At 48.7% G+C, this 288,358-nt stretch overlaps 1 protein-coding gene, 1 long non-coding RNA gene and 1 pseudogene across 9 annotated transcripts; 1 reads left to right on the top strand and 2 right to left on the bottom strand.

Annotated features, from left to right (window-relative positions):
• Nucleotides 1-2,838: 2,838 nt before the first annotated feature.
• Nucleotides 2,839-4,132, bottom strand: LOC119962313 (annotated as a pseudogene).
• A 104,044-nt stretch (nt 4,133-108,176) lies between these two features.
• Nucleotides 108,177-279,010, bottom strand: b3galt1b (UDP-Gal:betaGlcNAc beta 1,3-galactosyltransferase, polypeptide 1b). 8 transcript variants are annotated; one of them, XM_038789735.1, is made up of 6 exons: nt 278,885-278,991; nt 211,952-212,163; nt 209,638-209,752; nt 185,521-185,699; nt 151,959-152,099; nt 108,177-110,384 (listed from the first exon to the last, which is right to left on the bottom strand). In XM_038789735.1, the coding sequence occupies exon 6, from the start codon at nt 110,203-110,205 to the stop codon at nt 109,225-109,227; it is 981 nt and encodes a 326-aa protein (XP_038645663.1). In that variant the 5' UTR covers nt 110,206-110,384; nt 151,959-152,099; nt 185,521-185,699; nt 209,638-209,752; nt 211,952-212,163; nt 278,885-278,991; the 3' UTR covers nt 108,177-109,224. The 8 variants fall into 8 exon arrangements, with proteins under 8 accessions (XP_038645663.1, XP_038645662.1, XP_038645664.1 ...); XM_038789734.1 differs by lacking the exon at nt 209,638-209,752; XM_038789736.1 differs by lacking the exons at nt 209,638-209,752; nt 211,952-212,163 and having other exon boundaries at nt 278,885-279,010.
• Nucleotides 279,011-279,174: 164 nt separating this feature from the next.
• Nucleotides 279,175-280,143, top strand: LOC119962005. The gene is made up of 2 exons (XR_005459782.1): nt 279,175-279,362; nt 279,829-280,143. It is a non-coding gene; the product is annotated as an uncharacterized LOC119962005 (long non-coding RNA).
• Nucleotides 280,144-288,358: the final 8,215 nt, after the last annotated feature.

Raw genomic sequence — 288,358 nt, 5'->3', positions numbered from 1 at the left:
AGCCGGCTTCATCAAAATGAGCAGACACTCTAACATTACACACTCATACCCCACTGGCAGACATCCGCAATGTTCCCGATTAATCCTAGACTTCCCTAGTTCAGCATCATGCACAGGGAGAGTGGGAACTCAGCCTGACATGATGTTCAGCCTTAAACACGGAGACAATAACAAACTGAAGAAGCACAAAAGCTGATGGTGTTTGGCGGCTAATACTACTTTTATCAAATCCTCACTCTCATTAAGGAAAAGACATTGCAAAGGACACATTGGCGACCAATTATAATGTTGGTTGAGACAAACAATTGTGTGAGCCATACTCACTTTGTGTTCCTGAGGGCCCCTCCCTTGATTCCATCCCCCCTCTCGTCTAGCCACTGATGGAATGGACCCGTAGTCAGACCAATGGTGAGCAGGTCCGAGTGCAAAGGGACAGATTTTCATGGAGGTGACAGGAAAGTCAAACTGGGAAACCTCATGATAACGGTCTCCTTTATACAGATCCCCGACGGGGAGATGGGACGGGATTGTGTCTGGCCTGTGATCTCCAAAGGCAAGCCCAATGTGACAATGGAGCTGGGTGAATGATGAGTGTGGAAATTTGCATGGCAAGGGATAGGAAATTGGTTCTGGATTTGTGCTCCTAGGGTGAGTGAAAATCAGTGGTGGTTCATTCTCGTCAGGAGAACATAGGCCGGAATTATCCGACTATTGTGATTCACTTTTCCTGCCGGCAGCGCTCGCCCGCCCATGGGTTTCCCAGCAACATGGGGTGGCTTCAATGCGAAATCCATTGGCAAGTGGCGGGAATGGTGAATGGGCTGTCAGATGCTGCATCATTGGCCCCACAGAGACAGCGGGCGTGATTTAACGGCCTAGTCGCTACCAACTTGGTGTTGCGATGAGGCCGTTAAATCTTGCGAGGGGCCTCTCATGAGATTCGCGTTGTTCAACACGTCTCGCGAGATTCAACCGAAACCCACGAGAAGTCCTGAGATCCAGATCAGTATGTTTAAATGTTCATGTGCGGGATTCTTTAGGCTCCTGGGAGCTAATGGCCTCCACAGGCGTAACAGGACCGGGGGAGTTCCCAGACCATTGGAGGCCCCTGGGTGTTCGGGGACAGGGCAGGGTGGCACCCTGGCTCTCTCTATGGCACCCGGACACCATAACACTGCCACCCTGGTACCTTGGCACTGCCACCCTGGCACTGAGAATGTGCCTGTGTGGCTCTGCCAGGCTGGCAGGGACATATCCAGCTGGAGTCTCCTGCCCATTTTGGGCAGATTTGGTGGCGTGTTTCCGCCGGCTTTTTGGGTGAGATCCACACCGCTGTTCACCCACACATTTGGCGCAACTTATCGGCTGCATCTCGCTGTAATCGGGGCGAGACACGGCCGTTACTTCCCAGGTGAGGACTCTCCTGAGATTCCCTGTTTCAAAAAATGTTTTTTATTCCAAACTTATTCAAATAATACAAAAACATAAAGAATCCAAGGAATACTATTCCCTTTTTCACCCCCTCCCTGTGATGAACCGCTCCTTGAACATGGCCACGACCAATCCCCACCATGCCTCAAAGCCCTCAGCTGAACCCTCAATTCAAACTCCCGGTGCTCCCTACTCTCCCTCCTAATCCCCTGCACTCTACTGACCCCCTAAAGGCCATCGCCAAGGGCTCTATTGCCAATGTAAACAGCAGCAGCAACAGCGGACAACCCTGCCTCGTTCCGCTATGCAACCCGAAACTCCGTGAGCTCATCTCATTGGTCCGTACACTCGCCACCAGGGCCACGGACAGCAGACGCGCCCATGCCACAAACTTTGGCACAAACTGAAACCTTCCCAGGCAGGGCCGGCTCAAGGCACCGGCAACTCGGGCAGTCGCCCTGGGCGCCATGTGCTAGGGGGCGCCAGAGATTCGGGTCCCGCGCATGCGCAGTTGGGCCGGTGCCACCCAGCGCATGCGCGGTGGCCGCCCTCCTCCAGGGCTGCCCCCCCCCCTCGGTCCGCCCCCCCTCGGTCCGCCCCCCCCGCTCGGTCCGCTCCCCCCGCGGTCCGCTCCCCTCGCCCCCCCCCCTCGGCCTGCCCCCCCCTCGGCCCCCCCGCCCCCACCCCCCCGGCCCCGCCCCCCCCTGCCCCCCCTGGCCCCCCGGCCCCCCTCCCCCCCCCCCCAAGGGCGCCGAAGTTCAGCTTGCCCGGGGCGCCAGCAACCCTAGGGCCTACGCTGTTCCCAGGACCTTGAACAGGTATAATCACTCCACCTGATCAAATGCCTTCTCCACGTCCATAGACACCACTACCTCCGGTGCTCGACCTCTCGATGGGGCCATGTTTACATTCAATTGTCACCTTGTATTACTCGAGAGTTGCCTGCCCTTCACGAAGCCCATTTGATCTTTTGCAACCACCCGCAGAACGCATCTTTCCATCCTCCCTGCCACTAACCTAGCCAGCACTTTCACGTTCGTATTTAACAGCGATATGGGCCTGTACAACACACATTCTAACAGGCCCTTCCCTTTCTTTGGTATTAGCGTGATCATCGCCTGTGTCATTGTCTCTGGCAGCTCCCCCTTCCCCAACGCCTCGCTAAATGCCCCCAGTAGGCTTGGCGCCGCAAATTCCTCATAAAATTCCGCCTGTAACAATCCGGCCCCGGAGCCTTCCCAGACTTCATCCCTCTTATGCTTTCCATTACTTCCCTCAGCCCTAAAGGCTCCTCTAGCGCATGCCTCCTCTCCTCATCTAACCCATCCAAGCACCGCCCCATATCCCCATCTTCAACCACCGGATCCGCCCAGTACAATTCCTCATAATATTCCCTGAATGCCTCATTTATCTTCCCCAGCTCTGACACGACCTCCTCCTTCCCTCTTCGTCTTTTGTTGGAGAACTGATTGATTGTTCATCCTCATCTGATATAACGATACATGCTTTGTCTTTCGTTGGAGAACTGGACGAAGCTGTATCCACCTGTTGATCCTGTCTTTTGGTGGACTGGAAGGAAAGAGAAAATGCTGGAAAATCTCAGCATGCCTGGCAGCATCTGTGGGGAGAGAAAAGAGCGAATGTTTCGAGTCCGATGACTCTGTCAAAGCTAACAGACAGACAAAGTGGGAAATATTTATACTGTGGAGTAAGAATGAAAGATTTTGGTGGACAGGCCTTGAGTATTGAGGAATCCACTGCAGGGACCAAATACGTGGGCATAGGATGATTCACCGTACGACTCTGGTGCCAATTTCTCCAAAATGGACAAGTTACCAGTCTGTTCACAGTTGATTTGCTCTCATCAGATTGATCTGCTGTTGCAATTTCACTTTCAGCCTCTGCACACGTCATCGTAGAGCTTTCATAATTATTGTTGTCCTGTGCCGATTGGGTGCTGCTTGTGATCACCTCGGCACAACTGCCAACTGAACTAAATAGACCTTCATAGTCTTCCTCTTCTGGCTCATCATCTGATTCTTCACTTTCCTCATCGTGATCAATGTCATCGTAATTATCATCATTTGCAATGGCTTCTCCGGTAAGGTATGACATTGCACCTGGTATTATGTGTTCATGCAAGAAATGAACAATTTCAAAGTCATGCAGAAACTTCAACCAGCTCTCCCTGCTCTGGAACTTCAGGAGGACTAAAGGAATTGAAGAAGGAGTCATTTGGGATACTTTTTGCAACTGTACTGCCAGTGGCCCGACCCTTATGCTTCTGCTTTGTTTTAATGGTTTTCAATGTGACGTTTTTTTCTTTCTTCCAGTCGATCTGTCACCCTGTGCATCCCATGGTTTTTGGTTCATCAAAGAAGAAAAAATCTGACTCATCAGGCTGCGATTCCATCTGGTATGATTTTGTCACTACCACATCTGTGAAATAATCATTTAGCTCAAACTTAAACTCCAGAGTAAAGCTCATTGGCTGTCCAGGATCTGAAAATTTTACATTTACATCTTGTAGATGCTTTAGGATAGGCTCATCATGCTCCGGTATCATGTCACTCAGCAAATCCACATTTTTGAAGACAGTTAACCAGAATTCTGGAATTCCGTTTGGCTCCTCCATCTCTTCACCTGGTTTATCTTCCTCCACTTTAAGTTTTGCTTTTATCTCATTAGATAACTGTGCCATTATATCTCATTGCCAGTCGCAATGGCTCTCTTTCACCGCACGTCTGGAATGTACAGCTGCTCAATTAGGGCCTCACATGCATCCGTTCCTATGATGGGCCTGTGTTCCGTGTCCACAATGGGAACTGGTATGATATGACTTCTGTTGTCACATTCTCACATGCTTCCAGTGTTGCAATCTCATTTCCATTGTAGTCTTTCAGTTGTCTCGTTTGATTGACGGCTTTCGGTTCAACCCGCAGCCGATTCAAATCGGACAAACTGAGAAGGTTGGCGCTCGTCCCTGTGTCGAGCTTGCATTTGATCAATGTGGCATTCAACATCACTGTAATTGTCCATCTGTCTTCGATGGTATCAGCATCACCATCACAATTGCTGCAACTGGTCAGTAAGATTTCTTCACTCTGCATATTCGGACTCATCGTGTCCTTAGTCGAAATCAGATCAACAAAAAACAGGTCTTCAATGGACATCTCATCAATCGCGTTGACTGATCCTGTTTGGTCTATTGTTGGACGTGGAAAGCATTGCTTGGCAAAGTGATTTGTTTTGCCACACTTGGAAGTTGCCAGTGGACCCAAAGAAAGGGAATTCATTGAATGTTTACAGGATGGCTTTTTGGAACAGCTTGTGATGGAGCCCACGAGGGAACAGGCTATTCTGGACTTAGTGTTATGTAATGAGCCAGAATTGATAAAAGATCTTAAAGTAAGGGAACACTTAGGAAGCAGTGATCATAATATGGTAGAATTCAGTCTGCAATTTGAAAGAAGGAAGGTATAATCAGATGTAAAGGTTTTACAGTTAAATAAAGGTAATTACAGGCGCATGAGGGAGGAACTGATGAAAATCGACTGGAAGCAGAGCCTAGTGGGAAAAACAGTAGAACAGCAATGGCAGGAGTTTCTGGGAGTAATTGAGGACACAGTGCAGAGGTTCATCCCAAAGAAAAGAAAGGTTATCAGAGGGAGGATTAGGCAACCATGGCTGACAAAGGAAGTCAGGGAATGCATCAAGGCAAAAGAGAGAGCCTATAATGTGGCAAAGAGTAGTGGGAAGTCAGAAGATTGGGAAGGCTACAAAAACAAACAGAGGATAACAAAGAGAGAAATAAGGAAGGAGAGGATCAAATATGAAGGTAGGCTAGCCAGTAACATTAGGAATGATAGTAAAAGTTTCTTTAAATACATTAAAAACAAACGGGAGGCAAAAGTAGACATTGGGCCGCTCCAAAATGACGCTGGTAATCTAGTGATGGGAGACAAGGAAATAGCTGAGGAACTTAATAAGTACTTTGCGTCAGTCTTCACAGTAGAAGACATGAGTAATATCCCAACAATTCAGGAAAGTCAGGGGGCAGAGTTGAATATGGTTGCCATCACAAGGAGAAAGTGCTAGAGAAACTAAAAGGTCTGAAAATTGATAAATCTCCGGGCCCAGATGGGCTACATCCTAGAGTTCTAAAGGAGATAGCTGAAGAAATAGTGGAGGCGTTAGTTATGATCTTTCAAAAGTCACTGGAATCAGGGAAAGTCCCAGAGGATTGGAAAATCGCTGTTGTAACCCCCCTGTTCAAGAAGGGAACAAGAAAAAAGATGGAAAATTATAGGCCAATTAGCCTAACCTCGGTTGTTGGCAAAATTCTAGAATCCATCGTTGAGGATGAGATTTCTAAATTCTTGGAAGTGCAGGGTCGGATTAGGACAAGTCAGCATGGATTTAGTAAGGGGAGGTCGTGCCTGACAACCTGTTAGAGTTCTTTGAAGAGATAACAAATAGGTTAGACCAAGGAGAGCCAATGGATGTTATCTATCTTGACTTCCAAAAGGCCTTTGACAAGGTGCCTCACGGGAGACTGCTGAGTAAAATAAGGGCCCATGGTATTCGAGGCAAGGTACTAACATGGATTGACGATTGGCTGTCAGACAGAAGGCAGAGAGTTGGGATAAAAGGTTCTTTTTCGGAATGGCAACCGGTGACAAGTGGTGTCCCGCAGGGTTCAGTGTTGGGGCCACAGCTGTTCTCTTTATATATTAACGATCTAGATGACGGGACTGGGGGCATTCTGGCCAAGTTTGCCGATGATACAAAGATAGGTGGAGGGGCAGGTAGTATTGAGGAGGTGGGGAGGCTGCAGAAAGATTTAGACAGTTTAGGAGAATGGTCCAAGAAGTGGCTGATGAAATTCAACGTGGGCAAGTGCGAGGTCTTGCACTTTGGAAAAAAGAATAGAGGCATGGACTATTTTCTAAACGGTGACAAAATTCATAATGCTAAAGTGCAAAGGGACTTGGGAGTCCTAGTCCAGGATTCTCTAAAGGTAAACTTGCAGGTTGAGTCCGTAATTAAGAAAGCAAATGTAATGTTGTCATTTATCTCAAGAGGCTTGGAATATAAAAGCAGGGATGTACTTCTGAGGCTTTATAAAGCACTAGTTAGGCCCCATTTAGAATACTGTGAGCAATTTTGGGCCCCACACCTCAGGAAGGACATACAGGCACTGGAGCGGGTCCAGCGGAGATTCACACGGATGATCCCAGGAATGGTAGGCCTAACATACGATGAACGTCTGAGGATCGTGGGATTATATTCATTGGAGTTTAGGAGGTTGAGGGGAGATCTAATAGAAACTTACAAGATAATGAATGGCTTGGATAGGATGGACGTAGGGAAGTTGTTTCCATTAGCAGGAGAGACTAGGACGCGGGGGCACAGCCTTAGAATAAAAGGGAGTCACTTTAGAACAGAGATGAGGAGAAATTTCTTCAGCCAGAGAGTGGTAGGTCTGTGGAATTCATTGCCACAGAGGGCGGTGGAGGCCGGGACGTTGAGTGTCTTTAAGACAGAAATTGATAAATTCTTGATTTCTCGAGGAATTAAGGGCTATGGGGAGAGAGCGGGTAAATGGAGTTGAAATCAACCATGATTGAATGGTGGAGTGGACTCGATGGGCCGAATGGCCTTACTTCCGCTCCTATGTCTTATGGTCTTATGGTCTTATGGAACACACCTTGCCAAATGCTGGACATTGTTGTGACCTATGTCGATTGCCACATCACTGGCATAAAATGACGGATCCAGTCAGCCGCTTAAAATGGCCACCTGCATGGAGATCACGTTTCTTGTTCAACTGCGTCACAGTGGTTATGGCACTGGCATCTTCATCCAGATTGGCGGCAACAGTTTTTAGGTTGACCGTACTAATCTGCTGAGAAGCTAGCTCACTTGCATGACAAATCATGATAATGTTTTCTAATTGCATCTCTTCTTCCCTCAATAGCCTCTCACATATCTTATCATTCGATATCCCGAACACTATATGATTGCGGATCATCGACAACTTTAACGTACTAAAATTGCACGACTGCGCCTTCAACCACAAGTCGGTTAAAAAGCTATCAAAAGATTTGCCTGCCTTCAGGGTACATGTACAAAATATTTTTAAAACGTTCAAATGTTGGAATTTTTCTTCGGAGAGCAATGCCGATCAAAGTACTTTATTACTTCATTGAAGCTCTTGCTTTCTGCTTTGCTGTTGCACGTGAAGGTATTATAAATTTCTATCGCTTGAGGACCTGCTTCCATCAGCAGCAATGCAATATGCCTCTTGTCAGGCTGTGCCTGCCATGGGCTGCAAAGTAGAGTTTTAATTTCTGCTTAAAAACACGCCAATTCTCACCTCCATTACTGGGGACTTGAAGCTGGTGGAGTGCCTTCAAACCTTCCATCTCTAACTTCACAGTCTTTCCGTGCATTGAGTTTCAGTTGCCCATAGTTTATCAGGTAGGTGGAATACTTTCCTTTTTTCTTTCTTTGGCCTGTTTCAAAGAACACAGAGCAATCCAGCACAAGAACAGGACCTTCAGCCCTCCAAGCCTGTACCAGTCATAATACCACCCTTGGCCAAACCCTCAGCATGCCTAGTGCCGTATCCCTCCATACCCATCCCATCCATGTATTTGTTGAGATGCCTGTTGAACGCCGTTAATGAATCTGCTTCCACAACCTCCCCTGGCAGCATGTTCCAGGCACTCACAACGCCCTCTGTAAAAAACCTGCTTCACACATCTCCTCTAAGCTCTGCCCCACGGACCTTAAACAAATGCCCCCGCGTGACTGACCCTCCACCTTGGGAAAGAATGCCTCAGGTCATCCCTCAACCTCCATCATACTGATGAAAACAGTCTCAGTCTATCCATACAACTAACACTCTCCAGACCAGGCAGTATACTGGTAAACCTCCTCTGCAACCTCTCCAAAGCATCCACATCCATCTGGTAGTGTGGCAACCAGAATTATTCGCAATGTTCCAAGCATCACTTGCCAGTTTTTATACTCGATGCCCCATCCAATGAAGGCAAGCATTCCGTATGCTTTCTTGACTACCTTGTGCACTTGTGTTGCCACTTTCAAAGATCTGTGGACCTGTGCGCCCAAATCTCTCTGACTTTTTATATTCCTAAGAGTTTTGTCATTGACTGTATATTTCCCCTCTATGTTATACCTACCAAAATGAATTACCTCACATTTGTCTGGATTAAACTCCATTTGCAATTTTTCTGCCCAAGTCTCCAACCTATCTATGTCCTACTCTATCGTCTGACAATCCTCAACACTATCTGCCTCTCCAGCAACCTTGGTGTCATCCGCGAACTTAATAATCAGACCAGTTACATTTTACTCCAAATCATTTATGTCTACTACAAGCAACAGAGGCCCAAGCACCGACCCCTGTGGAACACCACTAGTCACACCCTTCCATTCAGAAAAACACCCTTTTACTGTTACCCTCTGCCTTCTGTGTCTGAGCCAGTTCTGTTTCCATCTTACCACCTCACTTCTGATCCCGTGTGACATCACCTTTTATACTAGTCTGCCATGAGGCACCTTGTCAAAGGCTTTACCGAAGTCCATGTAAACAACATCCACCAGCCTGCCCTCATCAATCATCTTTATCACCTCCTCAAAAAACATGATCAAGTTAGTGAGGTACAACCTTCCCTTCACAAAACCATGCTGTCTAACGCCAAGGAGTCTATTTGTTTCCAAATGGGTATAAATCCTGTCCCTGAGAATTCTCCCCAATACTTTACCTACTACTAACGTGAGGCTCACCGGTGTGTAGTTTCCTGGATAATCCCTGTTCCCTTTCTTAAACAACGGTACCACATTAGCTATTCTTCAGTCCTCTGGGTGGCATGGTAACAGTGGTTAGCACTGTTGCTTCACAACGCCAGGGTCCCAGGTTCGATTCCCGGCTTGGGTCACTGTCTGTGTTGAGTCTGCACGTTCTCCCTGTATCTGCGTGGGTTTCCTCCTGGTGCTCCGGTTTCCTCCCACAAGTCCTGAAAGACATGGGGCGTTATTCTCCGCTCCCGCTAAAAATCGGGATGGCCGTCGTGAAATCGGCCGAGGTTCATGACGGCCTCGGGGCCCGCTCCCCGCACCTAATTCACCCCCACCCGGGGGGCTAGGAGCTCCTTCTTTCCCGGCCGCGACCTCGTCGCGCCGGAAATGACGCGCAAAACGGCGCATTTGTGAGGTCATCCGTGCATGTGCGGGTTGCCGGTTCCAACCCATGCATATGCGGATGACTTCATCGCACAGACAGCACGAACCGCGCCTGCGCGGTGGCCGTCTTTCTCCTCAGCCGCCCGGCAAGACGTGGCGGCTTGATCTTGCCGGGCGGCGGAGGGGAACGAGTGCGTCCATTTTGAACGCCCACCGATCGTCGGGCCTGTCCCCTCCCGAGCACAGTCGTGGTGCTCCCGTGCCAATCGGGTCCCTAGATGCCCAAACGGGCATCTGGCAACCCATTTCACGAATGCTGCGACCAGGTGTGGTAGCTGGCGTGTTGAAACGGGCGTGAATGGCCGGCAGCTCGGCGAGCGGCGATTTTTCCGAGCCGGGGGGGGGGAATTGCTGGGGGTGCCGGGGGGCGTAAAACATGTCGGGAGGCCCTCCCACGATTCTCCCATGCCACGTAGGGAGCAGAGATTTCCGCCCATGCTGTTCGGTAATTTGGACATTCTGAATTCTCCCTCCGTGTACCCGACTAGGTGCCGGAATGTGTTGACCAGGGGCTTTTCACAGTAACTTCATTGCAGTGTTAATGTACGCCTACTTGTGACAATAAAGATTATTATTATTTTTATTATTATTGCCTTCTCACCTGTAGCCAATGAGGATACAAAGATGTTAGTCAAGGCCCCAGCAGTTTCCTTCCTTGCTTACTTCAGTATTCTGGGGTAAATCCCATCCGGCCCAGGAGATGTATCTACCTTATTGTCTTTTAAAACACCCAATTCCTCCTCCTTTTTGATGTCAACATGACCCAGACTGTCCTCACACCCTACCCAAGAATCATCTTTCACAAAGTGCTTTTCTTTGGTGAACATTGATGTAAAGTACTCATTTAGTACCTCACCCATTTCCTCTGATTCCCCCCACTGCCCTTAAGTGGTCCAATTCTTTCCCTGGCCACCGTCTTGCTTTTTACATATGAATAAAATGCTTTGGGATTCACCTTAATCCAACTTGCCAGTCCAGTCTTCTCCGTTGTTATCTTCTTTTTTTTACCCACCTTGGTACCATGTTATGTTCTGTGTTGTGGCTGTTGTACAGATTCACAGAAATCTAGTTTGTTGACTAGTATTAACATAATGAACACCTGGAAAGATAACTAACGAACAATGATACACATGGTAATGAGTAAACATTGAATTCTCCTGGAGCTACTTCTAGTGCAACAAACCTCCAGCACTACTTACTACCAACTACCGGATATCTCGAATCACATGGTTGTAGGTTGAATCGATAACTATGTACATTAACAGATCTCTATATACAAAACTGTGCACAGGTATAGCACCACACTCCCAGTCACAGTTCCATTTCTCTCTGGCTCAACGCAGGATTTTTCCTTCTCCACAAACCTCTGGAGCCTTACAATCATCACCTGCAGCGCCCCCCCCCCCCCCCCCCCCCCTCACTCTTGGCTTCTGCCTTAGAGACCTGATAGCTCTATCCACTTCACTCTCTCCATCTCCGGGATCTGCGAGCCCTGTGCCTCCAAACACTTCCCGACCCTCTCCATCGAGCCTTTCATGGGTGCAACCTCTCCTTCGATGGCCTTCGATTGATCTTTCTGCATTTCCTTTCTGTTTGCTCTTTGTTTGCTCCTCTCTAATGAACACCATCAGCTGCTCCATCTGGGGTTTTCCAATCTGCAACTATCTAGCGACATTGCCGTGGAGACCTCAGCCAAGCACTGGTCCCCAGAAAGGGGACCAGGCATACTGGCACTTGTGAGGGTGTCCCAGGTGATTGGAAGCCCTCGGGCCAGGGTGGCACCGTGGCACTGCTGGTGCCACCTGAGAACCTTGGCACTGCCAGCTTGGCACTCTGGAAGTGCCACCTGGGTGCCACACTAGCACTGCCAGAATGGCCAGTTGGCATTGCCAGATTGGCAGGGGCACTGTCAGGGTGCCAGGCTGGCAGTGCCAAGCACCAATCTGGCATTTTCCCACGGGAGTCAGGCCCAGGGGTACCCTGCCGGTATGTGGTGGCATAATGGGGGGCTTGATGACACCCCAACAGGTGAGTTGGAGCATTGGGTAGGCCCAATTGGGACCGCTTCGGGGGATAAAAATGGAATCCCAACCTTTTCCGGGACTGAGGAGCTCCACCCTTCAGAGCTCGTCACTGCAGGAAATGACTCTAAGTGACCGATATAGCAACAGAGTGCTGTTAGATTGTGGGGTCGTTCACGGCATTCCCGCTAATACTGCCCAGAACGGACTCTGATTGGTTTTGGTCAGATCACCCCTTAGTCATTTGTTTGGAGCTTGAGGAGTTTCTACCCGGTCTAGAATTATTCGAATTATTATCACGTAACGCACAGCAGGCCGTGTGCATCACAATCCTCTCGCCACCAGGCGGGAAACTCATATTTGGCCTCTCCCACTATTCACCGGGAATAGCAAAATCAGGATTATTTTAACTATTTCTTTTATCTCTGTCTCTTAATTCCATCATTTGTTTTCATTTATTTATTTTGCTTTCTATATCTGATTTGACACTGAATTATCTATTTTAGCTCACAATTTCCTGTTCAGGCTCTGCCTGCTTCAATAATAATAATAATCTATATTAGTATCACAAGTAGGCTTACATTAACATTGCAATGAAGTTTCTGTGAAACTCCCCTAGTTGCCACACTCCGGCGTCTGTTCGGGTACACAGAGGAAGAATTCAGAATGTCCTATTCACCTAACAAGCACGTCTTTCGGGCCTCGTGGGGGGAAACTGGAGCACGCGGAGGAAACCCACGCTGACACAGGGAGAACATGCAGACTCCGCACAGACGGTGACCCAAGCAGGAATCGAATCCGGGTCCCTGGCGCTGTGAAGCAACAGTGCTAACCATTATGCTGACGTGCAAGGACTCTTCAATCTGTTTGGCTGAGTTAGAAATATTTTTGATCTTCAAGAAGTTCAAAGATTAGCTTCACAGGCAAGAAAGTGCAGTTGACGTCAAGATCACATCAGCCTTTATCTTATTGAATGGGAGAGCAGGACAAAGGAGGGCTGCATGGACTACCCCTTCTCCTAATTTTTATTTTCCAAAGGAGTGCATTTGGTTGCTGTGTTCATGCAGGTCCCAGATGCCCTGCAGAGGGTGCTGCACCAAAATGGCTTTCCAATCATAGGAAGCTCCAGCATAAAACCATCTTTAGAGCCTGATTTTAACCAATTCAAAACCCACTCACTTGCACAGTTAATATTGAGCTCATAAAGTTTGCGGACATGCTAAACGCAATGAATAACTGGTGCCATTTGTTCATCACAAAACCCATCCCGTTGAAAATTATAAAGGATTCTATTTTACTTACTCAGCCATAAGATGCATGCAGTGAGAATGGAGACCGGGGCTAAACGGTGTCTGGCCAAGGTCTCGCAGGAACAATTATTGATCCCATCTCACCCTCAGCAAGCTCCCCACTGGCACATTAAATTACAGGACAAATGGGAATCTGTTCAAGTCCGGCTGCCTGAAGGCCAGATCCAAGGTTGTCCCATCCTCTGTCTTTGAACTGCAGTGTACTGCATCTGCGCACACTCAGAGACGGAACTCCGTGCCATCATCGACACCCTCACCGAGGCATAGGAGTGCATGGGTCTTACACTACACCCCTGCAAGATAAAGGTCCTCTACAAACCTGCCCCTGCCACAGAGTACTTCCCGCAGTTATCAAAATCCACAATAAGGTCTTGGACAATGTGGACCATTTTCCTTACCTTTGGAGCCTACTGTCAACAAGGGCAGACATCAAGACGAGGTTCAACAGTGCCTTCAATGTGCCAGTGCAGCTTCCAGTCACCTGAAGAAGAGGGTGGTTGAAGACAAGGATTTCAAATCTGGCACCAAACTCACGGTCTATAGAACAGTAGTAATACCTGTCAGGCTGTATGTCTCAGAGATGTGGACTAGGTAGTGTTGGTACCTCAATACTCTGGAGAAGCACGGTGGGCAGCACGGTAGCATAATGGTTAGCACTGTTGCTTCACAGCATCAGGGTCCCAGGTTCGATTGCCGGCTTGGGTTACTGTCTGTGTGGAGTCTGCACATTCTCCCCATGTCTGCGTGGGTTTCCTCTGGGTGCTCCGGTTTCCTCCCACAAGTCCCAAAAGACGTGCTGTTAGGAAATTTGGACATTCTGAATTTTTCTTCTTGCAAAGTTCATGAGAAGGATAGGCACACCAGTGTCAATGTTCTCACTCAGGGTAACATCCACAACCATGAAACATTGACCATGCTTCATCAGCTTCGCTGGATGGGCCACATCATCTGTATGCCTGACACGAGATTCCCAAAACAAGCACTCTGCTTGGAGATCAACATGGCAAGTGACCCCAAGAGGGCAGAGGTAATGCTTTAAAGACTCCTTAGCCTCCTTGAAAAAGCGCAACACCGCCACCGACAGCTGGGAATCCCTGGCCCAAGTCCATCCGTAATGGAGGAAATGTATCTGGGAAGCAGATGAACACCTTGGGCTTCATTGCCAACAGCAAGCTGAAGCTAAACATCAACAGTGAAAGGAATGTATAGCAATCCGTGCACCCCACCCACCCTCTCCTCCAACCACACCTGCCCCACACCTATGATAGAGATTGTAGGGCACGCATTGGACTGTTTAGTCACCTGAAAACTCACTTTTAGTGAGGAAATAAGTCATACTCGACTTGGGGAACTGCCGAAGAAGAAGATTCTTTTCCCCTGCAGTGTAAATTGTCATTCCCTTTGAAATCTGGTATTCTTGCATCTGTCCTGCAGTGCAAGGAGAGACGCATTGTCAGCATATTGCATTTTGCAACAAGGCTCAAGTGACTGTGTTAAAAATTCTCTAAGTAGAACTTGATCAAAATATTTGATCATGAAGTTTTTGACATGTTTGATTTTAGATACAAGAGCATTGTGAAACATTAAGACAGCATGCTTCAGGGTATAACCATTTTCTTTATCCTTGAACATTATTTGTACTGTACCTCAGTTTGAATCCTAATTTTCAAGCAAATGTGTTCTGTGATCATTTTATTCAGAGTGCCGTTTTAAGGATTGGGGGGGCTGGGGGTCTTTTGCATCTTAATTTTCTGCCTTTCCAGCAGAGGGAGTAAGGGATCTCCTGAGATAATGAATGTTTTTAATGAACTGTGGAGCTTAGCATCAAATTAAGAGGAAAGAATATGTTTTGAAAGCCTGGATTAGTTCCTAGCAGAAAAGCACTATAATACATAATGCAATAATTAAAGGATGACATTTATATGCACTTCAGTGTCCGTAATGTGGAACTGGTGTGTTGCTTTTTATGTTAACACCATTTTAATAGGACATCATCCTTCCTTTAATATCATGTCCATCACTTCCCTGTTACCTGCTGAATTTGTTTGTCTATTCATGTTATTAATATATTCCAGTCATATAGATACTACGGCTACAAGAACAGGACAGAGACTCGGAATCCTTCGGTGAGCAACTCACATCTTGTCCCCCCAAAGCATGTCCACTATATACAAAGCACAGGTAAGGAGTATGATGGAGTAATCTCCACTTGCCTGGATGAGTGCAGCTCCAACAACACTCGAGAAGCTTGACACCATCCAAGACAAAGGAACCTACTTGATTGGCATCCCTTCCACAAACATTCACTCCCTGCACAACTGAAGCACAATGGCAGCCATGTGCATCATCTACAAGGTGCACTGCATGAACTCACCAAGGTTCCTTAGACAGCACCTTCCAAACACTACCATCTAGAAGGACAAAGGCAGCTGATTTATAGGAACACCACCACCTGCAGGTTCTCCTCCAGGTCATGCACCACCCTGACTTGGAAATAAATTGCCGTTCTTTCACTGTCGCTGGGTCAAAATCCTGGAACCACCCCACCCTAACAGCACTGTGGGTGTACCTATACTACATGGACTACAGAGGTTCAAGAATGCAGTTCACCACCACCTTCTCAAGGGCAATAAGGGATGGGCAATAAATGATGGTGTAGCCAGCAACACACACAACCCTTACATGAATAGAAATACATGCTTGTCACATGTTTGCATGTTTATTAATTTGATTATTTAGTCTATATATGAATATTTTGATGTACGTCACGCTGCAATTTGGCCTTCAGGCTGCAAATGTGTTTCCTGAATAGAATATGATAATAGTAATGATTATTATGACACAGAGAGTACAAGGATATATATAAACCAAACAAGTACATATTTTAGCAATTTTCTGATACCATTTTTATCACAAAAGCTGGTGGTCTCAAAAGGATTCCATTTTCATCTTTAAAGTACTTAATGATGCATTACCAATTACGACGAGATGAGAGTAGAGAGTAATCGAGGCTTTATTAAGCAGAGATGTGTTGCCTCCTGCAGCTGCTGCCAGAAATGGGAGCAGCTCGGTGAGCACACACATTTATACTCCGCCTACAGGGCGGAGCCAGCAGGCAGGGATCTACCCCTGTACCTACAGGAGCCTTACCGTATTACCTCTCATATACCCAGTATACAAACGGTGGTGACTACCACATTCACCCCCTGTTAAAAAAAGAGTCCAGCGGGGATGGTGGAAAAACTATTTACATGGTATGTGAGCATTTTAAAGATGTACAGTTTAGTGAAAGCTCACAAATTCAGCCGATCGGGTGCCTTGATCCTCCGTTGTGAGCGCCATAGTCCCGGTGGTGATGCAGGCACCGGCCTGATCACCTGTGACTCCGGGAGCATGTAGTCCTCATCTTCATCCCCGGGTCGTCCTGGAGCGGAGGCTGTGGTGAGGTGCGCTGGGGGGAGGATGGGTGGCACCGGGGCAACTGGGGGGGTGTGGTGTGGGGATCCAGCTGGTGCCAGGTCCCTGAGGGAGACTGTGTCTTGGCGGCCATCCCGGTGCGCCACGTAGGCGTAACACGGGTTCGCATGCAGCAGCTGTACCCTTTCGACCAACGGGTCCGCCTTGTGGAGACACACTTGCTTGCGGAGGAGGACGGGTCCTGGAGCTGCCAGCCACGTTGGGAATGAAACCCCGGAGGTGGACTGCCTAGGGAAGGCAAGGAGACGTTCATGGGGAGGTTTCATTAGTCGCAGTGCAAAGTAGTGATTGGATGGAGTGGAGGGCCTCGGGGAGGACTTCCTGCCAGTGGGAGACCGGGAAATGTTTAGACTGTAGGGCCAGCAGGACGACCTTCCAGACCGTCTTGTTCTCCCTCTCCACCTGCCCGTTTCCCTGGGGGTTGTAGCTGGTCGTCCTGCTCGAGGAAACGCCCTTGCTGAGCAGGAACTGATGCAGCTCGTCACTCATAAAGGAGGATCCCCGGTCGCTGTGGATGTAAACGGGGAAACCGAACAGGGTGAAGGTGCTATTGAGGGCTTTGATGACTGTGGCAGACATCATATTGGGGCATGGGATGGCAATGGGGAATCTGGAGTATTCATTGACCACGTTCAGGAAGTACGTGTTTTGGTTGGAAGAGGGAAGAGGCCTCTTGAAGTCCATGCTAAGATGTTCATGGGGCGGTAGACTACTTAGTCTGGCCGGTAGAAGTGCAGCTTGCACTCCGCGCAGACCTGGCAGTCTCTGGTGATAGCCCTGACCTCCTCAATGGAGTAGGGCAGATTGCGGGCCTTTATGAAGTGAAAGAACCGGGTCACCCTGGGTGACAGAGGCCGTCGTGTAGGGTCCGGAGTCGGTCCACTTGTGCGCTGGCACATGTACCTCGGGATAGTGAATCGGGGGGCTCGTTGAGCTTACTGGGGCGATACTAAATCTCGCAATTGTAGGTGGAGAGCTCGATCCTCCACCTTAAGATTTTATCATTTTGGATCTTGCCCCGCTGCGTATTATTGAACGTGAAGACAACCGACCATTGGTCAATGAGGAGAGTGAATCTCCTGCCGGACAGGTAATGCCTCCAATACCACACAGCTTCTACGATGGCGTGGGCCTCCTTTTCGACAAGAGGAGGCATGGAGGGTAAAGAATGCCATGGGTCTGCCTGTGAGGGTAGCGGCCAGAGCAACGTCCGATGCATCGCTCTCGACCTGAAAAGGGAGGGTCTCGTCAACCGCATGCATCATAGCCTTGGCGATGTCAGCCTTGATGCGGTTGAAGGCCTGGTGGGCCTCAGTCGTCAGGGAAAAAACTGTGGACTGAATGAGTGGGCACGCCTTGTCCGCATAGTTAGGGACCCACTGGGCATAATAGGAGAAAAACCCTAGGCATTGTTTCAGGGCCTTGGGGCAGTGGGGGAGTGGGAGTTCCATGAGGGGGCCCATGCGGTCGGGGTTGGGCCCCAGAACTCCGTTCTGGACCACATAGCCAAGGATGGCTAAGCAGTTGGTGCTGAACACGCACTTCTCCTTGTTATACGCGAGGTTCAGGAGCCTGCTGGTTTGGAGAAATTTAAACGGTTAGCGTCGTGGTCCTGTTGGTCGTGGCTGCAGATGGTGATGTTATCTAGGTACGGGAAGGTGGCCCGCAGCCCGTACCAGTCAACCATTCGGTCCATCTCATGTTGAAAGACCGAGAGCCCTTTTGTGAAGTAGAAAGGGACCCTAAGGAAGTGGTAAAGGTGGCCATCTGCTTCGAACGCAGTGTATTGGCAGTACGTCTTGCGGATGGGGAGCTGGTGGTAGGCAGATTTGAGGTCCACTGTCGAAAAGACCCGGTACTGTGCAATCTGATTGACAATATCAGATATGTGTGGGAGGGGGTACGCGTCAAGCTGCGTGTATTGATTGATGGTCTGACTATAGTCAATGACCATCCTCTGTTCCTCCCCAGTCTTTACCACTACCACTTGGGCTCTCCAGGGGATGTTGCTGGCCTCAACGATGTCTTCCTGCAGAAGCGCTGGACCTCTGACCTGATGAAGGTCCTGTCCTGGGTGCTGTACCGTCTGCTCCTGGTGGCGACGGGTTTACAATCCGGGGTGAGGTTTGCAAACAGGGAAGGTGGGTTGACCTTAAGGGTCGTGAGGTTGTAGACGGTGAGGGGTGGTAGGGAACCCCCAAATTTTAGAGTTAGGCTTTGGAGGTTGCACTGGAAGTCCAGGTCTAGTAACAGGTTGGGAAGGATGTCGAGTCAGAAGTTGCTGAACTCTACGTCCTGGACGGTGAGGGTGACGATGCAGTACCCCCGGATTTCCACGGAATGGGATGCGGAGGCCAGGGAGATTCTCTGGTTAACGGGGTTACCGCGAGGGAGCAGCGTCTTACCGTGGAGGGGTGGATGAAGCTTTCCGTGCTTCCGGAGTCAAGAAGGCAGGATGTCTTGTGCCCATCGACCTTTACCGTCATCGACGTGGTTGTGTGGCCGGGACTGGTCGAGCGTGATGGAGGCGATTTGCGGTTGGTGTTGGTAGGACCCGGGCTGGTCGGCGGCGGTGGCAGGTGATGAACGGCCCGATGAAGTCCCTGATGAGCAGGGGTCCTGAGGCGCCATCCAAGATAGTGGCAATGATGGCAGCGCCCACGGGGCGACATGGCGGGCATCGTCAAAGATGGCGGCGCCCACGGGCCGCACGTGGTCTGTTGGGAGGAAGATGGCGGCGCCCACGGGCTGCACGTGTTCTGCTGGGAGGAAAATGGCACCGCCCACAGGCCACACATGGTCTGCGGGGACTAAAATGGCGGTGCCCACGGGTCGTACGTGGTGGGTGCAGGAACAATGGGCCTAGATACAGCGGCGATCGACTGGGCCTGGCACACGGCAGCGAAATGTCCCTTCTTCCCGCAGGCCTTGCAGGTTGTGCTCCTCGCCGGGCAGCATTGTCAGGGGTGCTTTGTCTGCCTGCAGAAGTAGCCCTTGGGCCCCCCGGGATTGACTGGCTGCCATGTAGCACTGGCTTGGCATTGGCTGGGGGCGGCCGCTGGTGGGGCCTACGATGTCCATGAGGGCACTGTGCGGTCGAGGATGTATGCCATGTGGTCGGAGTCGTACGACTGTACGTTACGGGAGGGTACCGTTAGTGAATTTGCGAGTTGTCTGGTCGCCGCGAGGTCAAGCGTACTCCCTTCTAATAGGCGCTGACGGATGTACGCCGATTGCATGCCCGTAAAGAAAGCGTCCCTGATTAAGAGTTCTGTGTGTTCCACATCCGAGACTGCCTGAGAATCGCAGTTCCTTGCCAGGATGTGTAGGGCATGCCAGAAATCGTCTAATGACTCACCGGGGAGTTGTTGCCGTGTGGACAGGGGGTGCCTGGTGTAGAGTTTGTTGATCGGCGGGATGTAGTTCCCTTTCAGAAGTGCCATGGCCTCAGTGTAGTTGGGCACGTCCCGGATAAGGGGAAAAATATCGGAGCTCACCCTCGAGTACAGGATCTGGAGTTTCTGTGCTTCTGAGGGCTGTTCTGCAGCTGATCCGATGTGGGCTTCAAAGCAAGCTAGCCAGTGGTCGAAGGCCGACGTGGTGTTGTCTGCTTGAGGGTGCAGCTGCAGGCGATCTGGCTTGATGAGCAATTCCATTGCTGTAAAATCTCTGCTTAATAAACTGATGCACTATCAATCATGACGAGACGAGAGTAGAGAGTAATCGAGGCTTTATTAAGCAGAGATGTGTTGCCTCCTGCAGCTGCTACCAGAAATGCTGCCGCAATGGCTACAGCTCGGTGAGCACACATATTTATAATCCGCCTACTGGGTGGAGCCAGCAGGCAGGGATCTACCCCCGTACCTGTAATACAGGAGCCTTACCGTATTACCTCTCATATACGCATTATACAAACGGTGGTGACTACCACACTTACTAACACTGTGTTAGATGTAAAATGTTTTGAGATCCTGAAGTATTTAGGTATGCTTTCAACTGTACAGACGTCATTTTCATCGCAATAAAGAAAGATAAAATGCCGTTCATGACCATAGATCCCAAAATGCTTTACAGTCAATTTGGTACTTTTTCATTGGTAGAAAGGAAGACAATTAATTAACATGCAGCAATCTCCCTCCAACGCCAATGTGATAATGACCAGATAATCCATTTTTCTGATTATGATTAAGGAATAAATATTGCCCGGCACACAAGGGATAACTTGATTGCTCTTCCTTGAAATAATGCCATGGTATCTTTTACATCAACAAACTAAGGCAGTTATGGACCTCTTTTTTTAAAGTATTTTTATTCCAAACTTTCAACTTTTTACAAGAACAATAAATCCCTCAACACATTAGACCCCCCACCCAACCAAACCTCCCCTCCTTCCCCCCTCTCACCCCTCCCACCCCTCTCACCCCTCCCACCCCTCCCACCCCTCCCACCCCTCCCAAACCCCCCCCCCTTCAGCAGTCAATGGTAACCAACCTAGAGCAAATTTCACCTTCTCCACGGCTAAAAACTCCAGCAGGTCCTCCCCGCTACACTGAAGCACAGAGTGGAGAAGCTGACCTCCACCCAACAAGACACACCTCTTTAACTGGGATCACCCCCTGTCTCTGGATCCATAACAAGCTCGCATTCCAAGCATTGTCTGGCATCTCTGACTTTGTCTATATAAATGTTTCTGGAACATACTTCTCCATTCACCTGAGGAAGGAGCAGTGCTCCGAAAGCTCGTGTTTGAAACAAACCTGTTGGACTTTAACCTGGTGTTGTAAGACTTCTTACTGTGCTCATTCCAGTCCAACGCCGGAATCTCCACATTATGTCCACCCAACAAGACACCCCTGCAAGCAATCAATGAGGTGAAGGCTGAAACATCTTCCCTGCACCCGTCTACAACCCTGACAGGTCCGACACCCTGAATATGGCTTCAAGGGGACCAGGTTCCACATCTACATGCCAAACCCCCAAATGGTGATGAAAACTGCCCTCCAAAACCTTTCCAGCTTTGGGCAGGACCAGAACATATGCACATAATTCGCAGGACTCGGCCTACAGCACTCACAGATGTCCTCCTTCCCCACAGCCGGCTCATCCTTGACTTTGCCAGCTACGCACTGTACACCACCTTCAGTCCCAGCCTCACACACGAAGTCAAGGCATTTACCTTCCGCAGCAGCTCACACCGCAATCCTCCTCCAATTCCGCCCCCAACCCCTCCTCCCACATAGCCTTAACCCCCCCCCCCCCATGGACATCTTAACCTCTTCCAAAATCCTCCCATAAATCGCCGAGACGACCCCTCCTCTCCAAGTCCTCCCTGGCTGACAGCACCTCCTCCATCAATGAGGAGGCAGACGCCATCGGGAAGGTCGGGAAGACCTTCCTCGCAAAGTGCCACATCTAAACGTGCTGGAAACTCATCCCCCGCGCCAACCCAAACTTCTCACTCAGCTCCTCCTAGTTTGCAAACTGCTCTCCCAGTAAATAATCCATCATCGCCCTCATCCTCCTCTCTTCCCATCCCGGAAATATGCATCCATCCTCCCTGGTTCAAATCTGTGATTCCCCCGATCCCACTCCCAACCTAAGATGCTGCCGAAAATGCCTCCATATCTTCAGCATGTCCACCACTACCGGACTCACCCAATATTTCCCTGCAGCCAAAGGGAGCAGCGCCACTGCCAGCGCCCACAATGCTGCCCCTCTACATATACCCACCTCCATCCTTACCAGCAAAGTACCCGCCTCCCTATTCCTGAATCTTCTTTGCTTTCGCCGCCCAATAATAGTTAATCAGATTGGGAGGCCTAACCCCCCCCACCCCAACTGCCGTCCCCTCTGCAGCACGATACTGGCCTCATTTGAACTTCTCATCCGAAAAGGTAAGAGTATCCAAAAGTAGTATGAAAGGTTGAACATGTGTGTATTCATAAAAAAAATCTAATTAGATTAAAATACTTATACAGAAATAGCTCCAGCTACCCTTAGCAATTTACAAATGGAAAGGAATTCCATGGAATACCGACAATCAATAGTGCAAAGTGCTCTTGAACATCTGTGATTTTAAAACTAATCTGATTTAAAATCGATAAGATATATTCAAATTGCCTTACAATAAAATTGTCTTTTGTGTCTATTTCTCTCTTCCCTATTAGTATTGCACTTCCTCACCTTTACCCTTCATGTGTAAAATATCATTGAAGGATTCAAATCTCAGTAAAACACTACTTAAAGTATCTTCTTATTTTCACAATCACATTTAAAATATGAAGACGATATACATGGATTCAGGATATTTCGATTTGCACTTCAACCAGATCCATCTCTGCTTCCTCCAGAAGTCCCCAGCAGCACAGTTGAGGGAATTCACGCAGTTCTATTCTCTCCACATTATATCAAGAAATGGCTGAAGGCACTGGATACTGCAAAGACCACGGGCCCTGATAATATTCCAGCAATAGTACTGAAAACTTGTGCTCCAGAACTTGCCGCACCACTAGTCAAGCTGTTCCAGTACAGCTACAGCACTGGCATCTTGCCAGTAATGTGGAAAACTGAGCTGTTATGTCCTGCTCACAAAAAGCAAGACAAATCCAACACAGCCAATTACCACCCCATCAGTCTACTCTTGATCATCAACAGAGCTATCAAGTGATACTTGCTTAGCAATAACCTACTCACTGACACTTAGTTTGGGTTCTGCCAAGGTCATTCACCTCCTGACCTCATTACAGCCTTCATTCAAACATGGACTAAGAGCTGAACAAAAGAGCCTTTGACATCAAGGTTGCATTTGACTGAGTATGGCATAAAGGAGCCCTAGCAAACTGGAGTCAATTGAAATCAGGGAAAAACTCTCCACTGGTTGGAATCATGCTTGGCACAAAGGAAGATTTTTTTTAATTCATGGGATGTGGGCTTCGCTGGTTAGGCCAGCATTTACTGCCCATCCCTGATTGTCCTTGAGAAGATGTTGGTGAGCAGCCTTCTTGAACTGTTGCAGTTCATGTAGTGTAAGTACACCCAAGAAGCTGTTAGGGAGGGAATTCCAGGATTTTGACCTTGCGGTGAAGGAAGAGCAATATATGTCACAGTCAGGATGGTAAGTGACTTTAAGGAAAACTTCCAGGTGGTGGTGTTCCCTTGACCTTCTAGATGGTAGTGGTCATGTGTTTGGAAGGTACTGTCTAAGAATCCTTGCTGAGTTCCTGCAGGGCATCTTGTAAACAGTACACACAGCTGCTACTAGGGACAGCACGGTAGCACAAGTGGACAGCACTGTGGCTTCACAGCGCCATAGTCCCAGGTTCAATTCTGCACTGGGTCACTGTCTGTGCGGAGTCTGCACGTTCTCCCCGTGTTTGTGTGGGTTTCCTCCGGGAGCGCGGGTTTCCTCCCACAGTCCAAAGAAGTGCAGGTTAGGTGGATTGGCCATGCTAAATTGTCCTTAGTGACCAAAAAGCTTAGGCGGGGTTATTGGGTTACGGGGATAGGGTGGAAGTGATGGCTTAAGTGGGTCGGTACAGACTAGATGAGCTGAATGGCCTCCTTCTGCACTGTATGTTCTATGGTCTATGTACTGTGGGGGAGAGAGTGAATGTTTGTTGGAGTTCAATCATGTCAGTCCCAGGACATCTATACAGGAGTTCCTCAGGAAAGTGTCCTTGGCATAATCATTTTCAGTTGTTTCATCAATAACCTTCCCTTCATCATAAGGTAATGATTGCACAACGTTCAATGCTGTTCGTGGCTCCTCAGGTACTGAATTAGTTCATGTCCAAACAGGACAATATTCAGGCTTGGGCTGTAAAATGGCAAGTAACTTTTGAGGCACACAAGTGTCAGGCAATGACCATCTCCAACAAAAGAGTATGCAACCATCCTCCTTTGACATTCAATGGCATTATCATTGCTGACTTCCTCATTATCTACATCCTGAGAGTTACCATTGACCAGAAGCTGAACTGAAATAGCCGTATAGATACTGTGGCAATAACATCAGTTCAAAAATGGGGATTTCTGTGGTGAGCGATTCCCCAAAGCCTGACCACTATCCCCAAGGAACAAGTCAGGAGTGTAATGGAATATTCTCCACTTGCCTGGATGAATGGAGCTCCAACAACATTCAAGAAGCTCATCACCATCCAGGACAAAGCAGCCCGCTTGATTATTCCCCCATCCATCACCTTCAACACTCATTCCCTCCACCAATGCACAGTGGTAGCAGTATGTACCATTTAGAAGATACACTGCAGCAGCTCACCAAGGATTCTTCAAAGTAACTTCCATTCTCGCGACCTCTCGCACCTCAAAGGGCAACAGATACATGGGAATATCGGCACTTGCAAGTTCCCCTCCAAGCCACACACCTCCATGCCACATTGCCTTTTCTTCAGTGTTGCTGGGTGGCTAAAATCCTTGAATTCCCTTCCTAACAAGCATTGTGGATAAACTTACACCACCTGGCCTACAGCGATTCAAGAAGGTGGCCGACCAGCACCTCCTCAAGGGAAATTAGGGATGGGCAATAAATGCTGCCCTAGCCAGTGATGCCGACATCCATTGAAAAATATTTTTAAGACTTGGAGCTTATTTTCTATTCACAAAACTGTAACAATTCTAATTACTGTCTTGAATATGTAAGACAATATTCGCTCTGGAATCTAATTTTAATTTATTTTGAGATCTATTTGATTCAAGCTGTTTTATATTTTATTAGAATTGAATGAAAATGTAGATAGACGAAGAGATAGGAAGATATTCAGGATCAGTTCCGGCACGGTAGCACAGTGGTTAGCACTGCTGCCTCACAGCTCTAGGGTCCCAGGTTCAATTCCGGTCTCAGGTGACTGTCTACGTGGAGTTTGCACTTTCGCCTCATGTGTGCGTGGGTTTCCTCCGGGTGCTCCGGTTTCATCCCACTGTCCAAAGATGCACAAGTTCTAAATTACCCCTTAATGTCCAAAAGGTTAGGTGGTGTTACTGGGTTACGGGATAGGGTGGAAGCGTGGGCTTAAGTAGGGTGCTCTTTCCATGGGCTAGTGCAGACTCATGCATAATGCAAGAGACAATGATATATATGCACGTTTGCATCACATAGTCAACCTTTGTTCCTTTCAAATGGATTCAGTCCATAAATTCCAAAATATAAGTAAATTGGCATGTAGAGGAGCTCCTTTCCGAGAACGATGAACACTCTGGCGAGGGCCATGGCAAAGCTTGGTGCCCCCTGGCGAAAGTATGCTTCCAGAGGACATAGGCCAAGCCAAGGTTGTCCCCTGAATATAAGTGATGCGCACAGACTTGACGACTAGGAAATATAATGATGTTCATTGGTTTCCTGGCGACATGTGGCAAATTCAATTGGAAATCTCATTGACAAGCGACGGAAGTAATGAATACCATCGCCTGTGAGCAGTGCGCCGCTGAGAAATGCCGAGAATCCAGCTACAGACCTTCAAAAAGTGCAGCCTCAGAGGATCTAACATACCATTGTGATAGAGGGTCTCAGAGGGTCTCAATACCCCAGTTGAGACCTAACCAATTTTTCATATATGTTCATCATGACAATCTTGTTTTTTTATACCATGCCTCCATTTATACATCCAAAGATGTTAAGGTTTTTTTTTTAAAAATAATTTTTATTGAAAGAGTTTCCATACAGACATTTACCCCTACTAATTTTTAAATTATTTACAACACAATCCCTCTAGGCAAATATCCCTCCCTCGCCCACCCTCTCGCGCGCACCAGTCCTCCCCCCCCCCCCCCCCAAGCAACAACTTAACAAACAAGGCAGCCTACAGTTTCAGACATGAGCAGCGAGCAGACTTGCCCGCGTTACAGTCGTGCATGTCCCCCCACGACCATTGCTGCCCCCCCCTCCCCTCCCCCCTCCCCCCCTCCCCTCCCCCCCTCCCCCCCTCCCCCCTCCCCTCCCCCCTCCCCTCCCCCCCCCCCCCGGGTTGCTGCTGCCACGACCCCGAACGCCTATCTCTGATCTAAAAAGTCAAGGAAAGGTTGCCACCGCCTGGAGAATCCCTGTACCGACCCTCTCAGGGCAAATTTGATCCTTTCTAGCTGAATATAGCTAGCCATATCGTTAATCCAAGTTTCAACGCTTGGAGGCCTCGCGTCCTTCCATTGAATTAATATCCTTCGTCGAGCCACTAGGGACGCAAAGGCCAGTATTCCGGCCTCCCTAGCCTCCTGTACCCCCGGTTCTACCCCGACCCCAAAGATCGCAAGCCCCCATCCTGGTTTGACCCTGGACCCCACCACCTTCGACACCGTCCTTGCCACCCCCTTCCAGAACCCTTCCAGCACCGGACATGCCCAGAACATATGCACATGGTTCGCTGGGCTTCCCAGACATCTAACACACCTGTCCTCACCCCCAAAGAACCGGCTCATCCTTGTCCCCGTCATGTGAGCTCTATGCAGCACCTTAAATTGAATGAGGCTCAGCCTCGCACACGAGGAGGAAGAATTGACCTTCTCCAGTGCATCCGCCCACGTCCTGTCTTCTATCTGCTCTCCCAGCTCCCCTTCCCACTTGGCTTTCAGCTCCTCCCCTGATGTTTCCTCCGCCTCCTGCATTATCTTGTAGATGTCCGATATCCTCCCCCCTCCGACCCAGACCCCCGAGAGCACCCTATCACTCGCCCCCTTACTGGGGAGCAGGGGGAACCCCTCCACCTGCCGCCTAGCAAATGCCTTCACTTGTAAATATCTGAACATGTTTCCCGGGGGGAGCTCAAACTTCTCCTCCAGCCCTCCCAGGCTCGCAAACCTCCCCTCTATAAACAGGTCCTTCAGCTGCCGTATGCCCACCCTGTACCAGCTCTGAAATCCCCCGTCGATGTTCCCCGGGATGAATCTATGGTTCCCTCTTATTGGCGCCGCCAACAGACCTCCCATTTCCTCCCTGTGTCGCCTCCACTGCCCCCATATCTTGAGGGTGGCCGCCACCACCGGGCTCGTGGTGTACCTCGTGGGGGGGAGCGGCCATGGTGCCGTTACTAGGGCCCCCAGGCTTGTGTTGCCACAGGACGCCCTCTCCATTCGTTTCCAAGCTGCCCCCTCCCCTTCCATCATCCACTTGCGCACCATCGACACGTTTGCCGCCCAGTAATACCCCGAGAGATTGGGTAGTGCCAGCCCTCCACTGTCCCTACTCCGCTCCAAAAAGACCCTCCTCACCCTTGGGGTGCCATGCGCCCACACGTAGCTCATGATGCTACTCGTCACCTTTTTGAAGAAGGCCCTAGGGAGGAAGATGGGCAAGCACTGAAATAAAAACAAGAACCTTGGGAGGACCGTCATTTTGATTGACTGCACCCTCCCCGCCAGCGACAGCGGTACCATGTCCCACCTCTTAAATTCCTCCTCCATCTGTTCCACCAGCCTGGAAAAGTTCAACTTGTGGAGGGTCCCCCAGTTCCTTGCCACCTGCACCCCTAAGTACCTAAAGCTCTTTCCTGCTCGCTTGAAGGGGAGTCTCCCAATTCCCTCTCCCTGGTCCCCCGGGTGTATCACAAAAACCTCGCTTTTGCCCAAATTTAGTTTGTACCCCGAAAAGTCCCCAAACTCTGCTAATAGTTCCATTATCTCCGGCATTCCCCCTTCTGGGTCTGCCACGTACAGCAGTAGATCATCCGCATACAGCGATACCCGATGTTCCTCCCCTCCCCTAGTCAGTCCTCTCCACCCCCCTGAACCCCTCAGTGCCATCGCCAACGGTTCAATCGCCAGTGCGAAAAGTAAGGGGGATAGGGGACATCCCTGCCTGGTCCCTCGGTGGAGCCCGAAATACTCCGACCTCCTCCCGTTTATCACTACACTCGCCGTCGGGGCCGAGTAGAGCAACTTCACCCACTTAATAAACCCTTCCCCAAACCCAAACTGTTCCAACGTCTCCCACAAGTACTCCCACTCCACCCTATCGAATGCCTTCTCCGCGTCCAGCGCAACCACTATCTCAGCCTCCCCCTCCACTGCCGGCATCATAATTACATTCAGCAATCTCCGCACGTTCGTGTTGAGCTGCCGCCCCTTCACGAACCCCGTCTGGTCCTCATGGATTACCCCTGGCACACAATCCTCTATTCTAGCTGCCAGGATCTTTGCCAGCAACTTGGCATCCACGTTCAGAAGCGAGATAGGCCTGTAGGACCCGCACTGCACGGGATCTTTATCCCGCTTCAATATCAGGGAGATCAGAGCCTGCGACATTGTCGGGGGCAGAACCCCCCCCCTCTCGCGCCTCATTAAAGGCTCGTACCAGTACCGGTCCCACCAAGTCCACATTTTTCTTATAGAATTCCACCGGGAACCCATCTGGCCCCGGCGCCTTCCCCGCTTGCATCTGACCTATTCCCTTGACAAGCTCCTCTAGCCCTATTGGCGCCCCCAGCCCTTCTACCAGCCCCTCCTGGACCCTTGGGAACCTCAATTTGTTTACGAAGTCCTCCATTCCCCCTCTCCTCGTCGGCGGCTCAGACCGATACAACTCCTTGTAAAAATCCCTGAAGACCCCGTTCACTTCTTGCCCCTTCTGCACTACCTTCCCGCCCCTCTCCTTCACTCCCCCAATCTCCCTAGCCGCATCTCGTTTGCGAAGCTGGTGTGCCAGCATCCTGCTCGCCTTTTCCCCATACTCATAGACCGCGCCCTGCGCCCTTCTCCACTGCGTCTCTGCCTTCCTGGTGGTCAGCAGGTCGAACTTGACCTGCAGGCTGCGCCGTTCTCCCAGCAGCCCCTCCTCTGGTGCCTCCGCATATCTCCTATCCACTTCCAATAGCTCCCCCACCAGCCTCTCCCTCTCCTGCCTCTCCTTTCTTTCTCTGTGTGCCCTTATGGAGATCAGCTCTCCCCTGATCACTGCCTTCAGGGCCTCCCAGACCATCCCCACCCGCACCTCACCCGTGTCATTCAAGTCCAGATAGCTCTCAATGCTCTTCCGGACCCTTTTACACACCTCGTCGTCTGCTAACAGCCCCACATCCAGCCGCCACAGCGGGCGCTGGTCCCGCGCCTCCCCCATTTCCACATCCACCCAATGTGGTGCATGATCAGAGATCGCAATGGCCGAGTACTCAGCTTCCCGTACCCTCGGGATCAGCCCCCTGCTCAACACGAAGAAATCGATTCTGGAGTACACTCTATGGACGTGGGAGAAAAAGGAATACCCCCTCGCCCTCGGCCTACCAAACCTCCATGGGTCTACTCCTCCCATCTGCTCCATGTACCCCCTCAGCACTTCTGCCGCTGCCGGCCTCCTATTGGTCCTTGAGCTCGATCTGTCTAGCCCGGGGTCCAGCACTGTGTTAAAGTCCCCCCCCATGATCAAGCCCCCTGCCTCCAGTCCCGGAATGAGGCCCAATAGGCGCCTCATAAAACCCGCGTCATCCCAGTTCGGGGCATATACGTTGACCATCACCACTTTCTCCCCCTGCAGCTTACCCTTCACCATCACATACCTACCCTCCTTATCCGCCACCACCTCCTCCGCCACGAACGACACCCTCTTTCCCACCAGAATCGCCACCCCCCGGTTCTTTGCGTCCAATCCAGAGTGGAACACCTGTCCCACCCACCCCCTTCTCAGGTGAACCTGGTCCACTACCTTCAAATGGGTCTCCTGTAACATTGCTACATCAGCCTTCAGTCCCTTCAGGTGTGAGAATACCCTTGATCTCTTGACCGGCCCATTCAGCCCCCTCACGTTCCAAGTGATCAGCCGGGTCGCGGGACGACCCGCCCCCTTCCCCTGCCGATTAGCCATGTCCTGTTCCCTGCTCGCCCCGGGTCGACCTTCCCCTTCCGACCCGCTCCCCATGGCGATGGCCCCCTCCCCCCACCCCTTCAGTCCTCCACTTCCCGTTCCTGGTCTTTCCAGCAGCAACCCGGTGTCCCTCCCTAACCCCCCCCCCCCCCCCCCCCCCCCCCCCCCCAGGCTAGGACCCCCTCCTAGCCGCGATGTACCCTCCATCGTACTCCGTAAGTCAGCTGGTTTACGCTGACCCGGCTGCTCCTGCCACACTCCGACTCCTCCCGGCTCGGGGGGGGGGGGGGGGGTGGGCCTCCCCCCCCTTGCCACTCCTCCCTGGCCCGCTCCAACGCAGGAAAGGTCGCCATTGCTAACCACGCCCCGCGCTCCTCCCCTCCCCCTCCTCTGCCCCGCGCGCGGGAAAACAGAGGAAAGCCCGCGCTTTCGCCCTGCCACACACCCACCCCGCCCTCTCAGTTCCACCCCCGTCCCCATCCATGCTGCAAAGAACCCCCCCTAGGAGCCCATACCCCCGATCTGCTCTCCCCCCCGTCCCGCCTCCCCACTTAACATTATAAATAACAGATAGATAACAAATAACAATGTACTTAACAGTCGCCCTCTACCAAACAATATAAATAACCATAAATAACCATGAATAACCACAATAACAATAACTAAGGGAAGTTGGCAAAGGGGGGAAAAAACTTCAGAAGAAAAACCCAAAGCAAGAGTTCCAGATCCAAACAAAGAAAGAAGAAATAAAGGAAACCGTTCCAATAAGAGTTGCCCGGTTCCGACCCAGCCGAAAAAAAAAACCCGCTTGTTCAGCTAAAAGTACCCGAGCGGCTACGGCCGCCAAGTATCCCCTGGGTCTAATTCGAGTCCAGTTTCTCTTCCTGTACAAAGGCCCACGCCTCCTCTGGGGACTCAAAATAGGGGTGTTGGTTCTTGTAGGTGACCCACAAGCGCGCTGGCTGCAGCATTCCGAACCTGATCCATTTTGCATGTAGCACCGCCTTCGTCCGGTTGTACCGGGCCCGCCGCTTTGCCACCTCCGCACTCCAGTCCTGGTAGACCCTCACCGTCGAGTTCTCCCACTTGCTGCTCCTTTCCCTCTTGGCCCACTCCAGCACTCTCTCACGATCGCTGAGTCGCTGGAACCGCACCAGCACCGCCCTCGGGGGCTCATTTGCTCTTGGCTTCCTAGCCATGACCCTGTAGGCCTCTTCCAGCTCCAGGGGCGAAGGGACGGCCCCTGCCCCCATCAGGGAGCTCAGCATTTCTGCTACGTATCCCGGGAGGTCTGACCCCTCCAGGCCCTCTGCCAGGCCCAAGATCCTCAGGTTCTTCCGCCTCATTCGGGTATCCAGCTCCTCAAAACGGCTCTGCCATTTCAGGTGGAGTGCCTCGTGCACCTCTACCTTTCCCACGAGGACCGTGGCCTCCTCCTCCCTCGCAGTCCTCTCCTGCTGCAGCTCCCGAATCGACGCCTCTTGGGTCGCCTGGGCTCCCATCAGCCTGGTGGTCGTCGCATTCATTGACTCCAGGAGCTCCATTTTCAGCTCCGTAAAGAAGCGCAGGAGAGCGGCCTGCTGCTCCTCCGCCCATTTCCTCCATTCCTCGGGTGCGCCACCGGCCGCCATTTTGGTCTTCTTCCCCCGCTTTTTTTGGGGAGCTGCTGTTGCTTTCTTTACCACCCCACTCCGGGTACCGACCATAAAGTTGGTCTGGTTCTCCTCAGGGAGCCTTCCCCCACCGGGATTTGTCCTTCCAGCGCCGTTGGGGCCCTCCAATCGGCCCGAAAACACCTTGTAGCAGGAGCCGCCAAAACGTGCGGCTTAGCTAGTCATAGCCGCAACCGGAAGTCCCCCAAAGATGTTAAGGTTTAAGGTGCGAGGGGCATGGTATAGAGGAGATGTACGAGGCAAGTCTTTTTACACAGAGTGTAGTGGGTGCCTGGAGCTCACTGCCAGAGGAGGTGGTGGTGCAAGCAGGGACGATAATGATGTTTAAGGGGCATCTTGACAAATACATGAATAGGATGGGAAGAGAGGGATACGGACCCGTGTGGTGATATGATTTGCATAGCTGTCTGCCATTGGGGCAGAACACCGGCTTACCATTGGCCCTGGTCGGTCATGTGCTTCTCGACCGATTGGTCGAGAGACTGAGTTAACCACGCCTTGGTTTAGCTCACTCAGCTAAACCGCTGGCTTTTAAAGCAGACCAAGCAGGCCAGCAGCACGGTTCGATTCCCGTACCAGCCTCCCCGGACAGGCGCCGGAATGTGGCGACTAGGGGCTTTTCACAGTAACTTCATTGAAGCCTACTCGTGACAATAAGCGATTTTCATTTCATTCCTTGCCGAGGTATAAATAGTCAAACGCCCGGCGGTCGTCCATTTTATTGTAGACAACTGCAGTGCTAAGTTCTAGTTTATTAAAGCCTAACTTTTGTAAAGCAACTCGTCTCTCGTGCAATTGATGGCTCATCACCCCGGAAGTGTAGAAGATTTTAGTTTAGACGGGCAGCATGGTCGGCGCTGACTTGGACGGCCGAAGGGTCTGTTCCTGTGCTGTACTTTTCTTTGTTCTTTGTTCTTTTGACATGCAGGTTATAATAATAATAATCATCTTTAATGTCACAAGCAGGCTTACATTAACACTACAATGTGAAAAGCCCCTGGCCTCCACATTCCAGCGCCTGTTTGGGTACACAGAGGGTGAATTCAGAATGCCAATTCACCTAACAGCACGTCTTTCAGAACTTCTGGGAGGCAACCGGAGCACTCAGAGAAACCCACGCAGACACAGGGAGAACGTGCAGACTCCTTACAGACAGTGACCCAAGCCAGGAATCGAACCTGGGATCCTGGCACTGTGAAGAATCTGTGCTAACCATTGTGCCTGCATGCCCATTGCTAAATTGCCCTAAGTATCCAAAAGGGTTAGGTGGGGTTACTGGGTTCCGTGGATGGGGTGGAGGTGTGGGCTTGTGTAGGGTGTTCTTTCCAAGGGCCGATGCAGACTCGATGGGCCAAATGGCCTCCTTCTCCACTGTAAATACTATGAAACTATGATAAAGCCCAGGATTTCATGGTTCTTTTGAACCACTTCCTCAACTGCCTTGCAAACTTCAACAATTGTTGTACAAGTATCCCCCTGCAGGTTTATATGTTCCTAAACACCCTTTAAATTTGTATCCATTATTTTGTCCTTTCTCTTTTCATTCTTCTGAACAAAATAGATTACTTCATCCTTCTCTGCATTAAATGTCCTCAGTCACATGTTTCCCCCATTCCACTAGCCTGTCCAGGGAGCCTCGAGTCCACCATTATCCTCCTCACAGTTGCAATACTTTCAAGTTTTGCATCATCTGAAAATTTGAAGTTGTGCCCAGTACGCTGAAGTCTATGGCTGAGATTTTCCGCTCAGCGCCCTGTACCCTGTGACAGAGGCAGGAAGTGGGACAATTTCTCCCCATGGAGACCAGAGGTAAATCTTGCTGAATCACGTAATGCTGAGCTCACTAATTATGCAGCTGGGGTTTCCCGACCTTGTTAATGGCAGGGTGGGCAGGAGGTTGTCCATCCCACCACGGTAGCACAATAGTTAGCACTGTTGCTTCAAAGCGCCAGGTTCCCAGGTTCAATTCCTGGCTTGGGTCACTGTCTGTGCGGAGTCTGCACGTTCTCACTGTGTCTACGTGGGTTTCCTCCGGGTGCTCCAGTTTCCTCCCACAAGTCCCAAAAAATGTGCTGTTAGGTAATTTGGACATTCTGAATTCTCACTCCGTGTACCTGAGCAGGCGCCGGAATGTGGCGAATAGGGGCTTTTCAGAGTAACTTAATTGCAGTGTTAATGTAAGCCTACTTGTGACAATAAAGATTATTATTCTTATTATATCCGGCTGCTTTTTTAAAAAGTGAGTTGAGAGATGAAGAGGGTAAAAGTGCTAAATGCATATATTTGTAACAAGGTCATCGCAAAGTGGATTTATAAATAAAGATGTTGTGCAATAGGAGATAGGTAGAGGTTTGGCTTTGCAGGTGTTAAATTCCAAAGGAGATAAGGAACCTTAGAAACACCCACCCCCATTCCACATCACCTTTCGTACAGTGGAGGTTAACATCACTGCCCCTTCCTTCCCATGGATCCCACAGCAATAACTGTTGAGATTCTACCCCTTGTCCTGTTCCCAAGGATCCATGTTTATTTTCACCTTACCTCCACAAACCCTCATCACAACTTTGCCTGCCATTAAAAGACCCTCGCTCTCCCACTCTGCAGGATGCCATCCCTCTGAACCCTTACCCTCCCATCTGCCCATTCACATTTGCACACACAGCCTTCCTAACTGCCTGTACTCATCTAAAGCCCTTCCCCTGCTCACACTCCACAAAATACTCACCCACTCCAGACCCCCACAGCTTTTCATTTCTTTTCCCCCACTTCCAAACCTCAGTGTCCCCTCCAGGCCACCGCACCCATGTCAATGTGTTAACAATTTCATCCTTTGACAATTACATTGCTGAGCCAATTATATTGTTAAGGACAGGTGATGATCATTGGCTCAACCTCCAAAAAACTAGAAATGGACACAGCACGTTGGATTGGAAGTGGTCCGGACTGGCACAGATTCAGGTCAACGGATGAGGATGATTCTCCAGGGGCATTGGGGTGGGGTGAATTCCTGTCAGGGCTTCATTTGAATCATTTCAATGGGATGCAAATAATCTTTCCAAAGGCTGCGGTGGGATTGGCAACATACCAATATTCAGGATGGTCAATGGTCAAGGACACAAGTTCCTGTCGTCAAATCCCGCCACCCAGAAACTAATTTTCACGTTCCCATGGGATCTGCCGCCCTGCCCACCACAATGCCAATCAGTGCCTGTATGGCGAGGTTTGAATTGCACCCAATGTCATTAATAGATAAAAAAATAAAACAGTGTTCCTAGAACCAACCCTTGGGGAATCTCATTAATATCTCCACCAGTGCTACCAATTTCCCTTTAATTCCTTGGTCTGCAATTTTGCTGGAAAGTCTATTAATTGGCACTTCATCAAATGCCTTTTGAAAATCCATGTACCGCACATCATCACATTACCCAGATGATCCATTGTTGTTACCTTAACAATAAACTCCATCAAATTGGTTGAACACAATTTGTCTTAAAAAAAATCTGTTCAGGTTTAAAAAATTAATTTGCACTTGTCCAAGTGACTGTTAACTTTGTTCTGGATTACCATCTCCAAAAGCTTTCCTGCCATTGAGTTATTATCATCTTCAAAAGCTTTCAAGCCTCTGAATTTAAATATCATGGCCTGCACTTCCTTGAATAAGAATGTTGAATTTGCAGTTCTCCAGCCCTCTGGTCATACCCCTGTATCTAAGACAGATTTGAAAATTATGTCCAGATTCTCAGTACTTTTCACCCTTGATCCCCTCAGCATTCTAGATGATTCCCATCTGATCCTGGTGACCAACCAACTTTAAGTAGAACATGCTTTTCCTATACCTGCTCTTTATCATATTTAGTTAACCCAGCATCTTAACTATTTTATCTTTGGCAGTTTTAACTTCCTTGGTAAAGAGAAACACAAAGTAGTCATTATTTGTCATGGCCATGCCCTCTGCCACCATGATAGAACCCTCTTTTGGTCATTAATCTTCCCCACACCTCCTCTGACTGTCCTTTTTCCTATTTATATGCTTGTAGAATATTTTTGAATTCCCTTTTATATTAGCTGCTGCTGCTCATTTCTCATTCACTCTCTTAGCTTTTCTTATTTCCTTTTTCAGTTACCCTCTGAACTTTCTATATTTTTCATTGGTGCTCACTCTCATCATGAACCTCATATCTGGAATACATTTTTCTGCTTTACCTTACTCTCTATCTGTCTGGCCATCCAGGGAACACTGGGCGTGATTCTCCGGACTCACGAAAAATCAAGAAAAACGGGCGCGTTTGACGACGGTCGGGAAGGGTCCATTTCCCAACGTATTCACTTCCGGGAAATGGGCTAGTAACGCGGCCGCGTCAATTACGTGCGCCATTATGACGGAACGCGGCGACGACACAAACACACCCACGTGACACCGCCCGACGCCGTAAAAAGGCGCGGGCGAGCACAGAATCTGTCGGCCATGATGTCGGAGCCCAGGAGAGCTGCCCCTCGGTTTGTTGAGGCTGATGTGGAGGCGCTGCTCGATGCCGTCGAGCAGAGGAGGGGCATCATCTGCCCGCGTAGAGGGCATCGCCAACCTTCCGGCGTGGTACGCCAGGCCTGGCGTGAGGTGGCTGCTGCTGGGATTGGGGCAGAGTTATTTGAGGGTGATTCACAAAGTTGTCACAGACCCAGCGCTCTGGCCTCCGTGGAGAGATGCAATGGTCTTATGACAACGTCACCCCCAAACTGTGCCAGTATCTGAACGGACTGCTGATACCTGCCGTATTGTAATGATCTACCTATGCCCCCTCCCCCAACAGGCCAAGTCCGCTCACAACACCCGTGAGCGGCACAAGACTGGAGGGGGTTCGCCCAACCTGCACCCCCTGACCACATTTGAGCTGAGGGCACTGGACCTTGTTGAGGGGTCTGGCACCCGGGAAGTCGCGCTATGCGACGTTGGCGGATCTGCAGCAAGTGAGACAACCCTCCTTGACAAACACCCACCCCTCCCCCATCCTCTGTCCCTTCACACACCCTGCCCACTGGGACACCTCCCCCATCCTCTCCCTTTACACACCCTGCCCACTTGGACACCTCCCCCATCCTCTGTCCCTTCACACACCCTGCCCACTGGGATACCTCCCCCATCCTCTGTCCCTTCACACACCCTGCCCACTGGGACTGTCCAGCGGCCGGCCGAGCGAATCTAAATAACCCGTTTCATTCTCTTCCCTAGGACGTGATGCCGAACGATCAGGGCCGTCTGGCTGCAGACGGACACAGGCATCTGCCCTCACCTCACTTGGGGCCGAACGACAGAGTGTGCTTAATCAGCGGGGAGTCCCATCCTCCCCAACCCAATCTGCGGAGCAGGACGCCCAGAGGGTGACGATACCAGAAGCCACAGAAATGGCCAGCGAACACCCTGCGGACTCTCAGCGGCCCCATACCATTGAGGTGGCGTTAAATACAGACGACCTCGGGCTTGCGGCACTGCTATCTCCCACAACATCCATCATCCCAGAGACACTCACCCCGGCGGGCCTATTTAGTGAAGAGTCTCCTGAGTCACAGTCTGGTTCGCACATCACAGCTGAGCAGGTACAGCAGGTGGAGGTCGGAGAAACCGAGGGCCCGGACTGGCGGAGGCCAGGCCAGGCCCAGCATGCAGCTGGCTCCCAGACGTTTTCTGAGTTCCTGGAGTTTCTCAACCCACCCGCACAGCCGATGCCTCAGAAACCCAGGGTAACAATGACGGGATGAGGGCTGTTTTCCATACTTTGCAGACGCTGTTAGAGGAGTTGAACCGCGTCCACGAGCAGGGAGTGGTGCCACTCATGGCAGAGACCCAGGCTGACACCGCACGGGTGGCATCCGCGGTGGAGGCAATGGGTCAGGTTACGCAAGGCATTGGGGTTAATGTGCACGTGTCATCCTCTGCCCTGGGCAGGGTTGCCCTCTCACAGGCAGCAATGCGCCAGAGCCAAAACAACATTGCCGGTGCCCTGCGGGCCTTGGCCCAGTCTCACCAGGTCATGGCCCAGTCGCAGCAGTCAGTCGCCGAGAGCATCAACCACCTGACACATGTGCTGGATGGCGTCGTGCACTCACAGGTTGAGGTCGCACAATCCCTGGCGGGAATGTCTAATTCCCTGGACTCCGTGTCTGCAAACCTTCGGATCCTGGTCGATACCGTCGCAGGCCTCCAGAACTGGCAGCGCCAGGTGTCGGTGGCACGACGGGGCACCTCCCCGCTCGCACCTCTTCCCCAAAGTGAGGCCCGGGGGCCACCGGGCTCCCCGAGGGAGGAGGAGGTTTCGGGGCCCGTCCCATTAACTCCATCATGGGACGTCCCGGAATTCACGGCCTCCCCCCGTCCCATCCCTGGTGCATCGGGTGGGCAGCAGGCAGAGCAGGGTGGCACAATGTCACCCGAGACGCCCGCAGAGCAGCCTGGCCCATCAAGGCCGGGTCGCCCCAGGAAACGCTTGCCGAAGGAGAAACAAGGGGCTTTTCACAGTAACTTCATTGAAGCCTACTCGTGACAATAAGCGGTTTTCATTTCATTTCAAGTCGAAGGGGGCGATTCGCAGCAGTCCTCCTCCACTCCTGCTGTATCATCTGGGGAATCATGTAGACGTAGTGTTAGGGCCCGTAAGGCAAAAAGGTGAGACACTGAGTCAGTTGGCATGGGTGAAGGGCACAGTTTAGTTGTAGGGGCTAGGGCACCTATAAATGTTTGTTCACATTAAACGCACTGTTCCACCTTACTTGTAATACCGTGTGATTGTTCCACAGCCACAGGAATCGTGATGGTGACCGAGTGTCGCTGGGGTTGACGAACGGTGAAACTTCGATGCCGGGTGTGCAGTCCCTTCCCCCCCACCCCCTCCCACAGCTAGCCCACGCGGGCACGTGATGGAGTGTCCGTGACGATCTCAGCGGCCACCAAGGTGGATGGTTCAGCTATTGCCATGGGTCAGACTCTCTCTAACGATTCTGAGCTCACAGCTCTTCGCAGAGCGGGCTGTCATCATTCCACATGGCACTGATCACACCCGCTGACACAGCCATCAATGTTGTGCCATACCGTCTGGACCCAGTGGTAAGGGTGATGTCGAAGTGGAGCACTGTACACTGAGAGGGAGTGGGGGGGGGGGGGGGGGGGGGGGGGGGGGGGGGGGGGTGGGGCTGGTGTGGTGGCAGTTATGTGTTGACCCTCTGCACGACTAGCGATGCAGGTGGTGGTTTGGTGTTCAGTGGGGATGTCACATGCGACGCGTGAACCGTGCTTCCACCAAGGCGTCGCGTGCCCGCCGTCCTCACCGGGTCTGTTGTGCCTCCTCCTGGGCATCACCAGCACCTGAGTCGTGTCTGCGTGCTGCGCCCGCCACTCCGCCAGCCTCCTCCTCCTCCTCCTCCTCCTCTGTGCTGGCACCACTGCCACTGGTTTCTCCCTCCGCCTCCTGCAGCAGGTCATCTCCTCTCTGCATCGCGATGTTGTGCAGCGCACAGCAGACCACAACAATGCGAGCGACCCTGTCGGGCTGGTACTGCAGGGCCCCTCCGGAGCGGTCCAGGCACCTGAATCTCATCTTCAGGAGGCCAAGGCAGCGCTCCACCACACCCCTGGTTGCTGCATGGGCATCGTTGTATCATGTTTCCGCATTGGTCTGAGGCCTCCGTATAGGCGTCATCAGCCAAGACCTCAGCGGATAATCCCTGTCGCCTAGCAACCAGCCACTCAGCCGGGGGGGGGGAGTCCCTCAAACATCGCAGGGATGAACGACTGCGCCAGTATGTCGGGGTCATGCACACTCCCTGGGAACCTTGCACAGACGTTCATGAGCCTCATGTGGGGGTCGCATACCACCTGGATATTCATGGAGTATGTCCACCTTCTGTTTGTGGACACGTCCCTGTCCCCTGCAGGCGGGCACATGGGGACGTGAACACAATCGATTGCCCCCTGCACCCTCGGTATCCCGGCCACTCTGGCAAATCCACGAGCTCGTGAGTCTTGACTTGCTTGGTCCTCGCGAAAGGTGATGTAGATGTTAGCAATGGCATAGAGGGCGTCGGTCACATCCCGGATGCACCTGTGCACCGATGACTGGGAGATCCCGGCGACGTCCCCGCTCGGAGACTGGAAGGAGCCGGTAGCATAGACGTTAAGAGCGACCATCACCTTGATGGCAACCGGGATCGCGCGTCCTCCCCCCATTCCACGTGGGGCGAGGTGCGCCACGAGGTGACAGATATGTATCACCGTCTGCCTACTCAGCCGGAGTCTCCTCCTGCAGGTGATGTCCGTCATTGTTAGGAAAGAGACCCAGACACGGTACACCCTCGGCCTTGGTCGTCGCTTCTGTCTCCGTGGCTGCACCCTCACTCTCTCCTCCTCCTCCTCCTCCTCCCCATGCTGCTCGACGACTGGCAACTCCTCAGCCCGTCCCTCTTCTGCTGCAGCTGGCCCTGCATCCACTGCGGGTTGTGGCTGTGGATGCTGCTCCATCTCCAAATGCAGTGCAGCGGCCCCAACCACTACGCAGAACATAGCCGTTCTGTTCACAGACATTGTGCTAACCTACAGAAGGGTGGTGGGGGCAGAGAAACGGGACATGTTAGACGGAGGTTAGTCGACAACTCGGCAGCCGCCAGCCACGGGATACCTGTGTGTCCCGGTGGCCTGGTCGCGCTGCTGACCCACGGGCAGCCTAACCCCTGGTCACTCTCTGCATCCAACGGGCAGCATGGTAGCATGGTGGTTAGCATAAATGCTTCACAGCTCCAGGGTCCCAGGTTCGATTCCCGACTGGGTCACTGTCTGTGCGGAGTCTGCACGTCCTCCCCGTGTGTGCGTGGGTTTCCTCCGGGTGCTCCGGTTTCCTCCCACAGTCCAAAGATGTGCGGGTTAGGTGGATTGGCCATGCTAAATTGCCCGTAGTGTCCTAAAAAAAAGTAAGGTTAAGGGGGGGTTGTTGGGTTACGGGTATAGGGTGGATACGTGGGTTTGAGTAGGGTGATCATTGTTCGGCACAACATCGAGGGCCGAAGGGCCTGTTCTGTGCTGTACTGTTCTACGTTCTATGTTCTAAACTATGTCCTCCTCACGGGTGCGTCAGGGGCCTGTGGCCGTAAGCCACAGGGCAAACAGCGGCCTTGTCCTTGTGACCGGCACGCCATGGCATGGTGGCAGACATTTTGTTACGGGGTTGGACGGCTCACTCGCTCACTCTCTCCCTAACACCCCCCCCCACTCCCACTACCCCCCTCCGTCTCCCCCACTGCCCCCAGCCATCTCCCCCACTCCCCCCCTCCATCTCCCCCACTCCCCCTCCATCTCCCCCACTGCTCCCCCTCCATCTCCCCCACTGCCCCCCTCCATCTCCCCCACTCCCCCTCGATCTCCCCCACTCCCCCCTCGATCTCCCCCACTCCCCCCCTCCGTCTCCCCCACTCCCCCCTCCGTCTCCCCCACTGCCCCCTCCATCTCCCCCACTCCCCCCTCCATCTCCCCACTCCCCCCTTCCGTCTCCCCCACTGCCCCCCTCCATCTCCCCCACTCCCCCCTCTGTCTCCCCCACTTCCCCCTCCGTCTCCCCCACTGCCCCCTCCATCTCCCCCACTCCATCTCCCCCACTCCCCCCTCCGTCTCCCCCACTGCCCCCCCTCCATCTCCACCACCCCCCCCCGTCTCCCCCACTCCCCCCTCCATCTCCCCCACTGCCCCCCTCCATCTCCCCCACTCCCCCCTCCGTCTCCCCCACTCCCCCCTGCTCTGGACCCCCCTCCTGTTCTCAGGGATGCCTTCCCCGTTGTGGCCAGACTCGAGCGGTGCGCTGAGCGGTGCGCTGAGCGGTGCGCTCACCTCCTGGAAGCAGTCGTCAGCCAGCACGACTGGTTGACGAACTTAAAAATCAAGTGTGTTTCACGCCGTGTAAACAGTGCGCGATTAAGTCGGGACTTCGGCCCATTCGGGCCGGAGAATAGCGGGGGGGGGGGCCAAAAACTAGCGATTCTGGTCGTGTTGGGGGCGCGTTAGAGGCGTTTGGCGGGAATGGCGACTTGGAGTCTGTGCGGGGTTCGGAGAATAGCGGGAGGGCGTCGGACCAGCGTCGCCGTAAAAATTTGCGACGCCCGCTATTCTCCGATTTTTTGTAAGTCGGGAGAATCGCGCCCTTAGGCTGTTAGATGAATTGGACATTCTGAATTGTCCCTCAGTGTACCCGAACAGGTACCATAATGTGGTGACAAGGGGATTTTCACAGTAACTTCATTGCAGTGTTAATGTCAGCCTACTTGTGACACTACTAAAGATTATTAAAAAGAAAATACCTGCTCATGAACACTCAGTTTTACTTCTGGCAAGATCACTCAGCTCCTGACTTCATTACAGCCTTGGTTCAAACATGGACAAAAGCGCTTGAGTGCCAGAGATAAGGTGAGAGTAACTGCCCTTGACATCAAGGCAGCATTTGAACAAGTACGGCATCAAGGAGCCCTAGCTAAACTGAAGTCAATGGGAATCAGGTGAAAACTCTCGCTGGTTGGAGTCATACCTGGCACAAAGGAAGTTGAATGTGGTGGTTGGAGGTCAATCATCTCAGCTCCAGGACATCACTGCAGGAGTTCCTCTGGGTAGGGTCCTAGGCCCAACCATCTTCAGCTGCTTCATCAATGACCTTCCTTCCATCATAAGGTCAGAAGTGTGGATATTTTTGGATGACTATACAATATTCAGCATAATGAAGCAATCCATGTCCAAATGCAGCAATACCTGGACAATACCCAGGCGTGGGCTGACAAATTTTCATAGAATTTACAGTGCAGAAGGAGGCCATTCGGCCCATCGAGTCTGCACCGGCTCCTGGAAAGAGCACCCTACCCAAGGTCAACACCTCCACCCTATCCCCATAACCCAGTAACCCCACCCAACACTAAGGGCAATTTAGCATGGCCAATCGACCTAATCTGCACATCTTTGGACTGTGGGAGGAAACCGGAGCACCCGGAGGAAACCCACGCACACACGGGGAGGATGTGCAGACTCCGCACAGACAGTGACCCAAGCCGGAATCGAACCTCGGACCCTGGAGCTGTGAAGCGATTGTGCTATCCACAATGCTACCGTGCTGCCCCAAAATAGCTTATTGTCACGAGTAGGCTTCAATGAAGTTACTGTGAAAAGCCCTAGTCGCCACATTCAGGCGCCTGTCCGGGGGGGGGGGGGGCTGGTATGGGAATCGAACCGTGCTGCTGGCCTGCTTGGTCTGCTTTAAAAGCCAGCAATTTAGCCCAGTGAGCTAAACCAGGATTGATTGAAATGGCAAGTTACATTCACGCCACAGATGTGCCAGGCAATGACCATCTCTTCCAAGAGAGGATCTATCTATTGCCCCTTGACATTCAATGGCATTACCATGTCTGAATGCACCACAGTCAGCATCCCAGGGGGTTTACCATTGATCAGAAACTGAACTGGACTCGCCACATTAATACTGTGGCTACCAGGACAGGTCAAAGGCTTGGACTGCTATGATGAGTAACACACCTCCTGACCCCCCAAAGCCTGTCCACAATCTTCAAGGCACAAGTCAGGAGTGTAATGAAACTCTCCACTTGCCTGGATGAGTACAGCTCCAACAACATTAAAGATGCTTGACAAAGCAGCCCACTTGATTGCTCCCCCTTCAACAAACAGTCAAACTCTCCACCACTGCCAAACAGTGGCAGCCATGTGTACCATCTACAAGATGCATTGTAGTAACATTTGGGGCAGCACGGTAGCATTGTGGATAGCACAATTGCTTCACAGCTCCAGGGTCCCAGGTTCGATTGCGGCTTGGGTCACTGTCTGTGCGGAGTCTGCACATCCTCCCCATGTGTGCGTGGGTTTCCTCCCACAATCCAAAGATGTGCAGGTTAGGTGGATTGGCCATGATAAATTGCCCTTAGTGTCCAAAATTGCCCTTAGTGTTGGGTGGGGTTACTGGGTTATGGGGATAGGGTGGAGGTGTTGACCTTAGGTAGGGTGCTCTTTCCAAGAGCCGGTGCAGACTCGATGGGCCGAATGGCCTCCTTCGTCACTGTAAATTCTATGAAAACTCACCAAGGTTCCTTGGACAGCACCTTCCAAACACACGGCCACTACCATCTAGAAGTCCAAGAGCAACAGATACCTGGAAACCCCGCCACCTGGAGGTTTCCCTCCAAGTCACTCACTACCCTGCCTTGGAAATATATCGGCATTCCTTCACTGGCGCTGGGGCAACATCCTGGAACTTCCTCCCAAAGAGCACAGTGGGTGTACCTACATCTCAAGGATTGCAGCATTTCAAGAAGGTAACTCTGCACCACCTTCTGAACAGCACTAGGAATGGGTAATAAATGCTGGCCTAACCAGTGACGCCCTCATCCTGTAAAAAAATAAAATAAATAAATAAACAGGACTAGTTTCTTACCAAGTTTGGGTCCGGGGCGGCTGAAGAGATGGCACTTGGATCACATCCACTCACGGTGGTTGCTCTCTCGTGAGGCTCCTCAGAAGAAACCTGCCTGGGATCCACTGACTTCATTACAGAACCAGCCTGCTGTGATGCATCCAGTCTGTGTCAATGGAAACATGCCCGACCTTGTATCTTCCGATTCTGAAATGGAGACTGTAATAACCTGCATGGGACACACAGGGCGGGTTAGATTGCTTTCCCCATGTGGCTCGAGGAGTATGAGCTCTCCCGCTAACTACGGGGCTGATAACCATGTTGAACCGACCAACAGAGAGAGAGGACCTGCTGAGGTATAAGTGGACATCATCTAAATAGTTGTTCCTAAGAATAAAAGTCTTCTTTTGTTTACTCGTTGGACTCCCCTCACCTTTGTTAAAGAGACGCACACATCTGAAGTCTCGGATACACAGCGATTTGTCGCAACCGAAGAAAATCTGATGTCCTCACCTCACCTGTTCCTCATTCTCTTCCTCATCAGTCATCCAGCGTGTGGTGATATGCCTGTGAACAATATTGCATACACTTGGCTATGTGACCTCCAACCAGCAGGGGGTTCAGATATTAGTCATGTGACATTGGGCTATCAAGAGAAGGTTGTAAGGCGTACATGAGGACAGTTGCACTTAGGTGTAGTTCCAGGAGAGTCTATGTAACTCACTCAGTAACTTAGTCTGTGCAGCATTCGGGTTGTTACCTTACCACGTGTAAATCAATAAATATTATTCTAGTTAAGTCATCAGCAGGTATGTATGAATCATTGCAAAGACAACGGGTTGGATTCTCAGCTATCTGGATTCTCTGTTGCGTCGTAAGCCCGGGGATTTCCCAACGGCGTGGGACTGCTTTTGTGAGGGTCATGAAGAATTCAGCATGAGTTTGTAGAATCGAAATAAATAACTTTTACAATTGCATATATACAACAGCGGCAGTACACCACTGCTCACTCCTCTCTCTCTGGTTCCACACTGGCCAGCTCTATTTATGCAGGGACTTGATTTCTCCACCCCCCTCATTGGGGAAGCTCACACTCACTAAGGATTGTGGGATTGCCATTAGTCCCTAGCCAGTAGTAATTAGACAGATTATAACGGATGCCCACAATGGAAAACCCCATTGGCCGGCTGGCGAGACACAGAATCCCGGGGGCACAACCGTTGAGACAGAGAATCCCGTCCAAGGTCACAGAACACAACATGGTACCATAATTGTTGAAGATTTGAAGGTAACAGCAGAAAAGATTAAGTGAAATTGGCCGAAGAACAAATAAAGAGAAGATTCTTCTACCGACCTGGTGAATTAAGGCCATTGGTGCCTCAATGCAACAGACGACATTGAAGTTTGAGATGGAAGGTTTAAAGACACCCCACCAGCTTCAAGTCTCAGGTAACATAGATGAAAACTGTCGCATTTTCAAACAGCAGTCTCAGTCCGTGCCTTGCAGGCACAACCTGACGAAAAGCAGATTGTGTTTCTGCTCATGGTGGCGGGTCCACAGGCAATTTGAAATCTACAACACATTTTCTTTTGATAGCGAAGAGGAGAGCACGAGATATGATGAGGTCATTAGGTATTTCAATCGGCATTGCTCTACAAAAAAAAAGAAACATTTCAAAAATATTTTTTTGTGTGTGAACCCAGAAACCAGGCAAATCGTTTGACAGTTTTGTAACCGGCTTGAGGCTGAAGGCCCAGTCCAGCAATTTCAGTGACCTAAGATCATCAGTGATACATGACGAAATAATATTTGGCATGTTGAATGATAAGCTCCTTGAAAGGTTGTGAGGGGAGGAAGGCCTGAAATTGGAAAATGCGATTAAGATTTGTCATGTGAGTGAGTTGGTTGCACAGCAAATCACCACATTCACTCGGAAGCATTTTGGCACCAATTTGGAATAGGATGTCAGCGTCATCAGCACTGTGACATAGGTCAATAAGAAAGGTCGTCTCAGTACGGGCGGCCATTTTAAGCGACCGACAGGAGCCACCATCTTATGCCAGAAATGTGACAACCAACATGGCCCATCGAAATGTCCAGCATATGGAAAAGTATGCTCCTGGTGCGGCCGTACAAATCATTTTGTGAAACAATCTTTTTTGCAGCCTACAGTGGACCAAATGGGGTCAATCAATGCAGTTGATGAGATGACCCTTGATGAATTATTTTCTGTTGATCTAATCTCAACCAAGGACACGATGTGTCCTCCAAAAAGAGGAAGACGTTTTAATGACCAATTGGAATAACAGTACTAATTCAGCTGATACTGACGAGAACAGGTGGACCATTCCAGTGATGTTAAATAACACGTTGATAAAATGCAAGCTCGACACGGGGGCAAAGGCAAACCTCCTCAGTCTGGGCGACTTGCACGGCCTGTGAGTGCCGCTGAAATTTGTAACCCAACCAAGATCGACTACAGTGGGAGTGAGTTTGAGACATTGGGGGAATGTGACCTTTAAGCATGGGTACACACAGAAGACACATCGTACCATTCTCCATTGTGGACACAAAACATGAATCTATCCTAGGGGCAGGTGCATGTGATGCCCTGAACCTAGTGGAGCGGTCAGTGCACCGGCAAAAGACTACAGTGATTCGCAACAAGATACAGTGGCTCAATTATCTGATGAGATATGAGCAATAGTAAAAATGGAGGAAGATCAACCCAAGGCAGAGAGGGGGTATCCGAAGGACACTGCAGAGTTCTGGTTAGCAGTCTTTGAAAATGAGGATAGGCTCAATCACATGATGCAGGAGCATGATGAGCACATATCAAAACATCTACAAGATATTGCCATAAACTTCTCAGATCACAGACAGTCAATGAGCTTCACGGTAGCACAGTGGTTATCACTTTGCTTCACAGCACGAGGGTCCCAGGTTCGATTCCCGCTTGGGTCAATGTCTGTGCGGAGACTGCACATTCTCCCAGTGTATGCATGGGTTTCCTCCGGGTGCTCCGGTATCCTCCTACAAGTCCCACAAGACGTGCTTGTTAGATAATTTGGACATTCTGAATTCTCCCTCAGTGTACCTGAACAGGCGCCGGAGTATGGAGACTAGGGGATTTCCACATTAACTTCATTCCAGTGTTAACGTAAGCCTACGTAAGCCAAACTAAAGATTTTTTTTTCTTAGTTTGAAATTTAAGTTTGAATCGAATAAATACTTCACGAATGAGGTACTCATAAAAGGTACCAAATGGAGTCATGGCCTGCTCGGGCAGGCTTCTTCGTATTTACAAACACAGGGTGCACAGGCTGCCATGCCAACTGGAAGAATAAAAAAATGTCACAATGAAAACCATTAGAGAGTGCAGCAGTTGCATAAGGGTAGACCCACTCTCACAGCAGTCATGAAAACTGTACCAAATGACTCCTTTTTCAACTTCTTCCATCGTCCTGAGGTTCCAAAGCAAGGAGTGTTGGATGGAAGCTCTGCTGCAAGACTCGCTGCTGATTTAAAAATAGGTCAATTCCTGCATGAACACATACTTTCCCGAGCAGTATAATGCTTCACGGAAGGTGATGATGATCAGTACGATAATGTTGACTCCGACGATGAGGACCATGAGGATATTGATGATGAGGACTTGAGGATATTCATGAAGAAAATGAATACGATGAAGGAAGTGAAGGGTTGGAGGATGCGTCAAATGAGGGCAATGATGAAGCGTTAGTGAGATTGTTTCGAGGGAATGAAGAGATGATCACAAAAGATACAAAACCAACTTTGGAGAAGCAGGCTACAGAGGCACACGCCGAATCGTCTCAGGACCTATGAAATAGTTCCGGTGGTGGACTCCCAAGACTTGAGGCCACTCAAGAGATGATTTAAATAAGCAGATGGTATGCAGCTCTATGATGACAGATGACGCATAATAGTGAAAGATCCAAGTGAGTCATTGCCTGGTTCGTCAAGACTAGAGAAAATATGTATTGTGAATGTGAGTGATGAGGAGCCATCACTTGAGGCTCATACACTCAAGGAAGGGTCAGCACTTGATGTTGTAGATGTGGCTCCAATCCAGGCACCAGAGTGCGAGGCTCTGTAACCATCCATTGAAGGCACAGGGTTGGTCGTAACCACACAGTCGCTTGGTAAAACACACCAGCAAGAAATGTCCCAACTGATGATCCGAACAGTGTTGCTCCCATGGCACAGACCTACGGCAAGACGGGGATTGCTAAACCCAAACGCAAAAAGAGGAGCACTCACACAATCCCTGACAAAATGGTAATCAAAGCAAAAGCGAGGAAGAGAGGAGAGTGGGAGATGCCGTGAACCCCACTGATGACACCAAGAGAGAAGACGTCGACATTGTGGCTGACAAGCCAGAGAATACACAACAATGCAGCAGCAGCAAAGAGCATTGTGTAAGGACACGTTAAAAGAAAAAGCTGGTGATGCAGGTATAGCTAACAAGGACACATGCCTTCAAACAGCATCACGCCAAAAGGATACAAAGCAAGAGACCGGCACAGAAACCAGTCTTCAAAAAAGCTGACAAGAGTCCAGACGATCAGTGGGGTGATCACGTTGGGGAGGCACAATGAGCTCTGTGCAAAGGACACACACCTAACAGGCATATCATGTCTATGGATGTATTAGTTAAATCTGTTTATACATAAACCACAGGTGTAAAATAAAGCTACTTATCATGTTTGTATGTAAAGATCAACAATTCTAAAGGAAAGGAGATGTGGTGATATGCTTGTGAACAATATTGTAAACATTTAGCTATAGAACATAGAACAGTACAGCACAGAACAGGCCCTTCGGCCCTCAATGTTGTGCCGAGCCATGATCACCCTACTCAAACCTACATATCCACCCTATACCCGTAACCCAACAACCCCCCCCCCCCTTAACCTTACATTTATTAGGACACTACGGGCAATTTAGCATGGCCAATCCACCTAACCCGCACATCTTTGGACTGTGGGAGGAAACCGGAGCACCCGGAGGAAACCCACGCACACAGGGGGAGGATGTGCAGACTCCACACAGAGAATGACCCAGCCGGGAATCGAACCTGGGACCCTGGAGCTGTGAGGCATTTATGCTAACCACCATGCTACCCTGCTGCCTCCAACCAGCAGGAGGCTGTCAGACATCAGTCATGTGACATCAGGCTATCGAGAGAAGGTTGTAAAGCGTATACGAGGATAGCCACACAGAGCGTAGTTCCAGGAGAGTCTATGTAACTCACTCAGTAACTTAGTCTGCACAGCATTTTGATTGTTACCATATTTAAATCATAAAACAACATTCTGGTTAACTCACCAACAGTTCTGTATGAATCATTATAAAGATAAGGTCACAGAACACAACAGAGGGGTATTCGGACTTTAGAGGAGGAATGTAATATCCTGCACGGGCTCTATGGGGTGGGAATGATTATCTTCCCTGTGGCTCTTGTGGAGTACAAGTTCTCCCGCTGAGGGGTAGGCATCTCTATTAAGCATTGTACAAAAGGTCAGCTAGTAAGGCACCAACCAGAGAAGGGACCCTGTAGGGATCTACCGGGTTGTGTACTTATCATTATTGTAAATAAGTCTAAGTTCTTTATTCTACTCAGTGTGGGCTCCCTTTGCCCTTATTAAGGTCGCTCCATAACTAAAATGCTCCAGCCCAGGCAACATCCATCACATCCTTGCTATAATATGGATTTCAGAACTGCACACAATACTCTAGCTGTGGCCTAACCAATATTTTATACAGTTCCAGCATAACCTCCCTGCTTGTAAACGCTATGCCTCAGCTAATAAAGGCAAATATACCATAAACCCTCTTATTCACTGTATCCAGCTGCTCTGCTACTTAAGGGACCGGTGTACCGAGGCACTGCCCTAATTTTCAACCTAAAATGCTACTGGGTTGGAGGGTTCCAATGTTCATATTGAAAGCAGTATAGCACAAGAAACAGCCAAGCATTTTGAACATTGATGACAGAGTTCCTTTTGTAGTCTGAGTTCACAGAATGTGAGGACGACTCCAATTTTAAGTCTGCTACAGGCAACAAATTAAAATTCAACCAAAATGTTGAAGTCAATGCTTTGGGTGGATTTGTTTGTTGTCACATGTACCGAGGTACAGTGAAAAGTATTTTTTTGCCTGCAGCTCAAACAGATCATTTAGTACATGAAAAAAAAATACACAATAGGGCAGCACAAGGTACGCGATGTAATACATAACACCAGCATCGGGTGAAGCATACAGGAGTGTAGTATTAATCAGGTCAGTCCATAAGAGGGTGGTGTAGGAGTCTGGTACCAGCGGGGAAGAAGCTGTTTTTGAATTTGTTTGTGCGTCTTCTCAGACTTTTTGTATCTTCTGCCCAATGGAAGAAGTTGGAAGAATGAGTGAGCCGGGTGGGGAGGTCTTTGATTTAGCTGCCCGCCTTCCCCAGGCAGTGGGAGGTGTAGATGGAGTCAATGTTTGGGAGGCAGGTTCGTGTGATGGACTTGGTAGTGTTCACGACTCTGAAGTTTCTTGTGGTCTTGGGCCGAGCAGTTGCCATACCAGGCTGTGATGCATCCAGATAGGATGCTTTCCATGTTGCACCTGTAAAAGTTGGTAAGAGTTAATGGGGCTGTTGTATTTCTTGGTAGTAGCGTCGATGTGGGTCGACCAGGACAGATTGTTGGTGATGTGCACACCTAGGAATTTGAAGCAGATAACCATCTCTAACTCGGCCATGTTGAGGCTGACAGGGGTGTGTACAATTTCTTCATAAAGTTTGGAAGAGAGAATCAATGGAGATCAGATCAGAGCAATGAACGTGCAGGGCTTTGTGTGGTTAGGTTGTGGGTGACAGAATTCTGGATGAGCTGGAGTTGGGGAGAGATCAGCTGGAGCTTGGGTAGATGACAAATAAGGCAGTAGAGAAATCTAGCCTGAGGATGAGCTCATCATGTGTTATGCATTCTCAGTCTGGTTTAGTGTTCATTCTTTACTTTTTAGTTTGTATAATTATTTGAAATTGATGGTTAAGTGAATGAGAGGAAATAATTTTTCAATATTCACCACATCTGCCAATTTCTACACAACTTAAAAAATCCGCTAAATCTTTAATGAAGTGCTGAAGTGTAATTTAATGACTTCATGCTCGAGTGGAGAAGCTTGCCCAGTAAAGACATGTTGGACATCTGGCATCCTGCAAACCTTCTAAACTCTGTGTCCAACTCACTCGGGAGTAATTATGAACTTGTTTGGATGAACATGAATCAGTTGGTAATGGAGTTTTCACTGCTTACCTGCTTGTTTAACAAAATAGTTCAATATTTTGCAAATTTCCAGTTAATAGGGTGAGCAATGAGAATCCCCCTCCACACACTCTCACCCCATCCACACTCTCTTACCCCCTCCACACTCTCTCACCCCCTCCACACTCTCTTACCCCCGCCACACACTCTCACCCCCTCCACACTCTCTCACCCCCTCCACACTCTCTTACCCCCGCCACACTCTCTTACCCCCACCACACTCTCTCACCCCCTCCACACTCTCTTACCCCCGCCACACTCTCTTACCCCCACCACACACACTCACACCCTCCACACACTCTCACCCCATCCACACCCTCCACACTCTCTTACCCCCACCACACACACTCACACCCTCCTCACTCTCTCACCCCATCCACACTCTCTTACCCCCGCCACACTCTCTTACCCCCTCCACACACACTCACACCCTCCACACACTCTCACCCCATCCACACTCTCTTACCCCCGCCACACTCTCTTACCCCCTCCACACACACTCACACCCTCCACACACTCTCACCCCATCCACACTCTCTCACCCCCTCCACACTCTCTTACCCCCGCCACACTCTCTCACCCCCTCCACACTCTCTCACCACCTCCACACACTCTCACCCCCTCCACACACTCTCAACCCCTCCACACACTCTCACCCCCTCCACACACTCTCACCCCCTCCACACTCTCAACCCCTCCACACACTCTCACCCCCTCCACACTCTCTCACCCCCTCCACACTCTCTCACCCCCTCCACACACTCTCACCCCATCCACACTCTCTCACCCCCTCCACACTCTCTCACCCCCTCCACACACTCTCACCCCTCCACACTCTCTCACCCCCTCCACACACTCTCACCCCCTCCACACACACTCACCCCCTCCACACACTCTCACCCCCTCCACACACTCTCACCCCCTCCACACTCTCTCACCCCCTCCACACTCTCTCACCCCCTCCACACACTCTCACCCCCTCCAAACACTCTCACCCCCTCCACACTCTCAACCCCTCCACACTCTCTCACCCCCTCCACACTCTCTCACCCCCTCCTCACTCTCTCACCCCCTCCACACACTCTCACCCCCTCCACACTCTCTCACCCCCTCCACACACTCTCACCCCTCCACACTCTCTCAACCCCTCCACACTCTCTCACCCCTCCTCACTCTCTCACCCCCTCCACACTCTCTCACCCCCTCCACACTCTCTCACCCCCTCCACACACTCTCACCCCTCCACACTCTCGCTCACCCCCTGTGGTGGTATGATTAGCATAGCTGCCTGCCATAGCCGGCTTACCATTGCACCTGGTTGGTCATGGGCCTCTCGACCGGTTGGTTGAGACCAGTTATGTGACGGCTCCCCGATTGGTCGAGAGGCTGAGTTAACCCCGCCTCCAGGGCGGGGTATAAATACCCAGTACTCCCGGTGGTCGTCCTTATACTGTAATCGACCGCAGGGCTAACATCTAGCTGTTTAAAGCCATACTTTTGTCCAGCAAATCGTCTCGCGTTCAATTGATGGTACATCAATGTAATCTGCTAGAATTTTGAAGATGGAGCTCCGGATGAAGCCCGAATGCCTCCGCTTCAGCCCACAAACTCAGAACGCATCGGAAATCTTCAAGCATTGGCTGGTGTGTTTCGATGGCAACCTGGCGTCCGCAAGCAGCCCCCCCACCATGGTACAGAAACTTCATATTCTCCATTCCAGCGTGGGCATGGCGGCCTACGCGATGATAGGGGAAGAAAAAGAGTACGACGCGGCCATGGATAAGCTGAAAGGACAGTTTCTTAAGCCGGTAAACCGAGTGTTCGCCCGACATCTGCTGGCTACCAGACAACAGTTCCCCGGTGAGTCCTTAGATGATTTTTACCAGGCCCTCGCTGTCCTGGGGAGGAATTGCACCTGCCTCCAAGTTTCAGCCACTGAGCACATGGAACTTTTGATCAGAGATGCTTACGTGGCTGGGATGCAGTCCACCGCTATCCGCCAGCGGATGCTGGAAAAAGACGACCTCAGCCTAACTGAGGCACGGACTCTCTCCACCTCTCTGGAGGTCGCCGACTTAAACGCCCGCGCCTATGTCCCCAGCCGCACTGCAGCGCCCTGGGCCTCCTGGCATGCTTCCCCACCGCCACCGGCCCCCCTGACCGCCCTCAGGCCTGTGCCGTGGGACACCCCGACAAGTCCGTGGGGCTCCGCTGCTATTTCTGTGGGTTCACCAAACACCCCCGCCCGTGCTGCCTGGCCCGTTCCTCCCTTTGTAAGAGCTGCGGGAAGAAGGGCCATTTTTCGTCGGCCTGCCAGGCCAAATCGGTCGCTGCTGTGCCGCGCAGCGACCGGGGATCTCCTCCTCCGGGCCCTTCCGGGCCCTTCCAGCGCACCGCGCCAATCTCTCCCCCCCCCGCCCCCGGGCCCCTGCGCCCGGCCTGCGCGCCTCTCTGCCCCTGCTCTCAGCCGCTCCGATCGGCCCGCTGGCACCGCTAACCCTGCCCCCAACAACCACGAGGGTCCTGCCGGCGCCGCCATCTTGGGCCCCAGAAGCCACGTGCGGGTCCTGGGCACCGCCATCTTGGGGCCCCGACTCCACGTGCGGGTCCTGGGCGCTGCCATCTTGGTGCCCCGACTCCACGTGCGGATCCTAGGCACCGCCATCCTGGACTGGCACACAAGGTCCTGCCAGCACCTACTCGACCGACGACGACTACGACGATGGATCTTCTCCACGGCTCTCGGCCATTCAGCTCGACCAGTCACATCCACGCGCGCTCGCCAAGACAACGACGCTAATCCACCTCATCGGGCACGAGACGGGCTGCCTGCTGGATCTGGGAGCACGGAAAGCTTCGTACACCCTGACACGGTAAGACACTGCGCGCTCCCTGTCCACCCTGTAAAACACAAAATCGGGTTAGCCTCAGGTACGCACTCCGTCCGCATCACCGGGTGCTGCATCGTGGACCTCACGGTCCAAGGGAAGGTTTTAAAAAATTATAAACTCCTTGTCCTCCCCGACCTTTGCGCACCGGCACTCCTAGGACTGGACTTCCAGTGCAACCTGCAGAGCTTGACCTTCCAATTCGGCGGCCCTATACCCCCCCTCACTGTCTGCAGCCTCGCGTCTCTCAAAGTGGACCGCCCCTCCTTGTTTGCTAATCTCACCCCCGATTGCAAACCTGTCGCGACCCGGAGCAGAAGGTACAGCGCCCAGGACCGGACCTTCATCAGGTCCGAGGTCCATAGGTTGCTGAAGGAAGGGGTCACCGAGGCCAGCAACAGTCCCTGGCGAGCCCAAGTGCTGGTGGTCCAGACTGGGGAGAAAAACCGGATGGTCATCGACTACAGCCAGACCATCAACCGGTTTACGCAACTGGACGCGTATCCTCTCCCCCGTATTTCCGCCATGGTAAACGAGATTGCGAAATACAAAGTCTTCTCCGCTGTGGACCTCAAGTCCGCTTATCACCAGCTCCCCATCCGCGCGAGTGACCGCAAGTACACCGCGTTCGAGGCTGATGGGCGCCTCTACCACTTCCTTAGGGTTCCATTCGGTGTCACAAATGGGGTCTCGGTCTTCCAACGGGAGATAGACCGAATGGTCGACAAGTACGGATTACGGGCTACCTTCCCGTACCTCGATAATGTCACCATCTGCGGCCACAACCAGCAGGACCATCACATCAACCTCCGAAAATTCCTCCAAACCGCAAAACTCCTTAACCTAACTTGCAATAAGGATAAGTACGTGTTTAGCACTGACCGTCTAGCCATCCTCGGCTACGTAGTGCGTAACGGAGTGATAGGCCCCGACCCCGAACGCATGCGCCCCCTGATGGAACTCCCTCTCCCCAATACCCTCAAATCCCTTAAACTCTGCCTGGGTTTCTTCGCTTACTACGCCCAATGGGTTCCCAATTACGCCGACAAGGCCCGTCCCCTCATTCAGTCCACGTCCTTCCCGCCGTCGACAGAGGCCTGCCAGGCTTTTAGCCGCATCAAAGTGGACATCGCAAAGGCCACGATGCACGCCATCGACGAGTACCTCCCCTTCCAGGTCGAGAGCGACGCATCAGAAGTAGCTCTGGCGGCCACCCTGAACCAAGCGGGCAGACCCGTGGGCTTCTTCTCCAGAACCCTCCAGGCTTCCGAACTCCGCCACGCCTCAGTGGAAAAGGAAGCCCAGGCCATAGTCGAAGCGGTGTGACATTGGAGGCACTATTTGGCCGGCAGGAAGTTTACCCTCCTCACAGACCAACGGTCAGTGGCCTTCATGTTCGATAATGCACAGAGGGGCAAGATTAAGAACGACAAGATCTTATGGTGGCGGATCGAGTTGTCCACGTACAACTACGATATCTTGTTTCGTTCTGGGAAGCTCAATGAGCCTCCTGATGCCCTGTCCCGCGGTACCTGCGCCAGCGCGCAGATAGACCGCCTCCGCTCCCTCCACGTGGACCTCTGCCATCCAGGGGTGACCCGTTTCTATCATTTCATAAAGACCCGCAACCTGCCCTTCTCCATCGAGGAAGTCAGGGCAGTAACCCGTGACTGCCACATCTGCGCCGAGTCCAAACCACTCTTCTACCGTCCCGAGCGCGCACACCTGATCAAAGCATCCCGCCCCTTCGTAAGTCTCAGCATTGACTTCAAGGGGCCCCTTCCCTCTAGCAACTGCAACATTTACTTCCTGACGGTAATTGACGAATTCTCCCGCTTCCCCTTCGCCATTCCCTGCCCCGACATGACCACATCGACCGTCATTAAGGCCCTCCTCTCCATCTTCTCCCTGTTCGGCTACCCCGCGTACATACATAGCGATCGGGGGTCCTCATTTATGAGCGACGAGCTGCGTCAATTCCTACTCAGCAGGGGCATTGCCTCTAGCAGGACGACCAGCTATAACCCTCGGGGTAACGGACAGGTCGAGCGGGAGAATGGTACCATCTGGAAGACCATACTACTGGCCCTCCGGTCCAGAGATCTCCCTATTTCCCGATGGCAAGAGGTTATCCCCGATGCCCTACATTCTATCCGCTCACTCCTCTGTACCGCAACAAATCAGACACCTCATGAAAGTCTTCTTGTTTTCCCCAGGAAGTCGTCCTCCGGATCCCCTCTCCCGACGTGGCTGGCCGCCCCCGGACCTATCTTGCTCTGGAAGCATGTGCGGGTGCACAAGTCTCCTGATGACCTGTCCAGTTACTCCACGCTAACCCGCAGTATGCGTACGTGGAGTACCCCGACGGTCGGTAGGACACGGTCTCCCTCCAGGACCTGGCACTCGCCGACGTGCGGCCCTCCCCTCCTTCACCACAGAACCCCCCCTGTTCTTTTTCCCCCAGCGCCCCACCCAGGCCACCCCTCCCCCATCCATGGCGTCTCCACCACCAGCCCGGGTTACAGAAACAGTTCAAGGACCATCGCACCCGGAGTCCAGGACATCAGCTGAACCACCACCATCGGCTGAACCAGCGTCACCAACTCCACTGCGGCGGTCTGCCAGGACGTCACGGGCAACGAAAAGCTGATCGAGTCCATTTAACTTTCAACACCCACCATGGACCTTGTATGGGCCAGTGGGAAGCCAAGGATACAATTTTTTCCTTCTCTCGTTACTACTCATACCACCAGTTCTCCCCCCCCCCCCACAGCTGTCGTTGACACCCCCCCCCCCCCCCCGGCTTCTTTCTCCGCAAGGGGTGAATGTGGTGGTATGATTAGCATAGCTGCCTGCCACTTGTGCAGAACACCGGCTTACCATTGGCCCTGGTCGGTCATGTGCCTCTCGACCGGTTGGTTGAGACCAGTCATGTGGCGGCTCCCCGATTGGTCGAGAGGTTGAGTTAACCCCGCCTCCAGGGCGGGGTATAAATACCCAGTACTCCCGGCGGTCGTCCTTATACTGTAATCGACCGCAGGGCTAACATCTAGCTGATTAAAGCCATACTTTTGTCCAGCAACTCGTCTCGCGTTCAATTGATGGTTCATCACCCCATCCACACACTCTCACCCCCTCCACACACTCTCACCCCCTCCACACACTCTCACCCCCTCCACACACTCTCACCCCCTCCACACACTCTCACCCCCTCCACACACTCTCACCCCCTCCACACACTCTCACCCCCTCCACACACTCTCACCCCCTCCACACACTCTCACCCCCTCCACACTCTCTCACCCCATCCACACACTCACACCCCAAACACACTCTCACCCCCTCCACACACTCTCACCCCCCTCCACACACTCTCACCCCCTCCACACACTCTCACCCCCTCCACATACTCTAACCCTCTCCAAACACTCTCACCCCCTCCAAACACTCTCACCCACTCCACACTCTCTCACCCACTCCACACACTCTCACCCCCTCCACACACTCTCACCCCCTCCACACACTCTCACCCCCTCCACATACTCTAACCCTCTCCAAACACTCTCACCCCCTCCAAACACTCTCACCCACTCCACACTCTCTCACCCCCTCCACACTCTCTCACCCCCTCCACACTCTCTCACCCCCTCTACACACTCTCATCCCCTCCACACTCTCTCACCCCCTCCACATACTCTAACCCTCTCCAAACACTCTCACCCCCTCCAAACACTCTTACCCACTCCACACTCTCTCACCCCCTCCACACACTCTCACCCCCTCCAAACTCTCTCACCTCCCCCACACTCTCTCTCACCCCCTCCACACTCTCTCACCCCCTCCACACACTCTCCCCTCCACACACTCTCACCCCCTCCACACACTCTCACCCCCTCCACACACTCTCACCCCCTCCACACTCTCTCACCCCCCTCCACACTCCATCACCCCCTCCACACACTCTCACCCCTCCACACACTCTCACCCCCTCCACACACTCTCACCCCCTCCAAACACTCTCACCCCCTCCACACACTCTCACCCCTCCACACACTCTCACCCCCTCCACACTCTCTCACCCCCTCCACACTCCATCACCCCCTCCACACACTCTCACCCCTCCACACACTCTCACCCCTCCACACACTCTCACCCCCTCCAAACACTCTCACCCCCTCCACACACTCTCACCCCCTCCACACTCTCTCACCCCCTCCACACACTCTCACCCCCTCTACACTCTCTCACCCCCTCCACACACTCTCATCCCCTCCACACTCTCTCACCCCCTCCACACACTCTCACCCCCTCCCACTCTCTCACCCCTCCACACACTCTCACCCCCTCCACACACTCTCACCCCCTCCACACACTCTCACCCCCTCCACATACTCTAACCCTCTCCAAACACTCTCACCCCCTCCAAACACTCTTACCCACTCCACACTCTCTCACCCCTCCACACACTCTCACCCCCTCCAAACTCTCTCACCTCCCCCACACACTCTCTCACCCCCTCCACACACTCTCCCCTCCACACACTCTCACCCCCTCCACACACTCTCACCCCTCCACACACTCTCACCCCCTCCACACTCTCTCACCCCCTCCACACTCCATCACCCCCTCCACACACTCTCACCCCTCCACACACTCTCACCCCCTCCACACTCTCTCACCCCTCCACACACTCTCACCCCCTCCACACACTCTCACCCCCTCCACACTCTCAACCCCTCCAAACACTCTCACCCCCTCCACACTCTCACCCCCTCCAAACACTCTCACCCCCTCCACACACTCTCACCCCCTCCACACGCTCTCACCCCCTCTACACACTCACCCCCTCCACATACTCTCATCCCCTCCACATACTCTCACCCCCTCCACACACTCTCTCACCCCTCCACACACTCTCACCCCCTCCACACACTCTCATCCCCTCCACATACTCTCACCCCCTCCACACACTCTCACCCCCTCCAAACTCTCTCACCCCCCCCACACTCTCTCTCACCCCCTCCACACTCTCCCACCCCCTCCACACTCTCACCCCCTCCACACTCTCTCACCCCCCACATACTCTCTCTCCCCTCCACTCTCTCTCCCCTCCACACACTCTCACCCCCTCCACATTCTCTCTAACCCCCTCCACCCACTCTCACCCCCTCCACACTCTCTCACCCCCTCCACACTCCATCACCCCCTCCACACACTCTCACCCCCTCCACACTCTCTAACCCCCTCCACACACTCTCTAACCCCCCCCCCCCCCCACACTCTCTCTCACCCCCCACATGGTGAAGGTTTGTGCTACTAGCTGCAAGCTCTGTCCGTCTCAGAGGCTGCATCCTGAATGAACGGGAAAACTAGTGCCCTCTGGCTTTATAGTGAGCGTGCCCTAACTGGTGATTGGCTGCTGTGTTGTGTGTGTTGATTGGTCTTGCAGTGTGTCAGTCAGTGTGTGTCTTTGCACCATTATATACTGATGTGTATATTATGACAAAGACAAGGCCTGCCCAGTCATCCACTCCACCGCTTTCCAAATGACGGCCGAGGCTCACCAGGCCTTCACCCGTATCAAGGCCGACATCGCCAATGCCACGATGCACGCGGTCGACGAGACACTCCCCTTCCAAGTCGAGAGCGATGCATCAGACGTCACTCTGGCCGCCACCCTCAATCAGGCGGGCAGGCCCGTGGCATTGTTTTCCCGCACCCTCCATGCCTCCGAAATTCGGCACTCCTCCGTCGAAAAAGAGGCCCAAGTGATCATTGAAGCTGTGCGACATTGGAGACATTACTTGGCCGGCAGGAGATTCACTTTCCTCACTGACCAACGGTCGGTTGCCTTCATGTTTAACAACACACAGCGGGGTAAGATCAAAAATGATAAGATCTTGAGGTGGAGGATAGAGCTATCCACCTTTAATTATGGGATTTTGTATCGCCCCGGTAAGCTCAACGAGCCCCCCGATGCACTATCCCGAGGTACATGTGCCAGCGTACAAGTGGACCGACTCCGGACCCTGCACGGCGATCTCTGTCACCCAGGAGTCACCCGATTTTACCACTTCATTAAGGCCTGCAATCTGCCCTACTCCATCGAGGAGTCAGGGCTATCACCAGAGACTGCCAGGTCTGCGCGGAGTGTAAACCGCACTTCTACCGGCCAGACCGTGCATGCCTGGTGAAGGCCTCCCGACCCTTTGAACGCCTCAGCGTGCACTTCAAAGGGCCCCTCCCTTGCACCGACCGCAACACGTATTTTCTTAATGTGGTCGGCGAGTATTCCCGATTCCCCTTCGCCATCCCATGCCCCGATATGATGTCTGCTACCATCATTAAAGCCCTCAACACCATCTTCGCTCTGTTCGGTATCCCCGTCTACGTCCACAGCGACCGGGGATCCTCATTTATGAGCGATGAGCTGCGCCAGTACCTGCTCAACAGGACGAGCAGGACGACCAGCTACAACCCCCAGGGAAACGGGCAGGTGGAGCTGGCCCTACGGTCCAGAAATCTCCTGGCCTCCCGCTGGCAGGAGGTCCTCTCCGAGGCACTTCACTCTATTCGGTCGCTTCTGTGCACCGCAACTAACGAAACCCGCCATGAACGTCTCTTTGCCTTCCCTAGGAAGTCCACCTCTGGGGTTTCGCTCCCAACGTGGCTGGCAGCTCCAGGACCCGTTCTTCTCCGCAAGCACGTGCGGCTCCACGAGGCGAACCTGTTGGTGAGAGGGTACAGCTACTCCACGCAAACCCGCAATACACCTATGTAGCGTACCCCGACGGCTACCAAGACACAGTCTCTCTCAGGGACCTGGCTACAACTGGGTCCCCCCCTCTGCCCGGCACCACCCACCCTCCCACCAGCGCAACCCACCGCAGCCCCGCTCCAGGACAATCCGTCCTCCCCTTGGACCCACCCATGGATGAAGATGAGGTCGACACGCTCCCGGAGTCACTGAAGACCAAGCCAACACCGGAGTCGTCACCAGCACTGCGGCGCTCTCAACGACAGATCAAGGCGCCCGATTGTCTAAATTTGTAACCTTCTCTGTCATTTTAAAACCAGTCTGTATGTATATAGTTTTCTGCCATCCCCGTTGGACTCATTTTTAACAGGGGGTGAATGTGGTTGTCACAACTGTTGTATTATATTGTACATTTTTTTAATAAACGTTTTTTATTGGGTTTTTGAAGTATATTTACCGTTATGTACACAGGATAAGAAACATATATATACAAATATATAGAAGAGAAGGGCCCACCCAACAGACCAAAGAAAAGAAAGTAGTGAATAATAAAAAAAATACAATAAAAAGTAAAATAGAATAACTGGTAGGGTATTGTGCACCAGCTCAACAGCAGCTCTGTATACCTGGCAAAATTATTTACAACACATATGTAGGCGGGGGAGGGGGGGGGGCATGCGGGGGGTGAGGGGGGTGGAGACTGGGGAGGTAAATATACATTTGGGTGCCGGAGAAACAATTACAGTGGGCAACACTCAAATGGGTTTGGTGTTGGTGTTGTCAGTTGCTTCTCCTGGACGGATCTCACTGCCGTCTCGCGCTCCCCTCCGCTTCTGCTGTTCCTCCCATCTTTTGTCTTTATTCTCCCCGTTCCCTGCCCCTGGGGATACCATGCTTGTTTTTGCATCCCGTGCCTTCCTTCTGGCTATCATTTCCCTGTCTCCTTCCCACCTCCCTGGTTCTCCTCTCTTGTTCCCTGTCTCTTCCCTCCCCCCCCCCCCCCCCCCCACTTCCTGTGGTTCGCCTTTCTTTCCTCTTAGGTTTAGCTGACCCCCCCCTCACGGTCTATCTCTCCCTCTCATGCTTTGGCTACTTTTCCCTGATTTTTGGCAACCTGGCTATTCTTCCACTTGTTCATTGGCCACAAACAGGTCCCGGAACAATTGCGTGAATGGCTCCCACGTTCTGTGGAAGCCGTCATCTGACCCTCGAATGGCGAATTTGATTTTCTCCATTTGGAGAGAATCCGAGAGGTCGGACAGCCAGTCTGCAGCTCTGGGCGGTGCTGCTGACCGCCAGCCAAACAGGATTCTACGGCGATCAGGGAGGCAAAGGCAAGGGCGTCCGCCCTCCTCCCTAGGAATAGATCTGGCTGGTCCAAAACTCCGAAGACCACCACTTTCGGGCATGGCTCCACCCTCATCCCCACCACTTTGGACATTGCCTCGAAGAAGGCTGTCCAGTACCCTGCAAGTCTGGGGCAAGACCAGAACATGTGGGCATGGTTGACCGGGCCTCCTTGGCACCGTTCACATCTATCCTCCACCTCCGGGAAGAACCTACTCATACGGTTTCTCGTTAAGTGGGCTCTATGTACTACTTTTAGCTGCGTCAGGCTGAGCCTTACGCAAGTGGAGGTGGAGTTGACCCCATGCAGTGCTTCGCTCCAGAGTCCCCACCCTATCTCAATCCCCAGGACCTCCTCCCATTTCTTTCTTGTTGCGTCCAGTATGGTGTCGGCCCTTTCTATCAGTCGGTCATACATGTCACTACAGTTTCCTTGCATCCAGTAGTTCTTCCAGTAGTGTCTGTCGTGGCGGTTGTGGGTACGTCCTTGTCTCGCTTCGTAGGAAGTTTTTGAGCTGTAGATACCTTAGCTCGTTCCCCCTGGCTAGCTGGAATATCTCTGTCAGTTCGTCCAGTGTTGCGATCCTGCTGTCCGTGTATAGGTCCCTGACTGTCAGTGTTCCTCCGTCCTGTCCCCACTTTTTGAAGGTGGCGTCAGTCAGTGCTGGTGTGAACCTATGGTTGTTGCAGATGGGAGCTTTATTCGACATTTTGGTCAGGCCAAATACCTGCCGTAGTTGGTTCCAGGATTGGAGGGTGGCTGTCACCACCGGACTGTTTTTTGGGGGGATGGGAGGGCTGCCGTGGCGAGGGCCCAGAGGGAGGTCCCCATGTAGGAGGCCTCATCCATGCGCACCCACTTGGCTTCTGGCCGCTTGATCCATCCCCTTATTCACTCAGCTGTCCCCGCCCAGTGGTAGAATTGTAGATTTGGAAGGGCTAGACCCCCCTGGAATTTGTTTATTGTAGGAACTTCTTTTGGATCCTAGCATCCCCCCCCCCCCCCCCCCCCCCCGCATACAAAGGCCACGATGAGTTTGTCTAGTGCTTTGGAAAAGGCCTTGGGGATGTAGATCGGAATGGATCTAAGTAGGAAGAGGTATCTGGGCAGTACGTTTATTTTGATCGTCTGGACTCTCCCTGCGAGGGAGAGTGGGAGTGTGTTCCATCTTTGCAGGTCCTTTTTTACGTCCTCCGTCAGACTGGTGAGATTCCATTTGTGGACCCCTTTCCAGTCGTGGGCTGTTTGGATCCCCAGGTAGCGGAATTTGTGTCGGGCTTGTTTAAACGGCAGTCCCGTTAGTGCTGCCCCCCCCCCCCCCCCCCCCCCCTACTTGTGGGTGTACTGGGAAGATCTCGCTTTTGCTCATGTTGAGGTTGTAGCCTGAGAAGTCGCCAAACTCTTTCAGGAGCGCGATGATTCCGTCCATGCTGCTTTGTGGGTCCGAAATGTAGAGGAGCAGGTCATCTGCATAGAGTGAGACTCTGTGCTCTCTACCTCCCCTTCGGATCCCCCCTCCAGTTTTTTGCTGCTCTGAGCGCGATTGCTAGTGGTTCGATCGCAAGAGCGAACAGCAGCGGGGACAGTGGGCATCCTTGTCTGGTGCCCCTGTGCAGCTGGAAGTATCGGGTGTTGGTCCGTATGCTCGCCATGGGAGCGTTGTATAGGAGCTTTACCCAGGAGGTGAACCCTGTTCCAAGCCCGAACTGCTCCAGTACCTCTATGAGATATTTCCATTCGACTCTGTCGAAGGCCTTTTCTGAGTCTCGCGAGACAATCACCTCTGGTGTTCTCTCCCCGGAGGGGGTTATTATCACGTTCAGCAGGCGCCTGATGTTCGAGGTAAGCTGTCTACCTTTGCAAAGCCCGTCTGGTCCTCTGCGACCACCTCAGGTACACAGTCCTCTAGCCTTCTGGCTAGGGTTTTGGCCAGTATTTTGGATTCCGCGTTCAGCAGTGAGATGGGTCTATATGACCCACATTCCGTTGGATCTTTGTCTTTCTTAGGTATCAGCGAGATTGAGGCCTGTGCTAACGTGGGTGGCAGTGTGCCCCTAGCTCGCGAGTCTGTGAACATCTCCCGCAGGTGCGGTGCCAGCGCTGTCGCAAATTTTTTGTAGAAGTTTGCCGGGAACCCGTCTGGTCCCGGCGCCTTCCCCGCTTGCATGGCGCTAATGCTGTCCATGATCTCTCCCAGTGCTAGTGGTGCTTCCAAGCCCCGTTTTCTGCCCTCCCCCACGACTGGAATGTCCAGTCCATCAAGGAACCGGTTCATCCCAGCCTTCCCCGTTGGGGGCTCTGAGGTTTACAGCCCTTGGTAGAAGTCCTTGAAGGTTTTCTTGATCTTTTCTGGTTCTGTTTCTAACGTGCCTCTGGTATCCTGATTTGTACAATTTCTCTGGTGGCTGCCTGCTTTCTCAGCTGGTGTGCCAACAGGCGGCTGGTTTGTCTCCGTGTTCGTGTTGGGTCCCACATACCTGGCGGAGTTGGTACACTGCTTTCCTGGTGGAGAGCAGGTCAAAGTTGTAACTTTGTAACTCTTTCCTCTCCGCCAGGAGCTCTACGGTCGGGGCCTCAGAGTATTTACGGTCTACCTCCAGTATGGAGTCGACCAGCTGCTGCCTAGCCATCCTTTCCTCCCTATCTCTTTGCGCTTTGAAAGCGATGATTTCCCCTCTTAGTACGGTCTTTAGCGCTTTCGTGGAGGGTGAGACCTCCCCGTTCTGGTTGTTCTCTGTATACTCTGCTATGGCCCAAGATATCCTTTCGTTGAAGGCCTCGTCAGCTAGTAGGATAATGTCCAACCTCCATGTAGGGTGTTGGGCCCTGCCTGTCTCCAGCCTCACGTCCATGTAGTGTGGGGCGTGGTCTGATATCACAATTGCTGAGTATTCCATTTTGTCTATCCATGGAAGCACCGTTTTCCCCACCACAAAGAAGTCAATTCTGGTGTATGCGTTTTGTACTGGGGAGAAGAAGGAGAACTCCTTCTCCCCTGGGTGGGCGAACCTCCAGGGGTCCACCGCTCCCATCTGCTCCATAAAGTGACTGAGTTCCCTTGCCATGCTTGAGGTTTTCCCCGTTTCAGGGTTTGATCTGTCTGTCTTTGAATCCTGTACACAGTTGAAGTCCCCCCCCATGATTAGTCGATGCGTCGCAATGTCCGGGATTTCTGCCATGGTCTTCTTGATGAAGCTTTTGTCGTCCCAGTTGGGCGCGTACACGTTAACTAGTACTACCGGTGCCCCATCCAGGGCCCCGCTGACCATGACATACCGTTCCCCCCGGGTCCGTGACTATCTTTGTCACCCTAAACATCGTCCTCTTGCTGATCAATATCGCCACCCCCCTGGCCCTTGTCCCGTAGCAGGAATGGTAGGTCTGTCCCACCCAGCCCTTTCTTACCTGCAGTCGGTTCTGCTCTCACAGGTGTGTCTCTTGGAGGAAGACTATGTCGGCCCTCATATTTCTCAGGTGGGTGAGGACTCTGGATCTTTTCACTGGGCCGTTGAGTCCCCTTACATTCCAGGTGACTATCTTGGTGGGGGGCCTTTGCCCCCTCGCTCCTGTGGGATTAACCATACTTACCTGGTGGATGCGCCGCTGCCCTCCGGGGTTTCCCTTTGTTGGGGGGGCACCCGACATGGCCGCCATCTGCGCGTCCACCACGTGGGTAGTCCCCTGCACTCTGGGGTCTCCCTTCGCCCAGAGACCGTACTGGTTCAAGAAGACCATGGGTGCTTGCAGCCTTGTTTCGAGCCCTTGGTTGTGGCACTTTGTAGCCCTATTCCTTTTCTAGCCTTGTATGTCCCTCCTTCCCTGTGTCCCCCCCCCCCCCCCCCCACCCCGGTCTCTTCCACCCTGTGTCCATCCCCCCCCCCCACTCCCCCGTCTCTCCCTTTTCCCCTCTCTCCCGTGTATCCCTCCTTTGTCCCTCTTTCCCCTGTTCCTATCCCCGTTTGCTCTCCCGCCTCTGTTGAATGCCCCCCCCCCTCCCTCCCCACCTGGCCTGGCACCGCTCCCCCAGTTGGGAGCACGCTGCGGCCCTGCTTTGTTGCATGCCCCCGGCGCTAGCTTTCCTGCTAGTGCGGTGGCCCCCCTCTCGGGAGTTACTGTCTCGCTTCTCCCCTGCCTGGCCTCTGCGGCTTTCTGCCAGCTCTTCCCCTATCTTACCCTGCGCTCCTCCTGCTTGCTCTCTCTTCTCCGCTACTCTCGTTCCCTCGTGCTGGGGCCTGGTCTCCCACCTGAAGTGGTCCCTCGGGTAGTGGTTAGCTCTCTCTTTGTTCAGGGTGCACTCGCCGTGGCGGGAGTGGGGCCTGGCATTGCCTCCCCCCCCCCCCCCACCCCTGTTGGCATGTTGTTGCCCCTTACTCAGAGCCCCTTATTTCTACCCCAGCTGTTGGTTTTCCAGCCCGTGTTCCTCGACAAACCTGTTTGCTTCAGCAGGGGCTGTGAAGAAGTACTCTCTTTCTTGGTAAGTGACCCAGAGTTTCGCTGGGTACAGCATACCAAAACGCACGTCACTCTTGTGAACAGCTGCTTTTGCTCTATTAAATTCGGCCTGTCTCCTGGCTTGGTCTGCCCCAATGTCCTCGTAAATTCTATTGGAGTGTCCTTCCCATTTGCAGGTTCTGTTGTTCCTGGCCCAGCGCAGGATTGTTTCCCTGTCTTGGTACCGGTGCAGTTTAGCTATAACTGTTCTCGGATGGTCCCCTGCCTTGGGCTTCGGGTGCAGTCACTGGTGTCCTCTGTCCATTTCTGGTGGGTTGGGGAATGTTTTCCTCCCCACTAAGTTGCCCAGCATCTCAACGACGTATGCTGTGGGGTTTCTACGCTTGATACCCTCTGGCAGGCCCACTATTCTGACATTTTGCCTTCCCGTACGGTTTTCCTGGTCGTCCACTCTGCCCTTCAGGCTCACCTGTGTTGTGCCCAGTCTCGCCACCTCCCTCTCCAGGACTGTGATCCGGTTGCTCATGTCAGTCACTGCTTTCTCCAGCTCCTTAATGTTTGCTTCTTGGGCTTCCAACTTCTCCCCTTGGGCCTCCAGTTTCTCCTCTGCTCTGCACAGGGCGACCTACACCTCCGCCAGGGCCTTGGCCATTACTGCCTGCACTGCGGCCTCTATGTCTGCCCTAGCCTCTGCCTTGTTTTCCTGCTGATGTTCCCTCAGCGCTTCGGCAAAGGCTGCCTTCCAGTTCCAGATCCCCCCTGGCCCCGGGGGAGAGTGCACCTGTCTGCCCAGTTCTTTTTGATGCGGCAATACTTCCATTCCGCCACTTTCTGCGCTGATTAGCTCGTCTGAACTGGCTCGCCCATTGCCCCGTCTGCCTTTGGTGCCCCTTCTCCCTCTGCTTTGGCTCCCTTCTGGCATTTTTTTTCTCCCCCTTCCTTTTCTTTATTTTTAATTTTTTCCCTTTCCCACCCCCCTTTTTTTTGTTTCTTCCCTTTTTCTTTTCCCCTCCCTTCTCTCCTTTACCACTTTATTTTTCCTCTTTCATACTTTTCAGGAGAACTTGTTTTTGGTGAGAGAGAAGAGCGCAAAAAGAAATCCCCCCCCCCCCCCCCCCCCCACTACCTTTAAAAGTTTTCTTTTCAAAGTTTTGTTTTTGCAAAATTTATTTTTTCCTTCCTTTTCCCTCACTCACCCAGGGTCGAGAGAGCTAACCACTGCCCGAACCATTGAAAAGCCCAGCCAGCATCCCATAAATTAATTTTTTTAACCCCACGGCTCTTAAACTCAAGCCCCCTATTAATAAACCCTAACACACTATAGGCCTTCTTCACGGCTCTATCCGTCACGTCATGTGGCAACCGTCACAGATCTGTGGACATGAACCCCAAGATCTCTCTGTTCCTCCACATTCCTCAAAACCCTGCCGTTGACCCTGTAATCCACATTTAAATTTGTCCTAGCAAAATGAATCAACTCGCACTTATCAGGTTTAAACTCCACCTGCCGTTTCTCGGCCCAGCTCTGCATCCTATCAATGTCTCTTTGCAGCCTACAACAGCCCTCCACCTCATCCACTACTCCACCAATCTTGGTGACATCAGCAAATTTACTGACCCACCCTTCAGCCCCCTCCTCCAAGTCATTTATAAAAATCACAAATAGCAGAGGACCCAACACTGATCCCTGTGGTACACCTCTGGTAACTGTTCTCCAGTCAGAAAATTTTCCATTCACCACCACCCTCTGTTTTCTTTGTGATAGCCAGTTACTTATCCAATTGGCAAAATTTCCCTCTATCCCACACCTCCTTACTTTCTTCATGAGCTGACCATGGGGAACGCCTTACTGAAATCCATGTATACGACATCAACTGCTCTACCTTCATCGACACACTTAGTTACCTCCTCAAAGAATTCAATCAAATTTGTGAGGCAAGACTTACCCTTCACGAATCCGTGTTGACTATCCCGGATTAAGCTGCATCTTTCCAAATGGTCATTAATCCTATCTCTCACGACCCTTTTCATTAACTTACTGACCATCGAAGTAAGACTAACCGGCCTATAATTACCAGGGTCATTCCTATTCCCTTTCTTGAACAGAGGAACAACATTCGCCAATCTCCAGTCCTCTGGCACTATCCCCGTGGACATTGAGGACCCAAAGGTCAAGCCAAACGCTCTGCAATCTCATCCATTGCCTCCCAAAGAATATTATGATATGTTCCATCTGGCCCAGGGGACTTGTCGACCCTCAGGTTTTTCAAAATTGCTAATACATCTTCCCTCAGAGCATCTACCTCCTCCAGCCTACCCGCCTGTATCACACTCTCATCCTCATAAACATAGCCCCTTTCCTTGGTGAACACTGAAGAAAAGTATTCATTCAACGCCTCTCCTATCTCTTCTGTCTCCATGCACAAGTTCCCACTAGTGTCCTTGACCGGCCCTAACCTCACCCTGGTCATTCTTTTACTTCTCACATAAGAGTAAAAAGCCCTGGTGTTTTCTTTGATCCGACCCGCCAAGGACTTCTCATGCCCCCTCCTAGCTCTCCTAAGCAATCTTTTTAGCTCATTCCTTGCAACCTTGTAACCCTCAAGCAACCCAAATGAACCTTGATTTCTCATCCTTACATGCGTTTCCTTTTTCCTTTTGACAAGACATTCAACCATTTTTGTGAACCATGCTTCCCTCACACGGCCATTTCCTCCCTGCCTGACAGGGACATACCTATCAAGGACACGCAGTATTTGTTCCTTGAACAAGCTCCACTTTTCATTTGTGCCTTTCCCTGACAGTTTCTGTTCCCATCTTATTCTCCCTAATTCTTGCCTAATCGCATCATAATTACCCCTCCCCCAATCATAAAACTTGCCCTGTCATATGGCCCTATCCCTCTCCATTGTAATAGTGAAAGACACCAAATTAGGATGACTATCTCCAAAGTGCTCTCCCACAAACAAATCTAACACTTGGCCATTCATTACCAGTACCAAATCCAATGTGGCCCCACGTCTTGTCGGCCTATCCACGTATTGTGTCAGGAAACCCTCCTACACACACTGTACAAAAACTGCCCCATCCGAACTGTTCGACCTATAGAGGTTCCAATCAATATTTGGAAAGGTAAAGTCACCCATGACAACTACCCTGAGACCTCCACACCTATCCATAATCTGCTTTGCAATTTCTTCCTCCACATCTCTATTACCATGTGGGGGCCTATAGAAAACTCCTAACAACGTGACCGCTCCTTTCCTATTTCTAACTTCAGCTCATATTACCTCAGTGGACAGATCTCCCTCGAACTGCCTTTCTGCAGCCGTTAAACTATCCTTGATTAACAATGCTACTCCTCCACCTCTTTTACCACCTTCCATACTCTTACTAAAACATCTATACCTTGGAGCTTCCAACAACCATTCCTGTCCCTGTTCTAATCATATCTCCGTAATGGCCACAACATCATAGTTCCAAGTACCAATCCACGCTCCACGTTCACCTACCTTATTCCGGATGCTCCTTGCATTAAAGTAGACACCCTTCAACCCATCTTCCTGCCTCCTGGTACACTCCTGCAACCTTGATACCCTTCTCAGTACCTCACTACTCGCAACACTGGCTTCTGGACTACAGCTCATTTTCCCATCCCCCTGACAAATTAGTTTAAACCCCTCCCGAAGAGCCGTAGCAAATCTTTCTCCCAGGATATTGGTGCCCCTCTGGTTCAGGTGCAAACCACCCTGTTTGTACAGGTCACACCTTCCCCAGAATGTGCTCCAATTATCCACATAACTGAAACCCTCCCTCCTACACCACCCCTGCAGCCACGTGTTTATCTGCACTCTCTTCCTGTTCCTCAACTCGCTAGCACGTGGCACTGGCAACAAACTAGATATGACAACATGGTTTGTCCTGGCTCTCTGCTTCCACCCTAGTTCCCTAAATTCCTGTTTTAAATCCCCATCCCTACTCTTATCTATGTCGTTGGTACCAATGTGTACCACGACTTGTGACTGTTCCCTCTCCCACTTAAAGATTCTGAAAGCACGTTACGAGACGTCATGGACCCTGGCACCCGGGAGGTAACATACCATCCGTGAGTCTCTTTCGTTGCCACAGAACCGTCTAAGACCCTCTAACTATCGAGTCCTCAATAACTATTGCTCTACTGCTCTCCCCCCTCCCTTGTGAGTCACAGGGGCGGACTCAGTGCTGGAAATCCGGTCAGCATGGCTCACCTCGGTAAGTTATTCCCCTCCACCAGTATCCAAAGCGGTATACTTGTTACTAAGGGGAACGACCACAGGCGATCCCTGTACTGACTGCTTCCTCCCAGCCCCTCTCACCGTCACCCATCTATCTTGAATCTTCAGAGTAACTACATCCCTGAAGCTTCTATCTATGACCACCTCTGCCTCCGGAATGACCCGAAGTTCATCCAACTCCAGCTCCAGTTTTCTAACACGGTTTCTGAGGAGCTGGAGATGGGTGCACCTCCCACAGGTGGAATCAGCAGGGACACTGACGGCGTCCCTCACCTCAAACATTCTGCAGGAGGAACATTGCACGGCCTTCCCTGCCATTCCCCCCAGATAACTTGTGGTAAAAACAAGAAAAAGAAAGAAAGAGCTTACCTGACATTCACTCAACCCCTTAGGTTAGAGGAGGTGGAAGGGTGGGAGACACTACAAGTGTTGTGTCTCAGGTCTAGCAACCGCCCAACTTAAATACAGGTAAAAATAAAACACTTAACCAGCAACCACTGTGTCCCGCACTATAACAGCAATCAGCTGTTATGGGCCCGCGCAAACAATTTAAATCTGTACTACTTACCCAGCAGTCACTCTGCCCTCACTCCGACAGGATTCAGATTGAAATCCCCAACGGTAAGTTTTTTAAAAATTCACTCACCTTCCCAGCAAACATTCAGCAACCACTACGTCCCGCACTATAACAGCAATCCTTTACATTTGGTACTCTCGTGATTGGCCTGATGAATGCAAGACAAAAAGTTTCGGCAGCATCTATCTTTTTTTCAGCAATTCTCAAGTTCTGTACTACCAAACGAATATTTACATCCTTTCTCTAATGAGGACACAGTACTCAAGCTGTGGCCTAACCATTGCTTTATTGAGTTCCAGTATAACCTCCCTGCTCTTATAAAAGCAAATTACTGTGGATGCTGGAATCTGAAACGAAAGGGAAAATGCTGGAATGTCTCAGCAGGTTTGGCAGCATCTGTAGGGAGAGATGCCTACAGAGTATAAATATTCCACAGTATAAATACTCCACAGTGTAAATATTTCCCATTTTCTCTGTCTGTGAGCTTTGACAATGAGTCATCGGACTCGAAACGTTAGCTCTTTTCTCTCGCTGCAGATGCTGCCAGACCTGCTGCAATTTTCCAGCGTTTTCTCTTTCTCCTCCCTGCTCTTATTTTCTTTGTCTTTGCTAATAAATGAAAGGATTCCATATGCCTTCTGAACTACCTTATCAATGTACCCTGCTCCCTTCAGGGATCTGTGCATATTCACTCAAAGGTCCCTCAATTCCTCCATTATCCTTCCATTTATTGGGTAATCCTTTGTCTTCCCAAATCACCTCACACTTTTCTGGGTTTAGTTCCATTTGACACTTTTTTGCCCCCCTGATATCTTCCTGCAGTGTACTACAATCCTCATCACTACTACACCACCAGGCCAATTTTTGTGTATCTGGCAATTTCTTGATCATTCCCCTTACATTTTTGTTCAAATTATTAAAATATACCACAAAAAGCCGGGTACCTCATACTGAGCTCTGTGGAACCCCATACTGAGCTCTGTGGAACCCCATACTGAGCTCTGTGGAACCCCATACTGAGCTCTGTGGAACCCCATACTGAGCTCTGTGGAACCCCATACTGAGCTCTGTGGAACCCCATACTGAGCTCTGTGGAACCCCATCAACAATTAGCCTTTGTTACATGCACTGAGCCAGTTTTGTATCCAGCTTGCAACAGTCCCCTGGATCTCGTGAGCTTTTACATTTTTAACCTGTCTGCCATGAGGGATCTTGTCAAAAGCCTTGCTAAAATCCACGTTAACCATGACAACTGCAATACCCCCATTAATCCTCCTTGTTACTTCCAGACAAAAATTTAATCAGCCAGACATGACCTTTCTTTAACAAATCAGTGCTGACTGTCCTTGATTGATACGCGCCTTTCTAAGTGACAGTTTATTCTATCCCTTAGAATTGATTCCAATAATTTGGCATCACTAATGTTGGACTGACTGGCCTCTAACTATTTAGTCTATCCTTCGCTCCTAGTAAATAAAGGTGCAATAATATGTTACTGCCCTTAGTCAGGTCCAGGGATGTGGATTAGGTGGGTAGGGGGAGAGGAGATCTGTTGGGGACCAATATGTTTTTGTTTAAAGTAGATAAAGATTGCGATTCAAACACTTACTAAGTGAATAAAGCCACAAGATTCCATACGTTTTGAACAAACAAAAATAAACTTTATTATGAAGTTTGGAAAGATAAAACCATTTACAATATCTATCTTATACTCTAACATTCAGGGTAGGTATGAGGTGCATGTGAATTAACATGTGAGTTGTGGATGGACACAGCACATAAAACCATAAGAGCATAGGACCCATAAGACATAGGAGCAGAATTAGGCCACTCGGCCCATCGAGTCTGCTCCGCCATTCAATCATGGCTGGTATTTTCTCATCGCCATTCTCCTGCCTTCTCCCCATAACCCCTGATCCCTTTATTAATCAAGAACCTATCTATCTCTGTCTTAAAGGCATTCAGTGATTTGGCCTCCACAGCCTTAGAACATAGAACATAGAACATAGAACGATACAGCGCAGTACAGGCCCTTCGGCCCTCGATGTTGCACCGACATGGAAAAAAAACTAAAGGCCATCTAACCTACACTATGCCCTTATCATCCATATGCTTATCCAATAAACTTTTAAATGCCCTCAATGTTGGCGAGTTCACTACTGTTGCAGGTAGGGCATTCCACGGCCTCACCACTCTTTGCGTAAAAAACCCACCTCTGACCTCTGTCCTATATCTATTACCCCTCAATTTAAGGCTATGTCCCCTCGTGCTAGCCACCCCCATCCGCGTGAGAAGGCTCTCGCTGTCCACCCTATCTAACCCTCTGATCATTTTGTATGCCTCTATTAAGTCACCTATTAACCTTCTTCTCTCTAATGAAAACAACCTCAAGTCCATCAGCCTTTCCTCATAAGATTTTCCCTCCAATAAAGGCCAACACACCATAGGCCTTCTTCACAACCCTATCAACCTGGGTGGCAACTTTCAGGGATCTATGTACATGGACACCGAGATCCCTCTGCTCATCCACACTACCAAGAATTTTACCATTAGCCAAATATTCCGCATTCCTGTTATTCTTTCCAAAGTGAATCACCTCACACTTCTCCACATTAAACTCCATTTGCCACCTCTCAGACCAGCTCTGCAGCTTATCTATGTCCCTCTGTAACCTGCAACATCCTTCCGCACTGTCTACAACTCCACCGACTTTAGTGTCGTCTGCAAATTTACTCACCCATCCTTCTGCGCCCTCCTCTAGGTCATTTATAAAAATAACAAACAGCAACGGCCCCAGAACAGATTCTTGTGGTACGCCACTCGTAACTGAACTCCATTCTGAACATTTCCCATCAACTACCACTCTCTGTCTTCTTTCAACTAGCCAATTTCTGATCCACATCTCTAAATCACCCTCAATCCCCAGCCTCCGTATTTTCTGCAATAGCCGACCGTGGGGAACCTTATCAAACGCTTTACTGAAATCCATATACACCACATCAACTGCTCTACCCTCATCTACCTGTTCAGTCACCTTCTCAAAGAACTCGATAAGGTTTGTGAGGCATGACCTACCCTTCACAAAACCACGCTGACTATCCCTAATCATATTATTCCTATCTAGATGATTATAAATCGTATCTTTTATAATCCTCTCCAAGACCTTACCCACCACAGACGTTAGGCTCACCGGCCTATAGTTACCGGGGTTATCTCTACTCCCCTTCTTGAACAAAGGGATACATTTGCTATCCTCCAGTCCTCTGGCACTATTCCTGTAGCCAATGATGACCTAAAAATCAAAGCCAAAGGCTCAGCAATCTCTTCCCTGGCTTCCCAGATAATCCTAGGATAAATCCCATCCGGCCCCGGGGACTTATCTATTTTCACCTTGTCCAGAATTGCCAACACTTCTTCCCTACGCACCTCAATGCCATCTATTCTAATAGCCTGGGTCTCAGCATTCTCCTCCACAATATTATCTTTTTCTTGAGTGAATACTGACGAAAAGTATTAAGGTAAAAGTATTTACCTTATGCGGTAAAGAGTTCCACAGATTCACCACCCTCTGCCTGAAGAAATTCCTCCTCATCTCTGTTTTAAAGGATCGTCCCTTTAGTCTGAGATGATGTCCTCTGCTTCCAGTTTTCCCTATAAGTGGAAACATCCTCTCTATGTCCACTCTATCCAGGCCACGCAGTATCCTGTAAGTCTCAATAAGTCCCCCCTCATCCTTCTAAACTCTAACGAGTACAGACTTAGAGTCCTCAACCGTTCCTCATACAACAAGCTCTTCATGCCAGGGATCATTCTTGTGAACCTCCTCTGGACCCTTTCCAAGGCCAGCACATCATTTCTTAGATACGGGGCCCAAAACTGCTCACAATACTCCAAATGGGGTCTGACTAGAGTCTTATACAGCCTCAGAAGTACATCGCTGTCTTGTATTCTAGCCCTCTTGACATGAATGCTCACATTGCATTTGCCTTTCTAACTGCGGACTGAACCTGCATGTTAACCTTAAGAGAATCATGAACAAGGATTCACAAGTCCCACTCCACATAACACAATAGACTCCATATTACACAATAGATGACAGGTGTGACCCACTTCCATGGATTTTGCAGCAACCACCAGGATGGCCACCGTGGCTGCGGGTCCAAACTCCTGCCGGGTGGAACCATGTTAGTGCCACGCCAGCGGGAACTCGGCTAGTTGACCATGGAGAATCGCCGCCGGCGGTGCATCGACCGTGTGCGGGCAGCTGCCAGCAATTCTCCGGTCGCCGGAGAATTGCGTCCCGGCGTCGCGGGCATCTCGGTGTCATCTCCGATTCTCCGAGCCGGCATGGGCTCAGAGAAACCCAGCCATAATCTTTATGTTGAATTTGGCTAGGATGAGCACAAACGCCTTCACAGCAGATGTGATTCATCAGACTTCCCAGGGGCTTTCATCAAAACAACGTTTATTCTAAGAATGTAGTTAACATATATAAATATATATAAAACACAGCAAGAATTTTTTATCAATTACAAACATAAAGACAACACAACAGCTACAGTAATCTATATATATAACACTTAATGAATTCCCCCTTTGCTGTTCCAATTCAATAACAAAATCCAATAAACCAAAACCCCTTTCAAGGTTGTGGCCCAACACTGTAATCTCACTTGATTGGGTGTGGCAAACTGCCTTGGTACCGTTACCAAGGCAGTTTGCCACACCCAATGTGCTTTTCACTGGATCAGCTTCTAAAATGAAAACAGAGAAAAACAGGGTAAACATTTTTTTTTCCTTCTGTAGTCCAAAGCAACCAAACAAAAACTGAAACCAGATAAAAAAACCCTCTCACCTGACAGCCACAGCCCAGCTCCACCCACAAATGACTTCACTGAAGCCGTGCTACAAGTCATATGATAAGAGACCAAGCTTTCTTAAAGAGACACACACATGGCACGTCCGAGATTCCTTACTCTTGAATCCCCTAACACACTCAAACTACACCAAGCACAATTTCAGATTTCTGGCTATGCCAAGCAGAACATCTCTGTTTCAAAGAGTCACCTTTTCCCCAGTGGCTGGCAGTACAGAGTCACCAACCTTCAGCTGCCTTCTTTGATATTCAGGGCTCCTCTTGTGCCTGTTTCATATAAAATCTGCTCCCTGCCGGTCGTTCTTTAATTTGGAGCCTATTTACTGTGCTCCTTCGCTTAACAGGACCTCTTAATGTCCCCTACCTTTATTCCTTACCTGGGACAAGCTTTTGGGACTTCCACCTGTCTCGCTTCCTAGTTTGAGACCTTCCCCCTGTACCCTGATGTATCCTGCTCCCTGGGACAACTACAAGTTAATAGCAATCTGTATCAAGTCAACTGTCCTGGTTTTATATGCTGTTTTGTTTCTTTCCTTCTGCCCAAGTGTGTAGGGCCGGTTCTCTGTCCAAAGTGTGTAATAAAAGCAACCTGCGTATCTGTGCACATTTTCCACCGGTGCAAGCACAGGAAGCCTAAGGTTCGTTGGAAACTGGAATTCTCAATCCACAAACTAAAGAAGCTAAGTATTTGAGTTTCTTTTCCTTTTATAAATTTAGAGTAGCCAATTATTTTTTTGCTTTTCCAATTAAGGGGAATTTGGCATGGCCAATCCACCTAACCAGCACACCTTTGAGTTGTGGGGGTGAAACCCACCCAGACATGGGGAAAATGTGCAAACTCCACACGGACAGTGACCCAGAGCCGGGATTCGAACACAGGTCCTCAGCGCCGCAACCCCAGTGCTAACCACTGCGCCACATGCCACCCCAGTATTTGAGTTTCTTAACAGTTAGCATACCTCCAATCCTCCGACACCAAACCTGTATCCAGTGAGGAATGTAAAGTTGGATTGGATTGGATTGGATTTGTTTATTGTCACGGGTACCGAGGTACAGTGAAAAGTATTTTTCTGCGAGCAGCAGTGATGGTCAGGCCACCGCAATTTAATCTTAGCTTGGAGTACGTTTCATCTGCTGCTGGTGACCAACAAAGATGCTTGTGCTCTTAATACTTCATCTCTCCTATGATTATCACAGACAATACTTCATAATCCTCCTCCCCGTTAGCTACAGTGTCTAGATTGTCCCTTATTTTGAGAAAATAGGCACAATCGGATTCTCCGATTTGCAGACTAAGTGCTGACACCGGCGTGGGAACAGTGGCTTTTTATGCCAGAAAAAATGGTGCAAAAGCTGCACCGATCCTCCATCTGTGGGGGGTTAGCAGCCACAAGCATAAAGCCTGGCTTTACCTGCAGATATGGACTGAGAATTGCCGGGTCCACGGCCACTTATGCGCATGGCGGCGGCCTGCAGGCCTGCAACGGCCTCGTCGTGCCACATGGCGCCATTCCATGCACGGACCTGGCCTGCCACATTCTGTCCCCCAGTAAACCCCCTCATAACCCCTGAACTCCACTCCCCACCAATGCACTCAGCCCTTCGCCAAAGCCCCACCCTGCCCACGCAATGGCCTCCCCCCCCGCACCCACCGACTGTGGCGTCGCTGGACTCAGTCCGCAGCCACCACACCAGGTTCACGAAAAAAAGGGATAAGTGTTCCATGCCATCGGAATCTCGGCTCATCGGGGGCGGAGTATTGGGGAGGGCCTCGGGTGATGTCTTGAAACCGCCTTGACTGCGTGCAGCATACACCGTTTTCTAGGGGCAGAGCATCGCAAAAGCGGCTCCACCCCCCCCGATTCTGGCGCAAACAGGGATTCTCCAGCTGATCGCCGAACATGATTTTTGAGTTGGCGGCTGGGGAATCTTGCCCGTGGTGTCCAGCCCATTAATACGATGCAAATGGGATGACCCATTTGCATCCTCCCATTGGTGCCGGGAGCAAACCTCGATACCGCCGCCAGCGAGGAACCTGAGCATCAGAATGGGATCTGCACCCGTTTTTTGGCTGATGCTGGATTCTCCACCACATCAGGAACTCCTCCGCTACCGCCGGCGGACGAATCCAGCTCCGAATATTTGGAGCCTCTCATCTTCTGGGTCGATTCCTCCAATGTTTAAGCATGTGATTTTCACTTTCTCCAGGAAATCTGGCATTTATTCATACATTGGTTGCATGAGCTCCAGCCTTTGTCACTTGTCTGATGACACCTGAGGCTCACCACCTGCATGGAGCTGAACACCACTGGGTGACTTCTTACTCCTCTGAGGAAAAGTGGCACAACTGTCACTGCCTCTGCTACCTTCTTGTGCAGTTGTGACGTGCTCACCAGATAGTGCACCAACTCTCCCGGTGCAATGGACCCCACCAATGTATGTAGCTGTGTGCTCATGGAGCATATGCAGAAGTGAAGTGGTGCAGTGACTTTTTATGGGATAATATCTAGTTAGCTTTCCAGGATGGGTGCATCACCACTCATCTCTTCTTCATCTGATGCTAGACTTGGTGGAGATAACATATAAAAGTGTAACTGTTATTTCTGCACGATGCCTCCATCCTAATTTTTTTTTCAAATGTTTTTATTGTGGATTTTTCATAACAGACAGAACAAAGAAAAGTGTGGACATGCATTGAAGAAAATAAATAAATAAAGAGAAATATATATACGTAGATCATCTTCTATTATTTACATTGGTTATCTTTCATTATTTACAGTGGTTACAGCTTCTTGTTTTTCATTTTCTGACAGACGTTTAGTTCTGGTTGGGTTCCCAGCTTCCCTCTACCCCCTTTCTTCCTTACCTCTTCTCCCTCTGGCCATCTGGCATGCCTTCTCCCCTCATCAGATCTTAGATCCTGTTCCTGTTGGGTTGGTTTGATGCTGTGTATTTTGTTATTTGCTGGGCACAGTTGGGCTCCATGCGTCTTTATTACCCCCCCCCCCCCCTCACCCCTCTCCCCCCCCTCTCCGCGCCCCCCCCCCCCCTCCCCCCCCCCATTGTTATACCATGGCTACCCTCTCCCTTCCTTTGGCTTATTGGCTGTTGGCGACAAACAGGTCTTGGAACAACTGGGTAAATGGCTCCCATGTTCTGTGGAAGCCCTCTGCAGACCCCCGGATGGCGAATTTAATTTTCTCCATCTGGAAAAATTCCAATAGGTCGGACAGCCAGTCTGCGGCTTTGGGTGGTGCTGCTGATTACCAGCTAAGCAGGATTCCCTGATGGGTGATTAGGGAGGCAAAGGCAAGGGCGTCGGCCCTCCCCCACGTGAAGAGATCTGGCTGTTCTGATACCCCAAACATTGCCACTCTTGGGCAAGGCTCACCTTCATCCCCACCCACCTTGGACAAGACCAGAACATGTGAGCGTGGTTGGCAGGGCCTCCTTGGCACCGTTCAAATTTGTCCTCCACCTCCGTGAAGAACCTGCTCATTCAGGTTCTAGTTAAATGGTCTCTATTTACCACTTTCAGCTGCATTAGGCTTAGCCTTGTGCATGTGGAGATAGAGTTGATCCTGTGCAATGCTTCGATTCAGAGTCCCCATCCTATTTCAAATCCCAAGTCCTCCTCCCACTTCTCTTTTGTCTCGTCCAGTTGGATGTTAGCCCTCCCCATATATGACGCTGCAGTTCCCCGTCCCTAGGATGTCCATGTCTAGTAGGTCCACTAATGATTGTTACAATGATTGTGGGTATGTCCTCGTTTCCATCCGTAAGATGTTTTTGACCTGCATGTATCTTAGTTTGTTTCCCCCTATCAGCAGGACCTTGTCTGTTAGTTCCTCAGGCATTGTCAGTCTGTTGTCAGTGTAGGAACCCCTAACTGTCAGCGTCTCTTCATCCTGTCTCCACCTTTTGAAGGTGGGGTCCATTGTCGCAGGAGTGAACCTGTGATTGTTGCAGATGGACATTTTGGTTAACCCGAAGTGCTGTCAGAGCTGGTTCCACAACTGGAGTGTTGCTATCACCACTGGGCTCATTGAGTATTTATTCGGTGTGGCTAGGGTCTGGATGGAGGTCCCTCTACAGGAGCTTTCCTCCATAAGCACCCACTCAGCTTCTGGCTCTTTTATCCACCCATTTACCCTCTCCGCGATTGACGCCCAGTGGTAATATTGCAGGTTTGGGAGGACTAGGCCCCGCATGCGTCTCCTCCTCTGCAGTACCCTTTTTGGGATCCTTGCGTTCTCTCCCTCCATGCCCACACACACACACGCAACCGGCACAATCAGTTTTTCCAATATGTTGAAGAAGGCCTTGGGGATGTAGATTGAAATGGATCTGAATAGGAAGAGGAAACTGGGCTGTATGTTCATCTTGATCGTCTGCAATCTCCCTACAAGGGAGAGTGGGAGTGTGTTCCATCTCAGTAGGTTCTTATTAACTTCCTCCAACAGGCTGGTCAAGTTCCATTGGTGAATCCCTGTCTAGTCATGAGCGATTTTGATCCCCAGGTAGCGGAATATACGTTGGGTCAGTTTAAATGGCATTCCCTCCAGCTCTTACCCTTCCCTTGCGCATTTTAATGATTATCGCCCTCGGCTGTTCCCCGGCGCTGGGTTTTGGGTGAAGCGTCTCGTGGACTCTGTCTATTTCTGGTGGGTTTGAGAAACTATTCCTTCTCACCAGATTGTCTAGAATTTGGCCCACATAGTCCGTTGGGTTCCTACCGTCGATCCCCTCCGGCAGGCCCACAAAACCCACAGTTAGACCCAGGCGACGAAACTTGCTCCGAGCCCGAACCCTCCAGTACCTCTATGAGGTACTTCCATTCAACTCTGTTGCAGGCCTTTTCTGCATTGAGGAGACGATCACCTCAGGTGGGTCATGATCACGTTCAGCAGGCGCCTGATGTTTGATGTTAGCTGTCTATCCTTAACAAAGCCCATTGGGTCTTCTGCTACCACCTCTGATATGCAGTCCTCCAGCCTTTTGGCTAGGATCATGGCCAGTATTTTTGCGTCAGTGTTTAGCAGTGAGAAGGGTCTGTAAGACACATTCTTTTGGGTTTTTGTCTTTCTTGGGTATCAGCGAGATTGAGGCTTGTGCTAGAGTAGGCAGCAGGGTGCCCCTCGCCAGGGGAGGGGCCAGTTGTCGTAGATTTGTTGGAGAAGTCTGCCGGGAACTTATCTGGCCCCAGAGCCTTCCCTGCCTGCAGGGAGTTGATGCTCTTCGTGACTTTTCCCAATTAGAGCGGTGCTTCCAGCACCCGTTTCCTATCCTTCCCCATGACTGGCATGTGCAGCCCATCGAGGAACTGTTTACCCTCAAGTTCCCTGATGGGAGTTTCGGAGGTGTACAGCCCCCAGTCGAAGATCTCAAATGTTTTGTTGACCTTTTCTGGCTCCGCTCCTTGTTTGTCTCTGTTGTTCCTGATCTGGGCTATTTCCTTCATGGCTATCTGCTTTCTCAGCTGGTGAGCCAGCAGGCGGCTGACTTTGTCTCCGTGCTCGGTGCCCATACCTGATGGAGTTGGTGCACTACATTCCTCGTTGAGAGCAGGTCAAAGTCCATCTGTCGCTTTTTCCTCTCCACGAGGAGCTCTACTGTTGGGGCCTCAGAGTATTGCAGGTTTACTTCCAGTATTGAGTCACTAGCTGTGGCCTAGCCACCCTCTCTTCCCTACCTCTCCGTGCTTTGTAAGCAATAATTCATCCCCTGATCACAGCCTTCAGTGCCTCCCCGAACGTGGAAGGCGAGATCTCCCCATTCTGGTTTCTAGTAACTTACTCAGTTGTGGCCTGTGATATTTTCTCATACAAAGCCTTGTTGGCCAGGAAGGCCATGTCCAACCTCCATGGGGGGCATTGGGTACGCCCCGTCCTCAATCTCCTATTCGGTACTTCCGATGTCGGGGATTTCCACCATGGTCCTCTTTATAAACTCTGTGTCATCCCAGTTGGAGCATACCTGTTTACCAGGACTACCAGTGCTCCATCCAGGACACCGCTTACCATGACCTATTGTTCCCCTGGGTCCGTAACCATCGTCGTCGCAGTACAGCATGACTACACACCCGGCTCTTGTCCCTTAGCAGGAAAGGTAGGTCTGTCCCACCCAGCCCTTCCTTACCCGCAGTCGGGCCTTCTCTCTCAGTGCGTCTCCTGGAGGAAGACTATGTCGGCTTTCAAACTTTCCAGGTGGGCAAAGACTCTGGATTTTTTTCACTGGGCTGTTAAGTCCCTGACGTTCAGGCTGACTATCCTGGTTGGGGGGGGGGGGTTTGTGTCCCCCCCCCCCGCCCCTTCTGCTGGATGACCCATACTTACCTGGTGGACACGCCCCTGCAGTCCAGGGTTTCCCTTTGTTAGCGGACCGTCCAAGATGGCTGTGGTCACCGTTCTCCCCATGAGGCCGAGCCCCTGCACTCTCCATTTTCCCTTTGTTCAGGGACCCTCCAAAGTCGTTGCTTGTGGAGCCATTTTATTCCAAGTCGCCATGTGTGGCCTGTTGTAACCAGTCTAATGCCCTTGCTCTCTTTATTCCTGTGTTCCCATTATGGTTTATTTTGTCCACCCCATCTTCCTCCCCCACTACCTGTAGCTGCTCCCCCCATTCCCATCCCTCTGTTTGTTCCCCCAGTCGTCCTCCTGTTACTGGTGTCTGCCCCCCCCCAATCTTGCCAAGAGCTTTCCCTCTTGCGGGAGATACACTGCAGCCTCTCCTTCCTGCACGCTTCCCAGTGCTGGTTTGCTCACTACTGTTGTGGCTCCCCCTCCTGGAGTTAGTTGTGTGTCCTCCCATCACCCGTTTTCTGAGTTCCCTACTTGCCGTTCCCCTCACCTTTTCCTGCGCTCTGCTGCCCCTTTTCTTCTTCGCTTTCCTCTCTCGGCCCCAGAACGAGGCAGTGCAGTCATTCATAAAGTTGGTTCACAGTTAGCAAATCAAAAAGTAAAATGGCTTCCAATGATCTCTTCATCGCTGTCCCTGCTGCCGTTTCTCGAGTCTGTTTTCCAGGACAAACATGTCCGCATCCGCAGGGGCCATGAAAAAGTGCTCTCTACCTTGGAATGTGACCCAGAGCTTGGCTGGGCACAGCATCCCAAACTGTACACTGCTGTTGTACAGCGCGGCCATCGCACTGGTGACCTTCCCAGTTACAGTTCTTTGTTTGTCTCGCCCAGCACAGGATTCGTTCCCGGTCTTGGTACCGGTGCATTTTAGCAATTATTGCCCTCGGCTGCCCCCTGGCGCTAGGTTTTGGGCAAAGTGTCTCATGGGCTCGGTCTGTTTCTGGTGGGTTTGAGAAGCTATTCCTTCCCACCAGATTGCCTAGAATTTGGGCCACATAGTCCGTTGGGTTCCTACCATCGATCCCATCCGGCAGGCCCACAAAACCCACGGTTTTGGCGCATCGATTGGTTTTCCTGATCGTTGATTTTCCACTTCAGGTTCCCCTGCGTCGCGACCAGCCTTGTTACTTCTTTTTCTAGGTGATAATCCGGTTGTCCTGGGCTGTTGCGGCCTGTTATGGTGCTTTTTTGACCTTCCAGTCTTGGGCCACCTGCATGGTCGCCAGAGCTTCCGCGACCGCCCCCTGACACAACTTGAATATCGGTTTTCGTCTCTTCCCAGTGTTCTCTCAGTTCCCTTGAGAGAAATATCGTCCACCCACCCCTGGTGTCAGGGGGCTCCGTGTGCGGTGGGTCGGTCGTTCTCGTTCTGGCAACGCCCGAGCTTTGCCATCTCATGCGTTGGCTGGCTCAGCCGTTTCTTTCTCCTGGCTTCTTCTACTCCTAGTTTCCACGCAGCCTCTGGAGTGGCTGTTGGTTGGCTTTTTCCCTTCATGTTGCTGCTGGTTGAGGTGAGATGTTTTATCCTTTGTATCAGCGGCCTATTTCGGGTGAAAAGAGCCTATTTTCAGGTTTGTGGGAGTAGAGACACCTGATGTGTGACTTCACAGCACATCCCCATTACCAGTAGTCGCCTCCATCCTATTCATGATGCAAAGCTCCTGACGGCATTGAAGGCCTTCAGATCAACCTGGTGTTCAGATCAAACAAACAAATATAACAAATGTTGGATGCAACAAATATTTAGGTACTTTCCATGACTTCTATGCGAAACTCACCCTCAACAAAAGGCTGCCCTACACTAACCCATCTGATTTTCAAATCTGCCTCCTCACTCGGTGTCAAGTTGATGTTAATGGCTCATCCACCTCCAGTCTGCTGGCGGTGCTTAACATTCTGAGCCTGATTCTCCACATGAACATGGACAACGTCAATGCTGTCACATGGTACCCGTGTGCAGCTTAGTCTCAGGCAATGTAAAGATTCAGTGCGATGTCTCAGATATGCTGGCATGGTGAGGTTGTTTATTCAGCCACCTCAATGCAGCTTTCACTCGTGCCTGAGCATGAATCTGTGTTACCTGATGGCTGGACATCTCACTGCCAACGTTGATATTACCTCATGCATGGCTGCAGCAACTGGCTTCTGATTCCGTCTCAGCACTCCTTTCAAACCTGTCCACCCCATCCCTCCATCTGTCCTCTGGTCACAGTTTCCTGAATGCTCCACAGGTTTCTTGTAAAATGGCAACCGCGTGCAGCCTTCCAGCATGAGGACCCACGGGCCAACATTAATTGGAGGGCTTCCCCCCTGGCAGCCCATGAACTGGCGGCTCTTCGGAAAGTACAGGGCGAAGTCCCACGGCCCGCCCATGTGTGTCGCCAACCCAACGCTGGGATCTGGACAGAATCAGTAAAATTCTGCCCTTGTGCCTGATGCTGCCAGCCAATGCCACAAGTGAAAAAGTTTCCTTGTGTGACACAGCTACAATTATAGTCTGTAGCTGTATCCCCAGAAAGGCAGGCCATCCACAAGACACATGAAAATTATTATGCTTAAAACAATTTTTGAAAATAATGACAGCCTTGTGGCACAAATTGCACTCCTTCCTGTGATTTACCAATAACTATCAACATAAGTAGGCACGATAATTTTGATAAATATTAGAATATTAATTTTTTTCCTGCCACTGTTAGCGGATTGCTGCTTCAACCACCAAATATATTGGAATTAAGTGATCGAGGTTCTTACATAACTGGATATTTTTCTGCTATTACTGTGATAGACTACGTCTTCATTTATTTCAGGCCATAAACTGGAAATGACTTTGTTCTGGCATTGGGGATGATATTAATAAGTTGTGTTACCTTCAGGGTGTTTTTGCTTCAGAGATGCAGTTCACAAATACACTGCTTTGATGGGATTAGTGGTGCTGATGTGTGATGCATGGTGCATATTGCCCTCTGCACGTATGGGATTATTATTTCCAGGAAATTCTTTGGAGTTAATTAAACATGGAATTATAAAATTATTTCTCTCAGCGGTAATGGTGGACTGCAATGTAATAGGATGTCATTTAAACAAAAAGGTCTGCAATGCATCAGTTTAGCATTATTTCCAAATCTTAGAAACATAAAAAATAGGAGCAGGGGGAGACCATTCGGCCCTTCGAATCTGCTCTATCATTCATTGGGCCCGATTCTCCACTCCCCGTGCCGGGTGGGAGAATCGCGGGAGGGCCGGGCGACTCACGACACGCTGCCTTGGCACCCCCCGCGATTCTCCCACCCCCCGCTTGGACAATCGCCGCTCGCCGTTTGTCATGCCGACCGGCGATGCTCCGGCCCGGATGGGCCGAGCGGCCTGACGTTCCCGACCTGTTCACGCCGGCGGCAACCACACCTGGTTGCTGCCGTCGTGAACATGGCACCAAAGCTGGTTTGAAGCTTGTGGGGGGCGGAGAGTGGAGTGAGCACCACGGCCGTGCTCGGGAGGGGACTGGCCCGCGATCGGTGCCCACCGATCGTCGGACCGGCGTCTCCAAGAGACGCACTCTTTCCCCTCCGCCGCCCCGCAAGATCAAGCCGCCACGTCTTGCGGGGCAGCGGAGGGGAAGACGGCAACCGCGCATGCGCGGGTTGGAGCCGGCCAACCTGTGCATGCGCGGCTGACGTCACTTAGGAGCCGCCGTAGTGTCATTCTCGGCGCGCCGCCTTGACGCAAGCGCCCGGCTGCCGAGATTTACGGAACGCCACTCTTAGCTCCCCCTTGGGGGGGGGGGGGGGGGGGGGGGGGGGGGTGAATAGGGTGCGAGGAGCGGTCTCCGAGGCCGTTGTGAAACTCGGCCGAGTTCACGGCGGCCTTCCCGATGCTGCGCGGGAGCGGAGAATTCCGCCCATTATGATCATGGTTGATCATCCAACTCAATAATCTAATCCCGCTTTCCACCCAATATCCTTTCATCCTCTTCGCCCTAAGTGCTATATCTAACTGCTTCTTGAAAACAAATGCTTTGGCCTCAACTACTTCCTGTGGTAACAAATTCCACAGGCTGAACACTCTCTGGGTTAAGAAATTTCTCCTCATCTCTGTCCTAAATGGTCGACCCTGTATCCTCAGCCTATGACCTCTGTTTCTGGACACACCCACCATTGGGAACATCATTGCTGAATCTACCCTTTCCAGTCCTGTTAGAATTTTATAGGTTTCTATGAGATCCCCTCTCATTCTTCTGAACTTGAGGGAATACAATCCTAACCGATTCAATCTCTCCTTGTACATCAGTCTTGCCATCCCAGGACTGTCAAGTGGAGCGTTCAAAATTTTGTTTTTGGTTTACATTACGTTTTAAATTGTTTAACAATATTAATGACATGTCATTTGAGCTCCTGCATCTTTGAACTATTATGTGTCATAGTGCTGTTGTGCTTAAAATGGCAGAGCAAAATTTGTAAGTGTATGTTCAAATTAATTAATACATTCTGATTACATTAGAATTGTAAAACTGACTATTTTAATTATATGTTGCTCAATTAGATTTTAATTATATGCACCATGTTTATCTTTACAGTAAGAATTGTAGAAAAGAGCTAAGAGATACTGGTTAAGCTTACTCCAGGGAAAGATGAGTATCAAATTGAAAGTTATGCAATTTTAAATTGATAGTTGGCAGATGGTAAATAACATTGAATGACCAAGAGTATTATTAGATCTAAAATGCAAAATGTTATGCAGGTGATAGTTTCAGATAGAAATGTTTTGACTTTGGAAAGGAATTTTATCAATGTGCAAATTGTGATAATGCTGGCTTAATCCTTGATTAAGTTGAATTCAAATTCTGGTGGGTGGTTTTCAGCCTTTTTAAAAAGTGATCATTATGTGGAACCATTCTTTACAGAAGTGTTGGCTCATTAGAGGAAGACTTTTCCTGTGCCTTGCTCATCTTTATTTAGCACTTCATAAGGACATTTGCAAAAAGATTTTTTGAAAATTATGCTCAGTAATGTCTTTCTTTATCCGGCATGGATGGGGATCCTGTGACATTAACGTTGAGGGGTGACCTTCATAGACACAGACAGTGCTATCCATGATCTAGTTTGAGAATGACATAACTCAGTCACAACCTTCTTGGTAAAGCAAATGTGCTTAAAACATTAATCCTCAGTGAACTGGAGTTAGGATCACTGCTTCCTGAAAACCATTTTAACCATTTTAAAAATAAGAAAAATTGTAAATATATGTCTCTTTAACTTTAACATTTGTTTTGATTTCAATTATAACCTCAAATAGTCAGTACGCCTAGTGTGTCAATATAGATTTGAAAAAAATAATTATTATTGGTTAGCAGCGAGAGAATATTTTATTTTAAATGAGGAGCTTTTCACAGTAACTTCATTTGAAGCCTACTTGTGACCATAAAACAATTTTCATTTTTTTTTTTCATTTTCAAATGAAGCATTTTCTTCTTCAGTTCTCTGCCCAAAGACAGGTCTGACCCACAATGCCATAATTTGCACTATAGGTAGAGGAATGAAGTAGGTCCCAAACCCAATGCAGACAGAATGGGGATTGAACCTCATGCTGTTGGCAACAGCTCGATCGAAAACAGCCATCCAAGTCTCCGAGGAGGCTGAGCTGCTGTGGCAACATATACTTTTACAAGCATATGGTCTGGAGCTATGGATAGTGATAACAGAGGCTTCAATTCCTTTCCATCGTATGGTTGCCATTGGAATACATTGGAAGGATTTACAAGTTGATCCTCAACCTGCTTGCCACGTTCTGAACCCCTCTTTCTTGGGAATCAAGTCCTGGAGTGGGGCTTGAACCCAGATCATCTGGTTCAGAGGCAGGGATGGAACCAACCGTCCCAAAAGACCTTCTCGAAATGAAGCACTGTATTCCCGGGATGAGATTGATGGCTGTAAAGAAGCAGATGTGAATGGTCTATGTGCTTCAAGGCTCCACCCTCATCCCACCACCTTGGACAAGATTCAACATGCTATTATGAAAAGCAAGGGAAGATATTAAATGAATACAACTTTGATGAGTGAATGTAAATTCATTAATGAACGCCAATTAATGTTCTTCATAGAGAATATGAACAAGAAGCAAATTATTAACTTTGTATTGATACTGAAATCAAAGCGATGAGTGTAGAAACTAGTATATAACAGATAACAATATCAGGTCATTATCTTTGAAGTAAACATAGAGGTTAAAATGTGTACGGAAGAGTGTTAATCTAGGTCAAATGAAGTTTTTAATGCATTGCTTCAACATGAATAGAGTTGTATTGTATTTAGAGTTAGAGACTACTTATTTTTACTTTTCAGCCTCTGCCTATGATGGCAATGAGATTCCTGATGAGGTCAAACTGATTGGATTTGCACCTTGTCCCTTGACCCAAATTTATAGCAGGTACAGACCGGAAGTTGGTTCATCCATCACAAACCAAAAGGAAGCGGAGAAATTGATATCTGTGTGATTGCTTCTCATAACTACATTTCCTTTCATTAACCATAACTCCTCAGAGTGCAGAAAAGGTTCATCAGTATGTTACCTGGTATGGAGGGTATTAGCTATGAGGAGAGATTGAATAAACTAGGATTGTTCTCCCTAGAGAAACGGAGACTGAGGGGCGACCTGATAGAAGTTTTAAAATTATGAATAGATACGGTGAACAGTTGGAGGCTTTTTCCCAGGGTGGAAATGACAATTGCATGGGGGTACAAGTTCAAGGTGAGGGGGGATAGGCTCAGTGGAGATGTGCACGGCAAGTTCTTTTACACTGAGGGTGGTGATGGCCTGGAATGCACTGCCAAGTGAGGTGGTTGAGGCAGATACGTTAGCAACATTTAAGACTTATCTGAATCGACATATGAACAGACGGGGTATAGAAGGATATAGGCAGTTGGTCTAAGTAGGACACGTGATTAGTGCAGGCTTGGAGGGCTGAAGGGCCTGTTCCCGTGCTGTACTGTTGTTTATTCTTTATTCTTTGTATTCAATAAATGTTTACTTGAGGAATAAATTATGTCAGCATCTTTCGGTGCTGATAATTATGGATCAATAAGAATTCCTTCAATATTTTCTAAAATATGTTGTTGCAGGTGCCAGAAGTATGTAAGCAGATTTGTAAAGAGAATGTTTACTGGAAACATGCTTTTGTCTTTAACGTAGCCATATGCCCATGGAGATTATAGCAACATATGCAGTATCTCACAGTCCCAGGATGCATTTAAGGGCAACAAGGGAATAATAGTGTTTTCAAGCACAAAATGGTTTACTTCAATCTAAGTCAGCCAACATTTAGGTTTGTTTTAGGCTAAATAAACATTTAGCTTTCAATCCTATTCCCTTTAACCATATCAGTAAAGGCATATGAATGATCATTGTGTCGGATTATGTATCAGTCTTGCGACTACCAAACTCCCATTAAAGTTTGCATCCATGATCACTTCGCATGCCATTTAACAGTAATGTTTTGCACTCAATAGCTGGAATAATGATGATTGGGATATTTACAGTTAAGCAACTTTGTTTTAGCTTCTTCAGAATACAACATATTACAGGTATATCACAATCAACAGATATTTCAGCATTATTAAAAATGATTTCTTGAAGGAATCTTGGGCCAGATTCTCCGGTCCTGAGGAGATGTCGGGGCAAGATTAGTGTGTTTCTATGTCAGCAGAACTGCTGCCGCAGCTGGACCAATTCACCAACCATTAAGGGACTAGCACTGGCACCACGTGGAACACGATCAATTCCAATGAGAAATGGTGCAGATTCACCGGGTTCCTGATTGACACTCAGGAGGTTGACAAGCTGCAGTTGCATATACACACTTCACTCCTCACACACACCATCCCAGCCAAGACCATGGCAGCAAGACGAGCGGCACCAAAGTTTCTGGATGTCAAACTGGAAACCCTACTGGATTCCATGGAGGAGAGGCAGGCGACCCAGTAACCTGGGGTAGGAAGGAGGCTGCAAGCCGCTGTCATTCACCTTGCCTAGACACAGGTGGCAGAGGTCATCAGCGACGCGGGCAACACCGCGAGGACTTGCCAGCAGTACCGAAAGCGACTGCACGACCTCCTCAGGGCAGCCAGGGTGAGTAGGCAGCACACTCCCTCTCGCACCAAACCCCATCCCACACACCCGTAACCACACACCCCCAACCCAAAGGGTGGCCGAACCCCCACCCTGCACTACATCCCGTTAGACTGTCTAAAACCGTGCGTTTTCTGTTTCCACCCTCCCCCGGAGAAGACTGATCACAACTGCCGAGAGAGGGAGAATCTGGAGGGGGACCCCTGACCGCAGCAGAACAGATGGCACTGGACGTGGTCAGAGGGCCCAAAGAAAGGGCAGTCACTGGGGTGGAGGTTGGCATCGGGAGAGGAAGTGCGACCCCACTGAGTTACAGTTCCCCATAGCACATGTTGTCCCCCCCCCCCCGCCCCCCTCCGACACCATCATCCCCACAGTCACCCCTCCCCCCAAATCATGTGGAGGAGAGGCGGGCGACCCTGTACCCTGCATCTTGTCTTGTGTCTTGCAGGAGCTGCTGGTGATGAGACTGGCCCTTCTGGTGTCCCCCGCCCATGATCACAACCACAACCCCAGGTGTTGACCAGCGATGATGATGACACCGAGCGGTACTTTCTGTGGTCCCCATCCTGAGCCCCCCTCTAGGGGCTACTGTGGCCGTTGCCTTTGGCTGGGCCGCATGATGACCCCAGCATGGCGGAGTATGGGATGCGGGATGGTGGGGTCACCCATATGGCAGGTGTCACTCTGCAGAACCACGGGTCAAGGTGGGTGGTCAGTAGGATTCGCAGAAAGATGGCTGCCTTGCAAGTTGCGGCAATGGCGCTCTGGTCCCGTGGGGGCGGGGGGGTCACCCCAGCTCCACAGCCATTCCCGTGGTCAACCCTCACTCCCCGTCAACCCTCTATTACGAACCCCTGGCACTCACAGGGCCCTCCCCCCATACAGCCATGCTCATGTCAGGACCGGAAGCCCACAATCGTGCCTCTGCATGTTCTACCTCCTCTCTCTCCCTCATCAACCATGATGCCTTTTTAAAAGCACAAGTGAACCTCGTGGTTGGGACTTTCCCCCCGGCGGAGATGGGTCATCGCGGAGGCCCCGGAGAACACCAAGCCAGTCCCGCTTATTATGTGCAAACGGCGTTTACTGCACGGGTGGAGTTGAACACATTGACACCGCTGTCAATTCAACGGAGAGTTGTGATTTGGCGTGACCCCGGCACCGTCCACGATGTCGGCCTCAAGCCCGATTCTCCGCCCAATCGCCTTTCCCGATTTCAGCGTCGGCCGACGGAGATTCCCAATCCATTAAATTAAATTTTATGAGTTTTGTGCCTCTTAGTAACCTGCTTATAGTCAATAAATAGCCCTCTTTTACATTCAACACAAATTGTGTTGTCTTAGTCTTTAAACTTATGTTATGTAATCTGTGCATTGTGATCCTGCAGTCTACTGCAGAGGATTTCTGCAGCATTTCAGAGTCAGCGATCCACCATTGCACCAGACAAGTCCCTGACTGTTTACCAGAGCTGGCTTATTCATTTTATTCCCCATGGATGCGCTTCCTCAAAACAAGACAGAATTGGGTTTTTTCAAAGTTGCAGGCTGCACCATTAACTTAAAGAACTGGATATCATTTTTAAAATTCACGGAGCTGGTACGTAGCCAGAGGCATAGATTCTGCAGGTCAAGGCAAGATACCCTGGCAGCTGTCACCATACATTTATGTCAGGCAGTCATGTATGCCAGTTTTTTCCAATTCGGCATGGATAACTTGTTGACAGATGCAGCATATTTTGGAAGATATCTAAATGAGATTAAAGAGATCTGTACATAAAAGATATCTAAATATCCCTTGCCCTAGTATCATTAATTTAATTGTGACTTCTGAAAGGGAATTGGCTGAGCAGCTGAAGGGAAGGATAAGGATCAAAAGGAGAGGGACAGGGAGTGGGACTTGCTGAATTGCTTTTGCAGAGACCCAGCATGAACTTGACTGATTGAATCTCTACTCTACATTGCAACCGTTCTATGATTCTATGACTATTAATTTAAATTCAAGGCCCATGAGATTACATAGAAATTACATAGAACATGCAGTGCAGAAGGAGGCCGTCCGGCCCATCGAGTCTGCACCGACCCACTAAGCCCTCACTTCCACCCTATCCCCGTAACCCAGTACTCCTCCTAACCTTTTTTTTGGTCACTAAGGGCAATTTATCATGGCCAATCCACCTAATCTGCACATCTTTGGACTGTGGCAGGAAACTGGAACACCCGGACGAAACCCACGCAGACACGGGGAGAACGCGCAGACTCTGCACAGACAGTGACCCAAGCCGGGATTCGAACCTGGGACCCTGGCGCTGTGAAGCCATAGTGCTATCCACTTGTACTACCGTGCTGCCCATTGAAGTGATCTGTACATTAAAGATTAGCACCAAATTTCAATATCTCTGTGCTGTTTAATCAGAAATAACATCATTGTTTTTTCCATCCCACCTTCTCCATGATATATGATTCTTTATGATCACTTTCCTGAAGTACTTGTATGTGTGTCTTTGGGCTAGTACTTGGAAGGAATTGAATGGAACGATGGTGGGGGAGATGGCAAGTAAGCAATGCAGTAGCCAGATTTGGATGGCTTTTACTTCCTGCATGTCATCAGGCACATTTTGCTATGCTTCATCTGGATGGAGAATAGATTAAAATAAGGTCACCTAAAGTCAATCATCAATGAGCTACATGAAAGTTTCACAGTACGATATTGTCACAGTCGGCTAAGTGAGGGTCCATGTTGTCTGGTGAAGTCTAAACAGTAATATTAAATTTATATACAAATCGGTTTATGCCTGGATGTGAAGTTTTTTTTATCTCCAGCTCCTTCCACAACCAGACAGCCCAGAATGTTGATTGCTTCCTCCACAAATGAGATTAACTTGAATATATTTGTCACCTCTTCCCCAGTGTATTTCTGCTCCTTTGCATTTAGAAACATTTTTTTCCAGCAATATAGGGTTGGATTTAATTGGCCTAATGGGGATCGTGCACACTGATCAGAGAACCAGCGAGAAACCCCCGTCAGTTCTGTGCGGGAGGCCCAAAGGTATTAAGTGCCCTATCAAGTACTAAATGTTAACTTATCAATGAATTATTAATTAGCATCATTAATGAGCCTAATTGAGATCCTGCCAAAGATGGTCAGGAATTCTGCCTCACCCAATGTCTGACTTAATCGGGAGAGGTATTTTCCCACTCCTCATTTGATTGGAAAAAGGATTTTATGAAAAGGATATACTTGGCAATTCAATGAATGTTGAACAATTTACATGCTGTGATCATAAAAGAATCAACCATACAGGTTTTTCTGAGTTTAACAAAGTTTAACAAATTGTATTTAACCCTGTCTAAGGAAAAAGTGATAAAATGTGCTCCCACTTTTGCACACACTCACAAATAAATTACAGAGGAAGGATAGAATGATCAATTTAGAGTCCAGAAAAAAAAGGGTTATAGCAGTCCATAGTTTAATGGTTTATAATCTATAATCTTTATTAGGGTCACAGTAGGCTTACATTAACACTGCAATGAAGTTACTGTGAAAAGCCCCTTGGCGCCAGGATGAATTTGGTAGTCATGCTGTTTCCCTCGTGCTGGCAGTCCTGTGGGGCTCATTTCTTCATGAAGTCTAAAGGCATGATCTGCTAGTCACGTTGTGCCCAAAATGTAGATCCACTTCCAGGATCTCACCAGCTCGCTACGCCTCCTGGGATCTAACACGATCTCGCGAGACATCGCAATCTGAAGCCTGCCAATTGTGGGTGGGATCACTATTTTGCAAATCTACATGTTACAGTGAGACAGCTAGTCTCTCTCATGATCTACCTGAGGCATTGAGATCCCACCCCTTCGCCTCAGAGAACTTGGGAGAGTGCATTGGTGCTTTAGGCACCGGTGGGGGTCTCACAGGGGACCAGAGGCCACCAAAAGCTTGCCCTATGGGCAGGGTGGCACCTTGAAAGTGCTGGTGCCACCTGGACACCATGGCACTGCCATCCTGGCAGGGTGCCAACCTAGCACTGCCAATGCGCCCAGGTGGACTGCCAGTTGGCAGGTGGTGCCAAGCTGACATTTTTTCCACGACGGGGATCAGGCCCGAGGGTACCCTGTGCGGGTGTGGTGGGGTGCGGGATAGGAGGGGAGAACAAGGAGTTGGGGCTTTTGGGAGTTTGAGAGACATGTCAGGGTGTCAAGAGATTGGGACACCATTTGCGAGATCCTCAGTGCAGGAAACGGGACTAAGTGCAGCCTCGGCTGCACGTTCCCTGCTGAGGCCCTGAATAGAACCAGAGTTTGGGTAGATGGTGAGGTGTTTCATAGAACATAGAACATAGAACGATACAGCGCAGTACAGGCCCTTCGGCCCACGATGTTGCACCGACATGGGAAGTCAAAAACTAAAGGCCATCTAACCTACACTATGCCATTATCATCCATATGCTTATCCAATAAACTTTTAAATGCCCTCAATGTTGGCGAGTTCACTACTGTTGCAGGTAGGGCATTCCACGGCCTCACCACTCTTTGCGTAAAAAACCTACCTCTGACGTCTGTCCTATATCTATTACCCCTCAATTTAAGGCTATGTCCCCTCGTGCTAGCCACCTCCATCCGCGGGAGAAGGCTCTCACTGTCCACCCTATCTAACCCTCTGATCATTTTGTATTCCTCTATTAAGTCACCTATTAACCTTCTTCTCTCTAATGAAAACAACCTCAAGTCCATCAGCCTTTCCTCATAAGATTTTCCCTCCATACCAGGCAACATCCTGGTAAATCTCCTCTGTACCCGTTCCAAAGCTTCCACGTCCTTCCTATAATGAGGCGACTAGAACTGTACGCAATACTCCAAATGCGGCCGTACCAGAGTTTTGTACAGCTGCAACATGACCTCATGGCTCCGGAACTCAATCCCTCTACCAATAAAGGTCAACACACCATAGGCCTTCTTCACAACCCTATCAACCTGGGTGGCAACTTTCAGGGATCTATGTACATGGACACCGAGATCCCTCTGCTCATCCACACTGCTAAGAATTTTACCATTAGCCAAATATTCTGCATTCCTGTTATTCTTTCCAAAGTGAATCACCTCACACTTCTCTACATTAAACTCCATTTGCCACCTCTCAGCCCAGCTCTGCAGCTTATCTATGTCCCTCTGTAACCTGCAACATCCTTCCACACTGTCTACAACTCCACCGACTTTAGTGTCATCTGCAAATTTACTCACCCAACCTTCTGTGCCCTCCTCTAGGTCATTTATAAAAATGACAAACAGCAACGGCCGCAGAACAGATCCTTGTGGTACGCCACTCGTAAATGAACTCCATTCTGAACATTTGCCATCAACCACCACCCTCTGACTTCTTTCAACTAGCCAATTTCTGATCCACATCTCTAAATCACCCTCAATCCCCAGCCTCCGTATTTTCTGCAATAGACGACCGTGGGGAAACTTATCAAACGCTTTACTGAAATCCATAATTTCTCAGCACTGCGAGCAGGAAACACACTCTTTATGGGACTTTATTCCCATTTGGTTAGATTGTGCATTCTGTCTGTGCAGAGGCATATCTGGGTGGTCAGGATCAGCAAATAAGGTTCGAAATCTTGCAAGATAGGGTGGAGAGGGAGAGAGGAAGACAGGCCTCAGGTCTGCTTTGTCAGAATGTCAGAGGCTTGTCCTCTTGTTTAAGAGAAAGCAGAAGCTTAAACAGACAAAGGGTAGGTCTGTCACATGCCCATTACCCAATGATTCAATATGGCCGTTCTGGTGTATTTCTCCTTGTAACGCAGTCCCCCTTTCGCAGGCAAGGTCCATTGTTCAAGTTATTGGGTTTAAGGCATTCCCATTGTACCTTGATGACTTTATGTGCGGGAACACCACCCCCCCCCCCCCCCCCCCCCCCCCCCCCACCAACCCGCCCTACTTCCCCCATTCCCACCCCACACCACCAACCCCACAGCTAAGGATTGTAAGGGCCCTTCCTGTTGATTTCCTTATTTCCCATTTCTTTTACTTTGTGGTTCTCATTTTTGATTCCTGGATGTTTAATGGACAAATACCTTTAAGTCGAGCAGAGGAAGTAAGGAACTCAAAACTTTGAAAATAGTACACTGTGGCATTGGATATTTTGAACATCAGAATTCAGATATTTTGGTACCCAAGAGGTTGGACGAATTCGGTTTGATTAGTTGGCTGGTGGCCGACGAATTGGCCAAAGTCCATATTCTGCCTGACGACAGGCGGTAATAGGATCCTACCCGAGTAGGATGGTTTTCAGAGGACACATGAAGTGACAGTCAGATTCTGGATGCAGTGAGGAGCAGCTGTGAGTATCTTTCTCTCTCTCTCCAGAAATACTGGGGTCAATTCTCCGCCCTTCTTGCCAGACAGAGAATTGGGCATCCACTGAAAATAGAGATTGGCGCTGAACCCAGCTTCATGCTCTAGGGAGCCGCTGGTGATGGCAATGTGCTCCACCAACCCCCCCCCCCCCCCCCCCCCCCCCGGCGCCGGTGACGGCATGCAAAACCAGCATTTGCATGCGTTAGCATATCATCACCGGGTTCGGCCCAGTATTCTCTGGAGCCTCGAAGCTCCGCCCCTACCAGGCAGAAGTGACATGGGTGCAGTTCACTACAGCTAATTAAACATGGGGACCAGGTGCAGTTGCTCTGAGGGCGAGAGGGGCTAAGAAAAGTTTTCAAATTTGTAATAGTGTGCTGACACTTGTACCGCTGGCTGGTGGGGTGTCTGTCAAGGTCAGGGAGTGTAGTGAAGATCGACTCGGAGACGGGTCGTGGGTTTGAGGTGTCCCCCACCCCCGTGATCGGGTTAGCCGGGCACAGACCGGCATTGTCGCAGTCTGAAAGGCAATCATTGTGAACAGGTTATAGGCTCCTGTCTGCTCACTCCGCTGACTGTCCACTGTATCCTGTAAATGTCCCAGTCATTTGGGTGCCCCCCGCCCCCCCCCCAGGCCACCGTTGTGTGAACCCTCAGAACCCAGATGACCAATCAATGGGATGGCCATGGTCAAGCTCTACCAGTGGTCCACCAGGTGCTGCCACTCCTTAGTGAACCCATCAGTAGTGCAGCCCCACTGCAGGGGAATAGCAGGATGTACCCTGATCAGAGAACGCATGCACCCTAGCCTTTGGCATCCTCCCTGGCACACTGCCCCGCTCAGGGCAGAGGCCCCATCAGTGACACTATCAGCAAGCCCACTCCGCAGGACCACCAGCTGTCTCCAAGCCCTGCCTGCCCACTGTGTTCCTGCTCCCATCCATCCAGTCCCTGGATTAGTTGCCACAGCTCCTGTGCCACATCTAGGGCCCACAGCACACTACAGCTACCATCCCAACAGTTGGCCATCCCGAATTGCCCAGCCCCATCCATGGGCCCTGCCCATTCACATGACACCAAGCGTGGGGCCAGTCGATGGCACACGGTGATAGTAGAGATGCCTCCCAGGAATGGTTGTTGCCTACCTGGCCGCAGAAGCTCTTGTGAATGCACTGAGGCTGCAGGCACAGGCGGTACTCGGGTGGGGGGGGGGGGGGGGGGGGGGGGGGAGGGGGGAATAAATTCCACAATTCCAGACGAGTAGGGGCCAGCCAGTGAGGCCTGGCAGGGAGGAGTCAAGGAGCTGTTGGAACCGACCATGTACACACCCTGTAGTGAGGGTACCTTTAAGAAATGGGTGTTTATTACTGCAGTGATGTCAGAGAGTGGGTGCAGCTGGGCTGTCTGTCAGCTTTTTACTTTTGCTTTAGGCTTTTTGCGGCAGGGTGGGTTTGGTTTCATTTTAGTTTTGGAGAAGCTGCAATCACAGCAGGATGTGTGTGAATCTCTGCAAGCTTATGAATGTCCTTTTACTGATTTCAACGTGGTAACTGTTCTCAGTAGTGAAGTTAAGCCTGGTGTCTTGCTGTAAAAAGGTGATTTTAAGTCTTATGGATGTTGAAAGGAAAGCTTAAAGGATTACTTAGTGTTGTAGTCTTTGGGAGTTGTATTTGAATTAATGGTTGCTAAGATGTTCACTGTATGTTTTAAAAAGGTGAATGTGAGTTCAGAGAATAAACATTGTTTTGCTTTAAAAAATACTTTTCCATTTCTGCTGTACCACACCTGTAGAGTGAGCCGTGTGCTCCCCATACCACAATCTAGTAAAAGTTGTGGGTCAGGTGAACTCCATGACACACTTTGGGGTTCTCTAAACCCTGGACCATAACAGTATTGTATACTCAATGTGGACCGATCCCATCAGGATGCCTGGGTAGCGGGATTCACTGCCATTGCTGGCATGCCCCAGGTCCAGGAGGGGATCGATGGGACACATGTCCCCTTAGGGGCACCGGCGATGAGGGTCAGCCTTCATCAATAGGAAGGTGTTCCACTCCCTGAATGTGCAGTTGGTGTGTGACCACCAGCTGCACAACTGCACCCAATATCCAGGCAACGTGCACAACGCATACATCCTGGCACATGCAATGGTGCTAGATACCTTCGAGGCACTCCCTTGGGCGAGGGATTGGATCTTGGATGGCAAGAGTTATTCGCTGTGGTCATGGCTAATGATGTCTGTCCAGAGGGCCCAGACTGACATGGAGAACGGCTATAATGATACCCATGCAGCAACCATGCCCTCCAATATGGTCCTAGGAAGTCTCCCACGTTGTGCTCTGTGCTCTGCGCTCTGCACATCGTGCTGCAGAGGGGGGACATGGTGGAGAGGGGGAGGAGCAACGCCAGGCCTCATCCGATGAGGAGGATGCAGAGGATGGCCCGTATGAACAGGGCATGGGGCCCGGACATGCACAGGAGGCCACACAACGTGTGCAGCACGGCCGCCGCGCATGGGAGAACCTCATCACCTCCAGGTTCGCTGACTAGGAGGCTGAAGTTAGGGATAGGGAGCGATTATTGGGGTGGTGAGCGATGATGGGTCACTCACAGGGTAGGTCTTACCACATGGTATCCCCACATCTCTGGCCCCAGCTTATGCCGCCTCTGAGGGCGACCCCAGGCTGAATGTCGTACTTCTCTGGGGGCCCATGCCTTCCTCTGCCACCCACACCACTGGTTTCCCACACCCCCCACCCGGTATACCCTCTGCACCCAGCCCAACCCATACCCCACACCCTTCAGATAGAGGACCGAGGTAGCTTAGAATGTCAGTGAACAGGTGTTTAATAGTGCTTTATCAAGTGTTGTGCCCTGGCCCCTAACACTATCCTGTGTACTGCATCCATACCAATTTAACTGGTGTCTAATTTTCTAATCTTGCATGCTCTAATGCTCCTTCCAGGTGGGTCTCCAGGCAGCAGATCAGATGCGGAGGTGGCCTGCTGTGGATCTTGCCCTTTGAGCTAGGTTTCCTTTGGCGGCCATCTTCTGAATGACCTGGACCTGGTCCTTGGGACAGGGGTATGGCCGAAGTGAGATCCGGAAGCTACACTGTCACCTGCTGCTGTCAGTCCTGGAGGCTTGTTCACGTCTCGACCAGGGTCTCGATGCACTCAGCCATGAACTGTGCCAAGTCCTTCTGTGATGGTGTCAGGTCTCTCTTGGACCATGCCATGTCCCTCTGTGACTGGGTCAGGTCTGCTATTGCCCAGCCAATGCTCTCGATGCCCTCAGCCAAGGCCCGTTGTGACTGGGCCAAGCTCCGGAGCGTCGCAGCGTTATCTATGTGGCCCTAAAACGTAGCAGGCTGCCCTGTGCCCCAGCCACTACCCACACAGAGTTCCCCAGGCCTTGGACATCTTGACTCATGCCCGTGATCCTCTCATTCAAGGCTTCCACTATGGAGGCCACCTATTCAATGTTGGCCTGAATGGAATGCATTGTCGGCACCGCTTCCTTCTCCTGCAGGCAGTTGAACTCCTCCAACTGCACCTGCAGGCACTGGATGGTTGCTGACACTCCCTCCTGTAAACCTTGACTCTACGTCTGCACCTCCAGCATTGATGGGACCATCCTTTCCAGAAGCACGAGACCCGTCTGGATGTCAGCTAATCTCAGGACGGGCTGCCTTCCGATTGTCCACCCCCTCGGGGGTTTCTACCTCTACCCAATGTACCGCTGTATGTGTGATGTGTGCATCAGAGCTTACCATAGGAACATGGTAATTCATTGGGGGCTCATTTGGTTGTGCCATGCCGACCTCGGCCTGGATGACTGCCCACTCTCCCATCTTCCTGACCAGCTCCATTGCCCTCTGCTCTGCAGCTATCAGGGCTCATTGATCTGGCGGACACCTCCGGTCTTTTGGAACTCAAAATATGCGACATATATATGTTCCCCTTGACCCAATCTGCTTGTTACATCCTCGGAGGACTTGAATAGATTGCTCAAACTGTTTTCCTTTCACAAAACCATGTTGATTTTTTCTGATTGTAATATGATTCTCTACATGTCCTGTTACTACCCCCTTAACAGTAGATTAAGACATTTTCATAATGACTTGGCTGCCCTATTGTTTCCTAGTGTCCTGCTTTCTGCCTCCCTCCTTTCTTGAATTGTGGTGTTAGGTTTTGCAATCCTCTGGGACCTTTCCAGAATCTACTTCCTTTAAGACCTCGAATGCAGGCCCTCAGGTCCAGGGGTCCTGTTGGCTCCATTAACTTTCCTGGTACTTTTTCTCTTGTGCTCATGATTATTTTAAATTGCTTCCTATCTTTTGCTCTTGTTTTTTCTAGTATTCTTGCGATGCTTTCTGCGTCTTAGACAGTTCAAAGTCTCCACCCCTTCCTTATTTCACATTATTCGTTTTGCAGTCTCACCCTCCAAGTGACTGATGCTTACTTTAGCCACTCCTTTCCTTTATTAATAGTATAGAAGCTTTTGATATCTGTTTTTGCATTTTTGTTGGTTACTTCCACACCCCAATTTCTACCTTTTATTTTGTTTTAGTTATTCTTTGCTGGTTTATAATATGTTTCCAAACCTCTGTGCTGCCACTAATCTTCACAGAATTGTACATTTTTTTCTGTCAATTTCATTTGGTGGTTGTACACTCTTGGCGGGGATGGTCATTGCCTGGCACTTATATGGTGCACATATTACTTGGGACTTATCAACAGAAACCTGGATGTTGTCCATGTCCAGCTGCAGACTTTCAGCATTTGTTGCCCATCCCATTATTATGCCCAACAACTCCATTTTAACTCCATTATGGCTCTTTTTCCACCAGGCTGAGTTTGTTAAAACCTCTCCTCATCCCTGTAATGTATATTGTGCAACTAAAAACACCCTGATTCATACTGAAACCAGTAAGAAACAAATACTTCATTTAATCGTGTTCTTTGATTACAGGCAACACATATAGAACTGTTTTTTAAAAAAAGTCAGTAGACTTGACTTCAATACATTGGAGGCAAAATCAAAAACAAAAGATCAAAAAATGCTACTTTTACAGAAAATAAATGCGGCTGTCAACTTCACTGTAACTGGCATTCCATAGTGTCTTCTGACTCATTTTATAAAACTGCTTGCAAATTGGTATATAAACATATAAAGATTTGGCTTTTTGAAATGACATTACCCATCGCATAGTATTTCATTTGATATGCAACACTATTACAAAGTTCCTAAACATTTATGCATTGTAGCTATGTTACTTGAATTGGATGGAGAGCAGGGCAGTCATTTATTATGTAGCAAATTATTTCCTCAGAGTTGTGCGTCAGACCTGGAACTATGAGCATGGATGTTATTGTGCTGATGTGCTGTTATTGATGGGCTGATATCAAATTTATCTTGCCACAATCTTCATTGCAATATTTATGTATTTTATTTCAAATGGGCTAATAGCTTTGCTAAAATGGCACAGAGAGGGATTTAATTTAAAAAAAACATTGAGTGTTTGTACAATAACACTACTTAGTCATTTCCAGGCTATAACTTCATAGATATGTTTAGCGGATTAGCTAAACTGTAACTATCTACAGATTCTTCTGTTAATTGAATTGGGATGCTTTCACTTCTGGGAAAGAAAGCAACACTCTGAACACCCTGTTAAAATACAGGAAGGCGTATAAATCAACTTGAAGAGTGGGTGGATAAATGACAAATTAAACTCAATACAGAGGTATGTGGGATGGTTTATTTGGTTAAATAAGGTAAGAAGCTGTATGCAGCAGATTAGAAAAGGGATCTGTGAATAAAGATACATAAATTGCTAAAATTATAAAATTGATAAGGGCTTAAAGTGCCAAGATTCAATTCTCGAGGATTAGCATGCAGGAGCAGGGAGGTATATTAAATTTATATAGAGCCTTACACCACATTTGTCGTATTGTGCACAGTTCTCAGCTCATACCAGAAGCACTGTAGGCAGAGCAAGAAATATTTGTAAGGGTGCTATTGGATTCGAGATGATGCAATAATCAGGAACATAAGAGGAGACCTGATGGACGTCTTTAAAATGAAGAATGGGTTTAATAATGTGCTCAGGTTGATTCTGTTTCTATTTGTAATTCACTTTCAATATGTGCCCTCTCGTTGCCGATCCTTTTACGAGCGGGAACAGTTTCTCCCCATCTACTCTGACCAGTTCCAACATGATTTTGAACATCTCTATCAAATCTCCTTTCAGCCTTCGTCTCTCCAATGTGAACAATCCCAACCTCAACATACCCTCATAACTGAGGTTTCTCATCGCTGGAACCATTCTTAAAAACCTCTTTTGCAATCTCTCCAATGTGTTGACAGCCTTCCTCTGGCACCCAGGGTTGTTTGCAATGCACCAGCTGAGGTCTAACTAGTGTCTTGCATAGATTCAGCATGGCCTCCTTGCCCTTGTACTCAATCCCTCTATTAATAAAGCCCAGAGGTCCCTCTGCTCTTACACCCCCTTAAGAATTGTACCTCTTATTTTATTCTGTCTTTCCATTTTCAAATGCATACCCTTATACTTCTACACATTGAACTTCAGCTGCCACCTTTCTGCCTATTCCATCAACTTGTTTATGTCCAAGTTTTATATCACCAGCAAACTTTGAAATTGTCGCCTTCACACCAAGATCTAGATAATTAATACACTGACCCCTGGGGAACTCCACTACAAACCTTCCTCCAGCTTGAAAAATATCCACTGACCGTGAGTCTCTGTTTCCTATCACTCAGCCAATTTTCTATTGACATTGCTACTCTCACTTTTGTAATAATATGCACCCATGCACATCATGAGGTAAAAGCAGGCAGTGACAGACACCCAGGTGAGCCAATCAATGTACAGAACAGAACACAACCAATCACAAGACAGGACACCAGAGGGAACTTACACCTATAAAATACACGAGGCATCAGCACTCGGTCTCTTTCCACTGGTGATAACTATAGTGATAGTCAGGGTGTACAAATCATTCAACACCTCCAACACGTGGATCAGAGCTAGCCTGGTCTAGACAGTTAGCTTTAGTTTACTTAGGGTCGTAGAGAGTCAACCCACAGGCAGTTGTGTGTTCTGTTGCTAGAGTTCAATAAATCTTTTATTGAACCAATGCCCTCATTTGGTGTATACTTGATCAGTTAATTGCATTGTGTGCAATCCGAGTTACCCCAGGGTGAACAACACAACAACTTTTATTCCATGAGGATTTCTCTTTTGGCAATCCATGCTGACTCTTCCCTATCAAGCCATATTTTTTCATGTGACTACTAATTCTATCCTGAATAATAATTTCTGGAACCTTTATAACCACTGAATTTAAACTGGCTGGTCTGCAATTACTGGGTTTATCCTGACAAACATTTTTGAACAAAAGTGTAATGTCTGCAATCCCCCCATTCCCAGAGTCTTGGGCAGTCACGAACAGATCAGAAAGAAGTTAGATGAAATTTCTTTGCACAACAGAGTGGTTGGACTGCAGAACTCACTGTCACAGGATCTGGTTAGAATATTCATTCATTCAAGGGAAGACTTAGTGGATAGATAAGGGAAAAAGAAATAAAGGGATAAGGGTCAGATGGAATGGGATACTTTGGTGGTGGCTCACGGAATATAGCCTCTGTATTTCGATTCTATGTAAGCTAACAGCTGCAAGTAAATACAGAGCAAAATAAATATCTTCTTCAGCTAAGAAAAAGATGAGCATCTGCTGCATATTTTTTCACTGACATACCCCAGATTTAAGGTGCAGAGAAAAAGCAGGGAAATTAAATTAGAATGGATAAGATCTGGTGTGATACTAGCACCAAAATGGGTATAACAGGCCCAATTTATACCAAAACATTCTATGATTCTGTGATTAAAGATGGCCAAAATTGGGAACAGTAGGCAAAATAGAATCTTTTCTCCAAACTAAAGTTAAAAGTGGTCAATCCATAACTCTAGCATTATCGTAATATGCACACTCAAGATTCTCAAATTGGGAAGTTTTAAAATCTTTACTTCTGATTTATTACTTTTACCATCATTTGGTTGTTGTTTAGGACAAGGCCATTTTTAATTACTTTCTTTTTTAAAGAAATTTAGAGTACTAAAATTTTTTTTCCCAATTAAGGGGCAATTTCGTGTGGCCAATCTACCTAACCTGCACATCTTTGGATTGTTGGGATGAAACCCATGCAGACACGGGGATAATGTGCAAACACCACATAGACAGTGACCCAGGGCCAGGATCGAACCCGGGTCCTCAGTGCTGTAGGCAGCAGTGCTAACCACTCTGCCACCGCGCCGCCCAGAATTACTTTATTATTATTGAACTTTTAAATGTTATTCTTGAGTGCCCACCCCCCCCCCCCCTCATTTGTCAGCTTCAATTCCCAAGATTTTGCCTCATCGTGAGTTATGCAAGTTTATGCAATATATGAGCCCATAAATTGTATTAAAGTGTGAAATGGGTGTAGCACTCATGCCTAAAGAGATTGATGGCAGGATCATGGCAAACGGATCTCTTCGATCTCTTGGTAATACTGTATTGTTTTCTCTTGGTTTTGGAGACAGATGTGAGCATGGAGGGTGAAGAGCGAGGAGTGAATTTGGCTAGCTGGGATGCAGGCCAAGGGCATAAGTGTTAGGAGAAGTAAATGTGTGGCAGGGCTAGGAGCTGCACAAGCTTGCACCAGTCTGCGGCATGCATATAAAGCCATGAACAACACTCATCCACCTCTCTTCAATACAAAGCTTCAAACTTGTCTTTTGGGTGGTAGCCTCCAGTTATCCCTTTAAGGACCGCTGGCGCGGTTACTCTGAGTTAACCACAGAATGCATGGTGTGTGCTGTGGTCAGTCGCAAACCAAACCTAAAACAGGAATTAGGCTGTGAATTAAATAAGTATACTCTATTGGACCCAGCAGTTCCTGTTACTCAGCTTGAAAAATGAATATTGCATCGTTAGATTTCTAGGCCATGATTTTGTTTGCGCTGAAAAATCAACTCCTACCACTCAACAAATTATCTTAAAAGCCCCCATGAGGCAATCACTGCCAAGACAAGTTATATAACCAAAGGCACTAAGGGTTAACTAGATACTCATCAATATTTCCTTTAAACCATTGTAGCAATGTATAATCTGCTACTTTGTACTGATAAAACATATCTAGTTTTTCATCTTGCTGTAGATTTGTCATTTTATGTTCCAGATCCGCAGTTTACATATGTTTATCCACTTATGCTTGTATGATCTTTTTAGCATTTTAAGAATAAAGCTGGATCATCCCTCCCTCAATTATCTTTTGGCCAATTAAAACGCATTACATTTTACAAGCCTTTTCTCATAATGCAAGGCACAGAATAATCCTTATTGGTTTTTTGCACCCTTTCTGAACACGTTATACCATAATTATTCATAATTCCCCATTAAAGATTAAATATTCATTCTATTTTGTAAATTCAGTTTGTCTTTGAAAAACAGTGAGGCTGTCTGCAATAATTATTATCATGGAGTAAATCAGATAGCAACTTCTGGAGTATGCATGTGCGCAGTCAAATGTGGAAATCTGGGATTTGCTGTCTGAATTACTCTGCTTCTCTACGGCTCTGCTTTAACATAGCCCCACGGTAGGCATTGAAAGATACAAAATTCCATGACATTGGGGCATTTTGCCATTAGTCATCCATTCAGTACACCAGAGTAAGCTAGGGCTGGCGCATTCACAAGCAAGTAAATTTGCAACCGATTTATAAATGCCAATCACATCAAAACTCTTCACTAAAACTTTAATTTTAAATTGTGCAGACTCATCCCCCAGAAATTAATTAGTGTTGGCAATTAAAAAGGTAGAATTAAAATAAGTAAGTGAAGGATTACTTCACCGGTGAATTGAATTTATACAACCTAAATTATAGGTATTAAACGAACCACTTGCAGCCAAATCAACTTTATGTGATTTCTTAAATTTAACACAGAAGAAAACGTTCGGTGGACATTTTCAGTTTGTTTCTCTTTTAAAACAGTGCATAACAATAACAACTCTATTTTACATTTGAGAAAATGAATACTGATTGTAGGCTTACAGTGTTCCATGAACATACACCATTTTATAGCAATTGGTGTTCAGTTAATTCTACATTTGTTCAACTCCAGTTTTTGCATTTGAATCTAATATAGCTCGCATGGCAAAAAGATGCACTCAAACTCAAAATCACAATTCAACCACACCTTACTTTAACAGTTTTGATTTCCTGAAATGTTACTGGATGGTTATTTATTGAAACATTAAATCTGCGCTCTCAGTTTTGGACAGCTTGATGGAGGAGACAATAGTGGTATCATATTCAATTCTTCTCGCTTTTGTATGCACAAATACATAAGTGTCTCTTATGTATTTGAATGTCAATTGATAATTTTAATGTCAAGTTTAAATCATACAAACTGTCCTCAATTTGACATGTCAGACCAAACACATGGTTGCACATGTCCGAATTCTCAGCTAAACCATAAATAAATTGTCAGCACAATTTTAATGTTGGACAAAGTTAATGCGCTCAATATTTACAGACAATATAACTATTAAAATTACTCAATTGTCTGATACCCAATTCATACTTAAAAATACATTTGTTTTCACACTATTTACGATAACTAAATATGTCACTAAAACCAAATGTATTGAAGTACAAACTTTTTATTTACCATATCAAATTATAATCTGACATATTTTAGCAGAACTATATCCAGTACCTGCTGTAAGGCAGGTATGGTAATGCATTCAAGGTAATCAGATGCAGCCTTCTTAAAGAAAATAGTAATGCCTATCATAATGAATGAAATAAATATTATGAAGCTAGCAGATCACACTGCACTGGATGATTTAACCAGTGCCACTTTATTTGTGTTCTGTAATCCTAAACTAAACTGTACCTTTTATCCATCTTTTCTGGTCTGTGTTTTACTTATTTGATCTAATTTATACGAAATACTTAAATACCAAAAGGCAAATTTAAGTTAAAAATTTTGCACATTCCCCTTAAGCAAGTAACACAATTATATAAGCAATAAATGTATAATAAATATCACTTTTAGCAATTGTACTGTCAATCCCTTGATACCTTATATGTCAATACACAATCAATTTTGAATGAACTAAAACATACACCTAACTTATATTTTACTCAAAATATACAGTCCTACAAACAAGTGCATTTCAATTAATTACTGTTTATTATCGTAATTGTACTCATTAACTGTTAGCTTAAACTATTCAATATTTATACCTGTGACAGTGGGAGCCATAATGAGCAGTTTAAGCTACATTACTGCCACAAAAAATGTTCACTGCCTTTCATAGTGAATTAAGACAGATTGTTGATTGGAGATTGAGTGGTAAGTAGAAGTATTTGTAAATCAATTATATGTTATTTTAGGATGTTTAGCATCGAAGATGTTTTTTGCTTGACATCTCATTCCAAATCCTCTGCATTTCTTCAGGCGATATCTGGTGCACTGTAATTAGTCTACGATACCTGCACAGGCTATATGAAACCTTCCAATGATTGAAACCACTATTCTGAAAGGGATGAATACCAAGTTTCCGCAGGCATAGTCCAACATAGACATCCTCAAGATGCAGCATCCTAGTATGAAGCGAGGTCTTGTAAATAGCTTCAGCTACGTCCGTAGAAAATACATACCCGGTGCCTGAACAGAATGGCGGGTAATTGTTGTCAGGGTATAAATCTCTGGACATATACCACTTGCTGCGAATGTCCCTTATAGGTCCTCCATGAATAACATAACCAGTAAAATACCTTCTCCGGGGCTTTGTGTTTGGCTTCAGTAATTTATAGATCAAATTTTCCATATTAACAAAAATATCGCTATCAGTCTTCATGACATACTTTGCTTTTGAACAGAAGTTGGCGATCCACTTCACACCCATCACAGTTTTCAGGGTAAGGTTATGGTAAGAATCCAGGAAGTCCTCCACGATTATGTCATGAAAAATTTGACTCTCCTGTTCTACCATCTCATTCAAAACATTGTCCGTGTTTCTTCCAAGAAGAAATAAAGTGATCACTAGTATTCCTTCGAAGTTGTTTTCATCTCCCCATGTTTCCCTGATGGCTTGTCGTGCATCAAACTCTTTGTGTGTTGTGCTTACAAGAATCACTAAGAACGGGCTAGATTCCTCACATTTGTTAGGCTCATTAATAAGGTAGTTGAAATTATGTGGATTCAGTGACCGAGTTCGGATGTTAGTAAAGCTGAAATTTTTTCTCTCACTTGCAACACGTGCAAACGAGGTGTGCCCAACGTAAGAGGATGAAGGACGAGTTGCACTCAAGTACCAAAGAGCACTTGCCCAGCAAACAACTGTCAAAATATATAAACATGAGACCTTTGAAGCCATGTTGATGTTCCCTTTATGTTACATCATGTCACATATGAGACAACATTGCTGCAGAATCAAATAGTTGATTTTTGAGGCTTTTGCCATTGTGCTCATGAAAATTCCACAATTCTGTCAAAGCAGAAATCCTTGCTGATTCTCTGTATAGTCACTCTCTTCATGGCTCGTTGGCATTGTTTCTGGAAAAAATGTAAAAAAAAAATTAACATACAACTTTACAACACAGCCAGCTGGAAACTAATGGCACTGCTGTGTAAGTTCCATAATTCAGTTCATACACTTTTTTGAAATGTTAGACAGCATTTTGAAGATTGTACTGTGAAAAGCAAACTAAACTGTTGAATTCTTTCCCTGTACCAAAGGGAATAATGCTCCCTCCACAAGCGAATTCCAAAGTCATACCTAGATGCCAACATGCAGTACAGGATAGTATTAATCTAGTTCAGGGGTGGGCAAACTACGGCCCACGGGCTGCATGCGGCCCGACAAAGGTTTTTATGCGGCCCGCCAATGAGGTGCCCGGAATCATAACTGCTGAAGTAAATGCGCTTATTGAATAAGCACATTTACTTCAGCGGCTTTTCCCCGGCGGCTTTTCAAAAATGCCGGTTATGATTCCGGGCACCTCATTGGCGGGCCGCATAAAAATGCGCGTAGTGGGGTGGATGAGTGGGGCTGTCTCATTGGTCGGTTTAGTTGGGTGTGCGACCAATAGGAGTCCAGGTTACAAACAATAAGCCTTATTATTGTTTGTAACCTGGACTCCTATTGGTCGCACACCCAACTAAACCGACCAATGAGACAGCCGCACTCATCCACCCCACTACGCGCGTTTTTATCGTTGACTCGGCTAGGTTGTGCTTCTGTCAGTGTTAAGGATCAGCAAAAGCAACTTGACACCTGATTTCAACAAACTGGTAAATGACTGCAGTCAGATGCATCATTCTCATTGACATTGTTCTGTTGCTTACTGAGTTACTTTGTTTTTCAAATAAATGTGCTTTTTTTTCTTTAAAGACCTTTATTTTGGCTATTTAAAATATTAATTATTTTACTTAATATACTATGCGGCCCTTTAAAATTGTGAATTTCTGAATGTGGCCCTTGCACGGAAAAGTTTGCCCACCCCTGATCTAGTTAATATCCTGTAACTTAAGTCAGGGCTAATGTGCTCTCTTAGACTAGTCTGACCATCCAATGGAATTGGACAGAAAATTTCCAGGTTAGTTTCCCTGTATGACCTTTCCTTTTATTTTTTGTTGGCCTCTCCCACGAGATTCCGTAGTTCTGGTTAGGTGGCGAATTATATGTATTGTGATGCAGAAAGTGAGACAGGCTGGATTGATAATTCCTATCTATTATTTTCAGATGTTCATATATTACTATATATCACTACCTTTTCAGTAGTGTATCCTCGCTATTCTGAAATTGTCTCTATTTCATATTTACAATACGTGTCAAAATAATCAGCTCCAGTGTAAATGAAAGTTCCTGTTGTTCTTAGATTTGTGTTGAAGTATGAACTACTTGATAAATACTTTGCCAGTGGGGTGTAAAACAGGTAGAAAATTCATTTTCACTCATTTCACACGAGTGCACAAAGTCAAAATCTACCTAAAAATGTTATAAAAAGTCGGCTCACTAATCATACAGGGACAAAGAAACTTGTTCCAAATCAGCAAATAAACAACTTGCATTGATACAGTACCTTTAATGACCGCAGGACAACCCATAGTGGTTTACAGCCAACGCAGTACTTTGGAGCTAGAATCACTACTTGCTACTGACAGCAAGCAAAGAAGCCAATGTGGAAACAGTAATAATAATAATCTTTATTATTGTCACAAGTAGGCATACATTAACAATGCAATGAAGTTACTGAGAAAATCTAGCCGCCACATTCCAGCGCCTATTCGGGTACACTGAGGGAGAATTCACAATGCCCAATTCACCTAAAAAGCACTTCTTTTGGGACTTGTGGGAGGAAACCGGAGCACCCGGAGGAAATTCACGCAGACACGGGGAGAACGTGCAGACTCCACACAAACAGTGACTCAAGCCGGGAATCGAACCGGGGTCCCTGGCGCTGTGAAGCAACAGTGCTAACTACTGTTCTACCGTGCCGCCAAGTAAGGAACCAGAGATAACCTCTGCTCTTCTTTGAATAGTATGGGATCTTTCACATTTTCATGAACAGGCAGATGGATCCTTTGCTTAACGTCCCATCTGCAAAATGGCGGCACTGCTGAAAGTGCAGTATTCCCTCATTAATGCACTGATATATCATCCAAATGTCCTTCAGGTTGATTTTTTTTTGTTTCCATTTTAATCAATGAATTCTCATCCCCTGTCTGTACATATTTCATTGAATATTATTTTATATTTATTCATTGATGATCCATTCAACTTCCCTGAACACTGACAGTTTATTTGCCCAAAACCATCTAAATGTTGTTTATACTTTTAAACTGGTAAACTGGCTGAATAGTTGGGTATATGATTGAATTTTATGAGACTTTTCCCCCTTATTTTGTGAATTGTGTAATCTACACAGAATAGTCAGTTATTCAGGCAAAACCTTTTCCGTTTTTCATCTATTTTTGATCACCAAGTCAATTTTCAGTATCAGGGTGATATATTGACTACCGGGAAGTTCCTGCTGCTGCAGATGTTACACATTGCACAGTGATATTTTCTTTTTTTAATAAACTGTTAAATGTTGACATCATTGTGTCACCAATTCTTTAATTGCCTTTTCCATTTTTAACCTGGGAATGAGATAAACTACCCTTTACCAGAATAAGATGTCCTTTATGTGATGATTCATTTTAATTTCTGTCAATAAATCAATTTGGCAATGCATATGTAACCTCTATAAATAAATGGGTACTATTATATTGTTCTAGGCCGGGCCAACCCAGCTTTTTTATTTTAGTTTTTTCCCCTGGGAATTTTCTCGGTTTCCTACTATTCGAACTACTTGCTGACATAAGGTTAATCTTCCGGTATCTCGCCCAACTGCTGACAATTAGGAGGTGATTCTCTGGCCGTGTTGCAATGAGTGCAAATCCCGTTCTGTCGGGAGAATAATGGAAGTACCCCAAAACGGGATTTGCGCCAGATACCAAACAGGATGCTCCCGCTTGCACCTGCTGGCGTGACCAGGATCTCGCCTAGAAAGGGCAAGAACCTGATCACACCACATTTGCATTAATTTCAATCTCATTAGCGAGGTTTTTTTTTAATAAATGTTTTTATTCAGTTTTCGTATTTTATATTGAACAAGTTACAAATTGTTAGGAGAGAGAAAAAAAAAACAAACAAAAACAAACACGCAAAAATTAACATACATATTTACAGGTAAGCATCTTCGTAGTAGTAACTGCGCCCCCCCCCCCCCTCAACATGTTTATTTAGCTTGGTTTTGGGCCTTAGCTAGCCATCGAACCCCCGTAACGAACCTGTAGCCCCCCCCCCCCCCCTCCCGCTACCTTCCCCCGACTATTCTTCCTCTTGTACATTGGCCACAAATAGGTCCCGGAACAGTTGCATGAATGGCTCCCACGTTCTGTGGAAGCCGTCGTCCGACCCTCGGATGGCAAATTTGATTTTCTCCATTTGGAGAGATTCCGAGAGGTCGGACAGCCAGTCCGCAGCTCTGGGCGGTGCTGCTGACCGCCAGCCAAACAGATTCTACGGCGGGCGATCAGGGAGGCAAAGGCAAGGGCATCCGCCCTCCTCCCCAGGAATAGATCTGGCTGTTCTGAAACCCCGAAGACCGCCACTATCGGGCATGGCTCCACCCTCACTCCCACCACTTTGGACATTACCTCGAAGAAGGCTGTCCAGTACTCCACGAGTCTGGGGCAGGACCAGAACATGTGGGCGTGGTTGGCCGGGCCTCTTTGGCACCGTTCACATCTGTCTTCCACCTCCGGGAAGAACCTACTCATACGGGTTCTTGTTAAGTGGGCTCTATGTACCACTTTTAGTTGCGTCAGGCTGAGCCTTGCGCACGTGGAGGTGGAGTTGACCCTATGCAGTGCTTCGCTCCAGAGTCCCCACCCTATCTCCATCCCCAGGTCGTCCTCCCATTTCCTTCTTGTTGCGTCCAGTACGGTGTCGTCCCTATCTACCAGTCGGTCATACATGTCACTACAGTTCCCTTTCTCTAGGATACTTGCGTCCAGTAGGTCTTCCAGTAGTGTCTGTCGTGGCGGTTGTGGGTACGTCCTTGTCTCCTTTCGTAGGAAGTTTTTGAGCTGCAGGTACCGTAGCTCGTTCCCCCCAGCTAGCTGAAATTTCTCTGTCAGTTCGTCCAGTGTTGCGATCCTGTCGTCCGTGTATAGGTCCCTGACTGTCAGTGTCCCCCCGTCCTGCCTCCACCTTTTGAAGGTGGCGTCGGTCAGTGCTGGTTTGAACCTATGGTTGTTGCAGATGGGAGCCCTGTTCGACATTTTGGTCAGGCCAAGTTGCTGCCGCAGTTGGTTCCAGGATTGGAGGGTGGCTGTCACCACTGGGCTGCTGGAGTGTTTTTTGGGTGGGGATGGGAGTGCTGCCGTGGCGAGGGCCCGGAGGGAGGTTCCCATGCAGGAGGCCTCCTCCGCACGCACCCACTCAGCTTCTGGCTCCTGGATCCATCCCCTTACTCGCTCGGCTGTTGCTGCCCAGTGGTAGAATTGTAGATTCGGGAGGGCTAACCCTCCCCTGGTTTTTGTTTTTTGTAAGACCTTCTTTGGGATCCTAGCATTTTTACCCCCCCATACGAACGCCATGATGAGTTTGTCCAGCGCTTTGAAAAAGGCCTTGGGGATGTAGATCGGAATGGATCTAAACAGGAAGAGGAACCTGGGCAGTACGTTCATTTTGATCGTCTGAACTCTCCCCGCGAGGGAGAGCGGGAGTGTGTTCCATCTTTGCAGGTCCTTTTTAACTTCCTCCGTCAGGCTGGTGAGGTTCCATTTGTGGATCCCTTTCCAGTCATGGGCTATTTGGATCCCCAGGTAGCGGAATTTATGTCGGGCTTGTTTGAACGGCAGCCCCTTTAGTGCTGCCCCCCCCCCCCTTGCGGGTGTAATGGGAAGATCTCACTTTTGCTCATGTTGAGTTTGTAGCCCGAGAAGGCTCCAAACTCTTTCAGGAGCGCGATGATTCCGTCCATGCTGCTTTGTGGGTCCGAGATATAGAGGAGCAGATCATCCGCATAGAGTGAGACTCTGTGCTCTCTACCTCCCCTTCGGATCCCCCTCCAATTTTTTGCTGCCCTGAGCGCGATTGCTAGCGGTTCGATTGCTAGTGCGAACAGCAGCGGGGACAGTGGGCATCCTTGTCTGGTGCCCCTGTGCAGCTGGAAGTATTGGGAGTTGGTATTGTTGGTCTGTACACTCGCCATGGGAGCGTTGTACAGGAGCTTTACCCAAGCTGTGAACCCTGTTCCAAGCCCGAACCGCTCCAGTACCTCTATGAGGTATATCCATTCGACTCTGTCGAAGGCCTTTTCTGCGTCCAGGGAGACGATCACCTCTTGTGTTCTCTCCCCGGAGGGGGTCATTATCATGTTCAGCAGGCGCCTGATGTTCGCGGTCAGCTGTCTACCTTTGACAAAGCCCGTCTGGTCCTCTGTGACCACCTCAGGTACACAGTCTTCTAGCCTTTTGGCTAGGATTTTGGCCAGTATTTTGGCGTCTGCATTCAGCAGAGATATGGGTCTGTATGACCCACATTCCGTTGGGTCTTTGTCTTTCTTAGGTATCAGCGAGATTGAGGCCTGTGCTAGCGTGGGTGGCAACGTGCCCCTAGCTAGCGAGTCTGTGAACATCTCCCGCATGTGCGGGGCCAGCGCTGTCGCAAATTTTTTGTAGAAGTCCGCCGGGAATCCGTCCGGTCCCGGCGCCTTCCCCGCCTGCATGGAGCTAATGCTCTCCATGATCTCTCCCAGTGCTAGTGGTGCTTCCAGATCCCGTTTTCTGCCCTCTCCCACAACTGGTATGTTCAGTCCGTCAAGAAACCGGTTCATCCCAGCCTTCCCCGTTGGGGGCTCTGAGGTGTACAGCTCTTGGTAGAAGGCTTTGAAGGTTTTGTTAATCTTCTCTGGTTCTGTTTCCAACGTGCCTCTGGTATCTCTGATTTGCGCAATTTCTCTGCTGGCTGCCTGCTTTCTCAGCTGGTGGGCCAACAGGCGGCTGGCTTTGTCTCCGTGTTCGTATAGGGCCCCGCGTGCCTGGCGGAGTTGGTGTACTGCTTTCCTGGTGGAGAGCAGGTCAAAGTTCCTTTGTAATTCTTTTCTCTCCGCCAGGAGTTCTACAGTCGGGGCCTCGGAGTATTTATGGTCTACCTCCAGTATGGAGTCGACCAGCTTCTGCCTAGCCACCCTTTCCTCCCTATCTCTTTGCGCTTTGTAGGCTATGATTTCCCCTCTTAGTACGGCCTTAAGCGCTTCCCAGAACGTGGAGGGTGAGACCTCCCCGTTTTGGTTGATCTCAGTGTACTCCGCTATGGCCTGCGCTATCCTTTCGCTGAAGGCCTTGTCAGCTAGTAAGGCACCGTCCAACCTCCATTTGGGGCGCTGGGCCCTTCCCGTCTCTAGCCGCACATCCATGTAGTGTGGAGCGTGGTCTGATATCACAATTGCGGAGTATTCCACCTTGTCTATCTCTGGAAGCACCGTTTTCCCCACCACAAAGAAGTCAATTCTGGTGTACACGTTGTGTACTGGGGAGAAGAAAGAGAATTCTTTCTCCCCCGGGTGGGCGAATCTCCAGGGGTCTACTGCTCCCATCTGCTCCATATAGTGGCTGAGTTCCCTTGCCATGTTTGAGGTTTTCCCCGTTCTGGGGTTTGATCTGTCCGTCGTTGGGTCCTGTACACAGTTGAAGTCCCCCCCCATGATTAGTCGGTGCGTCGCTATGTCCGGGATTTCTGCCATGGTCTTTTGGATGAAGCTCGTGTCGTCCCAGTTGGGCGCGTACACGTTAACTAGAACTACCGGCGCCCCATCCAGGGCCCCGCTGACCATGACATACCGTCCCCCTGGGTCCGTAACCGTCTTTGTCGCCCTAAACATTGTCCTCTTGCCAATCAGGATCGCCACCCCCCTGGCCCTTGCCCCATAACAGGAATGATAGGTTTGTCCCACCCAGCCCTTTCTTACCCGCAGTTGGTCCTGCTCCCTCAAGTGCGTCTCTTGGAGGAAGACTATGTCGGCCCTCATGTTTCTAAGGTGGGTGAGGACTCTAGATCTCTTCACTGGGCCGTTAAGTCCCCTTACGTTCCAGGTGACTATTCTGGTGGGGGGCTTCTGCCCCCTTGCTCCTGTGGGGTTAACCATATTTGTCCGGTGGACGCGCCCCTGCCCTCTGGGGTTTCCCTATGTTAGGGGGCCGTCCAGGATGTCCACTATCACTGCTCTCCCCATGCGGTCGGGTCCCTGCGCTCCGGGGTTCCCCCTTGTCCCGGGGACACCCGCCATGGCCGTCCACTTTGTGTCCGCCACGCGGGTAGTCCCCTGCACTCCGGGGGGCCCCTTCACCCACAGACCGTACTGGGTGGGTGCTTGCAGCAGTTCCCTGTTTCGAGCCCTTGTCTGTGGCACTTTGTGGCCCTATTCCCTTACTGGCCTCTTTTGTCCCTTCGTCCCTGCGTTTCCCCTCCCTGGTCTCTCGCCCCCCGGGTGCCCCCCCCCCCCGCTCCATCCCTTTCGGGGATACCCCTGTGTACCCCTCCATTGCCCCTCTCTCCCCCATTCCTGTCCCCATTTGCTCTCCCACCTTTGATGGGTGATCCCCCCCCTCCCCTGCCTGGCGCCTTCCCCCCTGTTGGGGGTGCGCTGCGGCCCTGCTCTGTTGCACGCCCCCTTCGCTAGCTTTCCTGCTAGCACGGTGGCTCCCCTCTCGGAGGTTGCTGTCCCGCTTCCCCTCTCCCCTCTCCAGTACTCCCGTTCCCTCGTGCCGGGGCCTGGCCTCCCACCTGGAGCGGGCCCTAGGGCATTGGGTTGTTTCTCATTAGCGAGGTTAATGTTGAATGCAGTGGGCTCCCCGGAATCACCCACCTCCCCAGCGGGAGGTCACGCAGGCATCATCCAGCACTGCTCCATGAAAGCGGCAATCAGGCTTCATGGATTCTGAGTGGGAGCAAGGAGGTTAGGACCCTGCTCTCTACTTACGTTCAGGCAGCACAAGGGCACAGCAACTGCAGGCCAGGTGCTGTGGGGAGTTCTTCAAGGGAGCTGGAGGTTGGGGGGCTGGAGGGGGATGCCGTGTTATTCACCCTGGGGTAACACGGACTGCAACTGGATGCAGTTGTACTTTAAAGTAGACTCCAAAATGTGATGTTAGTTCAATACGTTTTATTGAACCTGTTAAGCAGTGCACACAGTTCACTGTGGGTTTGACACTCCACTAATCTAAGTGTGTTTACTATAACTAACTAGACCAGATTAGCTCTGAGCCACATGTAGAAGGTGCTAACTGATATATACACCCTGACTGTCGCTACAGTTGTCACCAGTGGAAAGAGGCAGAGTGTTGATGCCTCGTGTGTTTTATAGTGGGAGACCACCTTCTAGTGTTCTGCCTGGTGATTGGTTGTGTTCTGTCCTGTGTGTTGATTGGCTGTACTGGGTGTCTGTCACTGCCTGTCTGTATCTCATTATGTGCATGAGTGCATATCATGACAGGGGCTCGGTCAGGGATCGCCTCTGGGCTGCGGGGGAACTTTGGGACTGTGAAGCCTTGAAGCCAATTTTATTTCATGTGAACACCCATAACAGGACAAACCATAGCTGTAGCCTCTCTGTCCTAAAATCTACTCACAGGACAGAAACATGCTAAAGCTTGTTTCTTGGGGAAGCATTCCATTCTCCTTGACTTTTTTACTGAATCACAGGAAAATACAGTGCAGAAAAGGCCCTTTGGCACCGCCACATGAAAGATACCTGGGGCGGGATACCCCAGTCACCGACGCCGAAATCGCATTCGGCGATCGACTGGAGAGTCCCTGTTTGTGCCGAAATAGGGATGGCGCCGCTTTTGCAATGCTCCGCCCCCTCAGAGACGGCGTACTCGAAGAGTACACCGTATGTCGTATGAATGGCGTCAGAATGTCACCTGAGGCCCTCCCCGATGCTCCGCCCCCAATGAGCTGAGTTCCCGATGGCATGGGTCACCCATGCTATTTTGTTTCATGAAACCGGCGTGGCGGCTGCGGACTGAGTCCAGCGCCAACACAGTCAGGCGTGAGCCGTTCCACATGCAGGGGGAGCTTTGGCGGGGTCTGGGTGGTGGCCCAGGGGTGGCGAGGGAGATTATTGGGGGACAGTATGTGGCAGGCCGGGCCCGACCGGCGCCATGTTACATGGCGAGGCTGCTGCAGGCTGCCACTGTGCGTATGCGTGGCCACGGACCAGGCAATTATCCGGCCGTATCCGCAGGTAAAGCTGGCTTTACGATGTGCGGCTGCTCGCCCCCCACTGGACGGAGGATCGGTGCAGCTTTTGCACCATTTTTTCTGGCGTAAAACGCCACTGTTCCTACGCCGGCGTCAGCACTTAGTCTTCAAATCGTAGAATCCAGCCCCTGATCTGACAATCCTAATCCAATTTGGAAGCACTTGGCCCATAGCCTCGGATGGTAAGACAAGCCAAGTGCTCATCCAGGTACCTTTTAAAGGATGTGAGGCAACCTGCTCTACCACCCTCCCACATAGTGCATTCCAGACTGTCACCACCCCCTGGGCAAAAGTTTTTTCCTCAAATCCCCCACTCACCTCCCGCCCCTCATCTTGAACTTATGTCACCTCGTAACCAGCCTTCAACTAAGGGGAACAGCTGTTCCCTATCCACCCTGTCCATGCCCCTCATAATCTTATATACCTCGATCAGGTTGCCCCTCAGTCTCCTCTGCTCCAGCAAAAACAACCCAAGCCTATCCAACCTCTCTTCATAACTTAAATATTCCATCCCAGGCAACATCCTGGTGAAACGCCTCTGCACCTGCTCCAGTGCAATCACATCCTTTCTATAATGTGGCGACCGGAACTGCACACAGTGCTCCAGCTGTGGCCTCACCAATGTTCCCTATAACTCCAACATGACTTCCTTGCTTTTGTAATCTATGCCTTCATTGATAAAGGCATGTGTACCATATGCCATTTTCACCACACCATTAACCTGCCCTTCTACCCTCAGAGATCTGTTTACAAAAGGCTTTTTTGTTCCTCAGGACTTCCCAGTGTGGTGCCATTCATTGAATATATCCTTGTCAAATTGCTCCTTCCAAAGTGCAACACCTCACATTTTTCAGGATTAAGTTCCAACTGCCACTGTTCTGCCCATTTGACCATCAAGCCTAAATCTTCCTGTAACCCAAGACTCTCAGCCTCATTGTCAACCACCTGGCCTATCTTTTTGTCCTCCGCAAAGGTACTGATGATTCTACCCCCCATATAGTCATCTAAATAAATGATGAATAATAGGGGGTTGAGCACAGATCCCTGTGGTATGCCACTGGACACTGGCTTCCAGTCACTAAAGCAGCTGTCTGTCATCGCCCTCTGTCTCCTATAGCTCAGCTAGCTTTGAATCCACCATATCAAGTTCTCCTGTATCCCATGTGCTTTTGCCTTCTTTATAGTCTCCCATGTGGGACCTTTGATGGAACCATCAATTCAGCGAACATGTGTAGTTGGATCTGAACCGAGGCTTTAATACACTTACAATAGAGCCAGCCTATTCGTCGTTGAACTTCGGTGAACTGGCAGGCTGGCTCTAAGGCACTGATCTTTATTCATCGGTCCCAGGGGGAGGAGTCCTGGGCGGAGCCAAGGGAGGAGCCCAGTACAAACTCTCGTGTACTCCCAGATCGACTCCCCCCCTGGTGGTCGGATAGTGCAACTGCACTTACAATGGGTAGATAACGAACATATATACATGGAGTGATATTGGCAACTATATATAGCGTGACTCACATTCACCACATTCACCCCCTGTTAAAAAAATCAAGTTCGGCGGGGGTGATGGCTCAAAGAGTCAGTCTGTCCGGTGGACGAATTGTCCGTTTTGATCTGTGGAGCACCGGGGTTGCAGCCTCTAGCGGTGGCTGGGCGGGTGTCGAGGTCTGGGGCATGGTTGCCGACTCCGGGGCGAGTCTTGTCCGAGCCTCATACACCTCCTGGTCGAATGGAGACTGGGGGCGTGAGGGACGGGCTGGTGCTGGTGCTCAGGACTGGTGGGGTGAGCTCGCAGAATCGGGGGCGCAAGGGGGCGGCCGCATAGGGAATGGGGAAAGGAGTTCCTCGGTGGGGGTAGATGGGGGGCTGGAACCAGCGGGTGCCAGGTCCCGGAGGGATACTGTGTCCTGGTGACCGTCCGGGAACTCAACAAATGCGTACTGTGGGTTGGAATGAAGCAGGCGCACCTTTTCAACAATGGGGTCGGTCTTGTGCACCCTGACGTGCTTCCTTAGGAGAACAGGGCCTGGCGTCCTCAGCCACGCCGGAAGTGAGACCCCTGTGGTAGTGCCCCTGGAAAAAATGAAGAGCCGCTCGTGGGGGTTTGGTTGGTAGCTGTACACAGGAGGGATCTAATTGCATGGAGCGCGTCGGGGAGGACTTCCTGCCATTGGGAAACTTGGAGCTTCCTGGACCTGAGGGTCAGTAGGATGGTCTTCCAGACCGTCGCGTTCTCCCTCTCCACCTGTCCGTTCCCCCGGGGTTGTAACTGGTAGTCCTGCTCGAGGTGATGCCCTTGTCAAGCAGGTACTGACGCAGCTTGTCACTCATAAAGGACGCACCCCGGTCGCTGTGCACATAGCTGGGGAAACCGAACAGGGTGAAGACACTATGAAGGGCCCTAATGACTGTGTGGGAGGTCATATCGGGGCATGGGATGGCGAAGGGGAATCAGGAGAACTCGTCAATAATGTTAAGGAAGTAAATGGTTTTGTTAGTGGAGGGGAGTGGCCCTTTGAAATCGATCGCAAGGCGTTCAAAGGGCCTAGAAGCCTTGACCAGGTGGGCCCTGTCTGCTCTATAGAAGTGCAGTTTGCACTCCGCACAGATCGGGCAGTCCCTGGTGACCGCTTTTACCTCCTCGTTGGAGAAAGGCAGGTTTCGGGCTTTGATGTAGTGGGCGAGCCAGGTGACCCCTGGGTGGCAGAGGTCATCGTGGATGGCTTTTAGGCGGCTGAATGCGCGCTGGCGCATGTCCCGCGGGATAGGGTATCCAAGGGCTCGTTGAGCTTCCCCGGTTGATATTTGATATCGTAATTGTAGGTTGAGAGTTCAATCCTCCACTGAAGAATTTTGTCATTTTTAATTTTGCCCCTTTGCGAGTTGTCGAACATGAAGGCGACCGACCGTTGGTCGGTAATGAGGGTGAACCTCCTACCTGCGAGGTAGTGCCTCCAATGTCGGATAGCCTCCACGATGGCTTGTGCTTCCTTCTCGACTGAGGAGTGTCAGAGTTCTGAAGCGGATAGGATACGGGAGAAAAATGCAACGGGCCGCCCTGCTTGGTTCAAAGTGGCTGCTAGCGCTACCTCTGAGGCGTCGCTCTCAACCTGAAAAGGAGTGCATTCATCCACCGCCCGCATGGCTGCTTTGGCGATGTTGTCCCTGATGCAGCAGAAGGCCTGGCGCGCCTCAGCAGACAGAGGAAATAGTGTGGCCTTGAAGAGTGGGCGGGCTTTGTCCGCATATTGGGGGACCCACTGGGCGTAGTACGAAAAGAGCCCCAAGCACCACTTGAGGGCCTTGGGGCCATGGGGGAGGGGGAGTTCTAAGAGGGGGGCGCATGCGGTCCGGGTCTGGGCCCAGGACCCCGTTCTCCACGACGTAGCCGAGGATGGCTAGTCTGTTTGTGCGGAACACGCATTTCTCCTTGTTATATGTAAGGTTTAATTTTTGGGCCATCTGGAGAAAACGGTGGAGGTTGGCATCGTGGTCCTGCTGGTCATGGCCGCAGATGGTAACATTATCCAGATTCGGAAACGTGGCCCGCAGCCCGTACTGGTCTACCATTCGGTCCATTGCTCGTTGGAACACCAAAACCCCGTTAGTGACGCCGAAGGGAACCCGGAGGAAATGGAAGAGGCGGCCATCGGCCTCGAACGCCGTGTAGTGGCGGTCCTCCGGGTGGATTGGGAGCTGGTGGTATGCAGACTTCAGATCCACCGTGGAAAATACCCGATATTGGGTGATCTGGTTTGCCATGTCTGCAATTCTGGGGAGGGGATACGCGTCTAGGAGCGTAAAGCGATTGATGGTCTGGCTATAATCGACGACCATGCGGAATTTTTCTCCGGTCTTGACGACCACCACCTGAGCTCTCCAGGGACTGTTACTGGCCTCTATGATCCCCTCACTGAGCAGCCTTCGGACCTCCGTTCTGATAAATACCCTATCCTGCAGGCTGTACCGCCTGCTGCGGGTGGCTACCGGTTTGCAATCCGGGGTGAGGTTGGCGAAGAGAGGAGGGGGGAGATGCGCAGCGTGGCGAGGCTGCAGATAGTGAGTGGGGGCAGGGGCCCGCCGAAGCTGAGGGTGAGACTCTTGAGATTACATTGGAAATCCAAGCCTAAGAGGAGTGGCGCGCAGAGGTCAGGCAAGACATACAGTTTAAAGTTGGAATAGCTAGCGCCTCGAATCGTTAGCGTTGCTGTAGTGCGGCCTTGGATTTGGATGGAATGGGAGCCCGAAGCGAGGGCGATAGTTTGGTTGATGGGATAAATGGGGAGGGAACAGCGTCTTACCAGCTCTGGGTGTATGAAGCTCTCTGTGCTCCCGGACTCGAAGAGGCATGACGTGTTGTACCCGTTGATCTGGACCTCCGTCATCGAATTTCTCAGATGCTTGGGGCGAGATTGGTTGAGGGTGACCGCGTTGAGTTGCGGGCCGCGTGGTGGGTGCCCGGGGGAGTCGAATTCTTCCGATCGGGTGTCCTGTCAAGTAGGTGCTGCTGCGTTCTGGCGAGATTGATGCAGGAACACTGCGCTGGGTTGCGGGCCATGTGGTGACTGCCCGGGGAGGTCGTACTCCTCCGATGAGCTGTTTGAGTCTGGGGATGCAGCTAGGGCCCGTGGATTGCACGTGGAGGGTGGTGATGAAGATGGTGTCCAAGATGGCGGCCCCCATGGATCGCATGTGGCGGGAGGGGGCGGAGCCTGAGCATAGGCCGCAGCGTTTCGGGCGCCGCGGGCCTGCTGGTGCTGGGGGCGATGTTTTTGGACTGTTGGGGTGTTGAGGGCTGGGGCCCTTCTGCCGAGGCACACTCTAGCATAGTGGCCTTTCTTCCCGCAGCTGCTGCAGGTCGCGGATCGGACTGAGCAGTGCCTCCGCGGGTGCTGGCTTTGTCCACAGAAGTGGCAGGCTGGAGCAGTTGAATAACTGGTTTGGGGAGCTGAATAGTGGCAGGCTGGAGCAGTTGAATAACTGGTTTGGGGAGCTGAATAGTGGCAGGCTGGAGCAGTTGAATAACTGGTTTGGGGAGCTGAATAGTGGCAGGCTGGAGCAGTTGAATAACTGGTTTGGCGAGCTGAATAGTGGCAGGCTGGAGCAGTTGAATAACTGGTTTGGGGAGCTGAATAGTGGCAGGCTGGAGCAGTTGAATAACTGGTTTGGCGAGCTGAGTAGCTGGCTGGGGAAGCTGAGTAATTAGCTGGAGCAGCTGAATAGCTTGAATATTTGACTGGGACAGTCGGGCAACCGGCTGTGGCAACGCGATAGCTGGAGGGCCTTGTGGCACAGACTTTGGGGGGTCCTCAGGTCGGGGGCCCATGCGGCGTTGGCGGGGTGCGCGGGAAACGAGTTGAGGCTGCGGAAGGAAACTTCCATTGTGATAGCAGCCTCTACGGTAGTCACTAAGCCCTGGGCCCCATTTTCTAATAGTCTCTGGCGTACATAGTTAGATCGAAGGCCCGCTACAAAAACATCCCGCACAGCAAGCTCCCTATGTTCGGCCGCGGTTACGGTCTAGTAATTGCAGTCATTTGAGAGATTGGTCAACTCACGTCCAAATTCAACTAAAGTTTCAGTAGACCGTTGTCGGCGAGTCGTGAGCACATGGCGGGCAAAGACCTCGTTCATGGGCCTAATATTCATTTTGTTCAAAATTGCCAGCGCAGCGGTGTAGGAACCGGCTGGATTTAGTTGTGTAGAAATTCTGTGGCTTACCCTCGCATGCAGTAGGCTGAGCTTTTGTTCCTCCGTAGTTTCAGCGATGCTGATCTTGGCCAGGTAGGCCTTAAAACATTTCAGCCAATGGCAGAAGGTTTCTGTCGCCTCTGCATCCTGCGGATCGAGTTCTAGACATCCTGGTTTTAGAGCAGATTCCATGCTTTACTTCAGCAGCTTCTTAAGTGTATTAAATTGATGGAACCATCAATTCAGCGAACACGTGTAGTTGGATCTGAACAGAGGCTTTAATACACTTACAATAGAGCCAGCCTATCGTCGTTGAACTTCGGTGAACTGACAGGCTGGCTCTAAGGCACTGATCTTTATACATCGGTCCCAGGGGAAGGAGTCCTGGGCGGATCCAAGGGAGGAGCCCAGTACAAACTCTTGCGTACTCCCAGAGCGACTTCCCCTGGTGGTCGGATAGTGGAACTGCACTTACAATGGGTAGATAACGAACATATATACATGGAGTGATATTGGCAACTATATATAGTGTGAATCACATTCACCACAACCTTGTCAAATACTTTACTGAAATCCATGTAAAAAAACATAAGAATATAAGAAGTAGGAGCAGGATTAGGTCATCTGGCCCCTCGAGCCTGCTCTGCCATTCAATAAGATCATGGCTGATCTTTTGTGGACTCAGCTCCACTTTCCGGCCGAACACCATAACCCTTAATCCCTTTATTCTTCAAAAAATGATCTATCCTTATCTTAAAAACATTTAATGAAGGAGCCTCAACTGCTTCACTGGGCAAGGAGTTCCATAGATTCACAACCCTTTGGGTGAAGAAGTTCCTCCTGAGCTCAGTCCTAAATCTACTTCCCCTTATTTTGAGGTTATGCCCCATAGTTCTGCTTTCACCCGCCAGTGGAAACAACCTGTCCGCATCTATCCTATCTATTCCCTTCATAATTTTATATGTTTCGATAAGATCCCCCCCGCATCCTTATAAATTCCAACGAGTACAGTCCCAGTCTACTCAACCTCTCCACATAATCCAACCCCTTCAGCTCTGGGATTAACCTAGTGAATCTCCTCTGCACACCCTCCAGCATCAGTACGTCCTTTCTCAGGTAAGGAGACCAAAACTGAACACAATACTCCAGGTGTGGCCTCACTAACACCTTATACAATTGCAGCATATCCTCCCTAGTCTTAAACTCTATCCCTCTAGCAATGAAGGACAAAACTCCATTTGCCTTCTTAATCACCTGTTGCACCTGTAAACCAACTTTTTGAGACTCATGCACTGGCACACCCAGGTCTTTCTGCACAGCAGCATGTTTTAATATTTTATCATTTAAATAATAATCCCTTTTGCTGTTATTCCTACCAAAATGGATAACCTCACATTTGTCAACATTGTATTCCATCTGCCAGACCCTAGCCCATTCACTTCACCTATCCAAATCCCTCTGTAGACTTCTGGTATCCTCTGCACTTTTTGCTTTACCACTCACCTTAGTATCATCGGCAAACTTGGACACATTGCACTTGGTCCCCAACTCCAAATCCTCTATATAAATTCTGAACAATTGTGGGCCCAATACTGATCCCTGAGGGACACCACTAGCTACTGATTGCCAACCAGAGAAACACCTATTAATCCCCACTCTTTGCTTTCTATTAATTAACCAATCCTCTATCCATGCTACTACTTTACCCTTAATGCCATGCATCCTTATCTTATGCATCAACCTTTTGTGTGGCACCTTGTCAAAAGCTTTATGGAAATCCAGATACACCACATCCATTGGCTCTCCGTACTGGTAATGTCCTCAAAATTTTCCACTAAATTAGTTAGGCATGACCTGCCCTTTATGAACCCATGCTGCATCTGCCCAATGAGACAATTTCCATCCAGATGCCTCGCTATTTCTTCCTTGATGATAGATTCCAGCATCTTCCCTACTACCGAAGTTAAGGTCACTGGCCTATAATTACCCGTTTTCTGCCTACCTCCTTTTTTAAACAGTGGTGTCACGTATGCTAATTTCCAATCCGCCGGGACCACCCCAGAGTCTAGTGAACTTGCTCAATAACCTCACAGTGTCTCACCCCGAGTTCCATATCTGCCTCCTCATTCTCTTGAGTGAAGACAGATGTGAAATATTCATTTAATACCATACCAATGTCCTCTGGCTCCAACCACAGATTCCCCCCTTGGTCCTACTCTTTCCCTGGTAATCCTCTCCTCATTGATATACTTACAGAATATATTTGAATTTCCCCACTTTTACCAACTAGAGATTTCTCATATCCTCTCGTTGCTCTCCTAATTACTTTCTTAAGCTCCATCCTGCACTTTCTGTACTCCACTAATGTCTCTGTTAATTTGCTCCCCTTGTACTTATTAAAAGCCTCTTTCTTCCTTTTCATTGTACCCTGAATATCTCTGGTCATCCATAGTTCTTTGGGCTTGTTACTCCTCACTATTACCCTAGAGGGAATGTGTTGGGCCTGTATGAAATGAAAATCGCTTATTGTCACAAGTAGGCATCAAATGAAGTTACTGTGAAAAGCCCCTAGTTGCCACATTCCGGCGCCTGTTCGGGGAGGCTGGTACGGGAATTGAACCGTGCTGCTGGCCTGCCTTGGTCTGCTTTAAAAGCCAGCTCTTTAGCCCTTCCCCATTTCCTCTTTCAACACCCCCCCTGCTCCACTTCTGTAGATCTCCCCAACAGTAACTTGTTCCAATCCACCTTGGCCAAATTCTGTCTTATTTTACTAAAGTCTGTTCTCCCCCAATCCAAGACCTTTTACTGCAATTTGTCTATTTCCTTGTCCATAGCAAACTTAAATTGTACCATGTTATGGTCGATATCAGTAAAATGCTCCACCGCCATCACATCAACCACCTGTCCAGCTTCATTCGCCAGAAGTACATCTGGCACTGCACCATCCCTTGTTGGACCCTTCACATATTCAGCAAAAAAGTTCTCTTGTATACATTTTACAAACTCTTCTCCATCTAAGCCCTCAACACAATGACTATCCCAGTTCATGTTGGGAAAGTTGAAATCACCCACTATAATTACCGTATTATTATTTTTACACACTTCTGCAAATTGCGCACATATTTGTTCCTCAATTTCCAGCTGACTATCTGGGGGTCTATAATAAACACCTAGCAATCTGGCTGTCCCTTTTTTATTCCTAAACTCTACCCAAAAGATTCATTTACCCCCCCCCACCAAGATATCATCTCTCCTTACTGCAGTAATTGACTCCTTATCTAATAGTGCAATGCCTCCCCCTCTTTTGCCCCCTCCCCTGTCCCTCCTAAAGTTTCTGTATCCTGGGATGTTGAGCTGCCATACTGCCCCTCCCTCAACTAAGTCTCCATGATGATACTATATCATAATTCCATGTTCTACCTGTAATACTCCAGGCATTAAAGGAGAGGCCATCTAGCCTTGTCTTACTCTCCTGAAACTTACCTCCGCTCCCTCTGACTTGATTGCTTTTTGTATGTTATGCTGTGTCCCTATTCTGCTAACAGTCTGCGTCCCCTCGCCCTGTCGAATTAGTTTAAACTCTTACCAACAGCACTAGCAGACCCACTAGCAAGGATGTTAGTCCCACTCTGGTTCAGATGTCCAGGTGCTACCTTCCCCAGATATGGTCCTAGTCGTCCAGGAGTCTAAAATCCTTCCTCCTGCACCAACTCTTAAGCCACACATTCATCTGTGCTATTCTCCTATTCCTATACTCGCTAGCACATGGCAATGGGAGTAATCAAGGGATTACAACCCAAATTCCTGTTTTTTAAACAAATTTAGAGTACCCAATTATTTATTTTCCAATTAAGGGGCAATTTAGTGTGGCCAATCCACCTACTCTGCACATCTTTGGGTTGTGCGGGTGAAACCCACACAGCCATGGGGAGAATGTGCAAACTCCACACAGACAGTGACCCGGGGTCGGGATTAAACTCGGGACCTCAGCACTGTAGGCAGCAGTGCTAACCACTGGGCCACCGTGCTGCCCTACTGAATTCCTGATGCAAGACTTCATCCCTCTTTCTACCTATGTCATTGGTACCAACATGTACCACGACCTCTGTCCTTTCACCTTCCCCTGCAGGATACCCTGCAGCCATTCAGTGACATCCTGGACCCTGGCACCAGGGAGGCAACACACCATCCTAGAGTCATGTTGACAGCCACAGTAGCACCTATCTGTTCCCCTAACAATTGAAATCCTCAACCACTATAGCCCTGCCATTCTTCCTATCTTGTGCAGATCCACCAGTGGTGCCATTAAGTGGCAGCCACACTTTTCTTCTGTACGGCCACTCCTCCAACTGGAGCTTCCAAGATCTGCTACATAACACAGAGAGCAGCACATCACGGGTGCGAGTTCTTCTGCCATGACTAGGCCCCTTATTTACTCCCTTTTTTTAACGAAAGATTAAGCTATATAAGTTAAAGTAATCAATTAATAAGTTTTTAAAACTCTTTTTATTAACCTGCCTTTGGTTTAGAGAACCTTCCCGTAAGTAATTTACTGGAATTAGTAATTTAGTAAGTAATTAGTTAGGTTTAATTATTTTAACAACGTTTTAGTTTCAAGTTGAGTGCAGATTCCCTCCCAGCCAATCAAGTCACCGCTTTCCGGCGACGTCACTTTTTAAAAAATTTATTTGACCTCAGGTCAGTTATTCTGTTTACTCACAAGTGTCTGGAACACCTCTCTCCAACTGTGCTCCCTGGAGACTTACCAGTCAGTTCTTTCCCTTGTAGCTTCAGCTGCCAGTTTCTCCCAGTTCCCTCTAACTCCTTGTTTCTACCCAACTTAAAATGCACTCTCACTCAGCCAAAGCAGCACTACCAGTTTGTACATTCTTGTTTAAAGTCCATTTCACTCGCCATTGACTGTGACAAGGCTCTTGTTTGACAGCTGAAGGCTATCTCAAAGAAGGGATTAACTTTGTTATTTGTGATTGCACTTGACGATCCATAAACTCTGAAGTGCTTCCTCGAAAGTGCAGGTGCCCAGTCTGAGAACAATCCAGACTGGGTGTCTTGCAACCTCTGATACCTGAACAACGTGCCTGCACTGTATGTGCATTATCACCATAGAGGCAGCTGGCAGCACTCAGACATTAAGGTGCAGGGGTTCCTCACTGAGGACCGTCCTGCAGTCAATGTTTAAATCTCTGGATTAGCGCCAAAGGGCTAAGCACAATCTCCTTCATGTTGCTGTCAATGGCCTGGGGTTTCAGGGCTCCTGATCTTGGCAGGAGTGAGTATGCAGAGCGAAGATTGCCAGCACAAGTGGCTCGCTGGATGGCACTCAGAAAGAAGGTGGAACGGTCATGTTAAGGGCCGGGGAGGGTTGCCATCATTGGTTTAAAGTCACAGGTCATGCAGTGGCTGCCCAGCTGCATCGAGTGTGATGGCATGACAGCATTAGGATTGCGGGATGTCCAAGCCTGAGTATCCACAGTGCATAGTTGTATCTCACGTCTTTGCCTCTGATAGTCCTAGTGCCCTCTCAACAGCTCAGTAAGTTATGCTCGTCCAACCAACTGACCATGATTATTAATGTTTCACCACTCTCAGCTGCCTCACACTCCAAGTTTGGGTCAGGGGAAGAATCCAAGAATCCCTCATTGGCAAGGAATGAGGGTCGCGGGCCAAGCAATGTGCATTGCAGCACCGACCAAACGATGGCACTGGCGGATTCAGGAGCCATCAGGTTCACATGGGCGTCCATGTGCTGGAGCACATCAGGAACCCCATAGCAGCTGAAGTGAAGGGGGGGGGAACCGCCGAACGGAACCATGGCCGTCAATGAGGGGCCATGGGGCAGTGATCCCGACTGTTGAGGCAATGATATGTAATGGACAGCATCTTTCATATCCGAGGTTTGCCCAGGATGTCGGGCATGGTGATGGGTGGTCAGCCTCCCAGATTATAAGGACAAGGGGTTCTGGGTGGAACCCAGTTCTCCTTTCCCAAACCCAGTTCTCCCTCGCCCAAGAGTCTATTTGACATCACATCAGGGCGATGGACCTGTGATGGCTGTGTCAGCCAGTCACTATTAAAGGCAGAAGCGTGATGACCACATGCTGTGAGGAAAACTGTGGTGTTCCTCAGGTTCTGGTTATGGCTGACTCCTGTCTTCCTGCTGACAGCGCACTGACTCCTGGCCTCATGGCTGCATGTGGGCCGGGGACACTTTCATTTGGACTTGAGTAGGGGCAAGTCTGTGTCTGGTTAGTGATGGGCTTGCATTCCAGGATGTCCATCACTGTGGGTTTCATGGCCTCTCACTGGTGGTGTCTCTTGGGGGGACCTGTAGGAGGATCCAAGTCCAGATGCAGAGAATGGTCCACCCTGTTGGAAAGTGTTAAATAACAGAGGCATTGCATGTTTCAGATGTGACATATTTTAATGTGACAATTATCCATTCCCTAACTATGATTACTAACCTCACACCTGGCCACTCTGTTCTCCTTTCATTTCTTAATCTTTCGTAGCTATGTGCTATATCTAGGTGTCTCCCCAAGATACACATCAGAGATGGAAGTGGCCTGCTGCCTTCCATGCCCTGTGGCCTTTGATGCTCTTTGTGGTCGACTTCTGGAGAATCTGGACCTAGAGGGCCCTGGCCGACTTACAGATGTCACTGGTGTCCCTGTGCCATCCTGTTCTGCCTGATGCCCCGAAGAACACCGATGTCAGGAAGGGGAGGAATCAGAAGAGCTGGAGACTACCCAAGTCTCCTTGGTGGAATAATCCAGGACTTCCTCCTCCGCAGGGTGTCCGTGGGCCCCTGGGATACTCCATGGGATGGATGAGCGACGGGAATGAGCTCCAGGGGCCTTCAGAGTCATTTGGAGGTCCATCATTGTCTGCAGCCTGGTGCTGAAGCCTTCAGAGATGATCCTATGTGATTGAACCAAGCTCTTGAGTGCTTCAGCAATGTCTACCTGTGTAGGCAGCACAGTGGCGCAGTGGGTTGGCACTGCGGCCTCACAATGCTGAGGTCCCAGGTGCGATCCTGGCTTTGGGTCACTGTCCATGTGGAGTTGCACATTCTCCCCGTGTTTGCATGGGTTTCGCCCCCACAACCTAAAGATGTGCAGGTTAGGTAGATTGGCCATGCTGAATTGACCCTTAATTGGAAAAAATGAATTGGGTACGCCGGTTTTTCGGCAGGGGCGGGAATCGTGTTGCGCTGGTCGGGGGCCGTGCAATTCTCCGGTCCGTGATGGGCTGAGTGGCCGCCAGTTTTCGGCCGATCCCGCCCGCGGAAAATACACCAGGTCCGTACCGGCGGGACCTGGCTCTGTGGGTAGCCTGCGGAGTCCTCGGGTGGGGGGGGGGGGGGGGGGGGCACGGGGAGGATCTGGTCCCCAAGGTGGCCTGGCGTGCAATCGGGCCCATCAATCCGTGGGCGGGCCTGTGACATGGGGGCACTCTTTACTTCGCGCTGGCTGGTGTAATGGTCCGCCATGGCCGGCGCGGAGACAAACCCCCCCCCCGCGCATGCGCTGGGATGACGCCAGCACACGCTGGCGCTCCCGCGCATGTGCCAACTCGCGCCCTTGCCGCTGGTTGGCATGGCGCCAAGCCCTTCGGCGCCGGCTGGCGCTTGGCCAACCCAGCCGGTGCTGGCCTCGCCCCTGAAGGTGCGGAGGATTGTACACCTTCCAGGCGGACCAACGCCGGAGTGGTTCACGCCACTACTCGGCGCTGATACGGCCCGCCCCACCGGTTAGGGGAGAATCCTGCCCCATGTTGCAGCTATATAAAACCTTGGTTAGGCTGCATTTGGAGTATTGCGTACACTTCTGGTCACCACATTATCAGAAGGATGTAGAAGCTTTGGAGAGAGTGCAAAGATGTTTCAACGTGCTGTTGCCTGGTCTTGAGGGTGTTGAATAAACTAGGAATGTTTTCATTGGAAAGACAGAAGCTGGAGCAAGACCTGGTAGAGGTCTACAAAATTATGGGAGGCATAGACAGGGTGGAGAGCTAGAGGCATTTTTCCAAGGGTAGAAGTGTCAATTACTAGGGGGCACAGGTTCAAGATGAGAGGGGGAAAGTTTCAGGGAGATGTGCAGGATAGGTTTTTCACGCAGAGTGTGGTGGGTGCCTCGAACACACTGCCAAAGAATGTGGTGGAAGCAGGCACATTAGCAACATTTCAGAGGCATCTGGATGAAACCATGAATAGGGAAAAAATAGAGAAATAGAGGCATATAGATTGAATAAAGGAAGAAGGTTTTTCTTTAGTTCGGGCATCATGATCGGCACAGGCTTGGAGGGCCAAGGGGTCTGTTCCTTTGCTGTACTTTTCTTTGTTCCTAATGCTAATGGGTCTGGTGCTAATGGGTCTAGTTAAACAGGCACAGCAAAGCTCACTTCACTAACAACTCGGTTCCCGACACGGTGCTGTCTCGCCCTCACAACGAGTGGGTCGACTATGTAAAAACTCCATCCTTTGTCTCTTGAGACTTTAGAATTTGTATGTTTGAAATCTGCAATCATTAGCAACAGACACAGCTGGATTTACTATAACCAAGACAGACAAGACAAGATTCAACCTTCCATTATAATGAATGGAATGTTTGCAAGCTGCTGAATAACACTACCTGCTATAACAAAACATCAGTATTCTATGAAATACTGACATGCTCATTAGGTTGCTATAGAAACTGGCACTTCTCTTCTCATTTGTGCAGTGAAGCTGACATGATCACAGCCAATTATGTCTCATAGAATTATACAGCACAGAGGAGTCTCACTTCCCTGCTCTTTCCCCACAGCCCACCAATTTTTTCTCATTCACGTTTTCACCCAATTCCCTTTTAAAAAGTCACTACTGAATCTGTTTTCGCTGCCTTTTCATGCCGCACATTCCAGGTACAACAATTCACCGAATAGAAAATGTTTCAGATGTCCCATCTGATTCATTTACCAATTACTTGTACCACTAATAACATGTTACAATTCATTCTTGTATAATCCCAAGGTGATTCACAGGGAAAATATAAAACAAAATATTACATGAGCCACATAAGGAAATATTAAGTCAGGTGCCCAAAAGCCTGGTCAAAGGGGTAAGTTTTAAAATGTGTCTCAAAGGGCGGAAAGCAAGGCGGAGAGGTGAAGGAGGCAGTTCCAGAGCTTCAGACTTAAGCAAAATAAGGCACAGCCGCCAATGGTGGAGCAATTAAAATCAGAGATCTTCAGTCAGAATGAGATGAGCACAGATATATTTGAGGGTTGTAGGTTGGAAGTAGGTGACAAAGATAAGGATGGATGAGGCCATAGAGGGATAAACAAGGATAAGAATTTTAAAATCAAGATCGGGAGCTAATGTAGGTCAGTGAACACTGGGGTGACAGGTGAACGGGACAGCTGTCCACTTGGGATGGACTGGGTCAGTGTCCCGGCAAATTGTATAACTAGGGCAGTTTAAGGGCTTTAAACTAAAAAAGCAGGAGGGAAGGGGTCGGTGACAAGGGATTTAGAAACCTAACAGTAATATTACATAAGCAACTGAGGTCCATACAAAGAATAGCACGAAAAAGCATAAAGACTCTTGATCTGAATGCACAATGCAATAAGTGTTTTGTGTCATCTGCAAACCTCACGGATGCTATCATTTAGGGGCTGGTTTAGCTCACTGAGCTAAATTGCTGGCTTTTAAAGCAGACCAAGCAGGCCAGCAGCATGGTTCGATTCCCGTACCAGCCTCCCCGGACAGGCGCCGGAATGTGGCGACTAGAGGCTTTTCACAGTAACTTCACTGAAGCCTACTCGTGACACTAAGCGATTTTCATTTTTCATTTCATTTGCCACTACTTCCCTTTCATCAATCTTAACACCAGATTTTTCAAATACTTCTTTGATAAGTGATCTGATAATTTAGCAAGAGGAAAGAGGTCGAGAGAGATGCAGCTGTCACTCATCTGCGTACTAATATTGTGTTTTCCAATGGTGCCAGTGGAATGGAGTTTGGGTGTGAAATGGGACTGGGGAAAGATCCATGGGTGACAAGAAAGGTAATGATATAGGAGCAGGAAGAGAAGCCATTTCAAGTGGCCAGCAGTTTAAAGGGGAGCAGGACATGGATCTCAAGGACAAAATAATTTGATGAGGGCATGAGGGGAGATAGAAGGGAAACTAGAAGATGTGACGTCAGGGTGATGAAGTTTAACCTGGTGGGCTAGTGGAAGTGAGGGATATGGCAGAGGCAACTGATTGGATGGTCTCATCTTTTAAAAAAAATATTTTTATTCTCCATTTTCACATTTTCTTCAGAATTTACACCCCACCAACAAACAGTAAACGGTAACGAATGCAATGTCAATCCTCTTATCAACAACAACGATCCCATCCTCCTGCCACCCCAAACAACGACCCACCTGACAATATAAGCATCAAATAAAAGAAACCCTCCCAAGGTGGAAAAAAAAGGAAAAAAGAAAGAGGAATCAGGAATCGCCAATGGTCACCATTGCCATATATAGTCCATCCCCCAAACCACCCCCCTAACATTCAATGCCATCCAATCCCCGAAAGTGTACCGTGAATGATGCCCATGAATTGTAGACACCCCCCTCCAAGACTCCTCCCCTCCACCTGAGGAATTGAACAAACAAATGTGATATAAAATGGGATAATTAGTTAGAATAATATAGAGGATAGAGCCAGTCTGATGGTAGTGAGTTAGCAGGCAATGAACAAAGGAATTCAGCAAAGCAGGCAATGAACAAAGGAATTGAGCGAAGCATGGCCAGGAATGGGGGAGGGGAGCCTCGTGCAGAGGATGGTGAAAAGAATGCTGGGTAACAAGAGGCCCAGGGTTGAGGAATGCAAAGTGATCCAATCAGGATATATGGCCAGGTCAGGAGGTATATAGGATGACCTATGGGAATCTTGTATGTGAAACGTGATGCCATTTGAATGATATGTATAGAAGATATCTTTGTCCTCGGTCTCACTTGGTACTGGGAGCTTCAGGAGACTATATGTGTTCTGAGTCTCTGTAGAGCGGGTCAGCCTTGCAAGTTGTTTAAAAATAAATAATACCATACCTACAGATCCCTCTCAAGTTTTATTGAGACCAGACTGACGGGTAAAGAACTTAATTCCCGTAACAGCCTCCCCGAACAGGCACCGGAATGTGGCGACTAGGGGATTTTCACAGTAACTTCATTTGAAGCCTATTCGTGACAATTAGCGATTTTCATTTCATTAATTTGTCACACCTCCTGTTGTAAACTCCTCCCTCCAACCTGGAATCCTTCCCCCAACCTTTCACCCCTGCTAGACTCACCAAAACCTGTTCTACCAGGCTCCGATGGTCGCAGCCCCTCCCCCCACCTCACTCCTGTTCAATGGCCGCCTTAAACCGGCCAGTGTGGAGGCCCCCACCCAGGTCTCCTTCCCCCTTACCCAGTCCCAGGAAAACCAAGAGATCCCCTTCAGCACACAACCCCCGCATACACACCAAGCCCCAAAGAACCATAATTCCAAAAAAAGTCTTCCCTTGTCTAAATATATACAGCATCGACTCATTTAGTACATACACCAACACGCAGTGAAAAAAATAAAGTTACATGAGGCTAAATCGCTACACGACCATTTCTCAATTCTGCCACAGTCCTTCTCCCTTCGGAAACTCCTCCGATGCTTCTGCCGTTCCAAAATAAAAGTCCTTGAATTTGAAGGTCACCCTCAACTTAGCTGGATATACTATGCCGCACTGCACCGTACTGATGTACAGTGCCTTCTTCACCCGGCTGAAGGCAGCCCGCTGATGCACGATCAATTGCACAAAGACTCAGATTGGGTACAACTGTGGCTTTATTACAGTCAGATGTGTGGCCTCCTACTGCAGCTGGCGAAATGACTGATCAGGAGGAGGACACGCATATTTATACGGCTCCTAGTGGGCGCAGCCAGCCGGCAGGGGCTACCGGCGAACCTGTAGTACAGGTCCTGCCTTACATCCCCTAATGCAGGTGTACACAGTGGTTCACCACATTCACCCCCTGTTAAAAATGAGTCCGGCGGGGATGGTGTGGAATTATATACAATGTTACGAATTATGTACAGAGTCTTAAAAAATGAGTGGGGAAGGAAAACAAAATCTCCATTTTGACCGTCCGATGGCCGTCAGAGGTTCAGTCGATCCGGTGCTTTGACGATTCGCTGGGAGCGACGTAACAGCGGCGATGTTGGTGCTGGCGGTGCTGGTGTCATCGACATTGGTGCTGGTGCTGCTGGCCAGTGGTCGGATGACCCCGGGAGCATGCTGAAATCTTCTTCGTCCTCTTGCGTGGTCAGGGTAAGGAGGGATGGACCTGGTGGGGTTAATGTTGGTAGCGCCGGGGGAGGGGAGGGTGGCGCATGGGTGGGGAAGTGTGTTTGGCTGGAACCTGACGGTGCCAGGTCCCTGAGGGAGACAGTATCTTGGCGGCCGTCGGGGAACTCCACGTAGGCATACTGGGGGTTGGCGTGGAGCAAGTGTACCCTGTCCACCAAGGGGTCCGCCTTGTGGAGTCGGACCTGCCTACGGAGCAGGACCGGTCCTGGAGCTGCGAGCCAAGTCGGGAGCGACACACCTGTGGACTTCCTGGGGAAGGTAAAAACACGTTCACGGGTTGTGTTATTTGTGGCGGTGCACAGTAGTGACCGGATGGAGTGTAGTACATCAGAGAGGACCTCCTGCCAGCGGGAATCTGGGAGGTTCCTGGACCGTAAGGCCAGCTGGACGACCCTCCAAACCATCCCGTTCTCCCTCTCTACCTGCCCGTTTTCCTGGGGGTTGTAGCTGGTTGTCCTGCTGGAGGCGATACCCCTGCTGAGCAGGAACTGACGCAGCTCATCACTCATGAATGAGGATCCCCTGTCACCATGGATGCAGGCGGGGAAACCGAACAGAGCAAAGATTGTGTTGAGGGCCTTGATGACGGTGGCAGTGGGGGGGGGGAAGCTCCATGAGGGGGCGCATGCGGTCGGGATCGGGCCCCAGAAGTCCGTTTTGGACTACATAGCCGAGGATGGCTCAGTGGGTCGTGCTGAACACACATAGAATATAGAACAGTACAGCACAGAACAGGCCCTTCGGCCCTCAATGTTGTGCCGAGCCATGATCACCCTACTCAAACCCACATATCCACCCTATACCCGTAACCCAACAACCCCCCCCTTAACCTTACTTTTATTAGGACACTACGGGCAATTTAGCATGCCCAATCCACCTAACCCGCACATCTTTGGACTGTGGGAGGAAACCGGAGCACCCGGAGGAAACCCACGCACACAGGGGGAGGACGTGCAGACTCCACACAGACAGTGACCCAGCCGGGAATCGAACCTGGGACCCCGGAGCTGTGAAGCATTTATGCTAACCACCATGCTACCCTGCTGCCCCAACACACTTCTCTTTATTATACGTAAGGTTGAGAAGAGCGGCGGTGTGGAGAAATTTGAAAATGAAAATGAAAATCGCTTTATTGTCGCGTGTAGGCTTCAATGAAGTTACTGTGAAGAGCCCCTAGTCGCCACATTCCGGCATCTGTTCGGGGAGGCTGGTACGGGAAATTTAGCGAGGTAATTCAGCAGGGAAATTTTGTGAGGTTGGCATCGTGGTCCTGCTGATCATGGCCGCAGATGGTGACATTATCTAAGTACGGAAACGTGGCCCGCAAACCGTACCGGTCGACCATTCGGTCCATCTCCCTTTGGAAGACCGAGACCCCGTTAGTGACGCCAAAGGGAACCCTAAGAAAGCGGTAGAGCCGACCGTCCGCCTCGAAGGCAGTGTATGGACGGTCCGATTTACAGATGGGGAGCGGGTGGTAAGCGGATTTCAGGTTAATTCTTGAGAAGACCCGGTACTGCGCAATCTGATTGACCATATCAGATATGCGTGGGAGGGGGTACACGTCGAGCTGCGTGTACCGATTGATGGTCTGGCTGTAGTCCACAACCATTCTGTGTTTCTCACCCGTTTTTACTACTACCACTTGGGCTCTCCAGGGGCTATTGCTAGCCTTGATGATACCCTCCCAGAGCAGCCGCTGGACCTCGGACCTGATGAAGGCCTTGTCCTGGGCGCTGTACCGTCTGCTCCTGGTGGCAACGTGTTTGCAATCCAAAGTTAGATTGGCAAAGAGGGAGGTGTGGTCAACCTTGAGGGTCGCGAGGCCGCAAACGGTGAGTGGAGGAAGGGGCCCGCCGAATTTGAGGGTGAGGCTCTGGAGATTGCACTGGAAATCCAGGCCCAGCAATAGTGCAGCGCAAAGGTTGGGGAGGATGTAGAGACGGAAACCGCTGAATTCTACGCCCTGGACAGTGAAAGTGACCGTACAGAATCCTCGGATCGGGACAGAGTGGGATCCGGAGGCCAGGGAGATCCGTTGATTGGCGGGGTGAACCGAGAGGGAGCAGCGCCTTACCATATCCGGATGTATGAAGCTTTCGATGCTCCCGGAGTCCAGCAGGCAAGAGGTCACGTGGCCGTTGATTTTCACCGTTGTCGAAGCGGTGGCCAGGTTGTGTGGACGAGACTGGTCCAGTGTCATCGAGGCGAGCTGCGGGTGGTCGTCAGAGGTTTCGGATTGAGAGCGTCGGCGATCCAGATCGTGGGATGTAGTTGGCGTTCCAGCACCGTGGGGAAGACAAAATGGCGGCGTCCAGAGGTCCTGTGGAGAACAAAATGGCCGTGCCCATTGCGGGGGCGGGGCATGGGACGCACGGGACGCACGTTGGTGGTGCTGGGCAAGATGGCGGCACCCATGGGCCGCACGTGGACTGGGGGGAGGAGTTGGTGGCGCCCTCTGGCCGCACGTGGCCCCGGGAGGAGAAGATGGCGGCGCCCACTGCCGCACGTGGCCCTGGGAGGAGAAGATGGCGTCGCCCATTGTGCGTTTGGCAGGGGGGAGAGGGTGATAGCGGCAACTGCGCGGGTCTGCCACGCTGCGAAGTGGCCCTTTTTGCTGCAGGACTTGCAAGTGGCGGCGCGGGCCGGGCAGCGTTGGCGGGGGTGCTTCTGTTGACCGTAGAAGTATCAGCGGGGACCCCCGGGGTGCGCGGATTGGCGTGCGGCGCAGGCATATTGGGTAGGCAGGGCCCCAGCTGGGGGGGTCATTTGCGGGGTCCAGGAGGAGTAGGATGGGTGAGCCGCACGGTGAGGGGGGTAGGCCTGGACATTACGGGATGCGACCGTCATGGAGAGTGCTAAAATTTCTTTCTCCCCTAGGTCGAGCATGGACCCTTCTAGCAGTCGTTGTCAGATGGGGTCCGACGCAATCCCCGTGACGAACGCATCGCGCATGAGGAGAATAGAATGTTCGGTGGCCGTAACGGCCTGACAGTCACAGTCCCGGACGAGTGGGATTAGGGCCCGCCAGAAGTCTTCGATGGACTCACCAGGGAGTTGAGAGCGAGTGGCGAGTACGTGCCTGGCGAAGATCATGTTCACTTTCTGCGCATAGTTTTCTTTTAGGAGTGCCATCGCTTCCGCGTAACTCGGGGTGTCCTGGATCAACGGGAACACGCCGGAGCTCAACCTGGAATACAAGACCTGTATCTTCTGAGCCTCCGTCAGCGTGGGGGTCGCAGCGTTGATGAAAGCCTTGAAACAAGCTAACCAGTGATTAAAGTCCTTTCTGGTGTCGGGCGAGTGCGGATCCAGCTGCAGGCAATCTGGTTTGATTCTGATATCCATTTCGTTGAAAATCTGACTCCAATAAATTGATGCACGATCAATTGCACAAAGACTCAGATTGGGTACAACTGTGGCTTTATTGCAGTCAGATGTGTGGCCTCCTACTGGAGCTGGCGAAATGCCGATCAATGGAGGACACGCATATTTATACAGCTGCTAGTGGGCAGAGCCAGCCGGCAGGGGCTACCGGCGAATCTGTAGTACAAGTCCTTACATCCCCTAATACAGGTGTACACAGTGGTTCACCACACCCGCCTCCTCGCCAGCTCCATCGTAAAGTCCTGGTTTATGCATATATCATCTCCAGCCCACTGCACAACCCGCTTCTGCTTTGCCCAACACAAGACTTTCTCCTTCACGCTATACCTACGGAAACACACAGTTACTACTCTTGGCGGCTCACTCGCCTTTGGTATAGGCCTCCACGACCGATGAGCCTAATCCAGTTCATATCAGGAGGAATCGTCCCCCTCCACCAATAGCTTCGCCAACATCGTGGCAAAATACTCCGTCGGCCTCAGGCCTTCCGCCCCTTCGGGAAAACCCACAATCCTCAGATTCTGTCGCCTGGATCTGTTTTCCAGGTCTTCCATGCTGGCTCATAGACCCTTGTTGGTCTCTATCACCCTCCGCAACTCCTTCCCCATCGTGGTGAGTTGATCACTGTGCTGCTATAATACCTCTTCCACTTCCTTCAGTGTCTCACCTTGCTCCCGTACCTCTGCCACTACGCTTGATACTACCGTCCTCAACAGGGCAATCGCCTCCTCCACCAGCACTTTCAGTACTGCCCCAATCTCCTTCTTCATCGCTTCCATGCTTTGTGAACTGTTTTTCAAGTTTCACGGCCATCACTGTGGTCATTTCTTCTGCTGTGAGTGATGCAGCCTCCCTGGTGCTCCAGCCTCCACTTTCCTTGCAGTTCCTGCGCTGACTTTTCCACTCACCAGCGGCCTTTTATTAACCCCTTTTTGACGGCCATTCTTCTCCCAAACTTGGACATTTGTCCTCCCTGTGCCTTCTTACAGCCTTTTCAGCCTTTGTTTGCAGGCATTGTAATAAATAACTTTAATTCCTTTGGAAAGACTAAAAAGATGAGATCAGTGTAGTAGTAAGAAAGAATTTTAGCTCACAAGATGAAGATATAGGGAACGATTTATCTGGAAAAAATTTATGTCTGGTTTTGGCCACATTTAGCCGGGTATTTCTTGGCAGCTGCAGTGCCGGGCAACATCCGGCTATTCAACAGCATTTTGCCGCTATTCTTTGGCCTCAGTGTGTTTTTCTCTGCCGAGGCTGCACCGAGAGTAATTTCCTGCTGGCAAGCCAGGCAGGAAAGACTCCTCGCAGATTGGGGCGCCATTTTGTCTGGCTGCCCAGATCTTTACCTCCTTTCAGCTCCCCTCCCTTGCATTTTGACCCCACAACCTCAGGGAGGCCCCCCAGGAACACCACCCCCCCCTTCTACCCTGTAAGCCCCCTCGGGCCTAATCCTTGGCAGTGCCAACCTAGCACCCAGGCATCCTGGCACTGCCGCTCTGGCAGCGTCCCTGAGCCAGAATGACACTGCCATGGTGCCTCGGTGGCACTCCCAGAATTCCAGACTGTCAGTGCCAAGGTGCCTGGGAGCAAGAGGGAGTACCAGTGTACCATCCTGCCCTGTCTCCAATTGCCTTGGAGTAACCACCCCCCCTGCCCAGGTGCCATTATGATTGGTCCACGTTTGTGGAAACCAGTACCAAATGGCACCCTGGTGAGGTCGCCTAGGCACGGTCCCAGGCGCCAGGAGAATCCCGTCAACGCGTATTTACATCTCGCCTAGTGAGCACAAGATCCAGATTGCGATGTCTTACAAGACTCTGTGAAATCTCACAAGGTGTTTAGAGCATTTCAAATCTCGCGAGATGCCTCTCTCTAGATTTAACGGCTTTGTCCTGACACCAAGTCGGACGTGGCAAGGCCGTTAAATCTCGCCCATAGAATCAGTTTGGGTGGAGATAAAAAATAGCAAGGGAAAAAGAAATCACTGATGTGAGCAGGCTACAGGAATGCGAACAATAGTTATACACTGTAGGACAGAGGACAAATCAAGAAATAATAGAAGCTTGCAAGAAAGATTCTGCTATAACTTTGGGAGATTTTAAAATTCATATAGACTGGACAAATCAAATTGTAAAGGTAGACTAAGAATGATATAATGGAAAGTATTGGGATGATATGTTTGAAAAATACATTGTGAAACCATCCCCCAAACAAGCTATTTTTAGATCTGGAAGTGTGTCATCAGACAGGATTTATTGGTGGTTGAAACAAGAAGGGAAAAAATATGTCATATCTCCGTCAGCCGGATTACATTCTAAAATTATTATTTTTCTCTGTTTTTCAACATGGACAACTGCCGGGCTGACAAGATGGTTCCAACTGGTCTTGTACTGTCTTCTGGAAGTTTATGAGCAGTTTGAAAGGAAATAAAAGCTAACACCTCAAATGCCCTGGAACGTAACACACATTGCATGTTTTAAACATTCCAGTCAAGTCAGCACAATGGTTTCGCAGATTAGCTGTCTGCCACAGTCAGCTATAAACAACACAGCTGTTTGCAACTTCTAGTCTTTAATCTGGTGCTGGTGGGCTAAACGTTACCTGTTCCAACACACAATGGCTTTCAACCAGGGGCATGGTTTAGTCAACCTGAAACCGATATCTCCAAGAACAAAAGGAATCCTGGCTGCTATTAAACACCTCAAGATTCTAGCCCTGGGAAAATAGAACCTTTGTCCAACATCTAGCAGTGGTAGGAGGTATGTCATATGATTCCCCCCAAGTTGCCAGAATGTAATATTACCCTGTGGACCTGAACTCAGGCAGTTACGGTTTGACCTCTGAAGAGAAAGGGCAAGTTAAGCAGCCTGCGATGTCTACCATCTTATCATGAAGCAAGTGTCAGTAAAGAGCTTCTACAAGTATATAAAAAGGAAGGAAATAGCTAGTTAGTCCCTTTGAGGACTGTGACTGAGGAATTAATAATGGGAAACGAGGAAATGGGAGAGACTGTGAGCAAATATTTTACATTGGTCTGCATTGTGGAATACACTAAAAACATCCCAATAATAGCAGGGAATCAGGAGTGGGGGAAAGAGTGAGGATCTTAACACAATTTTTATTGGAGGAAATTTAGTAGGCACACAAGTGGGACTGTAGGCTGATAAGCCCCCTGGACCTGATGTATTGCATCTTATGGGTCTTAATAGAATGGTTGCAGAGATAGTTTAGAGTCACAGAATCAAACAGTACAGAAGATGCCCTTCGGCCCATCGAGTTTGCACTGATAAAACTACATTGCATCTACACCAATCCCACTTGCCAGCACCTGGCCCATAGGTTGTAATCTTCAAAAATTCCGTAGATTCTGTAAAGGTACCAGAAGATTGGAAAACCATTAGTAATATATAGTATGTGGATATGATATGGATGGTCAACCTTGGCGCCTCCTGAGGTCTCCAGAACCACAGATGCCACTATTCAGCCAATTTAATTCACTCCATGTGATATTAAGAAACGGCTGAAGACACTGGATATTGGAAAAGGTATGGGTCCTGACAACATTCTGGCAATAGTACTTCTATTCTTGTACTAGAGGTGCCCTTAGCCAAACTCTTTCAGTACAGCTACAGCACTGGCTTCTGGCCGGCAATGTGGAAAACTGTCCAGATATGTCCTGTCCACAAAAAGCAGGTCAAAACCGTGCCAATTAGTTTCCCATCAGTTACTCTCAATCATTCGGAAAGTGACGGAAGGGATTGTTGACAGTGCTATCAAGCCACACTGAAGCCCCGATGCTGGCAATGTTGGAGGGAGGGGGCAGTAGACTAAACTGTCATTTGAGATCGGGGCGACACTCTGAGGAGCCAGGCTTGCTGATGTATTTAGCCCCCCCCCCCATTCTCAGTGCTGGGCATACCATTCCCCCCTCCAAAAAAATGACTAAGTGGGAGAAGGTCATGATGGGAACCGTGTCAGAACAGCCGCCGCAATTCGCATCGATTTTCTCATCTGAAATGACACTTAGTCATTTTTTGGGAAAATTTCACTCATTATTTCTGTACGTCACTCATCCCTCCCCCATAAACAGATAATCATTTCTATTTATGTAACTCATCAATTATGACTTCAGATAGAAAGAGTAAGAATATTAGGCAAATGCACATCTTCATTTGAAATGATGATGGTGAAACAGCAGGCATCTGATTAATCTGCCCTTACCCGACACACTGGTGTATTAAAAACAAGTTCCTCGGATCAGGAACGGCAAAGACTTTAATACATGTTATCTGTGACCCAGAATTGCATCCGCACTGTGACAACAAAGGAAAATAATTAGAAAGCCACCCGAGGTTCTTTCACTTTTACTGTAGAAAACAGACTTCTCCATTGATCGAGATCAGGGCTCATAATGCCATCGAGGCATAGAGGTGTTCATTGAGAAGATGAGCGCATCTAGTACATGTTGCTGATCTTATTCTAAAATGTGAGATTAACCCATTTCAGTAAATTATTAGCACTTCCATACACAATCATAAGCATTACCAAAAATATGCAGCATCAAAATAACTTGCTTGGACGAGTGCAGCTCCAACAACACTCAAGAAGCTCGACACCATCCAGGATGAAGCAGCCCGCTTGATTGGCATCCCTTCCACAAACATTCACTTCCTCCAGCACCGACGCACAGTAGCAGTCGTGTACACCATCTACAAATACAGTGCAGGAACTCACCGAGGCTGCATAGACAGCGTCTTCCAAACCCGCGACCACTATCATCGAGAAGGAGAAGGGCAGCAGATACATGGGGACACCACTACTTGGAGGTTCCCCACCATGGCACTCACCACTCTGACTTGGAAATATATTGCCGTTCCTTCACTGTCATGGGCTCAAATTCCCTCCCTAATAGCACAGTGGATGTATCTACATCACATGGACGTCCGCGGTTCCAGAAGGCAGCTCACCGCCACCTTCTCAAGGGCAACTAGGGATTGGCAACAAATTCTGGCCTAGCCAGTGAAGCCCACATCTCAGAAAAATGAATTTAAAAAAAAAATCACCGGGATGTATAAAATGACAGAAGTGAGGTGCAGAGGCAGACCAGCATTATTACAAGATTTTCCCTTCGGCGATGTTAGCATGAGATGCTAAGAGAACGGCAGAACTTTCGAAACAGCATAAATGATTGCTGGGGCATCAGATGACGGTGAAAGAAAGAATCAACACTCTCTTATCTGTAACCTGCACCATGTAGTAGTATGAGCAAGGATTGGCTCAGCTACCTGAAATTGCCAAACCGAATATACTCACACTTTTGACTATTTAACATTCCACCCTTACAAACTACCACTGCAGTGTGTGTGGTGCAACTTTCTCGAGGAACAAGAGACACCTCACTAGCAACTGTTCATCTGTTCTCCAAATCAGCACACATCCATGTTTACCAGGGCTGTTAGCACGATGACCCCAGGAATACAGCATACAACAAATAGAGAGGGATATTAATCACATAAGTTATCAGTGTGCTGCATGTTCACACACGACAGAAGGTGGCTGCCACATTTGGACACATGGGTCACAAAAATGTTTTTGCGTGTTCCTATCATCAGCATGTTTTCTTTCTAATATTCTTTTGGGAAAAGGCTACATGTTACAAAATACAGACATGACCCAGAATTGCATTTGCATTTGTGGGTCATTGGTATATAATTAACTGAGATGATGAGTCGGATTCTCTCAGCCAGGGGCCGGGCCGGAGAATCCCCGCGACCGTCACGAATCGCGCCAAGCTTCTCTGATGCCAGCATGCGATTCTCCACCGAATCGGCGCTATTGGCACCAGCGTGGTTGGCGCGGCGCCGGTCGGGGGCCGCTCAACATGGCTGGCCCGCTGATTCTCAGCCCGAATGGCCATTGTGAAAACGTCGAGTCCTGCCGTCGCCGTCCACACCTGCTCTCAGCCGAAGGGAACTCGGCGTCGAAGGGTCGGTGGGGCGGCCTGTGGGGAGGGAGGGAGGGGGATCCGACCCCAAGGGGCCCTCCGATGTGGCCTGGTCCGCGATCATGGGCCACCGATCGGCGGGCTGGCTTCTCAGGCTGGGGACCTCGTTTCTTCTGCACCGGCCCCTGTAGCCCTGCGCCATGTTGCGTCGGGGCCGGCGCGTTGAAGGAAGGCACTGCGCATGTGCACGTTGGTGCCACTTGCATGTGCGCGTTGGCGCCGGTGCCACTGCACATGCGCGTATCTCACGGCGCCCAGTTCGCGCCGGGATCAGCAGCTGGAGCGGCATGAACCGCTCCAGTGCCGTTCTGGCCCCTTTTGCTGGCCAGAATTAATCGTCGGGTGGGCCTGTTCACACCGTCGTAAAACGTGATTGCGTTTATGATGGCGTGAACACTCTACCGCGGGATTAGAGAATCCCTCCCGATATCTTTTCTTTTCTGCATGCGCCATTGTAAACGTATTGAAAACAAAAAAAGAGCACTTTCTTGTGCTTTACACAAATTTTGAACATATTAAGTGCAAGCAATTTTATGCAATAAAAACATTAAGATTGCAAAGAGCAATCGGGGCGGAATTCTCCGCAACGCCAGATGCCGTCGTGAAACCCGCCGCTCCTCGCCCCCTATTCCCCCCCCCCACCGAGGGGGCTAAGAGCAGCGTTTCGTAAATCTCGGCGTGCCGAGAATGACGCGGCCGGCGGCGCCTAATGACGTCAGCCGCGCATGCGCAGGTTGGCCGGCACCAACCCGCGCATGCGTGGTTGCCGTCTTCCCCTCCGCTGCCCCGCAAGACATAGCGGCTTGATCTTGTGGGGCAGCGGACGGGAAAGAGTGCGTCTCTTGGAGACGCCGGCCCGACGATTGGTGGGCACCGATCGCGGGCCAGTCCCCTCCCGAGCACGGCCGTGGTGCTCGATCCCCTCTCCGCCCCCCCACAGGCCTCAAACTCACCTTTTGCGCGCTGTTCATGCCGGCAGGGACCAGGTGTGGTTGCCGCCGGCGTGAACAGGTCGGGAACGGCAGGCCGCTCGGCCCATCCGGGCCGGAGAATCGCGGGTCGCCGTGAAAAACATTTTGGGGGGGGGGGGGGGTGGGAGAATCGCAGAGGGGCCAGAGCGGCCCTCCCGCCATTCTCCCACCCGGCCTGGGCAGCGGAGAATCGTGCCACAGGACTCCAACAGCTAAGTAGTTCTATTGGTCTAAAGTAAAATTAGATGAGAGTAACTGCACCGCAACATGAAACATCTGGGCAAAATGTGCCACTAATTTTTGTCCGCTCTAAATAGAAAAGACTGCAGTCATTTCAAAGAAGTAATCCAATTAAAGGGCTCGAATACTCATTGACAATAAATTCTGGATTACAATCTTTAAATAATAACAGCTTTCATTCTATGTTGAGTTTTATTTGAGGTCTGGCTGTTTCTGCACTAACCATCATCCTTCGTGCATAATGCATCTTTCGAGTGTGTTGCAGATCTTGAACGTGAGATCCTCGAGAATTTATTAACGTCTCGTTTTAGGAAACTAAACAAGTTCCTGAAGACAGACGTTACATGGAGAGAGTTAAAGAACAGGAAAATGTGTAACTCCCAGTGTCTTTTACAGACCACCAACAAGATGAACCGGAAAGGTTTTATTTTATTTTTAATAATAAATTTAGAGTGCCCAATTCTTTATTTCCAATTAAGGGGCAATTTACCGTGGCCATTCCACCTACCCCGAACATCGTTTTGGATTGTGAGACCATGCAGACATGGGGAGAATGTGCAAACTCCACACAGACAGTGACCTGAGGCCAGGATTAAACCCAGGTCCTCGGTGCTGTGAGACAGCAGTGCTAACCACTGTGCCACCGTGCTGCTCCCTGAACAGGGAAAGTTGCAGACAATTCAGAAAAATATGGCAAGGAACAGCATAATACTGGGTGATTTTAACTCTAGTTGTGAAAAGTAAATTATGGAACAAACTTATTTTGTATTTTGCTTTAAGAAACGATGGAAGAATACAGATTCTCCACGTTGTGAAACAGCTGAAACACTAGAAAATAAATTGCTTCTGGAAAAAACACAGCTCAAAGTGCACAAGTCATTGGACTCTGCTCACATCACCCTAAGCTGTTTCCATCTGCCACCGCTCTGCCCAAATTACCAGCTAATCAACATCAGCTACCCTCCTCACTATCAACAACACCACCAATTTTTCTATCATCTGTAAACATACTAATTGTATCTTCTACATTCACATACAAGTCTTTAATGTATATAGCAAACAAGGGTCCCAGGACTGATCCCTATAGTCGTGGGTATAGGGTGGGCTGGGCGGGGAAGTGTAAATGGGTGGAATGTTCATTTGAAGGGTCAGTGCAGACTCGATGGTCTGAATGGCCTCCTTCTGCACTATAAGGATTTTATGTTCTAAAGACGTTGAGCTGGATTCTCCGTCCCATGACGCCCGAAGCACATTTCGCAATGGTACAGAGAATCGAGCATCGGAGGAAAATCAGGATCGTCAAACACAATGCTCTGACCACCCGCCACCGCTGGGATTGAGGTTCACAATCGCATGCCAACAGGAGGATGTAAATGACGGCAAATGGGTCTTAATGACATCCATTTAGCGTGCCCGGCACCAGAGTCTCCACCCTCCCATGATTCTCTGGCCCCCTGGCCGGGAATCACATGGGCGGTGACCACTTTTGGCATTTACCAGTGCAACCTTCATATGATAGACCTCGCAGTGGGCCAAGGGGTTAACCCCTGAGGGAAGTTGCCCCCAAGGTCCATCCAAAGGCCACCTTCCTCTCCAACAATGCACTACCTGCTAACCCCTCCTCTACTAGACCCCCTCCCCGCCCTCCCCGTGACCCCCTTAATAGGGAGACCCCGCCCGGGGAGCCCATGAATAGGTAGACCCCCTGGTCTCCGTGAATATGGAGATCCCCCCGGGAACCCATGAATAGGGAGACCCTCCCCAGGAGCCACTAACTGATGGGACCCCCCCCACAGGAACCCCATGAATAAGAAAAACCCCCGCCCCTGCGGCACTCCCTAACTGAAGGATCCCCCCAACCCCCCCACCTCGGGGACCTCCTAACTAGAGAAAGATCCCACAGAAACCCGCTTAATAGGAGATCTCCCCAGGAACTCCATGAATAGGGGACCCGTGATCCCCTCACAGAAGGAACGCCCCACAAGAACCCCCTCATTAGAGGGACCCCCAAAGAGACCCCTAACTCTAGGGACCCCACACAGGGACCCTTGACTAGAGGGACCTCCAGGCTCTCCCCCACCCCAAAAAAGAGAACGCAGTCTGGAAGTTAGAGAGCAGTCCAAACAGGGGCAGTGAAACAAATTACAGCTGTAACATTTACCTGGAAGCTCCATGTGCCCATTCCTGGATGGAGAACACCTGTGACCTGTGTTTTCAACCCTGCAATTCAACTTTCTAGTAGTGGGCGGTGATTGACAGCTTCCACAAACTATCTGCAGCCTTGATTCATTCATCTACTTTCATGCATGGGTGACTCTAGGTGGCAAAACACCAATGTGTACAAACACTGACCACATCAAAGAGAGCTAAGTGCATTTCAATCACGCGCTTGAGTGACAGGGGCCCCCGCCGCATCTGGGTGTACGTGGGCAGGGTGTGCCGGGTGTGGAGGAGAGCAATGGAGGGGGACAGGGGGAACCCGGGTGGAAGACCCTGTCAGTCTTACACCCTCTCCAATTCCTGACAGTTATTGAGCAGTATGGACAATAGTTTGGATCCCGCGGAACCTGCTTTGGTGGTGCTGCTGGCAGGCCAGGCTGCGGCAGCAGCAATGTCAACAGAGACTCGAGGCGTCGGGGGGGGGCGCTGTTTGAGGTGTGCATGGACCTTGGCCCTCAGTTCAGCTACCGCTCAACACCCCACTCCAATCTCTCTCCACCACAGACCCCTTCCCCCACCCCGTCCCCACCTCCGCCACCCCAAAGGTTTGGTGGACCATGTGATGGAATGGTGAGCTTGTGTGCAATGATCACCTAGGTGTATGGTAGGAAGTGCTACTTTGCGCAGAACCCACACGTTGTCACACTATGCGGAGCACCAGAGCTCATCATGGAGTGGGTTGTCATCATCTTCCATCACATGAACCAGACTCGCTGTTACTGCCAACCCAGGACCTGCACCCAATAGTTAGGCAGGTAAGAATCATGGAGGGGGTTGAATGTGCAGGGAGGGATGTGGGGACGTTGGTGCACCCCAAGATTCTCCTCCAATTGATACCAGACCTAAAGAACCTTTCATTTTAGTGTTTTGAGGTCTTAGGAAATTCTTCAAAACACTGCTTGTGCCTTTCCAGTGCTTCGGGATTCCTGGACTGCCTCAGTGCTGTGAAGCTAGTTTCTCTGATAATACCGGAGTTGTCCAGTGGCACAGTGGTTAGCACTGCTGCCTCACAGCACCAGAGACCCGGGTTCAATTCTGACTTTGGGTGACTGTCGTGTGTGTGTGGAGTTCTCCCCATGTCTGCGTGGGTTTCCTATGGGTACTATGGTTCCTTCCACAGTCCAAAGATGTGCAGGTTAGGTTAATTGGCCATGCTAAATTGTCCCTTAGTGTCCAAAAGGATAGGTGGGAATGGGATGGAGTTGGCCTAGGAAGGTGCTCTTTCGGAAGGTCGATGCAGGTTCGATGGGCTGAATGGCCACCTTCTGCACTGTAGGGATTCTATGAACCATGCCCATAAAATGCTAGACCTTAGACAACTATTATACAATGTGTGCAACACCATGGGAGATCTGCGATCATGCAAATAAATATATGTAAGCATGACATTTTTTACCTTAACTTTGGCTTCAGACTTTCCTCATAAAGAATTCATGATTCAGATCATATCCTTCAGTCTGGAAGTAGCATAGAAATCCAGTTTTTCAGCTGACTCCAATTATGACAAGGTTTATGAGCAGGTTCTGATAACTCCTGACTGTTTGAAGAAACAATAATTTGAGCAAACAATCTGCACATCTAAATTAAATGCTTTATTTAAAGTGGAATTTAAAGAACAACCTTCACAGTCTAAATTCTTTACCAAGAGAGCTTAACATTCTGAGTATTCCTGAAAAATAGGTTGCCAATGTTTTTTGTCTTGCACTCTTCATGACAAATGCACGAATGGCAAATTTCAAATGACCGGATTCAACTTGCTAACCAATCAGCACTCTTTTCTATTGTTGTATCAATTGTGATAATTGGATTTGGGCATTCTTGCATTTTTCCTGAAGAGTACCCTACCTATACCCACAACAACCCCCCCCCCCCCCCCCCCCCCCCCCCCCCGTAACCTCACCTAACCTACACATCTTTGGCCACAAAGGGGCAATTTATCATGGCCAATCCTTCTAAACTGCACATCTTTGGACTGTGCGGGGAAACTGGAGCACCCGGAGGACACCCACGCAGTCACGGGGAGAATGCAGAAACTCCACTGACAGTCACTCAAGGCTGGAATCGAATCTGCGTCCTGGCACTGTGAGGCAGCAATGCTAATAACTGTGCCATCAAGTTTATATATGAAAAATGTTAAAAAGCTGGATGTTATAGAATTAGTTGTGATCAATAAAAGTGCAATTTAATGTATTGTCTGAAATTACATTTTCACAGTCAATTGGATTAGGGTGAATTTATACAACCTCACATTTAATTTCCTTCCCCAATTATGACTTTAAAAAATAGGCAGCCTTAATTTCTAGTGAGGATGCAATTACTCATATTGTAGGACGTTCACATGTAAAATCATTCAATGGAATTTTATTTATTCTTTCATGGGAAGTGGGTTTACTGGCAAGGCCAGCATTTGTTGACCATCCCTTTTTGCCCTTGAACTGAGTGGCTTGCAAAGCCAATTCAGATGACAGTTGAGAGTCAACCACATTGCTGTGGACCCAGAGTCACATGTAGGCCAGACCAGGTAAGAAAGTCAGATTTCCTCCCCTAAAGTGCATGATGAGCTAAATGGGATTTCGCAAAAATCAATGATAGTTTCATGGTCATCATTATTGAGGCTAGCTTTATATTCCAGATTTATGAATTTAAATTCCACCAGGTGCATTCAACCCATATCCCCAAGCGTTATCATGGGTCTCAGGATTACATGTCCAATGATCTCACCACCATGGTACCATCTCCCATCATAATTCTTACAATGTGGGCAACATGGTGGCGCAGTGGTTAGCACTGCAGCCTCACAGCGCCGAGGTCCCAGGTTCATCCCGGCTCTGGGTCACTGTCCGTGTGGAGTTTGCACATTCTCCCCGTGTTTGCGTGGGTTTCGCCCCCACAACCCAAAGATGTGCAGGTTAGGTGGATTGGCCACGCTAAATTGCCCCTTAATTGGAAAAATGAATTGGGTACTCTAAATTTATTTTTAAAAGAATTCTTACAATATGATAAAAAGGTTTGTTCTTTCCCTTGTGGACAGAAAGATTATCTCCATAAGTCAGGTTCTATGGTTTGATATACATTTCCAGAAGCAGAGTGTTGTGATTTAGCTTCTTCTAACTTACTGGAACAATATTTTTCATTAACTGATAATATTTTCAGTGAATGTAAATTGAAAATACATAAAAATATATGTTAAGATAATTAAAAATAAAGCATACCCTTTAGAGATGGGCTAAATTAACAAATCTTCATCTATATGCACCCTCATGTATAAATGTTGTTCTCACTAGATTTCTTGAATCTTAAGACTCATTTAAGCGAATGTGGGAACAACAAACATCCAGAACAGCAATGTGATAACGAACCAGATAAACTATCACTGTGATGTAGATGGAGAGATAAACATTAGCCAGTACAGCAGGGAGAACTCCCCTGCTCTCCTTGAATATAATGCCATGGGTCTTTTACATCCACCAAGCAGGCAGATGGGGACTTGGTTTAACATCTCCTCCAATAGATCATATTCCCTTACACAAAGGAACATGTACTGAAACCCTCAAAATTACTCAAGGCAGAAAAGTTTTGATGCTCCAATGCTTTGAATATCTTCTGGTCCCCTGGTATTACAGTATTAACAGCTTTCCTCAAATGGTGCTTCTTGCAGATAGTCTCTGAGTACAGTTTCACTTTCACTTGTTTCATTATTTTGTGGCAGCCTCCATTATTTTTATTACGTTACAACCCGAGGGAGGCACGTAGCACAGTGGTTAGCACTGTTGCTTCACAGCGCCAGGGTCCCAGGTTCAATTTCCGTCTTGGGTCACTGTCCGTGCGGAGTCTGCACGTTCTCCCCGTGTCTGCGTGGGTTTCCTCCGGGTGATCAGGTTTCCTCCACAAGTCCCAAAAGACGTGCTGTTAGGTGAATTGGACATTTTGAATTCTCCCTCTGTGTACCCGAACAGGCGCCGGAATGTGGCGACTCGGGGATTTTCACAGTAACTTCATTGCAGTGTTAATATAAGCCTACTTGCGACACTAATAAAGAATGATTTAGAATTGGTCTGGCAGGTCATTTCTACGATGGCCAGTCATTTTCTGTCTTCAGAACAAATTAAAGTCTGTCCTTCTGTGCAGTTGGGGGTCATAATTGTGCAACACATGTCCTTCAATGTAAAATGTTCATGCTTTAAAGAAAATGAAGACAATAAATTAAAAAGAATCACTGCATCATTAATCCATATTTCTTTAAGAACTGTGACTGACAGAGCTAAAAAATCTGCACTCCATTTTAAAGGACGATACAATTCATTAGCTTCATATTGCCAGGATGGATGTTGAAAGGAGGTTTCCTCTTGTGGGGGAGACTAGAACTAGGAGACAATGTTTAAAAATGAGAGGCGGCAATCCCCGGTCCGCCGGCCTCATTTTCCTGGGCGGTGCACCCTTGCCGGCAGTGGGATTCTCCGTTCCCACCACCTTACAATGAGACTTCCCATTGTGGCCACTTCACACCGCTGGGAATCCTGTGGGCGTGGGTGCGTTGCCGGCGCAATGGCGAATTCCGCCAGCGGAGAATCCAGCCCAGGGTGTCTCCCATTTAAAATGGAGATCAGAGCTGTTTTTTCCCTGAAGTGTCATGAATCTTTGGAACACTTTTCTCCCACAAGAGTGGTGAAGGCAAGATCACTAAATATTTTTACGGCAGAGGTGGATAGTTTTTGACTGACAAAGGAGTTAAAGGTTATCAGGGGTAGGTTGGAAAGTGGAATTAAGGCCATAATCAGATAAGCCTTCATCTTATTGAACTGCGGAGCAGGCTTGAAATGGCAAATGTCCTGTTCCTAATTCTATGGTCGTATCATCTTGTCAGTTCTAATTGATTCCTATTACATTAAGTTTCCACTTGAAGTTGTTTCATTTAACATGTATCTGCTTTATAATCATAGATGTAAAGGAGCCAGCATGCATGCTGAACATTGCGACTTTCACATTAACATTGTATTGCACTGGGCCTGACATAGTGTCATGTGACCTGATCGGCCCCCATCTGGGAGTGAGTGTGAAGGGAGTTGTTCGATTGCACGCGAGGCAACACTGGCTTTTGCGGAGAACTGCAGTAGTGCTGTATGAAGAAAAACCTTTTCCTCCTGCTCATTTATGTGCAGTACCAGTGCAGTTCCCAACTCTGCAATGTTTTAAAAAAATTTTGGAGCCCCAGATGTGGCTGCAGTGGAGTATTGAGACCATTTTAAAGTTGATGAGAGAGGCATTTAGAACATAGAACATAGAACAGTACAGCACAGAACAGGCCCTTCGGCCCTCGATGTTGTGCCGAGCAATGATCACGCTACGCAAACCCACGTATCCAACGTATACCCGTAACCCAACAACCCCCACCTTACTTTTTAGGACACTATGGGCAATTTAGCATGGCCAATCCACCTAACCCGCACATCTTTGGACTGCGGGAGGAAACTGGAGCACCCGGAGGAAACCCACGCACACACGGGGAGGACGTGCAGACTCCGCAGGGGAAATTGATTTCCTTGACTTAGGGGCTTGTCTGGATGAGAGATAGAGGGAGCAGTACTAACCCATCAGGAGCCTGACTCTGCAATCCTCTGGATAATTTTGGAGCCTTTGTTCAACCTTGCAACAGGATCGAGGCATAAAAGCCATTCTAAAGTCTGTAAGAGAGGCCTTTGCTGGGAGCTGCAGTACTGTCCTTGGTTCAAGGCATTTTTTGGCAAAAATTATACAACCTTTCAGGAGGAAAGAGGAAGCATGTCCTGACTCTGCGATCTTCTGATTAATTTTGGTGCTCCGAGTTTGGCACTTGCTCAACTTTGCATCAGGTGGAAACGGAGAGGCCTCTTAGAAGTCATTTAAGATTGTTTCCAAAGTGCACCAATAACTTGGAATCACTCTTCGTCATAGTCAAAAATGCACAGCATGTAGAACGGCACGGTGGTGCTGTGGTTAGCACTGCTGCTTCACGGCACCGAGAACCCGGGTTGAATTCCTGCCCGGGTCACTGTCCGTGTGGAGTTTGCACATTCTCCCCGTGTCTGCGTGGTCTCACCCCCACAACCCAAAGATGTACAGGGTAGGTGGATTGGCCACGCCCCGTATCGGAAAAAAAATAATTGGGTAATTTAAATTTATTTTTAAAAAATGCCCAGCATCTGCTGCTGTTAAGAAGACAAGAAAAACTGTCACATAGAAATGTCTTCCGTGATTATTAAATGATTTGACGCCAGAGATCGAGCAGTTGATATTGGTGCAATGCTTGGATTAACCCCGATGACAGTGACATCAATCCATTGCAATGCTGGAAAAATCAAACAAAATATACAGACATCTTTTAAGTGCTGCCAAGATAAGTCAGAGTAGAAGCAGCATCGTGGAATATATGGTTTAAGTCTTGGCAGTCTGAATCAAAGATCAAAACCCGTACCGGCCTCCCCAAACAAGCGCCAGAATGTAGCGACTAGGGGCTTTTCATAGTAACTTCATTGAAACCTACTTGTGACAATAAGTGATTATTATTATTATTAAAACCAGAGAAAGGTGCCTCTTCTTTTGATGATCATCCAAGCAAAAACTAAAAGCTTGCACGGTGATTTATAGAATAGGCAGGGTGAGAGTTCACGGATCTGAAGATTCAGTGCTGATTGTGGTTAGTTTAGTGTTTCAAGAGACATTTATATTTGTATAGTATTTAAGTAACTGGCGAACGGCTGGTGTTGATACTGAAACAGCTAATGAATTCCCTGCCTATATGAAGAGAATCATTGAAGAAACCTACCAAAACTTGTTATTAACATTGATGAAATGGGTTTCATTGGAAACATATGCCACAGAGAAAACACGGGCGCAATTCTCCGCACTCACGCCGGTTTGGAGAATAGCGGGCCGCAAAAACTTTCACGGCGACGCAGGTCCGACGCCCTCCCGCTATTCTCCGAACCCCGCACAAACTACACGTCGGGATTCCCGGCAAAGGCCTCGAACGCGCCCCCGGCACGACCAGAATCGCGACTTATTGGCCCCCCGCTATTCTCTGGCCCGGATGGGCCGAAGTCCCGACGTCATCACGCACTGTTTTCACGCCGGCCAACACACCTGCTTTTCAAGTTCGTCAACCAGTCGTGCTGGCTGACGAGAGCTTCGATTAGGTGAGCGCACCGCTCAGCGCACTGCTGGAGTCTGGCCACAACGGGGAAGGCATCCCCGAGAACGGGAGGGGGGTCCAGAGCGGGGGGGAGTGGGGGAGACTGAGGGGGGAGTGGGGAGATGGAGGGCGGAGTGGGGGAGACGGAGGGGGGAGTGGGGGAGACTGAGGGGGGTAGTGGGGGAGACTGAGGGGGGAGTGGGGGAGACTGAGGGGGGGAGTGGGGGAGATGGAGGAGACTGAGGGGGGAGTGGGGGAGACGGGGGGGGGGAGTGGGAGTGGGGGGGGGGTAGGGAGAGAGTGAGCGAGTGACCCGTCCAACCCCGGTTACAAAATGTCTGCCACCATGCCATGGCGTGCCGCTCACGAGGACACGGCCGCTGGTTCCCCTGTGGCTTACGGCCACAGGCCACAGACGCACCGGTGAAGAGGACGTAGTTAACTGCCCGTTGGATGCAGAAAGTGACCAGGGGTTAGGCTGCCCGCGTGTCAGCAGCGCGACCAGGCCACCTGGACACACAGGTATCCCGTGGCAGGCGGCTGCCGAGGTGTCGACTAACCTCCGTCTAACATGTCCGTCTAACATGTCCCGTTTCTCTGCCCCCCACCACCCTTCTGTAGGTTAGCACAATGTCTGCGAACAGAAGGGCAATGTTATGCGCAGTGGTTGGGGCCGCTGCACTGCATTTGGAGATGCAGCAGCATCCACAGCCACAATCCGCAGTGGATGCAGGGCCAGCTGCAGCAGCAGAGGGAAGGGCCGAGGAGTTGCCAGTCGTCGAGCAGCATGGGGGGGAGGAGGAGGAGGAGGGGGAGGAGGAGAGAGTGAGGGTGCAGCCACGGCGCCAGAGGCGACGACCAAGGCCGAGGGTGTACCGTGCCCGGATCTCTTTCCTAACAATGACGGACATCACCTGCAGGAGGAGTCTCCGGCTGAGTAGGCGGACGGTGATACATATCTGTCACCTCGTGGCGCACCTCGCCCCTGTGGAACGGGGGGAGGACACGCGATCCCGGTTGCCATTAAGGTGACGGTCGCTCATAACTTCTATGCGACCGGCTCCTTCCAGTCTCCGAGCGGGGACCTCTCCGGGACCTCCCAGTCATCGGTGCACAGGAGTATCCGGGATGTGACCGACGCCCTCTATGCCATCGCCGATCGCTACATCACCTTTCCCGAGGACCAAGCAACTCAAGACTCACGAGCTCGTGGATTTGCCAGCGTGGCCGGGATACCGATGGAGCAGGGGGCAATCGATTGTGTTCACGTCCCCATGCGCCCGCCTGCAGGGGACAGGGACGTGTTCACAAACAGGAGGGGGACATACTCCATGAATATCCAGGTGGTATGCGACCCCCACATGAGGATCATGAACGTCTGTGCAAGGTTCCCAGGGAGTGTGCATGACTCCTACATACTGGCGCAGTCGTTCATCCCTGCGATGTTTGAGGGACGTCCCCCCCGGCTGAGGGGCTGGTTGCTAGGCAACAGGGGTTATCCGCTGAGGTCTTGGCTGATGACGCCTATACGGAGGCCTCAGACCAATGCGGAAACCCGATACAACGAGGCCCATGCAGCAACCAGGGGTGTGGTGGAGCGCTGCCTTGGCCTCCTGAAGATGAGATTCAGGTGCCTGGACCGCTCCGGAGGGGCCCTGCAGTACCAACCCGACAGGGTCGCTCGCATTGTTGTGGTCTGCTGTGCGCTGCACAACATCGCGATGCAGAAGGGAGATGACCTGCTGCAGGAGGCGGAGGGAGAAGCAAGTGGCAGTGGTGCCAGCACAGAGGAGGAGGAGGGGGAGGAGGAGGAGGAGGAGGAGGAGGAGGAGGAGGAGAGGGAGGAGGAGGAGGCTGGCGGAGTGGCGGGCGCAGCATGCAGACACGACCCTGGTGCTGGTGATGTCCAGGAGGCAGCACGACGGACCCGGCGAGGACGGCGGGCACGCGACGCCTTGGTGGCAGCACGGTTCACGCGTCGTATGCGACGTCCCCGCTGAACACCAAACCACCACCTGCATCGCTAGTCGTGCAGAGGGTCAACACACAACTGCCACCACCACAAACCCCCCCCCCCCCCCCCCCCCCCCCCTCACTGTACACTGCTCCACTTCGACATCACCCTTACCACTGGGTGCAGACGGTATGGCACAACATTGATGGCTGTGTCAGCGGGTGTGATCAGTGCCATGTGGAATGATGACAGGCCGCTCTGCGAAGAGCTGTGAGCTCAGAATCGTTAGAGAGAGTCTGACCCATGGCAATAGCTGAACCATCCACCTTGGTGGCCGCTGAGATCGTCACGGACACTCCATCACGTGCCCGCGTGGGCCAGCTGTGGGAGGGGGTGGGGGGGAAGGGACTGCACACCCGGCACCGAAGTTTCATCGCTCGTCAACCCCAGCGACACTCGGTCACCATCACGATTCCTGTGGCAGTGGAACAATCACACGGTTTTACAAGTAAGGTGGAACAGTGCGTTTAATGTGAACAAAAATTTACAGGTGCCCTAGCCCCCACAACTAAACTGTGCCCTTCACCCGTGCCAACTTACTCAGTGACTCTCTTTGTTGCCTTACGGGCCCCACCACTACGTCTAAGTGATTCCCCAGATGATACAGCAGGAGTGGAGGAGGACTGCTGCGAATCGCCCCCTTCGACTTGTTTCTCCTCCGGCAAGCGTTTCCTGGGGCGACCCGGCCTTGATGGGCCAGGCTGCTCTGCGGGCGTCTCGGGTGACGTTGTGCCACCCTGCTCTGCCTGCTGCCCACCCGATGCACCAGGGATGGGACGGGGGGAGGCCGAGAATTCCGGGACGTCCCGTGATGGAGTTAATGGGACGGGCCCTGAAACCTCCTCCTCCCTCGGGGAGCCCGGTGGCCCCCGGGCCTCACTTTGGGACAGAGATGCGAGCGGGGAGGTGCCCCGTCGCGCCACCGACACCTGGCGCTGCCAGTCCTGGAGGCCTGCAACGGTATCCACCAAGATCCGAAGGTTTGCAGAGACGGAGTCCAGGGAGTTAGGCATTCCCGCCAGGGACTGTGCGATCACAACCTGTGAGTGCACGACACCATCCAGCACATGTGTCAGGCGGTTGATGCTCTCCGCGACTGACTGCTGGGACTGTGCCATCGACTGCCATGGCGTGTTGTGACTGGGCCATGACCTGCTGAGACTCGGCCAAGGCCCACAGCGCGCCGGCAATGTCGTGTTGGCTCTGGCGCATTGCTGCCTGTGAGAGGGCAACCCTGTCCAGGGCCGAGGATGACGTGTGCACATTAAGCCCAAAGCCTTGCATAACCTGACCCATTGCCTCCACCGCGGATGCCACCCGTGCAGTGTCGGCCTGGGTTGCTGCCATGAGCGGCACCACTCCCTGCTCGTGGACGCGGTTCGACTCCTCTAACAGCGTCTGCAGAGTCTGGAAGACAGCCCTCATCCCGTCATTGTTTCCCTGGGTTTCTTGATGCATCGGCTGTGCGGGTGGGTTGAGAAAGTCCAGGAACTCGGAAAACGTCTGGGAGCCAGCTGCATGCTGGGCCTGGCCTGGCCTCCGCCAGTCCGGGCCCTCGGCTGCTCCGACCTCCACCTGCTGTACCTGCTCAGCTGTAATGTGAGACCCAGACTGTGACCCAGGAGCCTCATCACTAAATAGCCCAACCGGGGTGAGTGTCTCTGGGATGGTGGATGGTGCGGGAGATAGCTGTGCCGCAAGCTCGAGGTCGTCTTGGGTTGACGCCTCCTCTATGTCATCGGCCCGCTGAGAGGCCGCAGGGCGTTCGCGGGCCATTTCTCTCTCTTGCTCTGTCGCCGCCCTCTGGGCGTCCTGCTCCACAGATTCAGTTGGGGAGGATGGGACTCCCCGCTGATCGGGCACCATCTCTTGTGCGGCCCTGGGTGAGGTGCGGGCAGATGCCTGTGTCTGCCTGGAGGCAGACGCCCTGATCGTTCTGCATCACGTCCTAGGGAAGAGAATGAAACGGGTTATTTAGATTCGCTCGGCCGGGCGCTGGACGGTCCCAGTGGGCAGGGTGTGAAGGGACAGAGGATGGGGCAGGTGTCGAAGTGGGCAGGGTGTGTGAAGGGACAGAGGATGGGGGAGGTGTCCAAGTGGGCAGGGTGTGTGAAGGGACAGAGGATGGGGGAGGTGTCCAAGTGGACAGGGTGTGTGAAGGGACAGAGGATGGGGGAGGTGTCCAAGTGGGCAGGGTGTGAAGGGATAGAGGATGGGGGAGGTGTCCAAGTGGGCAGGGTGTGTGAAGGGACAGAGGATGGGGGAGGTGTTCCAGTGGGCAGAGTGTGAAGGGACAGAGGATGGGGGAGGGGGGGGTTGTTTGTCATGCAGGGTTGTCTCACTTGTTGAGCTCCGCCAACCTCGCATTGCGCGATATCCCGGGTGGCAGATCCCCCAACAAGGTCCAGTGCCCTCTGCTCAAACATGTTGAGGGGGTGCAGGATGGGCGAACAACCTCCAGTCTTGTTCCGCTCACGGGTGTTGTGAACGGTCTTGTCCTGTTGGGGGAGGGGGCATAGGTATATCATTACAATACGGCAGGTATCAGCAGTCCGTTCAGATACTGGCACAGTTTGGGGGTCAAGTTGTAATAAGACCATTGCATCTCTCCACGGGGGCCAGAACGCTGGGTCTGTGACTACTTTGTGAACCACCCTCAACTCACTCTGCCCCAATCCCCCTCCACCCCCCGTGCCGGGGGGGGGGGGAGGGGGCACCCTCTTGGCACTTACCCTGGCAGCCCTGGTGAGGTCGTGCATCTTCTTCCGACATTGGTCTGCAGAGCGAGGGGTCTGCCCCACAGCACTGACGGCAGCAGCCACCTCACGCCAGGCCTGACGCACCGCGCTGGCAGGGTGGCGATGCCCTCTATGCGGGCAGATGATGCCCCTCCTCTGCTCGATTGATTCGAGCAGCATCTCCACGTCAGCCTCAACGAATCGCGGGGCTGCTCTCCTGAGCTCCGACACCCTGGACTAGTTTCTGTGCTCGCCCGCGCCCTTTTACAGCGTCGGGCGGCGTCACGTGGGCATGTTCGTAGCGTCGCCGCGTTCCGGCGTCATCGCACACGTGATTGACGCGGCCCCGATCCTAGCCCATTTCCCGGACGTGAATACCTCGGGAAATGGGCCGTGTCGGGCCGTCGCAAAAGTCGGCCGTTTTCACGGCCAACTTCGCGATTTTCCGCGGGTGTGGAGAATCGCGCCCCACATCTCCGAACAGGAGAAGGCAGCGCCTAAATTATACCTGCCAAAGACTGCCTCGTTGCCTTGTGTGGTGGGTACAGTGGATGGGATTTCAAGTTTAAGCCCTCAGTGGTGTACCAGTGCAAGACACCAAGAGCTTTGAATGGTTATTCCAAGGAACATCCGTGCATCATTTGGCGTTCATATAAGAAAGCCTCGATTAAAGGATCACTCTTCCAACAATATTTCCCTCTCTGTACACCATCCCTGCTCCAAGGGAATATTCTGCCAGAGAAAATATCGCCTTTTAGATACTACTCCTCTTGGATAATGCCACAGGCAATGCTGTGATCTTGATGACTTGAATGAAAATGTAAAGGTGGGTTTCCTGCCACCTAACATGAATTCATTGTTAGAGCCTATGAAGCTATAGCAACATTGAAGGCTTGCTATCTACACCATACCTTCATCAAGCTCATCAAGGCAACAGATGGTGAGAATGCACCAAGGGTCAGGAACGTTTGGTATGCCTATAACATCCTGAAAGGTTTCAATAGTATCACTGAATCATGGGAAAAAGTTACATTGTTGTGTCTGAATGGTGTGTTTTTTAAAAATTCATTTATGGGATGTGGTTAGTCCAGCATTTAGTGCCCATTCCTAGTTGCCCTTCAGAAAATGGTGGTGAGTTGCCTTCTTGAACTGCTGCAGTTCTTGAGGTGTAGATATACCCACTGTGCTGTTAGGGAGGGAGTTTCAGGATGTTGCCCAGTGACAGTGATGGAACAGCGATATATTTCCAAGTCAGGGTGGTGAGTTACTTGGAGAGGAACCTCCAGGTGGTGGGGTTCCCAGGTATCTGTTTCTCTTGTCCTTTCAGATGGTAGTGGGTTTGGAAGGTACTATCCGAGGAATCTTGGTGAGTTACTGCAGTGCCATTTGTAGATGGTACTCATGGTTGCCACTGTTCGTCAGTGGTGGAGGGTTTGAATGTTTGTGGAAGGAGGAGCAATCAAGCGGGCCGCTTTGTCTGAGATGGTGTCGAGCTTCTTGAGTACTGTTGGAGCTGCAATCATCTAGGCAAGTGGTGAGTACTCTATTACACTCTTGACTTCTGCCTTGTAGATGGTGGACAGGCTGGGGGGGGGGGGGGGGGGGGGTCAGGAGGTGAGTTACTTGCCGTAGGCTTCCTAGCCTTTGACCTGCCCTGGTAGCCACAGTATTAATATAGCTAGTTCAGTAGTTTCTGATCAATGGTAACCCCCAGGATGTTGATGGTGTAAAGCATGGCCATGAGTGTGTCAGCGGCCACAGAGGGCCTCATGATGTTGTCCCTGAGGTTCAGAGCGAAATTGCCATTTTTGTAAGAGAAGCTGGCTTTGATGAAGTAGATGAGGCTGATGTGGTGGAATTACTTGAATCCCAAGAAGAGGAACTGTCCAAAGAATTTGATGCAGCTAGTGAGTCATTAGTTTGAGAGGCACATTGCACTGACATTTCATGCCCTCAGATTTTGTCAACAAAACAACTGCCAAGAGCTTTCTAACCCATCGAAGAGGCAATGGAAAGCTTCTTCTTGAAGGATGAGTCAAACAAAAAGCACAGTGCCAAAGTGAACAGGGTGACCAACGATGGCAGTCAACTCTTACAAGATCTCTAGGTAGAACAAAAAGAAAACCATCCAACTTTCCTTGGATAGAGATTTCAGGATCGGTGACGATTCTGGCCTTTCACCTTTAGCTCCACAGAAGTTGGCTGTTCAATCTATGCCGTCGTCAATTCAAAACCAAATCACTCCAAACATTAGTCATAAGAACATAAGAATTAGGAGCAGGAGTAGGCCATCTGGCCCCTCGAGCCTGCTCCGCCATTCAATTAGATCATGGCTGATCTTTTGTGGACTCAGCTCCACTTTCCGGCCCGAACACCATAACCCTTAATCCCTTTATTCTTCAAAAAGTCATTGGACTTCTGTATGCAGAAAATAAATGTGTGCGTGCTCGCTCAGGGCAAGTGAGAAAATGGGCCTTCCACTCGCCATCCAGAAAACAAGGATTGGATTGGATTTGTTTATTGTCACATGTACCGAGCTACAGTGAAAAGTATTTTTCTGCGAGCAGCTCAACAGATCATTAAGTACATGAAAAGAAAAGAAAATGAAAGAAAATATATAATAGGTAACATCAGGTACACAATTTAATTACATAAACACCGGCATCGGGTGAAGCATACAGGGGTGCGGTGTTAATGAGGTCAATCCATAAGAGGGTCGTTTAGTTTAGTAACAGCGGGAAAGAAGCTAGAACATAGAACATAGAAGAGTAGAGCACAGTACAGGCCCTTCAGCCCACTATGTTGTGCCGACCATTTATCCCAATCTAAGATCAACTTATCCTACACCCCTTCAATTTACTGCTGTCCATGTGCCTGTCTAAGAGTCGCTTAAATGTCCCTAATGACTCTGACTCCACCACCTCTGCTGGCAGTGCATTCCACACACCCACCACTCTCTGTGTAAAGAACCTACCTCTGACATCTCCCCTATACCTTCCTCCAATCACCTTAAAATTATGTCCCCTCGTGAAAGCCATTTCCACCCTGGGGAAAAGTCTCTGGCTATCCACGCCTCTCATCACCTTGTACACCTCTATCAGTTACCTCTCTGCCTTCTTCGCTCCAGTGAGAAAAGCCCTAGCTCCCTCAACCTTTCTTCATAAGCCATGCTCTCCAGTCCAGGCAGCATCCTGGTAAATCTCCTCTGTAGCCTCTCCAAAGCATCCACATCCTGCCTATAACGAGGCGACCAGAACTGAACACAATATTCCAAGTGTGGTCTAACTAGAGTCTTATAAAGCTGCAGCAAAACCTCGCAGCTCTTAAACTTAATCCCCCTGTTAATGAAAGCCAACACACCATACGCCTTCTTAACAACCCTATCAAACTGGGTGGCAACTTTGAGGGATCTATGTACGTGGACCCCAAGATGCCTCTGTTCCTCCACACTTCCAAGAATCCTGCCTTTAACCCTGTACAGGGCATTCAAATTCGACCCTCCAAAATGAATCACTTCACATTTATCAAGGTTGAACTCCATCTGCCACTTCTCAACCCAGCTCTGCATCCTGTCAATGTCCTGTTGTAACCTGAAACAACCCTCAACACTATCTACAACTCCACCAACCTTCGTGTCATCGGCAAACTTACTAACCCACCCTTCCACCTCCTCATCTAAGTCATTTATAAAAACCACAAAGAGCAGAGGTCCCAGAACAGATCCTTGTGGGACACCACTGGTCACCGATCTCCAGGTGGAATACTTTACATCCACTACAACTCGCTGTCTTCTTTGGCCAGCCAATTCTGTATCCAGACAGCAAAATTTCTCTGTATCCCATGCCCCCTAACTTTCTGAATCAGCCTACCATGGGGAACCTCATCAAATGCCTTACTGAAATCCATATACACCACATCCACTGCCCAACCTTCATCAATGTGTCTCGTCACTTGCTCAAAGAATTCAATGAGGCTTGTGAGGCATGACCTGCCCCTTACAAAGCCATGCTGACTATCTTTAATCAAACTATGTTATTCTAAATAATCATGAATCCTATCTCTGAGAATCCTTTCCAATATTTTGCTCACCACAGACGTAAGACTAATGGGTCTGTAATTCCCAGAGATTTCCCTGTTCTCTTTCTTGAACATTCGCCTCCCTCCAATCATCCGGTACTACTCCAGTGGAGAGTGAGGACACAAAGATCATCGCCAACGGCGCAGCAATCTCCTCCCTCGCTTCCCGTAATAACCTTGGGTATATCCCGTCAGGCCCAGGGGACTTATCTATCCTGATGCTTTTCAAAATTTCCAGCACATCCTCCTTCTTAATATCAACCTGGTCTATTAACCTGGTTCACACTGTTCTCATGGGCAACAAGGTCCCCCTCTCTCGTGAATACTGAAGCAAAGTATTTATTTAGAGCCTCCCCCATCTCTTCAGACTCTAGGCGCAAGTTCCCTCCACTATCCCTGATCGGCCCTACTCTCACTCTGATCATCCTCTTATTTCTCGCATAAGTGTAGAACGCCTTAGGGTTTTCCCTAATCCTTCCCGCCAGGGCTTTTTCATGCCCCCTTCTAGCTCTCCTCAGTCCATTTTTGAGTTCCTTCCTGGCTACCTTGTAACCCTCTAGAGCCGAGTCAGATCCTTGCTTTCTCAACCTTACGTAAGCTTCCTTCTTCCTCTTGACTAGAAACTCCACTTCTCTTGTCATCCAAGGCTCCTTCACCTTACCATTCCTTCCTCGTCTCAGTGAGACAAAAATATCCAGCACTCGCAGCAAGTGCTCCTTAAACAATCCCCACATTACTGTTGTGCATTTCCCCAAGAAACATTGTTCCCACTCTGTGCTCCTCAGCTCCTGTCTAATAGCAGTATAATTTCCTCTCCCCCAATTAAATACCTTCCCATGCTGTGTGCTCCTATCCCTCTCCATGACTATGGTAAAGGTCAAGGAGTAGTGGTCATTGTCACCGAAATGTTCTCCCACCGAGACATCTGACACCTGGCCTGGTTCGTTGCCGAGCACCAAGTCCAATATAGCCTCCCCCCTAGTCGGCCTATTTACATAAAAAAGCTCTTCTTGAGTCTGTACGTGCGTGTTCTCAGACTTTTGTATCTCCTGCCCAATGGATGAAGTTGGAAGAGTGAGTAAGCCGGGTGGAAGGGGTCTTTGATTATGCTGCCCACTTTCCCCAGGCAGTGGGACGTGTAGATAGAGTCTCTTCATCTGTTTTTGCCCTCTTGTGAGGGTGTATGGCCATTACGGGATTTGCGCTCATGGCTAACAGCCCCGTGGAATCGCGGCCATAGTCTCAGCAAGAAAATTGCATGTGGCTTACTCTGGGTGTTAATGACAGTACTCAGTTAAGATACATAGAGAAATACAGCACAGAACAGGCCCTTCGGCCCACGATGTTGCGTCGAACTTTTGTCCTAGGTTAATCATAGAATTTTGGACAATTTTTCATGGCCAATCCACCCAACCTGCACATCTTTGGACTGTGGGAGGAAACCGGAGTACACACGTGGAGGATGTGCAGACTCCGCACAGACAGTGACCCAAGTCGAAATCGAACTTGGGACCCTGGAGCTGTGAAGCAATTGTGCTATCCACAATGCTACCGTGCTGCCCTTAAGAAGTTAATCTACACTCCATTATTCTACCCTAATCCATGTACCTATCCAATAGACGCTTGAAGGTCCCTAACGTTTCCGTCTCAACTACTTCCACAGGCAGTGAATTCCATGCCCCCACTACTCTCTGGGTAAAGAACCTACCTCTGACATCCCCTCTATATCTTCCACCACAAAGAAGATATTTATAATGTTGCAATGTACGGTAGTAATTTGTAGGATTGGGAGTGTTTTAGAAACCACAAGGCAATACCAAAAATGGATTTAAACAAAATAGAATATGAGAATAAACTGGCCAAGGATAGGAAAAGACTGTAGGGTCCCTTGCAAGCAAATTAAAAAAGAGTAGCTAAGTAAACATTTGCCTCTGAGAAGCAGAAGCAGGAGAAAATATCACGGGGAATGAAGAAATGGCAGAAACATTGATCAAATGGGCGGAATTCTCCCCCCCCCCCCCCCCCCCCCCCCCCCCCCCCACCACGCCAGGTGGGAGAATCGCTGGGGCGCCATGCAAGTCTCACCACGCAGCCCCAGCACCCGCACGCGATTCTCCCACACCCTCCCCCCCCAAACGGGCACGGTGAGATTCACGGCTGGCCGCTGGGAGAATCGCGCTCGCCGTTCGTAATGGGCGAGCAGCAATTCTCCGGCCCGGATGGGCCGAGCAGCCTGCCCAACATGACAGGTTCCTGCCGGCGCTGTCCACACCTGGTCGCTGCCGGCGGGAACTGTGCGGGAACGCTGGGCGCTTTTACGCGGTGCCAAGGCCCGGCGCGTGTAAATGACGCGGCGCCGCTCCTTGCCCCCCGAGGGGTGGGAGAATAGGGGGCTGGGAGCGGCCGCCGATGCCGGAGAATTGCGCCTAATATTTTGTGAAGGCAAAATACTGCGGATACTGGAAATTTGAAATAAAAACAGAAAATGCAGGAAAACTCCAGCAGGTCTGGCAGCATCTATGGAGAGAGAATAAGAGTTCATGTTTTGAGTGTTTATGACTATTCTTCAGAGCTGAAGAGGGATAGAAACGTGGAGCTGGATTCTCCGCTTTTTGGGACTAGGTCCCCAAGCCATCGTGAAAACTGTGGGGCGGGATTCTCTGTTTTTGGGACCATGTCCCCAAGCCGTCATGGAAACTGTGGGGCGGGATTCTCTGTTTTTGGGACTATGTCCCTAAGCCGTCATGGAAACTGTGGGGCGGGATTCTCTGTTTTTGGGACCATGTCCCCAAGCCGTCATGGAAACTGTGGGGCTGGATTCTCTGTTTTTGGGACCATGTCCCCAAGCCGTCATGGAAACTGTGGGGCTGGATTCTCTGTTTTTGGGACCATGTCCCCAAGCCGTCATGGAAAGTGTGGGGCGGGATTCTCCGCCGGTGGGATGCTCCGTTTTGCCAGCAGCCCGTGTTTCCCGACGGCGCAGGCTGCCCCAAAGTGGGAAACCCCATTGACCGGCCAACGTAACGGAGAAATGTGGAGGGGCGTAACGGAGCATTTCGCGGGTGGTCTTTTCCGCCAGGAAAGCTGGCGTCAAAAGGCCACAGATTCACAGGGCTAGCAGGCAGCTGTCATGGAGCTCGCAGCTCCAGCTGCTGATACGGCCCCCCCACACTTCCGTGTCAGAGGGCGCGCATGTGCACGCCGGCGGCCTCCAGCGGCCGCGCCATGCTCCATGGTGGACTCAAAACGTGGACCTGAACCGTGGAAATAGTGCCCCAGATCGGCCGCGCGCCCGACCCGGACCGCCCTCACAAAAAAAAACCCAGTGCCGAATGAGGCCCCCCCCCGCCCTCCAATCAGCCCTCCCCCGACTGTGGGGGCCCCGGACTCAGTCCGCAGCCACCACGTGGGTAACACGGACAGTGGGACCATGAGTGGTCCATGCCATCAAGGATTCGGCCGGTTGGGACGGAGAATAGTGGGGCGGACCTCAGGCAATGGCCCTAGGTGGTTAATAATCGGCAGGGCGTACTCCCCGAGTACGCCGCTTTTCGGGGGGTGGAGAATCGCGGAACTGATGCCCGGCTTGATTTCATGACGGGAACAGGATTCTCCGCCCGGTCACCGAACGCGAATTCGGCGTTGGGGTGCGGAGAATCAAACCCGTGCTATTTTGCACCAAGAAAACAGGTGTCAAAAGGCCACAGATTCACCGTCTTGCAGGGGGCTAGCAGGCAGCTGTCGTGGAGCTCGCAGCTCCAGCTGTCAATATGGCCCCCACATGACCAGGTCAGAGGCCGCGCAAGCGCATGCAGCGGTCTCCAACGGCCGCGCCGTACTCCATGGCGGACTCAGTCCGCGAACCTGGACCAGAAAATACTGCCCCGCATCGGCCGCTCGCCCGACCTAGACCACCGCACACATTGCCCCCAGTCCCAAATCAGGCCCCCCCCCGCCCTCCGATCGGCCCTTCCCTGACTGTGGAGGCCCCGGATTGAGTCCGCAGCCGCCACGCGAGGTTTTCCGAATGACAGGACCAGATTAGAACCACGCCGTTTGGAATTCGGCTGGTCGGGAACGGAGAATAGTGGGGCGGGCCTCAGGCGGTGGATACTCAGAGAATAGTGGAATCAGCGCAGGACCCAAACACGTGCAGGTAAACGGATTCTCCGCCCCATTGGTAAACGCAATTTCAGCGTTGGGGAGCGGAGAATCCAGCCAGTAATGTATTAGGGTGCGATTTTCCGCTGCCCACGACGGAGAATAGCGGGAGGGCCTTCCCGACATTTTTCCCGACCTCCCGCTATTCTCCCCCCCCCCCCCACGACACGAATCGCTGCTCGCCGTTTTTTTACGGCGAACAGCGATTCTCCCCTAGCCGATGGGCCGAGTTCCCAGGCCTTTACGGCCGTTTTCACGAACGCAAACACACCTGCTCTCACCGTTCGTGAAAACGGCCGCAAAGTGCCGTCCCGGACAACCATGGCACCGATTGGCACGGCCGCACCACGGCCGTGCCAAGGGTGGCATGGGCCCGCGATCGGTGGGCACCGATCGCGGACAGCGGGTCCGAAACCCGCGCACTCTTTGTTCCTCCGCCGCCCCGCAGGATCAGTCCGCGGGGCGGCTGAGGGGCATGACGGCCCGCGCATGCGTGGGTTTGACGCATATGCGTGATGACGTCATCTGCGCATGCGCGGGTCGGAGCCGTCCAATCCGCGCACGCGCGGCTGACGACATCGTGCGCGTCAGCCGCCGTGACCCTTGGTGCGCGGGCTTAGCGATGGTCGCTAAGCCTGCGATGCCGTGCTTCGCGGGGCACGCTGCTAGCCCCGACCGGGGGGGAGAGTCGGGTCCCGGGAGAGGGCGCGGAGGCTGCCGTGAAACACGGCCAGTTTCACGGCAGCCTTTACGACTCTCCGCATTCGCGGAGAATCGCGCCCTATTTTGGGGGGGGCGTGGAGGGGTGTAGAGAAAGTGGAGCAGAATAGAAGGTAAGAGGTAGGTTGAAAGTAAGGAAAGTTTGTCAAAGATGTCATGGACACAAGACAAGGGAGTGTTAATCGTGGCATTAAGGACTAAAGAAGGTGCCGAGAGTGGTATAAAGATAAGGGGCGGGATTCTCCGGGAATTGGCGGGGCGGGCAGAAATGGCACAGTGGAGTGGCGGGGACTACTCCAGGTCGGGCCGCCCCAAAGGTGCGGAATCCTCCGCACCTTCATGGGCTAGGTCGGCATTGGAGTGGTTTGCGCCCTGCCGGCCGGTGTGGAAGGCCTTTGGTGGCCCGCCAGCCGGTGCCAAAGGGACTCCGCCGTCCAGCGCGGGTCCGCACATGCGCGGGAGCGTCAGCTGATGTCATCCCCTCGCATGCGCAGGGGGGTTCATCTTCGTGCCGGCCATTGCGGGGGACTACATGGTCGGCGCGCAGAAATAGAGTGCCCCCACAGCACAGGCCCGCCCGCGGATCGGTGGGCCCCGACCGCGGGCCAGACCACCGTGGGGCACACCCCCGGGGTCAGATCACCCCCTCCCCCCCAAGGACCCCGGAGCCCGCCCGCGCCGCCAGGTCCCGCGGTAAGGGGCCAACTACAATTTACGCCGGCGGGACCAGCATAGAACGGGAGGGAATTTGGGAGACAAATTTTACATACCAAAAATAGTGGGTAACCTCTAATAAGGCTAATAAAAGTGAGACGGTTAAGGTAATTAAACTCAGCCAAGAAAAAGTACTTGAGAAATCAAGGGACTAAAATTTGCCAAATCCCCAGGATCTGATGGCCAATATATATCCTCAGGGGTGCTGATAGAGATAGTTGCCGAGATAATGAATGCACTGGGTATAACTTTCCAAAATTCTCTGGAATGGTCCCAGCAGATTGGAAGTTAGCAAATAGAACACCACGATTCAAGAAAGGAAGGAGAGAGGAAACATGAAACTAAACACCGGTTAGCCTGACATTAATCATCAGGAAAGTGCTGGAATTTACTATTAAGGAAGTCTTAACAATGCACTTAAAAGAGTATAGTATGATTCGAACAAGTCAACATGGTGATACTAAAAGAAATTCTGTTTGACTCATTTTCAGAATTTTTTGAGATTGAAACTAGTAGTCTAAATAATGGGGAACCAGGAGATGTAGTTTACCTGGATTTCCAAAAGATATTCAATAAGGTGCTGCACAAAAGGGTAATGCACAAGTTGAGAGCTCATGGAGTTGAGGATGATATATCTGCATGGATAGAGAATTAGCTAACGGACAGGAAGCACAGAGTAGGGATAAATGGGGCATTTTCGAATTAGCAGACTGTGGTGGAATGTCACAAAGATTAGTGCTAGCGTCTCAGCTATTCATAATCTATATTAATCACTTAATATAAAGAGCCAGAGAATAATGTACTTAAGTTTGCTGGTGATCCAAAACTAAGTAGGAATGCTGGGTGTGAAACTTGTTAACGGTGATGTTCAAAGAGTCTCTGGTATACTCATACAAGTTAGCATGCAGATACAGCAAGTTATTAGGAAAGCAAAAGCCATATTGGCCTTTATTGCAAAGGTTTGGAGTACAAGTCTTACTATAATTGCATAAGGCTTTGATGAGACCATACCTGGAATACTGAGTAAAATTTTGCTCTCCATATTTAAGGAAGAATATACTTGTATTGGAGCCAGCAAATTGAAGATTCACTCGATTGGTCTTTAGGATACTAGGTTTGTCCTATGAAGAGTGGCTAAGTAAATGGGGTCTCTATTCTCTGGAGCTTAGACAAATCAGAGGTGATTTCACTGAAACATTCAAGATTATAAAGGGGCTTGACAGGTCGATAGATACTGAGATGTTCTTTCTCCTGGTTGGAATAACATGGCACATTTTCAGGGCAAGGGATCAATCTTTTAGGACTGAGATGAAGATAGATTTCTTCATTCAAAAGGGTTGTCAATCTTTGGAATTCTCTACCCAAGAGGGTTGTTGATGCCCCACATTGAATATATTTAATTTTTTAAAGACAGACAGAATTTTGGCCTCTTGGGGAATCAAGAGATATGGGGAACCAGTGAGAAAATGGAGTTGTAGACCAAGATTAGCCACGATCATATTGAATGAAGGAGCTGGCTATGGTCTTCTCCTGCTTCTATTTCTTATGTTCTAAATTGTGGTTCATTTTTCCACCTAACTCCAATCTCTACATAGATTCATTAAAATCACAATTTCAAAGAATGCAACCAGGACTTTAAATAAATTACTGTAATTTTAAGTTTAAAAGGTATCAACTTGCTTCAACAAATGCACAGTCTGACGCATCTTTCAAATTCTAGAAACCGACAGTACGTGGGAGGAATCTTAGGTCAGAAAACCAAGGAGAATTCTGACAACAGGAGAACTCACCAAACATTCAACCTTTTTAACAAAAGTTTTTTTCTATGTGATTCATGCTACGCTCGCAGCGGCTTGTCTCTGATATAGCCGCCCCAGCAAAACGTAATCTCCGTCATAAGGGGGGCGCTCCTTTTAAATGCCTCATCAGCACTTGTTCCAAGTCCAGTCGGGACTTTGTGGCTGCCAGAAAGACATCACCATATTTTATGGAGGGAGCCCTCACCAAACTCCTGGATGGTATGGAGCAGAAGTGCGACATCCTCTACCTGTGATCGCGTAAATGTCCATCAATCAACCTTCCATGTGTAAGGAGTTAGGGCAGTTTAGTGTATTCAATGGACCGGTGTTCTAAACTCAAGGGGGACCAAAATGCTGATGCATCCCTTGAACAGGCTGACGGATGAGCGATTTACTATAAGGTGTTGCATTGGGAGCCACATCTGTGGCACCTCTGTTATGTAGACATTATTTTTTGAGCTTTGGAGAGTAGTGCTCGGTGACTAGGTTCCCCACAGAAACTGGGCACCAATCAGTGCCACACTCATGCATTGCAAAGCTGACTATATTGGCACAATTCACTCATCAAGAAAGGGTCAGGAGCTGATTAGGCTGATTAGGCTACTGGCTTCCTCTTGTGGCAGGTGAGGCACACCTGGTGCATATGTAGACTGCAATTAGTACATCAACTTCGTCCTCAGAGGGCACCCCCATTCCCCCAGCTCACATGGGCTGCAGATTAAATTAGCGTTCCAACTTGAACAGCCAGCCACCCAAATACTTATTTCCGACAGCCTGGCCTCCATAACCAGTGGCCTTGAACCTCCATTGTGGGGGTTAATCCTCACTTCAGTCCTCCTCTCCCCCTGTGCAAGGGTCTTCAGGCCTCATGAGGCCGGAAAACACCTTTCTCCAACTCCCCCTCTCTGCCCATTCGGCCTACCCGCTCATGGGACCCCACCCAATAAACTCACAGTCGCCCCCGACTTCTGACCCTGTGGATTCAACAGCTCCTACCCACTTTCCAGCTGCCACTCTAGAAGGGCAATCCCTCAGCAGTTACATCGCCTCAAGCCCAGCAGGAAGCACTGTCTACATACCTGCTATCCGACCCCTTTAACCCTAGAGGCTAACAGACATGAAGGGCCGCGATGGCCTGTGAGGGACCCCAGACCCCGAGATGCCGACACTGAACCCATGAGCCTCGCTGCCCCCACTGACTCAGAGTTCAACTTATCTGGGTACCCTGCGTCCTCTCCACTGCCCCTTCTGCAACTGATACCCTGGACGTTAATGGATACCCCCTTCAGAACTGAGATCACCAGCTTCTCATTTTTATTGAGCTGTTGTAAATGACGCCGGTAAATATTCATCCCGGTGGGAGGACTTGCTAATGATATTATAATGGTTTAAAATGAATTTCCCAGCCTTGTGTGGAACCTTTCTTGTTAGGCCTCTGGCTTGGAAATTAGAAAACATGATCTCACTGGCAAGAATCACGTTTACTGAAGCTCACGGATGTTTCAACCCACATTGGCATTCTCGCTGACAGCAAGTGCAGGCTCAAAATCGACCCCATGTGTGAGAGATTGGAGAGGTATGGCATTGGTACAGCAAGAATATTCATCCCGAGTTCACTGTTAGGACAACAGAGACCTGGAATAATTGTTAAATGCAACAATTCTAATTGGTCCAAGTGTGATAAATGGGTTCGTTTTGTGTGAGGATATATTTGCACTACAACTGTAGTGTCTTGGTTTGTACTGGCACTGTAGTTGTTGTGTAATGCAGTACGAATTCAGAACCAGGGTCCAACCTGACACCAGTTTGAAGCAGATTGTGACTTACTGAAATAAAACAAAGACCCAGAAGTTCAGTATTGTTTGAATAATTGATGACAGATAAAAATACAACAGCCCCTTCTCTCAGTCTGGAATTAGGATTTCAACACACATGCAAGAGTGCTTCTCCAAGTCCCACAGGACTACAATGGCCCAACGTATGAAGGTGCAGGTCTGGGGTGGGATGCTGCACACCAAAAGTGATCAATTTTTCATCATTTTTCAGATGGACCCATTTTTCCCCAACTGAATGCACTTTCTCTTATAACAAATGTAATAATAAATATATTGTTCATATTCAGCATTAAACACTTGGTTTAAAGCAGCAGGTGGTTGTTGATGTTCTTAGTCTTCAGTTTGAGGGAGAGAGTGTGAAGTAGTGGAAAGAATTGCATTCTGATTAAAGTATTCCCAGTCTGCAACGTGTAAAACATTTTTATGATAAGTAGGTTGGGTTACCTTTCAGGGAGACCAAGAGAGGTTTTTATGGCTCCCCTGAGCTCTGCTGATGTCAGTACAAAGCAAGGTTTCTCCAGTAGTGGGGCGCAGGGATGCACACTGACTGAACACCAAGTTCCCACTCAGTGTCAAAACAGAATTCAGAGCAGAGCTCTGACCCCTCCACTTGTTGGGACTATCGGGTATGGAGCATGAACAATACAAAGGAAACAAAAATGTAAAGGAAGACTTTAGATTACAGATGAAAATAAAATAATGTCTAGTGTTGCCACGAGCCAAATAAGGTTTAATTTTTCCTCCAGAGTTAACTGTCCAGTCACATTTGTTGTTTGTTCAGAACTATTCTTTTAGTAGAAAGCAAATTATTCTTTGGGTATCTTCCCCCCCCCCCCCCCCCCCCCCCGCCCCCTCTCTGTGATTGGAGTTGAGAAAGTGATCGATGTGTTGAGGTTTAATGTGATATATTCTCACACTTTTAGCCAAGGAACTGCATGTCACTACTTGTTTAATTTACAGGAGGAGAAGAAGGCAGACAAAGGTGTGAGGAGAATCCAGTTGGCATCAGTATTCTGAGCAGCTTTAACGATGAAGGGAATAGATGCCAGGCTGTAGCATTTTTCTGCTTTGTAGCCTGTGAAATGCTGGCAAAAAACGCAAGTTCAAGACCAAGTGTAAAGTAAGAAGTATACTTAGCCAAAACGTCTATGTTTATTACATCCTGTACAATAATATTATGCTCATCTTGCAATTCTTAAAGTTGTTCTAAAAATATGACAAATTTAAAACACTGATTTTATTATGCAAATGTTTCATGGTAAATCTTATAAACTCCTGATAATACCTTTAGTAATACAAGTGCAATCGCTCTGGATTGACTGTGTGTCATGCTTTATATAACTGTGTTTAGCTGACATTCTTATGAATTACAAATAACAAAACTGTCATTCTCCCTTTCGGTAAAAATGTTGTATTGTAGAATACATCACTGTATGCTGAAGAACAAAAGTTTTTAAACAGAAGCAGCAAATAAATCTATAACAACCTTGAAATGCTTGTCAATGGGGGTCTTTGAAGAGTTAACATTTATTTGGCTATGAGAAGTAGGAAGATTTTAAAGCAAATTGTTTCTTCATTCTGCGACGAACCAAGTGCATCAAAGAGAGATTTTTAACTGACTCAAATATTCAAACAAGCAAGCTGCACTATTAATAAAAGCCACCTGGGAAAACAACAAAGAAATTACAAACTTGGCCATATTTTCCTCCCAAAATAAAGTAGTTTGAGTACTGTTTCAGCAAAGAATAGTGGTAGAAGTAAATGTATCTCAAACTGATAACTAATGTTATTTATTCCAATGGAAACTGCTCTAAAATTTATGGTAATGAAAAATTGTGGGGTGGATCCCACAATCCCCCTAGAACAGACTTGAAGCAGGTTGGCCTGAATGTATGACCAGCTCTGCAGTGAGGTTGATTTCACTTTTTAGGTCATGCTTCATTAGCATTGAGCTGCTGCTGGCTCATGGCTTCCATAATGAAAGTCACCAAAGTCCGAGAGAACGATAGGCTGCTCTCCCTCTTCTTGAGAGAGAGAGTGGATTGGTGGTGATTTAACCTGAGGGTCGCCACTCCTCAGACAAGGGCAAGTTTACGAAGGAAGGCCTTCATGAATAACTTCAGCTGGTACGGGAATTTCACCAGTCCGACACTGCACTCTTCATCGCAAGGAGGTAAGTAACAGGGGGAAGCGCCAATTACAGAAGGCAAGGATGGTGAAAAAACATAGCTAGAGCTGTAACAGCCCACGATGGTTTCAGAAGGTCATGGGGAGCCAAGATGGAAAAATGAATAGGAATTTACGTCTGGGATCCTGTTTGGCTGGACTGCTTACTACAGTAGTCCCCCGTTATACCGCGCTCCGCAATACCGCGGTTCGCGATATACCGCGGGGGGGATTATGGACCCCAACTGTCAGTTGTGTCAATTTCAGCGGCCGGCTCACTTTGATCCGGAGAAGGAAGCTGCTCTCACTGAAATCAGCCGGCCGCTGAAATTGACACTGCCGGCTGCTCTCTCCCCCCAATCCAACTTTTAAGTTTTAATGTTTCTGATTGGAGGGAGAGAGCAGCCGGCAGTGTCAATTTCAGCGGTCAGCTGATTATTTCAGTGAGAGCAGCTTCCCTCTCCGGATCAAAGTGAGCCGGCCGCTGAAATTGACACTGCCGGCTGTTCTCTCCCTCCAATCAGAAACATTAAAACTTAAAAGTTGGATTGGAGGGAGAGAGCAGCGGGCAGTGTCAATTTCAGCGGCCGGCTCACTTTGATCCGGAGAGGGATGCTGCTCTCACTGAAACAATCAGCTGGCCGCTGAAATTGACACTGCCGAGGGGGGGCGGGTGTTGGGGGGGCGGGTGTTGGGGGGGGGGAGAAGAGGGGGGGCGGGGGTTGGGGGGGGGAGAAGAGGGGGGGGCGGGTGTTGGGGGGGGGGAAGAGGGGGGGCGGGTGTTGGGGGGGAGAAGAGGGGGGGGGCGGGTGTTGGGGGGGAGAAGAGGGGGGGCGGGTGTTGGGGGGTGAGAGGAGGGGGGGCGGGTGGGGGGGAGAAGAGGGGGGCAGGTGGGGGGGGGAGAAGAGGGGGGGCGGGTTTTGGGGGGGAGAAGGGGGGTGTTGGGGGGGAGAAGAGGGGGGGCGGGTGTTGGGGGGAGAAGAGGGGGGGCGGGTGTTGGGGGGGAGAAGAGGGGGGGCGGGTGTTGGGGGGAGAAGAGGGGGGGCGGGTGTTGGGGGGGAGAAGAGGGGGGGGGTGTTGGGGGGGAGAAGAGGGGGGGTGTGTGGGGGGGAGAGGAGGGGGGGCGGGTGTGGGGGGAGAGGAGGGGGGGCAGGTGTGGGGGGGAGAGGAGGGGGGGCGGGTGTGGGGGAGAGGAGGGGGGGCGGGTGTGGGGGGGAGAGGAGGGGGGGCGGGTGTGGGGGGGGAGAGGAGGGGGGGCGGGTGTGGGGGGGAGAGGAGGGGGGGCGGGTGTGGGGGGAGAGGAGGGGGGGCGGGTGTGGGGGGGAGAGAGGAGGGCCCTGCGGGTGTTGGGGGACGGGGGAGGAGAGGGGGGGAGCGGGCGAGCCGGAGGGTGTGGGGAGGGGGCGAGCCGGAGGGTGTGGGGGGGGGGGAGAGGGGGCGAGCAGGAGGGTGTGGGGGGAGAGGGGGCTAGTTGGAGATTGTGGGGGGAGAGGGGGCAAACCGGAGGGTGTGAGGTGGGTGGGGTGGGGGAAGGGGAGAGGAGGAGACAGAGCCCAATGGGTGTTGGGGGAGAGGGGGCGAGCCGGAGGGTGTTGGGGGGGGGGAGAGTGGGCGAGCCGGAGGGTGTGGGGGGAGAGGGGGCGAGTCAGAGGGTGTTGGGGGAGAGGGGTCTAGTTGGAGGATGTGGGGGGAGAGGGGGCGAGCCGGAGGAAAAAAAAAAGAAATTGACACTGCCGGCTGCTCTCTCCCTCCAATCAGAAACATTAAAACTTAAAAGTTGGATTGGAGGGAGAGAGCAGCCGGCAGTGTCAATTTCAGCGGCCGGCTGATTTCAGTGAGAGCAGCTTCCTTCTCCGGATCAAAGTGAGCCGGCCGCTGAAATTTTAATTGGATCCACGATGGGGGTTTTAAATTTATTTAAAAATCTATGCATGCGCTTCCCATTGTGAGTCTACGGGGGTCTGACCTCTCCCCCCGCCCCCCCGTAGATTCACAATGGGAAGTGCTAGCATAGATTTTTAAATAAATTTAAAACCCCCATCATGGATATCCGCGGCTCGGATACAACGCGGGTTGCGGTCTTGGACCCCAACACCCACGTTATAAAGGGGGACTACTGTAATACTTCTCAGAGCATGCATGGCCCCCACTAAGTTAAGTTCACACCAAAATGGCTGTAGTAATCCACGGGAGGCAGGAGTTCCGTCACCACACCAATATTTATTTACAATAACGATATTACAGGAGCAGCTACAAACAGTGCTGCTAGCATTCCAGTCAACTTAAGACTGGCTCACAAAGCCTACACAGGTGCCTATATGGGCCCCCTCAATTTGCTATCATTGAGGGAGCTCATACTCCAATTGGCCAACCAATAAAGCCAATTGGAGTTCATTACACCCCTCCCCCCCCCAAGGTCCAAGGAATTCCTGCCAGCTGGCATTCCTCTGAGCTTCTTCCTGCTCCTCATGTCTGGGTCTGTCACCTCTGTGTCGTCCGCCGGGTCGTACCTTATAGGTGCCCATCTTTTCCTTGACGACCTCCTTGGAAGTTGTTCTTCCTCCTCATCGGGGAGAGGTGTCGCGGCGGCCTGTCGAACGTGTCCATCTCCGACTCTGACGACTGGATGACGGGGTCTGGAGAAATTGCTCGGGGCTGGGGTGTGGGTATCCTTTCCTTCTGGGCTATCCCAGCTTGAGGCGGTCCTGCTTCGTCTGCCTCCAGGTGTGGTTCCGCTGCCCTTATTTGGTCTAGGTGTTTCTTCAGCACCTTACCTCCTATCGAAACCTCATAGGATATGGGCCCTGTTTGGTACTTTACCGTGCCTTTTGACCCACGCTGGTCCATTCCCATAATTCTTGACCCAAACTGGTGCCCCCACCTGGAAATGTCTCTGCTGCCGACTATTATCATGCCCCCTGCGTTGGGCCTCCTGTTGTTTCTCCACTTTCCCCGTTAAATTTGGGAAAAGGAGACTCAGCCTCGTTCGCAGCCGCCTTCCCATTAAGAGTTCAGCTGGTGGTATGCCCGTTGTGGAATGCGGTGTGGTCCTGTAATCAAACAGCCAGCGGGAGAGCTTTGTATCCATTGACGCTGCCGGCTGCTTCTTGAGTCCCGCTTTAAGTGTCTGGACCGCTCTCTCTGCCAGGCCGTTGGTCGCTGGATGGTAAGGGGCCGTTTTCATGTGACGGACTCCGTTTTTCTTCAGGAATTTTCCAAATTCCCCACTTGTGAATGCCGTTCCGTTGTCCGACACCAATACCTCTGGACGTCCATGTGTTGCAAACGAGGCCCTGAGCTTTTCAATTGTCGATGCTGTGCTTGCCGCGTTTACCCGGTGGACGTCCAACCATTTGGAGTGGGCGTCCACTATCACCAAATCATTGAGCCCATGAAAGGGCCGGCGTGGTCAATATGCAGGCGGGTCCACGGTCTGACTGGCCATTCCCACGGGTGCAATGGCGCGCTGGTGGCACTTTTTGCCCCTGTTGGCACTCCTGGCACCGACGTACCAAGGCTGCTATGTCTGTGTCCAAACCTGGCCACCAAACGTAGCTTCGAGCTAGCATCTTCATTTTAGACACCCCTGGGTGTCCGTGATGTAACTCGGTTAAGATTGCCTGACAGCCCTGAGCTGGGACTATTACCCGGGCTCCCCATAATAGGATAACGTCTTCTACGGTTATTTGGTCCCTTCTGCTCCAGTATGGGTGCATCTGGGGCTCCACTGGTCTTTCCAGTTCCCCTGTTAGCAGTAAATGCTTCACCTTGGCTAAAACTGGGTCCTTTTGCGTCCACAACCGAATATGTTGTGCGTCTACTGGTAGGGTGTCCAAAAAATTTAGAGTCATTACTGTCTCCTCTACTTTTGGTATTTGCTGCGGAGTGTCCGGGAGGGGAAGTCTGCTCAAAGCATCTGCATTTGCTACACGCGTTCCCGGTCTGTGCTCCAGAACGTATCTATATGCCGCCAGTAGCAACACCCAGCTTTGGATTCCAGCTGATGCATACGGGGGTATTGACTTGTCTTCTTTTAATAACCCTAATAACGGCTTATGGTCCGTCACTATGGTGAATTGCCACCTGTACAGATACTGGGGAAATTTTTTTTACTGCGAATATCACCGCCAGTCCTTCCTTCTCGATTTGGGCGTACTTCCTCTCAGCTATCGCCAAGGTCCTCGAAGCATAGGCTATTGGCCGTTCTTCCCCATTCCTTCCTCTATGGGCTAAGACGGCTCCTACCCCGTAGGGGGATGCATTAAAAGTGACCACTAACTCCTTCCTTGGGTCATAATGCTCCAGGACATTTTCGGATGACAGCTGTTCCTTAATGTCCCTAAATGCTCTGTTTTGGCGGGCGGACCATTTCCATTCTTGCCCCTTTTCTAGTAGCTGGTGGAGGGGTTCTAGGATGGACGCCCTATTTTCAATAAATTTTCCATAATAGGTTACCAACCCTAGAAATGATCGTAACTCCTGGACCATGGTGGGTGCTGGGGCTTCTTTTATTGCCCTTACTCTGTCTTCTAATGGATGTAAGCCTGACTCGTCTACTTTATATCCCAGGTACATCACTTGTGGGGCCAGAAAAACACATTTTTCTCTTTTTAGCCGTACGCCTGCCTTTGCGAAACGCCTGAGCACTTCCTCCAGGTTCCTTAAGTGTTCCCTGTTTGTCCTATCCGTGATTAAGACATCGTCCAAATAAATCGGCACCTGCGGTAGTCCCTGCAAAATATTTTCCATCGTACGCTGGAATATAGCGCAGGCTGATGACACTCCGAAAGGTAGCCTAGTATAACGAAAAAGGCCCTTCAGGGTGTTGATCGTAGCGAACTTCTGGGAGCCCTTGTCCAGTTTTAACTGCAGGTAGGCGTGGCTCATGTCCAGTTTCGTGAACAAAACCCCCCTGCCAATTTGGCATATAGGTCGTCTATTTTCGGGATTGGGTATTTGTCCAGCAGTGCGTATTTGTTTACCGTCTGTTTGAAATCTCCACAGAGACGTATCGAGCCGTCTGGCTTCAAAATTGGTACCACCGGCGCTGCCCATTCCGAGAACTGTACTGGTCTGATAATGCCGTCGCGCCGTAACCTTTCTATTTCGTCATCTACTTTCTTCCTTAATGCAAAAGGTACCGGCCTGGCCTTACAAAATTTCGGAAGGGCTTCTGGGTCCACGTGCAAAGTTGTTTTGGCGCCTATGATTTCCCCCAAACCTTCCTGGAAGACCTCCAGGTATTTTTGGAGTACTCCACTCAACTGCCCGCTTCCACTCTGGAAAATCTTCATCCAATCTAATTTTAGGTCTTTCAGCCAGTTTCGTCCAATTAAGCTCGGTCCGGAGCCCTCTACTATCGTCAACGGTAATCTGAGCAATTGTTTCTCATATTCCACGGGTACATGAGTCGTGCCTAGAACTTCCAGGGGTTCCCCCATGTAGGTTTTAAGTTTCGTCTATGTTTTTGTTAGGGCTAGTGGCTGGAGTCCATCTTTGATTTTTCTAAATGCTGCCACTCCCATTACTGATACGGCTGCACCCGTGTCTATTTCCATTATTGTCGGCCGCCCGTTCACCCGTGGGGTAATCTTAATGGATTCTGCTTTCTTTGTTGTAATATTATATAATTGTTCCCCTTTGGAGGAGGATGGGGCATCTTGGTTGTGTACTTCCCTGCGTCCCCACCTGCTATTCCTCTTTTTCCACCTCCTTCTAGGGTTTCTGTCGTTGTTACCCCACTCTGTCTGGTGCAAGAAACGGTCCTTCTCTGTTGGGGCAGCCTCAGCCGGTACTTCCCTCTGTCTTCAGTTAGTCCTGGCAGACCTGGGGGCAGTTCTGGGGTTTTCCTTTTTCCCTCTATTCCTCAGGCTTTTCCTGAGAGCGGCTATCTGGTAGCAGGACCCGTTGTGGTAGTCCCTCTCACAGGTATCTACCTCCATTGGCGTGCCCTGTAGTTCCTGCGCCCCACTTGCTGCCTTTTCTAGGGACAGTGCAAGCTGTAACACCTGCCTGTAGTCTAGCTCCATTTCCGCCAACAGGCATTTCTGTATTGTGAGGTTGTTTATACCACACACTAACCGGTCACGAAGCATTTCATTTAGCGTCGGGCCGAACTCACATTTTTCCGCCAGCCTTCTCAGGCGGGTCAAGAAATTTGTGACTGACTCCCTGTCTTCCCGCTTCGCTGTGTAGAATCTACCTGCGCAAAATGAGGGGTGGTTTTGGGTCGTAGTGCTCTTTCACCAATTCCGTTACTTCTTGGAAAGTTTTTGTGTCCGGCGCATCGGGATAAGTCAGACTAAGTATAATGGCAAAAGCTGATGGTCCGCACGCCGACAGCAGGATAAGCCGTCTCCTTTCGTCCGTCAGTATATCATTTGCCCGGAAGAAGTAACACATTCTCTCCACATACTGGGACCAGTCCTCAGTAGCCAGGTCGAATGCCTCTAACCTCCCAAAAAACGGCATTTTTAAAATGGCAAGGCTTACCCTCCGAGTGCGGCAGCTGGTCTCCGCAAAATTCGTAGTTTACCTCATCGCCACTGTAGTGATCCACGGGAGGCAGTAGTTCCGTCGCCACACCAATGTTTATTTACAATAACGATATTACAGGAGCAGCTACAAACAGTGCTGCTAGCAGTCCAGTCAACTTAAGACTGGCTCACAAAACCTACACAGGTGCTTATATGGGGCCCCTCAATGAGTTATCATTGAGGGAGCTCATACTCCAATTGGCCAACCAATAAAGCCAATTGGAGTTCATTACAATGGCAATCAGATTTCCAGTAGGTTAAAGGATCCCAATTAGCATTTCAGATTACCCTGCCACCCAAATTCAACCGCCGAGTCAAACAGCAGAGTGTTACAGCCACAATGACATTAGGAAGTTGGCCACTTCCCACTGGCACGGTGGCACAGTGGTTAGCACAACTGCTTCGCAGCGCCAGGGAACCAGGTTCGATTTTGACCTTGGGTGACTGTCTGTGTGGAGTTTGCACATTCTGCCAGTGTCTGCGTGGGTTTCCATGTGCTCTGGTTTCTGGCCACAGTCCAAGGATATGGATTAGGTGGATTGGCCATGCTAAATTGCCGATTAGTGTTGAAAGGTTAGGTTGGGTTATGCGATGGCAGACACAATGCACCAAATAGCCTCTTTCTGCACAGTAGGAATTCTATGATTCTCTGATTTCCAGGCTTGGTGGAGGCCTGAAAATTCAGCCCTATCATTCTATTCCGTTATTGTGCAGCTAAATAGGGTTCAAATGCATTCACTCCCAGACAGATAGGATTCATAGGTATTTTCCATACCGTTGCTGAACTGGTTGGGAAGCAGAATAACAGCCTTTAGCCCTCCTCTTATCTCCCACTTGTGTGAAACTAACAAATGTGAGGATTCTCGACAGGCTGTCAGATCACATGCTTGTCAATAGACAACCTGAATACACAGATGTGATTAGAAATACACCTGTATACTCCTCCATGACCCCAAAATAAGTATACTTATGATACCCACAATAAATCTAATGGGGATTGTTAAAATAAAAAATAGGGCAAGCTTCCTACCTTTGAAACAATGGGTTGGATTTTCTTAATTGCAGTACCCAGAGAATGCTTAGGTCCCAGAAGCAATGAAGAGGGCAAATGGAAGAAGGGACAGAGGCCCATTACATCAGGTCTGTACCTCCACACAACTCCCTTGGCATCTCAATTTGACCTTGATAGCTCTGCACCGAAGTAGGCACCTGGATATTAAAATATAAGCAAAAAGAGGTTCACATCAGATGAGGTATGTGATTCAGCTCCTGAACCCAGCAACTCATCCCAGCCATTATTGCTAATGATTTCATCACCCATCACTGTCTTAACAAGATGCTGAAAACAGACTTAAAAAGAACAAATCAAAAATGTATTAACTAGCAAACAAAGAGATAAATAGAATAAAGCCAGCTCAATAACTTCACACTATGTACTGCAAAGAATAACAGATACGCAGGAGAGAATTCAAAACAAAAACAACAGCTCAGCATTGAAAGAATGATTCCACACTGCTCAACCTCCTCTTACAGCTCATATGATATAAATTGTAAGCATATGTTCTTTCCTGCCTATCTTCACACGTAACAATACCCTTCAATTAGAATCATAATGGTTTCAGCACAGAGGAGGCCATTTGGCCAGCTGGGTCCATGCTGGCTCTGCACAACAGCAACTCCATTAAAACATAGAACATAGAACGATACAGCGCAGTACAGGCCCTTCGGCCCACGATGTTGCACCGACATGGGAAGTCAAAAACTAAAGGCCATCTAACCTACACTATGCCATTATCATCCATATGTTTATCCAATAAACTTTTAAATGCCCTCAATGTTGGCGAGTTCACTACTGTTGCAGGTAGGGCATTCCACGGCCTCACCACTCTTTGCGTAAAAAACCTACCTCTGACCTCTGTCCTATATCTATTACCCCTCAATTTATGGCTATGTCCCCTCGTGCTAGCCACCTCCATCCGCGGGAGAAGGCTCTCACTGTCCACCCTATCTAACCCTCTGATCATTTTGTCTGCCTTTATTAAGTCACCTCTTAACCTTCTTCTCTCTAACGAAAACAACCTCAAGTCCATCAGCCTTTCCTCATAAGATTTTCCCTCCATACCAGGCAACATCCTGGTAAATCTCCTCTGCACCCGTTCCAAAGCTTCCATGTCCTTCCTATAATGAGGCGACCAGAACTGTACGCAATACTCCAAATGCGGCCGTACCAGAGTTTTGTACAGCTGCAACATGACCTCATGGCTCCGGAACTCAATCCCTCTACCAATAAAGGCCAACACACCATAGGCCTTCTTCACAACCCTATCAACCTGGGTGGCAACTTTCAGGGATCTATGTACATGAACATCGAGATCCCTCTGCTCATCCACACTACCAAGAATTTTACCATTAGCCAAATATTCCGCATTCCTGTTATTCTTTCCAAAGTGAATCACCTCACACTTCTCTACATTAAACTCCATTTGCCACCTCTCAGCCCAGCTCTGCAGCTTATCTATGTTCCTCTGTAACCTGCAACATCCTTCCACACTGTCTACAACTCCACCGACTTTAGTGTCGTCTGCAAATTTACTCACCCAACCTTCTGTGCCCTCCTCTAGGTCATTTATTAAAATGACAAACAGCAATGGCTCCAGAACAGATCCTAGTGGTATGCCACTCGTAACTGAACTCCATTCTGAACATTTGCCATCAACCACCACCCTCTGTCTTTTTTCAACTAGCCAGACTCCTGTGCCTTTTCCCGGTAGCCCAGCATTTATTTCTCTCTTCTGATACCTATCCAATTCTCTTTTCAAAGCCACAATTGAATCTGCCTCCACCACATTGTCAAGAAATGCATTCCAATTCTTAACCCACTTATAAAAAAGGTTTTTCTCATATTTCTGTTGCTTTTTTGTCGAACACATTAAATCTGCGTGGTCAGGTTCTTGACCCAACGGTTTCTCTCTGGCTGCTCTCTCTCAACCCCTCATGATTTAAACATCTCTATCAAACTCCTCTCAACCTTCTCTTAAGGTGAACAACACAGCGCCCCGCCCTCCCCTTCAAATCCATGAACCGACGTCCCTCTTCCCTGGAATCATTTGCGGAAATCCTTTCTGCAGCCTCTCTAAATTCTTCATCCTATACAAAGGTATGGTGCCCAGAATTGAAAAAGATGCTCCAGTTGAAGCTGAGGCAAGGTTCGTCACAGAATCACCGAATTATTATGGCAAAGAAGGAGGCCATTCGGTCCATCGTGTTTGCACTGGCTCTCCAAAGGAGCATGATGACTTAGTGCCATTCACAATAACTTTCTTGAATTTGTTATGGACATCTGGTCAGCTCTCAACAGTGACTGAGAGACTGTCCCAAGACCGTAACTTTTTTTAAGTTTTAAGAATGTGCGAAAAGATCGATTTGTTCCAGGATTGATAATAGGGCTTGGTTATTTTATAAACAGACTTTATTAAAACAAAAGTAAAGATAACAATATTTTAACTTTTAAACTTCAACCCTAACCATAACAGAGTATATGCAGTTTCTTAACCACAACACAATAGTTCCCATTAAACAACACTCTAACAGAACATGCAGCTCTCATGCCACTTTCACTGGCAGATAAAGGCACTGATTGTATTTATGCAGCAATTTTTCTTCTGGTGGGGACATTTGTTCTGAACCCTTTTTTCAAAGCCTGCCTCAGTGGCAACGTTCATGACCTTTTCAGTCAGGGTCCCATTTCTGGATCCAATTTCTTAATATCTCCCTCGCGTAACAATTTGTATTTTATACCTCCATTTATAAAGGCCCTCGTATTCCATATGCCCTTAATCAACTTTTCATCCTACTCTGCCACCTTCAGCGACCTGTGCCTTTTACTCCTCAGTGCCTCTGTTCCTGTGCAACTTCAGAATTATACTCTTTAGAATCTAAAAAGAATGTGAGGACCAACCCCGGAAATACAAGCCATTCAGATTGATACTGGAGGTTGGAAAGCTTTAAGAAGAGATAATTTAGGAAAAAATTAATTAGGTTGAATTAAATGCTTTAAAACCCAACCAAATATTCATAATGGCTACAGCTTGCATAAAAAAGCTTCCAGCTACATTGCCCGAAAACGGCAGGAGAGACTGGTGTTCCATTTCAAAGCGGAGTACATGAATTAAATACATGAATAGGATGGGAAGAGGGATACTGACCCAGGAAGTGTAGAAGATTTTAGTTTAGATGGGCAGCATGGTTGGCACAGGCTTGGAGGGCTGAAGAGCCTGTTCCTGTGCTGTACTTTTCTTTGTTCTTTGGAGTGCCTGTCAATCAATGAAGGGGAAAAGGCGCAAAGTTTAACTTTCAAAAGTAGCTTTTTTTGAACAGCCAAAGCTAACAATCAATTTAAATCACAGCACAAAACATAACAGTAAGGCTGACTGGATATGCTGCTTTTAAAAAATTTTCAAAATGCATTATGACACTTTTGACATTGGAAAAGTGCTGTAATGCATGATAACAATTAAACAATGTTGGCCAATATAAGGGTCGACTTACCATTGCAGGACAGAAATCTATTATAAATCACTGTATTAAAAACACGCCTACATTAAAATATCCCACCTAATTGGGACATTTGACGGCATCAAAATATTTTACATTTAACTTTCAGAATACTACAAATCCTCAGCATGCTTCCTCCAGAGATCACAAACTCTCCAAGGAGATGCTTTCTTTTAGGGCTCAAAAATCCCCACACTAGCACATGAAATAAAATTGGATGCAGAAGAAAATCCAATTTTCCTGTGGTCCACACGAGGGCGGGGGGGGGGGGGGGGGGGGGGCAGACCTCAGAAGTGCTGTGTGTGTGTTATGCACCCAAGACCTACATAAACAGTGAAAAGCAAAATGGTGTGGGGCCAAGAAGTTCAGTGTTTTGTGATATGATTCCTACCAAGGTGCTCCAACAGGAGAGAATTACATTTGGATGGAAAATTTTCAGTGGATGGAAAATTTTCAGACTGGAGACCAGTTACTAGCGGTGTACCACAGGGATCAGTTCTGGGTCCTCTGCTATTTGTGATTTTTATCAATGACTTGGAGGAGGGGGCTGAACGGTGGGTCAGTAAATTTGCTGATGACACCAAGATTGCTGGAGTAGCGAATGAGGGTTGTTGTAGGCTGCAAAGAGACATTGATAGGATGCAGAGCTGGGCCGAAAAATGGCAGATCGTGTTTAACCCTGATAAGTGTGAGGTGATTCATTTTGGTAGAAAAAATTTGAATGTGGATTACAGGGTCAACGGCCGGGTTCTGAGGAATGTGGAGGAACAGAGAGATCTTGGGGTTTATGTCCACAGATCTCTGAAGGTTGCCAGTCAAGTGGATAGAGCTGTGAAGAAGGCTTATAGTGTGTTAGCATCTATTAACAGGGGGCTTGAGTTTAAGAGCCGCGGGGTTATGCTGCAACTATACATGACCCTGGTGAGACCACATTTGGAGTATTGTGTGCAGTTCTGGTCACCTCATTATAGGAAGGATGGGGAAGCATTGGAAAGGGTGCAAAGGAGATTTACCAGGATGCTGCCTGGTTTGCAGGATAGGTCTTATGAGGAAAGGTTGAGGGAGATAGGGCTTTTCTCTTTGGAGCGGAGGAGGAAGAGAGGTGACTTAATAGAGGTTTATAAGATGATGAGGGGGATATATAGAGTGAGCGTTCCGAGATTATTTCCTCGGGTGGATGTAGCTGTTACAAGGGGGCATAACTATAAGATTCAAGGTGGGAGATATAGGAGGGATATCCGAGGTAGGTTCTTTACTCAGAGAGTGGTTTGGGTGTGGAATGGACTGCCTGCTGTGATAGTGGAGTCAGACACTTTAGGAACTTTCAAACGGTTATTGGACAGGCAGATGGAGCACACCAGTATGACAGGGAGTGGAAAGCTTGATCTTGGTTTCGGACAATGCTCAGCACAACATCGAGGGCCAAAGGGCCGATTCTGTGCTGTACTGTTCTATGTTCTATTGTCTCTTTACATTCTAAGGCACTACCATTATTGACTTCCCTATCAACATCCTGGGGCTTACCATTGACAGGAACTGAACTGGACCAGCCATACAAAGATTGTGGCTACAAAAACTGATCAGAGGTTGAGAATCCTGACACGAGTAACTCATTACCAAAGCCTTAACACCATCGACAAGGCACAAGTCAGGAGTGTGATGGAACACAGTTCCAAGAAAATTCAAGATGCACAACACTGTACTAGACAAAGCAGCCCATTTGATTGACACCTCATCCAAAAATATTCACTCCCTCCACAACTGATGCACGATAGCAGCAGTGTGTATCATCAGCAAAATGCCTGTAGGAACTCCATAGACAGCAGCTCCAAACCCACGACCACTACCATAAAGAAGAAGGGCAGACAAATTGGAACATCGCCACCTGGAAATTCATCTCCAAGCAACCTACCATCCTGAGTGGAAAATATATCGCTGTTCCTTCATTGTCACTTGGTTCAAATTCTGGATCTCTCTTCCGAACAGCACTGTGGATGTGCCTACACCACATGGGTTGAAGCAGTTCAAGAAGGCACCTCACAACCAAAATCCAATGGCCACATCCCAAGAATTAATTATTGAAAACCTCCACTATGAGACAAAAATCTGCGAATATGTATTTTCCAGGCCTGTCCTTTGTTGAGCCAGCTCTCCATTATTGCCACAACGTCTTATTCCCATGTGGTTATCTGTGCCTTAAGTTTACCAAACTTATTTACTATGCTTTGTATGTTTGCATGGGTACACAGGGGGGCATGGTAGCACAGTGGTTAGCACTGTTGCTTCACAGCGCCAGGGTCCCAGGTTCGAATCCCGGCTCGGGTCACTGTCTGTGCAGAGTCTGCATTTTCTCCCCATATCTACGTGGGTTTCCTCCGGGTGCTCTGGTTTCCTCCCACAAGTCCCAAACAACGTGCTTGTTAGGTGAATTAGACATTCTGAATTCTCCCTCAGTGTACCCCAACAGACGTGCGAGTGTGGCGAATAGGGGATTTTCTCAGTAACTTCATTGCAGTGTTGATGTAAGCCTACTTGTGACAATAATAAAGGTTATATTATTATAAACCTAAACCTGCCCCCACAAGATCATTGGTCCTGGTTCTGTTAGGTACAACTCATCCAGCCTGAAAGGTCCCACCCCAACCAGAATTGGTCCCAATGCCCCAGGAATTTAAAAGCCTCCCGTCTGCACCATCTCTCCAGTCACACGTTCATCTACTCTATCCTATTCATAGACACACAAACGCGTGGAAATGGCAGTTGTCGTTATAGGTTTTATTTACTCTTTATATTGCATGTCCTCTCAGCTGCTAAAAGCCCTTGGTATTAAACATAAATATTAATAGGAAAGAATTTTTAAAATATTCCTTTCACATTGGAGGAAACATCAAGTCATTATTCATCTGTGCAATGTTAAATTAGACTAATGGCTAAGATATTAAATATTAATAGTGACCATAATGTCAAAATGTATTAATTGTGCCTCTTGATTACAGTAATTTCAATTCTATCTTTACAATCTCTTTAGCCCTAATACGTTCTTTGATGTATTGTGTAGGAGTATATATTGTTTTTCATTCAGTTTCTAATCTAGTTTTGACTTGTTCCATTGATATAAACAATGCCACAGAAGATGAAATTAGTTGAAAAATGAAAACCGCTTATTGTCACGAGTAGGCTTCAATGAAGTTACTGTGAAAAGCCCCTAGTCGCCACATTCCGGCGCCTGTCTGGGGAGGCTGGTTCGGGAATCGAACCGTGCTGCTGGCCTGCTTGGTAAGCCAGTGATTTAGCTGAGTGAGCTAAACCAGCCCCTTTAGTCAGTGTGAAAAGCCCCTAGTCGCCACATTCCGGCGCCTGTCCGGGGAGGCTGGTACGGGAATCGAACTGTGCTGCTGGCCTGCTTGGTCTGCTTTAAAAGCCAGCGATTTAGCCCAGTGAGCTAAACCAGCCTCATCATGATTAAAGAAATAAACAGTACATTTTCAGTATCATGTTAATGACATGCACAAAAAATGTTAAAGCAGGTTCACAAGCTTCTTTAGTTACCTTTTCACCATTCACTGCGCTGTTGTTTCAAAATACAAATTTACAATTAACTGTTTTATGGAGTGAAAGGAGAAACTTTATTTGAATCCCTGAAGCTCATGTATTATTTCACTCAGTTTTACCTCAAATATATTAAAGGTCCCGGGTAGACAATTCATTTTAAGAGTACAATATCTTCTACTGCCTTCATTTTCAGATGCAATGATAAACTTGCAGTATAAATTGCCATTGCACTAGTCCGACCATGCTCCTGGTAGATCTATTCCAACCATATAAAGTACAATACACACCAGGTAAACATGAACAGTTCCTTCACAGTTAGCTCTAAAGGACCTATATGTCACAATGTCAATGATCTGTATACATGGGGCGGGATTCTCCCTTCTGGGGACTATGTCCACTCGCTCCCTGGGAGAGAATCACTCCGGACTTTTTCCTCGAAGGGAAAGGGTAATTATCCGTTTTCCAGGGGGCTAGCAAAGCCCCAGCGTGCGTCCCACAGCTCTAGCTGGCGACAGGTCCCTGCTAGCCAGACCACGCTGCCGCGCATGTGCACGGCAGCCGCGCATGTGCATGGCAGCCGCAAGTGGGTCCACGCATGCGTGCGGTGGCCCACCTCAGCACAGGCGTCGCCGACACAGTGTGCCCGCACGGAGGAAGTTAGGTCTCTACCAGATTGTGATGGCCCGCCTATTGGTCGCCCCCAATCACGGGCCTGGCCACCGCTGAGGCCCCCCCCCCCCCCCAGAGTCAGATAACCCCCACCAGGACCGCGACCGCGGGTCCCACTCCCGCCGGGTGATACCACATGTAAACCACGCCGCCGAAAGTTCGGCCGGTCGACCGCGGAGACCTGTTCCAATGGTCCCGACCAGCGCCGCATCGACCGCGCACACGGGACTGGCGGGTCTGCGGAGAATCGTGGAAGCGCTGTCGCGCCGGATTTCCGGTGTGAATGGCTATCCTCCGCCCCTGCGCCGGGCGCGAGTCCGGCACAGAGGGTCGGAGAATCTCGCCCAAGGACTTTGAAATTCCCATTGTTCCTAGCTTTTCATTACTGATGTAGTAAGAAAAAAAATCAATACAGCACAAGAACAGGCCCTTCGGCCCTCCAAGCCTTTACCGGTCATAATACCAACATTTGCCAAAACCCTCAGCACTTTCTTGTGCCATATCCCTCTATACCCATCCTATCCATGTGTTTGTCGAGATGGCTTTTGAACGCCGTTAATGTATCTGCTTCCACAACCTCCCGTGGCAACGCATTCCAGGCACTCACCACCCTCTGCCTCGTACATCTCCTCTAAACTTTGCCCCACGGACCTCAAACCTATGCTCCCTGGTGACCGACCCCTCCACCCTTGGGAAGAATACCTGCCCATCCACTCTATCCATGCCCCTTATAATCTTATAGACCTCTATCAGGTCAGCCCTCAACCTCCGTTTTTCTAATGAAAACAGTCCGAGACTATTCAGCCTCTCCACATAGATAACACCCTCCAGACCAGGCAACATCCTGGGAAACCTCCTCTGCACCCTCTCCAAAGCATCCACATCCTTCTGGTGGTGTGGCACCCAGAATTGTGCGCAATATTTCAAGTGCAGCCTTACCAAGGTTCTATACAACTGTCGCATGACTTGCTAGTTTTTATACTCGATGCCCCATCCAATGAAGGCAAGCATTCTGTGTGCTTTCTTGATTACCTTATCCAATTGTGGTGCCACCTTCAAAGATCTGTGGACCCGCCTGCATGCCCAGATCTCTCTGACTTTCTACATTCCCAAGAGTTTTGCCATTTACTGTATATTTCCCCTCTATGTTTCCCCAACCAAAATGCATTACCTCACATTTGTCCGGATTAAACTCCATTTGCCCTTTCTCTGCCCAAGTCTCCAACCTATCTATGTCCTGCTGCCTTGTGTCATCCGCGAACTTACAAACCAAACCAGCTATATTTTCCTCCAAATCGTTTATGAACACTAAAAACAAGAGGCCCAAGCACAGAGGCGTGTGGAACACCACAAGTCACAACCTGCCATTCAGAAAAACATCCTTCTACTGCTACCCTTTGCCTTCTGTGACCGAGCCAGTTCTGTGTCCATCTTACCACCTCATCACTGATCCCGTGTGACTTCACCATTTGTATCAGTCTGCCATGAGGCACCTTGTCAAAGGCTTTACTAAAGGCCATCTAAGCAACATCCATACTTAGATTGAACCCTTTGCCCCCACCCCCAAAATGGATGTTCTCTCACTTTCCTGCGTTGAAATTCAACTGGCACAGTTCCACCCAACAATTTAATATATCAATGTCTCTTTGCAATTATAAGCACACTATGTAATGTACCGCCAATCCACATGGCATCAGCAAACTACGCGAAAGTTTATAAAATGCCATTTTGCATCTTCTCCCAACGCTTTGCTCAAGTCGAGAAGACACCGCCGGAATGAGGCACATCCAGAGTTGGAATTGCAACTTGGTAATTTGGTGCAGTGAGGTAATTCGGTGCAGAGTAGGAGGAGGTGCTTTTCCCTACTGTTTTGTTCTCACTCTTTCTTCTGACCTGTAACTTTTAATCTGCAGGGAGAGAACCACAGAGCATCTGAGACCCTGGGTAAGTTCTCCCAGTGAGCCAGAGAAGACACAGCCAGAGTGAGGCACAACCAAGAGTGAGCTTGGGAATTCGAAGCTGGGTGGGGAGGAGGTGCTTTTTAACCCTGATAAGTGACTGGTAAGTAGTTTTTCTTTTCATTGTCTAATTTATTTATCTCTCTTTCGTTTTTTGAAATTGTAGTTGTATATGTTTACTTAAGGTTTAAGACATGGCAGGAGATCCCAGACCCATGTCATGCTCCTCGTGTGCGATGTGGGAGCTCAGGGACACGTCCACTGTCCCTGGCTCCTTCACGTGCAAGAAATGTGTTCAGTTGCAGCTCCTGTTAGACCACTTGACGGCTCTGGAGCTGCGGATGGACTCACTTTCGAGCATCCGCGATGCTGAGGAGGTCGTGGATAGCATGTTTAGCGAGTTGGTCACACCGCAGGTGAAAGTTACTGAGGGAGATAGCAAATGGGTGACCAAAAGACAGAGCAAGAGTAGGAAGGCAGTGCAGGTGTCCCCTGCGGTCATCTCCCTGCAAAACTGATATACCGCTTTGGATACTGTTGGGGGAGATGGCTCACCAGGGGAAGCCAGCAGCAAGGTTCATGGCACCATGGCTGGCTCTGCTGCACAGCAGGGCAGGAAGAAAAATGGCATGGCTATGGTGATAGGGAACTCGATCGTAAGGGGAATAGACAGGCGGTTCTGTGGACGCAATCGAGACTCCAGGATGGTATGTTGCCTCCCTGGTGCAAGGGTCAAGGATGTCTCGGAGCAGCTGCAGGACATTCTGGGGGGGGGGGGGGGGGTGAACAGCCAGCTGTCGTGGTGCACATAGGCACCAACGATATAGGTAAAAAACGGGATGAGGTCCGACAAGCTGAATTCAGGGAGTTAGGAGTTAAACTAAAAAGTAGGACCTCAAAGGTAGCAATCTCAGGATTGCTACCAGTGCCACGAGCTAGTCAGAGTAGGAATTTCAGGATAGATAGGATGAATGCGTGGCTCGAGAGATGGTGCAAGAGGGAGTGATTCAAATTCCTGGGGCATTGGGACCGGTTCTGGGGGAGGTGGGACCAGTACAAACCGGACGGTCTGCACCTGGGCAGGACTGGAACCGATGTGCTGGGGGGGGGTGTTTGCTAGAGCTGTTGGGGAAGGTTTAAACTAATGTGGCAGGGGGATGGGAACCGATGCAGAAGGTTGGAAGGTGGTAAAACAGGGACAGAAGCAAAAGGAAGTAAGGGGGAAAGTGCAAGGCAGAGAAGACATAGTCAAAAATCAAAAAGGGCGACAGTAGAAGGTACAGTGACTGAGGGGAGCTCAGTGAATAGGCCCAGTAATACAAAAAGGAATAAAACAGGAGATGTTAACATTCAAAACAGAGGTAAAAAAACCAACATAAGTGTACTTTACCTGAATGCTCGTAGTACTCGGAATAAAGTAAATGAGTTGATGGCGCAAATTATCGTGAATGACTATGATTTAGTGGCCATTACTGAAACATTGTTAAAGGATGGTCACGACTGGGAGTTAAATATCCGAGGGTATCAAACTATTCGGAAGGACAGAGTGGATGGTAAGGGAGGTGGTGTAGCTCTGTTATTTAAGGATGACATCCGGGCAATAGTAAGGGTGCTATGATGGATAAGGTTGATAAGGCGAAAAAGTCACTGACAGGAGTAGTCTATCGGCCACCAAATAGTAACATTATGGTGGGGCAGGCAATAAACAAAGAAATAACTGATGCATGTAGAAATGGTACAGCAGTTATCATGGGGGATTTTAATCTACATGTCCTTGGTTTAACCAAGGTTTTAACAATGGGAGATGAGGAAATGGCTGAGGAACTGAACAGGTTTTTTGGGTCAGTCTTCACAGTGGAACACACAAATAACATGCAGCGACTGATAGAAATGAGGCTATGACAGGTGAGGACCTTGAGAGGCTTGTTATCACTAGGGAGGTAGTGATGGCAAGCTAATGGGGTTAAAGGTAGACAAGTCTCCTGGCCCTGATGGAGTGCATCCCAGAGTGCTAAAAGAGATGGCTAGGGAAATTGCAGATGCACTAGTGATGATTTACCAAAATTCACTAGACTCTGGGGTGGTCCCGGTGGATTGGAAATTAGCAAATGTGACACCACTGTTTAAAAAAGGAGGTAGGCAAAGAGCGGGAAATTATAGGCCAGTGAGCTTCAGTAGTAGGGAAGATGCTGGAATCTATCATCAAGGAAGAAATTGCGAGGCATCTGGATAGAAATTGTCCCATTGGGCAGACGCAGCATGGGTTCATAAAGGGCAGGTCGTGCCTAACTAATTTAGTGGAATTTTTTGAGGACATTACCAGTGCAGTAGATAACGGGTAGCCAATGGATGTGGTATATCTGGATTTCCAGAAAGCCTTTGACAAGGTGCCACACAAAAGGTTACTGCATAAGATAAAGGTGCATGGCATTAAGGATAAAGTAGTAGCATGGATAGAGGATTGGTTAATTAATAGAAAGCAAAGAGTGGGGATTAATGGGTGTTTCTCTGGTTGGCAATCAGTAGCTAGTGGTGTCCCTCAGGGATCCTTGTTGGGCCCACAATTGTTCACAATTTATATAGATGATTGGGACTTGGGGACCAAGGGCAATGTGTCCAAGTTTGCCGATGACACTAAGATGAGTGGTAAAGCGAAAAGTGCAGAGGATACTGGAAGTCTGCAGAGGGATTTGGATAGGTTAAGTGAATGGACTAGGGTCTGGCAGATGGAATACAATGTTGACAAATGTGAGGTTATCCATTTTGGTAGGAATAACAGCAAACGGGATTATTATTTAAATGATAAAACTGTACTCGTTGGAATTTAGAAGAATGAGGGGAGATCTTATAGAAACATATAAAATTGTGAAGGGAATAGATAGGATAGATGCGGGCAGGTTGATTCCACTGGCAGGTGAAAGCAGAACTAGGGGGCATAGCCTCAAAATAAGGGGAAGTAGATTTAGGACTGAGTTTAGGAGGAACTTCTTCACCCAAAGGGTTGTGAATCTATGGAATTCCTTGCCCAGTGAAGCAGTTGAGGCTTCTTCATTAAATGTTTTTAAGGTAAAGATAAATAGTTTTTTGAAGAATAAAGTGATTAAGGGTTCTGGTGTTCGGGCCGGAAAGTGGAGCTGAGTCCACAAAAGATCAGCCATGATCTCATTGAATGGCGGAGCAGGCTCGAGGGGCCAGATGGCCTACTCCTGCTCCTAGTTCTTATGTTCTTATGTCAATCTAACCCCCGGATCAACTCCTCTCTTGCCAATTGTTGATCAGCAGCCATCAGTGTCAGCACTGTAACAGTCATGTGACAAGCTTCACCTTTCACCATGCTCTCTTGAGCCAGTAATTCATTTACAAAGTTCAACACTAAAACAAAACTGTTGACAATATGATAAATATTTTGATACATGTGCAGTTTGGAGCCAATTTCTTTTTAAATGACTGAATGATGTTTGATTTATTTTGATTCCCTTCCAACACTTCTTTTCCAACCCTCTGCTGCACTCCGTCTGAGCTGGCCATTCAGTTTGAATAGCACATATGGGGTTTCTGGAGGCTGAGAAAGTGAAAGCAGTGAAATTGTTGGTCCCATTTAGAGCAACCTTACTGATGCAAAACTGAATTTTCAGTAATGGCATCAATGGAAGTAAAGCCAGATGATGTGAGCTTGTGATCGTGACAGAATTGTTGCTCATGGACAAACTTCACATTATGTAAACAAAAGAAAAATACATGTTTAACTGGGTAGAACTCATTTTCATGCAAAGAAAATACTTGTGCTGTGTTATAGGTGGTCTGTGGAATGTTTAATAACACAGGTGGGGTCCTTGGAAGCAAAACAGGATGAGAATATCATATCTAAGTCATTCATAAATATAGCGGATATTTGATTAGCAGATCCTTGTTGGGAAAGCTGGTCCTCTTCTGTTTTACATCTATATTATGATATATGGCATCCATACAAATGATATTTATCTCCCATATGCTACAGAAACTCTAAAAGGTATCAACATTTCGATGGTATGTATCATACTTGCAAAAAGGGACAATGCACAAAATATAAAACTCGCAAACACATTATTGTCAACTCAACAATTGAAATGCCATCATGAATCTTTCCTTATTGCAAAGTGTAAAATGGAGTGCAGCTGATAAAATGGATTGCAAAGCTAGGAGCTAGGTGAGAGGGGGAAGTTTGGTTAAGGGGAGGAAGTGCTATTCCTTTCCTTTTGCTTTTTCTACTGTTCTCACCCTGCAGGTTCTTGCTCAACTAGAGGGAAGTATGGTGCGTATCTGGTAGGGATACGGTCTGTCCCAGTCCTAAGGTTTAAAATAGTACAAGATAGATAGATAGAACAGTACAGCACAGAACAGGCCCTTCGGCCCTCGATGTTGTGCCGAGCACTTAAACCCACGTAACCCGTATACCCGTAACCCAACAATCCCCCCATTAACCTTACACTACGGGCAATTTAGCATGGCCAATCCACCTAACCCGCACATCTTTGGACTGTGGGAGGAAACCGGAGCACCCGGAGAAAACCCACGCACACACGGGGAGGACGTGCAGACTCCACACAGACAGTGACCCAGCCGGGAATCGAACCTGGGACCCTGGAGCTGTGAAGCATTGATGCTAACCACCATGCTACCGTGAGGCCCCATTGGAGGTAAAGTAAAAAAAAAAAGGAAAATGCAACTTACAATTGAGAATAATGTAATAATTATGTAATTAATTGAAATACATTAAAGATGGGGCAGCAGGGTAGCATGGTGGTTAGCATAAATGCTTCACAGCTCCAGGGTCCCAGGTTCGATTCCCGGCTGGGTCACTGTCTGTGTGGAGTCTGCACGTCCTCCCCCTGTGTGCGTGGGTTTCCTCCGGGTTCTCCGGTTTCCTCCCACAGTCCAAAGATGTGCGGGTTAGGTGGATTGGCCATGCTAAATTGCCCGTAGTGTCCTAATAAATGTAAGGTTAAGGGGGGGGGGGGGGGTTGTTGGGTTACGGGTATAGGGTGGATATGTGGGTTTGAGTAGGGTGATCATGGCTCGGCATGAACAACTCGGCCTGTTCTGTGCTGTACTGTTCTATGTTCTATGACAGGACAGGCGATGGGTCAAGGCATGTGGGGCTTCCTGGATACCACTGTGATCCAGGCAAACAGTCTGCAGGTATGCCTTTGTAGATTGAAGAACTTCGGCTCAGTCATTGAGCTGTAGGCTGAGTTACAGATTCTGCGACACATCAGGGTAAGTGTTAGGACACCCGTATGCAAATCCCAGTAATTTGCAATTTGTAAAACTGAGGGAAGACTACTAAACGACAGGAGTGATAACACCTCTGGCACGGCTGCACCTGTGGCGAATGTGATCCCTCTGACTGTGGTGGCCTCTGGCTGCACATATAAATGCTATCACTACTGGGGAATAGGCATTGCTAGTTACATGAGCACTTCCCAGCTCCCAAGTGGCTGTAGGTTGTGTGTCCTTTGTGCTCCTTGCCTTTGGCTGCAAAACTGCTTCAAGACCTGAGTGTTTTGTTTGCTGGCTGTGTTTTCTACTCCTGAAGCCTGGAATGAGGCAAAGGAAAGCTGTGAACAAGCCTACTATCGGTCTGAAGAAGGGGAAGAGTGCTTTCTCATTCCAATGCTATGTTTTGAGTTACTGTGGTTCAGGTACCAACTGTTCCTGTTTTGAAATGCTGCTGCTGGAAGCTGCCGTAGGGGGAGAGGACGAAGCCAGCCTGCCACTGCAAAAAACCCGCCACTGTGTCTGTGTTTATAGCTGCCCTTCTACACTCTTTGACCAGGAATGAAGCATGGCATGGGTTGTGGCTGGCCTACTACTGGGCTGAAGATGGAGGAGGGTTTGCTCTTGCAGTTTGTTGACATCTTTGCCAGAATATTTGGTTTATTGATGTTTAACTGTTCATTGACTTATGTCTGGAACTGTGTATTACTTGTTACTGAGAACAGATGCCGAAGAGATGGAGGGCCGTCGGCCTGGTTCAAGTGTGCAACTGGGAGGTTGTGTCGGGATGCCTTTATGGCCTCCTGGTGACGCTTTGTGTTAATGGCTATCTACTGCTCCCGGTTTGAGAGCCGTGCAGGTTGTTGGTGGTTTTTATTTTCCTTTTGTACTGTTGTTGGTGTATGACTAACTGGTGGGGAATTGTGTGCTTGACATCATGTTATTGAAATGAAATGAAATGAAAATCGCTAATTGTCACAAGTAGGCTTCAATGAAGTTACTGTGAAAAGCCGCTAGTCGCCACCTTCCGGCGCCTGTTCGGGGAGGCTGGTACGGGAATTGAACCGTGCTGCTGGCCTACCTTGGTCTGCTATAAAAGCCAGTGATTTAGCCCAGTGTGCTAAACCATCCCAGTGTGCTAAACCATTGTTTTTCGCCTAAGGGCTGTGTGCTTGCCAGTTGTAGTCCTTCCTGCTTCTGTGGCTCGGGGTTTGCAAATTTACCCGTCCTGGTGAAGGGGGGGTTCTCTCTCGCTTTCTCTCTCTCCAGCCTTGTTCCGTGCCACCGTTGGGTGCCTTGACACTGCTGTAGGGCTGCTGTTGGGGCCGGGGGTACGGGTGTGCTGGTGGCTTTGTTTTCTTACTGATCGTTTATCACTTTTTTTAATGGTGTAAAATTAGTATTTTCATTGTATTATTTGTGGTTTCCGTTTGCTATGTATATTGCCTTGACTTTTGTACGATGAAACTGTTCTTGGATTTAACTGTGCCCCCTCTTGGGAGAGGAGGGGTCTTCTCTCTCTCCCTTCCGCTGTGCCCAAAAGGGGGAAGAGGGTGGGTATGCACTGGCTGAGATGCTGGTGGTTTAGTTTTTTGTTGATCATCATGTACAGTGAGTAATTTCAGTGTATCTCCGTTAGCTCTCTAATTTGTTATAGTTTTTGAATCACGGTACAGTTATGAAACAAAAATAAACCCAACTGGATTCTGTGGGTAGATATGCCAGGTTGCAGGCGAGTGTTACTGCTTAGCATCCCAAACAGACTGCGAGGCCTGGACACTCTGCCTGAACACTGGAGGCATCAACAGCAGAGAGGCAGCAACCAACAATCAAATACCCAAGAGTTTGGCGTCAGCACTGAGGATATGCCCATGATCAGATGGTTGGCGTGTGGTTGAAGGAGCGAACCTGCGCCCGGTCCAAGTAATGTTCCCGGCAAGGGTCTGGGATCCATTGCTACAACCGGGGGTCTGTGTGCAGGGTGGGGCCTCCAGTTCGTTGGTTGGCACCCTGAGAAATGGCAGAGAATGTAAGGGCAGGGGTGGCTTACGGGACCCGAGGGTCCCAGGGTGGAAGTTATAACTGATTGTCGTTCTCTCACCCTTTCCAATTCATTACAGATATCACATTCTGGATGATATTGTGGATTCTGGAGCAGCTGCCCTCACAATGGTGGTGGCAGTCCAGGTGGCCAGAAGCCGGAGAAGACAGCTGCAGCAGCATCGACAGAAGTTCGAGGCAGCAGCCCATGTGCCCACCGTACACCCTGTGGAGCCGACTGCTCATCACGCCAGGGAGGGACCCAGAGGGGGAAGCCGGCGACGAACAAAGGTGTACAGACGTCACTGATCGTTCGAGGAGATGTCGGACTGCATGTGCCTCAACAAAATGACGTGCGGCACCTGCGCCATGTCGTTGCAAACTTGGCACAATGTGGAGGAGAAAGCTACCCACTCCTGGTGGCCGTCAAGGTCCTCACAGCCCTGAACCTTTATGTCTTGGATTCATTCCAGGACTCAAACGGGAACTTGTGCGACTTCTCCCAACCTACAGCCACAAGCGTATTTGTGAAGTCACGGATATCCTGTTGGCCTGGGCAGCTGACTATATAAACTTTGACCTGGACAAGGCCCATCAAGATGCCAGGGCAGCAGGGTTTTCCGCCATCTCTGGGATGCCCCAGATCCAGGGAGTAGTAAGGGGCATGCATGTTGCCTTGTGTGCAAAGGGCAGTCCAAGAGCGCCCTTCATCAATAGGTACGGATGCCACTCCCTGAACGTTCAACTTGTGTGCGACCACCACATCAAGATCGTACACATGTGTGTACGCTTCCAAAGGAGTGTGCATGACAGCTATATCCTAGAACAGTCGAAGATCTCGGGATATTCAAAGGACAGCCTGGGATGACTGGTTGGCTCTTGAAGGATAAGGGGTACCCGCTGAGGTCCTGGCCAATAACGCCAGTAGGGAGGCAGGAGACCGATGCGGAGACCTAATATAACAAGGCCCATGTGGCCACCCAGGCTATCATTGAGCAGTGCATTGGACTTGTGAAAATGTGGTTCCAATGCCTCAACTGCTCTGGGGTGTACTGCAGTACAACTCCCCGGAATGTCGCCCGTTTTGTGGTAGTTTGCTGTGCACTCCACAATCTGGTACAGCAGTTGTCGAAATGCTGGGACAGGTGCCACAGCCCGGTGGAGGCCTTTGAGCCTTTTAAGGCATTGGGTGGCAGTCCTCCTGGTTACCCTTCCCGAGCTGATGGCTGATGCCACTGCCTCCCAGGTGGCACTGGCTAACCTGTGACTGACCCTCCAACTCACTTGGTGGAACAGGCTGTCCATCCAGACTCCACCGCATCCAACAGTCTGACCGGGTTGGCATCTCCGAATCATGGAGCGGGACTATGCGGTTGCATGGAAAACTGGTCTACCTCAGCTCCCTTCTGGTGAATTGCAAAGTTGGAAACAAAAGGCAGAATATTCCTGTCCCACCAGCTATTTGAAGCTTGGTTGCATGCTGTCTGGGGTTTGTTCTGCGGGATCGGTTTAAGAGCTGCTCCCCCTGGGTGTGGCCCAGCTGGCGGGACAGCCATTTCTGACGTAAAGCCTATGGGGCATCATTACCAGTCTTAATTGGCATTAGATACCGATGATAGTCTCCTCAGATCAACCGTCAGGAAACAGCTGGCAATTCACGCTTGCTACCGCACTTAGTGCTTCGCCCGTTAGATCGCGTTGATCATCTATATCCAAAAGGAATATCCAAAAGCATTCTTCTGTCTCCTCCCACTAAGATGTCTCATAACATTTGCATTGCACCATACCCAAGCTCACACCTCTACCCTATCCCATAACCCAGTAACCCCACCCAACCTTTTTGAACACGAAGGGCAATTTAGCACAGCCAATCCACATAACCTGCATGTCTTTGGACTGTGAGAGGAAACCCGAGCACCCGGTGGAAACCCATGCAGACACGGGGAAAACGTGCAGACTCCGCACAGACAGTGACCCAAGCCTGGGACTGTGGAGCCATGAAGCAACTGTGCTAACCACTGTGCTACCGTACTTAGCTATGACTAAACATTATCCCTCAAATTATCTACAACCCAGCAAACCTACAATAATCAAAACAATGTTCCATTAACCATAACTCTGTAAACAAGTAAATGATTATCTCATCTTTACGGCTCCTTAATCATAGTTTTAGCAGACAGATTGTCGATGTGTAAAAACCCAGGGTTTTTAGTAACATTACTACAACAAAATCTAAAATGTAACAATTCATCACAATAAGTTACCTGGATACTTTGCACCAAGAGGTAGTCACACCTGTGGGGATAATGGGCCAATAAATTAATTCAAAAGCATTCTATAAACTCCTCATCCAGGCAACTAATTTTTCCAATTTATGTGTGGATTAAAATCACCCATCATTTTTATTTTTATTCATTTTAAGGGATGTGGGCATTGATGGCTGGGCCAGCATTTATTGCACATCCCTAATTGTCCTCCATTTCAGGGGCCTTTGAGCTTCAACCACATTGCTGTAGATCTGGAGCCACGTGTCGAGCAGACCAGTTAAGGGTGGCAGGTTAGTGAACCAGCTGGGTTTTAATTCCAGATTTTAAAAAAACTGATTTCAAATTTCACCATCTGCCATGATGGGATTTGAAATCGGGTCCCCAAATCTTGCCCTGGCTCTCTGGATTACCAAGCTTCAAATAGCTGGTGGGACTGGAATATTCTGCCTTTTGTTTCCAAGTTTGCAATTCACTAGAAGGGAGCTGAATAGACCGGTTTTCCATGAATTGTGAAAGAGCATTATCAAACTCCTTTTGTGTGGAGATGGCTTTGGACTTCCAACCGGTTCTGCTTGAACGATAGTACTGCTGGTCATGTGAAGAAAACAGGCTTGGGAGAACAAGTTTCATCTGAAGACCATGAGAGCCTGTGCAGTCTACAGAACACAGTAAATCACATTAGCTGCAGAAAATCTTTGCTGTAAAGCCTTCAGCAATTTCTCAGCTTGATTCCAAAACTTCAATCCAACTCGAAAGAAATGTAACTTCCCGATGCAAAACCCACAATTGCCGAGCTTTGTAACCTGCTAAACATTCATCTCTTGGAGCAGAAAAAGACTTGTTGGTTGGGATTCTTTCAGCGATGCCGAAATCGGGAAACGCGACTGGACAGAGAATCACGTGTGAGGTGTGAGGGCAGCCGATGGAATGCTGCGCTCTGGTGCCTCGAAGATGACGTTAATGCATTCTACTCCACATGTACAGTAAACGCCTTTGGCATATCATTTACGTGCCTGACAAGGTATTCTCAGAGGCATCCGTGATGCTCCACCTTTGCCAGGAAGAATTACCAACGGCGAGTTTCACTTGCAGTTTAAATAATTGGGAAACAGACACCGTAGCTGCTGAGGGAGAGAGAGCCTGGGACTGGGGTGACACAGCCTCCCCCCCCCCCCCCCCCCCCCCCCCAAGGTTTCCAGGCACAAACCACCCCAGCCATGGCCTGCAAGGCAGCCATCTTGCTTCGCAACCCACTGACCGCCCACAGTGGCCCATGGTTGCGCAGAGTGACACTGGCCATATGGGTGCCCCAACCCCCCCACGCCCAACCCCTCCCTCCATCCCATCTCAACCCCACCACTGGACGCCACCCACCAGCGGTGCATCACGCAGCCCACTGAGGGCAACGCCCAAGGTGGCCTCGACAGGAGGGCACCGGACAGGGACCTTCGAGCGTACCACTAGCATGGGTAGGGCCAGCTACTGGTACTAATGCTGGCAGATATGGATGTCAGGGCCAGAAGTCTCCGTGGTGCAGAACAGCTAAGGGATCAGGGGTGCAATGCGGAGGGTAAAGTTCTGGGGGAACGGCTGGGGGTAGGTGTAGGGATGGCGGAGGACATGGGTGGGTGTGGGGGAGTAGGGACATGCAGGACAGGACCTGCAGTGCAGCCAGGGCCACCGTATAGCCCGGTGGACCTGTTTGGGCAAGGAGTAAACACCATGCTAACATGTCTGCCAGATCTTGGAATCCAACCAGGAATGATGTTCTTCATTTTGGCCTCCGCAGCCCTGGGGTATACACTGAGGCTGTACGAGCCAGAGCTGCTCGAGGGGTGTCCTACAGCAGTAAAGTCTGTCCCAGAGGAACAGGAGCCAGCTGGTGAGGATGGAGCGCTGTCCACCCAGCAGGACGAGGAGAAGCTGGGAAGGGCGTGCCACATGAGGCCTCATGTGTGACCATCAACTGCACATCATGGTCTGTGCCTGATACCTGGGTGGTGTTCACGACACCTTAGTCCTGGCACACTTGATGGTTCCTGACAACTTCGAGGTGCACCCCCAGTGATGCCTGCATGCGAACTGGTCATTCCATCACATGAACCCTTGGGGTGGTGGAGCTGGGGATGGGATGCGAGGGGATTGGGCCAGAGGAGGGGTACCGGGGTAATCTGCGGGGTCCAACCTCCTGGCACCAGCCTGTGACCACCTCCACCAACCGCCCATTTCCACCGCGCCCCCCCCCCCCCCCACCCCCCCCCCCCCCCCCCTGACCCACCAGCACCCCCACTGCAGCCAGTCCAGCCCATCCCTCACACCCTGCTGACAGAGCACCGAGACAGGTTGAAACTTTTGTTCACAGATGTTTATTTTAAAATAACAGGTCCATGCCACCCTGATCTGCTCGCTGCCCATCGAATGCGCCGGGGGGGGGGGGGCGCTGTGATGTTCCAGGACATCCCCAGCGGGGACACCGGCAAGGGCCCATCACCTCATCCTCCCTCCGGGACATGGGCGGCAAGGTAGCACAGTGGTTAGCACTATCGCTTCACAGTGCCAGGGACCCAGGTTTGATTCCCGGCTTGGGTCACTGTCTGTGCAGAGTGTCCATGTTCTCCCTGTGTCTGCGTGGGTTTCCTCCGGGTGCTCCAGTTTCCTCCCACAAGTCCTGAAAGACATGCTGTTAGGTAGCTTGGGCATTCTGAATTCTCCCTCTGTGTACCCGAACAGGTGCCAGAATGTGGCGTCTAGGGCCTTTTCACAGTAACTTCATTGCAGTGTTAATGTAAAGCCTACTTGAGACAATAAAAAGTATTATTAAAATTAAAAGACATGACGCATGTTTGGATCGCGGGTTATGGTGGTGGGTGGTGTGGGTGTGGGGGAGGTTGTGCCATGCGTGCCATAGGGAGACCCCAACTTAACAGGGGCTCTCTTGGTTGCCTGATGCCAACCTCTACCTCGGTAATTGCCCTCTCTCCAGGCTCACTGACCAGGTCCAGTGCCCACTGCTCCGCGACGGTGAGGGGCCGCAGGTACAACAGCAGTCTTATCTCTCTCTGTGGTTGTGCATCGTCTTCTCCTGGCTGGGGGGATGGAGGCGCACACAGTTTTAGGCAGTTGAACACGGGCACTACAGAGGGTGGGCAGCTGGTGGCCTTTGTGAACAACGTGCTCAGCCATGGTGGGCAGTATGGATGCTGGCATGTGGTGCAGGGTGGGATGCATGCACACTGCCAAAGAGTAGGGTTCGGTGGCCCTCTGGGTGGGGTGGGGTTACCAATGTGTGTAATGGAGGTTGGGGCCAGGGGCACGGTACTGCCCACTCACCCTGGACACCCTGAGGAGGTTCTGCAGCTTCTTCCTGCACTACTGTCCAGTTCTGGTGGTGGGGCCCACAATGCTCAAGGCCTCTGCCACCTGTGGCATGCCTGGTGTACGGCAGCAGGTGGCAGCTTCCTTCCCACCCTGGGGAACAGGGTTGCCCCACCTCTCATCCACATAGACCAGCAGGTTCTCCAGTTCTGATCCGTGAACTGGGGTGCCGCCTCCGTGCTGCCATGTTATTAGCTGGGATGAGTGTGTGTCGGGATTGGAGTGCTAATATACAGCACATTGTCAGTCTCTCCAGTTTCAATCCCGACCCTGTTGAATTGGGCACCTTTTTTCATTGGAATCGATCGAGTTCCACATGGCGTCGGTGCTAGCCCATTAATGGGTCATGAATTGTTTCAAGACCGCCGCCAATTTAGTTGTCGTGGAAGTCCGCTGATTTAGTCCCAGCATTTACACAGCAACTAAGGGCGGGATTGTCCGTCCTGCCGGACCAGATTTCTGGTACGGTGCGCCACTGGGATTCTCCATCTCACCAGCCGACCAATGGGTTTCCCATTGTGGGCAGCCCCACGCCATCGGCAAATCCCCGGGCTGCCAGCGGAACGGAGAATCCAGCCCTAAGTGTTTGACTGCTTCTTGCTTTGACTCGTCTTTAGGTGTGTCAGAATAGGCTGAATTACTCAGTGTAAGGGTGAAGATTATCTTTTAGCAGCAACACCAAGACATGACTATTAGACAGTCACCAGCTGCCTTTCAACAATTAAGTAGCACAAAGGAAATTGTGGTGGAAACATGCAAATTACATAGCTTAACAATCAAGTCAACCCACCTGACCTATGTCAATAAATGTGCTTTAGTACTGGCTGACTTTAAATTAAGGAAAATAGGAATATCAATCCAACTGAAATGAAATACATGTTTGAAAACAGGAACTGGGATACTGGTATTGATGAAATAATTTATTGAAAAGTTGAATTTGGTGCTCACTGTACTTTCACATCTCGGAATTGCTGAAATTGAGCACAGAGGGAATATATTCAGCCATAACTTCAGAGCCCTCCAGCAACGGATTGGGATAAACCCCAGGTAGCACTGGGAACCCCTCTCAGAGGTTCACAGGAAAGGTTTGCAGAGCAAATGATACCCTCCCCATCACTTCCCCAGGCCCGACCCAAGGCCGAGCACTACCCCTCCGATCCCCACCATCTTCTCATGGCCCAATCTCCGAACCCCACCACCATCCAACTGCCCCTTCCCATGGCCTGACCTCTGATCCCCCCCACCCCCGTCGTGGTCTGACCTTTCCCAATCGGCCCATGGCCAATCCCTGATTCCACCCACTCCCCCTCCACCACTGTTGCCTGAACCCTGCCCCCCACCCCCAAGACCCTGCCTCCTATCCTCTGGCCCCTCCCTACCATGGCCTAGCCTTTGATCCCCCGCCTCTACCTTAGACACTTATCTTCTCCCTGGCCTACCAAGAACCATTAAATTTAAATGAACCTTTAAACTTACCTGGATTATGGCAACTAGTGCTGTACCAAGGGGGGAACGGCCTCTTCACTTCAACTCTCCTGCCCTTCCACGCTGGCCCCCAGGAACAAGCTGCACTGCTTGGATCTCGCCCAGCCTTAGTCGAGAAGTTGTGGGAGATTGCATTGAGGAAAAAAGTGACACAATTCATTGGGCACAGAGTAGCAACGCTGTTTGCCACACCAAGGAAATGCAGGCCCATTGTGCCTGATGTACGTGTTCTACATGAAATGAATTTGGCCAAATATACACTATTGCCTGCAGGCTCACTTACATTCTTTGCAGTTACTAACATTTTTAAATTCCTGCTGGTCAAGGTTATTCTGGGTGTAATGCTGCAGGATAATAGCTTTAGTTACAGCGAAGACTCTTTCCAGCACGTCACAGTAACTGGTCAAACACTCAGGCACTCAACCTTACATAATACACTAAATAAAATTACTCACAATTTTGCACTACAATTGGAGCAGACCCACTCCACCATTCTAGGAGAGAAAATATTTATAGATTGATCCCTGGGATAAGAGGACTATTCTGTAAGGTTGATTCAGCAGAATGGTTCCACATTCTCTGGCGTCTACTAGAATGATAGGTGATATCATTGAAACACATGGGGTCGGATTCTCAGGTCTGCCAACTGCGTTTTCCTGGGCGGCGCACCCTCGCCGGCAGCGCAGTTCTCCGTTCCCTCCACCTGCCAATAGGATTTCCCATTGTGGCCACCCCACCCCACCGGGAAACCCATGGGCGTGGGTGCATTGCTGGTGCAACGGAGAATCCCGCCGGTGGAGCACCCAGCCAATGAAATTCTGAGGGGCAACAACAGGGCAGAGAGGTAGTCCAAAGCTATGAACCACAAGATGGGGATTTTCCGGCCCTTCCCACCGGTGGAATCTTTCGGTCCTGTCAAGTGTAACTGCCCCTGTGTTGGGTTCCTCGGTGGGCGGCTGACAAGCAATGCAAATGGCCAATGATTTTGGCGGGACCAGTAGACCCGACCAGCGGCCAATGGCGACCTGCCACTGTCACTGGAAAACCCATCACGGGTTTGGGTGGGGGTGGGGGGGGCTATCTCGGCCATAGTCTTAGAATAATGGGTTGGTCATATACTCCATGGATGAGCATACTCAAGACCAAAGTCAAGATAATTTTCGGGACTAAGGGGCTGAAGAGATATGAGGATACTTGGAAAGGTTGAGTTGCTGCAGAACATCAGCCATGATTTTATTGAATGGTGGAGCTGGAGTGAGGGATTTGTTGGCCACACCTGTTCCTATTTTTTAATATTCTCATAGAGCGCCATTTATAATCTCAGGAAATGTCAATGCAATTAGTAACCAATGCTAAGAAGTGTTCTTTGAGTATAATCGCTGGTGAAATACAGGACAGCACAGTGGCCAATTTAGATAAAGCAACTGCAATGAGTAAATGCCCATACACTGTGTTCATTGAGAGGTAAATGTTTGCCAGAACACTGGCAGAGTTCAAACAATTCTGACAGGGTCTTTTATGCCCACCTGAAGGGACAGATGAGGCCTCGATTTAATATCTGACCGAAATGTCAGTACCTCCAACTGTGCAGCATTCCACGCTTACCAGACAGAAAAAGCTTGGCCCCTTAACAAAAATGCATTTTCAAAAAGTGACACAGGTAAGCCAATGTTAGGCTGCACAAACATCCGCATTTTCAGCTGACGTGCTCTAATAGCACAGGCACATGCCGCTTTTATGATGCTTAATGCCTCGGAAACATGCAAAGATGATTCTCCTCAGGTCTTGCGTATGAACAGGACCTTATTATGCAAGCTTTTTTTTAAATACAACTACAAGGTTCCAACTTAATTTCAATTTCTCTGTAACCAAACGCACAGGCTTGACTGACAGCACACAGCACAGAGAACAGTCAGGCAGACAGACAATCAAATATCGAACACAGCTTTTTCCCCTTGTGAAATGAAAAGAACTTATTTTAAATTAAACCACCCTATAAAACAAACATTTCTTACAGCCCACAGTATCCATTTCCTCCAAACACAGCATTTGTCTTTGAAATATGAAGGTGACAGTGCTGAGATCTATGAATTTGAGGTTGTGGTTCCATGTGATCACCTCAGTGAGGCCGATGATCAACATCATGATCACTCATCCAAATAGAAAATATATCCTCACAATCACTGTCCGCAAAATATCCTAGTCTGCTCGCTATTGAGTTCTACTTTCTTATCATCTCGCAGCTGAAGTCCTCAGCAGAAATGTAACAATGAATGACAAAGCAAGTGAAATCAAGCAGGCTCACCTGTTGCATAAAAAGTAAGTGAAAATGGTTGGCCGGCGTGGGTCGTGAAGGGCGGCAGGCTTTGGTCGGGAAGGTCGAGAGGCGCGAGTCGGGAGGGTCGGCCGGGGTGGGTTGAGAAGCTCGGCCGGCGTGGGTCGTGAAGGTCAGCCTCTGTGGGTCGCGAAGGTCGGCAGGCGTGAGTCGGGAAGGTCAGATGGTTGATAAAAATGGGTCTAGGGAAAAAAGTTTGAAAACATTGGTCTAGAGCCCTGGATTCCAACAATCCCTAGGCATGGGTTGATTTCCCAGTGAAATATGGAAAAGGTGCCAGTAAATTTAAACTAAGTCCATCCTCTTCACTAGTTATTGTGTTTTACGTTTTGTACATCCGCAGAGATAGCACAAACCAGGTTATATGGTGAACAAAACTTCATTACAAAAGCTTTTTTTTAAAGTGCTACGAGTTTCTGGATTGCTTAGCTGCAATGAAATACGCTACCTTGACTAACATCACACAGCACAAAGAAATCAACTGACACACACAAGTAAACACTAAGCAATTGAACACAAGTTATTATTAAAACGGGTCAGGACACAATGATGTTTGGATCCATCTCAGCATTTATATTAGAGGTAAGCACCTTGGCTGTAGAGTTCCGATGATATCCATAACAAGCATCCTGGCTTTTGCAATTGACATGCACAGATTAAATGCTATGACAACATGCTAACGACCACCTTAAAATCTTGCAATATTAAATCCAATACCCGGGGAGACACAGCCACTGGCAACCTCTGATGGTGGCACAGCTGCCTGGTCAATTTATATAAATTTGAAACTGTACAATCTGGCTGCCGACCACCTGATGGCAACTCATCATATCTGGAGTTCAGTGCAGTATGCACAGCCATATATGTGCATCCAAGCTTGGCTCATTTTCCCATTCGTGCAACAACAGCATGATTCCTATTGTGTACTGTTTGCTTCGCACAAGCATGGAGCAGCTGGACGAGGCATAAATCATCAGCTCCTATCTACAGCAGGCAGAAACTGTATTAATGTGCGTGAAAGTGAGTCTGGAAGGGGCCAATATTTTTCAGCTGCAGGTGTGCTGGAAGGAGCTCCATGCAGCCTCACTGAAAGGAAGGATGCTTCAGACCCACTTGCATGCCCTTCGTATTTTTGTTTTTAATTTATCAGTGGAACTTAGGATTTTACAACCTTTGTGCCTATTGTACTTATTGTACTTTTTAATCCCCAAGTTTCCTTATTTGCAACAGAGGGCTTGCTAATAGTGTGATGTGAAATGCCTGAAGCATTGGATCTGTCACACAGGGATGCTCAGCCAGCCAAGTTGCCCTGAGAAATTCTCTGTTCACTTCAAGTGGCACACGTTCTCACATATGCAGAATAAAGTTTCTTTGGAAGATGTTCTGCTGATGGAGGCTCTTCTTCTCAGAGAACATTGTGCTAGCAGACATCCATGCACCACATTGAAGGTGAGTCACAAACTTTTATTGCGGCAGGTTCTGCAGAATCACCTTAATCGTAGAATTTCAAAAGTTTATCAGAATCCAGCACTGCCTGACAACAGCAAACATTTCTGGAGGTCCACTCAAACATGGCTGGGAATAATCTTGGGAAGCTGCCTTCTCAGGATCATGGTCAACAACAACTGCTAATTTTTTTTAAAAGTTACTTTAAACATTACAAAATGTTCCAATGTGCATCACAGGAAGAATATAGAGCAAAATTTGCCATCAAGCAACATAAGGAGATGTTAGGCCAGATAACCAAAAGCTTGGCCAAAAGAGGTCAGTTCTAAGGGAGAGTTTTAAAGGAGGAAAGAGATGCTCAAACACTCCATGGTTTGGGGCCCCTGACTACCCATCTCAACCATTAGTGGAATTATAATTAGGTACAGGAGTGTTAAGAAGCCAGAATTAGCAGAGTCCAGATATCTCAGAGGTTTTGTGGTGGAGAAAATTACAGAGATGGGGATGGCTCTGACCATGGAGGAATTTCAAAACAAAGATCAACAAACATTGCTTCACCAGGGAGTCAATGTAGGTCAAGGAGGACAGGGGCGATGGGTGAATGGGATTTGGTGTGTGTTGGGACATGGTTAGGTGAAAATACATGGTCTTAGTGATGGTGAATGAACAGATGGTAGAAGAACAGAAGCAGTGCTGTGCTACCTGCAACAACTATGGCTAACAACCAGCATTGAAGTTGCACATGTACAGTGAGAGCCATGGTCAACTATGACCTGAAACATAACTATACCTTCTTGCATGCATCCAAATGTGCTGACTAATAGGATGGTGTGGGTTGGTACAAAGAGGAACCCCATTTCCACAGAACCATAGAATTCCTGCAGTGATGAAGGAGGTTATTCGGCCCATCGACTCTGCACAAACCCTTTGAAAGAGGCTCTGTCCCCGTAACCCTAACTAACCTACACATCTATGGACACTAAGGGGCATTTTAGCATGGCCAACCCACTTAATCCGAACTTCTTTGGGCTGTGGGAACAAATCGGAGAACCTGGAGGAAATCCACGCAAACACGGAGACAAAGTACAAACTCCACACAGTCACCCAAGGCCGGAATTGAACCCAGGCCTCTAGCGCTGTGAGGCAGCAGTGCTACCACTTTGCCACATGCCGACCCTTTCACAAGCACCTAATAATAATCTTTATTGTCACAAGTAGGCTTACATTGCAATGAAGTTACTGTGAAAAGCTCCTAGTCGCCACATTCCGGCGCCTGTTTGGGTACACAGAGGGAGAATTCAGAATGTCCAAATTACCTAACAACACATCTTTTGGGACTAATGGGAGGAAACCGGAGCACCCGGAGGAAACCCACGCAGACACGGGAAGAACATGCAAACTCCACACAGACAGTGACCCAGCCGGGAATCAAACCTGGGACCCTGGCGCTGTGAAGCCACAGTGCTAACCACTGTGCTACCACGCTGCCTAATGGAACATCAGTTCAATTTCAGCATCCAAAGAGAGGGCCACATGTAGAATTGCACTGTTACTTGTTTGCACATTCATGCCTGCATCCAAGGACACCTTTGGCTAAGTTGAACTTAGCCATTCCTTTTCAACTCTGCCCCTTCAGTTTTGACAAAAGTTATTAATGGGTTACAATGGTTAGAATGATCTCTAAGATTTTATCCAAACCTCCCCCCAACCCAGATTATTTGCTTTTTAATTGCTCGCGTCCCATTTAAAATTTGACTTAATAATTTTCCTTAATAATAATCACTCAGGTCATGTCTTGAACCACTTGTAATTGTAAATTATGTAAATTAAGTTAAATCAGAAAATTGAGCGCTCTTTACACTTAATATTTGAGCAGATCTTCTGCAGAATTAACTTTAGATGTAATTTTAAGTAAACTGAAATCTAAGATCAGCTCTATTGTGACGGCTCTAATCTGAATAAGCATTCTCAAGGTTCAACTGTGCACTAAAACAGAAATAGGGAGGAATTCCTTCTCTCAAGAGCTTTACCCAGAGTGCTGTAGAGGCTGGGTCATTAAGTATGTTCAAGGCTGAGAGAGATAGATTTTTAATCAGTAAAGGAATCAAGAGTTATGGAGATAAGGCAGGAAAGTAAAGTTGAGGATTATATCTTTGAGCTGCAAGACATTCATTCATTTTTTTTTCATATTGACTTAAGAGGCTGTGATTAACAGCTTCCATATATACACACACACACAGCTGTCAGCATTTCTCCATTCATCTCCCTTCACGGTTGAGTAACTCACTGATAAACATCAAGCTTTGATTGACAGCTGTTGGACCACTTGGAACAGAGTTAAGTGCTGTCATTTTCCAGCTGACCACTTCAAAATCACTCAAGTGTGAAGAGAGGTGATTGGAAAGCACTTAATTTTGTTTGAAGTGGTCCAACACCTGATGAGTTGTGGGGGGAGGGATCATTATTTAGCACGTCTCGGGGGGAGATCCCTTTAGTTTGGACGTCTCTGTGGGGGTTTCCTTTATTAAGGGGGTTTCTGGGCGATTCCTTTATTTAGAGGGTCTCTGTGGGGGGGGGGTCTCTTTATATAGCGGGTCTCTATTGGAGTCTCCGTATTTAGGGGTCTCTGTGAGGTTCTTTGTGGAGAGTCACTTTATTTAAGGGTCTCTGTGGCGGGGGTCCCTTTATTTGCAGGGTTTTTGTTGGGGGCAAGTCAGGGTCCTTTATTTAGGGGGACTATACAACGGGTCTCTGTGGGGTCTTCTTATTTAGGGGCCTCTGGTGGGGCTTCCCTTTATTTAGAGGGATTCTGTTGGGGAGGGGGTCGGGGTCTCTTTATTTAGGGGTACTCTGGGGGAGTGATTTCTTTAAATACCGGGTCTCTATGGGGGTCTCCTTACTTGGGGGTCACTGTAGGGTTCCCTTCATTTTGGGGATTTCTGGGGGGTGTCCTTATTAGTGGGTCTCCTTATTTAGACAGTCTCTGTAAGGGGGATGCGGGGCATGGGGGTGGGTCACTCACGTACGGGAGAAGCTGCAGGATGGCCCTTCGGCCCAGTGACCAACTGTGTCACTTAAGTGGCCAATTAAGGACATTTTCCTGCTGCTGCTGACATTTTACTAGTGGTGGGTGTGCCCTCTGCCTTGCAGGGAGACCACCTAGTAATGCTTGACAGCCTCTATGAAGGCCTGGAGAAGAAGCCTTTGTAATTGTGCAATCTACTGGCTGATGAAGGAGCCCTCCAGTGGCAATGCCCATCCTTGTGACAGCATGTGACCTTGCCTTCACCAAACAATCCTGCCCGCTCTGCACCAGGTCCCCAACCCAACTTAGTTTGCTGAGGGAGCGGCGTCCATCCCTGTGTTTCTCAGCTGGGTGCAGTCGCAGCAGTGATCACTGCTCCCAACAGTGCTGCTGAGTCTGAAGAGCTGCTGGCCCTCCAATTGGCTGGCAGCTCTTGGAGATGACATCACTTATAGGGATCGGGGCCTCAACGTCAGTCCATTACATAGAACATACAGTGCAGAAGGAGGCCATTCGGCCCATCGAATCTGCACCGACCCACTTAAGCACTCACTTCCACCCTATCCCCACAACCCAATAACTCCTCCAAACCTTTTTGGTCACTAAGGGCAATTTATCATGGCTAATCCACCTAACCTGCACATATTTGGACAGTGGGAGGAAACCGGAGCACCCAGAGGAAACCCACGCTGACACAGGGAGAACGTGCAGACTCCACACAGACAGTGACCCAGTGAGGAATCGAACCTGGATCCAGTCGCCGTGAAGCCACAGTGCTATCCATTTGTGCTACTGTGTTGCCCTATGCCGTATTAACTGCACAATGGACCTAAAAGATGGCTCTGGCTGGGCTTCCTCCAAACATCAGAAGTAACATTGCCCTTGTTCCTTGGCCTATTGACAGGACTGCTGCTGCCCTGCCAAAATGCAGTCCAAAGACTACACCTCTGCAGTATGGGCATGAGCAGGCAACTTGGAAAGAGCTTAATGGGGGGGGGGGGGGGGGGGGGGTGCCTGTACAGTCTCTTTCAGTGTTTAAAAGTTGGGATACTTTTCCCATCTATTTGATGGAACACAATACTGCCCAATTCCAATGCAACTTGTGGCCTGAACATTTCTTATCAAGCTAAACATTGAAACCCAGATTTGCTGCACTTGATTCAAGATGGCAACGAAAATAAAAGCATTGAGTAAATTTACACTGGCAAGTTGTCTCTTCTGCAAAGTATCAAATAAAAGAGGCCCTTCTAAGCTGCACCTGCAGCTATTTCCTGTCTTACTTTGGCAGTAAGCCTCCAGTGCCAGGCAATCCAGGCGGGGAGTTCACTCTGCATAATTAATGAATCCAACTCAAATAAAACTAGCACGGACAGCAAGTACATTTTTACAAAGCAAACTGCTCACATGCGTTGGCACTACCTAAACATTTGATTACATTAATAATGACAGAAGATAAGATTTCACTGTTGTGTTTAATTAAGTAAGAAGTCTTACAACACCAGTTGTATATGCTCGATCTTCCTGGAGATCCTCTCCACTTTGAGCCGGCAGTTTGCGGTGTCGATGGTAGCCATGATGTGGAGATTCCGGCGTTGGACTGGGGTGAGCACAGTAAGAAGTCTTACAACACCAGGTTAAAGTCCACAGGTTTGTTACAAACACGAGCTCTCGGAGCGCAGCTCCTTCCTCAGGTGATCAGGATCTCCAGGAAGATCGCGCATATAGACACTGACATTAAGTTTCTACAAAGATGCAAAAAAGCAGACAAGATCCCGAAAGGGCTACAGATCACAAACCCACTCAAGTCGACCTACAACACAGACTACGCTGAAAGACTCTGCCGCCGCACCTCTGTCACACTCCTCAAACACCTCGTACACCAGCTCTACAGCAGTCGACGCAACCTGGAAACCAAGATAGAGGCCATATTCTCAAATAGCGCTCAGGACACAGCAGACCAGCTGCGTAACACCGCCAAACAGATGAGACAATGATACTATCCCACCTATATGCACACCAAGAACAGGAAGCTTGAGAAACTCGGCATCACCACCAGCAGCAACCAAGCCTCCCCAGTACCACAGTCGAAAACAACACAGGGAAATCTATTGTCAACTTGTCAGACTACACCCTTCAACCAGATGAAATCGAAATCCTCAGCAGAGGACTCAATTTCTGCACCACCACCAAACTGGACCCCATCAGTCTCGCGGCAGACACGGAGGAATTCATCAGGCGAATGTGGCTCCGGGAATTCTTCCACAGACCCCAAGAGGCCGACAGCGAACCCAAGGATACGACCAATGAACCGAAACAGCAGACCGCGAGATCTGCGGTGCAGCAAACGAAAAGGAGAGTCGAATTGGACCCCTCCGGAAGGCCGCTGCCCTAGACTCGACATGTATGCTGAAGCCGTCAGAAGTCGTGTCAATGCTAGATTCATCAGTCGCATTCACAAGGCAGCCCCGAACGTCACCCAAGTACAACGCAACGCCATCTGTGCTCTCAAAACCAACCGCAACATCGTCATCAAACCAGCAGACAAAGCAGACCGTCATACTGAATAGAACGGACAACTGCAAAGAAGTATACCGACAACTCAACAACCAGGAACACTACAGGCAGTTACCCGCAGATCCAACCAAGGAACACATCCGCCAACTCAACAGACTGATCAGGACCTTGGATCCAGACCTTCAGAGCACCCTACGTGTTCTCATCCCACGTAATCCCCGCATTGGAGATCTCTACTGCCTCCCGAAAATACACAAGGCCAACACACCAGGCCGTCCTATCGTTTCAGGCAATGGGACCCTGTGTGAGAACCTCTCTGGCCACATCGAGGGCATCTTGAAACCCATCGTACGAGGTACACCCAGCTTCTGTCGTGACACGACGGACTTCCTACAGAAACTCAGCACCCATGGACCAGTTGAACCAGGAACATTCCTCGTGACAATGGATGTCTCGGCACTCTACACCAGCATCCCCCATGACGACAGCATTGCTGCAACAGCCTCAGTCCTCAACACTGACAACTGCCAATCTCCAGACGCAATTCTGCAACTCATCTGCTTCATTCTAGATCACAACGTCTTCACCTTCGACAACAAATTCTTCATCCAGATGCATGGAACAGCCATGGGGACCAAATTTGCACCCTAATATGCCAACATCTTCATGCACAAGTTTGAACAAGACTTCCTCACCACACAGGACCTGCAACCGATGTTATACACCAGATACATCGATGACATTTTTTTCCTTTGGGCCCACAGCAAAGAATCACTGAACGACTACACGATGAGATCAATAAATTCCATCCCACCATCAGACTCACCATGGACTATTCTCCAAATTCTGTTGCATTCTTGGACACACTCAGCTCCATCAAGGACGGTCACCTTAGCACTTCGCTTTACCGCAAGCCCACAGACAACCTCACGATGCTCCACTTCTCCAGCTTTCACCCGAAACACATTAAAGAAGCCATCCCCTATGGACAAGCCCTCCGTATACACAGGATCTGCTCAGACGAGGAGGAGCGTAACAGACACCTACAGATGCTGAGAGATGCTCTCGTACGAACGGGATATGGTGCTTGACTCATCGATCGACAGTTCCAACGCGCCACAGCAAAAAACCGCACCAACCTCCTCAGAAGACAAACACGGGACACCACTGACAGAGTACCCTTCGTCGTACTTTCCTGGGGCGGAGAAACTACGACATCTTCTTCGCAGCCTTCAACACATCATCAATGAAGATGAACATCTTGCCAAGGTCATCCCCACACCCCCACTACTGGCCTTCAAACAACCGCGCAACCTCAAACAAACCATTGTTTGCAGCAAATTACCCAGCCTTCAGAACAGCGACCACGACACCACACAACCCTGCCAGGGCAATCTCTGCAAGACATGCCAGATCATCGACTTGGATACCACCATTACACGTGGTAACACCACCCACCAGGTACGCGGCACATATTCGTGCGACTCGACCAATGTAGTCTACCTCTTACGCTGCAGGAAAGGATGTCCTGAAGCGTGGTACATTGGCGAGACCATGCAGACATTGCGACAACGAATGAACGGGCATCGTGCGACAATCACCAGGCAGGAATGTTCTCTTCCAGTCAGGGAACACTTCAGCAGTCAAGGGCATTCAGCCTCGGATCTCCGGGTAAGCATTCTCCAAGGCGTCTTCAGGACACGTGACAACGCAGAATTGCCGAGCAAAAACTTATCGCTAAGTTCCGCACGCATGAGTGCGGCCTCAACAGGGATCTTGGATTCATGTCGCATTACATCCACCCCCCACCATCAGGCCTGGACTTGCAAAATCCCACCAACTGTTCTGGCTTGAGACAATTCACACCTCTTTAACCTGTGATTATCCCTCTCCCTGGATCTGTGATGATTTGATTACCTGCAGATGCTCGCATTCCAAGCATTGTCTGGCATCGCTGACTTTGTCTATATAAATGTTTCTGGAACATACCTCGCCATTCACCTGAGGAAGGAGCTGCGCTCCGAAAGCTCGTGTTTGAAACAAACCTGTTGGACTTTAACCTGGTGTTGTAAGACTTCTTACTGTGCTCACCCCAGTCCAACGCCGGCATCTCCACATCGTGTTTAATTAAGTGCAAGCATCATGGACTAAAAAACCCTTGATGGGGTATAGTAGGATAATGGCTATATTACTGGACTAGCAATAATGATCGGAAGACCTGAATTCAATTCCCACAATGGCAGCTGGGGAATTGAAATTTAACTAAGTAAATAAACCTGGGATAAAAAGTTAGCCCCAGTAATGATGAACATGAAAAATGCATCTGGTTTACCAATGTCCTTTGGGAAAGGACATGTGCTCCCTTTACCTGATCTGGCTTATATGTGACCTCACATCCACAGTAATGTGACGGATTCTTAAATGCCCTCCGGCACGATAGCACAGTGGTTAGCACTGTTGCTTCACAGTGCCAGAGACCCGAGTTCGATTCCCGGCTTGGGTCACTGCCTGCGTGGAATCTGCAAGTTCTCCCGATGTCTGTGTGGGTTTCCTCCGGGCGCTCCGGTTTCCTCCCACAAGTCAGGAAAGATATGCTTGTTAGATGAATTGGACATTCTGAATTCCCCCTCAGTGAACCCGAACATGCGGCGGAATATGGTGACTAGGGGATTTTCACAGTAACTTCATTGCAGTGCTAATGTAAGCCTACTTGTGACACTAATAAAGATTATTATAAGAATGGCCTAGCAAGCTACTCAGTTGTACTCAAGAAGATGGTGCATACCACCTTTTCAAGGACAATAAAGGATGGGTAATAAATGCTGGCATTGCCTGCGACATCCATATCCCTGAATGAATGAAACACAAACATGCTCAATCATGTCAATGCATTCTACAATGTACTTCAGCATTATTGCGGTAACTGTTTTTATGCCCTATGTTGTTACATTATTTTGCCATAATAATGTTTCCATATCTTATTTCATGCAAATGTCTTATGACGTGCCACACTATTTTAATTAACAGAATCTATTTGACGGCCCATGGAGCTGCATATAGGGAAGCAGTAACAAGTACAATCTTCAGGTGAAAAAGGTCTGGAAAGAGGGTGGCTAATTAGACGTGGGTACACATAGATAGCCGATCCCCATTTTCAACTTAATGTTTCCTTAGTTTTGTTTAATTCTATTATAATATGAACCTACGAATTTACAATGTAAGTCCCCTATTTAAACTTTGCACATTGTAATGAAATGAAATGAAATGAAAATCGCTTATTGTCACGAGTAGGCTTCAATGAAGTTACTGTGAAAAGCCCCTAGTCGCCACATTCCGGCGTCTGTCCGGGGAGGCTGATACTGTTCCTTCAGTGGTAGATTTGCTGTTGAACTTTATGAAGGAAACTGATGAGAGGAATTTGAAGCAGACGTAACATTAATAATATTAGAGGAAGACACACACATTTGTTGGACTGTGAAACAATAATGACAAATCAATGGACAGGAAAAGGCTGAATTTTAGGTCCTGATGAGGGTGGGAGAGGTGGTCTGGTGCTGAAAACAATGGCACCAGTCAGTATGTCAGTTTTCCATCGCTGTTCCTGCCATGGCGACTTTCATCAGGGCTTGCCCTGCGATCCCACTCAATTCGCAACTGCATGAAACTCGTTAAAGAGTCATTGACAGCTTGCTAATAATAATAATTTTTGTTGAGGGCCAGTTTGAGATTTTAGTAGAGGAGCACGGGCTGCACATTGGATTGGGGCTGACCAGGTACATGGAAGCTGCAATGCAATCGGGGGTCAGTCGTGGCTGCATAAGGAACAAAATGGACCCATGAAAGGAAGAACTCCTGAGACAGACACTCAGCCATTGGCAAACTGGTGCAATCAGTTGCAAAGGTTGCAGGGAGTTTAATGACTACTTGCTTGGGCAGTGAAGGGAACCTGTAACTCTGTGGGCTCTGTGGGGGCAGAGGAAAGAAAGGGCAAGGTTTCCAGACACAATTGGAAATCCAGCTGAGTGCAACTGGCAAAGAGTGCATGATTCTCAGGTTTCAGTTCCAGTGGTGATGAGAAGCACCATCCTCAGCAGGAAGGACAGAGCTCTGGTTATGACTGTTCACGGTGTCCCAAGTCAGATGGTAAAGTGTGAAAGCGGCCACTAACTCTTTTCTTGACATTAGGTTTAGTTACAGAATGCAGCATTAAAAATGTCTGCCTTCTACCTACCATCCATGTCTCGCAGCCATCTCTCTTTCCGCCTCTTTTTGGCACCCATAGGCCAATTAAGGGAGATGGTGCGATTTGCAAGAATATTTCCATTGAAGACACAGCCTAGAATAGAACCCCTCTGACCACCAATGTAGGCGGCATATCTGTTTAGATGTTCCACTGTTCAAGGACTGAGCTCCCATTTACCATTTTGGGAGCGATTTTCAGACAGCATTCGCCATCATAGAGAATGGCAGCACGAGCAGAAAATCTGGAGAGACACGCCCCTCGCCCGTGACATCATGAGGTTCCTGCCCACGAAGGCCGAGAAACTCATTTTGGTGTATTTTAATACATGTGAATATCATTCGCCACCCCCCTTGCCACAAGATTTTCTCCCCACTGAACATTAAACCTCGCCGATGTTTACAACAGCTTTTCAAAAATGAGATTCAGCCAAGGGGATGCATCCGGGGCAAGTTAATTATACCCCCGAGGCGAGGGATATGCCCGGGCAGTGCCCTGGCACAGCCCAGTGATTGGGGGCGTGGAAGCGTTGATGTTCAGTTCTGATTGGGGCGCTCTTTAAAGATAGTGCCACGATCTTTGTGGAGCCAGCCTTGGCGGCTCCATCAGGCCCCGCCCCGTCAGACTGATGCCGCAAACCACACTCTCCATGAGTCTGGTCACTCTTCGAGGGAGATCATACATTCAGAGGTCACAGGCCATTTTCAACCCATGCCCTGTGCTGCCTCAGAGAGCTGCAAGATGTGGGGCACAGCTGATGCTGCCAATCCAAGTAAAGGCTGCATTTTTGTGATTCTTGAGGTTCTGTATATGTGCCCACCTAAGCAGGGCCTCCAACTGAGCAGGGCCTCCAACTGCGCAGGGCCTCCAACTGCACAGGGCCTCCAACTGCACAGGGCCTCCAACTGCACAGGGCCTCCAACTGCACAGGGCCTCCAACTGCACAGGGCCTCCAACTGCACAGGGCCTCCAACTGCACAGGGCCTCCAACTGCGCAGGGCCTCCAACTGCACAGGGCCTCTATCTGCCTCTGGCACCTCCACCTGCTCACTTGTGATGGATACAATATGATGATGTGTGTCCCTAAGCAGGCACAGGATTCTGTCCTTCCCTCTTAATATCCTATCCTCTGGGAAACACAAGAAGGAATTGTGAGAACTCCCCTCTGATAGCAGAAACATCTGCAGTGCAGAATCAATTATCCTCTTCATTAGGGATGCCCATCTCCTCTTTGCCGATTTGGCCATGGTCAGCCACTTGGCATCTCCAAGGCAGTCACGATGTGTCAGTTGGGTATTGCTCTTCTTGTCTACACCCTTTCTCATGCATTATGCTTGAATCATAGAATTGTTGCAGTACAGGAGGCCATTTGGTCTGCTATATCTGTGCCAACTCTCTGCAAAAACAATGCACCTAAGTGCCCTGCCCATGCCTTTTTCCCCATGGCCTAGCAAACCTTTCCTTTTCAGATGATCATCCACAGACCCTTTGGAAAACCACATTTGAACCTTCCTCTATCATATTCAGGCAATACAGTCCAGATCCAAACCACTTACTGTGTAAAGCTTTTCATGTCACCGTTGCCTTTTTTGCCTACCACATTAAAACAGCATCCTTTGGTTCTCAGTTTCTCCCTGTATACTCTAATTCATTTTTATTTGCTCATAGGATGTGGGCGTCGCTGGCTGGGCCAGTATTTATTGCCCATCCCGGAGGGCATTTTTAAGAGTCAACCACACTGCTGTGGGTCTGGCATCACATGTAGGCCAGACCAGGTAATGATGGCAGATTTCCCTCCCTAAAGGACACTAGTGAACCAGATGGGTTTTTACGACAATCGACAATGGTTTAATGTTCGTCATTAGACATTTTCTTTATAAATTTAGAGTACCCAATTATTATTTTTTCCAACTAAGGGGCAATTTAGCATGGCCAATCCACCTAACCTGCACATCTTTGGGTTGTGGGGGTGAAAGCCACGCAGTCATGGGGAGAATGTGCAAACTCCTCACAGACAGTGACCCAGAGCCGGGATTCGAACCCGGGCCCTCAGTGCCGTAGTCCCAGTGCTAACCACTGCGCCACATGTCGCCCGTCATTAGACTTTTAATTCCAGATTTTTATTAAATTCAAATTCCTGGGATTGAAACCTGGGTCCCCAGAGCATTACCATGAGTCTCTGGATTACTAGTGCAGTGACAATACCACTACGCCATTACCTTCCCATAACCTTACATAATTGTGGGCAGCAAAGAGAAAAGAGACATAGATAGGGCTATTCTAGCTACTGTGGTCAAGGTCATTTACTCACTGATATGTGAAGCTGCATGTATCATTGCTGGCAAGTCATCAGTAGTATAGTGGCTTTGAGCATTGCTGAGGGCTCAGTGAGAGCTCTGGGCACTTTCCTCCTGTGCTCAGGAGCAACATGCAGCCTGAGGCTCCTCAGCTGGTGTGTCTGCTGGAGGCTGAATAGCCTCAGGCCAGTTCTGAAGGTCTGGTGCTTCACTCAACTTTCCAGAGGGAATGAGGTCATTGACATTTTTCCACCACTGGATCAATATCCCCCTCACCACACTTTATTTGCTCATGCTCTCAGCCAAATCTAATAATGCCTGCTCAGTTTGTGAGGGCGCCTTCTATTGGCATCCTATGGGAAGAGGACCTCTCAGCTCTCCCTCACTGCCCAACGGAGGACCTCCAGATCAGCATTTTTGAACCAGAAACACTCTCGATGTCGGAATCCTAAACCTAAGTTAAAAATGCTGCCCATAACCTCTGCCAGTATTAGTGAAGATGACAGCAGCACTCGACTACCTAAACTACAAATTTAACAAACAATGTCCTGCGGCGTAACACCACTCTGTGCAGTCAGCCAATGCATAATATACAGAATGATTTCCCAAAGTCCTCGTGAACTGCAAAATGAAACAAATGGAATTCTTCAGCATTGCTGTATTCTTGATTTCTTGAATGTTATTGTGTAAAGGATATGTGTACAACACAGCTATGTACTTACTAAGAATAAGAATGTTCATATTACCAGGGAAATGTTTACTCTGCGAATGTACAAATGGCAGATAATGTCAAATCAATGAAGTGTGCACCAACAACAATGGGGTAGCCAACAGAGACCTGCACAGTGGGCGAACACATTGGGAATGCTGAAGCATGTCCTTGATGGTGCCCCAAGATTTTCCATATCCTAAAACTAGGAAATCAAAAATCATAGACACACAAATCAAGCCTGCCCAAGTTCCAATAGATATGATGCTCAACACCAGTGGCATTAAAGTATGTGGGTGAATAATTTCAATCCAGTAGTTCCAGCACGTGGAAAATCTCTGTCCTCTGGAATCATTCCCACTACAAAACCAGCAAACAATTCAACTTTAATATTTGAAGAAAACATATTCTTACGTTACATGTGATGCATTGATATAGAAAGCAAAAGAGAAACAAAGGAACATTCAAATAATACTAAAAAAATGAATTACACTTCAATTATCAGTGAATCAGTTAGCAACAAACGTACACTAAGAATACATGTTAATGTTTGCACAAAAATCACAGTTCCAAGCACTGATTTGCTCAAGAATTGTTCTCAATCCCCAACTGCAGCAATATTCTTCCTGCCTGCTTAATTCAATAATAAGAACAAACACTTCCCACGTCTTTCTTGCCTTCCTCAACTGCATCCCCACACTTCCTCCTCGTAGGCAAATATACTTGGAGCTTCACACCTGCCCACGATGACTCAAAAAAAATACAAATACCTCATTTAGACTTTTAATTAACAGCAGCCAAATGCTGTAACGGCAGTAGGCTCTGACAACATCCAGACAATGGTACTGAAAACCCACGCTCCAGAACTAGCCGTGCCCGAGCTAAGCTGTTCGAGTACACTGGAGTCCACCAGCTCATGTGAAAGATTGCCCATGCATGTCCTGTTCAGAAATAGTAGGACAAATCCAATCCAGGCAATTAGCTCCAAATCAGTCCACTCTCAATCAACAAGTGTCGGAAGGAATCGGTAACATCATTATCTTTCTTTTCAAAAAAATTCCAATTAAGGGGCAATTTAGCATGGCCAATCCACCTGCCCTGAACATCTTTGGGTTGTGGGGGTGGGACCCGGGGAGAATATGCAAGCTTCACACGGACAGTGACCCAGAGCTGGGATCATACCTGGGCTCTTGGCGGTGTGAGGCAACAGTGCTAACCACTAGGCCACCGCGCCATCCCGGTAACAGCATTATCAATACAGCGATAACCTGCTCACCTGATGTTCAGTTTGGGTTCTGCCAGAGCCATTCAGCTCCTAATATCATTCTAGCCTTAGTCTAAACACGGTCAAAAGAACTAAACTCCAAAGGTGAGATGAGAGTGACTGCCTTTGACATCAAGGCAGCATTTGACAGAGTGTGGCATCAAGGAGCTCCAGGAAAACTGCGAATCAGGGCGAATCAATGCGAATCAGGGGGGAAACTCTCCACTGGTTGGAGTCACATCCAGCACAAAGGAAGATGATTGTGATTGTTGGATGTGAATAATCTCAGTCCTGGGACATCAGTGCAGCAGTTTCCTTGGTCCAACCATCTTCAGCTGCTTCATCAATGACCTTCCACAGCACAAGGTCAGAAGTGAGGATGTTTGCTGATCATTGCACAATGTTAAGTACCATTTGCAACGCCTCAGACACCAGACCCAGACAGCATTCAGATTTTAACAGGTAAGTGGCAAGTTACATTTAAGGCATACAAGTGGCAGGCAATGACCATATCCAAGAAAGATAATCTAATTGTCTCCCCATGATATTCAATAGCCTTGCCATCGCTGAATTTAAAAAAATTCTTATGTGGGATATGGGTGTTACTATTAAGGACACGTTCTGTTGTGCATCACCAATTGCCCTCGAGAAGAAAAGCTAACTGCTTTAGCTATTTATTTTCCTTTGGCCTGGATTTTGAAGTCAGTAGTCAGGATGATCATTCCTCTGTTGAACTCTCATCCTCTTGCTTATGCTGCAGCCACTGACGAGTGCAGCCCACTATCTCCCAGTCGGGATTGATGACCTTGCTGGGAGGCCTCCTGCCAATCCGCGGGTGAATGGTGGCCCGTCTCTCCTCCACGGCATCCGGCAATCGAATGAGGGTCCCCTCTGAAAATCTGGGAATGGGCCTTCAAGCTGCCATTCTCGAGGCTTGAATGAGATCAAGCGCTGCATAGCTGTTTAAATGCAGTAGTGTTTGTAGTGCTCAGATGACCCTAGGGACGATCAAATCAGACACTTTTTGCCTCAAGTGTTTTTCACGTGTGGGGGTGGGGGGGGAAACATTTTTCAAAGCGTGATCTGGATCGCGCTACCAGGGACGGTGGCACTTGCGCCGATTTTGGCACCGAAAATGACACTGCCTTTTTTGGAGGAAAATTCCTCCCCACATTGTAAAATATAAAACCGGTTCATCGGGGACAGAGAGGGTGTTCAGTAATTATGGCTCAGTGGGTCATTAAAGCTTGAGTTACTCCTCAATCAACAAAGTATAGTCTTGTCAATTGTTTTTAAAGTACAAATAATGCCATAAAATGTGTAAATTCACCTCCATTCACTAATTTACTGTTAATTTATTTCTACAAGGGCTCAACAGCACACCAAGTGGAGGGGGAGAGAATAGCAGTGACAGCACTTTCTGGATATCTGTACTTAACTGCACACATGCCAATGTCAGAAGTTGCTGTCAGTTTCACACAGAGTAATGATAGGTGAACACTGTCAGTTTCACCGTCCTTGCAACTGCAAAATCTAGGCCTTGATATTTATTCAAAACTATTTTTCCTTCAAAGACTTAATATAAATTTGAGTTCAACAACTAAAACTGCAGATTATTAATGGATAGCACAGTAGCATAGTGATTAGCACTCTGCGGAAGGGTGCGTAGTTTGGGATCAAAAAGGAGAAGGTATAGGGGGTCTTGAAAAACATTAAGGTGAACATGTCCCCAGGGTCTGATGGTTATACCCAGAATACTGAGAGAGGGAAGGGGGGAAATTGCTGGGGCCTTGACAGAAGTCTTTGTATCCTCACTGGCTACTGGTGAGATCCCAGAGATTTGGAGAATAGCCAATGTTGTTCCTTTATTTAAGAAGGATAACAAGGATAATCCAGGTAATTACAGGCCGGTGAGCCTTATGTCAGTGGTAGGAAAATTATTGGAGCGGATGATTCGAGACAGGATTTACTCTCACTTTGAACTAAGTGCACGTGTTAGCGAGAGGCAAAATGGTTTTGTGAAAGGGCAGTCGTGTCTCACTAACTTGATCAAGTTTTTCGAGGAAATGATGAAAGTGATTGTTGAAGGTAGGGCAATGGGTGTTTTGCACATGGGCTTCAGTAAGGCTTTTGACAAGGTCCCTCATGGCAGATTGGAACAGAAGGTGAAGTTGCATGGGATCAGACAAGATCTGGCAAGATGGATACAGAACAGGCTCTGTAGACAGAGGATAGTAGTGGAAGGGTGCGTTTCTGAATGGAGGGCTGTGACTAGTGGTGTTCCTCATGGGTCAGTGCTGGGACTTTTGCAAAATGATTTCGAGGAAAATGTAACTGGTTTCATTAGTAAGTTTGCGGGCGACACAATTCCACAGGTTGGTGGAATTGCGGATAGCGATGACGACAGACACAGGATACAACAGGATGTAGATTGGTTCGAAACTTGGACAAAGAGATGGCAGATGAGGTTTAATCCGGACAAATGTGAGGTACTGCATTTTGGAAGGTCTAATACATGTGGGAAATATGCAGTAAATGGCAGGACCCTTAAGAGTATTGATAGGCAATCTGATAGGTACACAGGTCACTGAAAGTGGCAACACAGGTGGAGAAGAAGACATAAGGCATGCTTGCTTTCATTGGCCAGGACATTGAGTTTAAAAATTGGCACGTCATGTTGCAGTTTTATAGAACCTTAGTTAGGCCGCACTTCGAATATAGTGTTCAATTCTGGTCGCCAAAGTACCAGAAGTATGTGGAAGCTTTGGAGACGGTACAGAAGAGATTTACCAGGCTGTTCCCTGGTATGGAGGGAATTAGCTATGTGGAGAAGTTGGAGAAACTTGGTTTGTTCTCACTGGAACGACGGAGGTTGAGGGGTCACCTGATAGAAGTCTATAAGATTATGAGGGGCATGGACAGAGTGGATAGTCAGAAGCTTTTTCCAAGGGTGGAAGAGTCAATAATTAGGGGACAAGGTGTGAGGGGCAGGGTTTAAAAGAGATGTACGAGGCAGGTGTTTTACAAAGAGGGTGGTGGAAGCCTGGAATCCATTGCCGGGGGAGGTACTGGAAGCAGATACGAGTGACTTTTAAGGGGCACCTTGACAAATACATGAATAGGATGGCAATAGAGGGATATGGTCCTTGGAAGGGTAGGGGTCTTTAATTCCGACTGGAGCATGTTCGATACAGGGCCGAAGGGCCTGTTCCTGTGCTATAATTTTCTTTGTTCTTTGTTGTTTCACGGTGCCAGGGTCCCGGGTTCGATTTCCGGCTTGGGACTCTGTCTGTGTGGAGTCTGCACGTTCTCCCCGTGTCTGCGTGGGTTTCCTCCGGATGCTTCGGTTTCCTCCCATAAGTCCCGAAAGACGTGCTGTTATGTCATTTGGACATTCTGAATTCTCCTGTGTGTACCCGAACAGGCTCCGGAATCTGGTGACTCGGGGATTTTCACAGTAACTTCATTGCAGCATTGATGTCAGCCTACTTGTGACACTAATAAAAATTATTATTATTATCTTAGCAGAAACAAAACATGGAACGGGGATGGGAGTGCAAATGGTTGGGAAAAGAGGAAGGGAAATTAACTTGAACATTTCCCACTGGTGGAGTGTTATAGCCTGCACAAGACCTCAGGGATCGGTGCAATCAGTCTGTCTGTAGGTCTCATCGAATACGAGATCTCCCCAAAGGGGGTAGGGAGCCCGAGGACATTCATCATTGAGATCTATATAAAGTTGGCCAGGCATGGAACCAACACAGCAGACCCGGCTGGGATCTGGGGCGAAATTCTCCGACCCCCAGCAGGGTAGGAGAATCGCCCGGTGCCGCCGAAAATCCCGCCCCCGCCATGTCCAGAATTCTCCCACCCGCAAAAAGTCGGCGTGCCGCCAATCCCGCCGCCCGCCTCGGAGAATGGTTTGGCCGGCGGGAGGCTACGGGTTTCTGTGCTGCCGTTATTCTCCGGCCTGCGATGGGCCGAAGTCCCGCCGCTGGGAGGCCTCTCCCGCCGCCGAGGTTTGAACCACCTCTGGTGGCGGCGGGATCGGCGGCGCAAGCGGGCCCCCGGGGTCCTGGGGGGGGGCGCAGGGCGACCGGACCCCGCGGGGTGCCCCCACGGTGGCAAGGCCCGCGATCGGGGCCCACCGATCGGCGGGCGGGCCAATGCCGTGGGGGCACTCTTTCTCTTCCGCCACTGCCACGGCCTACACCATGGCGGAAGCGGAAGGGAATCCCCCAGCGCGCATGCGCAAACCGGAGAAGGCCTTTCGGCCAGCCCCGGCGGCGGGCGTCAAAGGCCGTTGGTGCCGGTTTTGGCACCAGTCGGCGTGGTGCCAACCGCTCCGGATCGGGCCTAGCCCCCAAAGGTGTGGAGAATTCCGCACCTTTGGGGAGGCCCGACGCCAGAGTTGTTGGCGCCACTCCGCTACGCCGGGACCCCCCGCCCCGCCGGGTAGGGGAGAATCCCGCTCCAGATGTATATTGTAAATAGAAATGCTTTGCAATAAACCTAGTTTTCTTTTCACTTACTCGGTTCGGGCTCGTTTGTGGCCCACAAAACTGGCGAAGGGGATACAACTGGATTACTGTCAACGTTGCTACACTGTTGGATGAACTACGGAAGCAAGGCTGGAGGAATTTTTTCATCCCCATCGCAATAATGCTTTTGGTTGAAAGATTCAACGTGTTCGATGCAAGCACAGAGGATTGGACACAGTACGCAGAAAACATGCGTTATTTTTTCTGGGCGAACACTATCACAGGTGATGATCGGTATACAGAGATATTGCTGACTCCCTGTGGAGCTCAGGCTTATGGGGTGATAAAAAGCTTTAAATATCCCACAGCTCCAAACACTAAGACTTTTGTAGCACAAAACCTGGAAGTCCGTAACCGAGTTTCTGACGAGGCTACGAAAACTAACCGAATATTATGAATACGGAACTAATTTTTCCGAAATACTTGGTCTGTCACATAAATAACATGGCTACTCAAAGGAAATTGCTAGCCAAACCGTCCCAAGACCTGCAGCATGCCATTTCAAATTTTGCTTTCCTGCAAAAGTGTCGGGAGGAGTGCAAGAAATCCACGGGATGGAGGTAAACACGCTAGGACATATCCTCTCCCTCCACCTCCACCTGAGACTGAAACCAAACCCTCGACCGAGTACCGTACGGGCCAGGCCTGCTGGGTAAGAATTGAATCATCCCGGGGGATACCTTCCCACAGTCTGTAGAAGGAGGGCCCAGATGTTGTGGGACATGGGCAGGGAGCGCAAGGCACAAGTCAGCCAGCTACCCCAGTGGCACCAACCGAGGGCTCCCACTTTCCACCTGGACCACGCAGAGGAGGAGGGTATCCAGCTGAAAGTATGGATAATTCAGCAAGTTCCTACACCTGAAAACACCATAGAGTTGCGGTCTTTCTTGAGATTGGTAAACTATTCCGGAAAGTTTACCCTGACCTCGCGACCATGTTAGCCACCCCTACATCTCCTCTTAAAAAAGAGTCCGGAATGGACATGGAAAAGGCAACAGGAAGAAGCTTTCACACAGGTGAAAAAACAATTGACTTTCTCAGGCTTGTTATCACATTTATGATCCCACCAAACAACTAATAATCAGGTGCGACATATCACCGAAGGGCCGTTTTATCACACCACATGGAAGATGTCAGAGAGAGGCCGATCGCTTTCACCTCCCCGACACTGGTCATAGTCAAGTGCAATTGTGCACAAACTGAGTAGGAGCATCTGGCAGTTGTCTTAACCGCGTAGAAATTCTATCACATCACGGACCACAAGCCGCTGCTGGGCCTTTTCAAAGAAGACAAAGCAATTAGTTGGGTCCTCCTGCTGGCTGCATATGAGTTCTCATTTGAGCATCGCCCAGGTACACAGATCGCAAACACCAATGTGTAAAGCTGACTGCCTTTGCCGATGCGCCCTCCTTCCCCTCCCAGGAATGACAAAATAGAGGCTATGCTTAATTTTTTGACTTATTGCCTGTTACAGCACCCTATTTTTTGTAATCTTTATTGTCATTTTCGTACATGGCTTACATTAACACTGCAATGAAGTTCCTATGAAAATCCCCTCGTCGCCACATTCCGGTTCCTGTTCAGGGACACTGAGGGAGAATTCAGAATATCCAATTCATTTAATAAGCATGTCTTTCAGGACTTGTGGGAGGAAACCGGAGCACTCGGAGGAAACCCACGCAGACTCAGGGAGAACGTGCAGACTCCGCACAGTGATCCAAGCCGGGAATCGAACCTGGCGTTGTGAAGCAACAGTACTAACCACTATGCTAACATGCTGCCCACCCACTGTGCTGCCGTGCCATCCACAAGGAAAGATGTAGTGGCACTGAAGGCAGTACAGAGGCTGTTCATTCGATTGATTCCAGAGGTGAGGGGTTTGTCGTATGAGGACAGATTGAACAGTTTAAGCCTATATTCTCCAGAGTACCACTCACATGCCACGACAGGTATAGTTCAAACCCATCTTAGTCTTGGGTTCCACGATATTGGCGGGAAAGTATGCCACTGCCGTTGCCCAGTTAGATGAAACTGCCCAGGCTGTTTGTAACAGACGTTATTCACAACTTTGCAGATGGCACCCAGATAGGGCCGGTATCATATCATCTTCAGGCACTGAAAAAACATGCCGATCACATAAGGTCCAAGAGACCAGTCTTATTAAAAATTCCTCGGGAGATGAAAATTACAGTCAAACCAAATCCGTTGCAAGTAGAGGCTGGAACATTTGCCCAAGTGGGTCGAAATGAGAGATGCCGTAGATATGGATTCCACATGGAGACCCAAGCATCGGAAGTCTCCGACGGGGAGTAAGCAGTGCAGCAGCCTCAAACAGTACGTCCACCAAAGCGGTCCGAAGGGAAGTGGCGTTCACTGTCCCGATATCTGCCTGATCCAACCCCACAAGTCCAGGACGCTTAGCCACAGGCAAAGAGAGTCCGGCATCATCCTACCCACAGTCGCGACAAGAGTCTTTGGATTTTGGGGAGCAGGGATGTTATAACCCACATGAGACCTATGGGGTTGGAACAATCAATCTCCCTGTAAGTCTCACCGAATACGAGCTCCCCTGTCAGAGGGCATACATGGTTGAGTTCGATATAAAGTTAGCCAAGTATGGAACTGACACAGCAGACCAGGCTGGGATCTGATGGATATTATAAATATAATTACTTTGCACTAAACCTGGTTTTCTTTTTACCAACTCGGTCCAGACTCATTGTGGCCTACAAAATAGTGTGTGAAAGAAATGAAAAATGAAAATCGCTTATTGTCACGAGTAGGCTTCAATGAAGTTACTGTGAAAAGCCCCTAGTCGCCACATTCCGGCGCCTATCCGGGGAGGCTGGTACGGGAATCGAACCGTGCTGCTGGCCCGCTTGGTCTGCTTTAAAAGCCAGCGATTTAGCCTTGTGAGCTAAACCAGCCCCTATTACCTGAAAGGAAAGAGGAAAGGAAAGTATCAGCATTTATAAACCACTTGCCGCACACAGCTTTGAGATGAGTGACTAGTAATCTGTGGTAGTGTCAATTAAGAAGGAATACTGACCCTTTTCTTTTTCAAGTAGTTTCTCAAATTAAACCAGCACATAATGCTTTGCTTTGTCAAAAGAATGGTTCTGACAGTACAAAATTCCCTCTATCCTGCACTGAAATGTCAGTCAGATCCGGCAGTGTTAGAACTTGCTTCAATGGGCACAATTCAACGGGAAAATTTCAAAGTACCATTTTGGCACATGTTTGGTGGGGTGTTTCTCAATGGCGAGATCACGGCCTGTATTCAACGATACTTAATGCTGAAAATGAACCCCCATGAGCTTTTCACCATTACTGCTGTCTTGCTGTACGATTTGTCAGACTCGCGCCTCGCCACAAAAAAGAGAGGGCTACTTTTAAATGTTCCCTCACTATCCACTCCTGGTCAACATATGAGCATGCAGTGCGCAGACCTGCTCCTCACTTTGGGGATGCCAACCGTGCGAAGCTTCTCAATGCTGCGGATGTGTCTTCGGACATCCTGATCCGCCAAGTGGGATGTGCTCTCACAACTAACTAGATTAACTCGTCATTTGCAATAGCCTTCAGCTGTGAAGCCAGAGGTTGGTAAAAGCACTTCATCCCTGCAGTCTGTGTTTGCTGCTTGATCCTGTTGGTGGCTGCAGATGCCTGGAGGCTGCTGTTGCTGTTTCCTTCCTTTTCTGTAGCTGGAAAGGACATTTTTTTCGGAGCATAAATAGGTCCTCGAACACTGGCTCGGGGGACATAGGAATCCAGAAGTCAATCTGGTTTGAAGCAAGATAACGCCGTGAGACCTGATGGGCGACATTATATTGAAGAAATGCTTTTGCAGATTGCTGATGCTTTTGTTGCTGGTGTGGCGAGTGCTGCATGTAACTGACATGTCACCGTGGGTTAAACAAGCTGGAAGTTAAGGACGTTCAACTTTCATTTCATTCATTTCATTTCACTTTCATTTCATTTCATTTCACCTTAAGGGCTGGTGGAATATGTGGATGCCTGGATTTGGTTCCAGTGAGATTGGGCCATGTGGGACGGCCTGCCCAGTTGCGGTTCCTGGACGGAGAATGGCACTGATACGTGGAACAAGTCACACATTGATGGACAGATTATTTCTACGACAAAGTTCTGGACCTGATAACACATTCTCAGACTTATCCTCCGTTTCTGTCAAGGAACCTGCGAGGGCTGATATTGTGTGTTAGTTCATTTTTATCCAAATGAGCTGATATAGTTCTGTATTGGTACCGATATGGAATGGTGACATTTCCTTGTTATTTAATGGTTAGGGTGATCTGTATAATGTTACATAGTTGATTTTCAAACCTTTGTTTCGATTGGCCGTTTAATAAACAAAACATTCTCAAAGGGAGTGAAATTGATTTTCAGCATCGAAGCCACAGCAAGGCTCTATACTGGAAATGTTTGGTGGGACAGACAGGCTACAGCTTGTCCCGGTTATGGGTCTCCACAATATTTAAAGACGGCTTTATTTAATTCTAGGGAGGCTGCTGCATTCGGCTTCAATCTCGCGAATGAGATTGAAATGAATGCAAATGAGGGCTAATGATAGTCTCGCCATCTTTGGGCCAGATCCAGAACTTGCCCTTGGGAGCAGGCCAGGTGAATTGCAAACTGGTTCTCGCCTGGCGTAAATCTCGATTTTGGCCTTTCCCGCTTGTTATCTGGCACGCCCAGATCCATGCTGGGTGCAACACAGGGGTTGAATCGTGCCCTTTCGCGCTCTATCTCTGATAACAAATATCTGGATACTTTTGACTCTTAAACCGATTTTTGCCCTGGTGTCAAAAAACCAACTGGATGCTGAATTGTTGCAATCTACAGCTAGGCCTTTTCTTACCTAGACCCATGGAGACAACTGGCTATACACAACTCATGAATCCATGAGTCACCGCAACCTTCTACCTACCCTGTTCTAATCACAATAGCAGCACCATGCAGAAGCTTCAATAACCTATAACAACGTGTGGGCTTTTTGTAAGCCAGTAAACTAGAAATGATGTATGACATCTTAGTGCTGAGAGACTAGCTCTGTAATAGCTTGTGCCTCTGTGATATCAAGTCAGATCTTTAGGCAAATGCTATTTATTTTAGGCTATAATCAGACTGGACAGTGAGCAATCTGCTAGCAAAATCACACTTCTGTTCAAAAATATTACGCCCAGATATTTTGGAGAACCATAATCCTCCTGCAAAAACTTAAATTAGAACATAGAACGATACAGCGCAGTACAGGCCCTTCGGCCCTCGATGTTGCACCGACATGGAAAAAACACTAAAGGCCATCTAACCTACACTATGCCCTTATCATCCATATGCTTATCCAATAAACTTTTAAATGCCCTCAATGTTGGCGAGTTCACTACTGTTGCAGGTAGGGCATTCCACGGCCTCACCACTCTTTGCGTAAAAAACCCACCTCTGACCTCTGTCCTATATCTATTACCCCTCAATTTAAGGCTATGTCCCCTCGTGCTAGCCACCTCCATCCGTGGGAGAAGGCTCTCGCTGTCCACCCTATCTAACCCTCTGATCATTTTGTATGCCTCTATTAAGTCACCTCTTAACCTTCTTCTCTCTAACGAAAACAACCTCAAGTCCATCAGCCTTTCCTCATAAGATTTCCCCTCCATACCAGGCAACATCCTGGTAAATCTCCTCTGCACCCGTTCCAAAGCTTCCACGTCCTTCCTGTAATGAGGTGACCAGAACTGTACGCAATACTCCAAATGCGGCCGTACTAGAGTTTTGTACAACTGCAACATGACCTCATGGCTCCGGAACTCAATCCCTCTACCAATAAAGGCCAACACCCCATAGGCCTTCTTCACAACCCTATCAACCTGGGTGCAACTTTCAGGGATCTATGTACATGGACACCGAGATCCCTCTGCTCATCCACACTACCAAGAATTTTACCATTAGCCAAATATTCCGCATTCCTGTTATTCTTTCCAAAGTGAATCACCTCACACTTCTCCACATTAAACTCCATTTGCCACCTCTCAGCCCAGCTCTGCAGCTTATCTATGTCCCTCTGTAACCTGCAACATCCTTCCGCACTGTCTACAACTCCACCGACTTTAGTGCCGTCTGCAAATTTACTCACCCATCCTTCTGCGCCCTCCTCTAGGTCATTTATAAAAATGACAAACAGGAACGGCCCCAGAACAGATCCTTGTGGTACGCCACTCGTAACTGAACTCCATTCTGAACATTTCCCATCAACTACCACTCTCTGTCTTCCTTCAACTAGCCAATTTCTGATCCACATCTCTAAATCACCCTCAATCCCCAGCCTCCGTATTTTCTGCAATAGCCGACCGTGGGGGACCTTATCAAGGACCTTATTTAATTCTAGGGAGGCTGCTGCATTCGGTTTCAATCTCGCGAATGAGATTGAAATGAATGCAAATGAGGGCTAATGATAGTCTCGCCATCTTTGGGCAAGATCCAGAACTTGCCCTTGGGAGCAGGCCAGGTGAATTGCAAACTGGTTCTCGCCTGGCGTAAATCTCGATTTTGGCCTTTCTCGCACCGTGGATCGTCAGCAAAAATGTGTGCCCCCCACAGATTGCGCATGTCCGCGGGTCCGTGCTGCCTGATTGTTCCCCAGACCATCCATGAGGCCCCTGCCGATGATCAAAACCCCCCCCCCCAAGCAGGGCGGCCGCAGACTGAATCCGCAGCCACCACCGAGGTTCCCGATGGCTGATACGTGGTTAGAATCACACCATCGGGGAAATCACACTGGCAGTGATTAAAGCAATAAAAGGCTCAAAAGACAATGCAGTAGGAAAATTTCTTTATGTTTATGAAATATAGTTGAACTTTTTTATCAAGCCCCCTTGGGACCAGCAGCAAACGTTATGCGGGTGTGCAGTATAGTAGAAGTTGGTGACTTGCTACATTAGAAAATTGAAGAAATTATCAATCTGAATTTAACATTAAGTTATTTGGTCAATAAACCACATAGGACAGATAGCATCATGTGTTTCATACCATTCTCAATGTGATGTGTTTCTGTGGTGTCAATAAGTCAAGTAAGATCCTCAGGTCCAAGCAAGTCTGACAATCGTTTCAACGTAACACATTAGCCTACACTGGAATGTTATCTTTTCTAGCTGATTTAAACATATGGCAGATTGTTTCATTAGGACCTTCATAAGTCAGGGTACGGATTTGCTTTCTATGAATTAGCATTTCTGCTTCATCAATAGCAACCTTGATTTTTCCTCCCTAGGCCTACGCAGTTGCAGCAGTGCCCTTGGCAAAGCCCAGCTCATCATTGTTCGCGGCTTGCAATTTCCATTCATGATCAAAAATCATTCATTATTGAAGCTTTCTTCTCAAAGACAATAACGTTTCTAACTTGACATCTTCAAGATGGTGCCACATGGTAACTATCTCACGGCAGTTTGGGTAAACAGCGGGATGTTTTATAAGTCAACAAATATACAATTAGCCACAGCTCAAATTCTACCATTGAATCCAGGTGAAGACAGATGGATCCCTGTTGTCGTACAAGGTCAAAACTTGGCTGTAATGAGGTAAATGCAAGTCAAATTAAGCAATGTTACAACATGACTTAATTCTGGAGTTGTGACAGGAAGAAATAATGATAGGCACACTGCCTATTTTATAGATGGCAGTTACAGTCAATCATGTTTTGACAAGCCATCTTTTGGTATCACCACCCGTAATGTTGAGTGTTTCAGCAATTGGTCAAAAAATAGAATTCTGAATCTTTGGATATTGTTGAATGAAGAATGAACTTTCTCATCATCTATTGCATGCACATTGCAATGCAGTGAAGCCCCTTTGAGAGAGAGCTAACTGGCAGTGATTTAACCCAAGGGTCATCACACCTCAGGCAATGGATAAGGTTGAGAAGGCAGCACCTTCATGAATAACCTCAGCCAGTACAGGAATGGAACCCATGCTGTTGGCCTCACTCTGCATCACAAACCAACTGTCCAGCCAACTGAGCTAAACTGGCCCCCTTACAGTAGTAAATTCACAAACAAAGTACAACATTTATTAGATTGCTCAAAATATGAGGAAGCATTGAATGTATATAGCTCCAATTTATTTGAATAAACTCATAACCAAACATTTGAAAATTATATTTAAAGTACACATTAACATGTCTACTTTTGCAGAAGTATCCAAAACAAAATAAAAATGGGAAATTAAAATGGGAAGTAAGATCGTCAAAATATATATACTTTTTGAAAGCATATAAAATTATACCCAAAAATGTTTTCATTTTTGGAGTTACTCATGCAGAATGTGCTAAATGTGTTTTACATAATTCAGATGTGCAGCAGATGGATAACAACGTTCATGTCTTTTATTTTCCAAAATCAATTATTCACAACATATCAGCATTCATTCTTTTAGTATTTCACATCCCCTACTCCCACTGTTTTTGCTTAATTCAGGAAAGGTATATTGCACTTTTGAAAGTGATCTTCTCTTGGGAATAAAAACGATGACAAGCATTTAAGTGTGAAGCCATACAATCGGAAATTGTATATTTAATCAGAAAAAGTCATGTTTGATATAAACTGTGTGTAGTTTGGCAGGCAATTCTAAACCTTCTCAATGATACTCATATCATTTAAACATCAAAAATACAGTAGAGATTGTATTTTTCCATTCGAAATGTCTCCAATATGAATGGTACCTGATTCGTCTCTACAATCATGTTAATTCTTTTTCATCTTCTCGCTAAATAATTGAAAGAAAGAACTTTCACAATGATTTAAGAAATTTAACGCGAGTTTACTGATATAAGCTCGGATGTTCACACATTTGTTAGACCCTGTTAGTCAGCTAATCTGAAGCAAATTGTTATAATTGGCCTGAGCATCCAGGAGTTTTTTTTCTGAAATTTAGAGTACCTAATTCATTCCTTTTTCCAATTAAGGGGCAATTCAGCGTGGCCAATCCACCTACGCTGCACATCTTTGGGTTGTGGGGTGAAACCCCCGCAAACATGGGGAGAATATGCAAACTCCCCCCCGGACAGTGACCCAGGGCCTGGATCGAACCTGGGACCTCGGCTCCATGAGGCATCAGGGCTAACCCACTGCGCCACCGTGCTGCCAAGCATCCAGGTATTTGAAAGTGAGGCAGCATTTCCATTCTTGACCTATGTTGGAAGTGTAATTTGCTCAGTAGGATTGGGCTCACTTGATCCCTGGTCGACTAGCATTATCAAGTTCACAATGTAATAATGTCTAAAAGGGTAAGATATCCAAGTGACATTAATAACCACAGAAACAGAGTATGGCAAGGAATCAATGCTTTAAGAGGAGGAAATCGAAGACGATAAGAAGATTACGGTGACCTGCAATAATATGCAAAATTGAAACATTTTCCTCAAGTTCAAATGGTACGGTTAAAGATCTAGGATGCCGAGAGTCCTCTGTACCACAGCGTTCTGTAATCTCTCTCCATTTAAATAACATTCTGCTTTTCTATTCTTCCTGCCAAGTGGACAACGTCAGTTACCTGGAAATTGGGACCGGCGCTCGTGTGCGATCTACACGGTGCGGATAGGATCCATTGACAGAGGCCCCCCGCGATTCTCCGCGCAAAACTGGCTGATTTCCCCGATGGTGTGATTCTAACCACGTATCAGCCATCGGGAACCTCGGTGGTGGCTGCGGATTCAGTCTGCGGCCGCCCTGCTGGGGGGGGGGGGGGTTTGATCATCGGCAGGGGCCTCATGGATGGTCTGGGGAACAATCAGGCAGCACGGACCCGCGGGCATGCGCAATCTGTGGGGGGCACACATTTTTGCTGACGATCCACGTTGCGAGTCCGCCATGTCGCACGCCGCAGTCGCCACAGGCTGCCGCCATGCGCATGTGCAGACTCCCGACCAGAAGTGCTTGAGCTGCGAGAAGCACTCCGGGGCCTTCTCAGCCCCCTACAGGTAGGAGAGTCGCTCAGGACTTTCTTAAGGAAAGTCCAGAGTGAAATAACAGCGTTTGTATGCTGGCGTGGGGACATAGCCTCATTTTTGGATAATCCAGCCCATTGTATTTGGGGTTTTCCAATCTGCCAGGTTCTTCCAAGAATCTAGGGAGTTTTCTAAGATTACAACCAATGCATTATTATTTCTGCAGCCACTTCTTTTCAGACCACCAGCTCCAGGGGACTTGCCAGGCTTAGTCCCATTAATCTCCCTAGAATGTTTGCCTTTTGATTATCTATTATTCTTGGATGCATTTTGTGCCTTCTACTGTGAAGATAGATATGAAATATTTTTCCAAAGTCTCTGACATTCCACTATTAATTCCACATTTGAATCCTTTAAGGGGCTATTACTTTCTTTAGCCACCCTTCTTTTGTATATACTTAGAGAAGCTTTTGCTATTTTAAAAAATATTTTTTGGTAGTTTTCTGTCACATTCTAATTTCTCCCTTTTTTAAATTAATCTATTACTGGTTTCTAATATTCTCCCAGTCTTCGAGGCTACCACTAATCTTTCCTGCATTGAACTCTTCCTGCGGAATTCGCCATCGGCAGGATCATCCCATCCGCCGGAAGCACACCCACCACCATGGATTTCCCGGCAGTTAGGGTAGCCACAATGGGAAATCCCATTGGCCGGCTACTGGAGAGAATTCCGTTGCTGGCGAGGGCGTGCCAAGCAGGAAAACACGGCAGGCGGAACGGAGAATCACACCCCTTCTCTTTCAAATTGATACCATCTTTAGTTTCCTTAGCTAACCACAGAATATGCATTCTTTTTTCATTCTCAATGGAATATTTCTTTGTTGAATTATCTCATAAATATCTACCGTCTTACCTTTAAACCTATTTTTCCAGTCCATTTTAGTAATGGCCTTTTAAGTTTGTCAGACTTGTATTAGACCCACATTTCTCGCCCTCAAAACTAAATACGAAGCATGTACTGTTCCAATAAATTGTCCTGAATACATTCTGCAAACTCATCCTCCAGACTGGTTGACTATGCCAATTTGATCCGTCGACCCAAAGGAATCTTTCATAATTATTTCTTACAAGCCCCCATTTTTTTCTTAATTTATACTATTCTACATAATAGTATAGCTCTCGCAAGGTGCCTCCAGACTACTCCCACCAACGACTTATTTCATTTGCTATTCCTTAACGCCACCAAAATTAATTCTACAACTGGATCTTTCTCCTCCACCTTGACGATTTTTATATCCAAAATGTTTCCTGCTTCATGAGCTACACATCTTTGTTGCAATCTCTCTTAGCTCTGACCAAACGTGACCTTCTACTCAACTCCACCCCCTCGTATACAGTACATAATCCATCACAATGCTTTCCCTCTTTAGCTGTGAAAAAGAGTCAAATGGACTCAAACAATTAACTTTGTTTTCTCTTTCCACAGATGATGCCAGACCTGCTTTCTTCCAGCATTTTCTGTATTTGTTCTGGATCTTCTGAATCTAGTTCTTTTTTCACTACCGTGCTGATCTCATGTTGCTGAAAACAGCGGGACTGGTGGCCTGAAGTGCATATGTTTTAATGCAAGAAGTATAACAGGTAAGGCAGATGAACATAGAGCTTGGATTAATACTTGGAACAATGATGTTGTTGCCACGACAGAGACCTGGTTGAGGGAAGGACAGGATTGGCAGCTAAATGTTCCAGGATTTAGATGTTTGACGGGATAGAGGGGGATATAAAAGGCGTGGAGGAGTTGCACTACTGGTTAGGGAGAATATCACAGCTGTACTGCAGGAGGATACCTCAGAAGGCAGCGAGGCTATGTGGGTAGAGATCAGGAATACGAAGGGTGCATTCACAATGTTGGGGGTTTACTACAGGCCTCCCAATGGCCAGCGGAAGTTATAGGAACAGATAGTTAGACAGATTTTGGAAAGGAGTAAAAGCAACAGGGTTGTTGTGATGGGAGACTTTAACTTCCCGAATATTGACTGGGACTCACTTAGGGCTAGGGCCTTGGACAGGGCAGAGTTTCAAAGGAACATCCAGGAGGGCGTCTTAAAAAAATATGTAGACAGTCCAACTGGGGAAGGGGCTGTACTGGACCTGGTATTGGGGAATGAGCCCGGCCAGGTGGTAGAAGTTTCAGTAGGGGAGCATTCCTGGAACAGTGACCACAATTCAGTAAGATTTAAAGTGCTGGTGGATAAGGATAAGAGTGGTCCTAGGGTGAATCTGCTAAATTGAGGGAAGGCTAATTATAACAATATTAGGTGGGAACTGAAGAACCCAGATTGGGGACGGATGTTTGAGGGTGAATCAACATCTGATATGTGGGAGGCATTCAAATGTCAGTTGAAAGGAATTCAGGACCAGCATGTTCCTGTAAGAAAGAAGGATAAATATGCCAAATTTCGGGAACCTTGGATAACGAGAGATATTGTAGGCCTTGTCAAAAAGAAAAAGGAGGCATTTGTCAGGGCTAGAAGGCTGGGAACAGCCGAAGCCTGTGTGGAATATAAGGAAAGTAGGAAGGAACTTAAGTAAGGAGTCAGGTAGGCTAAAAGGGGTCACGAAAAGTCATTGGCAAATAGGGTTGAGGAAAATCCCAAGGATTTTTACAAGTACATAAAAAGCAAGGGGGTAGCCAAGGAACGGGTTGGCCCACTGGAGGACAGGGGAGGGAATCTATATGTGGAGCCAGAGGAAATGGGTGAGTTACTAAATGAATACTTTGCATCAGTATTCACCAAAGAGAAGGAATTGTCGGGTGAAGGGTGTGTAGATAACCTGGGTCACATTGTGATCCAAAAAGGTGAGGTGATGGGCGTCTTGAAAAATATTAAGGTAGATAAGTCCCCAGGGCCTGATGGGATCTACCCCAGAATACTGAAGGAGGCAAGAGAGGAAATTGCTGAAGCCTTGACAGAAATCTTTGGATCCCCGCTGTCTTCAGATGATGTCCCGGAAGACTGGAGAATAGCCACTGTTGTTCCTTTGTTTAAGAAGGGTAGCAAGGATAATCCAGGGAACTACAGGCTGGTGAGCCTTACGTCAGAGGTAGGGAAATTACTGGAGAGAATTCTTCGAGACAGGATCTACTCCCATTTGGAAGCAAGTGGACATATTAGTGAGAGGCAGCACGGTTTTGTGCAGGGGAGGTCGTGTCTCTCTAACTTGATATAGTTTTTCGAGGAGGTCACAAAGATGATTGATGCAGGTAGGGCAGTGGATGTTGTCTATATGGACTTCAGAAAGCACTTTGACAAGGTCCCTCATGGCAGACTGGTACAGAAGGTGAAGTCACACGGGATCAGAGGTGAGCTGGTAAGATGGGTACAGAACTGGCTAAGTCATAGAAGGTAGAGAGTAGCAATGGAAGGGTGCTTTTCTGATTGGAGGGCTGTAACTAGTGGTGTTCTGCAGGGTTCAGTGCTGGGACCTTTGCTGTTCGTAGTATATATAAATGATTTGGAGGAAAATGTAACTGGTCTGATCAGTAAGTTTGCGGATGATGCAAAGGTTGGTAGAATTGCAGATAGTGATGAGGACTGTCGGACAATACAGCAGGATTTAGATCATTTGGAGACTTGGGCAGAGAGATGGCAGATGGAGTTTAATCCAGACTAATGTGAGGTAATGCATTTTGGAAGATCTAATACAGGTAGCGAATATACAGTAAATGGTAGAACTCTACAGAGTATTGACAGTCGGACAAACCTAATGTATAGGTCCACAGGTCACTGAAAGAGGAAACACAGGTGGAGAAGGTAGTCAAGAAGGCATACGGCAATGGCCGGGGCACTGAGTATAAAAATTGGCAAGTCATGTTGCAGCTGTATAGAACCTTAGTTAGGGCACACGTGGAGTATAGTGTTCAATTCTGGTTGCCACACTACCAGAAGGATGTAGAGGCATTGGAGAGGGTGCAGAAGAGATTTACCAGGATGTTGCCTTGTATGGAGGGCATTAGCTATGAGGAGAGGTTGAATAGACTTGGTTCGTTCTCACTGGAACGAAGGAGGTTGAGGGGCAACCTGATAAGAGGTCTACAAAATTATGAGGGGCATAGACAGATTGGATGGTCAGAGTTTTTTCCCAGGGCAGAGGGGTCAATTACTAGGGGCATTGGTTTAAGGTGCGAGGGGCAAGGTTTAGAGATGTACGAGGCAAGTTTTTTTTACACAGAGGGTAGTGGCTGCCTGGAATTCGCTGCCGGAGGAGGTGGTGGAAGCAAGGACGATAGTGGCGATAGCCTCCCGCATGTCAGATGTTGATTTTCCCTCAAACATCCACCCCCAATCTAGATTCTTAAGTTCCCGCCTAATATTGTTATAATTAGCCTTCCCCCAATTTTGCACATTCACCCTAGGACCACTCTTATCCTTGTCCACCAGCACTTTAAAACTTACTGAATTGTGGTCACTGTTCCAGAAATGCTCCCCTACTGAAACTTCTACCATCTGGCCGGGCTCATTCCCCAATACCAGGTCCAGTACAGCTCCTTCCCTATCTACATATTTTTTAAGAAGCCCTCCTGGATGCTCCTTACAAACTCTGCCCCGTCCAAGCCCCTAGCACTAAGTGAGTCCCAGTCAATATTGGGGAAACTGAAGTCTTCCATCACAACAACCCTGTTGCTTTCACTCCTTTCCAAAATCTGTCTGCCTATATGCTCCTCTATCCCCCGCTGGCTGTTGGGAGGCCTGTAGTAAACCCCCAACATTGTGACTGCATCCTTCTTATTTCTGAACTCTACCCGTATAGCCTCACTGCCCTCTGAGGTGTCCTCCTGCAGTACAGCTGTGATATTCTCCTTAACCAATAGCGCAACTCCGCCACCCCTTTTACATCCCCCTCTATCTCGCCTGAAGCATCTAAATCGTGGAACATTTAGCTACCAATCCTGTCCTTCCCTCAACCAGTTCTCTGTAATGGCAACAACATCATAGTTCCAAGTACTAATCAAAGCTCTAAATTCATCTGCCTTACCCATTATACTTCTTGCATTAAAACATATGCACTTCAGGCCATCAGACCCGCTGTTTTCAGCAACATCTCCCTGTCTGCTCTTCCTCGGAGCCATACTGGCCCTATTCCCTAGTTCTCCCTCAATGTTTTCACCTTCTGACCTATTGCTCCGGTACCCACCCCCCTGCCATACTAGTTTAAACCCTCCCGTGTGACGCTAGCAAACCTCGCGGCCAAGATATTTATGCCTCTCCAGTTGAGATGCAACCCGCCCTTCTTATACAGGTCACACCTGCCCCGCAAGAGCTCCCAGTGGTTTAGGTAATGGAAACGCTCCCTCCTACACCAGCTGTTTAGCCACGTGTTTAGCTGCTCTATCTTCCTATTTCTAGCCTCACTGGAATGTGACACAGGGAGTAATCCCGAGATTACAACTCTAGAGGTCACGTCTTTTAACTTTCTGCCTAGTTCCCTGAATCTTGCTGCAGGACCTCATGCCCCTTCCTGCCTATGTCGTTAGTACCAATATGTACAACAGCCTCTGCCTGTTTGCCCTCTCCCTTCAGGATGCCCGCTACCTGTTCTGAGACATCCTGGACCCTGGCACCAAGGAGGCAACATACCATCCTGGAATCTCTTACACATCCACAGAAGCGCGTATCTGTGCCCCTGACTATAGAGTCCCCTATGACTATTGCTCTTCTGCGCTTTGACCCTCCCTGCTGAACATCAAGCCTGCCGTGGTGCCACTGCTCTGGCTGCTGCTGTTTTCCCCTGATAGGCTATTTCCCCCAACAGTATCAAAAGCGGTATACCTGTTCTAGAGGGGGACAACCACAGGGGATTCCTGCACTGACTGCCTGCCCCTTTTGGTGGTCACCCATCTCTCTGCCTGCACCTTGGATGTGACCATGTCTCTATAACTCCTATCTATGATGCTTTCCACCACCTGCATGCTCCTAAGTGCATCCAATTGCTGCTCCAACCGAACCATGCGGTCTGTGAGGAGGTGCCATTGGTTACACTTGCTACAGATGTAGTCGACCGGAACGCTGGAAGCGTCACAGATCTGCCACATCTCACAGTTGGAGCACTGCAACCTGCTGAGTGACATTTAAGCACTAATTAATTAATTTAAAATAAACACTTGAATTATTGTTAGATTGAGTTACAATTAACTATATGGCCCTGACGCTAGATGATTTTTACTGTAAAATTAAATGCTAAATAACGAACTCTGCCCTCAAGTTTAGTTACTCCACTATCTAGTTAATCAATTAGATTTGTTTTGCAATATTATTTTTTTTCAACTTTAACAGATTCCCAACCAGCCAATCAGGTCACAGCTTTACTGTAACAGGAATCATCACGAAACCAGTTCAGCTGCACTGTTTAATTTTGAATGAGGCTTAAGTTAATGTCAGCCTCCTTGTGACACTAATAAAGATGTTAATTATTATTATTTGTATGCCTCACTGAACTGGTGCAATGTTTTATTGCCAAGTCACTATGGCTCCTTTACCAATAGTATGTACTGTGCTCACCCTTTCATGGTAATGGAACCTATGCAGGTCATTGGAGCATCCCTCAAAATACAAATACTGTTCAGTCTGCCACAAAGCTGAAAGGAGAACCACACTAGCCTGAGACTAACAAGCCTTCCAAATTCTTGTGCAAGAAGACTGTTGAAGCAGTGGGAAAATACAGCTCGGTAGCTTTGGACAGCTGGAAAAAGTAGGTGTTCTGTTCAACTGTTTTGTTACTTTACAAATCCACAAAGTCAGCCATTCAGATGCACATTTGTCCATCAGTAGCATCATACAAACATTACCATTATTGTTGTGTGTGCAGTTATTTGCTACATTCTCCATGCCATTTTCTATTGGGCATTTGGCTCCCAATATGATACCGCTGGTGACAGTGTGTGATGGAGAGCCCCACCAAGAACAAAGAACAAAGAAAATTACAGCACAGGAACAGGCTCTTCGGCCCTCCCAGCCTGCGTCGATCCAGATCCTTTATCTAAACCTGTCGCCTATTTTCCAAGGATCTACTTCCCTCTGTTCCCCACCCGTTCATATATCTGTCCAGATGCATCTTAAATGATGCTATCGTGCCCGCCTCTACCACCTCCACTGGCAAAGCGTTCCAGGCACCCACCACCCTCTGCGTAAAAAACTTTCCACGCACATCTCCCTTAAACTTTCCCCCTCTCACCTTGAAATCATGACCCCCTTGTAATTGACACCCCCAATCTTGGAAAAAGCTTGTTGCTATCTACCCTCTCCATACCTCTCATAATTTTGTAGACCTCAATCAGGTCCCCCCTCAACCTCCGTCTTTCCAACGAAAACAATCCTAATCTACTCAACCTTTCTTCATAGCTAGCACCCTCCATACCAGGCAACATCCTGGTGAACTTCCTCTGCACCCTCTCTAAAGCATCCACATCCTTCTGGTAATGTGGCGACCAGAACTGCGCGCAGTATTCCAAATGTGGCCTAACCAAAGTCCTATACAACTGTAACACTGGCCTTCTGGCGCACTTTTTAAAATGTGTGCCTGCCCTCGACAGATGTTTGGCCTATGAATGGTCAGGGTGTTTGCAGACTGTAGCCACCTGGGGTGGCCACTGCCCAATACAAAATGGAAGATTGCAAGGAATGCAGGGAAAATGTACATGTTGGAAAGCAAGCAGCTTGCAAGGCGATTGTATATTGGGACGACTGCAGAAACCAGTTTTGACTGTTGCAGAAACCAGACAACACTGTGAAAAGAAACCAGTTAACATACTAATGAGGCAATACCGGGCGAGTCCCAGATACAATGGACACAAGTTAAGCACAAATCGATACATTCTATGGGAGGCCAGACCCTGTGACGCCAGAGAAGCCCAAAACAATAGGTCCCAAGAACCGCCCCAGCGACCGAGGAACTGCCTTATGATTGGGGGGTTCAAACATAATCGATTGGGAAGAGACCCAATCGATTCCAAGCAGGTAAGGGAGTCCGCCCAAAGGGACGCGGATCCCCTGGGACCTATAAAAGAAAGGTCCCACACATGGTTCAGTCTCCTGGCTCCTGTCTCCTACTCCAGCCGTCAAGCAGCAGCCACCAACAAGTAAGTGCCTAACGACGACCGCTACCAGAAATAGGCACTCCTGACCACCTTTTCAATTGATAACAATCTGAAGTCTGCGAACCAGAGCAGAGCAAGAGGCCTTGTTCCCTGACCCAGCAGTTCCTTCGAGATAAGTATTAGTTGTTTAGCGGTAGGAGTAAGTTTAATCCTTTAGCGTGTGCATGGGTAGTTATTATAATTGTATTATAATAAACTCTAGTTGTTTGGACTTACTAATTGGTGTCTGCTGCTCGATGGCTAGAGTAGGAGACAGGAGCCAGGAGACTGAACCATGTGTGGGACTTTTCTTTTATAGGTCCCAGGGGATCCGCGCCCCTTTGGGCGGACTCCCTTACCTGCTTGGAATCGATTGGGTCTCTTCCCAATCGATTATGTTTGAACCCCCCCAATCATAGGGCAGTTCCTCGGTCGCTGGGGCGGTTCTTGGGACCTATTGTTTTGGGCTTCTCTGGCGTCACTGGGTCTGGCCTCCCATAGAATGTATTGAAAGACATTCAAAAATGCTGGTGGGGAATGTTTGAGAAAGAGGCTGGGCACAAGATGTGGTGGGATAAAGAAACGGAGCTGGAACGTGACGGAGAGCAGACACATGCACATACACAGCACGGTGGAGCAGTGGTTAGCATTGCTGCCTCACAGCATCAAGGACCCAGGTTCAATTCCGGCCTTGCGTGACCGTATGCAGTTTGCACTTTCTCCCCGTGTGTGCGTGGGTTTCCTCCGGGTGCTCCAGTTTCCTCCCAAGTCCAAAGATGTGAAGGTTCGGTCGATTCACCATGCTAAATTGCGCCTTAATGTCCAGGGGTTAATGGGTTATGGGTTAGAGCCGGGTCGTGGGCTTAGAGTAGAGATAGAGTAGGGTGCACTTTCCAAGGGTCGGTGTAGACTTGGTGGGCCAAATGGCCTCCTTCTTCACTGTGGGAATTCTATGATACACACATCCGGGCAACTCCATTGTTGGCACTCAATCTGCGAACAACGACCCTCAGCCGATGTATTAACTAATGAAACTGTCTATTCTGGAGCCACTAGTGAGTGAGAGAGGGAAGGCAGTGATGGAATGTCAGGCGATACAAACCATCCTTGTCAATGATGGGCACGCAAGCTTGGAGAGAAGAAATGATGGTGAACAACTGTTCTAATATTGCAACTATGACATGCCTCAACAGAAAGGTACAAAGAAGTTCTGCAACATAGTTAAATGGACACCTGATGAGGATGAGAAAGAGACCGCAAAGAGACCTACACCTATCTGAAGGACTGTATTGCAGCTGGATTAAGCCTAAGGAGCTGTCCAAAGAGCAGATCGGGGGGAAAATATCTTGGAACAGTTTTTTCAGGTTCTGCTGGTGGATATAAGGACATGGCAGGGGGGAGAGAGAGAGACAGAGAGAGAGAGAGAGCACAAGCCTACCAATGGACTCGAGGAAGCAAGGCTGGCACAGCAGTATCTGTATGCGCATGGAACACACCTAGACCCTGCCATCAAGTACACAGACTAGCCAAAGAGAAAGGTAACAGCAATCCACCTAATGACACTAGGGGGAACAACAGAGGTAGCAACAGGGTTAAGAGGGACAGCTAAACTTATCTGTTTCTACTGCCAGCAGGAAGGCCACAAGGCCCATGTGTGCCCTCTACGAAAACTAAAAATGTCCAGTTTTTGCCATGTGCCTCGTGATGGTGATGTTGGAAAGAGTAACATTGATCTTGTTGAATTACTGGTGAATGACAATGGAAAGACTGCTACTGCACTAATTCACACAGGTAGCTAACTCTCTTTCATTAAGAAATGTCATGTTACAGATGCCAACATTGGTTACAGTCATCACACCCACGTACAATGTGTTCATGGTGAAGCCAAGCAATACCCCATGACAGAGATTACTGTTGCTTTTCATGACTAGGATTTTCTGTTAAATGTTGGAAATTTTACTTAGTGAGCTTGTTCAGGGTAGAGACCTTCTTATCCTGCATGACTTGTTGCGAGGGTAATCAAAGATGGAAGTGTGCTGCCCTGTTGTTACTCGCTCTCAAAGAAAAGGGGGATTACAGCCCTTACCAGGTATGTGTGACAGCTTGTTTCAGGAGGAACTAAAGTGCCCAGGAAATCCCAATCACAACGCTGCCTAGAGGAACCTTCCATTGACTAAACTGTGCCTGGGTTAAATGTTGACTCCTGAGCCATACCATCTCACATACGGCAGCTCCAAGAGTCAGGGCGCGATTCTCCGGACTCACGAAAAATCGGGAAATCGGCGGGAAAAACGGGCGCGTTTGACGACGGTAGGGAAGGGTCCATTTCCCGACGTATTCACTTCCGGGAAATGGGCTAGTAACGCGGCCGCGTCAATTACATGCGCCATTACGACGGAACGCGGCGACGGCACGAACACACCCACGTGACGCCGCCCGACGCCGTAAAAAGGCGCGGGCGAGCATAGAATCTGTCGGCCATGATGTCGGAGCCCAGGAGAGCTGCCCCTCGATTTGTTGAGGCTGATGTGGAGGCGCTGCTCAATGCCGTCGAGCAGAGGAGGGGCATCATCTGCCCTCGTAGAGGGCATCGCCAACCTTCCGGCGTGGTACGCCAGGCCTGGCGTGAGGTGGCTGCTGCCGTTAGTGCTGTGGGGCAGACCCCTCGCTCTGCAGAGCAATGCAGGAAAAAGCTGCACGACCTCACCAGGGCTGCCAGGGTAAGTGCCAAGAGGGTGCCCCCTGGTCACAACCATCCCTCCTCCCTTATCTTAATCACCCACCTGCCCCGCTGGCACGGGGGGGTGGAGGGGGATTGGGGCAGAGTTATTTGAGGGTGGTTCACAAAGTTGTCACAGACCCAGCGCCCTCGGCCCTGGACAGGGTTGCCCTCTCACAGGCAGCAATGCGCCAGAGCCAAAACGACATTGCCGGCGCCCTGCGGGCCTTGGCCCAGTCTCACCAGGTCATGGGCCAGTCGCAGCAGTCAGTTGCCGAGAGCATCAACCACCTGACACACGTGCTGGATGGCGTCGTGCACTCACAGGTTGAGGTCGCACAGTCCCTGGCGGGAATGTCTAACTCCCTGGACTCCGTGTCTGCAAACCTTCGGATCCTGGTCGATACCGTCGCAGGCCTCCAGGACTGGCAGCGCCAGGTGTCGGTGGCACGACGGGGCACCTCCCCGCTCGCACCTCTGTCCCAAAGTGAGGCCCGGGGGCCACCGGGCTCCCCGAGGGAGGAGGGGGTTTCGGGTCCCGTCCCATTAACTCCATCACGGGACGTCCCGGAATTCTCGGCCTCCCCCCGTCCCATCCCTGGTGCATCGGGTGGGCAGCAGGCAGAGCAGGGTGGCACAACGTCACCCGAGACACCCGCAGAGCAGCCTGGCCCATCAAGGCCAGGTCGCCCCAGAAAACGCTTGCCGAAGGAGAAACAAGTCGAAGGGGGCGATTCGCAGCAGTCCTCCTCCACTCCTGCTGTATCATCTGGGGACTCACGTAGACGTAGTGGTAGGGCCCGTAAGGCAACAAAGAGAGACACTGAGTGTCGCTGGGGTTGACGAACGGTGAAACTTCGGTGCCGGGTGTGCAGTCACTGCCCATCCCCCCACCCCCTCCCACAGCTACCCCACGCGGGCACGTGATGGAGTGTCCGTGACAAACTCAGCGGCCACCAAGGTGGATGGTTCAGCTATTGCCGTGGGTCAGACTCTCTCTAACGATTCTGAGCTCACAGCTCTTCGCAGAGCGGACTGTCATCATTCCACATGGCACTGATCACACCCGCTAACACAGCCATCAATGTTGTGCCATACCGTCTGGACCCAGTGTTAAGGGTGATGTCGAAGTGGAGCACTGTACACTGAGAGGGAGTGGGGGGGGGGGGGGGGGGGGGGGGGGGGGCTGTGGTGGTGGCAGTTATGTGTTGACCCTCTGCACGACTAGCGATGCAGGTGGTGGTTTGGTGTTCAGCGGGGACGTCACATGCGACGCGTGAACCGTGCTGCCACCAAGGCGTCGCGTGCCCGCCGTCCTCGCCGGGTCTGTTGTGCCGCCTCCTGGGCATCACCAGCACCTGGGTCGTGTCTGCGTGCTGCGCCCGCCACTCCGCCAGCCTCCTCCTCCTCCTCCTCTGTGCTGGCACCTCTGCCACTGGTTTCTCCCTCCGCCTCCTGCAGCAGGTCATCTCCCCTCTGCATCGCGATGTTGTGCAGCGCACAGCAGACCACAACAATGCGAGTGACCCTTTCAGCCTGGAGAGGCAGGGCCCCTCCGGAGCGGTCCAGGCACCTAAATCTCATCTTCAGGAAGCCACGGCAGCGCTCCACCACACCTCTGGTTGCTGCATCGGCATCGTTGTATCGTGTTTCCGCATTGGTCTGAGGCCTCCGTATAGGCGTCATCAGCCAAGACCTCAGCGGATAACCCCTGTCGCCTAGCAACCAGCCCCTCAGCCGGGGGGGACGTCCCTCAAACATCGCAGGGATGAACGACTGCGCCAGTATGTAGGAGTCATGCACACTCCCTGGGAACCTTGCACAGACATTCATGATCCTCATGTGGGGGTCGCATACCACCTGGATATTCATGGAGTATGTCCCCCTTCTGTTTGTGAACACGTCCCTGTCCCCTGCAGGCGGGCGCATGGGGACGTGAACACAATCGATTGCCCCCTGCACCCTCGGTATCCCGGCCACTCTGGCAAATCCACGAGCTCGTGAGTCTTGACTTGCTTGGTCCTCGGGAAAGGTGATGTAGATGTTAGCGATGGCATAGAGGGCGTCGGTCACATCCCGGATGCACCTGTGCACCGATGACTGGGAGATCCCGGAGACGTCCCCGCTCGGAGACTGGAAGGAGCCGGTAGCATAGAAGTTAAGAGCGACCGTCACCTTGATGGCAACCGGGATCGCGTGTCCTCCCCCCGTTCCACGTGGGGCGAGGTGCGCCACGAGGTGACAGATATGTATCACCGTCTGCCTACTCAGCCGGAGTCTCCTCCTGCAGGTGATGTCCGTCATTGTTAGGAAAGATACCCGGACATGGTACACCCTCGGCCTTGGTCGTTGCCTCTGGCGCCGTGGCTGCACCCTCACTCTCTCCTCCTCCTCTTCCTCCTCCTCCTCCCCCCCATGCTGCTCGACGACTGGCAACTCCTCATCCCTCTTCTGCTGCAGCTGGCCCTGCATCCACTGCGGGTTGTGGCTGTGGATGCTGCTGCATCTCCAAATGCAGTGCAGCGGCCCCAACCACTGCGCAGAACATAGCCGTTCTGTTCACAGACATTGTGCTAACCTACAGAAGGGTGGTGCGGCAGAGAAACGGGACATGTTAGACGGAGGTTAGTCGACACCTCGGCAGCCGCCAGCCACGGGATACCTGTGTGTCCCGGTGGCCTGGACGCGCTGCTGACACGTGGGCAGCCTAACCCCTGGTCACTTTCTGCATCCAACGGGCAGTAAACTATATCCTCGTCACAGGTTCGTCAGTGGCCTGTGGCCGTAAGCCACAGGGCAAACAGCGGCCTTGTCCTTGTGACCGGCACACAATGGCATGGTGGCAGACATTTTGTTACGGGGTTGGACGGCTTACTCGCTCACTCTCTCCCTAACACCCCCCCCCACTCCCACTCACCCCCCTCCGTCTCCCCCACTGCCCCCGTCCTTCTCCCCCACTCCCCCCGTCTCCCCCACTCCCCCTCCATCTCCCCACTCCCCCCTCCGTCTCCCCCACTGCCCCCTCCATCTCCCCCACTACCCCCCTCCATCTCCCCCACTCCCCCCTCCATCTCCCCCACTACCCCCCTCCATCTCCCCCACTCCCCCCCTCCCCCCTCCGTCTCCCCCACTGCCCCCCTCCATCTCCCCCACTCCATCTCCCCCACTCCCCCCCTCCGTCTTCCCCACTGCACCCCTCCATCTCCCCCACTCCCCCCTCCGTCTCCCCCACTCCCCCCCGCTCTGGACCCCCTCCCGTTCTCAGGGATGCCTTCCCCGTTGTGGTCAGACTCAAGCGGTGCGCTGAGCGGTGCGCACACCTCCTGGAAGCGGTCGTCAGCCAGCACGACTGGTTGACAAACTTAAAAAGCAGGTGTGTTTCACGCCGTGTAAACAGTGCACGATTAAGTCGGGACTTGGGCCCATCCGGGCCGGAGAATAGCGGGGGGACCAAAAACTAGCGATTCTGGTCGTGTCGGGGGCGCGTTAGAGGCGTTTGGCGGGAATGGCGACTTGGAGTCTGTGCGGGGTTCGGAGAATAGCGGGAGGGCGTCGGACCAGCGTCGCCGTAAAAATTTGCAACGCCCGCTATTCTCTGATTTTTCCTAAGTCGGGAGAATCGCGCCACAGATTTATCTTTGGAACCATTCTTTAAGAGGGCAGGGGAAGGGGGTCAGACTGATAAACCAGGAGCGGACAGGTTTTTGATTGGGGGGGGGGAATTCTGTATATATGGGGGAGAAAAGGGCAAATGTCTAATTGCTGGCACACCACTCATCCGCCACCTGGCACATACCATGCCATCGGTAGGTCATCTGGATCAGGAAAAAACTCAACAGAGGGTCAGTTCACGTTTCTTTTGGCCACAGTAACACAAAGTCACTCTCAGAAACTTCCAAACATGCCCACAGTGCCAATAGATGAGTTCTGTCCAGACGGCTGATGGAGCACCATTTATCCCCTTGCCAGTGATCTCTGTTCCTTTCCAACGCATCGCAATAGGCATGGTCGACCATTGGAGAAAAGCAATTCTGAATATCAATACATCCTCGTCATATATGATTACACAACCCATACCCAGAGGCTTTTGGATTGTATTGGATTGGTTTATTGACACGTGTACCGAGGTACAGTGAAAAGTGTTTTTCTGCGAGCAGCTCAAACAGATAAACAGATTTTCCCTGCCGTTCCACCACCACACCCAGAATCATTAGTGCTCGGCTCCAGCTGATCTCTCGGGTTGGCACATTTGAGGAAATCATTACAGATCAGGGGGCCAACTTCAATTCCAAGTTGATGAAGCCGCTTAACCGGCAACTGGGCATCGGGATCACCCCATACCATCCTCAAGATGGGCGGACTTCTCAAGCGCTTTAACAAGACCCTGAGAGTTTGTTTCTAAGGGGCACCTGGACTTATTGCGGTCAAACTGGGGAAGCAAAGGCCCATCACAGAAGCGAGAAAGTGTGGTGTCCTATGTCCTGAGCATGAGAGACCGTTTGGAGCAATATCATGAGGGGTGTCAGGAGAACCTCCAAAATGAACAGAAGTCCAGAAAAGGTGGTAGGATCAGTATGCCCATTATCGAGAATTCAAACCTGGCCAAAAACTGCTGCTGCTGCACTCTTCCACCGGCACGCTCCTTGAAAGTGGCAAGGGCCCTATGAAGTAATAGAAGGATGTGTCTGATCACTTACAAGGTTGAGCACCCAGACAAAGGTACAACAAGGCAGGTTTATCATGTCAATCTCCTGAAGGAGTAGACGGAGTGAGAACCAGTACCTGCAACAGCCTTGATGATATGGTGAGTGGAGGAAGATGATGAGGAGTATGACAGTGGCCTGCAGTCTTGGAAGCAACCACTGGAGGCATACTTGAGTTATTTTCCAGTCAATCAATAACATGACCTTCTTCAGCTCTTCCATGAGTACCTTGTTCTAAATGAAATTTGGTGGAACATAACTTGTCAAGCATGCCATCTATCTCAAAAACCTTACTCCCATATGTCAGAGACCATACAATATTCCTGGTTACAACCCTGCGAACGGGGATTCAGACAATGCAAGACCTGGGTGTTATCAAACCATCTCAAAGTGAATGGTAATTGTCCCCAAGAAAGGCTCTGAGGATGTGCATTGACTTCAAGAAAGTTAATGACACCTCCCGATTTGATGCCTAGCCAATGCCCCCGCATAACAAAGAGTCATCCAGACTCGAAACGTTAGCTCTCTTCCCTCTCCACAGATGCTCTCCTTGATAACTAATGGAGAGGGCTGTTCATTCTTTCTCTTACTAGTAAGGGATCCAACACAGAAGAAGCAGTTTAGGGGGTCAAGTTCCACTCAGGACTTGGAGGTCACAGAGATGCGTTCATAATGTGATCAAACAGTTTGAGTATCAGCCTGTAAATCTTTGCAATATGACTGATGGCAGGCAATAACCAAGAGAGTTTTCTGTACAGCCATACTGCAAAAGGCATCATCAAACTACTGCACTACTTTTCCAAGCAAAATCATGGACCAATCAAATGAAAATCTATGGTCATTAATGTCATCTTCGGGTATGGTACCTGAAGGAAATGAGGAAACAAAATGGCACTTCAGACTTCCACCTGCCATGTACCAGGGATGATGACAAATGTCAGAAGCTCTTAGAACCTCTTGGGCAATCCCTACTGAGGGATTACCAGAAAATGCTGATGAAACATTGAAGTCTCGAGTGATCAATCATCTACAAACCTGCAGTAACCATTTTTGGCAAAGGAAGAAACAAGAACAAAGGCTAGTTCAAAAATCCCTGGCAAAAATGACTCCCGTGTTTGAAGTGAAGAGCATAGCTCACCTGGCTTACAACCCGTCTCCTAACCCTAAACATGTGACCATCAAATGCTAGCCAACGCAGTTGTGCAGAAGATGTAAATGTATTGTGCCACAAGTATTGGACCAATCTAGGTGAAGAAATACAAACTGCTAGTGACAATGGCAATCTTCATGCTATGTATGACTCACGGAACACTTGGCCTCACCATATCAACGTTGCTCCTTTAAACTCCATGGGTGGGGAAATGCTCCCTAACAAGAACGAGCAAATGGCTGTTGGGTAGAGCACTACTCCGAGATATCTCACCGCTTGTGCTTGATGATCTTCTGCAGCTACATGTGCAAGCTTGATGCAGAACCCTCATTGCTCGCAAAGACTGTGGACTCTCTTGCAACAAGGGAAACACAAGGAAGGAATGAATACCAGCTGAGCTACTCAAGTATAGAAAGCTTTGCCTGCTGCCATATCTCCAAGACCCCAACCTTCCCTGTTGGAGAGGAGACTCAGTACCATGGATATGCATGATGCAAATATCATCACATTATACATGAACAAAGGCGATTGAGGAAATTGCAACTACAACAGTGAAGCTCACACCTCACTGTCACTGGGAAGGCAAACTGGTGATTGTGAAGATGATTCATGGGAATTAAACTGGAATGTGGTGGTACTTCCAGACTATTCTAAATGTGTACTCACCTGTTCGTAATGTGTAAAGGCAGAGTGGAGGTCAAAAATCTCTCTAGTTGAAATAGCAAAGTTACAATATATTTATACCAATGCAATGTTTAACATAGCAGATGTGCAAAATTTATTTGATACAGTAATCTTTTGAGTATTCATGAAAACTGGCAGAAAAAATGTTAAATGAATCAAATTGCAGTTTACAAAATTGGTTATGAACAATGATGAGAAATTTATTTTTTGTTAAAATCTTTACATTGTAATGAGACAGGATAAGCAGTTAGATAGTTTGCTGAGCCAATACTTATTGCTTCACTCAAATGTCCCTCCATGATGTTAAAGCCATCCAGCAAGGAAGTTTAATTCAAACGAACAGTATTTCATCTACATTTGTCCGTTGCCAAGATCATATGTAGCTATGCAGTAAAATGTCCCCCCCAGAACCCCAAAAATTTAAATAAAATTACTAAATTAACATGGGTTAAAATTTGATGAATAAAATAACTGCTTTACATTGTGTTGAGAAACTTGATTCAGCTCAGCATGATTTTTAATAATATTGCACAAACAAATTCCAGAAATATTTTGATTTGGTAAACAAAAAACAGTACATCAAACCAGTTATAGCTTAGAGCCACTGCAAGATTTATTTTTATAGTACTTGTTGAACTGCAGTATCTAATGATTCATTGCACAATAGGTAGTCTAGATGAGACCCAAGTAAGACAAAATGGAATTAGGCGTGTAATTTAATTCACAATCTCCTTGGCAACATTCTAAAATAAAACTGTTAATTATACATTGTTAAGTATAGATCAAATAACTCACTCAAAATAAATTCAAACAGTTTTCTGTATCATTGTACAGAAACATGAAGTGCAATTCAGTTATGAATTATTAAGCGAGATAAAAATCGTCCCATTTAAAAGTAGGAGTCTTCTGTATTATTATCCCCAAAATATAACTTTCAACCCTAATGCAGGGTGATTTAACAGAGGTGAGGAAATAATGCAAATGTCTCTAAGCAAGCTCACAGTAAAACATATGTACAATTGGAAATTTATCACCAGGAAAGGTCGATGCATAATTTTAGTTGTGCTCAGCTGTGAGAGTTTAAATTTAACATAAAACTCCTTGAAATCAACCATCCAAAACATCTTTTTGTTTTAAACATTTATGTGAAATTTCATATCAACTCTTCAAAACGTAATCACCAAGTATTTATATTTGTATTTGAAGATAGCCAACATTAAATTTAAACACCTAAGGAATAAATCATCTCAAAGTCTTTTGAGAATTTTTACAGGTCTTGTCTGTTTCAACTAATACAATTTTGCACTTATACCGAACAGTTTGTCCATTTGAGCATTTTTTATTTTTTCCCATGAATAATGCCACATTCACCTTCTATTTAACAATCAATAAAGCCCAAAAGCTCCCGCCAATGGTTTGATCCAACCACTAATCCATGCAAAATATGAGGACAAGATAGTGCAGCATTGGGGTGGGGTTGCTTCATTGAGAAATCCCATTGACAAATAGCGGGAGTAGTGAATCCTGCTGCCAGCAAATGGCGGGCAGCCAAGAAACACACAGCTGGGGGAAATCAGAGAATCCGGCCCTACATTTGGTTCCCTCATCCAAATCATTGATGTATATTGCAAATTGCTGGGACCCAAGCACTGACCCCTATGGGACCCCACTAGTCATTACTGTCACTTTGAAAAAGACCCATTTATTCCTACTCTCTGCATTGTGTCTGCAAACCAATTTGCAATTTATGCCATTATATTACCCCCTGATCCCATGTGCATTAATTTTGCACACTAACATCTTATGTGGGACTTTATCAGAAGCTGTCTGAACCTGGTTTCTGTCTGCACAGGTTGACCTGTTCAGCTGAGTATTACTAGCATTAGAATAAGGTTCCCCCTTTTTTTTAACTGTCCTCCCCCAGAATGCTTTTTTGCAATCTATACTTTGTACATTTAGAACAATTTACAGCCTTTGCTCGGAATTCTACGGCTGTTGGGATTCTCTTTTCCTGATGGCAGCGTACCCCAAGCCGAGGGTTTCCCAAAGGCGTGGGATGGCTTCAATAGGAAATCCCATTGACAAGAGGCAGGGAGAAGTCCCCTCACCAGCGAAAGCGTGCCACTGAGAAACGCGCGGCTGGAGACTGGAGAATACCCCCCGAAAGGTTTTGAAATAGATGAAACTACAAATTAATGCAAATAAGTTATAATGTTCACAGCAGTTTCAACAAATTAGATTAGGGAGGACCATGGGTCAGTCTAAGTTATGCATGGCCAAGATGTCAAGTGGTTATTTTCCCAATGAACATTGGACCTGCAAAACTAGTTTCTAACCTGTGTGATGATTCGGTAAATTTCTTCAAGCAAGAGATGGACTGTTTTCTTGATGGGGTACAGTTTAGAATTTTATTTGCAGAATTTACAGTGCAGAAGGAGGCCACTCTGCCCATCGAGTCTGCATCGACTTTTGGAAAGAGCACCCTACTTAAGCCCACTCCTCCACCATATCCCCACAACCCAGTAACCCCACCAAACCTTTTTGACACTAAGGGGCAATTTAGCAAGGCCAGTCCACCTAACCTAATCTTAATCATTTTAAAATCTTTATCGTTGGCACAAGTAGGCTTACATTAACATTGCAATGAAGTTACTGTGAAAATCCCCGAGTCGCCACACTCTGGCACCTGTTCGGGTACATTGAGGGAAAATTCAGAATGTCTAAATCACCTAACAACATGTCTTGCTGGACTTTTGGGAGGAAACCGGAGCATCCAGAGGAAACCCACGCAGACACAGGGAGAACGTGCAGACTCCACATAGAGTGACCCAAGCCAGGAATCAACCGGGGACCCTGGCACTGTGAAGCAACAGTGCTAACCACTGTACTATCGTGCCGCCCTGCACATCTTTGGACTGTGGGAGAAAACCGGAGCACACAGAGGAAACTCATGCAGACACGGGGAGAAATTGTAACTCAACACAGACAGTCACCCGAGGCGGGAATTGAACCCAGGACCCTGGAGCAGTGAGGCAGCAGTGCTAACCACTGTGTCACCGTACCGCCCCAAGTTAACCTCGTACAGGCGTACCATTAATCAGAGCCAATGGGGTAGTCTAGCCTAATCTTGAGGGCCTAAAGAGGTGAGTGAGAAATGTTCAGGACTTTTTCCCCCCTTAAGTGGCTTGGATTCTATCATCTCTCCTAGCTTACAGGATTTTTGGGTGGGGTAGGGAGTGTATATATTGTGCTTTATCAGCAGCGTAGTTACTGGAGGGGTGAGTATTTGCTAGTGTGGTTGGGGAGGATTTAAACTATTCAGGGAATCAAGAGTTACAAGGAAAGGGCAGGAAAGTAGACATGAGGAATGCCGCATCAGCCATGATCCTATTGAATGGCGGGGCAGGCTGGAGGGGCAGAATGGCCTACTCCTGTTCCTATTTCTTATGGTCCTCTGGTGAGACAGGCCGGATGAATTTGTCGGCCATTACCATAAGACCATAAGGCATAGGAGCAGAATTAGACCACTCGGACAATCGTGTCTGCTCCGTCATTCAGTCATGGCTGATGTTTTTCTCATCCCCATTTTTCTGCCTTCTCCCCATAACCCGCAATCCCCTTATTAATCAAGAACCTATCTATCTCTGTCTTAAAGACACTCAGTGATTTGGCCTCCACAGCCTTCTGCGGCAAAGAGTTCCACAGATTCACCACCCTCTGGCTGAAGAAATTCCTCCTCATCTCTGTTTTAAAGGATTGTCCCTTTAATCTGAGATTGTGTCCTCTGCTTCTAGTTTTTCCTACAAGTGGAAACATCCTCTCCATGTCCACTCTATCCAGGCCACGCAGTATTCTGTAAGTTTCAATAGATCCCCCCTCATCCTTCTAAACGCCAATGAGTACAGACCCAGAGTCCTCAACTGTTCCTCATACAAGCTCGTCATTCCAGGGATCATTCTTGTGAACCTCCTCTGGACCCTTACCAAGGCCAGCACATCCTTCCTTAGATACGGAGCCAAAACTGCTCACAATACGCCAAATGAGGTCTGACCAGAGCCTTATTTAGCCTCAGAAGTACATCCCTGTCTTGTATTCTAGCCCTCTCGACATGAAAGCTAATATTGCATTTGCCTTCCTAACTGCTGACTGAACCTGCACGTTAACCTTAAGAGAATCGTGAACAAGGATTCCCAAGTCCTTTTGTGCTTCTAATTTTCTAAGCAGTTCCCCATTTAGAAAGTAGTCTATGCCTCCATTTCTCCTTCCAAAGTGCATAACCTCACACTTTTCCTCATTGTATTTTTTCTGCCACTTGTTTGCCCAATCTCTTAGCCTGTCCAAGCCTTCTGCAGCCCTCCTGCTTCCTCAATACTACCTGTCTCTCTACAGATCTTTGTATCATCTGCAAACTTAGCAACAGTGCCTTCAGTTCCTTCTTCCAGATCATTAATATATATTGTGAAAAGTTGTTGTCCCAGCACCGAGCCAAGGCACACCATTAGTCACTGTCTGCCATCCTGAAAAAGACCCCTTTATCCCCCCACCCTCTGCCTTCTGCCAGTCAGCCAATCCTCTATACATGCCAGGATCTTTCCCTTAACACCATGGGCTCCTAACAGTCTCCTATGCGGCACCTTGTCAAAGGCCTTCTGGAAATCTAAATAAATCACGTCCACTGGTTCTCCTTTGTCCAACTTCTTTGTTACTTCCTCAAAGAACTCTAACAGATTTGTCAGACATGACCTCCCTTTGACAAAGCCGTGCTGACTCAATCCTATTTTATCATGCACTTCCAAGTACTCCGCGATTTAATCTTTAATAATGGACTCTAAAATCTTACCAATGACCAAAGTCAGGCTAACCGGCCTATAATTTCCCATCTTTTGCTTCCCTTCCTTCTTAAACTGTGGTGTTACATTAGTCACTTTCCAGTCCTCTGGGACCCTTCCTGCCTCCAGTGATTCCTGAAAGATCATCACCAATGCCTCCACAATCTCCTCAGCAATGTGTTGTTTCATACCGAGGTCCACCTGCTGTCCAGAAGACGGATATTGTCGAGATTATTTTGAACCGAGGGACCATCTCCTGACATTTGCCAAAAAAAACACAGAATTTGTTAATTTTCATTGTGACCAAAGCAATATTTTGCCTCCTTGCTAATGTCACAAACATATTCTGGAAACTAAATGAACTGAATGCATAGATGCAAGGAACGATCACAAACAGTCTTCAACTGAGTGACCGAATCACAGCATTCATGAAGTAAATTGTATTTGGAACAGTAACATGCTGAAGTTGATCTCAATATCGATCAATCCTGGATGTCACACCAGAGATTAGATGCGCTATATCAACCACACTACCAGATTTTGACAGATTGTGTTGCAAATGCATACCCGTGTGTCTCACTGGGGCAATGACTACAGAAAGTAACTATTTACAAAGTACTTTATAAAACACAGATTTTCTCACATATTGTATGTTCCTCTTTAACATCCTCTTTAACAATTAGTGAACGTGTCCTTGCTGCCGTTTTGTTTTTCTTGGTTCTGGGGTCATGTTAGTTTTGTAGCAGTAAAATCAGGTCACACAGGGAGCACTGTTTACCACTGGCTAATATTTGGTCACTTTAATTCATAGGCAAACTATTCCAATTAAAGAAATTTAATGGGCAAATACATTCGAGCATGCCCAAAAGGACCACTATTCCCAAATGATTGTGACTGCTACCGCATGTGACGAGCTCTGCAGTTTGTTCAGTTTGTAGCCGTGAGCAGGAGGGGCGGCTGGGGTTGCGGACAGAGATGAACGGTGGCGGCGGGGACACGGGAGCAAGCAATCACAAGCCCTGTTCGGCGCTGATCCTCGCGGTGGCACCAGTTCTAACAGCTTCTTCTGCCAGTTTTTTTCCCCACCACCCAGCTCATACATTTCCAGCTCATTGATTGCCTTCCTACCAGGTCACAGCACGGCTGGAAAGGAAGATCGAGGTAGCTGGATCCGAGAGAAGAGCTGAGAGGGATCTGAAATGGTGCCTTTTCTGGAAATTGTACCCATGGAACTCCGATGGAATGAAGTTGCTGTCAGACAGGAATTTGTGGCTAAAGTCTTTAATCAAATGAGCTGGAATTCTCCCCGAGGAAGTTCAGAGTTTTGAAGGACTGTTGCTGTGGCTAAGTGGATTACTGAATAAATCTGTGGATCTATCTTCGCTAACTAAAGTGTAATTTATAGTTTATATTGACTACAATTTGCCTGTTAATAATCAAACCAAAATCAACAAAAATTAAAGTTAATAAAAAAGAAATTCTGTTTTTTTGAATGGGCTCATTCAGTAAATTCAAAGCTCTTAGTTCGTTGGTCTCCACGTGGGCTCGTAACATTTTTAAGAACTGAACCAGGCCATGGATAATTAACTTAAAACCTGAACAGCTTCAAACTAGGTGTAAATGGAGTAAAGCACACACTTTCCAAACAATAACTCTTGTACGCACTTCCATGCAAAACAATCTCCTTCTCTCCAAACTCCATCTCTTCTGCTACCTACCATGCATCCTGGGATTAACAATTACAAGTAACTCGAAAGAACAGCCATTGATATTCTATTTTCCAGGGTTTGATATTCCTATCCTTAAAAAAAGAGTATATTCTAACATAATGGGCATGTCCACAGTGGGTTCACTCACATATATGCATATGTCGCCATAGTCCCAGAGGACCATAGGCTGACCGGTGGTGACTACACCTCAGGCAAGGGGCAAGGTTGAGAAGGCGGGGCCTCACGGTAGCATGGTGGTTAGCATCAATGCTTCACAGCTCCAGGGTCCCAGGTTCGATTCCCGGCTGGGTCACTGTCTGTGTGGAGTCTGCACGTCCTCCCCGTGTGTGCGTGGGTTTCCTCCGGGTGCTCCGGTTTCCTCCCACAGTCCAAAGATGTGCGGGTTAGGTGGATTGGCCATGCTAAATTGCCCGTAGTGTAAGGTTAATGGGGGGATTGTTGGGTTACGGGTTACGTGGGTTTAAGTAGGGTGATCATTGTTCGGCACAACATCGAGGGCCGAAGGGCCTGTTCTGTGCTGTACTGTTCTATGTTCTATGTTCATGAATAACCTCAGCCGGTACGGGAATTGAACCCACGCGATTGGCGCCACTCTGCATCACAAACCAGCCATCCAGCAAAGAGCTGTCCGATGCCTGACATCGATATACAAAAGGTACACATGTATGTACTGGAGTTGCCAGCCATCTTATATGCTCTAGTTTCCTGGAAAGGAAGAGGGATCTCTTGAACACTGCTGCTTGCAACCCAGGAGACAAGGTAGAAGTTCCCCACCACCGCAAACCTTGAACTATGGCAAAGGGATTTTGTTCCCTATAATTCCTGCTGCAGGAAATGGGCCTACAAACACCATTCCTCAGCTACCGACATTAGCTTGCTGCCTCAGAGAAAGCACCTCCTGCTGCAGTATTTTCGGGTTGTTATTATTTTTGTACTGTAGGGAAATCAGAGCAGGATAGATGGAAGCAATGGTAGGTTGGATCAGGGCATAGATGGCAACTCGATCAAGCAGGGAAGGGCTGAAGACCACTCTTGTAAAGAGGAGCTTCAGCCGAATGTCTCAGGATTGGTGCAGCGAGAGAGGCAGCACATGGAAGCTATTGGCAATAGCTCTGATTTTAAAGGGCTTGAGTAGATAATAACATTATATTGCCAGCTGTCTAGGAGATCAAGTGGGTAGGATTCAACAGGAAGTATAATATATAAATAACTTTCAAGCATGACAGAAATTGTGTGATGGAAACAGCATGTCAGAGAAGCTGATAATGTGTTTCTTTTCAAGCCTGCCTTGATATATAAAATTACTTGCTTCTAAGACTCTTGTAAGAAATAGAAAGGGAGAGCAGGAGGTAGAATGGCACATAATAATGCTTCCTTACACCCTATCCGAAACTACTTTTCAGCTTTAGCTCATGTTGTTTGTTCTGCTGTCTTTTGCAAACATAAATAGCCTTGACTGATCTCTATCTGTAAGCCTTAATATTTTAAAAACCTCAAGTCATACTCCTCAGTCTTCACTTCACCCAGAGTCCCAAATCCTCTAATATTTCTCTTTTTCAAGCATCTAGCCGGACCCATTTTAAAAGCACTGCTAAATATTGTTTCAACAGCGAATATGGTAGACAATTCCCTTGGCTTTCATTCCCATCTTCCCTTTCATTCTTTTCGGTAATTATTTGAGAAATGTGACAATGGGCGGCATGTTAGGACAGGGGTTAGCACTGTTTCTTCACAGCGGCAGGGTCCCAGGTTCGATTCCCGGCTTGGGTCACTGTCTGTGCGGAGTCTGAACATTGTCCCCGTGTCTGCGTGGGTTTCCTCCGGGTGCTCCGATTTCCTTCGACAAGTCCTGAAAGACATGCTGTGAGGTGAATTGGACATTCTGAATTCTCCCTCAATGGACCAGAACAGGCGCCGGAATGTGGTGACTAGGGGATTTTCACAGTAACTTCATTGCAGTGTTAATTTAAACCTACTTGTAACAATAATAAAAGATTATTATTATAATAAGTCAAGTTCTTTAAAAACATTAATGGTACATTACCCAGGGTGGTGGCAAATCAAAGTGTGCGCTGTATTATGCCACATAAATACAATTTAGAATTCTTTACAATGTATAATTATTCTGCTAAACTGTGTAGCCCGTAAAGGCTACAAAACCTCATTGCTGTTAAGTAAATACTAAGTGGCTGAAGCCCTGACCTCAATATTACATTGTTCTTTGAACCTTGATGCAGGCATTTTATCGTAATGTAAGAACTGGGAGATATAATTAACAAAAAATTCCATATGCTATTTTTACCGTACTATATTTATAACATTATTGATGGGCTGCCACTCAGAGCCATATAAGGTACAATGAGCTCTGCACATTGCAATTTGTTTCTAACCTGTTTTTATTTAATAAATAACGGTATGTGGCATTACGAAGGCAAAAATATATCAATAAATTGTTAACTAGGAGATAGTTTTAGCTAGGAAGCAGGGACCCTAGCTGTACTTAAAATTAATCTAAAGACCAAAATTGCAGTAAAAGGAACAAGTTCATTCATATCCTGATATGGGGTGTTTGAAATATTCATTTTAAAATACTCCAGACAGTCAGAGACTGGGCATACCTCCTGAGAGGCACTATGGGACCCCTTGGAAGTGCCAATGCAATGACTATATGGGAATTGCCCAGGATGTCTGAACTTCCAAAGGGGAATTTCCTGCTCTCAGGGACCCTCTGAAAGTTTCCAACTTTAGTGTTAGAGTCAGAGACTTCGGACGGTTCCAACTTACCCAGGATTAAACAGAAATGAATCCTAGTCTAACTTCTGGGCAACTAAACAACTGATCCTCACTGCCCCCAAACCGCCCCCCCCCCCCCCCCCACTGACTCCCCCAACTACCTGCTCTATACCGATCAGACCCGACTACCCCTCCCCACTGACACACACCCCACCACATTCAACTACGATTCCCGATGACCTCCGCGCAGACCTCAGCAACTGACTTCTCCAACTCTATCTGACCTGACCTCACCACCTGACTCCACCTCACAACCTGACTCTCCTGATCCAACCTGACCCGAAATCACCACCCGACTCCCATCATTGACTATCTGACCACCACCCCGAGCACCCCTCCACCCGACTCTCCCCCCTCCACCCACCCACTAACCCAAAAAACTCCAACTAAGCCCCCCCACCATCAAGCCCGCCCCTTATTCCTAACCTCACCCACCTTACCGCCTTACCCCTTTCCTCACATGCCCTCCTCCCTTTTTCTTCTCTTCCGAAGCAGTCCCTCATGACCGACGATGACTTTCTTCAAGGCCAGGGTGGAGGTCCGAAGATGACAAGAAAGTCCAATGCTGGATCAGCACAATCTGACAGAGGTGACGGGGGTAGTGTTTGAGGTGGGAGGTTGGTGGGATGCTCTGATTGTAGTACGCTCCTTCTGCTTATCTTCCTCCTGGGCCTGTCAGAGATGTTTGAAATGGTTGGCACTTTCACGGATGCTTCCTCTCCAGTTCAGGCAGTCTCGAGCAAGCGATTTCCACATATTGGTGGGGATGTTGCATTTTTTCATGGAGGCTTTGACGGCATCCGAAATGTTTCCACTTGTCCTCCTAATAATTGCTTTTTCTGATGGACCTCGGAGTAGGGACCTTGTATTGGGAGTCTTGTACCAGGCTGCAGCTTATATGGCCTGCCCAATGTACCTGATTAGCCATAACCAGGGTCCCGATACTAGGAAAATTGGCCTGAGAGAGAACACAGATGTTGGAGTAACTATCCTGCTATTGAATTTGCAGAATTTTGCGGACGTATCGCTGGTGACATTCCTCCAGGGATTTAAGGTGTTTGCTGTACATTGTCCATGCCTCTGACGCATACAGGCGAGTAGGTAGCACTGCAGACCTGTAGACCATTAGCTTGGTGCCAGGTTTGAAATCTTTTTCATCACACAGTCTTTTCCTCAGAAGGTCAAAGACTGCACACCACATTGGAAGCAATGTTGAGTTTGACTATCAATGTCTGCCATCCTTGAGAGGAGGCTCCCAAGATCTGATTCTCCAATGGTTTGTTGTGGATCTTGATAGTCGGGAGTCAGTGTCGCGCCACGGGAGCAGGCTGGTAGAGGATCTTTAACTTTTAGATATTTAGCCCAAGGCCCATTCTTTCATACACCCCTGTGATTGCACTGCCGATAGTTTGGAGCTCAGCTTCTCAATGCATGCACACGCAAGCATCATCAGCAAAGATTCCTCTCTACCTTGTCGGTCTTGTTTTTTTGATGTGGAGATGCCGGCGTTGGACTGGGGTGAGCACAGTAAGAAGTCTTATAACACCAGGTTAAAGTCCAACATGTTCGTTTCAAACACGAGCTTTCGGAGCGCAGCTCCTTCCTCGGGTGAATCAGGTTTCACCTGAGGAAGGAGCTGCGCTCCGAAAGCTCGTGTTTGAAACAAACCTCTTGGACTTTAACCTGGTGTTGTAAGACTTGTTTTTTTGAGGAAATGTGGTGACACTTGTAGCATCTCAGAGCGTCTGGCATGCTCTCCTGCTTCCAGAGGAGGAAGGTGAGGTCATGCATTTGTGTCAGGGATATTTCTCTGCCATATTTTAGTATTTTGGAACTTTTCATGTAGAAATTGGCCAGTTAGATCAGATGGTTAAAGCACAGTGCTAATAACTCCAACTTCGCCATTCGATTCCCGTACTGGCCAATAGTGCTAACCTGTCATGAAACCAACATGATGCCTGTTATGTTTACTTCCCATCCCCTTGCCATTGTGTTTCTGCAGCGTTTGTAGGGAGGGGTGTCAGGTGGCAACCTTCCGCCTTCGATCCCTGCAGCAATGCTTCAATGCTGAGCCTCCACCATGATGGTGTGCCCCGCTGATGGATTTCTTCTGTCAGGTGCACGGCCTGAGCTACGATGTGCAGCTCCTGTTCATAGATCTGAGGGGTCTCCACGACTCATTGCAGGCATTGCCTGACTTTTACAGGACCTTCTCAAAGATGGTCGCTTCATGCTGCAGCTCTTCCCCATCAGGTTCAGTGGCTGTCTTTATGGAGCCATGACTCAGGTGTTATGGGGGAAGTGTTTTCAGAACCCCAAAATGTATCATGGAGTCCAACCAACCCCCCCCCCCCTCTTTAATGTATTGTTGCTTTTGAAGCACACAGCTTGTTCCCTAGGTGTGGTATTACAATTATGGACACGTGGTTTTTAAAACCAAACAATGTTTATCCCATGAACTCAACTTAACCTTTTAAAATAAACATTGGATCTCTTAACACCCCTTACTTCAAGGATAACCCCGAAAATAATACAACACTACCCAATCCTGCAAACTGTTCTTTTTGCATCCAAAACATTTCAACATTTCAAAAATAGGAGCACAACAGGTTACATTCAATATATTTATAGTCTGTGGATTTAAAGAAATCACCAGACCAGCTCTTTTCCTTCCAGATGCTCTCTCAAACTGAAACTAAAAACTTCAAAATGGCTGAGCTAAAACCCAGCTCCACCCACACTCTGACATCACTGCATTTCTTAAAGGTACATTGCTTGTATCCATTTTTTAAAGGCACTCTCACATGACACATGAATCTGAACATCCATCAGTACCATTTCGAGTGGCTGGTGGAGCGGAGGGCTGTGGCTGCTGGGGTGACCAGGGTCAGGATGTGCTGGGTTTCGGAGGAGTGGACTGAATGACACCCCGCGAGTTGGCACATAAAGCGGCAATGGGCGCCCAGCTCGCGGCCGATGTCATTGTAATGTCAAAATAGTAATGCTCGGATCCGACAGTATTTGCGGTCTCGTAGATGTGCGTTGGAGTCTCGTCTGAGCAGACCCCTGCTCGCACAGAATTCCACATTGTCGCCAAGTCGCGAAACCTCCCTCAGGAGCATGAGCCCCACAACCCTAGCCACCTATCAGAAATGCCTCCGTGTCCTTTTGCATAGCAAGGAGGGGTTTTCTGTATGGGCTGCTGCTGCACACCTTTCACTCCTTACCCTCGCCTGGACACACCTTGTTGCGCCTTGTTGCTGTTCGGCGACGGAGGTCTCTCTATGGAGGAGTCCTCCCCCCTCAATTAGGGGACTTGGGATGGAGGGTGCTTCACGCAACAATGCCATGAATCCATCGTTTGCACTGATTCACAGACTCCCAAGATGCCTGCCATTTCTGCGGCCTTGTGGAGTCCGGGCACCATGTCTACATTAAATGTTTTAGGTTGCACATCTTTTTCAGTTTCTTATCAAACCTTTTATTAAACCTTTGTCTGCACTTCAACCCCACCCTCTTGACCTACAGGCACCCAGTGCGGAAGAGGTCGGGGAAGAAGGAGGGCCTCCTCATGAACCTGCTCCTGGTGAAACATATCATCAGCAGCTCCAGGCAGTTGGTGATCAAGGGAGTTGTTCAACCTGACTGTCTGCCCCTCTTCCACAGCTTCGTTCAGGGCCTGGTGTCCCTGGATAGAATCATAGAATTTACAGTGCAGAAGGAGGTTATTTGGCCCATCGAGTCTGCACCGGCTCTTGGAAAGGGAACCCCACTCAAGCCCACGCCTCCACCCCAAACCCGTAACCGAATAACCCCACTTAACCTTTTTGGACACTAAGGGTAATTTAGCATGGCCAATCCATCTAAACCGCACATCTTTGGACTGTGGGAGGAAACCGGTGCCCCCAGATGAAACCCACGCACACACGGGGAGAACGTGCAGACTCCGCACAGACAGTGACACAAGCCGGGAATCGGACCTGGGACCCTGGAGCTGTGAAGCAACTGTGCCAACCACTGTGCTACCGTGCATGCAGTGTCCACTGGCTCCATTACAGCCTTCGGTGCCCGGTGGGCCCCGCATGGTATGGGGTACTTTATACATCCTTTTAATCACATTTTGGTTTGAGTTTTTGTGTTTCGGTTGATCTTTGTTTTAGTTTAGGCAGTGCCCTTTTAAGGAGTGGTCCCTTTTGATTTGTCCCTTAATTTGTTTACTGTAGTTTAGTTAGTTGAACTTGAAAAGAGTTCATGTAGAAATTTGTCAAATGTCTTCTGGATTTCTGAGTAGAACACATTGTGCAACCTGTCAAAGCCTAGTTGAATGTCATTCCCTCGAAAATTCAAGGGATTGGTCAGACAGATCATCCTCTTCGCAATCTTGCTCCTGTTTACTAATTTATTTTTGAACAGACAGGGAAGAAGTTTATGCTCCCTTCTGGCAAAGGTGCTTTTCCATCACCTATCCATCCACCCCTGTCCCTGCTGCAATTTTGTACATGGCAGGCAATACATCAGGCAGCCCACCTGCTCTTAGGTCAATTGAGGCCCTTAAGCAGCTGATTATTAGCTACCTCGTGGCCTTTTCCCACCTCACTGCAATTTTTCTTGAAGCAGTCAGAGTTGAAACTCATCAGGTCCCACTCCTCAGTCAACTGGCAGGAAAGTCGGGGGCGCGGGGCGGGCGGGGGGACGGGGGCGGGGCGGGGCTGGGGGGGCGGGGCGGGGGGGCACCACCCTTTCAAAGCCCTATGAGCCCATTGGAAGTTGCCCCCTTAGAAGCATTCATAAGATCGAGGCAACTCAAAACTGATGAAGCTTTGGTGGAATATCGGGAAAGTAGGACGAATCTCAAACGCGCAATAAAGAGGGCTAAAAGGGGTGATGAAATATCTTTGGCTAACAGGGTTAAGGAAAATCCCAAAGCATTTTATTCGTATATAAGGAGCAAGAGGTTAACTAGAGAAAGGATTGGCCCTCTCAAAGACAAAAGAGGGAATTTATGCGTGGACTCAGAGGAAATGGGTGAGATTCTTAATGAGTACTTTGCATTGGTATTCACAAAGGAGAGGGACAAGACGGATGTTAAGGCTAGGGATGGATGTTTAAATACTCTCGGTCAAGTTGCCGTGCGGAAGGGGGAAATTCTGGATATTCTAAAAGACATTAAGGTGGACAAGTCCCCAGGACCGGATGGGATCTATCCCAGGTTACTGAGGGAAGCAAGGGTCAAAATAGCTGGGGCCTTAACAGATATCTTTGCAGCATCCTTGAGCATGGGTGAGGTCCCGGAGGACTGGAGAATTGCTAATGTTGTCCCTTTGTTTAAGAAGGGTAGCAGGGAAAATCCAGGGAATTATAGACCTGTGAGCTTGACGTCAGTGGTAGGCAAACTGTTGGAGAAGATACTGAGGGATAAAATCTATTCACATATGGAAGAAAATAGACTTATGAGTGATAGGCAGCATGGTTTTGTGCAGGGAAGGTCATGTCTTACAAACCTAAGAGAATTCTTTGAGGAAGTGACAAAGTTAATTGATGAGGGAAGTGCTGTAGATGTCATATACATGGACTTTAGTAAGGCGTTTGATAAGGTTTCCCATGGCAGGTTGATGGAAAAGTGAAGTCATATGGGGTTCAGGGTGTACTAGCTAAATGGATAAAGAAATGGCTGGGTAACAGGAGACAGCGAGTAGTGGTGGAAGGAAGTGTCTCAAAATGGAGAAGGGTGACTAGTGGTGTTCCACAGGGATCCGTGCTCGGACCACTGTTGTTTGTGATCTACATAAATGACCTGGAGGAAGGTATACGTGATCTGATTAGCAAGTTTGCAGATGATACTAAGATTGGTGGAGTTGCAGATAGCAAGGAGGACTGTCAGAGAATACAACAAAATATAGATAGATTGGAGAGTTGGGCAGAGAAATGGCAGATGGAGTTCAATCCAGGCAAATGTGAGGTGATGCATTTTGGATGATCAAATTCAAGAACGGACTATATGGTCAATAGAAGGGTCCTGGGGAAAATTGATGTACAGAGAGATCTGGGAGTTCAGGTCCATTGTACCCTGAAGGTGGCAACGCAAGTTGATAGAGTGGTCAAGAAGGCATACAGCATGCTTGCCTTCATCAGACGGGGTATTGAGTACAAGAGTCGGCAGGTCATGTTACAGTTGTATAGGACTTTGGTTAGGCCACATTTGGAATATTGCGTGCAGTTCTGGTCGCCACATCACCAGATGGATGTGGATGCTTTGGAGACGGTGCAGAGGAGGTTCACCAGGATGTTGCCTGGTATGGAGGGGGCTAGCTATGAAGAAAGGTTGAGTAGATTAGGATTGTTTTCATTGGAAAGACGGAGGTTGAGGGGGGACCTGATTGAGGTCTACAAAATTATGAGAGGTATGGACAGGGTGGATAGCAACAAGCTTTTTCCAAGAGTGGGTGTGTCAGTTACAAGGGGTCACGATTTCAAAGTGAGAGGGGGAAAGTTTAAGGGAGATGAGTGTGGAAAGTTTTTTACGCAGAGGGTGGTGGGTACCTGGAACGCTTTACCAGCGGAGGTGGTAGAGGCGGGCACGATAGCATCATTTAAGAGGGATCTAGACGGGCATATGAACGGGCGGGAACAGAGGGAGGTAGATCTTGGAAAATAGGAGACAGGTTTAGATAAAGGATCTGGATCGGCGCAGGCTGGGAGGGCCGAAGGGCCTGTTCCTGTGCTGTAATTTTCTTTGATCTTTGTTCCAAGAACTTGCACATCCTCTATCTAGTTTTCCCTCAGCTGCTGGACTACGAATCTCAACCACCCTCGATGGTGCCTCCTGTCCTGGTTCTGCCGATAAATCACTGATCCACCCAGCTCTGGATATAGTCCCAGCAATGGCCACCATTAACCACGGCACTGTTAGAATCAGAGAGCTGTCAGTCATTGGATTGGCCAGCAACTCTCAGAGGTGGGACTTCCTCTCCAGATAGTAGCAGAAGTCTCACCATAAGCCATTTAATGCTCAAGCTTTAAATGGCTGCATGGCAGCTTGCTGGACCATGTTCACCATTTCACCATCAACTTTCTAACCAGGGGAAGGGAGACCCACAATACGTAAAATCCTGCTCATAAAGTTCAAGCTTACATTAGATAATAACTTCCATTCTTTTACACAGCACTGAGGAAAGATTGATTGGACTGGAATTGGCAGGGTCTAAATTGTCATCCCTTTTGAATATCGCCACTATGTTTGCAAGTTTTTAACCTACTGGTACATACATTGTGCAGTGACTCTCCCATAATTATCAATAGCTCTAATATCCTCCTTCAAGATAAATATCAATCTTAAAATTTACTGTATTTGAACTTGTTTAGTTGGTCTATTTCAGTCATCATCAATTGTCCCTCAATTCGAAGATGGCGTCTACTCAGAGTTGACTGTGCCATGGATCTTTATGTGACCGAACAAGCCGATCCTCAACCTGCATCTCCTTGGGCGCACACCAGAGTGGGAAAAGCCTCAAAGTAGTGTGATCGATTGTGCAGGATTTGCTTTCTTTTCTCTTCTTCTCATCCATGCTCTGCCTCATCAGTTAAACCTTGTGACACAAAGACCCAGAAGTGTGCTGGTCCTGGATGGCCAGGTTGTCACCATTTTGAACGTTTGGTAGCGAGCTCCTCCCAGTCATTAATGTCAATAGTGCCATGCTGCAAGGAGTGCTTCAGGTTGCCTCTGAAGCATTTTCTTTGTACTCTCGTGAGCATTGGACCTTTGAGAGTGGAAAATACAGGACCTGTTGGCCGGGAGTGGGTGGAGTTTGACCATCTGGACATAGTACCCATTCCATTGAAGTTCATTTTGCAGGAGTTTTGCCGGAATTCTTGTGGAGCTGGCTTCAAGAGAAACATTACCATCTTTTGCAATGGTCCTCCCATTAAATCTGGAGGCACTGCTGATGGACTGTCTCTAGTGCTTTTATGTGTCAGTGATGCATGGCCCATGGGAGATTCATTGGTACCTTATCATTGACGAACATAACCTTTTTGAAAGTGGTTCCTATCACCCTTGTTTAAATTCTTGCACCAGAAACATGAATGGTTGTACACAACAATGGCCATAATGCAACCCACCAAAATGTTAAAATGTATGCAGTGGTGTTGTAGTTACTGGACTATAATCCAGAGGGCAGGGCAAGATCTGCGGACCCGGGTTCAAATCCCACCATGGCAGATGGTAAAATTTGAATTCAATAAAATTGTGGAATGAAAAGTCTAATGATGACCATGCAACCATTGTTGAATGCCGTAAAAACCCATCTGGTTCTCTGGATGTCCTTTAAGGAAGGAAATCTGCCATCCTTACATTGTCTGGCCTACATGTGACTCCAGACCCACAGCAATGTGGTTGACTCTCAAATGCCTTCTGAAATGGAGGGCAGTTAGTGATGGGCAACAAATGCTGGCCCAGCCAGCAAAACCCATCCCCTAGAGGAATAAAAATAAGATGCCATTCTCATAATACATAAGCAAAGTGACAAAGAATTTACAAGTGACAATCAAATGCCCTGAGCATCACTGATGGAAGCAGGAAAACAGTTATTAATTGAATATGCTTTCAAACGAATTATACATTCTAAAACTGTGCAGAAAATAACAGAAAATATGACCATAATATTCAGCATTTCAACTTGAATTCTTAACTTTATACATGCAAACTTTATGTGGCACAAAAATTTAAATTTATTTTACTATAAGTGAGGGAACTGTGTACTGTACATGCACAGATTTGGGAGATCATAGAATCTACAGTGCGGAAGGCAGCCATTCGGCCCATCGTGTCTGCACTGGCTCTTGGAAAGAGCACCCTACCTCAGCCCACACCTCCACCCTATCCTCGTAACCTAGTAACACCCCGCCTAGCCTTTTTGGACACCAAGAGCAATTTAGCATGGCCAATCCACCTAGCCTGCACATCTTTGGACTGTGGGAGGAAACCCATGCAGACACGGGGAGAACGTGCAGACTCTGCACATACAGCCCAAACCAGGATCGAACCGTGGGATCCCTGGAACTGTGAAGTTAAGAACCTGTGCTCTGTACATTCATAGATTTGGGACTGAATACTTTCCTATAGATTGTAATATTTTTCTCTAGAATATAGCAAGAACTTCACTAGTATTCTGACAAATAGAAGCCTAGCTGGGGTAGGGAGGGGTCCCATCACTACTTCTTACAAAATTCAATTCCTGAAGTGAAAATTTACAATGACTTGAATCTAGAATTTTGACATTTGACTGTTTCTTGCTCATGCGCCCGGCTGTCAACCATAAACGATGAAATTAGGAACCCAACTTCTGTCAAATGTTGTTGAAGACAAAATTTCACAAGTAATATCTTATTGAATTAAATAACGTTTGCAAAAATGCACGCAACAGTTGTTTTTTTTAAAATGCGCGTAATCCGGGAATTTGAATGATTAACAAACGACAGTTGTTTTTTGGGCATCAATGGGTAACACATAATTTACTCCACTTGGCACCTGTACATGCATCGTTTTGATAACACACAGTGAAGCAAAAAGCAAAGCTGAGATAGATACACGGCAACTGTCCCACAGAAATAATGGATTTTCATTCACACACATCAATTTCACATACCGCAGGATCTTTCAGTGGTAGTTGAAGAGAGAAAAAAGCAGCAACCCCGGTGTAAATGCGACTTTATATTTAACAAGAACAACGCGGTGAAAATGCAAGTCGTGAATTCGCTCGTTATCTTATCGCCAGAATGAAGATGAACTGATGCGAGAATCCAAGTTTATCAACATTAGGCATTGCCGTGTCACAAATCTCCCTCCCAGAGGCTTGCCAGGGACGCTTTTAGCAACGCATATGCCGAATGTCACGGGCCGCCTGGAAATGTTTGCATTGACTATTTCCAATCACTTCAATATAAACCTGGCACGAGGGCTAGCACATAGCAGGTTGTGCAAACCTATATGCGGCATGCAGTCCGCATATTGTTTCTGCCTGTGAGATACGGGAGCAATGCACACATCGACTTCTAATTGAATGGGAAGAGGGCCCCCCGCAATTTAAAACAAGAGGAATTAGCCTGGTATTAACAATGCCGCTTTTACATCACACCTAGCAGACAAAATGTCTGCACAATGTAGACTGGATTTACCTGCTGTCTGTCTGTTGGTCGCTGACTGAGTGCTGGCGCTGGGAAGTATGTGTTTGTCTCTCTCTCTCTCCCCTCACTCACTATCTCCAGTCAGGCTGCAGCCTGCAGCTCCTCCTGTGCCAGCCCGCCCCGCAGGCGGACTGAGTCGACGCGCGAATGGGAACCTGAAGCAGAGGAGCTCCACCGGCAGCCGCCAAATCACAGCTTCGGCGCCAAGCCCGCGCTGTCACCCTGCAGGATATCCGTTGTGAATACCCCCTGCCCTCCCCGCCGGCTCAGTCAAAGCCCCGGGTGAAGGTGAACATCCCGCGGCAGGCAGGATGCCGGCTGAGAGCAGTCTGAGCAATGACTGCAGTCATCTCCATCCCTCATTGCCATGGGTCTGTCAGCACGTCGCGCGCGCATTGTTACGACCGGGAGTCCCGTTTGCACTCTGTCTCCTCTCATCCGGGGGGAAGGTTTATTCTGGTCAGCAAAGGTGATTGTCTCTCCTCTCCTCTCCTATTTTGAATGATTCGGCATCGGAGGAATCCCGCTCCCGTGGCAGGATGGTCAAACCCGCTGCATTCCGCTCCTTGGGAAGCTGCAGAGAAGCAGAACGTGCCCCCCCCCCAATCCGCACTTTAGGTCCCAGGGAAATGAAATGAAAATGGCTTATTTTGAAGTAGGCTTCAATGAAGTTACTGTGAAAAGCCCCCAGTCGCCACATTCCAGCACCTGTCCCGGAGGCTGGTACGGGAATCGAACCGTGCTGCTGGCCTGCTTGAAAAGCCGAGTGAGCCAAACCAGCCCCTGAATGTTGCTTGGTGACAGCTGCCTTTGCATTAAGTTCTTATTCATGTCGAAACACCCAGCTTTGCCTCAGAGTAATAACTTACTGGTGAACGGTGGCTCGGTTATGTTATTTTCTGGTACTTACATAATTTCCCTCCACGCACCTCCAGATTCCTTGGTCGAAACTTATGAAATGTAGTGCTCCTGGATTGTTTTCCCTGTAAACTGGCATACAAGAAGGGTGTCTATCCATCGGATGCGTTTCCACAAACATTTCAACGAGGAGCATCCAACTCCCATCCTGAACACATGTAAATAACGGAACGACGTGACAAGGCTGAGGGGCTGGTAACCATCTCAAGATTGCATCTTGATTTCTGGAGAAAATGTGAATATGATTGCAGTTTCTTGTTATGACAATTTGAAATGTTTTGTAATGTCTCTTTCAGATATTTTGTGAATAAAGTATATTTTGTAAAGGAAAAGATGTTATCATTTTGTACAATGTGCAACTTTTTCTCATTTGCAGGGGCAGCATTCAAGGTACAAAACATGTCATGATTCTTGTGTTTGGTCCCTTGTACTTTATGAAGTAATTCACCAAACACTTTGATATGTCCAACCCAGGATCCTTTTATTGTGTCTCGTGTGGTAAGATGACAATCTGATACAGAGTATGTTATCATGGAGTCTTGCTACTCCTTTGGAACTTACACCTAGCACTGACCAATTACATATAAGTCTTATCGGGGCTGGTTTAGCACAGTGCGCTAAACAGCTGGCTTGTAATGTAGAACAAGACCAGCAGTGTGGGTTCAATTCCTGTACCGGCCTCCCTGGGAAGGTGGTGACTAGGGGCTTTTCACGGTAACTTCATTGAAGCCTACTTGTGACAATAAGCTATTATTATCAATCTTCTGAAGATGACCAGATGTACCTCCCTTTATCTGGGTCTCAGGCCACATGACCTTGGTCTAGAGACCGCATGGTGTGCCTGTACCGCCACCTTCTAGTTGGAGGTCGCACACCATCCAACTATGATATAGCCCATAGGCATATCACCATAATGATATAATGAGCATTCAGAAAAGACTGAACAGGTTGGAGTTATTTTCTCTAGCCAAACAGTGACCTGAACAGTCTTTAGAATGATGAAGGAGTTCAATAGATTGTAGATAATGAAGAGGAGATGTCTACACTTCCATAACAGAAGCTACTCACACCACGCAAGTACCACTCAGTGAGGGAACCAGCAGGAGGGAAAAAACTACCTGACCGCTTTCCTCACCAACCTACTGGTTGCAGAAACATCTGTCCTTGACATGGGGCTGTTTAGCACAGGGCTAAATCGCTGGCTTTGAAAGTAGGCCAGCAGCACAGTTCGATTCCTGTAACAGCCTCCCCGAACAGGCGCTGGAATGTGGTGACTTCCAGGGGCTTTTCACAGTAACTTCATTGAAGCCTACCCGTGACAATAAGCAATTTTCATTTTTTCATTTTTTTTTCCGAAAGGAATTCAGGAACAGCATGTTCCTGTGAGAAAGAAGGATAAATATGCCAAATTTCGGGAACCTTGGATAACGAGAGATATTGTAGGCCTCGTCAAATGAAAAAACAGGCATTTGTCAGGGGAAGAAGGTTGGGAACAGACGAAGCCTGTGTGGAATATAAGGAAAGACATAAGGAAATTATGTCAGAAGTGGAGCTGTTCCCTAATGACTGCCCTAACACTGGAACTGTCCATGGCAATATGTACCAAGATCTGGACAACATTCAGGCTTGTAGATGCTTCAGGAGGGATAGGGAGGGAGGTAGAAGGGGTGGAGGAGTTGCATTACTCGTCAGAGATGATATCACAGCTGTGATTAAGGAAGGCACGATGGAGGATTCGAGCACTGAGGCAATATGGGTGGAGCTGAGAAATAGGAAGGGTGCAGTAACATTGTTGGGACTTTACTACAGGCCTCCCAAAAGCGAGCATGAAGTAGAGCTACAAATATGCAGACAGATTATAGAAAAATGTAGGAGCAATAGGGTGGTTGTGATGGGAGATTTTAACTTCCCCAACATTGAATGGGATTCGTGTAGTGTTGGAGACGTAGATGGAGCAGAGTTTGTAAGGAGCATCCAAGAGAGTTTTAAATAGTTCAACTTGGGAAGGGGCCATACTGGACCTGGTATTGGGGAATGATCCCAGCCAGGTGGTTGATGTTTCAGTCGGTGATTACTTTGGGAATAGCGATCACAATTCCGTAAGTTTTAGAATACTCATGGACAAGGACAAGAGTGGTCCGAAAGGAAGAGTGCTAAATTGGGGAAAGGCAGAGTATAACAAAATTCGGCAGGAGCTAGGGAATATGGATTGGGAGCAGCTGTTTAAGGGTAAATCCACATTTGAAATGTGGAAGTCTTTTAAGGAAAGGTTGATTAGAGTGCAGGACAGACATGTTCCTGTGAAAATGAAAGATAGAAATGGCATGATTAGGGAACCATGGATGACGGGTGAAATTGTGAGACTAGCTAAGATGAAAAAGGAAGCATACATAGGATCGAGGCAACTCAAAACTGAAGAAGCTTTGGAGGAATATCGGGAAAGTAGGATGAATCTCAAACGCGCAATAAAGAGGGCTAAAAGGGGTCATGAAATATCTTTGGCTAACAGGGTTAAGGAAAATCCCAAAGCATTTTATTCGTATGTAAGGAGCAAGAGGGTAACTAGAGAAAGGATTGGCCCACTTAAAGACAAAAGAGGAAATTTACGCGTGGACTCAGAGGAAATGGGTGAGAGTCTTAATGACTACTTTGCATTGGTATTCACAAAGGAGAGGGACAAGACGGATGTTGAGGCTAGGGATGGATGTTTAAATACTCTCGGTCAAGTTGTCATACGGAAGGGGGAAGTTTTGGGTATTCTAAAAGACATTAAGGTGGACAAGTCCCCAGGACCGGATGGGATCTATCCCAGGTTTCTGAGGGAAGCGAGGGTCGAAATAGCTGGGGCCTTAACAGATATCTTTGCAGCATCCTTGAGCACGGGTGAGGTCCCAGAGGACTGGAGAATTGCTAATGTTGTCCCTTTGTTTAAGAAGGGTAGCAGGGATAATCCAGGGAATTATAGAGCTGTGAGCTTGACGTCAGTGGTAGGTAAACTGTTGGAGAAGATACTGAGGGATAGGATCTATTCACATCCGGAAGAAAATAGACTTATCAGTGATAGGCAGCATGGTTTTGTGCAGGGAAGGTCATGTCTTACAAACCTAAGAGAATTCTTTGAGGAAGTGACAAAGTTAATTGATGAGGGAAGGGCTGTAGATGTTGTATACATGGACTTTAGTAAGGCGTTTGATAAGGTTTCCCATGGCAGGTTGATGGAAAAAAAGAAGTCGTATGGGATTCAGGGTGTACTAGCTAGATGGATAAAGAACTGGCTGGGCAACAGGAGACAGAGAGTAATGGTGGAAGGGAGTGTCTCAAAATGGAGAAGGGTGACTAGTGGTGTTCCACAGGGATCCATGCTCGGAGCACTGTTGTTTGTGATCTACATAAATGACTTGGAGGAAGGTATAGGTGGTCTGATTAGCAAGTTTGCAGATGATACTAAGATTAGTGGAGTTGCAGATAGAGAGGAGGACTGTCAGAGAATACAACTAAATATAGATAGATTGGAGAGTTGGGCAGAGAAATGGCAGATGGAGTTCAATCCAGGCAAATGCGAGGTGATGCATTTTGGATGATCAAATTCAAGAGCGGACTATATGGTCAATGGAAAAGTCTTGGGGAAAATTGATGTGCAGAGAGATCTGGGAGTTCAGGTCCATTGTACCCTGAAGGTGGCAACGCAGGTTGATAGAGTGGTCAAGAAGGCATACAGCATGCTTGCCTTCATCGGACGGGGTATTGAGTACAAGAGTTGGCAGGTCATGTTACAGTTGTATAGGACTTTGGTTCGGCCACATTTGGAATACTGCGTGCAGTTCTGGTCGCCACATTACCAGAAGGATGTGGATGCCTTGGAGAGGGTGCAGAGGAGGTTCACCAGGATGTTGCCTGGTATGGAGGGTGCTAGCTATGAAGAAAGGTTGAGTAGATTAGGATTGTTTTCGTTGGAAAGACGGAGGTTGAGGGGGACCTGATTGACGTCTACAAAATTATGAGAGGTATGGACAGGGTGGATAGCAACAAGCTTTTTCCAAGATTGGGGGTGTCAGTTACAAGGGGTCACGATTTCAAGGTGAGAGGTGAAAAGTTTAAGGGAGATGTGCGTGGAAAGTTTTTTACGCAGAGGGTGGTGGGTGCCTGGAACGCTTTACCACCGAAGGTGGTAGAGGCGGGTACGATAGCATCATTTAAGATGCACCTGGACAGGTATATGAACGGGTGGGGAAGAGAGAGAAGTAGACCTTGGAAAATAGGAGACAGGTTTAGATAAAGGATCTGGATCGGCGCAGGCTGGGAGGGCCGAAGGGCCTGTTCCTGTGCTGTAATTTTCTTTGTTCTTTGTTTCTTTGTAGGTGGCAAGTAGCATTTGTTTCACTCAAATGCCAGCCAATGACTATCATCAACAAGAAGGAACCTCCTTTTGACATAAAATGGTATTATTACCATCTTTGACTCTCATCATCAGAATCCTGGGGGATTGACCAGAAATTTAACTGGACCAGCCATATAAATACTTTAGCTGCAAGAACAGGTATTCTGCAGAATTCTGCACTGAGTAACTCATCTCCACACTTCCGAAAGCCTGTCTACATCTACAAGTAAAGGTCAGGAGTGTGATGGAATATTCTCCACTTCACCCAGTGAGTGCAGTTCCAACAACATCCAAGAAGCTCAACACCATCCGAAGCAAGGCAACCAACAAAATAGGCACCCAGCCCATTACCTTACGATAGTGATGTTTAAGGGGCATCTTGACAAATACACGAATGGGATGGAAATAGAGGGATACGGACACCGGAAGTGTAGAAGATTTTAGTTTAGACAGGCAGCATGGTCGCCGCAGGCTTGGAGTGTTGAAGGGCATGTTCCTGTGCTGTACTTTTCTTTGTTCTTTGTTCTTTGTTAAACATTCACTCCCTCTATCACCATCTACAGGATGCAGTGTAGTAACTGGTCAAGCTTTCTTCAACAGCACCTTCCAAACCCGCAACCTCTATCACCTTGAAGGGCAAGGGCAGCAGATGCATGAGAACACCATCACCTGCAAGTTCCCTTCAATCCACACACCATACTGATATTCACTGTCTCTGGTCAAAATCCTCAAACTGTCTCTCTCCCCAACAGCACACCATTTCTTTGCCTTATCCTGGAAAGCTGTAAGGAATATTTTTTCTTATGCTACTGCTTCCCTGAAATTTAAATGCATGTATTCTTTTAAATTTCGTTTACCTCGATTTTTCATTCCCAGAAGTAGTTTGCCTTTTGCACCTGGAACTGTGAATAATAATGTGTACCAACAACATATGGACTGCAGTGATTCATAAAGCCAGCTCATCATTATCTTCTCAAAGTCAATAAGGAATGGGCAATAAATGCTGGCCTTGCCAGTGGCTCTCACATCCAAAGAACATATAAAAATTAATAAACACAAGGTTTATCCAGAATGGTGAGAATACCGAAGATGGTACCACATTTAATGGTTGAGGCAAATAGCATTGATAAATTTAATGGGGAAGTTCCATTAAGTACAGACAGAGAAAGGAATAGAAGGATACATCACTAGCATTATATAAAATAAGACAGGGGGAGGTTCATGCTGAACATAGACTATTTGGGGTAGATGGTGACTAATTGGCACTCGCCATCCTGAGAGTCCGTGTCTAACAAGCAGCTGGCGACTCTCAAACTTCCACTGCCATTTAATGCTCACTTGATTAGCAAGGGGGAGGGGGTCCCAGAGCTCCAATGTCCTGGGGGAAGAGCACCCTAATTCCGAGGTTACTTTAGAGTGAGGCGCCCTTCTCGCCGAGTTGGGAAAAGTTTTTTTTTGGCATTTTCCCACCCTTTACTCATCCGTTCCTGCCAGCCTAAAACTTGAAGCTGGGTGGGATTAATGAAATGAAAATTGCTTATCGTCACAAGTAGGCTTCAAATGAAGTTACTGTGAAAAGCCCCTGGTCGCCACATTCCGGCGCCTGTTCGGGGAGGCTGGTACGGGAATTGAACCGTGCTGCTGGCCTGCCTTGATCTGCTTTAAAAGCCAGCGATTTAGCTCTGTGCTAAACCAGCCCCTGACACTTTAGAGCCTTAATAGGTGAATGGATGGGTTTCCCGCCTGAGGCCCTACCCACTCAAATGTTAAATTGCGTCTGGAGTTGGGGGGGTTCCAAGGGGGAATCCAATCCATCAATTTTACGCTCCCTCCCCACCAATGCTTTGTTGGGGAGTGTAAAATTGTGCCCTTGGGTAAATGACCTGTATCTGTGCTGTAATACTCATGCAATAAATGCAAGGTAACCAGTTTGTAACCAGAAGTTAAATCCAAATATATCATAAAATTTAGTTACCAGGTTACAGCCTGGGCAATTTGACATTTAATTTTTGTTGACACTCAATTTGATTAATTTTTGTAATAATTGCTCTGCTTCTGGTTTCTCTTTTTTGGCAAACATTACATCGAGTTACCAACAGCTTTCCCAGTAGAGTATATTTAAGCTTTTACTTACAGGGAGAGGAAGAGCAATACAAGGGTATTGTCTTGTCCAGCCTGTCTGTACCAGAGGTTTTTGGACCTTTTGATGCTTGTGTGCTCACACTTACAGACAGGTGCACAGATATGTGGCTCTGTCAAACAAATGAGAATGCAAAGACCCCAATCACAAGGTAGGTTGTGTTAACAGACCAGATGGCATAAAAATTATATGTGAAGGCCTGGTTGACTCATGCATGGCAGTCCACTATGCATGCTTTTAGTAATATGGCAAGCAACTATGTTGGGGCCAACATCAAGTACAGCAAAAAATAAGCATTGACCACATTTAGTGAAGTGCCAGCAACTCTATTTGCAATTGTTGCTGGCTCTATCTGTCATTGACCAGGGAACTGTCTTCACAGGTTCTGGGTCAGCAAGGAGCCAGTTTCAAAGAGGTGGCACATGCTGCAAGAATACCCAGAACTAAAATGCAGTTTAGGACTAGCACAACGGTAATAGCTAATCACTGTTCCCAAATCGCCTTCACTTCCTATCATTCCTGTTGCAAAGCTGAATTCTGTGGATGGAATGGTTGGCAAACAGGACAACTTGCTTGCAGCCTTATCACCTAGGCAATATAATTTCCATTTCAGTACCTTTCAAAGTGTGTTGATCAGAATCGTTTTCTGTAAACATTCCCCTGAACAATGATGTTCTTTCCCAACATTTATTTGCCTAATCTCAAAGAGCTGTAAGGAAAATGTCTTCTTATGCGACCACTTTCCTTTAACTGCATGTATTCTTCCAAATTTCAATTACAATTTTCTATTTCCCTTCCTAACAATACTGTGGGTGTTCCGACGACAAATGGACTGTGACAGTTCAAGAAGGCTGCTCACCACCACCTTCTCAAAGGCAATTAGAGATGGGTAATAAATGCTGGCCTAGCCAGTGACGCCTACATCTCGAGAACAAATAATTGAAGAAAGGAGTTTGCTTTTTTGCACCTGGATCTCTGAATAATAATGAAGTAGACTGAATTCTGAAGAGTGAATGTTATTATAATAACAATCTTTATTAGTGTCACAAGTAGGCTTACATTAACACTGCAATGAAGTTACATGGTGCCTGTTCGGGTAGACTGAGGGAGAATTCAGAATGTGCCATTCACCTAACAAGTACGTCTTTCAGGACTTGTGGGAGGAAACCAGAGCACCCGGAGGAACCCCACACAGACACAGGGAGAAACTGCAGACTCTGCACAGACAGTGACCCAAGCTGGGAATTGAACCTGGGTCCCTGGCGCCATGAAGCAACAGTGCTAACCACTATGCTACCGTGCTACCCCATCTTTCTAGAATGGTATTGGTACAATACCCTTTTAGCAAGATTTGAGCTGTTATTTTCAAATTTACTTTCACTAGCACACAAAATCTCAAGCCATTCCACTTTAACCACAACAGAACTATTTTTACTTCAGCAGCTCCAGATTACCTAATGGCGCCTCTTACCTCTTTGCCCACTCTTCTTTTAAATGCTTTCACAAACAATGCACTGTATTTCCGTGATTGACAAATCACTTTTTAAACATGGGGGCGGCACAGTAGCACAGTGGTTAGCACTGTCGCTCCAGGGTCCCAGGTTCAATTCCCGGCTTGGGTCACGATCTGTGTGGAGTTTGTTCATTGTCCCTATGTCTGCATGGGTTTTGTCCGGGTGCTCTGGTTTCCTCCCACAGTCCAAAGATGTATGGATTAGGTGGATTGGCCATGCTAAATTGCCCTCAGTGTCCAAAAGGGTTGAGTTGCGGGGGTGGGGTGGAGGTGTGGATTTGGGTGGTGTGCTCTTTCCAAGGGCCGGTGCAGACTCGATGGGCTGAGTGGTCTCCTTCTGCACTGTAAATTCCATTATTCCATGATTTCGCTCGCTGAATATAGAACAGTCCAATAATCATAAATGGCATCATATTTATTAAACTGTTCTGATATATTTGCTGTCAGTCTCGAGCTTGAGGAAATTGGGATTCTGCAGCTAATTATTTGAACTTGTAATGTTTGCTTCAGCCTCAA

The sequence above is a fragment of the Scyliorhinus canicula genome, chromosome 2, assembly GCF_902713615.1.
Source record: "Scyliorhinus canicula chromosome 2, sScyCan1.1, whole genome shotgun sequence".
Taxonomy (NCBI): Eukaryota; Metazoa; Chordata; class Chondrichthyes; order Carcharhiniformes; family Scyliorhinidae; genus Scyliorhinus; species Scyliorhinus canicula.
The sequence above is the reverse complement of the archived record's forward strand: the minus strand, read 5'-3'. Positions and strand labels throughout refer to the sequence as shown.

Bases quoted from the DNA above. Each gene is read 5' to 3' on its own strand.
- b3galt1b (XM_038789736.1), bottom strand. From the start codon at position 110,205: ATGGCTTCAAAGGTCTCATGTTTATATATTTTGACAGTTGTTTGCTGG.